The following is a 245,000-nucleotide window of genomic DNA, read 5'->3' as shown; positions in this document are numbered from 1 at the left end:
ACGCCTGCTGTTAGCTGAAGCTTTTTGAGTTGCACAAAGACACCTTTGTTTAATTTCTTTTTTCTTCAAAAGACATGATTTCCTTGACGGTTTGGAGACTATCACTATTTTTTGTGATGCTTGGAGCTTTTTGATGTGACATTTTGTTTGTCATGGGCTCGACTTAGTGAGGAAACTGGATGACAAGATTTTCCTCTTGTTATTTTTACATTTGTAATTCAAGAGGGCACTTTCCCTTTCTCCTGAAGACAGAGGACACCTTTTAGAGGGAAAGGAAACAGACAGAGCTATTTTGAAATGTGGATGTTTTCATTCTTGTGTAAACTTACCTCGTAAATATATATATATACATATATATATAAATATGAGCATAAAAGTATCTATTTTTGGAATGTTATTTTTTTCCTCCCCCAATTTACCCTCGGTGTTGTTTCCAGTCATGTTTAGAAATGAAAGTCATGTTTGTCTTGAGTGTGCCTATTGAAGAAATTGTTTCATCATGCACCCAGCCCTATGGCACCCTCACTCCTTTTAAAAAATATTTATGTTAAACTTTTACAAACATACTTTTGTGCGTATTACAAGAAACGTTTCCAATTGAGACTCACCCCTCCTTGTGGACACTTAAGTGCAGCACAGTATGAGCATTATATGTCATACTGTCATACGGAGTCTCAATCGTGTTGTAAGTTCTTCTTCCTTCCCCGGAGTGTTCACTGACATTTCACACCTCGTTGATGCTCTGATGGGATGAATGTTCTCACTGAAATATATGCAGTCCCCACAAAGGAGCTAATTTGTGCTGCTTCTTTATTCTCCTGATAAGTTAACGTCTGAAATAAAACAATATGTGATTGAAGTGTAGACTTTCAGCTTTTATGTAACAGGATTTAAAAAAATTTTTTTTACATTTAACCATTTATCATTACCAACGTGTCCCTGATGGGATAGTGCAGGGGTCACCAACCTTTTTGGAACCATGCAGGGTGCTGACGTGATTTGAGCTACGAAGACATGCACTTCTGAAATACATTTGCTCATATTTCCAGCTATTATCAGAGCTCGGCATTATACTAAAAATTCATCGTCCGTTATTCATCATCAGTCTGCAGCGTGTGTACCCTTCCGTCGTCCGTCATTCGCCTTTTTTCCGGGGTGAAAAAAATAGTACCCGCCTGTAGGCCGGTCCGCCTCTCATTTTAAACGGGTTTGCTCTGTTATAATCCTTCTCAATGTTCTTCCAAAACTATTTAATTTTATTCTACTGTGGGTGAATCAAGATTGATCTCAGAAAAACAGAATTGAAATCATCATTTTAAAATATGATTGGTTAGGCGTAGAATATTTGAGGTACCGTAATCAAGTGATATCAAAAACTGCCCCAAATCGAACAGAGCCTAGGATGAGACCCCACTGATACGTGCTGTGCGCTGTTTCTAGCCCTAGGTGTCAGTAATGTCTAAGGCACGGAGTTCAATGCTGGTGTTGTGGTTTTGGGAAAAAAACGGGAAATCGAGAATGCTAACTACGGGGCTTGTTTTCAATACATTGCTGAATGTAAACTGTCCTTTCCTTAATTTGAAAGGGAACACCTTTTCATCACTCCCTGACCCGATAGCTGAGCTAACCACAAAGGTTAAAGAAAAGTGTTATAAATATCACGTGCCGCTTAGGAAATAACGCTTTTTTTCCCCAGAAAGCTTATGTCACGTGCTCAAAACGAAGATGCGGAATGGACAAAGAGAGATCTGAGTTCTGCTGTCGATTGCTCATCCTCACGTACCCGGATGGTTCGTCACAAACTGAATTCGCGCATTGAAAGTTTGAATTTTTAGTCGTGAAACTGAATGTGAAAAGTCAAGTGAGCGCAATCTGTGTGCATGTGAAAAAAATATACAGAACTGATTTTTTAGTGAGGATTTCAAATTAAGTTTTTAAAAGTAAAGCGTCAAATTAATGCAAATTCATCCATTATCAATACCGCTTATCCTCACAAGGGTCGCGGGTGAGCTGGACCCTGTCCCAGCTGTCTTTGGGCAGTAGGCAGGGGACACCCTGAACTGGTTGCCAGCTAATCGCAGGGCACACAGAGACAAACATCCGCACTCACAATCACACCTAGGGGCAATTTAGAGAGTCCAATCAACTTACAATGCATGTTTTTGGAATGTGGGAGGAAACCAGAGTACCCGGAGAAAACCCACACAGGCACAGGGAGAACATGCAAACTCCACACAGGGAGGCCGGAGCCGGGATCGAACCCACGACCTCTGAACTGTGAGGCGGACGTGCTAACCAGTCGCCCACCGTGCCGCCTAATGCAAATTCAATTTATTTAATTCAAATTCCGTTTTTCAATTGAATTATTCAAGTTATTCAAGCAATTCAAATCACTAAAATTGCTTGCTAACAAGCCCTTAAGGTTTTGCAGTGTTGAAATCATTGATTTCAAACCTTTGTCTAGCTGTTTACTGATGTTAAATTGTCATGTTTAATGAAGAGAGAGAGGTGCAGGCATACAAACAGCCACTGCAGCTGCAGCTAGGATTAATTAAAGACAGTTTTGCAAGTGACCTACCGGTTCACTAATACTCTAAAAACAGTTGGGTTGAAAAAGGACCGATCCTAAAACAACTCTCTGCGTTGTTTTTGCAGAAAACAACTGCAAAAATGGGCAATTTTGTACAAAACAACCCCCAAAACTGGGCTGTTTCGTACAAAACAACCCAAGAAGGTGGGTCAAATTGACCCAATTTGTGGATTGGTCCATTTTTGACCCCAAATTGTGTTATTTTTAACTCAACTGTTTTTAGAGTGAGTTTTTTTGTAAAACTTGTGTGAAAGCCAGAAAAAAGTGAAATGTCAATATTATATATATATATATATATATATATATATAATATTTTATGTACTCTAAAACTGTTACACAGTAGTGTGTCCTCTTTGTTAAATCTGTCCAAATCACTGAAAAGCAATTTCTCAGTCTTTGTTCACTGTTTGTGAAATTTGTGCTCACGTGCTACATTTTCTCAATTCCTGCGATTCTCCTGAGGACTTGGCTTGCTCAAGAAGATACGTATGTTAAGACCAAAATGTATAGTTCAACAGTTGAGATTTACAAAGTAGTAAACATTTAGCCAACTAATGAATGGTACAAACTGTTGTGTAGGAATGATGCACGGACAACGACGTGACGGTGAGCACGTTTTATTTCACCACCGCTAAACTCACATCTCCACAGGCACACCGAGGGGTCGTCAACACCGATGCCTCTCAGGGCTGTCCTCACTTATGCCTGTAAATAACACAAACTACTACACAATGGATCTAAAATGTCTACACACTCGTTTAAATGTCAGATTTTTGTGATATACAAAAGAGAAAAAAAAATCCCAACTATTGTCACCTTTAACTTGTACTTCTACTACATAGTTAAGAAGTCAAATACATTCAGGTAACGTGTAAGCACAAATGTGATGTGGCTGTGTTCAGAAGTAAGCAGTCACATTCAAACTCATGTTAAATGGGAATAAGTGCACACTTTCCACCAAGTGCCTCTCTCATAATCTCCCAATAAATATCAGTGTTTCAATTTAAAGAAGGCTTTTCCTGACATTTGTCTTCTAGCAGAAGCCTGAATGTTTTGTGGTAACACTAACTGCTATTCAGAACATTTCCAATTTCAAATATAGTTTTGAGATGAAGAAAAAAAAAACCCTTCATGCTGGCCCTGTTCACGATGCTGCCATCAGCATTCTTCACTGTAGGTGTGGTGTGATTTTAGTAATGAGCACTGTTGTTTGCACCAAACATACATTTGGGAGTTATAGCCAAGAAGGTCAACATTGATTTCATCATTTTGTCATCCGGGAGATTTCAAGTGTGTTTTGTAGCTGCCAGTAGTAGTACTGTAGTAGTGTTTTTGTTTGTTTGTTTTGTTTTAATGATTTATCTTAGTCTCATTTTGGTATATCAAAACAAGGTGTGAAAAAGCATCAACTCTGGCCAAGCAGCTTCCTCTCTACTCACTTTCAGTCAAAAGTTACAAAACTGATAGTATTGATGGACAAATATCATGAATATACTGTGACAGCAAGTCAAGCCTATTTGAAGGTATAAAAATTGAATATTCAGTATTCCTCAATGGCTAAGCCGATGGCCTGATAGTGAAGCCAAGCATGCTTTTTACTCACTGGAGACGAAAGCGAAGGCAGCGAGACACTCAAACGAGCAGTAGTGATGAAATTCATTTTGCGGTACTGTGCTTTTCATCACACTTTTTCTTGTTGTCATCACCAGGCAGTACCCTTCTGTGGTGCCGTTTTTTTCTCTGTAAGCAACTCTTGTATTCTATCTCAAAAGACTTAAGTGTGAAGTGTCCAGTGAGCACAGCCGTGGCTCCCACAAACATCACAGGAGTCCACCATTATTATTACAAAACAATGCCTCTTTATTGTCAGAAACCCTGCTCGAGTATTGTGTAACAGAGGTCTTTTTTTCCTTTCCTTTTTATTTTCTTTCATAATAAAATACATGTTAGACCTCCCACAGGGTGTTTTGTCTCCACTCAGCCGCCCCTGCGCAGCTCCAAAGCAGGCACATTCCTCATGCAACAAAAGCTGTGACATGCATTGGATTTACAATGTTATTTTTTAAAAATAATAATAATAAAAAATATTTCATCCCAACCCAAAGTGAGTGCCTTCTTGCCATGTTGTTGCAAAAAGAAAAACACAAAGATATTTTACAAGTAACATGGTGCAACATCATCAAATAAAACTTTTTTTTATTATTATTTTTTTTTTTTTTTACAGTAGTGCTGAGCCCCCTTTCCTCACACCATTTCCAGGCATGCATCATGGGTAGTGTAGTTTTCCAGGCTTGTGTCTCGGGCACCAGCTTTGGCAAAGAGGGTTTTAAGATGAACTCCTGTGTGTCTGCTACATTAGAGATCCTCAACAAAAATAGTCTGTCCACATTTACACATATGACAAAATATGTTTTGGGATCAAGGTGCAATGTTTAATCAGATGGCTTTTATTTTTGTTTGTTTGTTCCAAATGCCTGCTCGGGATGTCAGGAGTGTTGACATGGAGAAGGCACCGATGGTCGGATGGCTAAAGCTCAAGGAGTGATGTGAATGTTGTAAACAGTCTTGATTAACTGTCACGATACTATAGGATAGATTCCCACCACCATCATGTTTCTATTTCTTATCAATGACAATTTGGTCTTGGGCACACACAATGAAACTCCTTTTAAAAGTTCACCATAAGAGGAGGAAAACATTTTTTCTTTGTTCAAACCCTGTCTGCTTTAGTTTGATGATGGGCAGTCATTCCCGTGACATTAGATTTTAGGCACATGGGTCAGAACAAGCCCTTTAAATTTAAATAAACCTTAACCCTAACCCAATAGGCTTGAAAATTATTTTGGAAACATTTGACCATAGCTCATTCAAAAGCATCAGGGTTCTTCCTTAGACATACAGCACAGTGGAACCCTATTAACTGAAAGTGCGTTGATGGGCAATCAAAAATGAATCTAATTTTTAAAATCAATTAATCTTTAAAATCAATATGATCATTGTAGGGGCATTTGTTGATAATTCCTGAACATTGTGCTGCCTCAACGTCATTCAAAATCATCAGGGTTCTTCCATTAGCTACCTTGGGTCAACAATCCTTTGAAATCAATTGGGTTCTTGTTGTGATGAGATGCAAAACATGCTTGAAGGTTTGAAGATGTTTGGTTGAAAATTGTGGCTGGTATCTCAATGGCAAGGATATTGTGCAGTATTAAGTGGAGTTTAAGTTTCGATTGAGCCATATTCCCTGAAGGCTTGAAGGTCAAGCAGCCGGACCTACTACAATCTTCTAAGCTACGCGGGCTATTGTGGGCCAAATACTCTAAAATCAAGTACTTGTTGTTGGCTACCTCTTGTATCAGATGAATCAAAAATTAACAGGATTCTCCCTTACAGTTGATATAGGCTATAGTCCCTGAATGTTTGAAGATAAGCAATTAAATAATTGCAACCTGACCTTTTATAGTAGCTGCCTTGCTTATGTTGGGTCAAATATACATGAAAATCCATTAGGCCATTGTTGGGACATGAAAGTTGGGCAACTTCACCCGGACCTCATTCAAAAGCAACAGGGTTCTTCCTTATTCCCAGTGTCCGGCACCAGAAATTAGCTAATGGGGGTACCTTAGGTCACCTAGGACACATTGGAGAGATTATATGTCTCCTGGCTGGCCTGGGAACACCTCAGAATTCCTCCTAGATGAAGTGGCTGGGGAGAAGAAAGTCTGCTGCTCCCGCGACCTGACCCCGGATGGATGAATTTAGCTACCTCTTGTATCAAACCAATTCAAAATCAACATGATTCTTCTGGCTGGATTTACACTACATGGCTTATGTGACACAATGCAGATTTTTTTTTCTCTCGTTTTGCACAGTTGGCATGCATAAACAGAATAAAAACGCATGGAATCATCCATCCATCCATTATCTATACCGCTTATCCTCACAAGGGTTGGATATCCTAAAATTGGATTCAGGACTGTTTTAAATATGGATAAAAATCTAACATGTATCAGATATATAGACTGTGAGTGTAAATTCAACTAGATATTCAGTATCTCGCCCTGAAAGTTTAAAGATTGTTTACCAACCAATCTGACCTTTGATATTAGCTTCCTGGGCTATCTTGGATCACATATGCTTAAAATTCAATATAGTTTGCACCTTTTGGATTCAAAATCAACAAGATTCTTCCATAAATAGAAACCCCCATTCCCTGAAAATCAGCTTGTCGAAAGGGATGTGTCGGCTACTCAGCAAAATGCCTTTTGACACAAGGTACCCTGGCTATCATGGTTCAGATATATTTTGAAAGACTTCCATGAAAATGCTAAATCCTGAATGTTTCTTTTTTTAAAACTGCAGTCAAAATTCTCTTGAATATCAGAGCTGGGCATTTTACTAAAAATTTGCGGTCTGTCTATCACCTACCGCCTACAACCGGGATATTGTTCCGCCGTCCGTCTAGCCTTTTTGTCCAGCCAGAAAAAAAATAGTAATCGCCTATAGGCCGGTCTGCCTATGATTTTAAACGGGCTTCCGCTAGCGTTTCCGACGACCAACTTCAACCACCCGCTGGCCAATACTTGAAACAAAAGAATGACTCACTGTGGCATGGAAGCCTCTCCACATGCCGGATTCAATGCGTTTTTTTTTTTAGCACCTTCCAGGACCTTTATGGAGCTTTAGCTTTCTGCAGCAAACACAGAGGCATTACTTTGCTTTCCACAGCTGCAAAACCGTTCACCCGTATCCTTCTCTCCCGTGCTCTTCCTGCCATTAGAAGTCAGCGCTGCCCTGCGACTTCATACCTTGAAGTACCTCGGAGTGCCTCCCAAAATCCTCACCTTGTTCCAGTGACTCTACAACAACTCAGAGAGCTTTGTTCGTGTAAGCGGGAAGGACTCAGAGATATTCCCCTATTAACAGCGCGGTCGGACAGGGGTGCGTGGCCACCCCTGACCTTTTCAACTGTGTTATTGACTACCTCATGACCCGAGTCCAGGAGCATGTCTAAGGTGGGTAATCGCAACCTCAATCTCACCAACCTTGAATCTTTAGTCCGGTTGTCTCAGTCTCGTAACATAGGGAAAACGTCACTTCGTCTCGCCTGTTCCCTCACTCAAGTCTGTGCCCCAAGCAACAACAACTCAATCTAAAAATACTATTGTTACAGAAACCTCGCCGCGGCCATTGAAGCCTCACGGCGAAAATAAACAATAGACAGGAAAAGCGGGCTTCCGACTATGCTTAATCCGACTATTTTTTTAAGTTTCCCATTTATCGTTTATCGCCTACAAAATGGACGTCCGTCATAGGCGGAGAGACGGACCGGTCCGTCACATAGGCGGAATGTCCAGCTCTGTTAAATATAGTATAGAGGTATGACATTTTGTAGAATACTAATAATGCCTAAAACCTTCAAAACAAATGTGATTCTCATTTCTCCTTTAAAGATTATTTTTAAAAAGTTGTGGCTTTTATTAGTTCTTATAACAACTGTGCACAATTATGACTGTGATGATTATTATGTTGGCTCACATTCAAAATCAACAATGTCCTTCCTTTCATAGAAAAAAAAAACACTTGAAATTTAAAGAATACTTTCATCTCGTGGGGCACTAACTGGGAAATCGCAGTTGGCATGGAGAGGCCTTCGAGCGGGGCAATAACCAATGTGGTCTCAATGTAGTTTTCAGGTGTAGGGGCGGGGAAAGAGCAACGGCCATCCAGCTAATGAAGGTGGCCCGATGAAACCAAATATAGTGGTTTTGGAAACGTCCATGCTGGTTCGAAATTGAAACAAAAGTCTCAAATAATTAACCAGGATCATTCAGAGCTCAGCAAAATGAGAATTCAAACTGATGTGAACCTCCGCAAGGAGATTCTGCTACAGTAGCTGCAGGGATGGGCCGCCAACCGCTGAGATACTGTAAGACAGGGGTGTCCAAACTTTTTTGGCCAAGGGTCACATACAGAAAATGACAATTTTTGACATTCTTCACCTAGAATTTATTTAACATGATAAAACCAATCCATCAATGTACAAAAAAAATGTAGTGTTCAAACATTGTTTTACAGTATATATACTTTATCGTTGTAGATATATACTGTTTTTTTTAAAGAGCCTGGTGATAAAGAAAAAATTCAAGGCTTTTTCTCAAATTGTGGGTGGCTGACAGCCGTGTATCCCATGAGAACAGATCCACCCGTGCACTGAGCAGCATCAGAATCACATCTCCATATTCAGAACTAAAGCAAGAGCAATCTGAAGTACGATGACCTCAATCGCGATTTGCTTGATAAGGAGGAAGTGAGAGATGAGAAAAAAAATGTGCTGTTCTTATTTTCGTCTCCAACCTTGCTATCCAGTGTAGGAATTAAGTAGTACACTGCAGGCAAATGATACGGGTCGCGTCAATTGTTAATTTTAGTATTTGCAGGACGCAAAGGACCCTCGGGCCTAAGTTTGGACACCCCTTAAGACAATGTGTGCTGTTGTAGCTCTGTCACTTGAACGCTGACGCCGTGTTTCCCTGATATTGTCTCCTTTGATCCCGTTTTATTCGTTATCCATCACACTGCTGGCTCATCTTCATCGATGAAGCTGATGTGCTCCGAGGAAACCCTCCCTTCTCCCGCCTCGGCCCGCCATTCCTGCATCTCCATCTCCTGGGGGGCACCGTGCCCCGGCCCGGTCTCTCTGCGAAGGTGCGAGTTAGAAGCCCGAGCCAGGTGGAGTTCTCCGGACTTTCTGCTCGGTGAGTCCAGAGACGAAGGCAGGGAGAGGAGTGAAGGGAGAGCGGCGACAACGGGGCACACCAGCGGGACGGACGGGGACGGTCTCAAACAACGGTCGCCGGGTGAGGACGCGAGAGACGGCGGTGCGGAGGAGTGTGGGGGCCATGGCGGAGGAGGCATGTCCTGGGAAGGAGGTGGGGGGAGCAGGCTTCGGCGACCGACGCAACTGGCCTGTCGAGACGGGTGGCAGGAGGAGAGGGACGATGTAGAGGACAAGGACATGGAGAAAGAAAGCGACGGTGACGGGGTGCCGGAAGCCAGTGGGGGGCGGTCCTGTGCTGAGCACATAAACATACTGGAGGAGGCCAAGATTGGGGACCCCTCAAAAAGTCCTTCCTTTGGCGAGGGGAGATTGTTGCAGGGGGGCTGCGAGGAAGTAGGCCTTTGTGGTGAATGAGGAGTGGGGAGAAGGCATTGTGGCAAGTCCACGCCCTCCACGTCGCCGCCGTCCAACAGGGAATGAGTGTCCGGTCTCAGGGGAGAGCACGGCGTGACAGGAGCGGGCGCCATCAAGCCGGCGCTCGCCGACAGACGGCTAACACTGCTGCTGGGAGGCGGGGTCAGATTTGGTTCGGTGGTCACCAAGAGGGGCTGCGGAGCTCTCTGGAGAAGGGGCTTGAGCAGATGTGTCATTTCCTGAAGCTCCTGGCTGAGCTTGGACACTTGTCTGGAGAGGTTGCTCATCTGTGCGGAGAAGGGTTAGAAAAATCCTTATTTTATGAAGCTAATATGTGCTAATAATTTACTATTGCATGTAAGAATTTATTATTTATAATATAATATATTTATTTATATATTTTTATATTATTTAGAGCATGCTTGGATAAGAACAGGTATGAGGTGTATATGATGAATTCTACAGTTACGACAGAAAGACTCAGTAATTGCTCCTTTGAAATACAGTGGTCCCTCATTTACCGCAGGGGCTACGTTCCAAAAATAACCCGCAATAGGTGAAATCCGCGAAGTAGGCAACCTTTTTATTTTTTTTTACAATTATTGTACTGTATGTTTTAAGGTTGCAAACCTCACCAATAACATTTACTCACATTTCTCTCTTGTTTAAACACGCTCAAAGTTCAAACATTAGTAAGAAAAATAAGCATACATTTTCATTATTATTATTATGCTTTTATTATTATTACTATTATTATTAATGGACTAATTAGTAATATTGTTGATATTTTATAACAAAACAGGAGTCAAAATCTTTCTTGACCCTCCTGTTATGTTGTGGGTTAAATTAACCCGTTTAGAAAATCAAGGGAAGAAAAAAAATGATTTAACTGTCTGCTGTCTGTTTTTAAAATGTTTGTTTAATATTAAAAACATTGCTTTATGTGATATTTTTTTGATGATTAAATATTGGAGCAGGTCACACTGACCCATGAACATTGTTAATAAATGATCACAACAGGAAGTTAAAGGCCCAAACATCTGTTTAAGAAATACAAATGTAAACATTTTCATACAAATAATGATGAATATTTTTTGAGATAACAAATTTAATTTTGATGAACAACATATGAAGTCGGAATCATAAGAAATGATCAATTGTGACTCGCGTATCTGACGTTTCCTCTGACTGTCCCTCTGTCCTCAAGCTCATTTTGTTCTACTCTCCTTTCCGGAGAGAAATACATAGTTCTAGGTAGTTGTTGCCTCTTTTTTCTCTCTTGGGCGAGAAGATACGAAGAAACTGACATGCCACCTTCGATTAGATTTACAAATTAAATGAAACGTGAAAGGGTCTTGCGCAACTCCCATGGTTGCCAAGCCATCAAGTGTAAGTTCATCCTCCTACCTTTATTGACATTTATGCCCTCTTCTCCCACTTCTTCCTCTTCTCCCTCACTAAATTAAATTTGTAAGCCAAATGCATTCTGTGCAAGACATTGCATGGAAGAGATGTATTCAAATTGGTCTACTGTACATTAGCCAATCAGGATGCAGAAAACAATACGGGGGCAGGGGGGGGGGGTTGTACACTGTAAAAACAGCATGCTGAATTGCACTGTAAAAAGTACAGGCAGTCAATTAGGACACTATACGGGTTCGGACGCTGTAAAAAAACAGCATACAAAATAGCACTGTAAAAAATTGGTTGCCAGCCAATCACAGGGCACACAGAGATAAACATCCGCACTCTCACAATCACACCTAGGGGCAATTTAGAGAGTCCAATCAACTTACCATGCATGTTTTTGGAACGTGGGAGGAAACCGGAGTACCCGGAGAAAACCCACGCAGGCACGGGGAGAACATGCGGATCGAACCCACGGCCTCTGAACTGTGAGGCGGACGTGCTAACCAGTCGCCAATACACATTGTATATGATAAAAATGTTAGTCATGTATTTTCTCAGTGTAACTGTTGATTAGTGTTAAATAGACACGTTTTATGAGGTTGAAGTTGCTGGCGCGCATTGTGCTCACAAGCTCCAAATCTTCAAATCTTGTTTTTAATATGGATGTTGGTCCAGTTTCTGAATGATTTTTCCTTTTCCATTACATACAGAGCCCACTTTCATGAATAAACTCATTGATTATCTTAGAGTTGCATCATTCATCTGAAATGTTTTTGCCCAGTTGCTAGATGATGAAATGCTTACTGAAGCAGCTTAACAAGTTGTTTTGAATGACTATGAATAATGCATACTCTCTGATATAAATACGTACTCGTACCCCTCTAAGTGTAATAGTGTGGTATGTGTTCTACTAAAATAGAGTCTGACAACAGACCACCAACATAAACATGCATGAAAAGCAGTAACAACTCACCTCCTCTGTCAACTTGCACACACTCTGCTTGATCTCGGATGACTCTCGGCTGCCTGTTTATAAACGCACACACCCACACACATCCCGATACAAAGACCGTCAAGAATTTGAAACCTCTCTAGACAAGACGTCACTTGGGTGGTTGCCTAGGTGGACATTACCTGGACAAGGTGAGGGCGGGGCTGCAGGTGACATGCTGGGACTGAACTCAAACTTCTGGGATGAAATGGAACTGTTTTCCGTCTCGATGCCGTCCACAAACCTATGCGGAAAGTAGATGGTAGGGTTTTATGATTCTGCAGGGACACGTTGACATTGCATCAACCAGCTGTGTGATGCCAATTTGAAGTCTGTAAAGTTGGTTTTGTAAGGCCTGATTACATCTCTGCTGGTCAAGCTTGCTTTGAATGAGCTCCTGATGCAAGGCGTCTGATTACTGGCCAGACGGGCCTCTCTCTCGCTCTCTCTTTCTCTGTCTCTCTGGCTGTTTAACTTCTGGCACCCAACTGGGCTACAGGGAGGTATTCAGAATTTAGCATCCATGTATGCAGCTGCCTGCCAGAGAAAGTGAGCGCACATTGTATCCCAACATACACACTCAAAAAAATGCAGTTTTTTTTCTTAACATTTGCTGGGTAGCTGTGGATTTTGAGCATTGGGGATTTTGGGTTACTTTTGCCCAAGGTTGGGTCAACTATTTTGACCCAGCAGATTGGGTTGAAGATAAGGTGGCTCAGTGGATCACTGTGTGTGTGACCAGCTGTGGCATACACTGACAGGTGAAAGTTGTTTTTTGTTATTCTTAGAAAATGTTGGTAATGAAATGAGTATTATTTTTAACCACAGCTACAGTGATTACCTGGCAACCATTTTCTTGTTAGTTTTAGTAACTCATCACTATAGGTAGCTTTTACACTTTTTTGGATCAAAATTTTGAGGCACTGGGCTGGGTCAAATCCTCAACCCCATGCTCTGGGTATAAATAACCTAGCATTTGCTAGGTTCCTTATGGACCCAATGCTTGGTTAGATATTTAAAGGGGAAGTCAACCCAAACATATTTTTTTTCAAGAATATGTTCTATGCAGGCCCACTAGTTGAAACAAGGCAATCTGATTCATACAGCGTTTGTGGAATATGAGCTAAGCAGCAAAATCTAGCCGTCTCAGGGGGCGACCATTTTGTTGATTCTGTTGACTGAAAAAGACATCACAGTTGCAAAGAGCTGAGGTAACGACCAATAACGGCTCAGCTTCAGAAAACTGGTGAGCCAGAATGCTCATATGTATCTTTTTATTTATTTTTTTTCCAAAAGTCTGGTATCGGTACAGTATTGGCGTCGGCTGATACCGCACAGCTGGGTATTGAAATTGGTATCGGGGCCAAAAAATGGCATCGGAACAACAGTAGTTTCAACTAGCTGGCCTGCATAGCACATATTCTGGAAAAAATATGTTTGGTTGACTTCCCACTTTAAAATATGACCAATCGTCAAAATTCACATGGTCGAACAAAAAGTCATTTAAGCATTTACTATTTGATAACCTTGATGTCCATTTTTGGTTGCATGTACGAGAATGAATTTTTTTCACACTAGTACTACAATTCAGTGCACTAGTAGAACAACTAGGGTGCAATAGCAGAAAGTCTGTCTTGTAATCGTTTTTGTTTACTACTAGTGCCACGTTTGCCCTACTAGTATACAATTAAACATTACTTGTAAACTATGGATAGCTGTTTGAGCATTTGATATCTTTGATGTCCAGTTTAATATTAATTTGTGTACTAGTACACTATTTCTCCTGGACCTGGATATCAAGGATATCAAATAAATGTTCAAACTGTTTTCCATATACAGTTGTCGTGTTTACCTGGGGCTGAGTTCTGCAGGCGCGCTTGCAAAGCTGACCACGGGTATCTGCAGGGTGACGGGGCGGGACTGCTCCGTGGAGGCGCGGAAGGGTCTGGGGGCCAGCAAAGGGGAACGCAGTGGCGAGTTGAGCCCCCGGCTGAGACGCAGAGGCGAGCGGGGCGCACGGGACACCAAGTTCTGCTCCTCGTCGCCCCCTTCCTCGTCCTCCCGGATGGAGGGCAGCTTCTTCACCAGGCCGCCGTTACTTTCCCAGTCGGCCTGATAAACACACAAACACGTAACTTAAACTACTGTCAATTAGCAATGGGATTGTCTCCTAACATTTTCACATTCTTTTCTAAATGACGATGTGTGGCGTACAATTGTACCGAAGTCTGGGAGATGTGCATTTCATCAGTCAGAATGTGATTATAAAATGTCTCTTGTAAGTTATATCTCAGGGTGCTACTCAAAGATTCATTGGATCATGTTGTCGGAACCATCAACAATGAAATGAAAGCAAAGCCCATCAGGAAAAAAATTGCTGCGCAAAGTAAACCTAACCTCTGTCAGTCACGCTTCACGACACTGATGCAAACATTGAAGTCCGTTCTTTGAGAGGCTCCCCATTACTCCATAATCCCTCATGTAAAACAAGCACTGATAACCGCAAAAACTGTAAAGAAGTTGCCAGTGACAGCGGCAGCGTAAGATGGCTGCCCTCTGGCTTTAGCAGCGAGGGGCCAATTGTTAGTCTATCATAACTCTGTAAGTTTAATTAGCAAAATGCATCCATACAGATAAGTATATAATTAATACATATAATAATCGGTAACTCTGGTCGGTATGGTGTATTTTATGTCAGTGTTTGTTATGTTTTGTCATATTGAACTGCTCCAGATAACATATGATGCAATGATTAGGGCCCGTGCACCACGTCATCATGACGTCATCATCCGCCATGTTGAGAGCTACGATGAATGAGCATACGTGAAAGGTAGCGTATTTGTTGATTCAAAAACAAAAAATAAATGCAAGAAATTGGTGGGGCATTACAAGGATAAATTAAACAGTGAAGCCAGAGACCAATATCATGCAAAAATAGACATTAGAAATTGTTTGGATCCCTACAGAATTCCCAAAACTGAGTGGCGCTACGAACTGGACCTACTTCCTCCTTTGTGTGCACCGGGTATTTTTGAGTACCTTGTGTGTTGTGTGAGTGCCTACTGCCTACAGTTTGGAGCAAAGTAAACATTATAAAACTTTAGCCTCTTATGTGGTTTTTTTTTTTTTTTTACTTTTGCGATGTGAAAAATGGTTAATTGGCTCCCGCCCCAGCTCACAGTGTGCTAATGTCTTCACAGACAAGACACAACCCCTGACCATAAAAAGGAAGAAAATTAGTATTCCACTTTTTTAGCCGCGCCCTCTAAACTAGCACACCGGGGTCTGACAACAAGCCCTGGTCTCGCTACCACCGTAATGACCAACATTAAAATACAGCAGTGGAGTAAGCTCTATTCTCCTGAAAAAGGGGTCAGAGATTTTAATTATAATCGGTATATTTAACATTTTTGTCAGCCAACTGTAACATAAGGCATATTTTGAACATTAACATTGCGCTTAATTATTGGAAAATAAAAAACTGTACTTAAATAATGATCAAATGTAAATATTTTGCTCTTAAAGATTCAATACAAATTTTACCTAAATGTTTTAAATCAAACATTTCTAAACAATTAAAGGCTAATGTTTGAAAAAGTTCAAGTCACTTTAACATTATGTACTGTTTGACTATTTAATTAAGTGATTCTTACGCCTACCACTAGACGGAGCCAACATACTGTACCAACAGTGGTACTTCTACCACACATTGACCCTTGTGTTACCACTATCAGTTGTCAAATATGTTTAATAAGTAAAAAATGTTTTTAAAAAAATCCTCACACTTATTAGGGACCCCTAGTGGCCAGAGGGCCCCAAGCCGGAACACTTATTCTTCTGGCAGGTTCAGCGTACATATCAGATATGGGAGAAAAGAACTGAAATTGAAATTGAAATTGAAAGCAGCAATAGCAACCCTTCACCCCAGACAGCAGTAGTGAGTCAGCAATCAATGATCTCATTCTTTCAGTCAATACTTAAAAGCTGCTTGGTGGCAGAGAGAATGCCAACTGGGAAATGAAGAGTTTCAACCCGAGGCTCACGCTAGGCTAATTAGCGTACCTTTATTGACTTCCCTCTCTGTCTTTTTTGGGGGGTTTTGTTTTGTTAGATGCCTCATTTAACATGACAGATGTGGCCTGGGAATGAGTGTGTCATTTCAGGTTAATAGCCGCCGTACTTTTATGTTATTTACAGCATAATACTATTTCCAGCCTTCCATCACAATAAGTATTAGAATTGCATGTGCAAAATGAATGAGGAAAATGGAAATCAATATATAAATCTATACGGTTGATATATTTTCTAGGCACATTAAAACCTTCCAAAACATGTTGCATTATATTTTATTTATGTTACTATTTCAAGAATGCGACTTTGGTATTTTAAATCAGAATGACAAAAATACACCACAGGAAAAAAAATGTAAAAAGAATTGTAACGAAAAATAATTTGTGTATTAATTACATGTATAAATACAAAAAAATGTATAAAATACATAAAAACTAAACTGACAAAATACACACCTAGAAAAAAACAGTAATATAAAATACAGAAAGAAAGACATCACAGTCAAATTAAAAAATGACAAATGCAGTACTCCAATTATCAGAGACACAAATATTTGTAATGCTGCTCTGATCAGTGTGGCCCTAGTGTTTTGTATTGCAAAGAAAAACTGTGTTCAGAGCGTTACTACAGTACAGGATTACAGTAAGTATTCATTCGCAATGAAAATGTTTAGAACAATGACATCTGTAATAGTCTAAAAACAGAAGCAATGACTAATAATGACTGCGTTTCACGTCTCATCATGCAGACAGATTTCTCATTTGCATCTTTCTCCATCTTCATCCCACATCTTTGCCTGCTCAGCATCCTCTTGTTCACAGCCCCCTCATTCCTCTTCATCTTCCTCCCGTGGCAGTGGGATTTATTTTTAGCTCCTCCTGTTCTATTTTTAGCTGGCGGCTCCAGAGGCATCCAAAGAGACCCTGCATGTGCGATGTGGGGGCGTGATCGTCAAGTTTGCTGTGCCACTCGTGTCTGTGTGTGTGCTCCTAAATGTAAGCGCACGTGCCTCTGCATATACAGCACTTATCAATACAAGTGCTCGCCCTTGACTTCCCGTGCGAGAGCTGTACGCCACGTGATGTGAGGACAGTGTTAATCAGTCATGTTGTATGTATGACATGTTCTCAAGAAATTCTCGCCACAAGTGTACGTTTGCTTTCCGATTCATAAATACACTTCACTGGCCACAGTATTATGTACACTTGCATAACATAATGACATCCAATGCAAACAAATCTAGTGTCTAGCTGTCTTTCTATTAGTCTATCTACCCATTAATTAATCCACACCGAACATAATTTTTGTTGACTTTACTGAATTTTATTTCGTCGAGTGGTTGCATGAAATAAAATCATCTGGATCCAGATAGATTTTTTAAAAGTAGATGTATAGTCTACTGTACTTGGATCCAGAGGACTTTATTTTGTGCAACCACTTGATGAAATAAAATTGTGTAAATTCAAAACACCATTTTTTCAGTGCATTCATTCATTGATTAATTCATCTATCTACTCTATATGACCGTCGATTCATCCATCAGTCCATTTATCCACTCATTCATTAACACTCAATGAATTCACGTCTAAATATCCATCCATTGATCCATCAGCGCATTCATCCTTATGCACCCATAGAATGACACCATCCATCCTTCCATTCCTCCACTCATCTAAATATCCATCCCTCATCCATCAGCCATCCAGGACTGGAGAATTATGAAAAAATAATATCACAATTATTTTTCATTTGATATTCTGCAACACATCCACAACTTTGTTGCCTTGCATCTTTGCGCACATTCAAACTGTGAATAAGTAAAGAAATATATAAAGAGATAAGAAGGATAAACTGTATTTTACAGGCCATTGGGCTCACCGTACTATTGGGTGCAATGTCAATGAACGTGTCTATTAAGAAAACAAAAATCATACACAAGACGTAATGTCATAAGGTGCATTATTTATCTGAATCATTGTACATGAAATAGTTGATTGTAATTGTACTTTATATTTATTTGATAGATTTAGCACTATTATGCTAGGTTCAGACCGGTTGAAAAAAAAATCGGGTTGTGTGTTTAGTTTAATGGTAAACTCCAAAGGGGGAGTCATTAAACTGCTTAAAGGACGCTCAGGGACGACAAAATCACATACGATACATGCTTGCTACGTAAGGAACTTGGTGCATTCAGTGTACTTTTACAACAACTGGAACTTGCGCACACCGCGCCACTCCGCACATTAATCATTTTTCTTCGATTATAACATGTTGAACATTGAGAGAAGCCAAAATAGAAATTAAATTAAATTTCAGATCATCGTCCAGCCCTACAGCAATTATCCATCAACCTAAAAACTCACCCATCCATCCTTTCATCCGCCCACCCAAATTTCCATCCCTTCTTCCATTCATCTATCCATCACTCATCCATCAACCGAAACTGTCACTCAGCCATCATTCATCAATTTGTTCATCAGTCCATAAATCAATCCATCCAACAACCCAACCAAACCCTCATCCATCCATCCATCCTTCCATCATGCATCGAGGAATCCATTAGCCCATTCATCATCAATCTGAACACTCAACCATTCATCCCTCAATGCATGATCCATCCATCCATGAATCCATCATCCATCCATCCACCCAACCACAAATGAAACCATTCCATCTACAAGCCCATGTATCCATCCAGCCATCTTCCTAGCCATCCATCCATGAGCACATCTATCCATTTATCCATTCACTTGTTCAATCATTCATTTATACACCCATTCATCCATCCATTCATCATCCATCTGAAAGTGTACCCAACATTGTGGCTACTAGTGTATGCTTTGTGCTGTTGTGTATTTGCTCTACCAGCATAAACAAGCAAACAAGCCTGTTACCCAAACACATGCTCCTCAACTGTCCTCCTCGTGCATAAAACTTTTCTCATGTCAGCCCACTTGCACACTTGGTCTCTGCACAAAAAAAAAAAACACTGCAGTGGGAGAGGAAGAGGCAAAGCCAGCCAGTCCTCCTCCTCCTACTCCTCCTCCTCCTCGACTGGCTGGGTTATTTTTATCTAGCGTGATCCAATCTTAGCAGCAGCTGCGGGGGACACAGCCAGCCAGGGAGAGCCCGTGCTTCCCCCCTTCATCTCCCTGTTCTATTTTTAGCAGCAGAACGGCTTCAAACAGCAGTACTCAGCTATTCTCGGCTCCCATTGCTGCTGCAGCACCCGCCGCCGCACTGTTTGTGTGTGTGTGACTGCACACTGTGGTGTAAACATCCCACTGCATGTGTACTAAATTCATATTAGCCAGGTCATGCATAGCCTTCATGCTCTAAAGGTGAGCATCCCCTGAGGCTTTCATTTTGCATGCCCATGGTTGCACATGAAGGTATGGCGAGTGTGCTCACTCTTCACACACACACATTGCACAGTACACCCCCCCACACACACACATGCACCCCCCCCACACACACTACTGTGAATGCACATTTTTACTCATCATTTGCCTTAATCTATATTTGACTTAATACATTTCCTACCTCTGACCTCAGTTCTATGGAATGCACTCTAGCTTGATGTCAGCATCCATCCATCCATTTTCTATACCGCTTATCCTCACTTGGGTCACGTGAGCCGGAGCCCATCCCAGCTGGCTTTAGCGCACGTAAAAAAACAACCATTCACACTCACATTCACAACTATGGACTTTCGAGAGCCTCTAATTAATCCAACACGTGATTTTTTGGCTAGTAGGCTAATCAGAGAAACTTTCTCCCATCAGAAAAATTGATGTAATTAGCTCAGTTCATAAACATACAGTAATGCATTTTTGTCTTGTGTGTTCTTTCTGATGAATTGACATGTTTACGTGGCTTTGTGGCATTAAAACATGACAACTCACATCTGAGCCATGGCCCTCTCGCAGGTTATAGGTGAGATCATGTTGGATCTCGCTGATGAACTTTTGGGCGTACTCCGGGTACAACCGCAACACCTCTCGGAGGCCCTTCAGGCTGATGTACTGCAGGTCGCAGTAGGTCAGCGCCTTGACGTTGGCGTTGGTCTTGATCACTTGCTCCTTCGTCAGCGAGTCGGAGCCAATCAGATCGCCTTTACCTACATGGGCACACCCACATTACATTCTGACATAATCGAAATGTGTTTACAAAATATTCACCTTGAGACAGATGGATGTAATGTTAGATGGATCAGCGTCATAAGTGGGTAGGGGTCAATCATGCAGCTGACCTTCATCCAACATATTTAGCCATCTGCCATCGATACTCTTTATCAAAACATTCATGCATCCATCCATTCCCTCTCCATTGACCTGCCCAACATGCATCTGTCCAACAGTTATTATTAAGTCATTTGTAATCCCAATGATCTACAGGATGGATGTTGGATGGGTGAATGGATAAAGAGGATGGATGAACAATAGATGGCGGCGTGGTACAGACACACACACACACATCCGCAATAGATGCATTTTAATGACCCCATTGACTTATTGTTAAGCATTTTGGGGTCCTATGAATGGCAACCTATAACCTGTACATGGAAGCTAATTTTGTGATGAATGAGTATGGGTGGATGGGTGGCTGGATGACTTATGAGCATAAATGGAAGGATGTATGATGACAAATGACTGGAGGAGGATGGCAGATAGCTACAGGATGGATAGGAGTGTGTGTGGATGAATGAAAGCTGGCCAAAGAAGATGGATGATTATATAGGTATATGAAAGGATGGATGCAAGATGGCTCAAGATGGTGGATTGAAAAATTTGAAAGAGGATGAGGGATGCTAAAGAGGGTAAATGGATGAATTAATCAAAGAGGATTGGATGGATGGCAAATTAAAAAGATGGATGGATGGATGGATGGATGGATGGGTGGATGGATGAAGATGGCTAGAGGATGATAAAAATAGCTGAATGGATGGATAGTAAATGCTCCAGAAGATACTGTAGATAAAAGGATGCACTGATGCAGATGGCAAAAGTGAATGCATGATGCGAATGTGCAGCTGGATGGATGGATGGAAGATGGTTGAAAGAATGGGCACCAGGAGTGCCCAATAAGTCGAGTGAGAGGGGTGTAGCAGAAAGAAATATTTGTCTTGTGTGTATTATTATTATTATTATTGTTATATGCTGCGTCAGTGTACGCTAGAGCCGGCGCAATCTGATCAGTAGGTTTGGGCATCACTTCAATTTTGATTCCGGGTCTCCGATTTAATATCAGTTCTTCGAGTCGATACCGGTTCTATAATGAGTCTCACTTCCGGAAAAAAGGGGGAGCTATTTTGAGGATGAAATCGTATGAACTGTTTATTTATTTATTTTGTTATGTCAGGTAATTTTTTACTATTTATGAACTTTACTGTGATTTACTCAAAGAGATACAATATTTTTAACCAGTATATTAATATGAAACCTGGTTACTGAGGTACCAGGCTGAGCATCAGAGCCGAAGTAGAGGCAGAGGAATGTCGAAGACAGCCCACGCGGAGGTGTTTAATCATATTTGAAGTGCAACCTCCTTTGATATTTGAAATGAAATGTGATAAAGGATAAAGATCCATGCTTGCCTGATTACTTGCCAATGACAAAGCGAGCAATATTACCACGCTTGCCTCCCTCCCGTGACGTAGACAACTGAGACCGAAAACATAACATAAGCCACGCCCCAAAAAGGGGCGGGGCAATTTGTCATAAACCTAATCACAAAAAAAGCCCTTAAATCACTACAGAGTCTTTTGAGGTGGGCATTTTAGTACTGATGTCATTTTTCAAGCGCCAATGTTAAGCTCATCCAAGTGTCCCTTTAAACAGATGTATGGATGGCAGAAAGAAAGAAGATTGATGAATGATGCATAGATGGTAGAAAGCTAAAAGCAGTGTTTTTCAAACTCTGACATATTGTCAGGTGTGCCATGGGAAACTATCCAATTTGTGTGCCTGTGCGGTCTAGCGCCTGGCAGCGTAATCATGTCTTTACCACATTGTAGTACTCTACCATACCAGCAGGTAGCAGCAGCAGGTAGCTAATTGCCTTTGTTTAGAGACAAGCGAATTAGTGACGCATGTTTATCCAAACAGGCCCATGTTTCACACTGAGTAAGTATCAATATGAAACATTATAAAATACTTTTTTCTTTACGTTTATCTAATTCCTATTCAAGACGTTATGATATAACGTCATTCTTCAAAAATGCTCATATAAACAATATAACATTGTTGATTGTTAAAATAAGCTTTTTTTTCACAATTTCAGCTGCTGTTGTGCCGCGGGATTTTTTTTCAATGAAATAAATGTGCCTTGATTCAAAACAGTTTGAAAAACACTGGCTAAAAGGAATGGATGGGTTGATGGATAGTAGGTGCTTTTTAGGATAGGCAGATGAATGGAAGGATGGAAGAATTCAGATAGCTAGAGGTCGAATGTATGGCAGATTGCTAAAGCAGATGGAAGGGTGGACTGGATAACCAAAGAAGAATGATGGAAGGATGATGGTTTGAAGATGGCTAGAGTGTGGATGGATGGACGATGGCGAAGGAGGCTGGATGAATGGATGGCAGATGGGTGAAGTGGCTGGCCCGATGGATGTAAGGATATATAGCTATATACTGAATTCTGTTTTGAGGAAGGGTATATAGATGGGTAGGTGTATGGTAGATGAATGAACAATGTATGGATGGAGAACTGTTTAAAGAAAGGTGGTTGTTGGTTGTAAAGACGTGGAAGAATAGTAGGTGAATGGCTGTATGGAAAGTAACATTATTGGCGCAAGAGTGATGAAGAATACATAATGCAAATAGTCATCATCCATTCTTGTGTATCACTCTATGTGTGCATAGAATCATAATTGGTACTGCATAGGAGAGGATGGGGGCAGGAATTAAAAAAGGGAGATTGCATGCGGAACGGGGGTAAGTGGCAGAGGGGAGGCTGAAAGAAGCTGAGGTGGAGGAGAGGAAGATGGCAGATGATGATGGTAAAGGAGGGAGGGATGAAGATGGGTGAGAGGAAGAGAAGAAATCAAACTATGTTACAAACATCTTCCACATGGCCTTCGAACGTTCTGTGTCACACAGATGACGAGCGGCGGCTCAGTTGACACCGAGCGCCAGCAGCTTTGGGGAAATCTGCCTTTAATAATTGCTGCAAAATGTTCAACTGAGCCGCAGACGGAGCTCCCAAAGTGACACTTTGCAGACTCGATGTGTCTTTCTGTTTGTGTGTGTGTGTGTGTGTGGTGGGGGGGGGGTTGTATAGTGCATATCTTTTCATGTCAGTGTCAGTGATTGGCAACCTCTTCGTCTACTGTCTTACTTTCGTACTGAAATTATATCGTGTTCTCCAAATTGTGATTTTGTCATGATCCTGTTAAGTATGTGTTGCTGTGTTGTGTTTCTTTTCCCCAGTCACTTGGACGTATGTGGATGGGAGGAGCTTCTTGCACACACCAGATTACAATGACAATCAGCCAGGTTCCCAAACCACCTTTTGCCAGTTCTGTTGTTTGATCATCGTTTGCTTTTGTGCTTAGTCCCTTCCAAGTTCCGTCTTCCTTTGTTTACACACATCAATGTATGTTATTCAGTCGGTGTCTTCGTTTATCCATTTTCTTAACTTGTCTAGTTACGATTCTGTTACTTGTGGTGTCTTTCTTCCACTGAGGCTACGGCCATCTTCTTTATCTCATTTTCTGCTATTCATTGATCATTTGTGTTGATCATTTGTCATTGTTTTTCACTTCTCACATTCATGTGTTTCCTTAGTTGAATAAAACAGTGTAAGTGCTCAATCTTGGTAGTCTACTTTGCGGTTCAGGATTTAGCCATTACCCCTCATCAGAGGTTTTCCGTCAACCCATCAATCAACTAGTATGAAAACAGCCATGAATTGAAAGCAAATACAGTGAATCTGTTTATGACAAGGGATAGGTTCTAGGCCCACTAAGATTAAAAAGCCACCATATAGAGACCATATGAAAACACATTTAAAAAAAAGTAGATTTACACGTTTACAAATATTTAAACTTGAACAGTTTTTAAGAAACATTTGAAATGTGTAAAAATGTATCAAAATGTCTGTTTTTTTTAATGGGGTGGCGTGTGACGTTGGCGGGTCTGCGTGAGTGTGGTCACTGTTTTAAGCTTCTCCTAACATTCAATAGATGGTTGAGAAGTGCAACTGCAACAACGGCTCTCCTTTTTTTTTTTTCAGGTGAGGGCCGTACAATAAATATCTTGCAAGACCCATGAAAATGACTGTTGTGTGTGCCAAAAGCAACAGGGGGAGATGTTACCCTTGTAAGGCTTTTGCTAGCCAATCAGAAGCTTAAAGAATAACACATTTGAATATAATAAAGGCAAAAAAAGGCATTTTACAAAACAAAATATAACGACCACGTATGAGATAATGGCACACCCAGTGGTGTCATACAAACGACACTTATTAAAGAAAAAGCTTCAGTGGGAATAGACAGCCAAAACGATACGATTTCAAATATACAACTTGGCTTGGAGCGGATGAGACAATGTCACCATATTTGTTCAAACCATTAGACAAAGGCATTTATTTCGCTGTGTTGTTGTTTTAATTGTCAATGCACCACACTGATTTACTCCCATGCTGCGAGTCAATGTGGACAGCTGTAAAAGGTTACATAATCGATCATCACTCCTTCTCCCACTAAGTCATGTGCACATGCGCGTGTCGCTGAAGTTAATGGAAAGGTCGAGATTTGAGAAGGGGAAAAAAAAGAGAACAAAAAATGTTGTCCTGTTTACTAGGGGAGCATTTCACTAGTGGGACAAACTCGTGCAATAACTCCAATCACAATCGCAATGGAGAAGACTTTGAACACCCCTGCTTGGGAAATAAAGTTTGAATCAGTGGAACGGAGGCTGTGTGGGGTTAGCAGGTCAATGAGGTACTGTTGGAATAGAAATGGTGATTAAGTGCTTTGAAGAGGGAGGAGAAGGACTTAGCATTGAGGAATAAGGAGCCAGCGGAGGTTTTTGAGGACAAGACTGATGTGGTAAAAGGAACGGGACTTGGTGAGGAGAGGGAGGGCTGAGTTCTTGATTAGCAGAAGTTAGTGGAGGGCTTTGAAAGCTGAACTGTATTGCAGTTCTGTCATGAACTGTCTGTCTTGTTGTTTTTTTTTTTTGGTTTCATATTTTTCCCCAGTGTTCCTGTCTGTCTCGTTACGATTGTGTCCACCTGTGTTCCTTCCACTCCCCAGTGTTAACCAATCAGCTCCCACCTACCTTTCGTGTCCAAGCGTTTCTCGTTGTCTCGCGAGTATTTATTTCCTAGCTTTTCTTTCAGTTCTGGTCGGGTCTTTGTCGTTGTTGTTGTGTTGTTGTGTGGTGTCAATATCTTTTGGTGTCACAGAGTTTTCTTTCGTCCAGTCAAGTTTAGTCAACTCTCTTTGCCACGCCAAGACATCTATATATATATATATATATATATATATATATATATATATATATATATATTAATGTAACCCTGTTCCAACACACCTGATTCAAATAATCAGGATCGCTATCAGGCCTGTACAAAGCTTGCTCATGAGATGCTCATTTCTATCAGGTGTGTTGGAACAGGGTAGCATATAAAACAGGCTGGATAGGGACTCACGAGGATCGGACTTGGGGACCCCTGCACAAAATTATTGATCAATTAGATCCAAACTGAATTAAGTAAACTGCTCAGTGTTTATGGTAAATGACTTAAAATGATCATAACAAACACACACACTATTTTTTTAGTAAGGGAAAGGTATGATGGGTCAGAGCAGATTTGTGTGTACACTTTCCAGCATTAATAATCCAGAGTTATTAATAATGTAATATTCCATTCATTTTTAATAACAGCGCAGCCCCATGCTGCATCGATTGGTGCGTTGCATGCTTGTGTGTCCTGATCAAGAGCAAATCCAGGGTCTTTGGTATTTGGATATAAATCCACTTCACCTAACACGTATGCGCGTGGACATGTGCACACACAAACTAACACACGCATGTGACCACCATTAATTCAAACCATCTTGACCTTTTCAGGAAGTGATGTTGGAGGCGTGTCTTCACAAGCACACAAACACACACACACACATGCATGAAAAAGGCAGGGAGTCGGTTTCACCTTCCACACAAAAACACGAATGATGTTTCCTGGATCAGTGCTACACAGGCTGTGAAACACCCTGAGGTAATTCATTTCCAAAAAGTACGCCCGAAATTTGACTCCATAAATGTTTTAAATGTTTATTTATTATTATTTTTACATTTTTTTGCACTACTTGATTTTTGCTTACGCACACACATACACACATTTGGCTCACTTGTGCACGTACACACATTTGGACAAACGTGTACCAATTAAGATTGATAGTTAACCTACCAGGTGACCATCAATGCATGCCCATGACGCTCACGTTCTTACTGGCAACGCCAACGTCATAGCGAGCGTACTCACCCAGTATGGCGAGCACAGTGTTGTCTTTCAGGACTTCCATGGAACCCGAACACACAAAGTAGATGGCCTGCAAGGCGTCGCCTTGCCGGATGAGGAACTCGCCGGGCGCGCAGAACGACGTCTTGATGATGAGCGACAGCGAGCGCAAGCACCCCCTGCTGGCCGACTCGAAGAGCGGGAGCTGGAGCAGCTCCTTGTTTAGGTGCATGGCAATGTCAGCCCGTAGTTCATCTGGGAAGTCCTTCAGGAGCTGAAAAGAGACGCAGTCCTTAAATTAGCCAAGTTGCATTCATTTTCAGCGAGGACGCGGAGGGGGTGAAGCCAAAAGGTAAGCAGAGCTGCAATGGCTTTTGGTGAATGCACACATTTGTCTGAGCCATCAGTATTTGCTGCTGATAAATGAAACATGAGGGTGCGGCCATATTTGTGTTGGGTGACGTTTCTGCTGACCTCACTGACGTCGATGCCGTTGTTGACCGACCAGGTTGTCTGGAAACACTCCAGCATGCGTTGCTCTAAGGCTTTAGGCAACCGGTGCACCCTGATGAAGTCCTTCAGGTCTTTGGTGCGCGTGTGGTAAAGTGAGCGGCGGGAGTACATCCTCTGGATGATGGCGGTCACGTTGCCAAACACCACGGCGTGCATCAGCGCTGAGAGAACAGCAGTTGAGTAATGCTACTATAATCCAAACCATGATAGCATTTACAACCCAGTGTGCCATGTGGTTTTCAAAACAAATAAGACCTGAAGAATATCTATCAAAAAAGTGCTACAATGCTCAAGTAGGTCAAAATCCAGCGTAGGGCTACTGCACCTTAAAACGTGTTTTGTTTTCTCCTTAATTGAGGACTGTTGTTGTGATTTGGGCTAAACAAATAAAAGTTGATTTGATTTTTTTAAATTTTTTATTTGACTTAGATGACATCCATAACTGAACAGTATGGACATGCAGGTGACAATGTTTTTTTGTTTGTTTTGTGTTGTGCCATCAGAACTACATCCAGTTTTCTTTGGGTGGGCAGAGTGTGTCCGTGGGTGGGCACTGCCCCCCCCGAAACCCAACCCGCCACCCCCCGGTAACGCCGCTGTCTGCATATTTATTTTATACACTACAGCCAAGTCCACCTTTAACAAATAAGAGGAAGAGCCTGGTGGTAATAGAGTATTTATTTCAAGGAGTAAATATTAGAATTTAGGCTGTACATTTAGTTCAGTGCTTTAGGCCAACAGAGAAGGTCTTGGCCACGGCCACTCACCACTGTGCAGGGTTAAACTGAAAAAGTGCCTGGACTGTTTTTGCACTGCAGGAATATTCCTCGTTTTGGCCAAAAAAAAAAAAAAAAACGTGGCATCTCAGCAGGGTTGTAGCCATCAGACATTAAGGACAAAAACACAATTATATTTTCATTACCCTGCCGTATAATGAGATACACATCGCAATCCAAGAAACATGTTTTTATTTGATTTTAGTGATGAGTTAAGTAAGACTGTGTGATGATTCTTTTGAAGGGAATGCAGAGTAACCATATGGAGCTCACCATAAGGATAACATTCAGTAGGATTAATTAATAGGTCGCCTCCTCCAGCTTCCTTCCACTCTGTGTCTTTTCACTTTTCAATTCTCACCTCTCAGCAGGAGTGAGCTTGTTAAAAACCAGCGGAAGCCTCTTTTGCACTTGAGCTAATTGAAAGATGGGAAGATTTTTTAGAAGAAACAAATTAATGATGGAAACAGAATACCAAGCGCTACAGTTATTGCACACAGAGTTGGGGCGAAGGCGTTACAAAAGTACGGTAATGTATTACATTTAGGCAGTAACAAAGTAATATAATAAGTTACTTGTTATAATTTTTGTAATATAATTACAGTTACTGCAGCGCGTCGGGGGCAAAGTTAGGAAACCTATGAAGAGAAAGTGTCCCATTATTCTATGAATAAATTCGATCGTCACCTAAACCAATTATCCACGAGCAGAATTTCTTACTTGCCAATGGCCTGACATCCTAGTTAAATCTCTTTAGAATGCAAATATTGCTTTCACAACGTGGTCTGCACATATCATGGCTGAGAGGTTTGTGAGACCATTCACATGCAACACATTCAATAGCAAGCAGCAAATAACCTACGTAAGTCAAAAGCAGCATTTTGAATTCTGAAGAATAAAGAGTTGTGCTTTTTTTTTTTTTATAGAAGCTTGAAACTGCTAATGTGGGGTAAAACATTTTGACTGGCAAATACATTCAAATGTACTTGCGAGTATGTTCGAATGTATTTGCAAGTACGCTCGAACGTATTTAAATATGTTCCCATTGAAAATGTCCGAAAAATGTCGGCTTGAAACTATAGATGCCATTTTTGCACAATCTTTTTAAGCATAGCTTCTTGAGACATATTTGTGTGTGTCTAGTATCGATATAAATTTCTATTCAATTTCAATTTGCTAGTTTAAACTGTCTTACAATAAAAGAAAGCTCTCAAAGCTGATTATTAGATCGTTGCGTTCGGGCCAACAAAATTTGCTGCTGTGAAAAGCTCTATAAACATAATTGCACTCACATCAAGTGTTTCCGCCTATTAATTTTCAGCTAGGTTGGGCAAAGATCCAGAATACACAGCCAGGCTAAACTGTCTCAAACCCTCCAGTTAACCCAAAGCCAAAAGGTAAGCAGACCTTCATTGACTTTTGTTGGATGCACACGTAAGCGTCTGAGAACCACAAAAAGATTTATTTTGTTTAAAAAATAAATAAACAAATAAACATAATAAATAAATAAATAAAATAAAATAATGCAGCATAACCTGTGGGCGAGGAGAAATTCAGTGGATTGAATGCATAGAAAATTGCAAAACTGCCGGCAGGCTTTGAAGGCATTTCTAAAGAGACAGATGGGAACCAAACCTCCATTAGGCCTATCGGTTTTGTGCAAAGCATTTTCTCACAGTTATGTTTAAAATGTTTGGTTGGTTAGTCATTGTGTCATTCAGCAAAACATTATGGCTTGTCTGCTAGACTACAGAGTGCTTTCCATTTCAGCGCCAAAAAATCATGTCTGTGGCATTCAAGCAAAAGAAAAATCCATTAATTAGCCAGCCCCTCAATGATCACGTTAGCTATGTCTGAATTTCCGCCGTATCTATTTTTGAATAAACTTACCTGTTGATTGAATCAACTTACCGGTTGAAATGAAAATGACTTTCAAATTCACTTTAGAGCAATTTACCTGATGTAATAATATTTTCTTTTGACCGACAAATCACAAACTACAGCAGTATATAATGCTAAAACTCAAGATGTGTTTTGTATCTTATTTTATTCCAATCACTCTGCCTTGGTCAAATACCATGTAAGGGTTTCAGAACAAAAAAACTATTTTTTATTTTGCCACTTGGGAGTATATGTGATGTTATGGTGAAAAATATATAATATATTTTTTTTAATTACAGATGCAAAAACAGATAACTAACAAAAAAACAAAAATCACAAATGAGCGAGACAGAGAGGGACAGCCTCTTGAGGTTCCGTGCAGACAGGAATTTGTGAGCTTCTCTAAATCCTGATAGTAGGCTAAATCCAAAATAAAGATCCTGTGTAAAAACAAGAAATAAATAAAAATCAAATAAGTAATACAACATCGAGCTTTCAAGAGAAAAGCTGCCCTTCACATGGGATTGGGCAGTGTCACGCAGTAACCATACTAAGACAATAATTGAAATAAAATCAACAAATGACACGCCCCAACAATGACAACAAAACAAACAAACAAACAAACTAGAGAAACACCAAGTTTTGAATTTCAAACAAAACAAAGAAAGTGACGAATAATAAAATGTCATTTTGCTTTTAAACCAGTGCCCCTCCCATAGTTAAATTTAGAGGGGAGGGGTAGCATCGCTTAGCACCAGTCCAGCAACCCCACCCACCCACATCTAGCTCCACCCACTGGCCCTTATCACCGCTGGTCCCACGTCAAATACCCCACCTACCTAATCTTTTTAATATGTGTGATCAATGTAATGATAATTGTTTAGAATGTTTTATTTTACCTAAATGTGTAGATTAAAGTGTATATGATGCATTACAAACATTGTTTTTGATTGTTTATTTTTCTAGTTTAGTTTCTTCCCTGAACTGGGGTCCATTTCACAAAGCAGGTTTAGAGTCTGCTAACCCTGAAATGAGCAAAACTGAGTATTCTGTTTCAAATAAGGGAGGTAACTCAAACCAGAGAAAGAGAGGTGACTCTAGCCGGTTTCAGAGCGTGAGGCAACTTAAACTCTCGGTCAATTACTGCAGTAAAACAGACCCTCTGAACCTAACTTGGTCGGGACCAGATTTATCTCAATGAGCCTCGAGTTTCTCTCTGTCTCCACCCTCTTTCAGAGCCACACACTCCGTTTCATTTCTCATTCATCCGAGTTTTGCCGTAGCCTAGTACTGCCATCTGTCATTAAAAAAAATACAACAATATATGTATATGAGAAGTCCATTAGGCGCAGTATTAATGAAAAAAGTTTCTGTTGAATTTACTCACTTTTATTTCTTCACATGGTTCCAAGAAATATAATCATCTGGATTAAGATACAGTTTTTAAGTAAACTACACATCTATTAAATAAATGTGTCTGGAACACTAAATAAAAGTGAGCAAATTCAACACACCATATTTCTCGGTGTACATTAACATTTCCACGTTGAGCCGAGCAGCAATGTTCTCCCTCGCCTCTTCCCGTTGCCATGGTGACTCATCGAATCGGGGTTCCATTGATGCTGTCTTTTCATATTTGCGGTGCACGTGCTTAACTCCAGGCAAAGATACTCCTAGATGAGTAAACTGATTCAAATCAGCTGTTCTCGAACTGGAAACTCAGAGTTTCCTATCTCAAAGTAGATCAACCCAAACTTCACGATTAGACTCAGAGTTTGTTGAACCTGCTTTGTGAAACGGACCCCTAGTTTGAACTGCATTAAAACGAGCAGGGTATCTATCAGGGGGCCAGCAAAGGTGGCGCATTGAAGCACAAAGGAGGGACAGAGGTACACCTCAAACCCAAGCCCACCTTAGTGGCCTCCCTCCCTAGATGAATCTGCTTAATATAAACAAGGAAAGGTCCTCAAAATGAACATATTACGATAAGGAAATACAGAATATGTATGTATACAGCAGAGGTGGGCATTTTACAAAATTTTGCCAGGCCGTCATTCGTCATTCATCAGCGGCCTGGGTACCCATCTGTCATTCGTCCGTCACTTTTGGTGACGAACTGAATTATAATCGTCAGTCCGTCAGTCAGTCCGTCAGTCAGTCCGTCAGTTAGTCCGTCAGCTAGTCCATCAGTTGGTCCATTGGTCCGTCCATCCATCCATCCATCCCCCACCACCCGACTCCAAAAACAACACATCAGCAATCGGGCATCCGTGTTTTGCGACGATTACACAGATGGATGAGAAACCACCGTCAGTGCTTGGTCCGTCATTTTTAAAAAAGTGTCCCGTCATTCGTTAATCATCAGCAAAACGCCCGTTTGTCAGTGACGGACTGACGGAATGCCCACCTCTGGTTGCACTACAGTATGTGATAATAAAATAATAACCATAAAGAAATTCAATATCAACAATAACGCAAACTAAATTGAATTAAAAAACTAACAAAGACAAAAACAATAGATGACTAAAGAAGAATTCAATAAAAGTGGGTCATTTCAGCAAAAGCATGTCATACTCATGTTACTGAGATGCCTGGGAATTTATTGTATAAAATGCAAAATATGTCTCCTTAGACTGGTTTCGTGGGCTGAATTTTGCATAATGCCAGGATGTTAAAGCCGAAAAAAGATCAGCTGACTCAAAAGATAATGCACAAATTAGAGTCAAAAAAATCTGCATCCACTCACCACCAATGAGCATAGTGCAGATCGAGAAGATCTTCTCTGAGTCCGTGTTGGCCGACACGTTGCCGAAGCCCACGCTGGTCAGGCTGCTCAGGGCAAAGTAGAGCGACGTCACGTAGCTGCTACGCATGGACGGGCCTCCGCCCAGAACTCCCAAACCTCCCGCCGATGCGCCCTCGCCAGCCGACGTGTTCCCTCCATACTGGCTGGAGTTCCAGGTACCTTGACCCGCAGACTCTGAGCCTGATTCGGTCCACTGGCTGCTGTTGGCCGAGAGGACGCCGGAGGTGGTGGGGAAGAGTGCGGCCAGAGGTGACAGGAAGTAAGGTGTCCCTAAACGCTTGGCCAACTCATGCAGCCAACCTAATAATGGAGAGTAAGGAGCAAAAGGGAGAGGGATCGTCATCACAATTTGTCAAGTATTTTATGCAGTGGGACAAAAGTACAAGAAAAAACGTGTGCTCCTTGTTTACATTCACTGCATGTATTATCTCAACTAGTGGTTAGTGGGGTAGTCAATAACTAAGACATTTATCAAAGTAGAGGCCACTACTTAAAAAAAAAAAATGTTTACTAGCAGTCAGAGTGAGAGAAAAAATATTAGGTGTAACCAGCAGCAGAAAAAAATTAGATTTTTCAATGCAAAAATGCAATTTCTACATGACCATATGAAATAGGGTACAGTGGTAATTTGAGTTTTAACTCATTTCGTAATCAAGCTCGTAACTCAGTTTACTCATGTGTATCAAGCCCATTTTCCCCTAAAAACACCACCATTTTTGTGTCACTTGGTTTTAATAATGGATTTTTGGGGTAAAATATGAATATAAAAATAAATAAATATATATATATATATATATATATATTTGGATATGTTTGGCTTTAACGGGGTGTGGCTTAATATGCCGAGTATTTCAGGAGCTCAGACTCCAGCTTTGAAATCCCAAGTCTATGCCAGTGTTTTAATTTTGTATTTGTGGGATTGGTTGCTAGTCAGGTTCAATAAACGTCTGAGAGCAGTGAGTGTGGCTACTTTTTTTTTTTTTCACTTTCAGTGGCAGCATTTCTGAAATTGCTCCTATACAAGGCGCAAGATCGAGGGAGGGCTCGTAACTTGAGACGCCAAGGTACCACTGTATCTTAAAAAATACACAACTGGCAATTATTTGAGGCCCAGCGTTTATTACAACAGAGGCCGCTTTTTGAGGAAATAGACTACCGTACTGCAGAATATTCATCTTTCCTACTAGCTGTCTATCAAGTTAACCAGTTCTTTCACACCATATACGCAAAAGAAGGTAGGCATGGCATCATTGCTTTAATAAGAATGAAGGAAAAAAAAGATTTGTTTTGGGGTATTTTGAACTGAAAAAAAAAGGATTTGATGAAGCCTCTGAGGAATAGCGGCACTATGACTTAGCGCTAAAAGTTTCCATGAAGACTCTCACAAATATTCCTACACTAGTCACCCATCAGCAAATCCCATGAAAGCTCCAACAAGTAATGCCGAGGAAGAGACATTCAAAGTAAGGGCGGGAAGATAGCGGCGAAGGCGCGCGCATGAATAATTGAGAGAGAGCGCTTCAGAATGAACGTACGTGACGTGGCGAAGCCCTGCCGAGCTTCTGACTGCACAACTTGAGAGAAGGGGAATCATACAATATAGATGCTGCCCATTGATCTACTGTATGCACTCGGCTCACTATCTATCTGAATGAGAATCTGTCTGTCTGTTTATCTGTCTATCCATCTGTCCTACCAACCTTTTTTTCTTTCGTTTTTCTTCACTGATTGGCTGTGAGAAATTAGACCTCATAATGAGGTCCACATGAAAACGATTCTGTGCCAGATAAAGGGCTCTCTCAACTAATGGAGGTACAGTACATTCAAGTGATTTCCAAGATTTCCTGTTGTAAGGAGGAGACAGGAAATCAAATTGTCACGAGCCACCTTATCATCTTATAACAGTAAACCTTTACTATTCAATCTTTGCAGCGGAAAGCATACGCTCGGTGTGCTTTTGTCAGACATCTTGATTCAATGTATCGGGTACTCACGAAGGCTGCCAATACCAATCACTGATATTTAAGGTGCCCTCTAGTGACTATTTTGCAATCAGGAAGTAAATGGAATGCGTGATGTGTGAATTGTACGTCCATTAAGATGCAATTCTTGAATAAGTACAGTATACAGTATATGTATGTTTATCAGCAGGGGTGCACATAAACGGCGCGCATGAGGCCTGGAAATTGATTATTGCCCTCCAAATATGTCACCACACTACGAATAGATCAGACCAACCTCAATTTGAAGTCAAGTCAGCTGCCACAACAATTGCATCCGAGGGCCAACTTAAAAATAAAAGCTAAGTACGGCATTGATATCCAGTATCCAGTCTTACTTGTTTCACTTTAATTTAGAATTTTACCCTCCCGCGCATTAGAAGCTTATGAACGACCATTGTGGCTGCTGGCTTTAGTAGGCCGGCTCCCCGCTAACAGCTACATTCACGTCAGATGGTGGCCCAGAGAACAGTGCTGATCAAGCTAGCTGATCACGGGGTCCTGGGGCAATTCATTTTTTGAAGGGGCCAAGCAACTTACTTATTTTAAATATGAATTGGATGTCTTTTTATTAAACATAAATGTATTGTTAATTGTAGGAGGTACAAACCGAAAACTGGAAAAAAAAAAAAAAGTGTATTCAGTCATATTAAAATGACATCTCTACACTTATTAACGATAAACCTTGGCTCATACGTGAGGTCTGTGGGCCGGGGAAACAAAGGATCACCGTTTGATGCTCATTTGAGAACCAGGCCCAAATGTTTATGTGGCTCATGTATATGAAAGCTTCAAGAGAAGTCAACCCAAACATATTTTTTTCAAGAATATGTTCTATGCATTCCCACTAGTCGAAACAGGACATTCTTATTAATATTGCGTTTGTGGAATATGAGTTTTTATCAATCTCAAGGGGTGGCCATTTTGTTACTTCTGTTGACTGAAAATGACATCGCAGATGCTTAGGGCTCAGATAACGACCAATCATGGCTCAGCTTCAGAAAACAGGTGAGCTGAAAATGCCGGAACACCCAGCATGGCGCAGTGCAGTCTGCCAAATTCCCAAACACGGTAAACTAGACTTTCCCCAGAATGAAAATTAAGATGCAGCAGTTTTAACGCTGAATGCACATGCATTGTCTACAAAAATAGAGCCCTTAAAGTGCATTATTAGAGTTGCTACCAAAAATTATGTTTATTTACTAACTCAGTTTGATTCATATGATGACTTTCTGCAATATGGTATTTCATGCATATACTTCCGTTACACATTTACCTGCTTTCATCGACTGAGGAAAAGATAATGTTGTTATTATTGAGTGCATTCATAAGGTACCTATTGGATGCAGGACAGGTAGCATTGCGCTTTGACTTTCACGTATGTATTATACACAGTGCTATACTCTTCAGTTGCCTACTTTTTTGTAATTGTATGAAACCCATATTTGGTGTTACATTTTCAGACTGTGGTTGTGTAAAATGTCCCAAAAAAAGTTCTGTCTTAGCTCTTGATGGTGTTTTTATTTTTGGTACCCCTTCAGTGTTGATGGGTCTGGTGGACTCGCTAGAGTTTGTGGTTTTCAAAACAACACAATCAAATAATTTTCTGTACTGTAATACTCAACAGATGTTTACTACATCCCAACTGCAAGTCATACAAACAGCAAATATTGTTAATATTTGCCATTTACCTTTGTTAGATCACATTTATGGATTAATGTGTTAGTACGTTTTTTAAAAATAAAATGTAATAAAATATAAAAAAAAAGAAAGAAAAAGAAAATCCCACAACAGTCTGTTAACACCATGAGGAGAAGGTTTCTGGTATGCCTTGGGTCGTTTTTTTTGTTTTTTATTTTTATTTTTAAGAAAAACTGAACGTGGGTTCCACAGACCCGCAAACACCATGCAAGGGTTAAACTAGCCTGAGTAAGCTAACCAGGAAAAAAAAAATCGGTGTATCATAATCACTAGTGGTATCGGTAATCGGTTTTAATGAATACTTAAGAGAAAATACTCGTATTGTTATCGGTCTAGCACGTCCGCCTCACAGTTCAGAGGTCGTGGGTTCGATCCTGGCTCCGGCCTCCCTGTGTGGAGTTTGCATGTTCTCCCCGTGCCTGCGTGGGTTTTCTCCGGGTACTCCGGTTTCTTCCCACATTCCAAAAACATGCATGGCAGGTTAATTGATCACTCTAAATTACCCCTAGGTGTGATTGTGAGTGCGGATGTTTGTCTCAGTGTGCCCTGCGATTGGCTGGCAACCAATTCAGGGTGTCCCCCGCCTACTGCCCAAAGACAGCTGGGATAGGCTCCAGCACGCCCCGTGACCCTTGTGAGGATAAGCGGTATCGATAATGGATGGATGGATGTTATCGGTCTGAAAAAAGTGATTTGGAACATCCCTAATAGGAAGTGAATGCACCAAGAACTGTCCATGGTGCTGAACTATTATGTCCTCAAGACTGGACCCTTACTGTAATCACTGTAGTGTGAAATAAATACTTGGACAGGTCTAATTTGGGAACAAGGAATGAGATGAATGTGCATGTTCTGATGAATAGAGCTCATTGCTGCCCCAAGGCTCACATAGCAGCTATGGGAGGAAGGCCCTCTTGGCTCCTAGTTCATATCAGATGCTGTTTATTAGCATGTAAAAAAGACACCATTGGATTTAAATGACACTGATGTCATGGTGCATTGAACGCATCTGGAATGATACGCAAAGAAACAACAACAATGGAGAAAAACCAGTATCTCCTGTATTCATTTTCGCCTGCTTTAGAGAGGACACATTTAGGACACAGTGGCCCAGCACAAAATGAAGCCCTGTAGCAAAAGGGAGACTTTGGAATGTAACACAGCATGGCAGTAACAGGGAAAGTTGATGTTAGTGTGTGTAATCATTATTTCAAGCTGTGTATTGCCAGTTTGTTGCAATCTACTCAACCAATGAATGCAACCAGTGGTGCTTTGCCTCTCCCGAATAGTATCAGCTTGACAAACTTAGACGCCCAGCTGAATATGTACTGAAAAATACTACCTGCTAGTACCTATTTTTGACAATGGAAAAGTCTCAATAGAGCGCAAAGCCACAGTGAAGTATCAGGGGTAAGGGTTGGAGAGACTAGTCGACTAGTTGTGGCCACAATGCCATAATGCACAGCTTCATGCTCATCAAAAGTAAAGGGTTAAATTAGTGAGCTGTGAATTTGTGCAAACACCATTCATTTGCAGTCTGGACACAAATCGGACAACATTGTTTGGAGGGAGTCTCAGAGTCGCCGCAATTTTCCAATAACACCACAAAAAGTTGCTACATTTGTTGCTCATCACTTAAAATAAGTTCTGGTGTGCACTGGAAGTCAGAAGTGGCTAAATTGGCAAAACTTGCTTTGTTTCATGACAACGGCCCTGCCTGGGCCAGTTGCCTTGGTAACAAGGACTGTATTTTGTATTTGCATGACAGGAAGACAGGCCCAAAATAGCATGATTTGAACCACAGTGTGACAAAAGAAAACAACTCAAGAGTGCATTAATTCCTTATTGTATATTTTTCATAAAGTCTGTCAAAGACTGTTTATTGAGGCACCTGGGAATGATTTGAATTGTAAAAAAAAAATCCCATTTTGTTGATCCCATTTGGACTGTTGCTAACAAAACAACAGCCCGAGGCACATAAACTAGTCCCAGATTAATTGTGTGAATTGAAAGTGTATAGAGACTTACCACAAGTTGTAGACAAGTTCCCTGTGCAGTAGTGATGATGAGGTTATATGGAGACTAACCACAATTAGAGTTCCAGCAGTCTGTGAAATATGGTCAACATATTGTACATTGTTGTGTGCATCTATGTTTATGTTACAAGCAACTGCGCTTGATTTGTTAGTTGATTTGTGAGTTTAATACACTATAGTTATCCACAAACCTTTCACCTCCCGACCCCCCCAAAAAAAGGAATGTCTTTTGGTCATATACCATCCCAGAGGAGATATGGAGAGTGAAGTTTAGCGACAGAGATGACTATGGTACAAGAAAAATTGATCCAATCCTTCTGTAAGTAAGCAACTGTCTGCAGTTAGTTTTTTTTTTTTTTTTTTTTTTTTTTATAATACAATGAATTAAACATCGCTTGAGCAATATTTTAGAACATTTGAGCAATTTGTCACACTTTTTACTGTCCAAGGTTAATGTGTTGAGCAAGGCATCTTCACACCTCCTGACTGGAAATATATGAGAAATTTGTTTTTTACAGCACCTGAGGTCAGGGGCAACGCCCTCAAGATAACCAATGGAAATTCTCCACACTTTGTTGGCGAGACAGATAAAAAAAAAAAACGGACCCCAGAAGATCACTGGATCATCTGACGATACTCTAGTTCAGGAATGGGCAACTGGCGGCCCACACTGAGTGGTCCCTTGATTAATTTGAAAAAAGAATAATCAAAAATAAAGGTGTTTATTAAAATCTTTTATATAAAACCATATACGTTTTTTGTGGAAAATGAGGGGTAATTGGGGGTTAAAAAAAAAAAAAAGATCAAAAATATTGTACAAAAAGGGAAAAACATTTGCAAACATATGAATTTGCGGGTGCTAAACTGCAAAAAATACATTGACTGTGGTTTTTAAGTTGTAATATCACCATTCACCACTAGATGGCAGGTATGGCTTATTTGCGCTTACACTGATACTGCCCTTTACTACAACATTGAGTAGGCCTAATTTATTTTATGTGTCTTTGGAATGATTTGCAGACAAACACAGTCACGAAATAATATTACAACATGTGCTGAGAAATGTATTATATGAATGAATTAAGATATCAAGAGCACATACAATATTTTACACATATGACATGACTTTTATCATACATCTGGTAAGGAAGCGCATGGTCCTATGTGGGCCCAAGTAGCACTGATGAAAAATTGTGCCCCCCCGCATCATTTAAGTTGCCCGTCCCTGATATATGTATATGATGAACGAAGTGCTTGTGTGCTGATTTTTGGGACTGTGAAAGCAAAATGAACTATAAGGCTACTAGAATGGGTGTCAGAGGACTACTGACCAATGTCCCAGGATCCCGGACTCTCGATCTCCCTGCGTCCAATGAAATACCATACGCAAGCCATCCAGTGGGCCAGCAAGGCGAACATGGACATGAGCAGGGTGAGGACCACAGCGCTGTACTGCGAGTAACGCTCCAACTTCTGCAGCAGCCGCAGCAGGCGAAGCAGACGCACTGTCTTCAACAGGTGCACCCCAAAGTACTGCAGGGATACGGTGCAATTAATTTGCAAAATTAAAAACCATCACAAAGAAAAAGAGCGCAAATTAACTACTGAGTAAGATTAACTGCTGAGCCCAATTGAACTCTGTTGCTAATCAAAACATCAGCACCAAGAGGCATGTAAAAATATATCAGTTGAATTAAAGAGTAGAGACTTACTGCTGGTTGTAAACAGGTTACCTGTTATGTTATGTGGCCAGAGACAATGAGGATTCCAGTAGACTGTAACAAACCCTGAAAACTGTTGGGTTGAAAACAACCCAATATGGGTCAAGAAAAAGATTTTTAAACCCATCAGTTTTAAGGGTGCGTACTAGTGTTGTCACGATACCAAAATTTTACACAAAATACCTCGATACCGGTACCGAAACGGTGCCTCGACAAAAATCTAAAATCAGAAAACGGAGCAAAATTAAAGAAAGAACTTCAAATTTTAAAAACTGTTATTAATTCAAAATATTAGTACATGCTTGATAAGAAAATAACATTTTAAACAGTGTTAAACACTTATGAACATCTTCACATGTGGGGGTGTGAGATAAATATATTACACTGCTTCTTTCTGCACTTGATTATTTATATTTATAGACTACATGTAAATTAAACTTTGTGAAAACTAGTTCAAATGTATTTATTTATTTATTGTTTTTAAACGTCACTAGTAGAAAATGTGCCAGAGGTTTATAGAGCCATTAGTGTGACATCTACGCTAATGCAGTATTGAGCAGGTTATGATCATTTTCATGGCCAGATATGCAGCTGCATAGCCTCTATGCTTTTTGGACACAGAATTAGCCAATTCTGATTTTAATTTTTAAAAATAATGAGATCAATGCCCGCATTTATATGTTTCTATAGGCATAATGTACTGTATACATAGGTGTGTACATACCAGTATATTTATTCACTACAAGCTTTTACATTACATGCCATATTCTTGACCTATTTTACTGCATTTCAGGCTTACTGCATGCATGCGTGTCTACTCTTCTCTAGTCAGCTCCCAACTAGTTGAATGTCTCGTCAAATTATACAAATTGTGAACAAAATAATTCCCACTCTACCTATTTTTGAGGGAAGTACGTATGTATACCTGCCTTTAAGTTGGTGAGCTGCGTGTTTTTGTTTTTTTTAAATCGTATTGAGCCGTTTTTGACTCAGAAAAGTTACTGCGCGGTACTGGTACCGTTATACCATGCAACACTAGTATGTACAGCCATGTTTATTTTCTCGACCTTTCCCATCAAATTTTCTAGAACAGTATATTTCTTGAAAATACAGATCCTCTCAAAAATTACTGTAATCACATTTTTTTTTTAAATTACTTTGACTATTACCGTAATATGGAATCACAAGAACCCTTTTTTGTCCTCATAATAGAAATCATGATGGTTTTGTCAAACAACAACAACAAAATTATACCCAAAACGTTCTTCTTGTGATTTTACCAGTTTTTTTTTCTTGAAACTATGACTCAGATGAGCTAAACACCTTAATAGTTTTGTCCAGTCTTCCTCAGTTCTCTGCAGTTTACTCAATAATAATCCTGATTGTTTAAAAAAAAATACTACACTTTCACTTGACATAAATTGCAACAACCAGGTTACTATAATGAACAAATACGAATGATAACAAATAAACACCTTCCACCATCGAGTAAATAAATGTCCCAGGTCACTCTTTGGTGGAATACGATACTCTTTATGTCTTTTTAGAGTTCCTGAGATCAGGAAGCCTATCAGAGAGAAGACTCACCACGCTGACGTTGAAGGCATAGAGGAGGTCAAAGGGTAGGGCAGCGATGAGGTCTACAAAGAGCCAGGTGGTGACATAGTGAACGCAGATGGAGCGGGCGTCATACACCACCTGACCCGAAGTGCTCACAAAGGTCGTTCGAAAGTTCAGCACAATGTCTGCAGGTGAAAAATGAGATCCTTGAAGAGAAATAAACATTCTTACAAACACTATATAGATGGTATCCACGTTACACACAAAACGAAAGCTTTAATCTTGTATTGACGTCACCCTTTCATAAAATAAATCAAAACAACATTTGGGTTGTACATTTTGCATTGCAGTATTCAAATGCTCGTTCAAATGTTTGGCAAACTTTTTTTTTGCGCCTTTCCAAAATATTTCTCTTAAACAACTTGTCACATAATTTCACACAATAGTTATGTGATTAATGTGTGTTTTTGGGTGGGATTAATAATTAAACCAAATAAATATGAGTAATTGAGTACATAGTCAGTCACTGTAAGGCAAATGCCCTTGGGTTGTATGAATTTGGTGAGGGAAAAAAGATAAATATGTATTTTTACATTTTGCAAAAAAACAAAACAAAACCCCAAAATAAACAAAAATGCAAAAAAACAACAACAACAACATAACTTTGGGGACAACGTACAGCATTTTAAAAACTAATGATCAATTCTTATACTTTCATCATTTGTCAATTATGTTAAGACAATAAAAGTTACCTTCTTACACCTTTATGATAAGAATTTTAAAATGTTTCTTAAAACATGCAGAAAAATACTAAAGCACACCAACTCAATCTAGCAGTATTAGAATAAACTAGTGACCAATGTTAGCAAACATACCTTCAGAATTTACTGTGATTACTTATTATTTCATTTTTATTACATTTTATTTCCTGGTGAGTGGTGAGACGCCACCCAAGAACTCTCTCTTGGCCAGGCACCAGTCGTTCGAAACAAAATCCGATTTTACTTTTCAGTCTTGGCAATGCTCAAGAAAGAAACACCTCTAGGAAAGCTGGAATGAATTAGTCTAAAATCTAAGTCTAAAAGAAATACATAATTAAAGAACAGACCTATTAACTTTATAGCTAAATGAACACATTTCTTATTACATTCTCTAAAATATTGATACCCAAGACGGGACAGTAAGTTTCAACAAATGGCCTATGGACTGACAGGGGCCCGCCATTTAACTGCTGTGGGTGGCAAGGGCAATTGGATTGAGAGATGGCGTAGCCACTTTTTGCATTAAGAACCATTGTCCTCCCATGGGCGATGGTTCACATTTCCATTACTTAGACGAGGGACAAACAGGCCAGTTATTCTCTAGGAAATGACTCAAGTCATCAGACATAATGTTCAGTAGCAAATGGCTCATATCCTTCCTCTCTGCTGCAAATCATTCATTAAAAACTTTTCTTTTTAATCAAAGAACTTAAGGATGACTGGTGATGGGACTCATGAGATATGCTGTTGATTTGAATCTACCACAGTGGAAGAGATGACCAACTGTTGTTGTTGGTCAGGTTATAAATGTAATATAAGTATCAACGAGCGAGTTGTTATCAAGTGGTTAGAGCTTAAATAAGCTGCAGGCCGCCACGGAAATGATCTATCAGTGCGTTTCTCCATCTAATATCAATAAGAGTCATGACAAACTGTGTATGAGGAATGGTTCATGGCACCTGTTTTTGTTCAGAGTCAGGAGCCAGCTCAAAGGATAAGCAAACTAACCCTTGGTTAAATATTTATGGGGAATTTGGGGTGTTCAATTAACCTAACCTTGAAAAAACAACAGAATTTAGTCGATCATGTGAAATGTAATCATTTTTTGGGGGATTGCCATGTCATGGGGGTGAAAGTGCATCAGCGAATGTAGCTCACCATATTTTTCATTTCACTCTTGTGGCGGTGTATCTGAAGCTTGCTCGGAATAAAATTTTGGCTCGTAGCACAAAGCAAAATAAATCCATTTTTAAAAATGGACCGAGCGAAGTCTCATTATTCTAAAAACGAATAAGTTACGGCACTTATTCATACATTAGTAGGGATTAGCACAGCCAGTTTTAGACCATTTAACAGTACTGTACAACTTACAATAATTTGCATTTGGGCCATTATGGTGACCTGATAATGGATACATTTCCTGTCAAATATAAAAAGAAATAACCTTCTGCTGTATGTTGCCAGTGTTATGAATAGAAGCTTCCAAAAGAATCCGTCAGGTGTCTCACCTAGCATGAATAAGATTTCCACCAGGATGTCGCTGACGCTCGGGGGGCTTCTGGGGGCATTGCCTTCGTCTCGCCCACCCACCACAGTGAAGCACACGTTATAGGGCACGGTGACAGCCACATAGAAGGTGGCCAGTAGGATCAGCCAATCCCAGCCGGCCTTGAAGGTGCCGTAGTGGAGCAAGATGAAGCGCGACTTCTGGATGGCCGCTACCTTGTACTCTGGGATCGGAGGTTTCTCCCCGAACATGTTCTGTGTTGGGTGGTAGGGATGGAGGTGAGTGAGGCGTGTATTAGTATACGTAGTATACGTGATACTCTATAGACTGACTGGACATTTAATCAGGTGCACCTATTTGAAGAGCTGCACCAAAGTCTTAATAACTAGAAACATATGGTCATAGAACACCACAGTGAATCCCACAGGCATCTTCAATTTTTTTTAATACTGTATATTTATCTTACCATAAAAGGTTAAAAAAAAGGAGCAGAAGAAAGTCCAGTAATAGAGTATCTACAGGTTTAAGGAAGCTATTATTAATTATGGCTTCCCCCCCCATTTGAAAAATACAATTTAACACTGTTGAAACAGCCCCAGCATAGACCAGCATAGGTGCTTATACAATATGCTGTGTTTTGTTATGTTTTGTGTGTGTGGGGGTGTGTGGGTGTGTGTGTGTGTGTGTGTGCTGGTCTTAAAACACACAAAAAATATATATTTTTTTAGTAGGGAAGATAACTTCATCAAAACAGAAAAATAAGAGATACAATTATGGACCCATGTTGACACACCAAATTTGAATGGGATCTTTTTACTCTGACCTGTGTTTTGTTCAAATAATATCTCAGGAAACATAACATGCACTGTGATATTGGCATTGCGTCATACTGAGAGCTGCTAGGTCTTGAGCAGGGGTGCTCAATCCCGGTTCTCAAGAGCCCCTATCCAGCCTGTTTTTCATCTCTCCCTGCCTGCAACACACCTGATTTAAATTATCTGCTCATCACCAAGCTTTGCACAAGCCTGATAACTATTGATCATTTGTATCAAGTGTGTTCAGGTAGGGAAAGATGGAAAACAGGCTGGATAGGGGCTCTTAAGGACCGGGATTGAGCACCCCTGCTCTTGAGTGTACTATCACTGGAAATGTAGAATTTTTTATATACCTCTTATACAGGATCTCATTAGATCGCATGAGCGTTTCCAAAAGTGTGCCAGTGAGAAATAATAGACTTGTTGTTGTCTTGACAACTGAGAACCACTTAGAACCAGTGCTAACACTGAGGCTAGCATGTGCCCCAGCACATCTCTTCAGGTGTGTTGCTGATGGCTAATATTCCGGACCCTGCTGTCAGGATTCAAAGCCTTGAGCTCCGCTAACCCGCAACAGAAGTGAAGGTGACCTTTACGCCATCTGTTATCTGAGCACTGTACCACACTACATAGGCTACTGTGTGCCAGTGGTGACCGGTTAAGACCAGCAAGGCCTCCTCTGTTGGCCTAAACAATGCTAGAAGTACTGAGCCACATTTACAACCCAAAATCTAATAATTGTGACATACACTTATTGTCAACAGTCCAACTGTTGTTGTCTTTTTTAGCATTTCTTTTGGCTGAACTGCTTCCAGTACGTTTAAGTGGATTTTTTTTTTCTTTTTTTTTTTTTTTTGTCCAACAGGGGCGGGGTTTCGGGCGCTTTTTCCTTCTTTGAGATGTTGCAAGCAAGGGAGAGAACAGGCCAGGGGCGGGGAGCCATGATTGAGAGACTGCCCACCCAGTGAGATTCATGAAAAAAAGGTATGCTTTTACATTTTTAGTAAATTATGAAATTATTTGTGTTTTTTTTAATTGGATATTAAGAATCTTACAATTGTGGTTGTCTAAGGAAGATCTGAACTTCATATTTTTTGGTTTGTCATTTTATTTGAATATACGATGTGTGGGGACAGGAGGATTGTGCGAAGTGAGAGAAATATTTAGGCCCACCCATTTGCCACGTTCTGGCTCCGCCCCTGGAACAGGCACTGAGGAATACTTATGTTTCAGTGTCTAAATATGTTATACAATGAAATATGTTCAAAGTGTATGGAAAAGGTGAAACTATAAAATTATCTTTTGATGTGGTCTTTCCATATCGGGGATTTTCCTTCATTTCGGGTGACTCTGAAACATGGCCACCGCGATAAATGGGGGTTCACTAGTTTTCAGTGGTGTAGGAGTGCGCCATTAATTTGAATTTTGTTCCCTCATTTGCCAATTCATCGCGTCAAAATATTACACAGCTCTCAGTATGATGGAATGTACTTTTCTAATAGTCAGTTACAAGCAGTGATGAACTGTCATGACTGGTGGTGACATGTTGACTTTGTTTTGATTCGATTGAGTTTTGTTTCATTTTTTCCCCTTATCCCTTTTTTCATGTCTTGCTCATTAGGATTTGTTTCCACCTGTTCTAGTCAGCCCTTGTGTGTCAGAATATTACGCCGAGCGCACGTGGGCCTGTCTATAAATATAGGGCTCCACAAAATGTATTTTTATATTTCCTGTGGGTATTTTTTGACGCCATCACAGAAGGTTATCACTGATAACTTTACCTTATTGTGATTTTATGTCATTTACTCTCAAAGTTGTGATGATTATCATAGAATCACATATGACAGCAAACACCTGTCAGTTTCCTCTCCATTACATTTCTGTCACAGCTCTTCAAAGTGGACGTGTACCTAATGGTGTGGCAATAAAGTTTCTCTCGCAAATATTTTTGTTCGATTTACAAAGAATGTCAAAATGCATTTTTTTTTTGTCTTGGACTCACATTGTTGAGCTTGAGTTTGCTCTTGTCTTGCTTCTGCAGGTGCCCTGAAAGGTGGTAGAGGACGGCTCGGCTGCGGCGGCGGTTGGCGTTAAAGCCGGGAGGCCGAGTCACCTGATGCACCTCCAGACCCGTCTCCTCATCTGTAGACCGTAACAGTCTCAACCAAACAATCGTGGGCAACATCTTTGGATTATTGACAGTATGAAACGTGGGCTTAAACATCTCTCCATCTGGAGGAAGTTGATCAGTGTGCCACCTTAGCTTTGCACTTTTCCTTTTAAGATCGTGAATGGTTGATAAAGTTATTAATAAATAAGTACATATTGGTATTGATTAATTAATAACCAAAATTGATCATAAAACACCCAAAAGTGTACGCCAAATTTTGGCCAAAGTAAACATGACTCTTGAGTAGACATTTTTAGTGAATCTCCTAAAACAGATAAGTCAGCGCAAAAAACAGTAAGAGAGTCTGTAGGGTTACCCAAACCTTTTTTTTTTAATTATAAAAAAAGGCACAGTCTCCAGACTTTAACCCCAAAAAGCTGGTTTGAGATGAACGTGACATAAAAGGGAAGCAAAGCAGCCTACAAGTGCAAAGATTTTGGTGAACTTCTGCAACAGAGTTGGGAAGAACTTTCTGAAGAATGTTTGATTTCAATTCTAGAAAGTCAGTGTGTTAAGCTGTTATATATGCCTAAAGTGGTCAAATATTTAGGTTTTTGTTTATAGATCGATTGTGATTTCTTTTGTAACTTTGTTTATTTGTTCTGTGCTTTTATTTCAGAGTAAAATAGGAAAGTAATACTATCTTATTCCACCCAAAAAAAACCAATTCTTCTGTCATCTTCCTCTCTTTCGCCCTGGCTGGTTGAGTAAAATGGCCACCACAGAAAAATTTATTATGAGCCAGATTTAAACAGCATTCCAGAAAAAAACAACATGTCATGCCTCGAGGCAAAAGAAACATTTCTGTAAAACAGGGAGTGGTTTACTGGCCTCAGTGGATGTCATGCTGACTGAATATCAACTGGTTTTAGTCATGCCATACAAACAGATAATAGTAAGCATCACTTCACATGGCTGGTTTGTGGTCAGTCCAAGGCCTTTGATGATTAAAAATCCACTTTGGAATGCAAGGAAGATAACGTGTAAATAAAAGTAGAGGCCTCTGGGAGGAGTTCATCTAGCGCCTTCATTTTCACAATATTCACTGCATTCTCAGGAGAGTCGGGAGGCCGATGGGCGGGGGAAGGCTGAACATACATCCTAAATTATTAAGGCAGTGATTTATCGCAATCCCTGCTATGCCGTGCTAATGGACAAAATGAAGCTCACACGCTTTCTTTGTTGCTTCTTTCACATAGTTAGACTGCAGAAAAATCGCTGCATCTGAGCTGGAGCAATAGATGAGGCATTTCTTCACCCGTGTCTTTTACGCCAGCAAAGACGGGATATTGCTGCAACCGTGCGTACTTTCACGGCATTGCGGCAGCCCACCATCAGATAATCAAAAATCAGCCTGGATACTGCAATTTGAACATTGGCTGCTAGATTATGTTCCCCCATTTTGTGAGGTTGCTGTTTATTCAGAAGAGCAGTACAAAAAAGGCAGACAATCAACAGCTATACAGGCAGTGTGAAAGTGCCTTTTGATTGATTCATGACATGAAATTCATTTTAGATTTAGCATTTTGTGAAGAAGAAGTGTCAGAGTAGAGAATATTCAAGATACCAGATCTTAATATTTTCAGATTCAGAATAAATCACCATGTGGTCCCGATTGAAGTCCTTATGTAAATTGCAACCTGGGTCACTCACCTGTGTCAGGCCCTTGTTCCGAATCCTGGTCCTTCTTGTTGTCGGTGATGTCTTTATGAGACACCAGGAAGAGGACCACCTCACCCTTCTCGTTCTTGATGGGCACGATGTCCAGAAGACACCAGAAGTGTGTGCCTGCGCACAAAACAAGCACCATGAAAATACTGCCCACTCCACATTGATACAGAGGGACTGGAAGAGTCACAGAAAGGCATAGAGGTGAATGTCCCTGAAAATGTATCAATCAATTGATGGCTCAGACTAGGGCTGGGAAAAAATATCATTTGGCGAGGTATCGTGATACATTTTGTTCCTATACCAAGTATCAATATGTTGATGAAGTATCGATACTTCCGATACCTTATGTATTGCCTTGTTTGTGTGCTATTCAAGCTGTGAATGACTTGGCCACTTGGGGGCAGTGTGGGTCTTCATATTGAGATACGTGTAGTTACACTGAGGAGTAGAAGAAGATGTGTGTTGCTATATTGAATAGTAGAAGAAAATTACGATCGAGTTTCGTACTTACAACTTGTTTTTTTTTGGCAGCGTAGGAAGAGCATATGCATGTGAGTATTGTTTGGATGCTTCTCGTTGTGCCTTCCTGCAGCTTTTGTGGATAAGTGCCCGTTGTTTGAGGGATTCAACTGCCGCAAGTAGGCATTTTCATTGTGCGTTAGTCGTGAGCTAACTACGCTCGGAAAATAAAACAAAGTACAGTGATTTATGTTCGAATGTGCACTATGTGTAATTCTCTTTGTTTTGTGTGTTTAGTTTTACAGTTAACTTTAACTGGAGTGTATTAAACAGGCTTGAAACCAGCAGCATTGGACTCTTTTTGAGGGACTGTTCGATATCTGCCAAACTATATATACTATACAACTATATACAACTATATAGTCTGCTCGGGGGGGGCAGAATACTTATATGTTATGTTATGTTTTGTACGTTCTATAACAGGGGTGGGCAAACTTTTGGACTTGCAGGCCACTTTGGGATGTAAAATTTGACTGAGGGGCCGGCCAGCAACATTTGCGAATGGGCGGCCATTTTGTCTTCTGTCGACTGAAAATGACATCACAACTACTCACAATGACCAATTACTGCTCAGATTCAGAAAACAGGTCAGCCATGATTGGTCGTTGTGAGCAGTTGTGATGTCATTTTCAGTCGACAGAAGACAAAATGGCCACCCCGAGGGATGGCAAAAAACGAGTGCATTTTACTGCTTCACTTATATTTCACAAACGCAAAATTAATCAGAATGCCGTGTTTCAACTAGCGGGCCTGCTGGGAACATATTCTTGAAAAAAATATCTTTGGTTTGACTAACGCTTTAAAGTTGAGTTTTGCGATTGGAGTTTTTTATCTCCTTCATTTTTTCTAGCTTACATTCCTGTGTGTCAGGAATAGTTAATGGAACAGGTTATGCACTTTTCAATTGTGACACTTGAATGAATGTCAAATGGCACTTAAGTTAAAACTTTGGAAACACATGCCTCAGTTTTTTAAAATATATATATTTTTAATAATATTCAAGTATTGCAATACATATCGGATCGCAACCCAAGTATTGGGATCCATATCAGATCGGGACGAAAGTGTATCGTCCCAGCCCTAGCTCAAACACTTTTTGTGACGTGCCTTCCTGCTGAAGAACAGCAAGTTGTGCAAAAAGCACTAAAACATTGAACAGTTGATCAAATGTTTTTTATGTTTCAAGGTCAAATTAAGTCCACTTGTAATGCTTATAGTGTATTTTAGGTTCATCCTGAAATGTCGCCCGAAAGTAGAAAATCACAAAACTTTTGCGAGTCACGTACATAGAATACAGACAAACCATTTCATTTTAATTTAGCACGTTACATTCCAAAGATGACACCAGAAAGCCCAATACAGCTTTGCTGCTGAGAAAAATCTCCAGCAGGCGTAGACTGCCGCTGTTGCTTGAGCACTAACTAGAGCAAGGAAAGCTCATATTTCTCCTCTACAAGCTTCATTATATTTTCTCGCTGTAAAATCTATCATATATGTTTCCAAATCTCCAACTGCTTCAGAATGATGCTTTGGACACTTGGCTAGAAGTGAGAGAAATGATCATTCTCCGGGCTGCTGCTAAAAGCAAATGTTCCAGAGTGCTGCTGTTGAGCGCTGACTCTTAGTATATATGACTCTATATAGTGCTGACACTTATGGTCAGTTTCTATTGCCAGGATGCTGCAAAAATCTCCAGCAAGTGCTGACGACAACAGGGATAAAGTCACCATATCAGCGTTTACTTTGTGATCATTGAAGCAATCCGTAGAAAATATGCTCACACAAAGCCTTTACCTTGCCGGTCAGGACAGACTATTCATACACTGCTGATGCTTTTGTTATGGTTTCCTGTTACTCGCTCCTAATCCCTCAGGAGACGATGCGTGGCAGTTATGGATACTGTTTCCTGCAAGGTCTTACTAACGCAGAGTTGCTCAGGCGTGTAAATAATGCAGGAGGACGATGTTCTGAATAAAATCATTAGACATATTGTCCTTGTTTGTCTGCTACAAAAGGGTAAACAATAGCTACATGATGCAGCTTGTGTTTTGTTTCATTTCATATTTGCCAGAGACCAAGGGGTGGATTATGATGAATAAATACAGTAGCTGGTGCAGTATTTAGTGAAGGTTTAAGTCGGTGTAGTGACTATGTTTGGTTAGCAAAAATGCAAACAGAGCAAGTGTTTTTGCACATATTTTTCATTTGGTAGTCTGCAAACTTCCTAAATTTTAGATGACAAAACAATGATATAGTACAAGAGTGAAAGCCTGTACAACTCATCAAACACGTTTTCCCTTTTGTATACAGTACATTTTGTGTGCTGTTTTTGATTGAATCTTCATTAATTAGGAAACTAAATTCAAAAGGTTTTTGATCAAATTTTTTTTTTTTTTCACGGGCAGCAATGTGGATCAGTGGTTAGCACGTCTGCCTGCCAGTTCTGATGTTTGGCATTCAAATTTCAGCTTCTGCCTTCTTGTGTAAAGTTTGCATGTTCTCACCGTGCTAGTATGTGTTTTCTCCAGCTTCCTCCAACATTCCAAAAACATGCATGGTAGGTTACTTGAAGTCTCTAAATCTTCCATGGGTGTGAGTGTGTGTTGCTGTTTGTCTATCTGTGCTTTGTGATTGGCTGGCAACCAGCTCTTTCTGCTTCAAAGTCAGCTGGGATAGGCAGATCACCTGCGACCCTAGTGAGAGTAAATGGATTTTTAAACAATAAATAATGACATTTAAAATGGTCAAATGCGATAATTACGCTTCATACGGACTTATTCAAACTCTTCTTTGTACAATTATTTGGAGGCATTCCAACCACATGCAGCATTTCAGTATGACAATTATTTTGTGTTGTGAAAAAGCAGTGCTTTGAGAGACAGAAATGATTACAAATATGATGGTATTTTTTTCTTTGTGAACTGATGAAACATGGCATTAATCTGAGAACCTCGCATTACAGATTGGATCAATGTCTTGCATATTTCATTTGGTATTTTTCTTCTACTTTTGGGGGCGTGTTGGTTTTGCTATCCCATTTATATTGTTTTGTTCCTCAATTTCACTACACACAGTTTTTTTAAAAATTATCTTACATAACTTTCTCAATAATTAATTAGAAAAAAAAACAGTGGCCGACTCTCAGCTAACTATTAAAAATAGTTGCCAAACTCAGCATTACGCAACAGTTGAGTTGGTGGTCTTTTGGTTCACTGAAGATTTTAAGTCACCAAACTTTTGGAAACTGAGTGCTACCTCTTGGGCACTGACTAATGTGAAAGGCTAACAGTTTGATATACATTTAAAACATTTGCTCAAACAACTTTTGATTTTTAACATTATAAATAATAGACACTAATCATGCTCATGATTTCTAACAGCATATATCAACAATGATTTAACAAAGGGGAAAACATGAATATCAATATGAAATACCTTATTTTCTATCAATGTTAAGTGTTTATATTTTCAAATGGTCACTTTTGTTGTCTGGTCCTAGGAAATTACTATAAGCTATTTTTTGAACAGGCTGCGGGCTACTCATGTGGACCTTTGGAGCTACTGTCTCATACCCGTTGCCTTCTCACACCATGTTGGTGAGCTCTGCTCCAAATTGTCCTTAGATATGAATGTGAGTCTAAGTGCTCATTTGTCTGTTGTGCCCTTCTTTCTGGTAACCAGTCTAGGGTGCACGTCGTCGCTCACCAAAAATAAACTGGGAGCAGTAGTGGCACTATAGAGGTGGACGCGGGGGCAAAGCCCCCCGCCCTAAAATATGATTGGACTCCTCTGGTATTAGGCCAGATAATTGATTTTGGGGTATTTTACGATTTCTCAAGAGGTCAAGAGCAAGAGGTTTTTTTCACACATTTCCCCCCCGTTCTGCGTTGAGAACATATACTGAATGTCTATCAGCGTTTTCTGAAGATTTTTTTTGTTTTTGTTTTTTTTGTTTTGTTTTGCGGACCCCTTGGCCCCCCAAGGATAAAAGTCTAGCTCTGCCACTGGCTGGGGGGCTCCAGCTTGCAACTGACCAAAATAACGATAGGCTCCATAGCAAAGGAAAGGATGACGTTATAATATGACTCACCTTCTTTCTTGTAGAAGACCAGTTCAGTCTTGAACTCGCGCCGGTCGTCGAGAGCTCCTTGGATTTGCGCCGTGAAGCGGTCGCTGGTCTCAGGGCCGTACAGGAAGTGGCAGGCGCAACTCTTCTGCATGAGCTCGGCGCGAGCGTAACCCGTGAGCTCGCAGAAGCCATCCGAGCAGTACACGATGGGGTAGAGCGATTGCACCTGTGCATTGCCCAGCACAAAGTTGCTGTCTGAGACACAAGACAAGAAAGAGCACATTAAAACGCATGCCCATGTCAAATGCAAGTCATCATTCTTCATCACATTATTGGATTACAGTCCACTGACCAAGCAAGAACTCTTGTTTTCTTTTTACATTACACAGGATACAATATGACCGAGGTGGCTTTACCAGGTAGTTTTCTTTTCCCTTTTCTTCTAGTGGCAGTTGTAAACTCTCTTCTCCAAATATTTAAGCAATATCTCAATTGATTTTGCATTATGTTGTACAGGGATGGGCAACTTAAATGCTGGATCTGGCCACAATTTTTCATCGGTGCTACTGGGGAGCTACATGGGTGACACTTCCTAACCAGGTGTATAACAAAGACTACAATTTTGAATATGGACAAAATGCATATATATGCAATATACGAGCGCTTAATGTATTTAATTTATCACAATATAGTTCTCAATCCATGTATCAAATATCCACTACCCTAACCTAACAACAAAGGGTTTGAAGCAAACAACAAAATAACATCCATAGTGTGATCTTCGGGGAACATAAAAGAAAAAAGGCACTGGTGTTGCCGGACAATCATTGCCTAAACTAAACATTGAGCCAGATAGCGATGCTTTTCACGGTCACTTGGGGTCTTGGGGTGATCCCCTAATCCACAACGAGCATTAATCGTTCAGGAAGTTAAACAACAAAGGAAACAAACAATACAGTAATCCAACAGGTTTTCCAGAGCCGACGGATGATGACCGGGAGTGTGGCTAGTTTCTTGTTGCCATGGAAACCTCTCACATGTTCATTCCTCCTCTCAGCACATTTGCTCAGCGGCGGTCCAAATGTTCTTGTCACTTGTCTCCCATTCGTTACCTCTGCGACTTGGAAGTGGCATGCATGGTTTTAATGAACGTCTTGTCTGCTCGGCACGTCCCTGCCAGTGAGGTCAAAGCGTTTGTGAATGGAATGGCAAATGAACCGCGCTGGGTCGACCTTGAGTGAAATGTATATTTATACTTGAGAGTCAAAGCCCTTGTACAAAGTACATTCTGTCTCCGGTGCTCATGTCAGTGTCGGCTGCCTTCGCAAATGTAGGAATTATTCATGGTGTCGGGCTTCCCGTGTGTTGGTAAAAACCTCGACTTTGTTCCTGGTGCCAGGTTCGCAAACACCTAATCAGTCAAGGGGAAAAGATGACTTTTCCTGGTTTTCCAGCTTTGGCCGAGGTATGTAGAAATCATTTCCTTCAAAAGCTGTTTCAAGCCCATGTGCTTGTAATAAGAATAGGCTGGGACAAACCTTGGTAAAGAACACAGGTGTTAAACTGAAATGCCCGTCGAGTCTAAAAATGTCTACTTTGTTCATTCCTAAATAGCAAATGGCTAAATGGTTCCTTTCATTGTGGCATAAACAAAGGTGCTAATTTTCTTCAATTTTTACAGATATGACAAGCATTTTTTCCTCACTAAATACCATCGTAACATAACTTGAGCACTATTTGTATATTTAAAGTGGAAGTCAACCCAAACATATATTTTTCAAGAATATGCACTATGCAAGCCCACTAGTTGAAACAGGGCATTCTATTAAATGTTGCGTTTGTAGAATAAGAGTTAATCCACCCGTTTTTAGCCATCTTTGGGGTCATTTTGTCACTTCTGTCGAATGAAAATGACATCACAACTGCTCAGGGCTCAGGTAACCACCAATCACGGCTGACCTGTTTTCTGAAGTTGAGCCATGATTGGTCGTTACCTGAGCCCTGAGCAGTTGTGATAACATTTTCAGTCATTTAGATCAAGTGAAACCAGGTCTAAGTTGTAGCGCAAGTGGTGTAACGCGATTTTGGTGAATTTGATCCAGGCACAGGCAGACTTCACAGATTCTGAGATCTGCTGATATGTGTGGTGGATGTCATCATATTTAATTCCTAAATATGACGTCAGGGTTTGTCATACACGGACGCACGATCGGGAAAGAGAGCGGTCTCCAAGTGTCCACTTTGCAGCGGCCAACTTTATGGTTGTAGCAGGTACTATATCCATTGTTGTCGCTGTCTTTTTGAAGCGATGCCCCCCGACTTGGAATTGAACTGTTTCAAAACAACTTGTATCCGGGAGTATATTAAGCTGCGCGTAGCACTCAAGTATGACGCTGCCACATCAAGGTGGAGTTCATGCACTTTTTCTGGCGTCTTCTACTTCCGGAAATACGCCATAGCAGACCTGCTGTGTATAGTGGTTTGCTAGTATGCTTTTATTTTGAAGGCCGTGAACGAAGGGAAGTGTGGAAAATAGATAACTTGTTGAATGCGACTTCTGGCCGTCTGTTGGACCCAAATAATTATACAATACGACGTAAATAGTAAAGTACTAGTGGCTCATTTTGAAGCGTGTTCGACTAGTATATTAGCCAGCTAATGATACTTAAAAAGCTTCTGTCGTTAGCATCCCTCCCGCGGTGGCATCAATCACGGACACTTTTTTTGTGGGGGGCCGGAGGGCGGAACGGGGCTAGGGAGGTGATAATTTTTATGAATAAGGGCGGGGGTCGCGGCCGGAAGGGTACCCAGATCAAGGGTGGAGGGTCGGGGCCGGACTGGCAAAAACGGGTCAAGTGCCAAGCTGTGAGTATCTGTAATTCAGTTTAAATTCAGAGTGTGGGTACCTTTGCTGCCTGTGGTGTTGAATGTATAATTCATATTAATTTGCTATTATTTCATGGCTGTTGCAGCCTCATGCAAAGTGTAGGCTGTCACTCTTACTGGTAGGTGAAGCGAAAAAGAGAAGCTACTCAGTTATTTGTTGGAACATAATGATGTAAGAGCTACAGTATTATCCTGTAAGTGTATAGTATAACATTGTCGGAATGAGTCAGTGTATTCCACATGCAGACATATTGTCAACCGGTGACTTCAGGTCACTTTAAATGGATCGCTGTGGAGAGTGGTGACCACTTTTGCAAAGGGGGCATTGTGATGGAAGCGCACATCCACCATGAAACAACACTTTTACTTGATTTTTTTGTGTTCTTTCCCTCTCCGGACATTTTTTTGACCTCGCCGATAATATGTGGATGGTCACGGTAGCTCATGTGCATTATGTGAGCGAGCCGAATAAAATGTTGAAAAACACACACATGCATACATACAAGGTGTGGTGAAATAAATAAGAAAAAAACCCAATATGAAACAACAATATTTGACAAAGGAGCAGCAGGTTTGGAGAATTGTGTTGGAGAATTGTGAGCAAGCTAGTTATTGTTTATCAATCCCATGTCATCACCGACAGGAGTGCCTTTTCTCAATAAAGGGCTAGCGAATGACTGCTTTAGACAGATGATCATCATAACTAGTGTAAACATGAAGATGCTGAAAAAGCATCCCAAAGCTGCCGTGTCTTTCGTCAACATTGATTTATTAAGCCAAGAGAGGCTGATGATCGGTTGGAACTTTAATCGACAGACTGGAGGCTCTCATGTGGGATCAGTTCGAGATTATCTGCACATGGCGACCAATTATGAGTTTAAGAGATAAAAATAGCGAGCATTATGGGGCCCTTAAAAGGCAATAGATCCTCAACTACAACAAGCGAAAAATAATCTATTATTCTAGTAAAAGCTTGGAGTTTTTCTTTTCTTCTTTTTGCCACTTCACTCTTGTAAAAAGACTTCATTCTCATAAAATTATGCAGTGAGTGGTGACTTCCCGCAAGGCTTTTTTGTTGTCACATTTGGGAAGTCCAACAAGGAAAAGCAAACAATCTAGAAAATTATATTAAACTAAAATGAAGTACAATTTAGGATCTTACTGCACCTCTCTATGTCCATATTGAAAATTATTACACCTATAATTGAATCAAATGATCAAGATCAGGGCTCACCAACCTTTCTGAAATTGATGAGCTTCTTCTTGCTGTCTGGTCAGTTTGATACGCGTTTCTGAATAGTACCACATTTGCTCAAATGAACTTTAATATTGAGCTATTATTAATAATTAATGATATTCATGTGTGAAGACACCAGTGGCGGCTGCTGGTCATTGAAGCAGGGGAAGCTCATGTTTTCTTGGCCTACATCAAGAATGTGTTAACCGGTATTTATTTATACTGTATGTAAATTCCACCCTCCATTGCTTTTCAAGAAAATGATCCTTTCGACAGTATTATCTGCCATGATGTGCAGCTTAGTTTAGTTTAATATAGTTTGTAGTTTATAGCATTGCAAATTCCAGATAATGCATTTACCTACAATATTCAGAACACAGTAAAAAGAGTGCAAAAGCAGTAAGGTGAAGCAGAATCTTATAGAGGCCTACCCCACCACACATCTTGCAGTACAGCAGGCGTGTCCAAATGTTTTCCATCGAAAACTTGCAGAGGTGGGAATTTTACAAAATTTTGCTGGTCTGTCATTTGTCATCCGTCAGTGTTCTGGGTACCCTTCATTTTTCAAGACAAACTCAATTGTAATCGTCAATTGGTCAGTCCATCTGTTCAATCAGTCAGTCAGTTAGTCCCTCAGTCCATCAGTTCGTCTCCCCACCACACCTCCAAAAACAACCATGTCAGCAAAACGGGTGTCTGTCAGTGATTGACTGACGGACTGGTCCGTCATTCTGACAGAATGCCCACCTCTAGAGAACTGCAGATTAACATATAATCACATACAAGTATAACATGCCGTCGAAATAAAAATAAAAGTTAGATTTCATCAGCCCTGCAGTACAGCTGTCAGCTGCTCGATCTTACAAGCCATAACAGAAATTACTAAACAGAGCCGGGCATTTTACTAAAATTTCCCGGTGGGTTTATCACCTTCCACCTGCAGCGGGGGTACCCTTCCGCCGTTCGTCTATCCGCCCTTTTGTCCGACCGGAACAAATAATTATCACCTATAGGCAAGTCTGCCTATCATTTAAAACTGCTTTCCGTTTGCGTTTCAGTCTACAAACTTCCACGACCAACTTCCACTCCTCCCATAACCCAAACCATCGTCATCTTTAACAAAGGAGTACAAGGATTTCGTGTCAGTTACGTGAAGATGAAGGGGTTCTAGCACATATTTAGTCAATGAAATGTACACACAGCAGTACATATTTCACTATTTCTATGGGGGGAGGAAGTGATTGGGGGCATTTTAGGGAAATCTGAGTTTCCCTTGCAGTCTTAGAGCAATCGCCGCTGGAAGACATAGATTACCGTATGCTAATGATTCCTTTATAATTATATATATCAGGAATAATTTATTTTAAATAGGAAACAAATATAAATTACAATATCCAATTTTCACAAACCACTAACACTGAGCACACTTAGCTATTTTTAGAACATTCCCGCAGGCTACTCATGCGTTGCCCGTGGGCACCATGTTGGCAACCTCTGATCTAGTTCATACTAGAAAACATGTTTAGAATGGTGCAAAAGGACTGTGCTTCCTAAAAATGATGCAATAAAATATCTTGAATGTGATTTTTTCCTCAATAAAAACATACTACTAGGAAAAACACATTTCCATCACTTACCAAACCAGCACTATTAGAAACCTAAGCATTACTTCCAATTTAATGTCGTTCAGAGAGGCAGTGGAAATAACCAAAACAACAAACGAGGACAGATGCATCAATGACTTCACTGGATCTCATTAATGTGTTTTCTCCTTCTTATTCCCTTACTGTCAAAGCATCTGTTAGTGACATGAAGGGTTCTTGAAGTTCCTGTGGGAGACATTTTGTGTTTGGTCGATGTCATCCACACTTGAAGTGTCAGACACAAGTGCTGAAATGACTCGGTGCCACCAACCGCAACAGCAAACAAACAAGGACGACATTAACTTCTCAAGTTATCAGCATTAAGCAGAAAGTACTGAAGCCAATTAACATCAAATCTAGCGGAGGGATGGGGTGGGATTAGTGGACGGCAGACGCCAAAATCTTTGCCCTCTGAGAGATGTTTTGACTATGTGTGTATGTGACTGGACATACAGATGCGTGTACTTACAAAGGAAATGTGGTCATACCAGTCCACAAAAAGAACTACTGTATTTCAATCATTTTTTTCATACTTTATTTGAACATGAACGTGTTCATGTGAATGGACACGGATACGCAACAACAAACAAATGTAATGTGGTCTTACCAGTCTGCAGGATAAAAATTATTTCCTGCCATTTCTCACTTATTGTAAGTCAAAGCATCTCAATAAATACAACAGCCTGCTATTTCTGGGTCGATCCGCTTTCCAATCTAAGATTATGTTCATGTAAAATTATTGCAGAAGTTATATTTTCTTTCTATAATTTATTTACATTTAAATGTTACAGCTTTATTCTCATATTAAAGTTAGTTTTCTCTTAATTTCATGATTTTTTTCCTCTTAAAATTTCGCAGATTTTTCTTATGGTAGTAAAATTATAATTATAATTAAGAAACTTTATTCCCATGTATGTTAGCTTTTTTTCTCATGTAAAATATTTATCTTACGCTCATATAATTTAGTTGTCCACTTAACGTCTACATCTTTTCTCTTGTAAATTTTTAAAACATTGCTCCAACTTTGCTCCAAAATGTTTTTGCCTTATTCCAAATATAATATTGCAAACTTGTTCTCCAATTATTTGATTTTGTTTCTTAAAGGAAGGAGTTTGCAGTTAAAAAATGTTTTGGTCATATATGTTAAAATTCTATGTATGACTTGACCGTAGAATATTATTAAAATGCTATTTTATAAATTCCTCAATGCCTCTCTGGCCCATCTTATGCATCTAATTTTGTTTTAATTATTAACATATCCCAGAATAGAGACAGACGCATGACCGAAGAACTTGTCAATCATTTGCCAAGCACACGCGGGCACACATGCTGCCGTTTATGCTTGGGCGGATTATTTACCTTCGATTAGCAACAAAAGGGTGGTTTCTTTTACACGCCCACAGCGCAACTGACAATTTGGTGGATGAAAGTTGACTAAACTCCTGGAAGCAGGTCTAAGTTTTGGCGCAGGTGGTGTAACGCCATTTAGGTAAATTTGATCGCGGTGCAGGCAGACAGAATTGGAGCCCTGCAGACGTGTGTGGTGGACGTCAGTGTCGACTATTTCATTCATAAATATGACAACAGCTTGCATTAAACCCTTTGAATCATTTTACAGTAGAAATCCATTCATGGAACGCATTATTATAATTATCATCTTCAATTTATTTTTCGGTAGCACGGTGGGCGACTGGTTAGCACGTCCGCCTCACAGTTTAGAGGTCGTGGGTTGGATCCCGCCTCCGGCCTCCCTGCGTGGGTTTTCTCCGGGCACTCCGGTTTCCTCCCACGTTCCAAAAACATGCATGGTAAGTTGATTGGACACTCTAAATTGCCCCTAGGTGTGATTGTGAGTGCGGATGTTTGTCTCTGTGTGCCCTGCGATTGGCTGGCAACCAATTCAGGGTGTCCCCCCGCCTACTGCCGAAGACAGCTGGGATAGGCTCCGGCACGCCCGCGACCCTTGTGAGGATAAGCGCTATGGATAATGAATGAATGAATGAATGAAGGTGGTGTGTGTGTGTGTGTGTGTGTGTGCGTGTGTGTGTGTGTGTGTGGCAGTGGCGGTGGGGGGTTGGTGGGCGCTCACACACAGACGCACGATCGGGGGTCGAAGGTCTCCCAGTGCCCACTTTACATCATCTGCAAGTGGAGATCTTGCAGTTCCGTAGGGTTAGTATGTACTATGCCCATGTCAAGCTCCTGCATGGATTCCAGCGAGTCCATTTTTGCTCCCGCCATGTAGACGGTGCGCCTCACCTGTGCTGAATTTAAAATGATCAATTTTTAGGTTTTTTTGTTGTTGTTAATTTATAACTTTGTTCTCATAAAATTTATACTGCATCAATCTATTATACAGATTTATTCTATCACTTAATTTTGCACTTCTTTTCATAATATTTTAAAACTTTCTTGTGGTAATATTCAATTTTTCTTGTTTCTTTTGTCTTTGTCTTGTCAGTGTAGCCCTAATACTCCTTCAAGCTACAGTTTCGGGTTACTTGTTGGCTAAACAGTAATAAGAATATAAAGTAGCTGCAAATGTATTGTACTGCTGCTTCACTCAACCAGGTGATGGACGTCTTCATGCGATGTGTGTTTGTTGGTGCGTGCAATTCTTGACCGTATAGAAGATTTTGGCGGTAATTGTGTTCAGTCTCTTGAACATGATAGCTGCCATGCTGATGAACTCTTTAACCTACAGCTGAACCCTCCCTGAGTCTGCACACTTCACCACTCATGGGGAATGCTGGCATGACTTTTTATCACCTCTCTCTTTATGACCTGCATTTAAATGCACTTCAATATGTCAGCGTGACGTATGGAAAGTGTGGTATACTGAGAATGAAAGTATTGCATATGTTGCTGTTTACAATGTTCCCCAGTGGAGGGCGAATTCACCTGTTATATACAATGTAAAGATGTCTGAAACGAGAGAGAAGAAGATGTAGAACAAAAAATAGAAGTGTTTGTACTTTGTGAGTGCCAGTAAAGAAAGCTTGAACCAACAACGTGAGATGTTGTACAAAGTTATTCGGCCACGATACAACAGAAAGGTGACCCACTTTTACAACATGAGAGAATCTTTCCTAAGTGTACCTAAATTATGACAATAAAATTGGGTTTTCTGTGAAAAAGTTAATAAAACCAAAAATGAAGTGGAAATTCTCATACAATCTTGAGTTTTTTCCTCTTAATTATAGTACATGACTTTGTTCTCATAAAATTTGTAGTGTATTCTCCTAATTTGACAACTTTAACCAACTTTAATAAAAAAAAAATCTTTCACTTAATTTTCATGAAATGTTGCATTTGTCTTCATAATACTTGCATTATGAGTCACAGATGGACCTGCTTTTGCAGCACAAGAGCAGCTTTGTTAAATTTTCCTTATTTATGACAATCAAGTCTGATCATCAGTGAAAAAGTCAATAAAGAGTTTGAAATTAACAAAAAAAATAGTTTTTTTAACTTTCTGAGTTAGGTTGTGCTGATTTTAAGTTTTAATTGCACAAGAAAAGTATGATTTATTTATTGTAGCATTATGACATTTACTTGTAATATTTTTTTTTCAGCGTCTGCCTAGTATGATTAAATTGAGAAGAAATACCTATCATTTTGATTTGATCATGCTTAATGGTGTAACAAAAATCGATTTGACTCACAAAATCGGTTTTGATTTAAAAGATGCGAGTGTGTTGAGTCGAACCGAATTTAATCATTCCACTTTAAAACCAAACCATCCTTGAATCGTATTGCACCCCATATATTGAGTATTGAATCGTCTTTTTTGGGTGAGACACATTATGTAATTTAATTAATGAAAATAAAATGAACAGAAAACAAACTGCCAAACAAAACACGTTTTAAACAATCAATCAATGAAGACGTTTTCCTACATTGAAAAAAATGCTTTGCATCATTTACCCAATTTTATTTCGTCACGTGGTTGCATGAAATATAATCATCAGAATCCAGATACATGTATTAAGTAGACTATCCTTCTACTTAAAAATGTATCTGGATCCGGATGATTTTATTTTGTGCAACCACCTGACGAAGTATAATTGAGTAAATTCAACCATCATTTTTTTCAGGGTGGTATGGGATTGATGCAGGCCAACTCTCACATCAGACACACCACGAACCATAAAAATACATAACTTATCTCTATTCTAATATAATAAACAACCTTATCTCACCCGGATTCAGTTACATTGGAGTTAACTGTCACAGATGAAAATAGTATCAGATGCAGTGACAGCACATTGCTAAATGAGCCGGCCCCAGGCTCCATTTGCAGGTTCATTCAAGTGGCTGATTCACGTGTGTGTTTTTGCGTATTTTTTTTTTTTTTTTGTGTGTGTCGATTAGCTCATGTTCCTGTTCAACTGGCCTGACAACGAGCTGTGGCTGGGCTGAGTGATCTAATTAGCTGCATCCAAGTCCACAAACTAAAAACAAACATCGTCAACAGCCACTCTGCTCTCTGCAAAGCATGCTAACTTTAGAAGTCCTTTCTGCCCTGTTGGCAGAAAGAGTGCATTGATTTCATTGTCTGCTTCTACTGCAACTTCAGTGTCAGCACTCAATCAAACAGTGCGTGAGGAGAGGCTGCTACTTTTATCTGGTCAGCACTAGGGCTGAACAATTATGGTAAATAATTGTGATTTTTTTTTTTTCCCCCTAAAAATTGCGATTGCGATATGAGTTGCAATTTTTTGTCAAGTTCCTTTTCTAATGTATTTTTCAACAATAATTTTGATTGCAACAAAACATCAGATCTGTGATGCATTATACAATACTGAGGCATTAATTAATATGAAAGACAGTTTATCTACAACAATTGAGGTATAAGCTTACTAAATATTTTGATGTGCAGTTTGGAGAGCGTTCACCACGACAACATAATTCTGCCACACAGGTGTGGTGTAAACATAAGTATACTACACTGATAGTATACTGTAAAGGCACAAACTCAAGTGCAGATTACAACAATAATGCAAGCAAATCAGTAGCTTTGCCACTTCCTACATTTCACTTTGTTTCTTGAAACATGATGTAAATGTGCACTGCACTTCTTAATCACTCAATTTATATTGATGGCTCTACCTCTGCCTACACGTCACTTCATTTCATGAAATGTGAAATGTAGCTAAATGTGGACTGCATTTCTTAAATCCCTTACTCAACCAATCATATAGATGGATAAATAAATGCTACATGTAGTCCTATCTCGGTCCGCTGATAGTGTAGTGGTACACACGCCTGAGTTGTGTGCGGGCAGCGTGGGATCGATTCCCGCTCAGTGACAGTGTCTATGTGTGCCCTGCGACTGGCTGGCGACCAGTTCAGGGTGTAGTCTGCCTTCGCCCATTGACGGCTGGGATAGGCTCCAGCAACTCCCCGCGACCCTATATAGGATAAGCGGTTTGGAAGATGACATGACATGACATGTAGTCCTATCTCGTCGACTTAGTGATACCATATGTTACGATCCGAAACCTTCGGTCACAAAATGCCAACCTTTTAGTGATCCTGAGAGCCAAAAAGAAGTTCGCATGCTCTAGAGCGTTTTCTATTTGGGCACCGATGCTTTGGAATGCCCTACCCGACGCCATTATTAGACGCACTACCTCAGTAGAAATGTTTAAAACACGACGTAAGACTTATTTGTACGATTCTGCATTTAGTTGAACTGTTTGTTTTGGCCTCGTTACTGCCGCTTCTATTCTTTTTCTGCGCCCGTTTCCCAGGCTTGGGAACTAGGTGATGACGACCGAATTGCAGGTTGCTGTTTCGATCCAACAGCAACTGACTGCTGCAAGATTGGAGGCTGACCACATCCTCGGAGGCGCTGCTGTGGAGATTTCTACATTGACCATTGGGCCCCTGCTCACTTCGATGTCATCTTACTGCAGCACTTCATTTGATTTACTTTCACATCACTTTAACAAACACTGTATAGTTCTATGATGTGTGTTCAATGTTGCCCACTCGGCATCCATTGCAGCCTGATCATCCTAGAAGGGGGATTCCCCCATCTGTGGTCCCTTCTCAAGGTTTCTCACTTTTCCCCGGATGTTTTTTTTTTTAGTTTTTCCTTGCCCTCCTGGGGGTTAAGATCAGGGGATGTCGTGTATATGATCTAGTGCATATGTGAAGCCCTTTGAGACTTCCCTGTGATTAAGGGCCATATAAATAAATTTGACTTGACATGTATAAAATTAAAGCTTAATCTATCTCTAGTTAATAACCAGAGATGGGCATTCCCCCTATATGATGGACACCAATTTTGTAGGCGATAAGCGACAGATCTTAAAAAATAAACAGATTAACCATAGTCGGAAGCCCATTTTTTGGTTGGTCGAAGTTTGTAGATGGAAACTGTCACGGAAGCCCGTTTAAAATGATAGGCAGACTGGCCTATAGGCGATTACTATTTGTTCTGGCCGGACAAAAAGGCGGATAAACGGATGACGGAATCCATCCTTGTCTATAGTAGACAAACAACTCTCACACCTAAGAAAAGGAAAATTAATAAAACTTAAGGAAAATGTTGAGCAGTGGGGCACAATTTTTTATCGGTGCTGCTGAGGTGGGACCTTGCACTTCTTTGCACATTGCACATTTTTGTCATACATCTAAACAGATGTATGACAAAAATGTCATACATCTAAACATCTCAAATGTCATACATCTAAACAGAACACATTTTTGTCATACATCCAAACAGATGTATGACAAACATGTCATATTAAGCACAGACAAAACACATGCATGTCTGTTTTTTATTGAACCAATATACATCATCGTATCTTAATATATTCCATGCTCAATGTATGTATAAAATATGCATCCTTCAACAACAAAGGATGTGAACAATTAAAAATTAACCACATACTGTGATCTTTATATCCAGTGCAATGGGCACTTGTGCATTACATCACAAAAATGCTGAACAGAAAACCAACATTAAGTGCAAGAATTGATTTTGTGCATTTTCTCCACAAATATCGACTCACTCAAAATGTTTACATTATTCTAGTACTTTGTTTGTCCTTCATGTCATTCGAAAAAAATGGTTAGGCTTACTCACGTTGGGGCCACTCAGAGTGTTGGTGCGGGCCACATGCAGTTGCCCAGCGCTGATTTAGAGCCTTCAATAGACCGTCACACCGATTGTTTAAAAGAGTATATGATTTTTGTTTCCAAAATAAAGGACAAATGATGAAATAAAAAGCAACAATATGACAATAAAGAGAGCATACTTTAGAGAATTATGCTCCTTTGGATAGCGCCATTTTGTGTGTCATTATCTCGCTGTGTAAACACAGATGTAGAGAGTGTGTGCTCGATAGAGTTGATAAGAAAGGCACATGCATGCATCAAACGTGTGTATGTGTTCTCCAGCTTTGTCTCCCAAAGACACCAGCGAATGTTGCCTGGCGACAGGTATCAATTGTGGGGCGTTTCCTTGGAGACAGTCGAGAGGGTGGGGTATAGATGATGAAAACACAGTGCCTCTTCCCCTTCGCCGCAAACCCAAACACTGTAATGATCATGAGGAAGTAAAATACATTTGAATTGTAGTAATAAAGTCCACTAGAAGTTGCAGGATTGAATTGTGTTGTGGCGAGACCTCTTGAAAGGACTCCCTTCTTGTCTCGCCAGTCAAACATCTATCGGAGTGCTCAAAACTGGATGTTAGCACAATGTTTTTGCTCATTATACTCATTGCAGAGTGAAAGATTTCTCAGCTAGTTGAAGTGCAGAGACTCTGCTCCTGTGGGAAGTGGAAGCCCGAATTGTGCTGATTCTACAAAAATGTGCCAAAGCAGAAAAAGTTATGGACTTTAAGGAAAGAGTGACAGTCAGTGAATCACCAATGTCGGTTCATCAATAAACGGTTAGGAACCAAACTGGCTCCTTCTAAGTAACATTTTCACATTGTAAATGGTGATACGTTTAACATGAACCTAACTACTGTTTTTTTTTTAAATATTAAGACATAGAAAAACTTTAAAATGATGTCTTTTCCACATTTACAATTGTCAAAATTTTTTAAAATGAAGTTAACCTCTTAATATTAAATGATAACATCAATAGAACACAGTCAGTGGTTGGCATCACAGTTGCACCTCAGGCAGCTACTGTAGGCTACTTGGTTTTCAACATTCTGAAATTTGACAAGTGTAAAAAAAAACGTTAGTTAACCATAGGAAATACAGACAAGCATAATTTGATAACTTGCTGAATTGACAAATGTTAGTTGCATCAGAAACGCACGTCAACCGCTAACATGACTTTTTAATGTCTATTGTCCAACGAAATGAACCACTTTAAACAATGACAAAGGCTAATGACAAAGGTTTGTTGCAAAGGTTAGTAATATTGTAGATCTGCCTCGTACATCTCAAATAAGTTAACCCCTGTAAAAACAAACTGTAACTGTTTGATAACAAGTGACAACTTGTTATATGACCTAATAGTCACACACACACAAGCAAACGCAAACACGCACACGCTCACGTTAGCCTAGCTATCTTAATGAGGACATAATGGATCCGCAACAGACACACACCTCCCCACCCAAATATCCATCTCAATAAAATATGAAGCCCAGTCCGCAAATCAATCACAAAGCAATTCCTACATGGACCAGAAAGAGCATTTAGAAAATCCCAAAGAGCCCTGACAACCGGCTGTGGTTTTGAATTCAAAGTGCTCATTGCGCACAAAACATAAAATAGGTTTTAACTGAACATAAGTGTACCTTTTTTATTTTACATGATCCATTGACAGAAATGCAAATGCATAAATTAGATGTTTGCACTATAAAATGCCGCCATGTCTTTTATATTCAACACTAACATGACAAGCGTTACAGCAGCTAACTTAATGTATGTTTTTGTAGTTGTTGTTTACACTTTTTGGCCAATTCAGCTCCGAGCTCCTCCCGCAGCCTCAGGTGTGCGGACCAGGCGCTGCTCAAGGTGCCGAGGACTAATCGGAGCATCAGTGGGGATCGAGACCCTTCGACTGCTGGTCCTTCCCTTTGGAATGACATCCCATTGGATGTTAGGCAAGCCCCCTCTCTCTCCACTTTTAAAACCCGGTTGAAGACACATTTCTATTCTCTTGCTTTTGATCCGACATGAGACTGACACATTTTCGGCTGTTTTCTGGTGTCTATTGTATATAGTGTTTTATGTCAATTTATTGATTTCACTTGTTGTATTATGGATATTTTGTTGTTTGTATGTAAAGTGCTTTGTTACAGCTCTAGCTGTTGTCAAATGCGCTGTAGGAATAAAATTGTATTGTATTGTATAAGAATGCTGCAAAAATGCTTAGATACTTAGCATTAAAACCTTGTAAACTGTCATTAAAATATGCCAATGTTATTTCATGTTTTAAGCCTGCACGGTTCCTTATGGTTTTATGGTGCCGGTTAGACTCTGGAACAGGTTATTTTTATGTACATTTATATTAACCACAAATCTCAGGTTGATAAGAAGTATAACTGAACAGATCACATTTCCCACCATAGCAGTATTCCTCCATGGGTACACACCAACAACCAATACAAGACAACCATATAACCATAATACAAATATCTAGTCTGTACCACTATTTTGTTCTCAAATCATGATTAGAAGGGACGTGAGATTATTCAACAACTATGTTGAATAGACACACACACGTAGACTCATTTACACACAAACACACGCATCCACACACTAATTAACAGGTCTTGATTGACTTTTGCAATCAGCACCCATCCAATTGAGTAATAAATCAGTCTCCCGATTCACAGAGGCCTGAGACGCTAGCTATTAGTCACTGCGTACAAAAAAAGTTATTTACACAAATCGCAAAATTCAGACAACGCTATCCATTATCGTGAGCAGAAGAAGCTTACAAAACTTAAGTCAAAAGTTTTCACTCTGGTTCACCGACAGCCACGTAAGCCCCACCCACTTGCAGTCTATTATCGGTACACAGAGGCTTCATAATGGCAGTATATTCTCTGCATACCTTGGCTTGGACCCAGTCGTAGCATTAACAGATCATTAAGAAGTGGTCAAGCTGTAAAAGGAACTTGATCATTCACACACACGCACGCGCACACGCACACACCTGCTTTCACCATGGCAACACGCCATTTGATGGCAAAGGGCACACGCCCATCTAATCTGAAATGGTCAATGTGTTTAGAAGAATGTTTCCTAGAAGAGGCAATAAAAGGTTGTAATGTGACCTAATGGCTTACAAATAAAAACACACCACACATGCCCCCCCCCCCACCCACACACACACATGCACACCAGTCCAGCTATCTTCATGAGGACGTAATGCATCCGCTCACTCCACCAAATATCTATCTCAATAAAACATGAAGCCCAGCCCTTGAATGAAGCCCAACCCAATTTCAAGATGGAGCAGAAAAAAAGCATTTAGGAAACCTCAAACTGCCCTGATGGCTGGCAGTGGTTTTGAATCCAAAGTGCTCATTGGACATAAAAAGGGTAGCTTTTTTCATGATAGGTTTCGCATGGTTCACTGCCAGAATTGCAAAAGCAAATCTAAATTGAAGATATAAGCAGCGATGAACGGACTCGGCAGAAGATTCAATGCGAGTGCAGAGAGTGTAAAGAAAATCAGAGTGTCATGAGTGGTGTAGTGACGACAATGTTTTGTTTGCTCCAATTTGTGTAGCAATCTGAGTTTCGCTGGGTGAATTGCTTCAGACGCTTGAAACACTCAATGAGTGTTGAGATTCATTGAGGTTTATTGTCCATATTTCTCTGAATGGAATGTACTGTTGCATGCCATCAAAAATAATAAAGAAAGCAAAGCAAGCGAGTTAAAAAGCCTCTAGTTGAAATTCCAATGTCAGTTCCGAGCCAAGGTCTAAAGACCGTGTGCTTCCCAGCCAAAAACTCCCGCTGATAGGGTGGGTAAAGGACCTCCTCACCTGTCGAGGGAGCACATCCATCCACCCATTATCGATACCGCTTATCCTCACGAGGGTCGCGGGGCGTGCTGGAGCCTATCCCAGCTGTCTTCGGGCAGCAGGCGGGGGGCCCCCTGAATTGGTTGCCAGCCAATCGCAGGGCACACAGAAACAAACATCCGCACTCACAATCACACCAAGGGGCAATTTAGAGAGTCCAATCAACTTACCCTGCATGTTTCCGGAATGTGGGAGGAAATGGGAGTACCCGGAGAAAACCCATGCAGGCACGGGGAGAACATGCAAACTCCACACAGGGAGGCCGGATCGAACCCACGACCTCTGAACTGTGAGGCGGACGTGCTAACCAGTCGCCCACCGCGCCACCCCGTGAACGAAGCGTGAAAAATAAATAACTTGTTGAATGCGACTTCTGGCCGTCTGTTGGACCCAAATAATTATACAATACGACAAAACCAACCCCGGGGCTTGCAATGGAAGTAAGCACACGCAGTTGCGTAAGTAGTAAAGTACGAGTGGCGCATTTTGAAGCATGTCCACAGCAGGTTCGAATAGTAAATTAGCCAGCTAATGATCCTTAAAAAGTTTCTGCCGTTAGCATCCCTCCCGCGGCGGCGTCAATCACAGACACTTTTTTGGGGGGGGGGGGGCGGAGGTTGGAACGGGGCGGGGGGTGATAATTTTTACGAATAAGGGCGGTGTGTACCCAGGTCAAGGGTGGAGGGTCGCGGCCGGACCGGCAAAAAAGGGTCAAGTGCCCACCTCTGAGTGTAAAAGAAAAGTGACGAAAAAGGGCAGAACCTGTTTTGGGATAGAACCGTTACAGTTTAAAATTTAAAGGGAAATCAACCCAAACATATTTTTTCCAAGAATATGTTCCTAGCAAGACCACTAATAGAAACATGGCATTCTGATTAATATTGCATTTGTGGAATATGAGTTAAGCAGCAAAATCCACCCCTTTTTAGTCATCTCAGGGCGCAGCCATTTTGTCACTTCTGTCGACTTAACATGACATCACAACTGCCCTGGTAATGACCACTCACAGTCAGGCCGCCCCCACAGATGGCTAATTACGCCAGTTTTGAAATTGCTGCATTGGCTCCCTGTGTGTTTCAGGATCGATTTTAAAGTACTTTTATTAGTTTATAAATGTGTTAATGGTCTTGGGCCATCTTATTTATCTGATTTGCTTTTATCATACCAGCCCTCGCGGATCCTGAGGTCCTCTGGCGCCGGCCTTTTATTTATTCCAAGGGTGAGGACCAAAATGCATGGCGAGGCTGCATTCAGCCATTTTGGTCCTCACCTTTGGAATAGCCTGCCAGAGGATGTCAGGTCTGCAGAGACTGTTGATATTTTTAAGAGGAAGCTCAAGACACACCTTTTTAGTTTGGCTTTCAACAACTTTTAAATAATTTATCTTTTCTTTTGATTGAAGATAATTCTATGTTTTGCTTTGAATGTTTTAAAGCACTTTGAGTTGCATTTTTATGTATGAAAAGTGCTATATAAATAAAATGTGATTGATTGATGTGATTGATAAATGCCTGAACCCCAATGAGTGGTTTGGTGGGAACATTCGGCTGTGTGCTGTATGGTATTTTGTTGTTCTCTAAGGGAGAGCACAATTTAGATAAATGACTCAAAGGGCTGCTACGGAGAGGAACTCGGCGGAGGTAAAACTGTGGAAGAAATGGCTTGTGTTTTGAAATGAGCACGTGCCGGAAGGAAACGTGATGGATAAATTGAAGAATCAAATATGACATCACCACTTCAAATGCGTTCCAGGGGGCCTGAGATGATACACAAGAGCTATGAAACAGGTACAATTGGGAGCATGCACGTGTGTGTGTGCGTGTGTGTGGAACAGGTGAGTGTAAGTTGTTCTGTGAAAATAATCAGAGATTGGTTTTTGCAGGGGTAGTCAAATAAATTTTAGGTTAGGGTTACATACAGCCTAATTTGATGTGTGTTTGAGATGGGCTGGACCAGTAAACCGAGAAGTGTTGAAGATGGGATTTTGGAAGTTGCGGGGGGAACAGGGGTCTTGCCTATAAAAAAAAATTACATATATACACATCTCAGCCCCACTTTAATAACTCTCCTCAAGTCACAAGTCCTCCAGCCGTACTATACTCCGGCCCGGCCGGATGCCCATATTTTGGGCAGGGGGAGGTGGGGTGGTTGTGCGTAGGGCGACAAATTAGAAAAAATGGCTGGACTAAGCATGGCCGGAAGTGGATTTTAGTCCGGCCCACTAATCAGCCCTCATATGTTTGACGTGGTCGCAAGGCGGCCAAATTTAATCTCAGCCTACTCAGTGAAAGGCTTCTTTTTAGGCTTCTTCCTACTCCCACATCGGCGCGAGTGACAACTGCCGCATTGATTCACGTGACTGACGCATTGTGCTGTTGGCGACAGGTCTGTGACACATGCCACACACACATCAGGAATTGTTGCTGCTCTGATCGGTCCATAATGTCACATGTTGCGATGACATACAGTTTCCCACACAGAGAGGAGAGAGAGGATGCAGCACACAGCTCGTCGCTTCTGCAAAAGCAAACTAGTTTGGCAATGAAATTAAATGCATAGTCTAGTCATCTCGGTCCCTTTATGGTTGTAGCAGGCACGATATCCATTGTTGTCACTGTCTTTTTGAAGCGACGCCCCCCCGACTTGGAACTTAACTCAAAACAAATTGTGTCCGGGAGTATATTAACCCCGGGGCTCGCAATGGAAGCAAGCACACGCAGTTGGGTAAGTAGTAAAGTACTAGTGGCGCATTTTGAAGCGTGTCCACAGCGAGTTAGAATAGTAAATTAAGCTAATGATCCATAAAAAGCTTCTGCCGTTAGCATCCCTCCCGCGGCGGCGTCAATCACGGACACTTTTTTTTGGGGGGGTGGCGGGGGGAACGGAACGAGGGCCGACAATGCTTATGAATATGGCCGGAGGGTCGCAGCCGGAAGGGTACCCAGGTCAAGGGTGGAGGGTCGCGGCCGGACCGGCAAAAAAGGGTCAAGTGCCCAGCTCTGCAAATGAAGATACAAAACAAAAAAATGAGCGGATCTCGTTTAACAGACTGCCAGCTCAAATGCGCCACTTTGACACTGAACCCAGAAGATCAGTTGTAAGATCAAAGTGACTTGCATTGGCCCCTGGTCTACTTGAGATGTAATTTCAAGGTTTTGTGCCTTACCTATAAAATATTATACAGCTTAGCACCTCCCTAAACCTTCGTTCACAAAATGCTGGTCTTTGAATGATCCAGAGAGCCATAAAGAGGTCTGCATGTTTTAGAACATTTTCTCTTCCCTGCTTCCCCAGTAGAAATGTTTAAAACATGACTAAAGACTTTTAAACTCTTGCATTTAGTTGGCATGTTTGACTGCCGCTCGTATTCTTTTTCCTGCCCCCACTTCCCTGTTTTGGGGAAGGGGCTAGAGGATGATGACCAAATTGGAAGTCACTGTCTGGATTCTGCACCGACTGTCTGGGACAAGATCGGAGGTTGACCACAATTGGTGCTTTCGCTTAACCCGCACCTGTGGGTTAGCAATTAACTCATCCAGTGCCAGACATTTTCAGAACCTCTTTTACCCTAACATTTGAAAAATATTTAAAAATATGTAAATACATTCCAGGGATTGAATGGCTGGACTGTGAAAAGACAAACAAATATCTCCTTGGTAGTGAATGAGTTAAGTAAATATTGATTGATTAACTCATTCAATCCTAAAGGCATATTTATATGTCAAGACATAAATATGTCCTTGGAACTGAATCAGTTAAGAAGTTTGTTATACGTGGGATGGAGTCAAAGAAAGGGAATTGCAAAGCTGCATGTCAGGATGTTCAAAGAAAGGTCACAGTATAGCAACCAAAAATGTGACCTTTCAATTCAGTTTGGTGGATGGTGGTGGAGGAGCTGCTCAGTCCATCAGAATTTAACATTGCAAGGCAGACAGACACGACAATAGTGGTTTGAATTTAGATTACCAAACTTGAAAATGACTTCATCCGGCGTGGAAGTGACTTATTTTTACCTTATTTTTAGCGACAGCATAAAGTTGATGTCCTCAAGGAAACACCACCAGCTTACATAAAAAGGGTGCCACCGAAGACATACTTTCTGAACAACCACTTTATGCACGAAAGACAAATTATATTGTTGAATCCCTTTTTCATTGTTCATTAGATTCATTAAAAAGTTTGACATCACTTATGCCAAATTCTGCTCACCTAGAAATGCTCTAAACCCAATTCTAAAGTCCATATAGGCTCAGGGCCTTGTTCATATCCAGCTGAGACGAGGTTGTTTGGATGGATGGAGCGCACCCGCATGCAGGGATGCAGGTATGGCGTCATTTGATGAGAAGCACACTTCTCTCTGCAGGAAATCAAATTGCAAACCCAGTGCCAAGCCAGCGAGCTGGTTGATCCTGTTTTATGTGGTGATCAAAATGCAATAACACAAACATAATCTGAAGTAAAGCTGCAAGTAGCCCCCGCAACACTTTTTTTAATGCGGAATTTTCGAAATGGTTATCCGACTTTTACGACAGGCATCACCCACAATACACTGTGTTGGCAAAAATAAATAGAAAGATAGATAGATAGATAGATAGATAGATAGATAGATAGATAGATAGATAGATAGATAGATAGATAGATAGATAGATAGATAGATAGATAGATAGATAGATAGATAGATACGGAACGGCCCATTTTGTGGATGGACGGACGAAGGAAGAGAAGTCTTTTAAAACGGACGGACTATGCAAGGACAGAAGTGGGTTTTCGTCCGTCCTTCTACTCATCCCTAACTTACATGTTGTGTTAGGTTCTTTTAATAAGCAAGACCACTGTTCTCTTATGCAATTCCATGGAGCCGCTTTAATTGACTGCCTTTTCGCTTCACTTTTCATTTGCCTTCGCTGCAGTAACATCGCACTGGCAGAGTCGGCCTTTTGGTGGTTCAACACATGTAATACCATGGATTATGCCAATTCACTGACTCACAGAAATACATCCAGCCTGTCTTGCAGAGCTGGGAAATTTACTAAAAATTGAGCGTCCGTTATTTGTCATCTGTCTGCAGCGTGGGTACCCTTCTGTTGTCCGTTATTCACTGTTTTTTCGGGGGGGTGGGTGGAAATAGTATCCGCCTACAGGCCGATCTGCCTCTAATTTTAAATGGGCTTCCGTCAGCGTTTCTAAACTACAAAAAAAAAAGAAAAAAAAGAAAAATCGACCCCTGCCCCCACAGTGTACCACAATCTGGAAATGTTGTTGTGTGCCTTCAATGAGTCTGACTAGGAGCATGTCATGCTGACACGCTGCTTATATAGAGCTCTGCCCTGCACTCCTTGATTCTGATTGGTGGCCCTCGTGATAGAATCGACCATCCAATCAGTGCGGGATGTGTGCAGGAGCCCTCCCATGAGCCCACTGATTGGATATCCGATTCTACTACGAGGGCCACTAATCAGGAACAAGCAGTGCAAGTGAGAGCTCTATATAAGCAGCGTGTAAGTGCTCCCAGTTAGACAAGCGGCTCATCGAAGACACACAACAAAAAATTTCCAGATTCCAATCAGACAAGCGGAGTGCTCATTGTATTTGAACAGAAATAGTGACTCACTGCCAATATTTGATCAGAAATAGTGACTCACTGCGCCATGGAAGCCTGTTCACAGCCTGGTCCATCACTCAAATCCGTCCCCCAAGCAACAACAACTCACTATTGTTCCTCACCGCGGCCATCAAAGCCTAGCCACGAAAAATAGACTAATGACGGACTATACAGACGAATGATGGATTAAATAAATGGGCTTCCAACTATGCTTAGTCGGCCTATTTTAAAATTGCTCCCATCTTTTGTTTATCGCCTAAACAATGGGCGTCCGTCATTGACGGATAGACGGACCGGTCCATCGTATAGATGGAATGCCCAGCTCTGCTGTCATGAGTGTATAATCCGGGATAATGTCTGTATTGGGCGTAGGAAAAAGGTGGATAGCAATTTTATTTTGTTAATTAATTGTTAAAATTTGTACTTATACCTTATTCCTTTACATGCAAAGTATGTCCTTGTGAAGGACATCTTTAGACCGTAAAAATGTCTGCCAGCACTGACGTACACTTAAACGACCCAGAAATGGAAGTCTTTCGTTTCCTCCTAAAATAGCCTTGCGTTATAATGCAATAATTATTTCAGTGAGAAATTATGCAATAAAACTGAATACTTACTGTCATAATGCAAAAGTTTGGCAATAAAATGCTATAGTATTGCATTATAAAGCAATTTTAAATATTCTCGTGATGTCCCCTGGTGGTCTGGTGGCACAAACGTTTTTTTTTTGGTTGGGAGGTATGACGGAATGTAAGGACAGAAGCGCTTTATGAGGACGGACAGGGTCCAAGGAAGTTTATTTTTATGAATAAGGGAAGAGGGAAGAGGACGGAAGGGCAGCCAGGTCGCGGACGGAGGACAGATAGGGAAAAAAGGGGAAAGTGCCCATCTCTGCCTCAATCCATATTGTCTGACTTTTTCGTGTACTTTGATAAACGTCCACTGAATTTTGCTTCGATCGGTGGAGCTAATTTTTTTAAACTTTCTTGTTGCTGCTACTGAGTGAGTGTTCGGGGCAGAGGTTATGACCCCTAAATACATCCAAATTTTCACCACGCTTCCAAAATGGGTGAATTTTTTATATTTGTTAATACATAACCTCCCAGAAGGCTATTTATTCATCAGAAGAAGAAGAATGTTCATCCAAGACTATCTTCAGACCAGAAGATAACCTTTGTCCTGATATTCTCTGTTGAGCTGTCCTCATCACTTTTTGTTTTTTATGGGTGTATTTTTATGTCCTTGGCACCTGCTGAAGTTCCACTAAAAATTGGATGAAGTCGAGAGAGGAGACTTTCCGGCTTCCCACTGTTCTTGCTGGCCTTCTTCCATGACCTTTCTTGGCACCTTTCTGAGTTTAATTTCTATATCCACTTTTCCTGTTTCCATTTCAGCCCCACTATGTTGAACCACAATACGACAATCTGTTCGGAGACGCTGGTCAAACTTCAGTGTGGTCAACTTTTAAAAGGACATTTCCTATTGACATTTTATTTTAACGTCCAAACTGTCACATCATAATTCTTCATCAACTGCACAGTGGCACTGTTTAACATTGTGAACATACACACACATAATAATGAGTTAAATTTAACAAGTCTAATTACATAGGTCAACACATTTTTACTAATTGGATAAGCGGTTGTGATAATGGATCAATGGATGTTTTAAATCAGGGATGAAGTAATTCCAGGGACCGATTCCAAATCTTCCCTAGTTTTTTCTCTAGCACATCAGGTTTTAATAATAATAATAATAATGAAAAAAATATATATACAGTATTTAGTATTATTTATGAATTAAGGGTTAGGTTCAGCAACAGATCGAATTTTTCAGGGAGGCTAAATGCAATAAATTACAACGCATGGTGAAATCCGTATTGCACAAGTGTTTTTTTTTTTTTTTTTTAACATCAAACTTAAAAAGAAAAAAAATGAAAACATCTCAAAAACCTAAGATGTGCAAGAAAATTTTTTTTTAGGGACACATTGTCATCTCTGATTAAAATTTATTGTTGATCAGTGTTATCAGTCCTTCACAAACAATGAAAAAAATTGTACTAATATGTCCTGTGTGCAGTGTGCAGGTGGTTGCCATAAAATGTGCCATATTGTGGGAAATTTTAATTATTTGTTTAAAAAAAAAGAAATTTGTATGTTTAATGAGTTCACCACACACAAAACAAAGTATTTGAAGCCATTGTTTGTTTCAATTTTGATGATTACAACAATTTTGACAGAAAGGTGGCGGCACGCTGGACGACTGGTTAGCACGTTCACCTCACAGATCGGAGGTTGTGGGTTCGATTCCGGCCCCGGCCTTCCTGTATGGAGTTTGCATCTTCTCCCCGTGCCTGCGTGGGTTTTCTCCGGGGTCCTCCGGTTTCCTCCCACATTCCAAAAACATGCTTCGTAGGTTAATTGATCACTCTAAATTGCCCCTTGATGTGATTGTGAGTGTGAGTGGTTGTTTGTCTTTGTGTCCCCTGCGATTGGCTGGCAACCAGTTAAGGGTGTAACCCACCTGCTGCCTGAAGACAGCCCGCCCTCGGGCGACCCTTGTGAGGATAAACGGATTGGATAATGGATGTATGGATGGATGGATGGATGGATGGCAGAAAGGTGCCCCCCCCGAAAAAAATCCAGTGTTTCACAAAATTTGAATATCATGACAAAGTTAAATATTTTTAGGCATCCTGTGTCTCAATCTTGTCAGCTAGTTAATGCAAAAGAGCTGCAGATGTTTTAAATGGTCTCAGTCTGGCTTAGTAGGCTTCAGACTCATGGGGAAGACTGCTGACTTGATGGTTGTGCAGAAAACCATCATTGACCCCCTCCATAATGCGAGAGGTATCAAAAAGAAATTGCAAAGGAAGCTGGATGAGAACAAAGCAAGGAAAACCTCGTCCAGAGTGCTCAGGACCTCCGACTGGGCCAAAGGTTCACCTTTCAACAGGACAATTTAGCACAAAGCTAAAATAACAAAGGAGTAGCTTCAGAACAACTTTGTGACCGTTTGTGACTGGCCCAGCCAGAGCCCTGACCTAAACCCATTCGAGTATCTCTGGACAGACCTGAAAATGGCTGTCCACCATCGTTCACCATCCAACCTGACAGAACTGGAGAGGATCTGCAAGGAAGAGTGGAAGGGGATCCCCAAATCCAGGTGTGGAAAACTTCATTCTCAAGACTCATGGCTATACTAGCTCAAAAGAAAGCTTCTACTCAATAAAATGTGTCAGGGTGTGAATACTTATGACCAAATGCTATTTCATTTTTTGTTTTTTAATAAATTTGCAAACATTTTTACATTTCAGATTTTTTCTGGCAAGATGGGGCGCTGAGTGTACATTAATGAGAAATAAAATAAACTTTTTTCATTTTGGCAAATGGCTGCAATGACACAAAAAGTGGTCGAGGGGTCTGAATACTTTCCATGCCCACTGTATGCTGGTCACTTGTAGTCTTTTACGCGACTACGTGTGTTTAGCAGAGCTGGGCATTCCGTCTGACTGACGGACCAGTCCGTCGGTCCATCACTGATGGACGCCCATTTTGCTGACAGTCGACGAATGATGGGACAAATTTTAAAATAGATGGATTAAGCATCAACCGAAACCCATTTAGGCCATCATCTGTCATGAGTCCATCATCATCGTTATTTTTCGCAGTGAGGCATCGACTGCCAGGCGAGCACGGAGAGGAAAATAGTGAGCTGTTGTTGCTTGGGGGACATATTAGAGTGTGGGACCAGGCTGGGAAGAAGCGTCCAAGTGTAGTGAGTCACTATATCTCTACAAACCTCGTCCAGCTTCCTCGTCGCTCATTGTAGTGTGTCTTCAATGACCGCTCCGCTTGACTGCACTCCGCTGAATTTGCTGGTAATGCAGGTCTTTTGGAAATGTAACTCTTTCTGCCTTTGAGCCACTTGGATAACTGAGACTCTCTCAATCAAACGCTGCTTATATAGCCAGCTGCGCTGTGCCAGCGCTTCTTTCTGATGCCGGCGAAATGGTCATCCAATCAGAAACAAGCACTTCGTGCCGTGTTCGGGAGCCCTCCCATCAAGGGGGAGGCGTTGTTTTCTTTTTTTTTTTTAATAGTTTAAAAACACTGACAGAAGCCCAGGGGGATGAAGGAGTGAAAACGGACGGCGCTTTAAAAGTAGAGGCAGATCGGCCTATAGGCGGGTACTATTATTTCCCCCCTCGGGAAAAATGATAGATGACAGACGACGAAAGGGTACCCTCGCTGCTGACGGATGACGGATGCTCAATTTTTAGTAAAATGCCCAGCTCTGGTGTTTAGTGCATTCAAATTGTCTGTTGCGTTGGGGAAATACACAAAAACTTTGAGCGGACAGGTAAGTGTGCAGTATGCCGACAAATTGCGTTTGATCGGCCATTGGGACCCATAAAAATGTGCACAGAGAGACTGGATTACTGACCCGCAAGCGCTGCCCGTCGTGACTTACATCTATCTTGTCAAACACCAGTACCTCATTTTCCACCCGAGCCTATTCTGTGAATTGAAGGACTTCCAGAATTATAAAAGTATGGAGGCATATGACAGGTTTGTGTCCGGCTGTGTTTGCGATTTCCATGATGGCGACTGGAGGTTTGTGAGAGCCAAGTGCTTCATTCATTCAAGAAATGCACCACAACCTCAGAAATAAGATGCATGCACCGATTGGCATGAAATCACTTTCCTGGTTTCATCATTTTGAAATGTGCCTACCCAGTTTAAAAACAGTATAGACCGGCATGATTTATTTTGTTTTGCTGGTCTCATCAGCTACTAGCGAGGCAACTTGTAAGATCAACGCGAGCACACACGATACATGCTCGACATTAAATCACTTTTCTGGTTAGATCATTTTTAAATCAAATCTTTAAAAAATCAGCATAGACCGGCATGGTTTTGTTTTGGTGCGGGTCTCATCAGCTACTAGCAGGGCAACTAGCAAGACCAACATGAGCACGCTACACTACAGGACAGTCTATTTTGTTTTGTTTTAGCCGTATAGTCTAACTAATGAGATAAAATTACTAGAGTTGAAGAACAGAACAATGAGCGATCGTATTTCATCAGAGAATACATTACCTGTGACAAAGTGATCCGAGCAAATTCAAACATAGTCTGGTTGGCTCTGTTTATTGCAGCCAGCCACAGTCATCAGGCATGAAATCCCTGATTTGTGATCACTTTCGAGAGTCTGTAGAATGCTTTTCCGCTGTTTTCCCCCTCGATTTGTACATCCAACAACAACACATGTAGTAGGCATGGCAAACATTCTTCCTGCTTTGCTGAAGAGAAACAAATGAAGCGGTAGCTGAGCATGACATCAAAAATGGACACAGGGCAGTGCGTTTTGGGTAATCCTGAGAAGTCCATCCATCCATCCATCCATTCATCCATCCATCCATCCATCCATCCATCCATCCATCCATCCATCCATCCATCCATCCATCCATCCATCCATCCATCCATCCATCCATCCATCCATCCATCCATCCATCCATCTATCCATCCATCCATCCATCCATCCATCCATCCATCCATCCTTCCATCCATCCATCCATCCATCCGTTATCTTAACCGCTTCTCCTCACAAGGGTCGTGGGTGTGCTGGAGCCTATCCCAGCTGTCCTCAGGCAGTAGGCATGGGACACCCTGAACTAGTTGCCAGCCAATCGCAGGGCACACAGAGACAAACAAACACACACACTCACCTAGGGGCAATTTAGAGTGATCAATACCATGTATGTTTTTGGAATGTGGGAGGAAAGCGGAGTACCCATCCTGAGAAGTCAAAAGGTCCTATTGTCAAGAAGAACAGAAACCCCGAAATGCAGACGATCTGAAAGCCACTATCAAAGCATCTTGGGCTTGGACAGTAACACCTTCATGCCATGCAACCTAGATGCTGTCATTAATGCAAACAAGGTCTAACAAAGTAGTGAAGTGACAGTGACACCTGAAAGTGCGTGATGGGGAGGAACAGCCCCCCTAATCTGAACCCGAGTGGTGTCCTGTTTCTGGACTTCTGCACAATTTTGGGTCAAAAATGGACCGATACACTACTTGGGTCAATTTGACCCAACTTTCTGGTTGTTCTTGCACAAAATAACCCCAAAAATGGGTAGTTTTATACAAAACATACCCAAGAATTTGGCTGTTTTGTACAAAACAACTTAAGAAAGTGGGTCAAATTGACCCAAATAGTGGATTGGTCCATTTTTCACCCCAAATTGTGTTATTATGAACCCAACTTTTAGAGTGTGTGCTCGTCACGGATTGACCATATGAACACCATGTTCAAGCATAAGGGTGTCCATATGTGCACTTGGCACCACGACACCCTAGGCCGCAGTTCAATGATCAACTTAGTAGTCATATCATCAGATTTGCGGTGGCATGTTTTGGACACTCGGGTGAATAGAGTTACATCTTGTCAAACATCACAGGCAGATGGACTCAAATGCATGACCCCAGTCACAAAATACCCAAATCAACACTCTAAAAACAGTTGTGTTAAAAATAAAACAATTTTGGGTCAAAAATGGACAGATCCACAACTTTCTTGGTTGTTTTTGCAGAAAACAACCCAAAAATGGGTTCTATACAAAACAACCCCCCAAAATGGCCTGTTTTGTACAAAGCAATGCAAGAATTTGTGTATCGGTCCATTGTTGACCCAAACTTGTTTTATTTTTAACTCAACTGTTTTTAGAGTAAAAGTTCTATTGTTCAATATTGGCCAAGACCGAATTAAAAAAAAAAAAAAATGAAATGGAAGAAATTGAACAAAAATAAAGGCAGTAACAGTGCTACACTGCAGAAAGGCAAATCAAAAATAAATCAAATAAAATAAGTAAACAATAATGAAGTGAGGAATATACGGTAGTACTTCATTTAAACAAAATTGTCTGCAAATAGAACAGGAAAATTTGGCAGCGGGACGATCAATATGCTGCGACTAATTAAATTAGGAGGCTAAAAAGGAGGGAGACTTGCAAGTAGGAGGGTTCAAGCAAGGAAATGAAACAGGGGAAGCAGAATGTGAAGAGAATCTGCATGAAGAGATTATTACCCGGCGTTGGTAGAATGCCTTTGAAAACATCAATGAGAGACTAAAAAGAGAAAGAGTGAGAAGTAATGAGGGAAATGGTTTCGGATGCTGTGGTAAATCACTGAAATGGAAGTGAAAATAGGCCTAAGGAATCTCTTTTGAACCAAGGTCTTCCATTCAGAAATATAACACAGACCCAACAGACATGCTAGAAATGTTTCCTTTCGCAGGGCTCTTATGACAATAGTCCTATTTTTGAGAAAAAAAGTTGTAATTTTACGAGAATGACGTCATAATATTTTAAGAATAAAGCTGCATTTAGTTCTAGTAAAAGGAAGAACTGGTGAGAATAAAATGATAATTGATGAGGAACATTCTTGTCACACTTGAAAAAGTTGAATTTTTAGAAAGATTCATCATTATAGCCAGTTTTTAATTTGAAAAGTGCAATATTCCCTATAAAAAGTATTATGTGAAGAAGAATATTTTTAGTATAAAGTTGCAATATTACAATATAGAGTCAAAATAAACAATAAGAAGTAGTTATAAACATTTTTAAAAAGCAAATAAGGCAAATAAGGTCATAGTCAACGAGGAAAGAATCCCATAAATTTAGAAGAATAATGTCAATATTATGTACAATATTATATATACAATAATCTACCCCCACCCATTTTCACTTTCTGACAGTTTGTCTCAATGGCTCATTTTCTGGTTGTTACTTTTATTGTAGTCCGCCAAACTTTTCTTAGCATAGTCATATTTTTAAAAAAATATATACATATAAAATTTGGAATAAGTCAGACTATAATAGCTAAGAAATATCATAGCTATATTGTCATTGTACGACAAAACCAAGAAACATTAAAAAAAACTATAACCAACAGTCTCGTCTTTGACAGTGCCCTATGTTCACAGAGGAAAAGAATATATTAAGGGAAGGGGATGGGAAAAACTCCAGACTGAGCTCCTGTAGGGGAGCATAGTACGGATTTGAAGAAGAAAAAAAAACCTCAACAAACATGCATGCATTACAACATGACACGCAGACTAGCAAATGTGGAAGTAGTGTTGGGGGAGTAGTGGGAAGGAAATGTCCGAGCCAAATACACTGAGCAGGTGTCTGCAGCCGTAAGGCATGCTGACATCAAAAGTTGTACTTTTATGAAAATAATGACATCAAAAGACTAAAATGAGATCGCTCATCTGAAGGGGCTTATCCAAATAAAATAAATTTGAATTCGAATTTACATGTTTGTTCAAGTTAAATGATGGGCTCTTGGGGAAAAACCTTGTCACAATTGAAAAGGTAAAAGAAATTCCATATTAATAATCCAGTATGGGAAAAAAACTTACATTAAGAGAAAATGTTTGTATTCTAAAAAAAATAACTAAATAGATACATCTGACTTTTAAAAAATCATTTAGAGCTATCAGAATGTTGAAGGTTGTACATGATTTGAATAGATTGGAAACGGCCACTTTTGACGACTTGCACATGAAAATTCTGAAGATTTCTGGTTAGTGGTTCGTTGGTCTTTTTACAGGCCGGCCTTGTCCCTGGCTGTCAACAAACCGAGCACGTGTGGTGGTGATGTCAGTCATTTTAAAGACATTAGTTTTGCATTACAGGAGATGCAAGCCATGATAGTGCTTCTGCAGTATGACAAGTGCTTCATTCATCTGACTGAGGCCTCGCGAAGCACCTACCAACACTAATCACCCAGTCAAAGGCCAACTCACAAGGAGAATAATGTGCAGCCTCGCTGGGACAACATGATGGATCATCTGTGAATGATGAGCACGGTATTTTCCATAATGTCTTGCAATGCACTTGATTTATTAGCCAGCATCAAGCACACATACCCTGGCTTAACGAGCTACATGTTCCTTTTTCACACTATCAACGTTTCCCTTTTGGTCGGCTGAAGAGAGAGTGGCTCAGTTGGGTTGATGACAGTGTTGTGTTTGAGTGCAAATAGAGGTTGTAGCATTGGAACATTCTTTAAACATAAACACATGGTTGTTGACACACGTAGTTATATTTACAGATGAGTAATAATAATACTGTATGTCAGAGTTGGGCATTCCGCCTATGTGATGAAACAGTCCGCGAGGTTTGGTTGGTCGAAGTTTGTAGATGGGAATACAAAGCGTAAGTAAGCATGTTTAAAATGATTAGCACATAGGTGATTACTATTTGGACAAAAAGGCGGACAAACGAACGGTGGAAGGGTATCCTGGCTGCAGGCAATAAACGGGCCGTGAAATTTTAGTAAAATGTCCATCTCTGCTGTATGTACTGAACTGAAATTGGGCAATATTTAACATACAAGATGGGTCAGCCGTACAGACCGGTCCGTCTATCCGTCTATGAAGGACGCCCATTTTGCAGACCATGGACGGGAAAAAAAAAGGACTAAGCATGGACGGAAGTGGATTTTCGCCCGTCTGTGTAATCATAACTAACCTGGTCAAGTCCAAACAGACCTCGTATTCCATTATTGATGGATGCAGACGAGGGATGGAAATGCGACCTAGACTTCATTGACTGTATATGTACAGCCGGTGGTGGTATGCACCAAAGAGAGAAGCATCAGTTCGTCAGGATGACTAAGGAACTAAGGAAAGTAAGTTGCTTTGAGAGAGAGAGAGAGAGAGAGAGAGTGAGAGAGTGTGCGCCGTATATAAAAAAAAAGGTCACAATAAGAGCTATCTAATAAAGTAAAGTAAACTACAATTCCCAAACAACTGTTTGACCTTCCTTCTTGTTTATGGCCGAAGAGTAATACGGAAAGAACTACTTTTATACCCCAAATGCTCATGTATGAAAAGAACTGACAAAGATGAACACAAATGACATTTTCGCTATAATTATTGTTCGTTTTATTTAGTTTTGTAAATGTAAAATGTAGTTTCAGTAAATATTTTTTAAAACATTATCATGTTTATTTTTCAATTTTAGTTTTAGTTATTTCACTAGGCCCTGCGATTGGCTGGCAACCAGTTCAGGGTGTCCCCCGCCTACTGCCCAAAGACAGCTGGGATAGGCTCCAGCATGCCCCGCGACCCTTGTGAGGAGAAGCGGTACAGATAATGGATGGATGGATGGATTATTTCACTAGTTTTTGTTTCCTATAATAACCGTGATGTGCTGACATGACGACTGTTTAAAGGGTTTGGCGTAGTCTGACTGTGATTGATTGACAAACTATGACCTAAATAATTTCTATACTATGACGAGCAATGCTAAATAAACTAACTAATTGCTATGCTAATAAATCACTAACCTGAAAAGCGACATAAAGATGTTCGCAAACGCTACTATTCCAACTCCATCTTGCTCTGAAGGCGTGTAAGAGACTGAGCCACTTTTAAACCCCATGGTGGCAGAGTGACTACGTCAAGATTCTGGAAGTGATGTCAGGATTCCCTGCTAGTCCAATCAGAGGAAAGAAAGCCAAATCCACATTCAGTGCAGTATTTAACCTGAAGATGGCTCCACACAGATGTTTTTTGCCCCAAATTCTAGATTTCAAACAAACATGTACTAAAATGTCAAAATAATGACCAGGACATGAAAACAGCATTAGTAGACACTCGTTTATACAGTGTATCAGCAATTGAATGAATGGGGTATTCGTCATTCATTTAATCAATTTTCCATTCTTTTCTGTTGGAAAATTTTATTCTACAACCTGACCAGCAACCTGAACAAATGGTGTCCGATCCTCTTATAATGTGTGAACACATAAAACTGTCTTTTGTGTAGGACAAATTCTTCAGATGAATTGCTGCAGTGTAACCCATTGACACACAATTAATTCCTTTCATCTGAGCTACAAAGAATTAGGAGTGAATTGGACTTTTTCTTTTCAACGGTCCATATTCTTCTTAAGGGAGTGGAAGTGACTGAGGTATATATTTCCCCTTGAGCCATTCAAGGCTTCAACCAGGCGGCAAGGGCACTCAGCAACCTTTTAAATAAACATCATTTTCTAAGACACCAAAGGAGTTAATTGTGATGACTGCCGATGGTTTTACGCTTGCATTAAAACTGCATGTTCATGCGTGAAAATGGTTAGCCATTTTCCAAGCCAATAATATTCCGACAGAATTTGACAGAACAAATTACATACACAGACGTAATCTCTTATAAACATATTTAAATGTTTATTGCTTCAGAGAGATTTGATGAGCATTGCAAAATCAATGCATTTAACCGAAGCTGGAAACACCTCGAAGTCTTCGTCAGCATTTGTCCAACGTTGATTAATCATGCCTCTTGCTATCTGCTTTGGGAAGTTGAGCTACTTCCATGCTCTAATATAAGTACTTGTTTGCAATATTATTCTGCTCACTGTAATACATTGAGTATGTGAAAACAAAGATTCTCTTATCACATTAAAAAGTATATTTAAAACAAATTTAACAATTGACCAAACAAAGTGCTGTTGGTTCAACCAGGAGAACGCCATAGGAAGCTGACCTACAACCACGAGATGGTGCCTCTTCTTCATCAGCATTTTTCTGCTCATTGTAACATTGAAGCACAAGTTGAAAATATTCTGAGAATTTCCAAAAACAATACAATGTTTTTTATTTTTAAAAAAGTAAATTCAGTAAATGTAACCAAATGCCCAGATTCAAGACCAAACTTTCCCATACCTGAGTGAATTACACAATTCACCAATTTAGCATTAGGCTGTGTATTTCTGTTTAGTCGAAATGGATAAAAGAGGTGAACAGAGTGATGAATGATGATCAAGAGTATCCAAGGAATGCAGACAGGCATCTAATGTTAATTTGGAGTTTAATTTAGGATTGTTGCAGATGAGTGGAGTGGTGGCAGAAGTGGGGGGTGGGTAGGTTGGAGGGCGGCAAAATTATGGGTGACAGCAGAAAATAAAGGAATCACTGAGGCGGAAAGATTAAATACATTTTAAAAAAAGGAGGGTATGGGGTGTTACATGTGGAAAAATGCTGATTTGTTGGATGTGAACGAGATGACAATTCTATGAATGCCTGTTGTTTGCCAGACAAAGGTGCTTGTCAAAGTGGATTTGGTGAATTCAGACACCATCTGAGCTTGGAGGAAATAACAATCACTAAAAAGAGATAGCACTATGTTATACTAAAACACTGCTTTCTGCACTTTGTCCAGACTCCATTCTAAAGCCCCATACTTGAATTAAACAGAGCACCATCAAAAGCGTGTTGGACCTATGTCATTGGCCAGTCTACATTTTGGGGGGGTGGCTTCTCAAAAGGTCAATAAAGTCCTGGCAATCTGGTCCATGATGATTAGGGGGAATTCTAACAAGATGTCTTCAAAGTCAGTGGGATGAAGTGCAGTATGAATTGTATTGTCTTCATATTGAAGCAAAGAGAGAGTCATGAACTCCAAACTGTACCGCCGTCATCACAGCTCATGTGGCCCATTCCCACCGCCTTATGGGGATGATGATGATCCATCCCAGTGAGAGGATATGTGTTTGTGTTTCTCACAGTAATATCTGGGAAATGGAATATTTTTCTTTTTGGAGTATTATATGTATCTTGTGCCTTCCCTTGGTTCTTTTTGGCTCCATTTTGTGTGCTGCTTTGTGAAGAATCCTTATAAATAATTCTAGTCCAGTCTAGCACTGGAGTCAGCCATTTTATTCTTTGACCAAACTCATCATCATTTCCCAAGAGAGAGAGAGCAAGACCTCAACAGAGTTCTGGGTTGAGAACACAGTAGCACCGTTTGGATGCATTTCAGTTTTAGACTGCAGTAAATAGTGATGGCAAGGCCTTTGTTTGGGCTTTATGCCCAGGCACCAGCTTGACAATAGTCAATACAATAGGCAGAAGGGAAAACAAATCGATTGTAAAATGCAGCTAAAAAAATGCAAGCTATTTGTCCATTGAGTTACAACACAATATACAATAGTGGTTCAGTTTTGTTACCTTGGATAGGATGAAATCAAGCCATGAGGTGTTGTTATCCAAAGAGCTGCCAAGAAATAATGATGCGCCCGTTTTTAGGCCGAGTGCAGACAAGTTTCTGTTACCAAATTGTCAATTAGGAGAATGGCAACTCCATGTGTTGGTGTAAATAATAAGAATAAAATATATCAGATTTATACGGCCCCAAACACGGTAGACTAGAGTTGCGCTGGTATGAAAACAAAGTTACACACGTTTTTACGCCGAGCGCCATTCTTAAAAAAAAGTGACCCAGGTGTTTTCCTACAGTAGTCCTCTTTTCTTTAATGCCAAAAACAATTACCTCTGTTTTGTTTTGGTTTAGCTGAAGGAAATTTTGATTCATCCAGTTGATTATTTGCAGTGACATAGCACGTTAATTGCACTGCTGTCATTGGGGGACATTGATAAATACAACTGTGTGTCATCTGCATAGCCATGATAGGCAGCGTTGGCGTTCTGAAGCGTTTGACATAAAGGCAACATATACAGACTGAACAAAAGGGGTCCAAGGGCTGACCCTTGAGGGACCCCACATCATGGCTTTTCGATCAGAATCTAAACTTCCAATGGTCACCAAATAACACCTTTCCTCCAAGTAGGACCTGAACAATTCAAGACCGTTCCATTTTATCCCACCCAAGGTTCCAACCTGTTCAAAAGGATATCACGATCAGTTGTATCAAATGCTGCACTGCGATCCAATAAGACTAGCACTGACACCTTGCCTGCGTCAGTGTTTATTCATATATCATTTAGTACTTTAATAAGAGCTGTTAATTGTAATTATTTTTTTCCAGATGCATTTCAATGAGCATCAATTGTACGTGAATTTGGGCTATTTGTGGGCCGGGCTGGCCCCCATCCCCCCACGAAAAGCAGTTGTCGACTGTATTGTAAATAAAGAAGTTGTTTAACGAGATTGGATGGATTGTTCCATCTTCTGATCGCATGGGTGATCAGTTCTCGTTCTATTAAAACTAGGTGATCAATAATTGGCTCCACAATCCGTATTGTGTAAAGTTTAATTAACTGTGAAACAGCAAAATCCACCCACTTTTAGCCATCTCAGTGGGCAGCCATTTTGTCACTTCTGTCGACTGCAAATGACATTTCAGTTGCTCAGAGCTCAGATAACGACCAATCATAGCTCAGCTTCAGAAAACTGGTGACCTGTGAATAGTCGTTAGCTGAGCCCTGAGGAACTGTGATGTCATTTACAGTCGACAGAAGTGACAAAATGGCCACCCCCGTAGATGGTTAAAAGTGGGTGCATTTTGCTGCCTAACCTATATTCCACAAACACAATATTACTCAGAATGCCGTATTTCAACTAGTGGGCTTGAATAGAACGTATTCTTGGAAAAAATATGTATGGGTTGACTTACCCTTTTTAAAGATGCCAATCTCTACATAACATAAAATCATCTCTAACACCGTGTGTGCAGGATACCAGTTTACAACATGCAGTAAGTCTCCACATTTTAATTAATCAGAGAAATTGTTAATGTGCTACTCCTATTTTTTTTTTTAGCAACTTGGTCAGCATTTAACAGTTTAATGCCCATGTGTTTTAATGATAGCATTTATGAGCTGATATAATTAAGTTAAAACATGTTGTTCTGATGGAAAAAGGGACCTGTGAAATATAGGTGTCCTTGTCCAAAGTGGATGATGCAGCCGAGGACCAACTCAGGCACAGCTATTATTTTCTTGGACAACTATGTAAAACTGTAGTGCCCAGCAACATGTGACATTGATTTGATTTAGCAAAAATACACAGCTTTTAGAATGACTTTGTTACCATTATGACAGACAAAGGTAAGAGCTACAGGTGCTGCTGCTTGTTGAGTCTGATGTCTACACAAGCTCTTATACAGTAAAGTCATGGATTGTGATTTTAATTACCAAGTCACTACATAATCAGTGCAAAGCATCCATGCATGTGGCGCATGCAGCAGACACATTGCCAAAACACAAATACCCTAATACTGGAGCAATCGCTCAAAAGTTCAAGTGTGAGGAGTGAAGTGTGTGGCTTGATCATGTTACAGCAAATAACCCCACAAAGAACTGTGAGTTTTCATTCCCCACCGATCCTCCAACCACAGAAGCATGCAAACATTAAAATGCCAAGTATGTGCATAGATACATATTTGTAACTTGGCAAGTGTGTTGTGCCATTTCCTGTGACCTGTGCTGCATCTCGCCCTAAAATTCTCAGAGGCGACAGATCAATAGTAATTTCTTTTTCTACCTTTTCCAGTGTGACACAATATCCTCTGTAATGCCCTCTAGGAAAGCCAACTTACTGTCGCGCGGATGGCCTCCCTTTTATTCTTGTGTCGGGATTCCGTAGGGATTTTGTGCTCTCGTGGTGACGGAAGAGTGGCTAAAATGGAAATGATGTAAGAAGCCATTACCCTTTTACCAAGACCCCCACAAACACATGCTCTCACACTGTATGTGCAGAACGGTGTAAAAATTGCAGACTACGCTGATTTGCACACAGATTGTTTGCCTTTCACAGATACAGCATAGTAGGAAAAGCCCATCTCCCGTGAAAATCAAACACCTCTGCACAGTGGTGTGGAGGTGTGTAGTCAGCTTTTGGTTCTGCCAAGGGTTGTCAGCTCCTTGGAAAAGACCGAGGTCAACAGTAGACGTTGGTCTATTCAGGTTAGTCAAGATAAGCACATTACACTCAAGCAGCCAATAAAGTCGGCAGCACATCGATACAAATCTAACCAGGATTCCGCTGGGATTGAATGAGCCACAGGCAAAGCGTTAACTTTAATTATCTTGACAAAGAATCCTGAGGGCTGCTGTTATTCCCTCTGGCATTTCAGAGAATCTGTGCATGGGGGGAAAAAAGTGCACGTGAAATCAATAAAGATTCAAACAAAGGACATGTCATTGAGTACGCTGAAACTAAAAATAGACACATCCGGCGATGATTTTAAGTCAGACAGTTCACTACCTCTCAAGACAATTAGCCTGTTAGCATGAGTTCACATGAGTATGACCAAGTGGACTGAAAGCCTATATTTAATCAGAGTATATGATTATTAAAATCTCTTGAAAAATCTGAAGCCATAAACAGTGCCGGTCAGTTGGGCCTTCAGTTGGGACTTAGCCCACTTAGCCGACTTTGTTTTACTCAGCTGTCCGCAGCCAGGTCATCACCGCAAATGAGAATCTGTTTTCAGTTGCCTTAGCTGGATGAATAATGGTTGAACAGAATAAATCCACCGCTTAATACTACCACTATCATGATGCAAAGAAATCATGATCAATAACAGAGGTGGGCTTTTTGAAAAATAGCATTCGTTCGTCATTTGTCATCCGTCAGCGGCCTGAGTACATTTGTCAGTTCATCATTTTTCGTGACGAACCGAATCGTAATCGTCACTTCATTGGTCCGTTCGTCAGAAGTCCGTCGGTCCGTCCCCACAGCCACACGCCCACCCAAAAAAAACATCAGCAAAATGGGAATCTGTCAGTGATGGACTGAGAGGTTCATCATTGACAGATGCCATTAGTGACGATTACACTGACGGACGAAAACCCATTTCCATCAGTGCTTAGTGTGTCATTTTTTAAAAGTGTCCCATCAATCGTCAGCAAGCAGGGCGTCCGTCAGTGACGGAATGCCCACCTCTGAGCAATACTACACAAAAACACAGTAAAAGAGCATGCAACTGTTCCACATCATCTGAAGCAGCTCAGTCAAAATGTATCATATAATATGACAAAAATAATAAGAAGATTTTTTGTATTGTATGTATTAATATGTGCAGATTGACTACATGTTTGGCTAGTCGAACTTGGTTAAAACAAATTTAGCTTTGAACGACCAATCAGCAGCACGGTGGTCGACTGGTTAGCACGTCCGCCTCACAGTTCAGAGGTCGTGGGTTCGATCCCGGCTCCGGCCTCCCTGTGTGGAGTTTGCATGTTCTCCCCGTGCCTGCGTGGGTTTTCTCCGGGCACTCCGGTTTCCTCCCACATTCCAAAAACATGCATGGTGAGTTGATTGGATACTCTAAATTGCCCCTAGGTGTGATTGTGAGTGCGGATGTTTGTCTCTGTGTGCCCTGCGATTGGCTGGCAACCAGTTCAGGGTGTCCCCCGCCTACTGCCCAAAGACAGCTGGGATAGGCTCCAGCATGCCCCGCGACCCTTGTGAGGAGAAGCGGTACAGATAATGGATGGATGGACGACCAATCAGAGCAGGGAAAAATGCTTGCCATGGCTGGTCCTGTGAGGATGAATTTGAAATCCGATTGATGAAAGAAACAGTCCAATTGCGAACACTTTGCGCCCTATTTTTGTGCCCGGCTGAAGTCTAGCGCAAAGTGCAATCTAACTGTGTGCAAGGGTGGAGTATTTCTTTCTTTTGGTATACGCAGTTAGAAATGGCATTTGTGCTTTATGGGAGTGAACACAGACGACTTGATTCCCGCCCAATCGAAGTGGCCCCCCTAATTCCCTTTGAATTCAGCGCAGGAGATCAGCACACGCAAAGTACGTTTATAAGGAACTGCAAGAGCATCTCCAATTGCAGATGATCTAAACATGGCCACTGCCAAGAGACCGCCTTCAATCCCCAATCGTGCATGTGTGTGTGAGATAACCCCACACGCACACACACACAACAGATGTGCCATGGTCAGGGGGTGCTTTTAAAAATATAATCAATGTGACGATAAAATAAAATAAAATAATAATGGATTCAATTAATTGATTCCTCCAATGACTCAAATGGCTCGATGCATGCTGATTTCATATTCATGAATGCAATATGATGACATCCACTATACATATCAGCGGATCTGCGGTCGACAGAAGACCCAGCGAGGCATAGCTCAGTCTGCCAAATTCCCAAACACGGCAGACTAGCCTTGCCCGGGCATGAAAATTAACATGCAACAGTTTTTACACCAAGCACATGTGCGCCTGTCTACGAAAATAGGGCCATTTCCTATATGTTACATCGGCTATGCAGCCAAACACTACAAAAAGAAAAGAATAGACCTTGAGATTAAATTAATACAATGTAATGAAACCAATATTAGAATTTAAGTTGGGAATGCTGATCAGTGCATCACATTTCCAGTAAGTTTTGTTAGTTTTAAAACATTACACTACTAATAAGACTTGTGTTTCCACTGTAGTGCGTGTACATAAGATGGAAGCCAACAGTGTCGAACCTCACACAATCGAGCCATACGGTAGAAATCAGAAATCAGTACAAATTGGACACAGGGGGCTGAATATTTTTGGATCCAAAACTACAAACAAACTACAGCAAAAAAATTCACAATGAATGGTAGAATGGACGAAATCTGCTGTACGTTTTATATTGATAAAAACTGGTTTAAAATACAAACAGGTGGCAAACAAACATCATCAAGAGTCACATGAGGTGCATGGGGAGTAATGCCAGCAGATGTGTTTTTCAAAAGGAAACTCTGAACAATTAAACATTAGCTCATGAATTAGAAAAGAAAAATGAATCCCAACACACTTCAAACGAAAAAAAAAACCCAACTTGTTCAAGCCTTTTATGCATATTTATTTGGCAGACACAAATTTTAAACTAACAAGCCAATTCTCTTATACTTTGGTCTTTGGAGCTCTATTGCCACCATGTTGATCATCTGGCCCCATTTGAACCTTTTAATTCTCACACGTTTCTCATTCTTGATTTCGGATTCGTGTCTCAAAGGTCCAGCCATGAAACGGGCTGTGTTTCAGCTGAGACGTCAGCCAAAATGCCTCAAAGTGATCTTCCCCATCCTCCTCCATCAAATCTCAATCCCTAAAGAAGGCAAACACATGAAAGTACTTTAGCATCCATGCAGATTAAAAAAAAGGACCTATTTTGTATTTAGGACTGTTTTGTCCAGTGTGCGCTCATGATATTTGTTCTATAATGAATCACTAGGCAGGTCAATAGATTTTTTTAGACCATTAAAAGCAATCATTTACATAATTTTACTTGCATTGTCTCAAGCAGACAAAGGTCATCAGATTACTTTAACCCCTTGAAGAGCTCTGTTTAACGTGCTATAGTTTTCATTTTCTTCAAAACAGATTGATAATGTTGAAGTAACATTTAGCAACAATATGTTCTATATGTTTGATTCTCTCTAAATATTTACATGTAATTTTCCTGTTGTACCTTTTGTTTTCTGTTTGGTTCAACAGAAGCGGAAGGAAGACGGCGGGTTATTTGCATTACTTGTCACCATAACTGTCAACCTCGGGTTGTACTGAATCTTACGAAAGTTGTAATTTGCCCTTACATATCTATATATAAATTGACACATTACACATGATTTTTAAATAGCTGCTGTCACGTGAGTGGAAATCAGCGATTTACGGCGTACATGTTTGAAAAGGTGTTTCTACCTCTATAAATTACCCTGAAACTGTACAACTTGGCACGTATGTGTGAGCGTTTACCATTCCCAGAATTCAGAATCATTGTTGATTGTACTTTGTGACTTTGTAGCTGGCTGGTTGTACTTAAAACATTTATTCGTCCGTTTAATGAATGTAAGTACTTATTTTGTTTCTCTTTCTCTGAGTGTTTCTATTCTTGTGTGGTCTAGATTCTGTTGGTAAATTTCAGTTGTTGGAATCATCCATCCATTGTGGCACAATCTGTCTGTTTACATTCTGTTTTCTACTGCATTGGCTGTTGATTCATATCACCTTTTGTTGTTGTAGTTATTCATTCGTACATTTACTATTTATTGTATTTCTCGCATAATCATAGAAAGCTCATAGATTGCGTCCTAATGGTGGTGGCAAAAATTGAGGACCCAAGTGCAGGGAAGCCATGAGGCAAGACCGGGGAGCACGAGTAGATCACCGGTAATTAAAAAAAAAGCACCCACAAACAAGTTACTGTGGTAATCAAAATACTAAACTAACAAAGTCCAGAAACAAGGTTCGAAGTAACAAAGACACAGGGAATAAACTCATGACAAAAGGAAACTGGATTACTATGCATCATCACAAGCAACAGTAATATACAACACCAGAAATAATGAACCGACAAAGACGGAAATAAACCGGGAAACGACACGCAAACTGACGAAACGAGGAACACCTGGATGACACAAGTGGCTTAGTTAGCCAATTGCTCCCAAAAGAGACCATGCTGACAAGAACAGGTGGAAACAAAAACCTATTAAATGCTTTGTAGTGGCCTCAATTTAGTAAAAAAAGAACACAAGGAAAAACTTGAGAAAACCAAACTCAATCTAATCATAACAACACAGGTCATGACACCAGTCAAGAGTCACCAGTCAAGAGTAAGTTTTCATAATTCACAACAACAACGGTTTGTAAAATAACTAATTGAGCTAATAAGTCCTACACTGTATTATGACTCAACTGTGTATATGTCATTTAAATTTACAATCAAAATGTATAAAAACTAACAAAGACTAGGTTGTTTATTTCACACAAAGTCATCATGGGAGCTGTCATCATCCCACAGCTCCCATTGAGGATCATCACCATACATAGTCCCTCAGAGGCTTTGGAAAAATGCATGCAGCTGCACAAAACAATGGCATAAACGACAACAAAAACAACACTAAAAAAACAACATACGTGCTAACGCTTCCCTCTCGCTCAATGCGACACCACCCACCCACTGCAATCGGTAACGGAACATGGAGACAAAGAGCAGAAAGAGCCCAAGAAGAGCTTGACCATATGTGACCATCGGGGTCAAATGAGCTCAAACCTACAATATGTATCTACTGACATGACAGTCGTACATGATAGATATGTTATCGTTAAAAAAAAAAAAAGCCATCTCTGGCCCCATTTTGCACCTCTAATTTGATTGGCATCAAACCATTGTGCAAGAATAAAATCAATCAACACAAGCGCAGTGGTCAAGTGGTCAGCGATTTGTCACCTCTATGCCCTCAATGCAACTTAGAAACAATAAGACCAGTAATGGTATAGTAAAACTGTTACAAATAAGGTGTTTGTCAGCGTGATGCCGCAAGGGTGTGCATGCGAGTTCACGGCAAATGACACGTTATAAGGTAGACCTTCGGTCACTGATTGGTTGTTTTTCACGGACACGATGGTTTCTTGCAAATCAGAGGCACAAGATGGGGGCAGAGGTGACTGAATTTTTGACAGATTATCTTTATGTCTTACAGTCAAGTCGCAATGACGATGTTAACATTGGGAATTTGGATTTTATTTGTTCTTACAGTGTATCCGACATGTCGACTTTTTCCTTCTAAGACAGCAGGAGCAGTCGTGATGTGTGGAAGCACGTGTTCCGTGGGCGAAACGGGCGGGTAGGAGGGCAACCAAAGCCCCACCTGCAGTGTTCCCATGACACTCAGTTGACACATAGCGCAGTGCACCACAAACCGTATGGTTGCCGGGTGGCTACTATCAACATTGTACAATGAACACACACAGACACATGAACCATCTTCACTTTGGATCAGCATCAAAGCTTTTCCACCCCCAACAATCCTCCTTTTGCTGCAAGCGACATTCGACACATCATATTTAACATTCCCCAACATGCTTACATCATTCTTGATTCTGGCTGCCTTTGTTCTTCTGGTTTAAATTAAAGCTCAACCTGCTGCTGCTTTGGCACGCCGAGCGCCATGGCAACGTGGCTGTGGCCATCTCTACCAGACTGCCAGTATGATTTGGGTGAGAACTGAAAGAAACCAACTTTGTGTTTTCTGAACCAAAGTCAGAAAGTGCACAATATACACACTTCTGATAAAGGCTCTTACGGATGTTGTTCAGGATGTGCATTTTTAATCAATGGTCAATCTAGTAGGCTACAGTGCACCAGCTGTGTTTGTTAATAACCGAACCCATGGATTCCTAAGAAAACAACCGAACAATGGGAGAAAACATCCTTTTAAATGTAATTTTTATGATTAAGACTTTAATCATTCTTAAAAATGACAGACAATAACACTCATTGCTATATTTTGCTTGATTAATTAAAACTTTACTGTCGTTCTTTATTCCTTCCACAAAATTCTCCCAGTATCTCAAAAAACACTTCAAGCATAAACGATTGAGTGCACAAAACAATCAGTTTCTAACATAGTTTCTATATGTTAAGACTTTCTGATTAATTGTCTTAGTGCTTTTGTTTTGGTTTAAACAATTATTAGTATGATTAGTGGTTTTCACCTCCCTGTCTCCTTTCTTCATGAATTGTCTTTACATTAGTTGGAAAACTTACTGACTGATTGGCCCCAAAACCAGGGCCGATATTTGCTATGGGTAATTTAGGCGACTGCCAAAACTCCAAACAAAACCCGCCAGTTTTCTAGACTACCGCATACTTCCATGTTAAGTTAGTGGAGTGGGCGCTGGGGAGCCCTCAGTGTCACAGCACATTGCTGCTGGTTGAGAGGCAAACAGGTTGTGTGCAAGGGGGAGTGGAGCGGTGGATCATCTTGCGACTGCAGAGGTTGATAAGGGGCAGGGAGGCGAGGGATACACTTGATGTCAGGCCACACACTAACTATGAGTTGGATTTCATCATGATCATAGACCCGTATTTCAACATGTAATTTATTGGGTTGTGTGAAAAATGTTATGGGTTATGTGAAAAAGGAAAAAAAAAAAGATTAAAAAATATAATCAATGTAAATTTATTTACATTACGTGACTGCGGACTCCGGTTGATTAACGGGTGAATGGACGGTGTTGGCAAAAGGTAATGCGAACGGTCATGGCCGTCATGTTTTGATCTCCAGACTTAAATGAAGATCACGCATCAAAGTAAAAGACCAAAGAAGGCATGATGTGCCCAGTTTAGAAAAAGAAGAAGAGGAGAAGAAAAAGGTATGCAAATTTCAATATGAGTGACAGTAGGCTCTAGGCTATTTATCAGCCTGTTACTATGTTGCTAAGCCACAGAAGATGACTTTTTGGCAGAGCTGGGCATTTTATTACAAATTGAGCATCAGTTATTCGTCATCCGTCAGCAGCGTGGGTACCCTTCCGTTGTCCGTCATCCGCCTTTTTTTCCGGGGGGGGCGGGGAATATTACCCGTCTATAGGCCGGTCCCCCTCTAATTTTACGGGCTTCCGTCGGGGATTCCGACTAAACTTTCACTCTATTAGACTTGAGGCATGATGCAACTAATTTCACCCTTTGGCAACCTAGTCTAGTTTGTGTTTGCAGCACAAGTGCAAATTCACAAAGACACAATGTGGACTTTGTTATCCCTATATGCTATATACTATGTTAAATAACTTCTTGACATGGCATTTTGCAAGCTACATGTGAGATATCATCTTTAAATAATTTATAGTGTGTTCTGCGTCATAATATGTTAAGAAATGTTAATGAAATGTGTATAATGGTCATTTTAATTGGGTAACTGATGCTTGTGTGGTGTCAGTGTGAACCAACTTCCATATTGTATCTTAAAGCGACACTTGGATGAGCTTAACATTGGTACTTATATATAAGCTTTGCATGTAAAAATGACATTGGCACTAAAATGCCCCGCCCAAAAGACTCTGTTGTGATTTAAGGGTTTTTTGTGATTAGATTTACGACAAATTGGCTTGTTAATTTTTCAGTGTCAGCGGTCTACGTCACGGTAGGGAGGCAAGCATGGCTCGCTTTGTCAGTTCTGTTGTCTAAAACGGCGACCGATCGCCACCAAAATGCAAATGCACATTACTACTCTTGTCCACTTCAACCTGTGAAAGTATAAAAGTGTTCTGCACAATAGTTTGGATTTATTGACAGCAAATGTGAGCTCACCTCCACAAAATAAAAAATACAGTGGCAATCGCTTCTCCACTTTGCACAGGCTGACGCAGACAAGAGCATGAATGCGCACACGAACCCCGACTGGTTATATTTTGGACATTTAGCTATGCAAAACTTGTGTCAACTCTCAGGAGGCAGACGGCGGCTGGTTGCCGGCAGCAGGCAGGAATCAGGTGGGCTTGGATCTTTAGCAGTGTCCGATCGTCCCAGCATAAATCTTTGTAGCTCTGCTCACTTCCACATTTCCTCATTCTCATATAAATCAGCCACGGAGAGGTTAATCCTTTTGATATGTTGAAGTGGTCATAGGTGGAAAGTTTGTAATCGGTACCTCCAGGGACTCCGACCGAACATAGAGAGAACGGTAGGGGGCCATTTCCTCCTTAAAAGAAGGCGTTATTCATGGAGTCACTTATTTCCTAACTCTTTTCATTTTCCTCATCAAAAAATATATAAAATGAACTTGTTAGTGAAAACATGGCCATCCCGACCCAAGTATCTCTTTAATCATAAAGTCAGGGCCAATTCTAAAATATTTGGGGGCTGGAGCACCTACTAGCAAAAATGAGGAGTCAGACACTTGCAGAGCAGCCGCAGACATATTCCTGGAGTCTGATGAGGAGCCATTTACCTCCTCGGACTTGTTCGTTGCAGGTCTCCTCAAGTGTGTTTGGGTGTGCATGTGTGTGTGTGGGTGGTGTATGCATTTTTTGCATAATTTTAAAACTTTGGTATTAATGCAAATAACATGTATATATTGACAATACTAATTTCTATTTATTAGAAAAGCCTCAATTAAAATCCCACCAAAATCCTGTGCCTGAGGATGAGCCTGTCTGCTGACCATGCTAATTGACCTTCAGTTGTAACTTTTCTGACTGACAGAATTCGGGCATAGCGGGTTTGTAGAGGACCAAGTGAGGTACCTGCTGAGTTTGTTTGCTGACAAATCAAAGAAACAGTCATGAAATGAACAAAATGTTGCATTTTATATTTGAAACAGTGTGGCATTATCTTTTAAATCAAAAGGAATGTTACAAAATCCTACTTCTTTTGTAAGGACATAAAAGCTAACGTAAATCATCAATAGAGTGGGGCACCATATAAGATCTCGCTCGGGGCGCCACATTGACTAGGGCCCTGCCCAAAATCAAATATTCACTTCAGCCAATGGAATGATCTATTTGTTATAAACAACGCAGTCACTCCAAAATGCAACTGTGCGTGCATCAATACAGACATGAAAAAAGACAATAAATCCTAAATGCCTACGGGTTTGCCTTCATCTATTAAACTCCTGGCTCCCCGGCAGCTTGTCGCCGGAAGCATTGTTGGCCTCATTAAAACGCAAACGAAACTATTGACAAGCCGCCTTTTGTTGATCTGACCTGGACATTCCTGAAAGAATTCATGTCAAATTGGATGTTAAGGCCATGAAGAAAAGCAGTTTTACAGTATGAACTGTGCTGAAATACACTAGAATTTGGGGCATTTCTAATGCAGTGATATAAATCTTCAGAAATAGACATTGCTTCTAACGTTCAGTGATGTTTTTATTTTTAAAAAAGTGAGGCGGCGAGACGCCAACTGATATCTAGCTGAAAACCAACTTTAAATGCCATTTTCCACTGCACATCTTTTTAAACATGTTTTCCCCAAAAAACATAAAAACCCAGAGAAAAACCCAAACACATGGCCCCGAGTTTTGATATTTGATGCTTACAAAGCAATCACAACATCTCATGTGATGTCATGCATGATGGTTTTAACGCTAAAGCTGTCCGCCAATTAATCTTGTGGAATGTGACAATTTTGCCACATTCTAGCTAACAAGCAAATTTTGTAGATGTCTTTTTTGTTTTATTCTAACTTAAAACTGACTTCAAGGAGTCTTTCCAAAACAAAATTAAATTCACAAAAATTCAAAGAAAACGGTCGAATGTGTTTTCATGAGTGGCAAATCGTTGACCACTAGTTTTGTTGTTAATCACAGGTAAACGGCAAATGACGTTTGCAGGTATAAAGCAAGATCAGGCTTTTCACCGCCAAGCTATGTGTGTCTTACAAGGATACTTAACTACATTTGTAATTCCATGTGTACCTGTAGCTAAAAACTGGAGCACGGAGTACAGTCAAATATTGAGAGTATCCTCTTAAAGTGTGCAGGGTGCAGAAAACCCACGTAAACAAGAGGAGAACATCCAAACTCACGATGATCAGAGCTGAAATCCAAACCCAGAACCTCTCGACTATGAGGCAGACGTGCTAACCACTAGTGCGCTGTTGCCCTGATTTCATTACTACGGCGCATTAAATAACAAAACTTAGAAGGAAAAAATGGCTCAACCTGGTATATGTATTTCCATCATTTTGAACTCTGTCTACTTTGTTCCCTTGGCACCTGGTCTTTTTGTTCCTGTTCTTGTATTGTGGCCAGGAAGAGGGCATGGAGGTGTCATTTGGCAGAAACGGGCACACTTATAAAGGGGATTTGTATTCTTACCATGAAGAGTCGACATAACAGATTTTCCTGATAATAATTCATTTCTAACTAGCAGGACAAGACTGACTGTTTCTCTTTTTTTCATCGTTACTTTATTACCTGAATATACTTCACAGTTAGCGTTTGTCCTGAGTAGCACATTGTTATTTGGTGTATTGTTTCATTCCATTGTGTCTTCATAGATCGTTCGGCTGTTGTATCGGCTTAATGATGTGGATGTATGTGGGTGCGAATGCAGGAGTAATTCAAAAACCCTCTCTCGCTTTTTTTACTCAAATTAAATCAAACAGGGCTCGCTGGCATGAAGTCAATGATATAAATAAAGTCTCTCCTTCCAGTCACTATACCTCCCCGGACTATGCAGGGTATCAATTTGGTCCGTGTACTTAAGCATTCATATCTGAGCAGCATTGTGGGGAAATCACAGCTGTGTATGCAACTGAAATATATTATGCATCGGTTGTGTACTGCACGACTGAATTTGATTTACGTATATTGACTCTGTTGATCGTTAAGTGTCCATAAGGTGCGTTACTTAAGGCAGCCATTGATTTAAAACAGAATGTTTAAACTAAATTACACCGGTAAAACACACAGATTGCAGATACTGCTCAGTAAATTAAAAAAAACGAATTGAATGTCTTCATTTCAAAAAGTGAAACTCATGTAGTATCATACAGATTAACTCCACAATACACAGTGTAAAACTTTTGACTTTTCATGTTTTAGATAATTTTGATGGTTAGATCATATCTGAATAAAATATCTTTAAATCAGATGTCAAATCAGAAACAATTGACAACAACCTTTTAATTTAGAAATTAGGTAGTAATTGGCCAGTCAGATTATTGAATGAAACTGCTTGGAGAAATATCTATCTATCTATCTATCTATCTATCTATCTATCTATCTATCTATCTATCTATCTATCTATCTATCTATCTATCTATCTATCTATCTATCTATCTATCTATCTATCCATCTATCTATCTATCTATCTATCTATCTATCTATCTATCTATCTATCTATCTATCTATATATACACATACATATCTCTCTCTCTCTCTCTCTCTCTCTCTCTCTCTATATATATATATATATATATATATATATATATATATACACACACACACACATATACATATACACACACATATATATATATATATACACACACACATATAGACGGCACGGTGGTCGACTGGTTAGCACGTCCGCCTCACAGTTCAGATGTTGTTGGTTCGATCCCGGCTCCGGCCTGCCTGTGTGGAGGTTGCATGTTCTCCCCGTGCCTGCGTGGGATTTCTCCGGGTACTCCGGTTTCCTCCCAAATTCCAAAAACATGCATGGTAAGTTGATTGGACACTCTAAATTGCCCCTAGGTGTGATTGTGAGTGGGGATGTTAGTCTATGTGTGCCCTGCGATTGGCTGGCAACCAATTCAGGGTGTCCCCTGCCTACTGCCCAAAGACAGCTGGGATAGGCTCCAGCACGCCCCGCGACCCTTGTGAGGAGAAGCGGTATCAGTAATGGATGGATGGATACACACATATAATAGCAAGTCAAAGTCAAGTTGAGTCTATCATAAGTTTCAGCTAAGCAAGCCCCAATTCCTAAAATTGGCAGGTGGCATGATTTAATCTTCATGATTCAATCTTTTCCATTCAGTTGAGGTTGTAAAGTATTAAGACTCATAATTTTAGGCTGCAGAACCTTAGAGCCAAGACTTGCTACTATTGTACTTGTTAATCTCAGACATATTATGGCGTGGGACCAAATGTTAACATAACAACAAACTTCACTTGGTAGGCTTGCTCCCTGCTTGTGAAAATATGAAGCTAAAAGCAGGAAAAGGGCAAAAAAACAGTCCTAGGTAAAGTGCGGCCCAGGGGGCACATCCAGCCAACCCACAGTCTGAGACTGATCATCACAGTGACCACAAAGTCAAAATAAAATGTTAAATTATTGGTGCTTGCTTTCATTTTGAAAGTCGTTTTTATTTTGGGTGCACTAGTGTGCACATTGGTACTAGTGAGGTATCGAGTAAGAGCCATGATTTGTGTCTGACTCTGCGGTGTTGCCAATTTGCTTTTAGCTATAATTTGGGGATTTTCGAACCCCTCTTGCAACTGTTTTTCCAAAAAAGAGACTAGCAAAAATGACAACGGCGGCTCTAGGAATATCAGTTGGCAGTGGGTGCACAAAATTAACCCAATGGGCATTTGATGTAAATTAAACATCAATATGACATCAATTGAACGTTTTTGATGTCATAATGATGTTCAAAAATTGTTCAATTGATGTCTTATTGATGTAGGATTAACATCAGATGCCCACTGGTAAAATGTTACAATTTTGAATGTCGAAAGATATAATTTTAATGACCACTTATATTTTTGTTCAAAATATGTATTTCTGAATTATAACTATATATATATATACCATATCCGCACGGTGGTCGACTGGTTAGCACGTCCGCCTCACAGTGCGGAGGTCGTGGGTTCGATCCCGGCTCTGGCCTCCCTGTGTGGAGTTTGCATGTTCTCCCCGTGCCTGTGTGGGTTTTCTCCGGGCACTCCGGTTTCCTCCCACATTCCAAAAACATGCCTGGTAGGGTAATTGGACACTCTAAATTTCCCCTAGGTGTGATTGTGAGTGTGGATGTTTGTTTGTCTCTGTATGCCCCGCGATTGGCTGGCAACCAATTCGGGGTGTCCCCCGCCTACTGCCCGAAGACAGCTGGGATAGGCTCCAGCACTCCCCGCGACCCTTGTGAGGACAAGCAGTATAGATAATGGATGGATGGATATACCATATCCACACACAGCATTTTATTGAAATGAGACAATGTGTTATATGTAGATAAATTAATAATTAATTAATTAAATTAAAAATGATATAACACAAAGTTGAGGTTCCCATGTTGGCTTTGCCCTTGGCAAAGTGTTCCGGCTTCTCAAGTGGCCTCTTTGTAAATTAATTAGCTACCCCTGCCTTAGAATCTACAAAAAACTGTGGTTTGAGCTAATGACTAAACTATGTATGTAATATCACAGAGATAGGAGGGAAGTGTTTTTTAAAAGAGATACAGTACTCCATTTGTGTTTTACAGAGAATAGTGTTCAAGCCAAAGCTAACATTTGCAGCAGGGAATCAATTGTAGAAAATTAGCTTCATGACCAACCATCACCCATTTACTGTAAGTGCATTTTCACTTTTATCATTTTTTAATTGTATATAAATGGTGAGAATACATTGCATGGAATTTCGCAATATTATTTTCTCATTAACAAATTTTAGTGGAGTCAAACAGGAATCTAAAAAAGACTTGACTGCTTTTTTTCACATTGCCGTATATCAGTCATTTCAGTATCCCGACCATTCCCAAGTGAAAAAAGCTCCATCTACGAGCCTACTGATAAATGAACATATTGTGGTCTCATTTTTGGTTAGGTGACATATTTTATTCTATTGAATTCACCTGCACAGCTTCGCCACTTTATTCCATGTGAAATAATACAATCCTTAATGGCAAGGTACTTATTAATTTTTTATACGTTTCCTGCTGAGATTTATTGCACCTAATAGAGTGCCTACCTACATTGCGATTCGTCCGACAGCCGCTCAGGAGGATGTTAAGCAGCTAATGACTTTTCAATGCTTCAAAAGTGTCTGGTCTTACTAATACATGAGGATTTGTGTAGTTCATAGCCTCTTTTACCCAGAGATCCTGCAAAATATCTGCATTAAAGCTATGAGGAGTTATTTATCCAAAGTGCCATTTTAGAGCAATTGCTTGCACTATTACACATCTATAGTATTTTTTCTTTCAATATATTTTCTGTGTTCTTTAATTTATGAGAATTGAAGTAACTGTGTGGTGTGGGAAGAATTCGGACTGGATTATGGGTTCATTCATTCTTTAAGACGCCATAAATGCGTAAAATATCTTGACATGATTCAGGATTAAACCTGGCCAGTTATAATGATTGGGAGAATGTTGGAGATTTGATTTTCATGCAAGATAGGGTCTCTCCACATTTTACTAATGTTGTTTGTGAATGGCTGAATGCCCACTTCCCTGGAGATGGATGGGCAGTGGTGATCCATATGAGTGGCCAGCCAGGTGTCCTGACAACACCCTCTGACTTTTTTCTTTGCGGTTGGTTAATCAGCAAGTCTACTGTACCAAAATAATTACTTTGGAAGAACTTGAAGGACAAATTTGAAAAGTTATGTTTTCCATCCCACAAGAGGTCCTGGTGAATTACTTCACATGATTCCATGTCGGCCAAAGAAGCTGGGAGCAAATTTAGTTGCCCATATCGAATTTTAAATAAAACCCTCTTATAATTCTTTCCCCTTGATTCCATGTAAAATTCATACATTGAAGAACAACAATTTATAAATAAATCATATTTTAAAATAGAGATTTACTTTTCAATCACCCTCTGTATCACCCCAATGTCGGTATCCTTAAGACAAGAAAATGTAGCAATAATATCCTAAGAAAGCTTACTTCAGTGTCAGCGACATCAAACTGTGACTATGCTTTTATACACTGTGTACACCTTACATAATTTGAGCATGTAATTTGTTGTAACTAAGATTTGTTAACATTTTGTTTGAAATAAATTAAATATCTGCAGGATATCACATGGTATATGTTCAGGAGTTTTGATCTGTTAAAGCAACACTATGTAACATTAAGTTTTCATTGATTATGGCGGCGCCATGTGGACAAAAGCGGTAGTGTTTTGAGTGAAGCTAACCACTTTTCTCATGAGCGCCAGCGGCACAGCACATAGTGTATTGGCGCGAAATCCTGAGCTCCCGCTCGCTTGCAGTTGGACTGAATTGCATTTCTGTTTCCAGTGGCTGTATTTAGGATGAATGGCAATGATGTAGTGAATCTAATTGTGTCCAAACAATACAATATAACAATGTTTTGTCTTTGCAATGAAGTGCCATATGCCGTAAAGCAGTCAGCACATTTGTATTTTCTTTCTTGTGGCAGGGTTGGTGGTTTCCTCCTCAAAGTTGCCTATTGCCAGTAAACGCGATACAGACCCATGCAGGCTATGACAGTACCATTCAACTGGTTGTAAGTCGATGTTTTATCAGAAGAGTTATGAAAATATTTATTAAGGTTGAATACTTACACGGTGTTGCTTTAAAAAGTGGGATTCTGATTAAATCAAAGAACTCCGGGCCCTATTTTGGTACGCTGGCACAGGTGCGCTCTGCTTAAAAATGGGCGCATCTTCATTTTGGTGCTGGGGCAATTCTAGCCTCACTGGGTGCTCTGGCGCATGTATTACTTTGTTAACGCTCATTGTCAAAATGGATGAATCTCCATTTTCCGAAATTCCTTCCGATCCACTGAGACGTCCTACCAATTCTTATTGTGCTTGCCCACGCACACTCACAACGCAGATAGTGAGGTGGGGTTAGGTTGAGTTTAGGGTTAGGTTGAGGGGTAGGCTGTCGAATCAGCCTCCGATAGGAAGTTTCGATGAGGAAGGTCCTCGGTAGGACAATTTGGCAGAACACTGGGGAAAGTCTAGTTTAGTGTGTTCGTGAATTGGGGAGAGGCGCTCTGCACTCGAGGCATTCCGAGTGACGTGGCTTTTGCGTTTTAGAATTTTAGACTACCTAAAAGCACATCTAAGTTGTGGCGCAAGGGGGTAACACGATTTTGGTGGATTTGATCCAGGCATAGGCAGACAGATTCGGCACTCCCCAGACATGTATTGGTGGATGTGCTGCCAATGTCATGCACGGACCCCAGTGAGTCTGTTTCTGATTCCGCATGCAATGTCAAGCACGGCGTGCGCTCCGACCGCGCTGATTTTAATACAAATGAGGGATGCCGTTCGTTACAATTGGTTGGGACTCGGCTACGTCCATTCCACAACAGTGCTCAATGGCGGTGACGCCTCATTACATCCAGTTCTACTTGTGCAAAGTCTAGTAAAATACCAAGAAAAAAAATTGGCTCCACTTTGCGCGAGACTTGCGCTGGGCACGAAAATAGTGTTTCTGTTTATGTTGGCAGTTATCCATGTCTTCAGCTTGTTAAGAGTTCAGTGGAGCTGTTCTGAATAGATTCACTGGCTCCATCAAATTGTACTTAGGTGTGAATATAAATGTAAACGGATCTTTGTCTATATGTGCCCTGCGGTTACATCAGAGACGTGCTGTCAGGGTAGGCAAGTGTGGTAATGCCACTCCCTCCTCGTCCCTTCCCCTGCACGTGAAAAGAAAAAAAAAGAAAAAAGAACAAATAACTTACCGGTAGATTTGATTATGTTACATTTTAGTTCTATGGTCTATGCTTTTCATTTATTTATTTATTTTTTCAAACCAGTAACTCATTGATTTCATTACTCATTAAAATAGCTGAATATGCATATTTCCCGTTCAAATACATGGGCAGGAAGGGTGTGCCTCCAGTGACCATGCACACATTAATTGGCGAGTCAGGCAGTTGGCACGAGCACCCACACAAGAGTCGTTGCTGTTTGCCATTCTATTACCAATAAACATGATCCATCACACATGTACTGCACGTGCTGACGTTCAAGATATATTTAATGAATATCTGGGACAAATGTAGTCACTTTTACTGCCAGAAAGTGACTCAAAGTGCACACTGGAGTCACAAAAGTACATTGTTGCTGCCGGCATGTGGCAGTGCCGTGCTCCACTGGCGCAATGCGTAGAAGAAGCCCATAGGCATACATCACCGCAAGAGAAAGGGGTCTCAAGATTCAATCAAAGCGATGCACCACTGCCACACTTATGATGAGCAGGCAGATGGACAGACAGGTGGATAAACAGAATGGCAGTTTGGATGGACAAGCTGCCAGATAAACAGATGGACAGACAGTGAGGCGGGTTGGACTCATAAAACCAGAGGGAAGGACAAGTGGACGGACAGACGAACAGACTTATAAATAGCTTACACAGTGATAGGGCCACGTTTGTGAGCGACTGCTATCTGATGCTCGTTTCGGACCTGAAGAGTCACTTGACGCATGCTAGAATTGACACAGCAAAACACCCTGGCGGACTCGTATGCCAACAGTCGTGCACGCTCAAGGGCCAGTTAATCCGTTTGCCATGTAGCAAATTGTGGCTTACTGTACTATAATTCAACAAATACAAGTCTGAGAATGTGTTCACAGGTCGCTATACTAATCTCTACTATTCTTGCTACAGACAGCAATATTTTGGCATTATGTACTGGTGTGATGTACAGTTCTGCTCTTTTCACCGAGAATTTGAACATGTGAAGTCCAAATATTAGAAATTCAACCCAAATATACTGTAAAGAATACATCCCTAAAGTCATAGAAAACTTCAAAAGTTTGAACTGAAATCACTCGTCACATGCGACCAATTTCACAATTCTCAAGTTCTGAGCCTCAAAGGATTAATTTTTACTTAATTGCCTGCCTACTTTGCTTTTTCTTTGGCTTTGAGTGCGTGTGTGTGTGTGTGTGTCTGTGCGTGTGTGTTTCTGTTCAGCAGCCTCAAACAAGAGAAGTAGAATAAGGGACACATTTTTTGTTTGTTTTACAGTGGTTGACTTGTTTTTACTCTTCAATGATTTTGAAAAATGGACACAAATCTCCTTCAAATTGCAAATTTGTCATTTCAATCTGAGTCTTCCTGCTGTTTTCCACTTGTCATATTGATAGAATTCTTCTTTTCACTCTTGTATGATAAAAATTTCCTGAACAAGATGGTGACAGTTTGACGCTGGAAATTATTATTTCATAATTATAATCAAAGCTTTTTTTTTACATCCCTTTGGACTTATTTGACAGGTGTGTTAAACTGATTATTTCAATGTTCACTATATTTCCTGTGGGAAAGCTTGAAGTTGTCTTTAGAGTTTTGACTGAATGTTTATTACTGTGGTTGTAGTTTGGAGTGGTATTTAACAAGTGACGAGTTTTATCAGCTAAATTTAGAGTAAAAATGGAAGTAAAGGTTTCCTGAGTGTACTTCTGCCACATTAATTAAAGCATACATCATGTCTTCAGACTGTTGTTCACGTCCTTTCCGAAGAGCTATTGCCCCCCGTTTGGCAGGTAAGACATGTAGGAAGAAGGACTAAAGAGCTTAATGTACCAGAGGACACCAGTGACAATATTAATGAATGCAAATGAAAACAGTCAAGATACCTACCCACTACCTACTGTCTTCTCCTCCACCATTAAGGTCTGATAAATATTCCATGTACCCTTTGTCTCCTTTTTATCCGTCAGCTCCTCGTATTCATGAGCGTGAGCGATCTATCTACTCTACAAAGACTAGTAATGTCTGGCCCAGCCACTACTCCTTTAAGATAGATTTAAAGTTATTTATCAACTGTTATTATTATTATTAATATTATTATTATTATTAATATTATTATTTCAATCTTAAAATTGACCCTTGCTGACATCTTTGCAAGGCTCCCACAGTGTTTAAATAAAGCACACAAACCCTACAGCACAAAAAAAGGGTAACAACCAGGGGCGGATCCAGAACGTGGCTAATGGGTGGACCTGGAAAAATCAGGGTGGGCCTAAATATTTCTCCACTGAGCACAATCCTCCTGTCTCGACACACCGTATATTCAAATAAAATGACAAACCGAATAATATGAAGTTCAGATCTTCCTTAGACAAGCACAATTATGCCATTCTTAATATTCAATACAAGAAAAAAAACAACAACAAAACACACATTCAGAAATAATTTAATAATATTTACCAAACATTTAAAAGTATATATTTTTTCATGAATTTCACTGGGTGGCCAGTCTGTCAATCTGGTTGGCCTATGCACACCCGGCCCAACTATGGCTCAGCCCCTGGTAACAACACACACACACACGATGTCTCCAGCTGTCAATTTAAACATTGTTCGTTATTAACAGCAACTATTTTTTTATTAGAACCTGCCTGTTTCATAAGAAACAACAGCCACACAGGGAAAGACATGACTAGCATTTTAACCAAATTTGCAGTGCCTTGTGGTTAAATTAAGAGGAATAGTCATGGTAGGAGGATCAAACCATACACACATGTGCGTGCACACACAACTAGCGTAAACTAGCAACAAATGTTAGACAACCTGCCATGGAAATTGCAGCGATACAATGAGACATTGAACTGTTAAGAAATGGCTCACTGTCAGCTCTGAAATCGTGTGCAGCAGTGCCATATTATTTCCTACACCATGAAGCAGAGGCTTGGGGTTTTAAAGTGACAGTAACCAGACCAATGTAAATGTATTTGAGGCGGCTTTCAATATCGGCCTAATTGATGACCATTACAAGTGATGTCATTTTTTTCCCAACACCGCTCCGATAATTATCGTGCACCCCTAATTTTCATATTAGACAACATCATCAGTTATTTTTGTAGCTCATAATTTACAGTGTATCGTAAGTTTCACACTAGAGACTTACATCAGCATAATTACCAGTGACTGCTGAAAATGATTTGGGACGGTGGAGTCTAAATTATTTTAAAGAGTGTGTACTGTATTTTCCTATGTTGAAAAGGATGGACCTTTCTATCTTGCCTTGACCCAATGACATTTTCCACAAAGATTAAGGAAAGGTGGGGTTTTTTTGTATTGAGATTTGATTTTCTGAAGAGCTCCAAAGGGAAAATAAATGCCCGCCCCAGACAGGAAATGCGTCACAAATTCGATAACACAGAGCGAAACAACTTTACTCAGCATTACAGTATGTTTATCCTGCTCATTTAGAAATATTTCCGAAATGCTTTATTTGAATATTCGTTTCTTTAATTCTTTTTTAATTTTCATGTCTGTATTATTAAAAATAATTAGTAACCACTATGAGTGGTGGGGCAGCACCCTAGCACACTCTATTGTCCAGCCACATAATCCATCCATTGACAAACATGGGATGCAGTATGGGCGGCACGGTGGTCGACTGGTTACCACGTCCGCCTCACAGTTCAGAGGTTGTGGGTTCTATCCCGGCTCCGGCCTCCCTGTGTGGAGTTTGCATGTTCTCCCCGTACCTGCGTGGGTTTTCTCCGGGTACTCCGGTTTCCTCCCACATTCCAAAAACATGCATGGTAAGTTGATTGGACTCTCTAAATTGCCCCTAGGTGTTGCCCACAACACGAATCTCAGTCGTTAAAACCAAAAATAGAAACCATGCCAACCACATTATTACTGTGACTTAAGTTAAATTTCTTGTGTAGTCTATAATATGAAGTCAATTTTTTGGTGTTCATTTTTGTTTCAAACTGCTTCGAATGCAATTTGCAAACATATTATTGGTCATTATATTGTAATACAGTTTATATATGGCCTACTGTGATTTAGGAGTATTGTACAGATTACGTACTAGTATGTAAGAGTAAGAAGGCCTTTATTGATCCCACAGTGGGGTAACAGTCAACATTTAAATTAGTTTGACCCAATCAGCATATTAAATTTATAATTTATCAGAAGAAAATTACTTTAACTTTGTTTACTATGTGTAAATATTACTTTAAAAAACAAAACAAAAAAGGCTCCAGACAAAGGTCTAAATGTATAGATGAATAGCATGTCTGTCATTCTGTCAAAATTGGCATTTTACTCCAAGCAGTTTACTACTTTGGGAATTTATAAGTGCATAGCAAGTTAACGCGTTTGTTTATACAAGGAAACCATACTTTAATTTATACATTTGCATTTTATTATTTTTTTTAAATAATGAATTTAATAAATGTTGTTGGGTCCAAAATAAACTTAAATTATTATAGCGTTTCAAAGAATTTTCTCTTAACATTGTTTACATGTTTAAACCTGTTCTTGTTTTGGAGCAAAAAATAAATAATCGTTTGAATAATTGTAATTTCAATTATTACCAAAATAATCGTGATTAGTATTTTTCCATAATTAAGCAGCCCTATGGCACACACAGCGAGTGAAGAATGCTCGAACACACTCTCTTTGTTCATGTTTTCTATTAATAAGTACACAAGCATAACAAACCAGATGAAAAGTCAACATTATTGCTGTGCGTCTTTCAGCACCACAGAGATGTGGAAAGCATTGAGGAGCGAGAGACATGCTGTCTATTTCAGCACTCTTACATGAATACAGTGGAACGCATAAGGTTAAATACCATCCATTTACGGATTCTCAATGTCTATCTATCGATCTATCTATCCATCTATCTATCTTATCTATCTATCTATCTATCTATCTATCTATCTATCTATCTATCTATCTATCTATCTATCTATCTATCTATCTATCTATCTATCTATCTATCTATCTATCTATCTATGTGTTGATCTATCATCTAACTATCTATTTATTTTGTTAGACCATTTATCAATGATACCTCATCCATCACTATTATTTGTGTGTAAATTCATTTGAATCTGTTGATAATTTTATTCATGGTGTACAGTCACTGATAAAAAAAAAAAGTAACTAGAAAAAAGTAAAGTAATAAGTACCTTATTACGCTATACAGATGGCAATGTTGTACAGAAACTTTACTTTATAACTTTCAAATGCAAGTAAGTACTAATATGAAATATATGACATTTTGGAAGAAACTTGCCCAACACTGTCAGTTTTCACATATAACTTATTTTCTTAACACACATTTTTGAGGTGCAAATGTGTTTTTGAGTGTCACCAAAAAGCCACAAAACTAATTATACTATAACTCACAGGTGTCAAACTTAAGGCTTGATTGACTTGATGTTTCTAAATAAAATACTGCAATTGCAAATTGTAGTATTTTAGTTTTTTTCTAGTAGCATACAGGTAATATTTTCATTTAAAAATTTTGAAATATTGCAAAATATTTTTTGTTACCAATCCCTTTTTTTAAATAAATGGGAGCATATTTGAACAGTTTTTACTGGCCTCTGATTTCAAAACTAGTTATTCATCCATTTGTTGTATGTATGTAATATGAGGAGATCATACTGTACATTCATTTGGATTCACAGTCAACAAAAATAAGTTTGACGCCCCTGCTAATAATTGATAAAGAACTAGAGAAAGCTGGAAACACCTGGAATCCTTCTTTGAACTGACAAGACGACTACACTTGATGTGCTCCATCAGTGAAAATTATCACTAACTGTTTATCATCGCACATACTGTATTTGACAAAGATTAAAAAAAACAAAAAAACGCCAATAACTGTAACCACTAAAACCGCTTATTTCATGTGTATATTTGCGGCAGCTCCTTTTGTGTTGTGTAATGCCAAAACACACACACACAAAAGCAAGACAGGACAGCTACCCATCCATTTTCTTCTCACTTTTATCATGGATGAGTTGGAGCATATCCCAGCTGAATTTGGACAAGAGGCGGGGTACAGCTTGGATTGGTTTCCAGCCAATTGCAGGGTACAAACAACCTCCCATTCACACCTTTGAACACTTGAGAGTCTTCACTCGCGTGCATGTTTTTAAAATGTGTGAAAGCACCAGAGCTGAACATTTTACTAAAAATTGAGTGTGTGTTATTCGTCATCCATCTGCAGCGTGGGTACCCTCCCGTCATCCGTCATTCGCCTTTTTTTCCGAGAGGGAAAAGATAGTACCCGCCTATAGGCCGGTCCGCCTCTGATTTTAAAGGGGCTTCCATGATTGTTTCTAAACTATTAAAAAATTAATAATAATAAATCGACCCCACACCCCACATGCCTTTTGTGTGCACCACAATCTGGAAATGTAGTTGTGTGTCTTCGACGAGCACGCCGCTTGTCTGACTGGAATCTGGAAATGTTGTGGTGTGCCCTGATGAGCTGCTTGCTCGACTGGGAGCCTTTCGCCCGGACACGCTGCTTATATAGAGCTTGCACCTGCACTGCTTGTTTGTGATTGGTGGCCCTCGGCGGAGAATCGACCATCCAATCAGTGCGCGCTGTGTGTGGGAGCCCTCTCATCGGCGCACTGATTGGATGGCCGATTCATCGACGAGGGCCATCAATCACCAACAAGCAGTGCAGGTGAGAAAGCAGCGTGTAAGTGCTCCCAGTCAGACAAGCGGCTCATCAAAGGCTCATCAACATTTCCAGATTCCAGTCAGACAAGCGGAGCGCTCATTGAATTTGAACAGAAAGAGTGACTCACTGCATCATGGAAGCTTGTTCACAGCCTGGTCCATCACTAAAATCTGTCCCCCAAGCAACAACAACTCACTTTTGTTCCTCCCCGCGGCCATCGAAGCCTCACCACGAAAAATAGACTAATGAAGGTCTACAGGCGAAAGACTTATTAAATACATGGGCTTCTGACTGATGCTCAATCCGTCTATTTTTGTTTTTTTTCCCGGCACTCGTCAACCGTCAGCAAAACGGGCGCCCGTCATAGGCGGGTAGACGGACCGGTCCGTCACATAGACGGAATGACCGCCTCTGGGAAGCACCTGCAGAAAATTCCCGCAACAATGGGGAGAAAATGCAAACAAGGCCGGAGCCGTGTAATGTCATGCACGTCGTCCGTTTAATAACTGAGGCATTGTGCAACCTTTTGGTTAAATTCAGTCGTTTAGCAGGAACTGAACGATTTCACTGTAGTGTAATTATTGCAGCGCTACATTAAAGCATACTTCTTCCCCTACTCTTCAATATTTGTTTGATTGCTGCAGACACCACCCCCTGCGCTCTGTTCGTACAATATTAATCGCGGTCACACACTGTCTCCTGTTTCATTTTGGTTTTCTCATGTAGGGTTACATTCCACATATGCAACTTAATGTACTAGCATTGCAGGGATTGGAACATGGCTGTCTCCGCTAGCAGCTGCAACTGATGCAGTAGGCCTTTTTCTCTCTTCTTTCTGGAAGGCATAAGGCGTTTTCACTATGTTTTCTTGTTGCACGCAAATAGCATCCTTCAATTGCCAATATCTAAATAAATTAGGAACAGCAGCATGAACGTATGTATACCTCATCAATCGGACACATAATTGCCATAAATACATAAGCGTATGACTCTGATAGGTTATAATAAGAGATGAGTTGTGGCTGTGGCTTGAAGCCACAGTTGTATTGCTGATAGCGAAAGCACCCTCCACTCCACCAAACACTAACACACACACACACACACACACACACACACATGTATATCCTACACCAGGTTGGATTCACACCATGCAGCCAATTAATATGAAATTGGAGAGCTGCGGCGTACTAGTCAGTCAGTTGTTTCTCCAAGGGCTATATGAATAAGCTCAAGGAAAATTTGTTGAGTCTAGGGTTTGAATGCAAGTGTATTGAATATGGACAAAAGTAATGGGACATTAACAGGAAGTTAACTGTCATCCAAATTAGGAGTTTCTGGTAGGCTTTTGTGCTTTTGCTGTGTGTGATTCAAAGCGCAAACTATTCCGTTCAGATTCAGGAACGTTTTTGTCAGGAAAATGTGGCCAACGTGTGCCACTGACTGAAATGTCAGCAAGAAGGTGTTGTGGTGTTTTGTGCTGGGGTAATGGGGATTGAGATGGTAGCCGTCATTAGAGGGCCAAAAGATGTCAGACCTCTGCAAAATATGTGCAGGTTCTCAATGACCATTTGCTGCCATATAGAAAAAGAATAATCATGCCTTGCGCAGGATGCAAGTTAACATACCATCCACACTGCAAAAGACACCATAAAGATTTACTGTGGCTGTTCATAATTCAACTCTTATGATCACCCGAGGGGTGGGCCTGAGATGAGTGTGCAATAATTGGCACCTCGTTAATCGAGCCCTCTGTCTCCGATTGGTCGTTTTCTTAATCGAGCATGTCAAACCTAAGGCACAAGATGGGGTCAGAGATGGCTGATGTTTCTCGCAGATCACATTTGTCATGTACTATTGTCAAGTCATAATGGCATTTTAGTAATTATAACAAAAAGGTTTGTTTGTTCGTTTGTTTGTTTGTTGGTTTTTTACAGACTCGCCTTTAAGCATTAGGTTGCCACTATTTTCCATGACTTCTGATTTCTGGGCCAATTGTGTTTATGTAATAACATGTGATTATACAATCATTTGAGTTTCACAGTCATAACGACCCTCTGAGAAAGACCATAACTATTATGCAGCCCGCCACAAAAATGAGTTTGACACACCTGCCTACAGTACCGTATAATTCTATTGAACTACAGCTAATCTTTCAAAGATACTGTTAATGTAGGCAGACCATCTTACCTGAGCCATTACAGAACCAAAGCTTATTGTGCAATTGCATATGAAAGCCTGGTCAATATTTCTATGAAATAAACGAAATCAACATGGAGCAGCAGGGATACGCGGACGCATAATGCATGACAACAAAAGGCTTTTGTCGGCCTTGTAGTAGCTTGAACTTAATCCATAACCCGCAAAGCACATAAACAACAGGTTTGAATTTGCGCTTTAAAGCCCACTAAAGACTCCGGTACGTGTGGTCCATTAACAGGTGCATGCATTGCTCAGTCACTATGCTGGAGAAGTCAATATTTGCAGCAATTAAACAAAAGCAGGAAGAGATTAGCAAGTGGAGAGTCATGGTACAGCTAATGATGCCATAAAAGGCTCATCTGCCATTCCCAAAACAAATACATGCAAGGGTGTACACCGCCTTCATTGAATATCATCATGGAAAGATGCTGCACGCGGACACATTAAAATGAGCTTTCGGGCAAGTGGCCACATGCTGCAGTATTTCGACCGTCTTCAGATGGACGTTGCGGGGACAGCGCTCGTCCCTTGGCTCTGGCTGCCACTTCCTGTCTGGGTCACTTGGCTCTGACTTAGTTCAACTGGCAGACTGGGAAAGGGAAGTGACTCCAAGTGCCCGGCGAGCAAACTTCACCTCTTTTCACAGTCACATGACCGAGAAGGACAATGGGGGTGTAGTAAAATTTAGATTTTTCAATTCTGCCCCATTAATATTTAAGACACAACCGAATATCTTTTTATGAGCTGACTACTCAAGGTGAATCACACCAAAGTGCATTAGGGCCACACTAAAAAGAAAAAAGTACTAAAAGAAAAAAAGACTTAACCAAAGTCAAAATTCCTTCAAAAATTACCAACTACATGTGCGCTGTGATAAGCTTTTGATTGGTCGAGGGTGTACCGCGCCTCTCACCCAATGTCAGCTGGTATGAGCTCCAGCTCACCCATGAGCCTGAGGAAATGAGGAAAGCGCTATAAAAAAAAAAAAATTAAAATGGATGTGCCTTGCAGGGACGTGCAGTATAAGCAAGTGAGACACGTCATCTGCAAGTGTCTAAAAAACAACAACAACTATTTAAAGCAACACTGTGTCATGTCAGTTTTTGTTGATTATGGCGGCGCCATGTGGACAACAGCGGTAGTTGGTAAAAATCAACCACATTTCCCATGCACGCCAGCACGTGAAATCCCGCGCTCTCGCTGGCCTGCAAGTTGAACTGAATTGCATTTCTATTTCCAGTGGCGGTGTGAAGGATGAGTAGCGATGAGGTAATTAATCAAATTTTGTTTAAACAATACTTTTGTTTTTTTGTTTGTTTTGGGGCTTCTGCCATGACACCAGTAATAGCGTGTAGACGTTCGAGTTCCCTATAGCGAAAGGAGGAAGTGAGTATAACGTAAAGCAATTCAGGGCATTTGTATTTTTTTTGTGTGCTAGGGTTGCTTCCATCCTCCTCAAAGTTACTTAGTGCGAGTAAAAACCATACAGACCCCCCCAGGGCATGACAAAAGTCCCATTCAACTACTTGTAAGTCAATGTTTCATCAAAAGAGTTGTGAATTTTTTTTATTAAGGTCGATTTCCTGCCCAATGCTGCTTTAAGATCACATGAAATTATGTTCCATTTTAGTTTTGTGATCCGTGCTTTCCATTGATTTTCATTGTCAATCACTTACAAGCACTTACACAAGACAAACAATGTCTTCCAACAATTGTGTTTTATCACACATGTACAGCATATTGTCGCTGTGCTATGAAAAACACGTATGCCCATTTTCCCCTTATTTTTACATGGATGGTATTTCCGCATTACAGCCATGGTGGGGAAAAAAAACCCATCCAAAATTGGACATACGTGTTTTTCATAGGACAGCGCCGATATGCTGATGTTCAACAGTCGGTCTAATATATTAATGAATGTTTGTGATCTATTTAGTCACTCTACTGCCAGAGGTGTCAAATCCCACTCCGGGAAGTCAAAACCCTGCCACAGTTTGGCTTTAGCCACAGGTGCTTCTACTTGTCAGGTAAAAAAGCTCTTACCTGCTGGTTGAGTAGAAGCATCAATAGCTAAAGCCAAACTGTGGCAGGGTTTTTTTTTACTTCCGGGACTTGAATTTGATACCTCCGTTTATGGCCCAAAAAGTGACTTATAGTGCACGCTGTAGTCAAGAAAGTACTGATCCGCTGCCAGCATATGGCAGTGCTGCTCGCCATTGGCTGAATGCGTAAAGAAGAAGCCCATAGACAAACATAATCACTAAATATAAAGGCAAAACCATGGATAGACAGCGTTCGTGAACATCTCTTTTAAATTGCTAAATACAGCTTCTGGAAATAAATAATTATACTCTACGACAATGTTTAACAATAAAGAACAAAAAATTATGTATACATTTACATTGATTTTTGGCAATATTTTTTGTCATTTAAACGTCTCTGCTGTCATTCCATAATGATGTGACATTTTGAGGTGCAGTAAGTACTGGTGTACCACTGCCAACGACTACAGCAATCATCCATTCATCCATTATCGATACCGCTTATCCTCACAAGAGTGCGGGGCGTGCTGGAGGCTATCCCAGCTGTCTTCGGGCAGTAGGCAGGGGACACCCTGAATTTGTTGCCAGCCAATCGCAGGGCACACAGAGACAAACATCCGCACTCACAATCACACCTAGGGGCAATTTAGAGAGTCCAATCAACTTACCATGCATGTTTTTGGAATGTGGGAGGAAACCGGAGTACCCGGAGAAAACCCACACAGGCACGGGGAGAACATGCAAACTCCACACAGGGAGGCCGGAGCCGGGATCGAACCCACGACCTCTAAACTGTGAGGCAGACGTGCTAACCAGTCGACCACCACTACAGCAATCAGAATGAGAAAAAATGTATTTGATATGTGATGTGTGACGATGTGTCACCCAACGAGAGAAAAAACAGCCGTCATCATGGCAACACCCATTCTCATACATTGGCCACCGTATTCAAAGTAAAGTTGAATAACAAAACTGATATTTACCAAAAAGTGCATTTTCCCACTCATTCATCGCTGTGATATGTAGACACTTGTGACTTTATTCATGTTTGGGTGTATCCTGGTGTCACACTAATACGCCGTCGTAGTTTGTGCAACATGCTATGTTATGAATGATGCGGACTACAAGCGTGGAAACTGAATGTTAACCGATCATCCAGGCTGTCATGTTTGACTTGCTCGCTAAAGTACTGAGTGTGTGTGTGTGTGAGTGCGTGCATGCGTTTATATTTGTTGGTTCAACTCGGCGACTGTTTTCTGAGTGTGCGTGTTTAAGCTTTTGTTTAGCGTACTTGCGCGGTCGCCAAGTTTTCCTCGTAATCCATATAGCTCGTGGTGCAACAGAATTGCTCTTCACGGTGACCGTCTTGGCACATCTAATAATGTTATTCCCACCGACGTCAGTCTTGTCAACTCCAAACCACTACGACGACGTGGAATCGCGCCTCGCTATGAACTCCCGCTCGACACTCCTCCATATTTGAAATAGCTCGGCTCCAGTGCGGACAGAGTCATGCGACCGGGTCCTGCCCGCTGATTCGGCGAATGATTATCACTTCCTCCTCCCTTGCCGTCAATGCACACTTTTCAGCATTTCCTTGTACTTTCCGGCCGTTGACTGACTCGAGTCGTATTAATACTCGATAATGTAAAATTACACATCGTGAAAGCAAGAGTGACGATGATATCGATGACGATATATATCGCCCACCTCTATTGTAGTGTTGCACTCGTCAACCCCGATCACGGCCAAGAGCATATTATTTTGAGGCCTTCATGAAACTTCACTTTGCTCTTTTTTTTTTTTTTTTTTTTTTTTGCACAGAGCTGTCAGGTCATGTTCATGCATTCATTTGCATCTTTAAAGCCTATGGCCATAGTATAAGAAGGCTTTACATCCTAATGTGTACTATACAGTATGGCCATGTGTGGCTGTTTCTTCTTTAAGTAAGGCTCAAAGACACCCTTGGGCGGCATTAAATACTCCATCTGGCCACTTCAGACTGCAGTACATCGTGCATTATAACATAAATCACATGAATCCTGTTTCCACAGACATCATCACCCCATAGTGCATACTGAAGATATCTGAATATGTGTGCCATTAGTCAATATTGTACAGTAATCCCCCCTTCATCGCAGGGGTTACGCTCCAGACAACCCGCATAATAAGTGGAATCTGTAATATAGAAATCTAATTTGAATACTCCTTAGACATATTTTTTGTAGCATTTGCGGCACTTTTTAAAAAGGTCTTTAAACACACAAATACAGTAATACAAACTGTTTTTATTTCCCAAACAAACAAACTTATCATCTCACAATAAACATCATTAAATTTATCCAAAGACGTTGACGTTTGCTTTAGGCTTAAAAAGCAGGATTGTAGCGGATGGCATTCAATCATTTTCAACAAAAACTAGGCTGTGCTCATACCTCCCTGCTTTTCTGTTAAATTTACACACACGGTTTCTAAGTCAATAGAAATAAAAATGAAGGGGGTGAGGGTTTGGGTAAATTATGCTCATTTGTTTAAATGTTTTGTTCTAATCACATTCTTATACAAACCATCATACATACATACATATAAAAAGACATATTGCTCCATCTTGTGATCAGATCGATGATCAGTTATTGATCATTAATTAATTAAACTAGCTGATCGGTGATTGGTCCCAAAAATCCTGATTGTGTAAACATTTGTCTTTATAACATGCTGTCAACTTACCCCAAGGATGAATAATTATGTCATCCTTTACACAACCTATCTCATGTCTTGCTGAAATTAGCCCATTTGAGAGGGTAGTCCTGTCTAATACAAGTGAGCAAATGAAATGACACTGATAGCAAATGCTAATCAGTGCATCCAACAAAACTCAATGTCAATTGGCTTTGACGCGATAGCAGGGGGGTTGTATCCGTTGGGGATGTGGGCGTTTCTGCGTGAAAGTGTTTCCGAAAGTAGTCCATTGCTTGAAAGCAGCTGTGGTTATGTCATGCGCCGTGAAACTTGGTGTGGGCCGAACTATTATTTAAATTAGCCCCACTGTTATCTAACAACGGGGTAAAAATGCAGAAGAACTTATTAAGAGACTCAGAGGCGGATAATTAATTCTTGGTTGTGTTAATGCACAGTAGAGACGCAACTACTGTCCCAGTGTAGAAGCTATTGTTATTATGATTATGATTTTTATTAATTTTCATTTTATGTTTTCCCCATAATATGTCCCAGTTAATACAGCAGTGACGCAAAGCAAAGACTGGTGGTTGTTCTTTTCCGTAATGGACTGTTCAAGAGACCGGATGACTATAAATTCACAAGTACTCTTTCACACCTTACATCAGCATCCTACTTACACCTCTCCCGTTAAAAAAAACAAATAATTATTGCATTATTGCAACTGTCATAACTGGCCTGAACTGACTTGACCTGAGATGGTGAGCGCATTTTCACCTAAAATGACTTCATCCAAGTTCATCACATTTGGCAAGATTTGGAAAAAGTGTCCCAATGCTCCAAAAAAACAATTGCAGACATACTTGACTCAAGAAGCATTAAGCAGAGTTTGAACATGAGAATGCAATAACCCAAGAAGAATTATTCACTATTCCCCAGCTGACTCCCAATTAAAAGGCTCCATCAGTCACTGCCCTCAATTTCTGCCTTTGCAATTGTGATTCTGACTGGCCATTTATAGTCCACGTGGGAGGGGATTGATCAATTAATCAATCAATTGTTTTTTTTTTTTTAATTTGATTGTTTTTAACAATATGGGACAATCTCCCACTCTCTGTTTCGAAATCCTACCAGTGATGTATTAAGCAGAGTAATGCAGGCATCATCATAGCGTGGCGTTAGCCTAACTTGCTGGTGTTTATATCATGTACTGTATTATTGTTCTGGTTGTTCCTATACTAATGTCAATTAACTGCGCCTCTGCAGGCTGCAGCCAAGCAGAGCATTCCATTTTGCCTCATGCAGTAGCTTTCAATCAATTATCAATTTTTAACGTTTGAATATTTGGATTATTAAGACAATCTCTAGTTAAACTATTTTTACATGACTTTTGAGTTTCTTACATCAAAACAGCAGCGGGCATGACTCGGGGTGCGGTCTAACTGTGCGCATGCGTGGAGTTTTCTTTCTTTTGTTATTTTTGGGGGAAACGCGCAGTTAGAAATGGGCATTTGCGCCATTGAGGGAATGAACACAGCCAACTTGCTTCCCGGCCGATGTAAGCAGCTCCTCTCATCAAAGATACAGAATGAGTGTTTATGTGTTTTAGAGTGAACATGTAACAAACGCTCGCAGCATTGACGCTGCTTTGTGATAATTAGCTCCCTCTTAATTCATTTGCCAAGAAATGTTTAGTGATTATTTATCTCAGTAATTATTTTCATAATCTAAGTGAAAAGGGAAATTGTTGAATTTAAAATTATAATAACAACCCCCTCAAGATTGTTTTATCGAGTACTTTCTTGATTATAAAAGCACTTAAGAGCCTGGCTAATGAATGTGTTGTTGTCCTCTTCAATCACAGGGCGCAAATAACTGCACCGGGGATGTATTACACAGTCGGTACGGTGTGAAATTGGCAAGTGCATTCAGCACATGTAAATGAGTGTGCCAGTGTATGGAAGGTCGCAGGTAGGTGGTTCATGCTGAAAAATGTCACAATTATTTTTGAAAACAGCAGTGGCACGGCATGGTGAACTAGTCCGCCTCACAGTCAGTTGACGTTCTGGGCTTGAATCTCGGCTCAGGCCATCCTGCGTCCATATTCCCCTTGTGGTTTCATGAGTTTTCCTTGCACATTAGAGGAAAAAACAAAAACAATCATGCATGTTACGTTTGAGTTGCATATATAACAAAAAAGTGTTGGGCTTCTTGAAACTGAAGACTCCCATTCAATTGAAGATTGTAAATTGCCCAAATGTGTGAAATTGTAAATGTGAGCGCAAATGGTTGTTTGTTTACTTTACCAAAGTCAGCTCGGATAGGCTCCATCCCACCCATGACCCCAATGAGGACTACAAAAGATGGATGGATGGTATTTAGACACAAACCAAATCCTTGATCACCATTGATCTTTATTTCTACATGTTCAATCAAGCACCCCATTGATTTTCTTGAATGAGACAGCTGAGATCAAAAGGTTGACTTGGGAAGAACCTGTTCCTCGCCAGCTCTGTTACACATGATTGTCAACTGAGCGTCCTTAAGGTTTATGATTATGTGATCATCAATTCCAAAACAAGAACTCTACTGATTTCAAATGGTATTGAGATTGCTGGGGTTATACTTTTAGATGGATCATCCTCTAAAGTTTTCTATAGGATGTAATCGTCAAATTGTTCTTTAGACTTTCAGGGATTATTCCTCTATATCAGGGGTGTCAAACTCATTTTTATCACGGGCCACATTGTAGTTACAGTTTCCCTCTCAGTTTGTAGTAAGATTGACTTGATTGGCAGTCTTCCAAGAGGACTTGGCATGTTCATTCATCCACAGTCATGCCAGCTCATGGTAGAGCGTTTGCTCCGGTGGTTCAAATATGGCTCTCCACCTTTGTATTTTTTTTTTTTTACTATTTTTCCAATTTCTTGCAGCCAGTCGGGATTTGTAAACGAGACGTTTTGTTTCAAGTGTTTATTGCAGAATTGAACAGGTATGCGGTTGAACAGTTTGGAAGTTGCTTGTGAGGAATCTGCAGACAGGATAACAGAAAATTACTGGACTGGCATTGTCCGAACGGCCACAGCTGGAATCGGGAGCCAGTTAACGTGAAGGCCGGTTGAATTGTTACACAAACTGGTTCATTTACATGCCCTATTCTTATCTTTTGGCTACTGAAACAACTGTTGGCCTGAATGTGAACAATGCATCGCCCGACAGCGCCGAGGCATTTCGCCGAAAAACAATAAGAATGGCAAAGAGCAGCAAACGTGACAGTAAACAATGCAGTACTGACTGGTGACTGGCGACTCGATCTCTTCTAATGGCGTCACTCACCGGAGACTACCGGAGATTGCCGAACATTTGGATTTTTGTTGTTATGCGCGTTGCTATGGGTCTAATTATGAAACTGGGTGGGTTGCATCATAAAAACTAATGAGAGTATGCTTAAAATAGTTTTAGCCGTTAGTATTACTCAAAAGGTGGTTGGCCAAGTTTACGTCACACTTGATCTTTGAAATGGTGTTACCGTGGGTTTTTGAAATAGGTCGATATTGTAGCTTGGAGCTGGTGCTTTTCAAGGTGGAAATGTCATCCAAAGTGTCACTTTTTAAAGACGAAGGAATAACACCTCCAGCCAACTCTGTGGTGTCCCAGCCATTATGTTCAGCTTTTTATGTGAACGCATTTACAGTGAGCCGTTACTAAAAAGCAGATAGAACGTTTATACAATTGGTATGACAATTTAACTATTGAAACATCGAATCGACAAAGGTAGTCTGGCCGTCTTTCTCTTTGTTTCTCCTTGCTCGGCTCTTCGGGCAACGAACAAAGCTGCGCTCTTTCTCACCCCTGCCGTCCTTGCGAGGCCCCCCGCTATAGCGAAGCGATGATGTCAGCTGCTATGTCATGAAGCTTCTTGGAAACATTTAGCCTCATCCTGCAGCCAGTATATGCTTGTCATTGTTATTATTTTATTCATTGGTTGTTTTTATGCTTCATTAATTCAATTTTGTTGCATCTGCAATGGTAGTTTGTCATAGTTGGCAGTCAGAAACGCTAACGGAAGCCCGTTTAAAATCATAGGCGGATCGGCCCATAGGTGGGTACTATATTTTCCGGCCAGACAAAAAGGCGGATAGACGGACGGCGGAAGGGTACCCCGACTGTAGGCGGTAACCGAATATTTAGTAAAATGCCCAGCTCTGCAGATATGATGCTTCGATCACTTGGAGAACTGTAGCAGTTAATAAAGTAATGCATCATTTTAAGGTAACTTGATGCCATTTCAGTCGACTGAGTATATTTGAAAGCGTTTGATGCTATCCCTAGGCGTTAGACTAGCGACCGGAATTTAGCACGCCTCCATACCCAAAATGTGGAAATAATGTGTGCATAGAGTAATGAACTCTATGCACACATTATTTATTTTGATTTTAATTTGCTACATGACCCAAGACTGGAATAGCTGTGGGCACTTCTGAATGGATAGGTACTGCACATGCTTCTGTGTCATCTCACTGCAATCGCTTTGAATCACCTTTACATTAGGAGGTGTGTCAGAAAAGTTCAAGGAGTTCTGTCACAAGACACATTTGTTTTTACGCTTGTATGTCAGTCGTGAATGTTGAAATGTTACTTCAAACATTACATGCACAGTTCATTATGGTTTTATGATGGACAGTTTGATGCAGAAATTGATTATTTCCCATGTGAGAAATTATCCTCCAGCGCATTGTCTTTGACCTTATACATTTCATTTAAAGCGGAAGTCAAACCCCACAAAAATCTTTGCAATAATATGTTATATGCTCCTTCATTAGTCTAAACATCCATCCATTATCGATACCGCTTATCCTCACAAGGGTTGCGGGGCGTGCTGGAGCCTATCCCAGCTGTCTTCGGGCAGTAGGCGGGGGACATCCTGAATTGGTTGCCAGCCAATCGCAGGGCACACAAAGACAAACATCCACACTCACAATCACACCTAGGGGCAATTTAGAGGGTCCAATCAACTTACCATGCATGTTTTTGGAATGTGGGAGGAAACCGGAGTACCCGGAGAAAACCCACGCAGGCACGGGGAGAACATGTAAACTCCACACAGGGAGGCCTCGAACCCACGACCTCTGAACTGTGAGGCGGACGTGCTAACCAGTCTAAACGTGCCTAGTCTAAACATGGCATTCTAATTAATATTGTGTTTGTGGAATATGTGTTAAGCAGCAAAATCCACCCATTTTTAGTCATCTCAAGGGGCGGCCATTTTGTCACTTCGGTCGACTTAAAATGACATCACAGTTCATCAGGGCTTAGGTAACAACCAATCACAGTTCAGCTTTTTTCTGAAGCTGAGCCATGATTGGTTCTTTCCTGAGCAACTGTGATGTCATTTTCATTCAACAGGAAGTGGCAAAATGGCCACCCCTTGACACAAATTGGGTCAATTTTATTGCTTAACTCATTTTCCATAAACGCAACATTAATCAGAATGCCATGTTTCAACCAATGGGCCTGCATAGAATATATTATTTGGGGTGACTTCCTCCTTAAAGGAAAATAGTATACAGTATACAGTATTTTCAATGGGTGTACATTTGAATGTAGCTTATAAGTGCAATATTAAGGGAGGGTTAAAGTTTCTTGGTCACCATTTGCTCCATCATTTGGTTGCAAATTATGAAGTGGAGGTCACTGTTACGGTCTCAGTTGGGAAATGAATTATTCACCCGTGACAGACACCAGCAGGTTTAGGATTAATCTTCATTTCACAAATGACACCATTTTAAGTGGGCTTGTCATGCATTCTAATCAGCTGAATGTCACTTTCTGTACCAGTGCTTAGCAGTGCAAATGTCATCATATGTTTAACAAAATATCCATATTGCAGACCATTCTCACTTTTTTTTTTGTATAGAAGAGGGGTCACCATTTCACATTTTTGAAATGGAGAGCTATGGTACTTCTTAGCTGCTGATTAGAGCGAAGACCTACCAGTACAGGTGTCAAAACTAATTTATAAATCGACAATTAATTAATCATCAAATTAATTGACACTATTTTGATAACTGTTTAGAGCCTTTGCTTCCCTTAAAATTGTCAATATCCTCTGATTTCCACCTCACACTAGTAAATATTTGCAGATTTCTGTAGTCCTCCATGAAAGCAGAATGATTATCTTTTCTTTTTGATCAAAATAAGATATTTGCAAACATCTGCTATTACTTTAGAAAACAATGATTGATAACAACATTTTGTTATGTTTGGGCTTTTTTAGTTTTGTTTTCTCAGTATTTCTGTGTCTGTCTCGTCAATGATTGTGTCCACCTGTCTGCATTCCATCCCCTTGTGTTAGCCAAACAGCTCCCTCCTACCTTGTGTGTCTCGTCCAGGTGTTTCTTGTTGTCTTGCCAGTATGCTTGTATTTAAGTTCCTAGTTTTTGTTCTGTCCTTGTCGGATCATTGTCTCTGTCAGGTTGTTTTGTTTCTCCCAGTGTTATGTTTTGTTTCTTAGCATTTCTTTGCTACTTTTTTCTTCAGTACCCCCTGCCTCTCCTCCCTCCCTGCATTTGGGTCCTCGATCCTGACACAAACGTGACACATTTTTCCCCATTATGAGGTCTTAGGGTTGCAGGGTTAGTCACTGAATGATAATCAATATAGGGGAAAAAATATATTATATTGTTTAATCTATGACAAAAATAATCATTATGTGCAGTCATATTACAAAAAAAATATCAAATAGCAATAGTCAGTTTATAGACAGCAATGGCAATTTTTTTTTAGTTTTTAATGCAAAATTATTTTGTATCTGATTATTTTATTAATCGATGGAGTCATTGATAGAATAATCGATTCTACAAAATATTCAATGGTGACAGCCCCTGATACCAGTTTGATACACACTTCTGGAATAACGAATTTGCTCAATCTATCTTTAATCATATGTTCTTCGTAATTAATGATATTCAATTGTGAAGACACTGATCATGATTTCTCACAATTATTAGCAAACAGATAAATATCCATTTGCAACACTTTATTTCTATAAATCACAGCCAGTGCTTGCATTTTCAAATGATCACTTTTATAATATTCCTAGAAAATCACAATATCCCATCACTGGTGAGCTACTTTTGGAACAGGCCCGTAAGCTACTTATGTGATCCTTGTGGGCTACGTGGGCATCATGCTGGTGACCCCTTAGGTACAGTAAAACATAACAAGTGTCCCTTACCAAACGGTGTAAGCCATCAGCTTTAGCAGGCTTATTATATCTGCTCAAGCCATAAACTTTAAACACACAGAGCCACGGGGGAAACATTCAGCTAAGACTTGATGCTGCTCCAAGACTAATCTGTGCAGTCAAACATACTGTACACAAACAAGAAAGCAAATATACGCACACAAACAAGGAGAAGGAAGTCTTGCTGACTACACAAAATACAAAAAGACGATGTCAGGGACAAGAAGCTGGTTGTTTGATACGCTCTTATAAACTGGAGAGGGCCATAGTGTTGCACCCCAAGCACCCTGTAAAGTGAATCTATACATTTCTTTCTAAGTACATTTAACATGTTGGAGGGAAACTGCTGAAAACATGTACAAAGGCTGAGAACTATGTAGACCTGAATTGCGGAGCTATAGCAATAAATTATTTTTCACCATTTCAGTTTCCATGATATTTAGGCTCGGCTAAAGCGGTGACCAGTGATGCACTTGGGCATCTGTCTTGAGTTGCCCCTCCCCCACAATATAAAAACTTGAGCGTCTTCGTTCACATCAGTGGTTATCCAGAACAAAAGCAAGTAACTTAGTTGTCACTTGCCCCATTTCTACCACTATGCGGTGCAGTCAGGTACCTAGCTATGCCTACACACCAAAAATGTATCCTCCCTGGATGCTACAATTTACAGAAGTGCTTGATGTCGTTATTTTAATTCTCCAAAAAGGAAATGGCGCCACAGACAAGCCCGCTGCCCATCTGCTGACTGAGAAGAGCCCCAGAAGCCTGTTAGTTCACTGGCTAGCTAGTGTTCACTTCTCGTCATGGTGTGAAAAGCACCGTGGAGTGTATTCCAGACACCGGGGGCTTTAAGCGGATATATTTTCACATATAAACATGTAGAGTTAGTTGGCATGAGAAAGTTGCTAGATGAAGTAGCATCCATTATTCAGCGTACATGCCCGCAGAGTTTGAGAGCGGAGACAATGGATTGGTTTTTCATTCCTTAAAACCTCACTTTATGTTTTTGATTATTTATGTATTCATACAAATTTTTCGGGGTTGTTAACAACACTCTTTTCGTGGCGTGTCAAATTTAGAAGACATATTCATTTTCATTTTACAGTAACTGTAAGGCTCTTCAGTAGCAGTAAACTAGCTTAATTGTCACTTTATGGAAAAGTATTGTGGGTGATTAAAATAAAGTGCATGTGCTGGTGAACAAAAGTCAAGAAAATGCAAGGTAATGGGTTATTTGCTCAAGTTTAATACCTCTGTTTAGTTTACTGTAAAGAGCAATTTAATTAGCTCAACGTAGACACAAGAATTTAGTAGGAAGTGGTACAAAACGTTAAACACTAAATCATGTTCAAACTAGATGACAGAGTCTTAAACTATGCCATTAATTCATCCTTCAATCTGTTGTTCAAATGTTTTAAAAATGCCACACTAATTATGGAGGAAGAACTAGCAAGAATTGTTTCTGTTGCACATTCGAGCTACATTCACTGTAAAAACGGTTCATATTAAATATGGAGATATATTCACCCCGTATCATCAAATCATTTTGGCCACTCATTGTGGCTCACTGCGAAAGTGACCTTTAAAATGTCTTTAAACGTTCTCTTTGAGTCACTTCAAAATACCTCTATCCCATAGGAAATCATTGAAATTGAATTAATATGGTCCAGCTAGGCCCTAGACATATTGATTCAATTTCAACTTTTGTAACTATTGACCCAAGAATCTAGGGTCAATAGTTACAATAGTTGTAAACACACCCACACACACGCAAACAGACCCCCACACCCACACACCCACACACACACACACACATGACTATGGAGGTAATCCTCAAAGTGTTCACTGAGGTTCTGGCATACTTGGATTTTTTATGAATTTGATGTCAGGGTTGTTCAACACTAGCAGTTCCATATGGCCTACAGCACATCCATTAATTTTGTCACATTACGGTACGTACACAATCCTTCTATTACATTTTTTATGAGAATAGCCTTATTCAATTGGTAAATGTCTTACATTCACCTTGTTTTAAAGACTGATGCACAATAATTAGTGAAAACAAACAAGTCATCTCTGTGTATTTCAATCAAGTTTTGCGTATGAGGTAGAAACTGCAGCTTGTGGCTCTGAACATGACAACATGATGTGCAGGGCACTCAGGCTCTAACTTGATTAAGCACCAAGTCAAGGCCCACTCAATTAATCGGAGCAATTGACTAGTGCAGTCCCACACAGCTGCTGCTGCCCAGGGAAGGAGCGCAGCAGCAACGAAGGCAAATGAACATTGATTAAGGCATGTGTATGGCGTTTCTGGGAAAGACTTTTCCATGCTCTCGCTTCCCAAATTGAATGAGTCTCACGTGTTCCCACATCCAAAATATCGATGTTAATGAGAATCCATGTGAATCTACTAATAGCCTCATTATGCTAAATATATGCAGTGAGCTATTAACCATTTCACACATTTTCTATTTGCAAGACTGTATTTTGTGCTGAAACACATACAATCAAATGGCATTGCACAAACCAGTGACTTATTCGGAAAACTGCGTCAGTGTCACTTGTATTTCCATCCTGCTGTTCAGATGCCTAATCAGCATCATGTGTTTATTTGATCCATCCATCCATTATCTATACCGCTTATCCTCACAAGGGTCGCGGGGCGTGCTGGAGCCTATCCCAGCTGTCTCGGGCAGTAGGCGGGGGGTGGGGGACACCCTGAATTGGTTGCCAGCCAATCGCAGGGCACACAGAGACAAACATCCACACTCACAATCACACCTAGGGGAAATTTAGAGTATCCAATCAACTTACCATGAATGTTTTTGGGATGTGGGAGGAAACCGGAGTACCCGGAGAAAACCCACGCAGGTACGGGGAGAACATGCAAACTCCACACAGGGAGGCCGTAGCCGGGATCGAACCCTCGACCTCTGAACTGTGAGGCGGACGTGCTAACCATTCGCCCACCGTGCCGCCATGTTTATTTGATAAGAAATACAAATATACACAACAATTTACAAATAAATACAACTCTTTCAGTAATTGGGTACCTCAAAAAAAGTATCATTTAGACATGTCATTTAATGTGGAAGTCAACCCAAACATATTTTTTTCAAGAATATGTTCCCAGCAGGCCCACTCGTTGAAACATGGCATTCTGATTAATTTTGCGTATTTGTAATATAAGTTAAGCAGCAAAATGCACTGATTTTTATCCATCTCTGGGCATCACAACTGCTCACAATGACCAATCACGGGTCAGATTTGGAAAACAGGTCGTTGTGAGCACTTGTGATGTCATTTTCAGTCGACAGAAGACAAAATGGCCGCCCCCACAGATGGCTAAAAACAAGTGGATTAACACTTATTCCACAAACACAATATTTATCAGAATGCTCTGTTTCAACTAGTGGGCTTGCATAGAATATATTCTTGAAAAAAAATGTTTGCGGTAACTTACCTTTAAGCTGCAGACATACTCAAAACGTAACACACCCGCCAACATAAAAGCTAACTTCAAAATAAAAGCCTGCTAAGGCAATTGCATTACATAAGCTTTTATTTGGAAGTTAGAGGCTAAGGTTTTACATTAGCGGCGTGTTAGGTTTTGAGTGTGTTTGCAGCTTCAGTCACATGTCTAAATGATGGTGCACACGCCAAATATCATTTTTTTTAAGGTACCCAATTACAGAAGGACTTGTATGAATATCACCAAAGGTAAGAGAGAAATAGAATTTTGAAGATGATGGTGATGATGATGATGCGTGACGATTAGCTTGACTTAACTTTTCAACATTTCAGCATGTCTTTTTGCAATTTGTATTCCCATTGCATAGTTGCTTCCACAATCAACACAACGCCATCATATTCAATTGCTAATTTAGGACATGTGTCCCATATTGTTTTTATTTTACCAATCACCACACTGTGCGTAAATGTGTATCTGTTGTTTTTATTCTATTTTATTTCTTTATTTGGTTTACGTTGCCTGCGTGTGACAACTGGAAATTATGTTCTCCACACCGATTGGTTGTCGCAGACGAGGGACCGACTGAGCCCACGTGGGTTGGCCAGATCCCCTTCGAAATACCGAGGGGAACTTAGTGACGGACTGACGATGCCCACCTCTGATATTACACACACACGCATGCGCACACACAAATGCAATCCAGTGGTTTTCATTTAGATGCAGAATTTCAGTTAAAGACACATGTGGCTTTCACCTTCCCACCAAAGGTTTGTCTTCTGGAAGGAATGTCACATCGTTTACAACCACACGGCAATGTGACACATAATGGAACAGCCCCTCCTCCACTTACCATGGCTAGTGCAGCAAGCCCCCTGCCCCCCATAATCAGCACCACCACCATCCCTATATACCGCACCCCCGTCCCATTTGACAGCCAAGAATAGGCCACAATGGATTCTTGACATCTGTGCAGTTAATTACAATAGCTGTCCACAGTGCTGCTGGAGAAGTGTAATTATTAGCACGTTGGCCGGGGGAGTGCCACTATAAGAGAGCCGAGCTTGACGTGACGGGGGCTGATCCACACAACCAGCGCTTGAGACACAAAGACGTGGTCCCCCGCCATCCTCCTTTCCTGCTACTGTTTGGTTCGTCTTGACAGTGTGTGTGTGTGTGTGTGTGTGTGTGTGTGTGTGTGTGTGTGTGTGTGTGTGTGGGTGTGTGTGTGTGAGTGTGTGTGTGTGCGTGTATGTGTGTGATGCAGGCAGTGGGTGGATGCATTTGTGCACTGTTTTCTTTTTATTCCCATGCAGACGACACCCTTATATTGGAGACAACAAGATGAAGAACTGCCTTTATCGTTCAACAATTAACTGTGAAGTGATGAACATCTCCACAGAGATGTATGAGGTTGAAACTTATCTTGCTGTCAGAGTGAGGAGAACAAAAGGACTGACGCACAAGGCTGCCTACAAGAAATGACAATGGCGGAAAATGTCAAATTTGCTTTGTGCAATATTTCAGTCTTTTTCCAAAACATTTTCCCTGAGGTACTCCCCTCTACATTGTGTTGTGATTCGTATTTCAGATGGAAATTGGGGTGCTGTTGTGCACAACCATGAACATGGCATACAGTATGGAAAAAAGTAATGGGACATTCTGCTCACCCACTTCACATTCTTCCTACAAGGACAAGGGTTGGGTTTCCAACTGTCCGAAAATGAATGGACTTAAAACGTTTCCCTGAGGAACTCCACAGACAATTGTGTCTAATTGTATAATCACACATACGTTTATATGTAGCTCACTGAGTTTTTTTTTTAAGTATCAAGATATTTAGACATTACACCTGCATGAAGTAAAAAAGGGTAATTTTAAGATTAGCTCTAATCTGTACCCCAAATTTTTTTGATGGGTTTCATCAGCACCAAACTCATCCAAGCATCTCTCTATGGACCCTGCTTTGTGCACTGGAGAACAGAAAAGAGACATTGCAAACTGTCCCCAAAAAGTTGGGACTGGAACATGCAAACTATTAAAACTAAGATTTCTAGTTAAATCCCTGATTTATTAGTAATTGATTATTAGGAGGGGGCCATTTTCAGATAAACCGATTGCTTGCACATAAATTCTATTGGACATGAAGAAGAAGAGTAGCTGGCTGTTATCTTTGCAAGCATTCACACACGCTCCACAAATATTCAGTGTGAAGGGACAGAAGAAGAGAGCCCAAATGCAATATAAGCACCTCACACCCGCCCACCTGCCCAGCATGGGTTTGAGCACACAGGGAATGCTCATTGCATCTGCCCAAAGGCAAAATAAAATCCCGAGCAAAAACTGCAAGTAAAACGCCTCAGCAAACACCAGGCTTCATTTACATCACAACCTTAGAAAACCTTGAATTGCATGTTTCATTCTCAACGTACCACTGCAGTATTTGAATAATTCCGCCAACCACTCATGAATGAATGGACCAGTGTGCATTCATAATCTTGAAGGTACTGTGGCATTTTTATGTATGGAGAAATGAAAGAAAATGCATGAACTAACTAACTTATATTCATAGAATATCTCATCAGTACTCACGGGTGCCATCGAATCGTGTGGCGATGGTGTCCAGAAAGGTGTTCTGCGGGGCCAGTAGCCCTCTCATCACCGGCATCCTGCTCCGGGTCGACTGGGTCCTTCTGACTCGGCGCCCCGCGGCGCCGCTGGACTCCTCCTCCCGCTGCTCAGACCCAAAGCTCGGCAGGAAGCGGGAGGTGCCCGGTGCGCATCCCAGCCCCTGTAGGAGCGCACCGATCCGAGAAACGCGTGGCGGATCCACCTTGACACCGCGGGGGCTGTGACCATAATCGAGCCCAAGACAGAGAGCGAACTGGAGGTTAAGTGTGAGGGGTTAGTCAATGCGCACCTTCCAGCTGAGCGGTGCGCAAAGGTGAGCGTGTTTTTACGCGCAAAAAAACAAAGCAGGAGAGAAGCAGCAAACAATAGATGGATGGACTGTGACTTTGTGGTGCTGATGGTGTGTGAGTGAATCTTATAGCGACAAGCTCCTCCTTATCCACCCCCTCTCTCGTTCTCCCTCTCGCTCCTTTCTCCCCCCTCTCGGTCTCCCTCCTTCTGCCTGTTGGTTATCAAGAGAGAGCAGATGTCGAGTCACATGACGCCTGTAAGGTCCTGATGATGTGGTCCTCTTTCAAAGTGGAGGTGGGAGACAACAAAGAACCGCCGGTTCATTTTCTCATCTTAGTTGCTTTGTGTTATAAAATAAACCAAATCAAAATAACTAAATGATAGCCAGGTGCGTTATTGCGCGCTCATCCTTTCTGGAACAAAAGAGTGTGCATTTAAGACAGTTTGATGTATGTGTGGTGTGGAAAAAAACTATAATGTCTACATACTTGCTCACCATCATTTAATAAATCGTACTGCGTAGATCGTATTACATCACCGTGAGCACGTTTGGGGTTTCTATGTGTTGTATGCGGGCGCAGTCTCTGTAAAGTCAAGTGTTTAAAAATAGTACAAAACGATGTAGGCAAATAATCGTGGATATATAAAACGATACACCTGCCGCTTTCTTGCCACACTCCTCTCCACATGGCTGCATGAAAGAGAAAATTAAAAAAAACATTTAACGGTGAGCTACCGACATCTAGTGGTTGAAAAGATACACACATGGAATTCTTTTTTAAATGTATGAACTTATGTATTCGAAAAATTACATTATTGTATGGAAACTGTTTTAGCTGCGTAATCGTATTTTAGCAAATATTTTTTTATTCGAGATCAAATTTCTAATAGTATTATCAGTTATTTTAATCATATATAATTAAACTAATAAAGGTACATTAAATAATATCCATAAGTCCATCCATTTTGAACCGCTCATAATAACAAAAATTAAATATACAGTACAGTACTAAGCTTTTTTTTCTTATTTGTATATCCATAGACCTACATTTACCACTATAGACTATACTATAGTTTGGAAACGCGGACCGCGTCGACGCGCCCATTGAGTCGTACGGTCGCGTCTGATTGGCTCTTAACCTTTTTTCCTCTTCTCTAATTGGTTGATGTTTTATCAACCAAGTCGGTGACTTCGATACAGCCTAGCTGTTTCTCCTTCCTCGAAACTGTCGCAAGCACTCCCGGCTCGGCACAATTGTGGGAATTGAACCGCCATCTTCATCCACCTTTACCTGCAAAATAAGGTAAGAGTAGGCATCATTTTCTGTTCCGTCTTCGTGGCGGACTGTCAAGCAGTAGGAAGGACGGTATCGTCACTTCCATTGTTCGTTTGTGTTGTTCAAGCGCTCAGCAAACCAAGTGAAGCTAATGTGGCCATTTAATTTTTGTACGAGGATTTACAATTAAAGGCAAAAAAGAAGGATTTTTCCCCCTAAACCGGCATATCGTGTGTAGGAAGGTCCTTGTCGTGTTTTGATGTGTTGACGTAGTTTGCCTCCAGCTAACAGATTGCTCGTCCTCTTCTGATTGCACTGTACTTCCTGTTTGAGTGTTTCTCCTATCAGATCAGATCATGCTCGGGACTGCTATAACTTTCACAAATGAATCAGTCATCATTTAAAAGCTTCTATTCGTGAGGAATTGTTCTTATGGGAACAGCTGTTGCCAAATATCATTCAAATAAGACATTGTAGCATCTTTTAATGTGAACACTCAGAAGTCTAGATAAAGTTTAAATAATTTTTCGGCAATCTTTTGTTTTGTTTTCTTTTTTGCTGTCTTAATTATCCAAGCTGGGATTCAATGCTGAGTCACGCCGAGTGAGCCACCCCTGTATCACAGTATGAATGAACACATTCACCGAGGTACAACTTCCACAGCCCCTCCCACTGTCACTACTTGTCTATGGCTGCGTCCAATACGTTCGTGTTTTAGCCAGGGGCGGATCTACATTCTAGCCAGTGGGGTGGGCCTCCACCCCTTCTCGTTATCTGGCCACCCAGCAGACCTTTCTGTTATTTTCACCTGGATGCAGTGTTCTTAGACCCCATGATACTCTGCCACTAATAAATTGTAGTAACTGCATATGTAAAGAATAAGTTTGTGGAGAGACATTCCCCAGGCCTTTCTTTAGGCGAGGAGCAGGGAGTGGACATGTTTCTGACTTCAAAGGGATTATAGATATGAAAGGATGACTGTGTAAACAGTCACTTTTGGTGTGGAGAGTAAATGGGACGCAACTTACCGTCGCCTCCTCGTCTAATCATTTACCTGATTCAATTTGAACCGGGGATCACAAACTGCTTCTTTAACATCTGCATTCATCCACAATTGGCATATGTGCCCCAAAATATTTTCGGGGACAGGGAGCGGTATTGGGGGTGCGGACGGCCCTTTCTTGAAGTTTATGCCCTCTCTATCCAATGAGAATGCCCTTCAACATGAGCATTCAGACATTATTGTTGGCAGCCAACAGATTCTCGTCATAGGGCTTGTAGTTGACTCCAGAGAACAGCGTGCCCAAAATACAGTAATAGTTTTTCAGGCCTCGACTTCGTTTACAAGCTACAGCTCACTTTTTGTGAGGTTACTCTTTTTTTTTCCATTTTGTGACTCATATCTTGATAATCTGATTATTTGGTCATGTAGAGTGAGGAATTCCCACCAGTTGACCCTGTTAGATCAATTTGAATATTTCTTTGGGGCCATGGAGTGGGAGGAGTCTGGCATTCCAGTAATTCCGCATTGATTGAGATGTATGAAAGGAATGCACTTAGATTCATGCATATACACAGATTCATAAATCTGCCTTTTTTTTTTGAGAGAGGGGTCTGGCTGCAGCCACCATTCCCAGCGCACTCTCCCCAGACCACCGTCAGCCCGGAAACGTTGTCCTTTATTGCACGCTTAAGAGACGCTCATTTGAACACACGTGAAAGAAAATGATAACTGACTACTTAATACTTCAAAAAATGTTAACCTTTATCAAAATGACTGGATGTGACTGAATTTTCCGCAATTCTTTTTTTTGCCATTTGTACATGTCCCCACCACGTTATTCGGCTGTAAAGGACAACTTGAGCATTGAAAGCCAAAGCTGCTGAACCTCTTTTTCGCAGCTACTGTATATTTTATTGACTATACAGTGAGCCGTATTGAATTTCAATGTTTAGCTGGAAAAGCATGTCCTTTCATTGAGGGTGTTCATCAAAAATGCTCACTAGAAAGAGCTATTGCTGTAGTAATTCAGCATGGAAAAGTGTCAGAGCTACGTGGTGAAATTGTTTCATGTGAAATTCGTCTGACTAGACAATTGTCGTAACTTTATTTGCCATATGTAGATGCATCATCGTGGGAGAGGACAAGCTGCGGAAAGCAGTTTGTCGATTGATTGGACTATAAGAAAGAAATCTTGGAGCTCTTCAAGTTTTTCTTTCATGATAGGGATAGAATGTTGAAATTTTGTTAAAGTAAAGCTTGTACTACATTAAAAATGTCAACTGGCATGCTGTGTTATTGCATTTTGAAATAAAGCACCTTTTTATTCACAGAGGAAATAGTGCTGAATTTGAACACATTCCTTTGTAGCTTTTTAGGAAATTGAAAAATAAACCCCAACATTCATAATTTGAGGTTGCTACAAATCTATGTCTGATTCCAAAATCCTTAAAAACTTGAACGGCATAGACAGAGGGTATATTATTTTACATTTGAAGCTATATATTTATAGTATTCATATTAAGAGTAGGGTGGCACGGTGGTCGACTGTTTAGCACATCCGCCTCACAGTTCAGAGGTCGTAGGTTTGATCCCGGCTCCGGCCTCCCTGTGTGGAGTTTGCATGTTCTCCCCGTGCCTGCGTGGGTTTTCTCCGGGTACTCCGGTTTCCTCCCACATTCCAAAAACATGCATGGTAGGTTGATTGGACACTCTAAATTGCCCCTATGTGTGATTGTGAGTGCGGATGTTTGTTTGTCTCTGTGTGCCCTGCAATTGGCTAGCAACCAATTCAGGATGTCCACCGACTACTGCCCGAAGACAGCTGGGATAGGCTCCACCACGCTCGTGACCCTTGTGAGGAGAAGCGGTATAGATAATGGATGGATGGATATTAAGAGTAATTTAGAAAGATGCCATTATGCCTTTTTTTCTTTTTAAATGTATATTAATACATTTTATTTTGTAAATATATGTTTGTATTAAGATTAAATGTGAAAGTGTGAAGACCTTTTTTTTTTTTAATTTTAAACTATATATTAATATATATAACCATTAAATTATATGTTTATATTAAGTCAATTTCAAAGAGAGGAGATATACTTGTTTTTTTGTTTTGTTTTTGCCAAATATGTATCATATTTTTATTAAGAGTACATTTTGCCCAGCGTTTTATTAAAACGATGGAAGGCAGTTTTATTTTGAAACCGGAAATGGAACGCAATTTTATTTTGAAAGTATTCAATGACCGTATGTCCACGCTGTCGGTAGTGGAGCTGCTGAGAATGGTGGCTGCAGCCAAACTCTCTTGGATTTGTTTTTGTGCATATGACACGTTTTGGCCGTACGCACATAAGGCCTCAGATTCAATGTGTTTGTATTGTATGTGTGTTTACAGGATAACCAATGGCTGCCAAAATCAAAGCCGGTTCTGTGGTGGAGATGCAGGGTGACGAAATGACCCGTGTCATTTGGGAGCTCATCAAGCAGAAGCTCATCTTCCCCTACCTGGAACTTGATTTGCACAGGTAACCTCATAGACTACAGGGTACGGGGGTGGGCGATATGGGCTAAAAAAAAAAAAGGCAATATTTTTTTTTAAAAACTCTTAACAATACTTTGACAATATTCTACCAAAAATATTATAAATCTGCCTTTGATTCACAGGATAATTATGGATTTGTGAACAATAGCTTTTGTTTATATTTTAAATTGCGTCATACATCTTTGGCATAACATTGTACAATGATATTGCACAGCAATATTTAACAATGACGAACTTAAAGCAAATGAGAATCATGAGGTCGAACGAACTGCCCAAGGAGATCAGAGACAGAATTGTGGCATGGCACAGATCTAGCCAAGCTTACAAAATAATTTCTGCAGCACTCAAGGTTTGTAAGAGCACAGTGGCCTCCATAATCCTCAAATGGAAGAAGTTTGGGAGGACCATAACCCTTCCTAGACCTGGCCGTCCAGCCAAACCGAGCAATCCTGGAAGAAAAGCCTTGGTGAGAGAGGTAAAGAAGAAGCCAAAGGTCAAGTCGGGGCTTTATGGCACAGTGGCCCGACGGAAGCCTTTCCTCAGTGCAAGACACATGAAAGCCCGCATAGAGTTTGCAAAAAACACATGAAGGACTCCTAGACTATGAGAAATAAGATTCTCTGGTCTAATGCAGCCAAGATTGAACTTTTTGGTGTCAATTCTAAGCGGTATGTGTAGAGAAAAACAGGCACTGCTCATCACCTGCCCAATATAGTCCCTACAGTGAAACATGGTGGTGTTTTTTTTAGTCTTTGCTCACAAACGTTTGTTAAATTATTACCCAAACTTAAGCTTGTCAAAACACTTGTCATTGAGATGGCTGTTTATTGTCATAATACACACATACATTTAATGGTTGCAGAAATTGTAAGCACCGTTGTGAAAAAAAAAAGCTCACTGTGTCACGTACGCACATTCCTTGACGACTTTGCAACCCATCTGACATAGGATGTCTAAAGAATTTTGAGGCGATAATGTTCACACATGCCTTTGCAATCCAGAGCACAAACACAACATACATGTCAAACCTGATCTTGTTTGATGAAATTTTCCTTCTACCTGCTATTTTCAACATCAAATCATGGGCATCACATCACAATGTTGTGGCCTTTTAATGGAGAAAGTAGGTGAAAGGTCATGGCTGTTCGTGCAACCAGTTGGAGCTTAATGCCTTTTCTTCATGCAGCATTTCAGGTTTTGCATGAGTACAATTAGCAGAGAAGTGAGGTCATTTTCTTTTTTAAACAATTTACTGAGGTCAGTGTTGACACAATCTTTCAGAAAAGCTGCACGATTAAACGCGTGAAAATGAAATACAGAGAAATAAATATAAAGCAGGAAAAAAACAAAGATAGAAAAAAGTTATGCTACAACATGCTAGGGGCAAAAAAGTTTATAGGAACACCTTTAAATTACTGCAAATCTCCATTGTTTTCAGATACTTTTGTTTATTAGAATATTTAATAGAACGAATGTACTGTCTAAATTCGTTATAAAAGGCAGTAAGGCATGGCTTTCTTTCACGGAATTTACAACAATGAATGTGATATGTTGGCATTAGTACCAAAAGATTTCTCAGGTAATATTTTTACTATTACTTTTTTCTATGATATGTTCAAAAAAACAATACATTTTTCCAAGCGATTTTGACATCCATTTCAATAATATGAATAAAATCACGCAATTTGTCCCATAATGAACTAACAAATGGACACTACCAAAATAAATGAACAACAGCTTCAAGACATTCATCACAAAAGCTGCAATTCACATTAATATCTTTCTTACATCTCTTGCTTATTTAAGCAATTTAGCTTATTTAAGCAGAAGCAATCAAATACTTCTATTGACAATTCCGGGCTTACGTCAAAATGATGTCACAAGTTAAGATGGCAGTCATATCATTGAAAACAAATTCTTTTTATACGTTTACATAGATATGGATGCAAGCTGTTTAAATCCTAAAATATGTAGGAAAGAAAACAGCACATTTTATCACACTCGAGAACGAGTCTTACCACTTAAGAAGTGCTCACTGCAAAGCACCGCGGTCTTGGTTTGCTTCCATTCCGAACCGTCCAGTTCCACTCCGTTTACCCACTTTCTCAGAAGTTCAGGGTCCACACAATAATATGGAATGATAATTTAGTTTCCATCATGTTATGGTTGGACTAGCCAACTACACAACATCCAGGCATACATTTCTTTATATGCCAGTCACAGACAAAAGTAATACAATACAGTGGGTTCTTTTCACGGACTAAGGCGCGTTGCATCGTGAAATGCTCGGATGTTCAGAATTGTGCTGTAATACTAAGACCATCAAATCAGACACCCTCAACGCCTCGGCTGCGCCTAGAAATTCTGTCCATAAAGGTTGTGAACAGAATTGGGGACAAAAGGGTAGCCTTGGCGTAGTCCAGGCCTCACTGTAAATGATTCCAGCTAACTGGCAATGTGGACCCAACGCTGGCACCGGTCGTACAGGGCTCAAACAGCCCATATTAGGGCTTCTGATATCCTATACTTCCGTAGAAACCTTGCACAAGATCCCCCAGGAGACACAGTCAAATGCCTTCTGCAAGTCCCCAAAGCACATGTAGACTGGTTGGGCGAACTAGTCCTCGCGGGTGTAGAGCTGGTCCACTGTTCCATGGTCAGGAAGAAAACCACAATGCTCCTCCTGAATCAGAGATTTGACTTGCCGACGGACCCTCCTCATCAAAACCCCTGAATAGACCTTACTAGGGAGGCTGAGGAGGCTGATTCCTCTGTAGTTGGAACACCCCCCCCCCCCCCACGCCCCCTTCTTAAAAAGGGGGACCACCACCCCGGTCTGCCAATCCTGTAGCACCGTCCCCGATGTCCATGCGATGTTATAGAGGCGTGTCAACCAGGACAGCCCCACAGCACGGAGAGGAGTCCTTCAGCTTGATGGCATCCCTTACTGCCAGCAGGGTCCTCTTAATCATGCACTTCCAGGTCTCACTGCCGTTGCCCACGTGAGGAATGGAAGTCCTCCAGTAGAATAAGGGAATCCCCAGGGGGAATGCTATCCAGCACGCCCTCCAAGGACTCCGAAAATGGGTACTCAGGGTTTGGTGCATAGGCAGAAATAAGAGACCCATCCCCCTACCCGAAGGCAGAGGCACCTGCTTTGCAGCTCTCACCTTGGGCAGCTCCAAAGTGGAAGAGAGTCCAACTCCTCTCGAGAGGACTGGTACCAGAGCCCAAGCTGTGTGTAGACTGACTAGTCGGAAATTCTCTACCTTGTGCACCAGCTCAGGCTCCTTTCCTGCGAGAGAGGTGACATTCCTTGACCCTCGAGCTAGCTTCTGTAGCTGGGATTGAACTGCCTTTGCCCGCTGCGCAGCTCACTACGCACCCGACCCCTTTGGCCCCTCCCACAGGTGGGGAGCCCATGGGAAAGGGGACCCATGTTGCCTTTTTGGTTGTGCCCAGCCAGGCCCCAAGGTCCAGGCAACCGAAATGCGGCCCAAAATTTACACTCTTCATAGGGGGTCGTTTGAAACGTTCTTTGTATGGTCCCTCACCTAGGACCTGTTTGCCATGGGTGAGCCTGCCTTGGGCATAAAGCCCCAGACAACTTAAATCCTAGAATCAATGTTACGCACAAACCCCTCCACCACGGTAAGGTGATGGCTCATGGAGGGGTTTAAAAAACATTTTATCCAAATTTCCATCCCATTATTCGAAAACAGGTAATTATTTCAAAATCACAGTGCAAAAAATGCACAAACATATATCATGATTCATTTACAGGTTTGGTCTGTAATGTGCAGTATTGAGAACAGGGGGAAGGGACGCTACACTGTATACAGGCTAGTGTCTAGTTGGCTGCATGCTGCAAAGTGCGAGCCGCGAGTGATCGTTTTTTTGATCACTAATGAATGGCATTGATCGACATACTGTATGCCGACCATGTACTTTTCCACGGAAATCGGCCGATCACGATCTGTGGCCGATTGATCGGAGTACCACTAATGGTTCTTGATCCCACATCACCCAGAGAATGGTGGGAGGTCTTAATGCTTTTTTTTGTAACTCTTTGTGATTTAAGGATCGTTGTAAAAACTTTGTCATTGATACACAGAACTTTTCAGAAATGCAAAGAAACAAAACCTCCCAATTTTACTCTATCATTTTCATGTCATGTGAAAAAAAAAACATTTCTCTCTACCTACCAAGTTATGACCTTGGAATGGAGAACCGGGACGCTACGGACGACCGGGTGACAGTGGATGCAGCTGAGGCGGTGCGGCGCTACAGCGTGGGCATCAAGTGTGCCACCATCACGCCGGATGAGAAGCGTGTGGAGGAGTTCAAACTGAAGCAGATGTGGCGCTCGCCCAACGGGACCATTCGGAACATACTGGGTGGCACCGTCTTCAGGGAAGCCATCATCTGCCGGAACATTCCCCGCCTGGTTCCCGGCTGGGTCAAGCCCATCATCATTGGCAGGCATGCCCATGGAGATCAGGTGGATAGTAGCATTGAGTTTGGCTGTCACGAGTGATCACATCTTTTAAAAAATAGTTATTGAACACAAAATCAACCACCTCCCATTTTATTACATTCTATACGCACCCTCAATAAGTGAAAATCCATGATATGGATGGGCCGTATACAATTTTAAGATTAAAACAGTCTTCCTCCTCCCACATGGTTTCAGCACTTCTCATTGCACACAAACATAAATTAAAACACACTTTTTAAAGATTCCTTAGCATCTGTTCTCACTCTGTCACTGTCAAGAAACGGAGACTGTCGTAGAACATCACTTTGAGTAAACTGCATGTTTGTCACTCCCAGTTGAAGTTCATTATGAAACAGACACATAAAACAGAATTAAACATTGCATGTTTAACACCAAAATGTTCAGTCAAACCATATACAGTGAACCCCCTATTATTCACGGGTGATAGGTACTGGGCCAGCCCCTGAATAGTGAAAGAAATTTGGGGAGGAGTTGTAGGCCCTGGGCAGCTGCCTGCCTCGTGCCCAAGCTCAACATGGATTGGCTCCAAGTAAACCGTGACCCAAATCAGGAGTGGTGCTCCCGAAAGTGAATGAATGGATTAATTGTTTTAATTTGTTTTCTGCCTTTTTGTGCGCAGAAAATACATCACAGTTTAACTAGGAACATAATCTTGTAATTTCTACTGTGTGACAATGTTGATTTAACATATTGAGGTTCTCAGTTTCTCCCACATGTGCTCTTAAACATGTTAATTACATTTTATAACCTTCAGCGAAGAGGGTCACGACAAGAACAGATCAGCCATACTTTGTGTTAATGAATTTAGAATTGTATTGCAAAAATATATCACTGATGTCGGGTTGAAACCTCCTATGTCCCAATGTGTTACATTTATTATTATTTTCACAAAACTAGACTCTTGGTTAGTCCACACTTGTGGGTGTTATTTTTACAAGTTATTGACCAATCTAAAGTGTTTAATTACTCACTTTGTATTACAGTATCTAGCAGCACACTGCAATGTCAAAAATACTTATCTGGTCTTATTTATTGATAGAATTAGAAAAAAACAGCCTTGTTTCGATTGGAAATTGTTCCTGCATTGACAGTGAAAAACTGTGGGGCTGGAGGGCGGCGGTGAAAGTTCTCAGTTTCGCTTAATGTATAACAAGCTGTTTACTGTCTCTCTCACCAATTTGTGGTTAGCTCAGGAGACGTACAGTAAAAAGATTACATTTCATAAGTTGGCCTTTGGACCATCATGTTCTGGCCCGCAGGCCAAAGTCAACAGCACTCTGGCCGCAGAGCAAGAACTATTTCTAGGTGAAGTGTCATGCGGTAGAAAGTTGCGTAATGTCTATGAAAAGCTCTTTTGTACCTCTTCCATCAAACAGACTTTTACAGCCCTGCTGGTTCTTTACTTTACATGTTACTTTGTTTGAGTCATGTATTTCTAAAGTATTAAAAATGTCTTCAATGTATTTCCCACAGTACAAAGCCACCGACTTTGTGGTTCCCGGGCCGGGCAAAGTGGAGATGATCTACACACCCGTAAGGGGCGAGCAGGTCAAGTTCGTCGTCCACAATTTTGAAGGTATGCACAGGGGAAGTTTACCAAAATGTTTCTGTCACTTTCTGTGACATCCCAGTTGCTCAGGGCTCAGGTCACGACCAATCACGGCTAACCTGTCTTCTGAAGCTGAGCCATGATTGGTCGTTATCCGAGCCCTAAGCAACTGTGATGTCATTTCTAGTCGACAGTAAGTGGCAAAATAGCCGCCCCCTGACAAAAACGGGTCGATTTTACTGCTTAAGACTTATTCCACAAACAATATTAATCAGAATACCATTTTTCGACTTTTGATTTTTCTGATCAAAATAGTTTTTAAAAAGTAATATAGTACAATAACTTACAAAACCCAATAGAGCTCTGGACATTAGCGTCAGGCATCCCACAATGCCCTGCGCCAAATGCAAACATAGCCATTTTGGCAGAGTAGAAAACTTGTTCCCAATTTGAGGAAATGCCTCCCTTTGGCATTGGTAGACAGTTGTTGTGTGCACCAGGGTGTCAAAACACGAGGTGGCAAAAGAAGGAGCGAGCATTCTACAGGCTACCAAAAGAAAAGAACCAATTAAGTCGTAGCGCCGACGTTTGGGCAGACGGCTCCTCCGACCCGCGGGTCGCTCTCCAGCCCCGCGGTTGCCGCAAGCGAGCGCCCCATCTGGTGCGCCCGTTTTACAGGGAGACCAAGACGTCAACCACCATGGCGGGGGATGCGGACGAGCGTGTGCACGCACGCGTGCCCGACAGTCAGCCCAGCCCTGGCTCCTAGGCAAGTAGCAACCTGGTTGATCCTGCCAGTATGCTTGTCTAAAACTAAAAGATTTGAATCTTTTAGACAAGCAAGTCCACACGGCCCGTCACCTAAACTTTGTAACCTTCTTCGTATGGTCGCAAGGACTGACCAGTGTAGTGGTATCTGCCCTCGTAATAGTTGAAAAAGTACTCTTGGTGAAAGTTGAAAAAGCACTCGTAGTGAATCTGTGATATCCAACCTGTCCAGCTTGTACATGTATCTCAGTATGTCCTTTTCATCAAGGTGAGATATAAATTCATTTTGACAGAATGTTGACTGTTAAAACGCCACTACTACGGCCCCGTCAGCTGAGATGCGTAAACAAATGCACGCGGGGATCAGTCACGTGATGTCCGGAGTCCAGGTGTATGATTGGTCTGCAGATGCCGTAATTATATGATTGACTGATAAATAAACGAATGGAAGAATGATGTGGAATTTAATGCCCTCCGATAAGGCCCGCAGAATGGGATTCTTTGTCAAATTTGCAGCTGTGAAGTGACTGACAAAGTTCAACAAGTGGCAGAATAATATGAAACTATTAAGACTTTCAAGAGACTGTTATTGCGGCCTCGGCACTGCACAGAAACGCCTGTTGGTTGGTGAACTCATACCAAGAATACAAAGTGAACGACAGGTAAACGATAGGCCCTTGAGTATCGTAGGTCCCTTTGCTTCAGCCCAGGTAAGCCTGTTGGTAAAGGCAGGCCTGCATACAGTGGAGATTTACAAGTCACTGGTACTAAAGAATTGCTAAATAATTCAAACTAATATGCAGTGGATCTGTGATTGGCTGGCAACCAGTTCAGGGTGTACCCATGTGTCTGCAGCTTGCTCTGATGAAAGTCGATTCACATTGAGCAGAAATGATGTTGGAGACGTCAAAAGGAGAGCGCTACGCATCAGCCACTGTTGTCACCGGACGAGCTTTTGGTGGTGGCGGTGTTAAACTGTGGGCAGGTTTGTCCAGTCGGTACAGAACAGCCCTACGCTTTGTGAATGGTTCAGTGACAAGCCCGTACAACCTGAATAACATCATGAAGCCAGTGATTGTTCCCCTACATGAACAACACAGGCTTAATTTCATCTTCATTGATGACAATGCTCCAGCTCATCGACGTCGCATCATCGGGGTACGGCTGTTGGAGACTAATGAACAACAAATGGAATGGCCTGCACTTTCTCCAGACCTGAATCTATTGAAAACATGTGGGGTCAGCTGGGTCTCCATGTCCAGGCTCAAAACTGTGCACCCCAGAATCTCAATGATCTTAGGGCTGCTCTTCAAGAAGAGTGAGATGCCATGCCGCAGCAGTCCATCGGTGGACTTGTGAAAAGCATGAGACGTCGTTGTCAAGCTGTAATTGATGCTCAACAGCACATGACGAATTATTGAGACGTTGATTTTTTTTGTTGTGGTGTACCCACCATTGTTGTTCACTTTTCTTTCAATGAATTGTTTGGGATGAGGAAATCACCAGTGCATCCTTCTACTTAAATGTCCCACTTTCATGATATGATATCACTGTAACGTGAACTTTTTAAATTTTCCATAAATTTCACCTGAAAGCCAAATATTCCTATCTTTTTGTGAGTAGTATACATTTCTGCCCTTTTTGTTTTTAATTGTATGAATAATTTTGGTAATGGGTGCCCTTTTTTGTACGGTGAGCACCTGAAAAAAGAAGTGCCTTTCTATAATGTGTATATTTGTGTGTAGGCACTGGCGGCGTGGCATTGGGGATGTATAATACGGACAAGTCCATCAGGGACTTTGCTCACAGCTCCTTCCAGATGGCTCTGGTTAAATGCTGGCCTCTCTACCTCAGCACCAAGAACACCATCTTGAAGAAGTATGATGGACGATTCAAAGACATTTTCCAGGAGATCTATGAGAAGTATGCCCCTACATTCACATACAAACACTCACACATTTCTCCTTCATAGTATACAGTGGAAATTCCCAAGCCAAACACGATAAATGTGGTACAGCGCAAAATACAAGACATAGAGCTTCATGAACATAAAACTGTAGTTCAAACCATCACTAGCAAATCTCATGAGACAGCATATCAGAAAGCATCTAAAGCAGGGGTTGGCAACCCGCGGTCTCCTGAGCTGCATGTGGCTCTTTGTGACTTTGGAAAAGAAATCATGAGTGTTTAATTTCAGATTATTTGTATTTTATTTCATTTTTCAAATATAATTCTTCATTTGACAATCATGGTGCTCTTATGACATTCAAACATTTGTATTTATTTATACAATTTTTGGGCACTCAAAATGTGCGTGACGGACGCAGATGTGTGACACCTGGCACCAAGATTCATTGAGCGACTGGTAGGTGGGTAAACACAACTTTGCACGCTTCTGAGTGTACACAAGATAAAATGATGACGGAACAAAGAAGCAGATGTCAATTGTGGTTCGCTGCAGGTGGCTCATTTCAGTTCCACGAATACAATGTGAACTCAAATAGACATTGACTGTTTCATTTGAAGGTGATCTTAAACCAAGATTGTTTTTACTGAGTTCAAAAGGTTTTATTACAAACAGAAAAAACATTTCATGATCTATGTAGCAGCTTATTGATTTTTAATGGCAGCAACACATTTGTTTATACATACAGTTAAAAAAAAATAAATAAATGCAGTGTTATCCTCACTTTTGATTTCAAAAGGGTTTTGTCTCTCCTGGTGAAATCGTTCTCTATGTGAGGACAGTCCAAATGGCTCTTTGAGTATTTCAAATTGCTGACCAATAATCTAAATAATAAACTCGACAAGTATGTTTTGCCTTTTCTTCTACTTTTTTTTCTGTGATGCCATCACAAAAGTATAGCACTGACAGAAATAAATGTAAAATAAATAAATATTTTATGCTTATTTGCTTAATTGTTTAATTGACTGCATTATTTCCTCAGGGGAAAAAATGGTTTAAATACACATTCACACTCCTACTTACTCAACAGGGAATACCGTGCTCAGTTTGAGGCCAAAGGTATCTGGTACGAGCACCGCCTGATTGACGACATGGTGGCCCAGGCCATGAAGTCGGACGGGGGCTTCATTTGGGCCTGCAAGAACTACGATGGCGATGTACAATCCGACTCTGTGGCTCAAGGTTGGTACAGTTGTCCATTGGTCCGTAAATAGCAAAACAAATCTGAAATGCAGCAACAGGGCTTTTCAGTTTTTAGATTACAGTTCCCTGGGCACGATGACCAGTGTGTTGAAAAAAAAATGCATGTGTTAACATGGAGAGTTCCTTTCACTATTAGGTGGTGCTGTGACTAATTGAATAAATGAACATATACTGTAGATTTCTTCAGGGTAGCACTTCATCGCATACCAATTTTGCTGAACATTAACCTCACAGAACCGTGTTTTTGTGAGAATACTGAAATGCATTTACACATACTGTTCTGCACCACTATTATTTGCCTCCGTTTTTGACATTGCACCCCATCCAAATGTCTCAACCTCTAAAAACCATTCAAACTTGCAAATATTCACAAAATATGTTATCCACATTCCCCAACTTCCCATCTCACAATTCCACACAGCACAAAAAAAACAAAACATTTAAGTGAATGAGACGTTCCACCAAAACATGTTCCTCATCATTCGCATTCCACCTCATTCGGGATATCTCAGGAACTAATTTTCACAATCTCAAAATTCCATTTTTCATTTTGAGCCATGTCGTGAAAAGCGAAAATCCACAAGTCGTTCATGCTAAAAAACAAAACAAAAGAAGATGTTTTTTTTCTCCCCGGGCAACGTTCCCATGCAAATATTTTACATAATCCTTCCACATTTCTCACCCAACTCATATCATTTCAAGTTTAGTTCAGCTCATTCAAGCCATTTATACAGAGCTATTAAAACACACCCGAAATACCAGAAATTTTCACAGCAAACTTCCCAAATTTAAAGATGTTTTACATATTTGTTTTCTTCTTCCACACATATCAACGGAGAAAAAAATGTCCAACTTCAAATTGTGCAACTCACTCAGGACACATACCACATTGCCCAAATTCCCAAATTATGAGAGGTTTTACATATTACCCCCTTTCGATTACAATCATTAAAACTTCAAGTCTCAAATTTCACCAATTCATTAATTACACAGCATTCAGTTCGGCATCAGCTTCCCCATTCACACGCAATTGCGACAGAAATTGCACTCTCTAGTTTGAATTTCATGTTGCATGGCGATCATTACACCTCTTCCACATCCAATGGCATCCATATCATCATCCGTGCGTCTAAAGTTTCACAATTGAATGCAATTGTGTGAAGTCAATAGTATGAGTTTATCCAAATAAGGTCTCCGTTACATTGATTTGTAAAAGTGCAAACATGAAGTATCAGGCCTTTCTTGCTTTTAGGCTACGGCTCCTTGGGTATGATGACCAGTGTGCTGATCTGTCCCGATGGACGGACCGTGGAGTCTGAGGCGGCGCACGGCACAGTGACGCGCCACTACAGGCAACACCAGCAGGGAAAAGAAACCTCCACCAACCCCATAGGTAGTGCACATCAGCGATAATCCGAATGTGGATGTTCTGTTTGTGTGTGAGAATGATTGTGGCATCTTGTTCCTCACAGCCTCCATCTTTGCGTGGACGCGGGGCCTCCTTCATCGGGCGAAGCTAGACAGCAACGTGGAGCTGCGCGTGTTCTCGGAAGCGCTCGAGGCTGTTTGCGTTGAGACCATCGAGGCGGGCTTCATGACCAAGGATTTGGCCATCTGCATCAAGGGACTGCCAAAGTTAGTCTTGTTAACAAAATGTCACAATGTGGTGGTACTGAGAATCTTTAGCTAAATAGAGAGATGGACAGATAGATCACCATGAACAAAATATTAGAGGTATTCAGCTATCAGGTGAAATTTCAGAATGAACCTAAAATGCACTACAGTGGCCCTTCCCTATTCGTGGAGGATCGGGACTCGACTACTAATTACAATTAGTGATTATAACTTGTTAGAATTGCCTATATTAATTAATAAACCAGTTTAAACCAGTGGTCCCCAACCACCAGTCCACAGCAATTTGGAGCCAAGTCCTTGTTTAGTCCTAGTTTGGCAAAACTATCGTGGGAAAAAGCAGACATGGACACCGCCGTCTTAACTGTCCACTCCCGCTGAGTGTCAACCTCAAATCTAAAACTCCTGCTCTGACATTTGTGATTGTATGAGTGAGTCGGGGGTTGGAAGCAGAGCGAGTGAACTACCTCCCCAAAATCCTGATTTGCTATTTGTGTTGACGTCTCTGAACAAGTTCCGAATTGATTCATATCTTTTGCACTTTTCAAAAAAAAAACACGTTGTAAAGTGTGAATTGTTATTGCACATCCATTACAGTAGGTGGCAGTGGTGCTCTCATTGTCCAAGTGTTCGCAGGGATTATTAGCTCCAGTGTGTCGGGTTTTTTGCACTGAGCATGCACACACACAGCACAAAGCAGGAAATATGGAGTGCAGTGAAGAAACCCTCAAGAGATATCATGGAAAAATATTTAACAGGGATGATGAAATGAAAGGCGGAGAGTGACTTAAAAAAAAAAAAAAATGTTATTAAAATTATTCTTTGTTTTAAGTTGGTCTATATTCAAATTCAAATTCAGCTTTATTTGTATAGTACTTTATCATACAAAACTTCAACTCAAGACAACAAACAAAAGACCCCAACAAACACACCTACCCATCGGAATAAGAGCTGTTAAAAAATGCTGCGACATATATTTGACATGGCATATTTCTTTCTTTTTCCTTTTTTTTTTTGTTTTCTTTAATGTTAATAAGGATACAATATTGTGCAGCGGTTCACTTAAAACATGTTTAGAGACAAATGAACATTTCAAGTCGCAGCAGAGAGTTGGGGGGTGCAAAATATTTTCTCCAGGGGGTGACAAGAGAAAATAATTGAGAAGCAGTACGCTAAGATCAGTGGCCACTTCTCCCTGAGAACATCCTGTATGAAGCTTCTCAATGGCAAAGTAATATTGATCAATTGTTAAGCGTTGTCTTGATCGTATGATGTCAAAACGTGAACAGCATGATGACCAGGAAATGTATTTGGTTGATTGATGAATCCAACGCCTGATGTGAATTCTGCCGTTTGGCTCCATTATTGTTGGGTGATAGTCAGTCTTTCCTATAGTAGGAATTGTTGTTCTGTCTAAATAGGCATTGGCCAGGTAGCTTCTCAATCAAAACCTGATCAGTTTTCCCACAAATCTTCCTCTGCTTACAGCGTGACCCGTGCTGACTACCTGAACACCTTTGAGTTCCTGGACAAGCTGGCAGAGAACCTGAAGGCCAAGATGGCCAATCAACCCAAGCTGTGATGCACATGAATGCATAGCGAGCACACACACTCACACTCATACACACGCAGATGACGCTGCTGCTGCTGCTGGAGGCTTGCCAGTCACACGCAAGCAGGAAAGACCCGGCCCTCATGTCCAGTAGGCCTTTGGACTACAAATACATTCATTACTTCAAACAGGAAGAGTGAGTGGACTGAACTGTACTCGAATGATGTACGAATACACAAAAAGTATTGTTTGATTGTCCAATATGAAACATGTAACTCCAAATTTTGTGAGTTGTTTTTTTAATTAGAAAAACACCAAAATCTTTTTGTGGTTTTGACAAAAATTTAAAATGTGGAGCCCCATGCTTTTTATTGCACGGTAGACTGACAAGCTCAAATCAAATTTACTTTTACTAATTCTATTAAATAATGAAGTGTTTCTATTTCTCTTGAAAGTTTAATTCATTTACAAAAGTCTCCGTATTACTTTTAGTGTTGTCTTTTGCATCTTTGTAACAATATCCTGCCATTGAATATAAAATGTCCATCTCACTTTTTTTGTTTCATTTTAAAGGGACACTGTGTAGAATGTTTTGATTTTTCAATGTTTATTCATTTTGAAAACCACTATTAATTTCAATAATATGCAAACAAATATGTTCTATCACATCAATGTGAATTTTAAAAAAATTATATATAAATAGGTCTAGTAGTTGTTAATTAAATGACATAGGGCACACCTCCCCTACAGGAGCCATGTTTCACTGCCATCTTTCGCTGCCATCTTTCTGCTACGGTTACCCAAAGGAGAAAAACTTGGCGAACGTAGTTCCTCAACGTCATGACTACAGCATGTGTAACAAATACAATGCACTTACTTCGTCACTTGAGGGAATACTGGAAGAGGTTTGCGATGACATTTTGCTTGCACTACTGCTGAAGAAATTGGTGGTCGGCTTGTGACATGCTCTCTCTGAGGCTCTGTAGTGTTTGTGCTTCAAAATGCTTGCGCTTCAAATTTAGGTCGTTGCATTCTATTAGTTCACCACAATGTCCCTTTAAAAAAAACAAAACGTTTTTTTATTTCCATGTAAGATTAGTTTACAGTGTTTGTCATTCCTATTCTGTCCAATGAATTGTTCATTTGCACCAGTGTTTTAGGAAAACAGCTGATACTAAGAACATTTTTGGGGTATTGAAATGAACCAGATTACACCATAATTTCAATTTTAATGGTAGTTAGAACAACATAGTGCATTGTATTTAAGTGAAGATTTACTTAAAAACTATTAAATAAATTCAACATTTTATCTCATTTTATGTATTATTTTTATTCTTCCACTATTGCAGCTGCCAACCTTTATAAGAACACTTTTTGAATATCTGTTTTACTTTTATACTTTTATTTTAAACCTAATATACATTTTTGTGAGTTATAATACACATTTATATATATATATATATATATATATATATATATATATATATATATATATATATGGCTAAAGTAACCACTGATTTCACAAAATTATGATAGGACAATGTAAGTTTTAAAAAAAAAAGTAAAACAATATTGTTGAGTAAATAAACACTTCACAAGCATCTTAAATTTGCCACATAATACTGGATTGCTGGTAAAAGTTGGTTGCATGCTAGAGCTGGATAACGAACCGGATAAAATAAAAAGATAGAAACGTTGATGAATACATATACGTAACATATTTTTACAGTTAGCCAATAATGTTTCCCGCGAAATTTCAAATGCAGTTATTGTTCAGCCAATAAAATGCGCGGAGTGCAAATTTATCACGGAGCGTTGTTGACGACGCTCCCACTCCGCTGACTTTGTGTGCGTGGCATCCACAGTTATATACTACTGTATGTGGTGGCGCCTGTTCGCTTACAATCTGACAGAAGATGAGTCAAAATCCTCGCGTCGTCGAAGCTTCCTCAGATGTTCCTTCTAACTCAACGAGGGACACGTCTGGCAAAATGGTTGGAAGGATGAGCTAGTAAGGGACGTGTTTTTGTTGATGTTTTGGTGACTATATCTCGTCAATTGACAAGATGTGGGGTTATAATTGTGTTTCAATTGCACTTGCAGTGTTTATAATGATATTTTAAAGTGACCGTACTATTGTGTACAAGTTTAAGTGACGTTTGTTCTAGTTTCAGTTTCGGTTTACGAGAAATGTAACTGTCATCATGTTTTCAGATTCCCGGAAATCCCAATAGTTTTGGCATTTGCACATGCAGTGAGCACTAAACCGCTACGGGATTTAAAATATTACCTAGTGTTTTTCAAAACGTCAATTAAAACTGAATTAGAAAAAAAGATGACTATGTAAGTGTAGTAGCAGTGCAGATCAGATATTCAGCACTAATATTCAATATTGTTTTTCCTTAAACCGGTGCATCTCCAAATATTCTAGAAAAGTTTTATTTCAGTGCAGTAGTTTTGTAATTTGTTGTTGTGGGAAAAAACAAATTCAGAACTTCTGAATTTGTTTTTTTCTGACTGATTCCTACCTACCGTAATTTTTGTATTTAAAATAATTTTGATTACATTTATGTAATTTTCTGATTCCTCAAGATGATTGTTTTGCCAGCCTTAAGCTATAATCATCAAAATTATACATTATAAAACCATAACTTAGCTGTTTCACTGTGTAGTGAATCTATAGCTTCGCTTTTTAAAATTTAACGACTGAACTTTTACTGAAGTATTCCACCATATTCTAATATACACCACCATATTATTTATAATTGTATTTATATTTTTTATTTTAATTTATTTTTTAGTATCAGAGTCTTGTTAATTTCAGACAACATGTGAATGCAGTATACCATACTGCCACTTTGGGAATGACTGAAAATTGAATAAACAAACACAACACACTCGTGGTGTTAATCCTTGACATGTTTACTGAGCTGAAGTCTCACACCTGAGCGTTTCCTAATATTTGGGTCCATCTCAGCTCAGGTGGAGTGACCATGATCGCTCCGATCGAGTCACGCCGGAACAAGACAGTCATGAGTAAGCCCACTTTCGAGATGTTATTTTATTATTTCTTCTTTTACTTCTTTTACTGTGTCATTTAAAAAACGTCTTTAGTTGCTAAGAAAGAAGAAGAGGAGCTTCAGAAATGGAAGGAGGCTCACAGATTCACACATGTGCCCACCACTCCAGAGAGACTTGGTAAAAAGCAGCACTCTTCGAGCATCCTATCTGTAACACTCAACTTGCGGAACCTTCAATGACACACTGTGTTCAATATGTTTGAAGGTGGTGATGCGACTTTGGCTGAAGTCCGGGACAAACAGTTCAAGGACTTACAATGCTCCAAGATGGAGAAGAAGGTATGTTTTCTTCTTGCCAGTGATAGATCCCGGACACAAATAGCTAAAAACTGCGAGCAATTGATGCACTTGTCAAGACACGGCGATTCTCCCGTCTTGGCTTCTGACACACCCACAATGTGTAACTTATATGTGTGCAACTACCAAAGAGGCGTGATTTGCGGAAGTCTGTGGATGGCCCTAATTTCCGGATCGTGGAGCTTTCATGTGACATGAGGATTCCATGGAGATCCATTTAAGGATCCATTTATTATATAGTGACATGAGCGCGGCTTATCCAGAGGCTACTTTGAAGGAGCATGTGCTTTTGCATTATTCACTTTTTAATGATATCCAATACAAGCAATTTAGATGACGGTGCTATTTAAGAATTGACCAGGTTGCCAAGCAACGCACTGCACATGTGGCACATCGAATACCCCAGAAAATCTATAACTTGCGGCCAATTATTACGATGAATGTATTGTTTGTCACCGGCGCTTCAACTGCAAGACCCATCAACGTGGTAAAATGCTCCTCACGGGTGAAGAAAAAAACGCCGCTGATCCTTTATTATTATTATTGTTATTAATATTATTATTAATAATAATATAATGTCGACGTTCGGCTGTTATTGTAATGTAGGGACATATATACAGCCGTTGGGCAGTCAGTGAGTGTACATGGGACAGATGTGCCCCCCTTACCCCGTCCGTAACCAGCACGAATCAGCCGAGTTGGCCGGTGAAAGTCATCACTCTTTGTCTGCAGCTATGAAATGATGTAAAACGTACTTTAACCCATTAATGCCTAAAGCGCAATTCCTCAACATCTCCCCAAAACCTAAAGGCCTAGATAGACAAATCCGACGTTGGCCATCTGTGACCGACGCTTCCCCCCTGTGGCGTCGGGCATACTGTCGGAAAAATATACCGCAACGACAGACAGCGACGCTGACCATTAAAGAGACACTTGGGTGAGCTTAACATTGGCACTTATATAATAGGTTTGCACGTAAAAGCGACATTAGTACTAAAATGCCCACCTCAAAAGACTCTGTAGTGATTTAAGGTCTTTTTTTGTGATTAGGTTTACGACAAATTTCCACGCCCTTATGCTTATGGCTTATGTTATGTTTTCAATTTCAACGGTCTACGTCACGCGTGGAAGGCATGCTTGGTAATATTGCTCGCTTTGTCAGTTCTGTTGTCTAAAACGGTGACCGATCGCCACCAAAATGCAAATGCCCATTACTACTCTTCTCCACTTCAACCTGTGAACGTATAAAAGTGTTCTGCACAATAGTTTAGATTTATTGACATAAAACGTGATCTCATCATGATCACCTCCACAAAATCAAAAATACCGTGGCGATTGCTCCTCCAATTTCACAAGCTGAAGCGGACAGGAGCATGAATGCGCACACGAACCCCGACTGGTTATATTTCTGACATTTAGCGACGCTAAACTCGTGTCTCAGGAGGGAGAGGGACGGCGGCTTGCAGCAGCAGCAGGCAGATCGGAACACCCCGCAGTCATTATGTCCATTGAAGAGATGTGAAGAATGAGCGAAGTTGATTTAGTTCTTGAGGAAAAGCTTCGATTTTCACAGTTCGTCCGCATTTGTCACTTCCTGTTCTGGTCCAGTGCCCTGATTCGTTAGCTAACAGCCAATCACAGTGATCATTTGTCCCGAAAACCCGACCCGATTCTACAAGTTGAATTGGCCAAACATGCCCCCCAGACCTGACAACGGCTCCGACCTTACGACGGTGCGGGACACCCCAAACAGCTTATACCGACTCTCCGACGGCGGATTGGTGTGTCGAGGCCTTTAAACCTGCATTAGGTTCTCCCAGAAATACAACACTGCCAAAATAATTGATATCTCAGGCCCTGTAGCAGGTAGAAACATAATTCCAAAATAATTTGAAATCTGTGTGACTTTCACACAGGCATGAGTTCATTCATATTTAATGTTTCAATTGAAGATGTAAAACTAAAGTGTCAGTGCAAGAGAAGCACTATTTTTAATAACAAAGATCAAGTGGTAATTACGATCCTCTATTCTGTTACAAAGACGTCGACATCGTCTTTGTCTACAAACATTTATCTTAACCATATATCACTTTTGACTGGTTACACTGGTTCAAAGTCGACAAGCGCTTCTTTTTCACTGGCGTTACTTATTTCAGAGCTTCCACGATCGTCTGCGCGTCCGCCATTATGCTCGAAAAAATCCTGCGACATCCTCCGAGGGGTCAAAACACCGTCACGTTTATATTCCAGTGCATTTCATTGGCTAATGCTGCATTCACACCAACTCTGTTGGGAGCATATCTGGCGGCGCGTTTGACTTGGAGTCAATGTAGTTCACGCGGGCGGGCGCGGTTGCATGCGGGGTGGCGGGAATAATGCGTTGGGACGTGGAGCGAAGCACCGAAAATCCGCCCATTCGCCCCATTCGTCGCGTATTAAAAAAGTTTTTTGCCATTTCGCCTTGCGGCAGCCAATCAGCATCGTGCATACTACATCACACACAGCCACACAGTGTCCTGTTCACTCGGCAGCTTTTTTTTTTTTTTTTTTTACAGTTCTTGAACTTTACCAAGACAGCAATACTTTTAGCATTAGCATAGTGTGTCGGCCACCTGATTTCGATGTTGTAGAATTTGATTTAAAAAAAAGAAAGTGAGGTAATCGACCTCCCGACTTTAAGGGTAGAAAGATCCAACAGCTTCTAAATAAAAAAATGTTGGGTCAAAAATGGACCGAGCCACAATTTGGGTCAATTTGATCCAACATTCTTGGTTGTTTTTACAGAAAACAACCCAAAAAATGGGTAGTTTTGTGAAAGAAAAAAAAAAGAAATGGGCTGTTTTGTAAAAAAAAACAATGGAAGAAAGTGGGTCAAATTGACTCAATTTGTGTATCGGTCCATTTTTTCCCCAAAATTGTGTTATCTTTAACCCAACTCTTTTTAGAGTGTGAATGACTGTCTGTCTTGACACAGTAAATTTTGTAGAGTACATTTTACTCTAAAAAGATATTCAGCGTAAAAGTCACGCTTAGTAAATTTTGAGATTAAAATATTCAGTGTAAAATTTAGTCTGAGAACTGAATATTTTACTCTCAAATTTTACTCTGTTTACAGGGACCAAATATAGTCTTTTTATGGTAAAATGTACAAAATTTACTGTGTATATGCATCCTGTGATTAACTGGCGACTAGTCAGCCTTTTGCCTGAAGTCGGCCGAGATTCCAGCTTTCTGACCCTGAAGAATGAAAGTGGTCTCGCAAATGGTTAGAGGTGGCTGTTGATACATTTGTGTTTCTTTAGTTGAAGCAGGAATATTTGGCTCAGAAGAAGAGACAAGAAGAGGAGGATGAGTTTAAACGGAAGAAACACGAACAAAGAAAAAAGGTAAAAAAAAAAAAAAAAAGCATACAGTCTGTCCATTTTTTTGTTTTTGATTTTTGGGTGGGAGGGTATAAAACTGGTGAGTATAAAGAAATCATGCTGACACTTAATCTATTGTCCTTCCTTTTGGGCTTGCTTACCTTTTCTGTGTTTATATTTCTGTCACGTCAGCACTTTGTAACACAATCCAAGGGTAACATGAACATTTTTCCCCCGAATGTACACTTGTAGCAACAAGTTGAAAATCATCCCGTCTCCAAAATCTCAAATTGAAGGAGCAGTAACACTTGCAGACGCTAGATGACACTAGAGGCAAGCATCAGGAAATGATGAAGGAACACTACTATGCTGAGTACTCTGCAGACTGCACATTACAAGCAAAATGAGGAGTCACAGTGTCTGCATGCATAACGTTGCCCCCCTTTTGTTTTATACATTTTGCTGTTAGACTTATTCTAAAATGTATTAAAACAATTTGTTCATATGGCTCAAAATTCGACACAAACTACCACGTTATGGTGAATTAAAAAAAAAAAAAGAAGGTATTTTTATGGCAAATGTATCACAGTTAAATCACACAAATATTAGATTTGCATATATGCACCTCATTTAATTAGAATATGGAAAAACATTTATTTCAGTAGGGAAATTCAAAGAGTGAAAATAGTTGATTACATAAATGGGGAAAAATGGGCTTCCGACTATGCTTAGTCCGTCTATTTTTTTAAGTTTCCCATCTATCGTTTATCGCCTACAAAATGGGCGTCCGTCATCGGTGGATAGGCGGACCGGCCCGTCACATGGGTGGAATGCCCAGCTCGGCATATTGCTTATATAAACGTGGTTACTGCTTCTCTGTGATTCTTTGCAGGCTGAGTGTCTGGAGGAACAGAAGCAGGCAAAGGAGAAGAAAAGGCAAGAACAACTCCGGCAAGATAACACCCAGTGAGTCTGTCTGTCTGTAAGAACAACATTTGAAATAGTACTGTATAAAACTGCTTCAAACTTTTTAAGCAACTTTAACTTCAACTGCAACAACATAGCTTGATGTTAACGATGCAGACACGCGCAACAAATAGTAACAGTTTGAACGGTGTGAATTATGCTATAAATAATGGCACTGGCATTTGTTTTTCCTTTGTCTCCATCTAAAGAGCCATGGAGAGGCTGCTGGAAGTTGTATTTGCACTGTGCGGTTTTATCTACCGCCCTCTACCTCTTTTACACAGAGATCCTACAAAATTGCCGCTTCCGAGGCCCTATGACAAGTGCTGGCATGTATCCATATCTGCCTTTCACACAGTATAGCGCGAAAGCATGATGCCGTGTTTGCTTACGAAAGGCACACCGCCCAACATTTATAGAAACACCACACGCTCTACCACAAATAGTGAAATCTGCAAGTAAAAGAAGTGCCTCCCCAAAAGACTTATAATTCCATATAGATGCCACAAAATGTCAGCAAAGCAGTAATTTTGCCTTCATGAAATTCAACACGATTCTTTATTGCCTTGGCCTGAGCACAAAATCAGCAAACAGGTGAGTTTTCAGCAACTAATGGAGGATAGTTTCCCTCCCAAAATCCGCAAATAATTAATTTGCAGATGCTGAACGCGGTCCTCTGAAGGAACCCATATCTTTGATGTGGCCCACAATAAAAATTTGTTTGACACCACTCCTGTAGATGTGACGGCCAAGTGTCTCAATACAATTTGAGGTGGCGTTCCTCAGGGAAATGCTTTATGAAAGTTTCCAGCCTTATTACAAAACAGAAACATATTTTGGGGGCTTTAAAGTGTTACACTACACAGAAGAAGCTATTTTAGTGATAAGTAGCCGAAGCTTCCCAATGAATCAGAAGAAAACATGGTGACATATCACTTTTCCTCTTCATTACAATACGTCACATACACTGCACAGACATGATTTTAGCAGCACATTTATTAGAGTGTGTTGACGGCTGCTGTAGTTGGCGGAACACCACGAACAGGAAACACATGTGACTGCCTGCCGCATAGACGCGGTGATTGATGGCACGCCAAAAGTTGCAAACTCAGCGATGCACCTTGTAAATCTGTCTCAGACTGAGCGGAGGTCACATGACACAGGAGGAATCAGATGGCTGCCGAACTGAGGAAGGTAATGATTTTGTGGCGGCTACAGGAAGACAGCGGTCTCACTTCCTGCTCCCGTGTGCCATTTGGCTTTGTCCACCATCTTGTCGAGACACACACACACACACACATATACACATTCGGCCTTCTTTATGTGGATCTGACTTGGACCCTTGAATCTGTTCTTTCTGAGATGACTGTGTGTGTGAGTTTGTTTGTGTGTGTGTGTGCGGAGCTTACAGAAGGATGTTGTTATGACAGCTAAAGACTAACAACTTGATTATGACATTGTAAAAACACATGCACGCACATCTTTTTGTGTGAAATTGTTGAAGCCAATGATGTTTGCAAGACTCCTCTATCAGTGAGAAACCTTACAAATGTATTTTGCAAATGTCACAATACCAAACCCAGAAAACGGGTGAGCCATGGGGTCGTTATCCCAGCCCTGAGGCACTGTGATGTTTCAGTCGACAGCAAGTGGCAATACAAGGCAAAATGGCTGTCTCTTGAGATGGATAAAAACAGGTGGATTTTTTTTTTGATTTGCTTAATTCGTATTACACAAACATAATTAATTGATCAGAATACCACGTTTAGACTAGTGGAGTTGAAGGATCTGAATCTATAAGAATGGCTTTATATTAGCCAACAGGTTAACCAAAAAACAAATTGGGAATTACACATAATCAGTTCAAAGTCAGCGTGCCCTGATCCGAGCACGGGACCAGTTGGTGAAGATCAGCCCCATAGGCAGGGCCAGCCAGGGAGGAGACCAACCCACATTATGTTTAGATTTTGAAGACTGTATAAATGTGAGGGCTGCATGTTAGACAGCGCCCCTTTTCTGCCCTCGCCCGTCTCGGGTGAGAGCATTCGCGAGGATGGAAAAGCTGCCCAGATCTGATCATTGTATGATTTCTGAACTTCAGAGATGGTAAAGAAAACTGACGAGAAAATTCAATCCATTTGTGTGAGTCTTTATTATAATTATTATTTACATATTGGATGCCTTCTTGAAAGATAAAACAAACACGCAGTGAGTTGTTTTTGTGAATTGATAATTGGGCTTGCATCCTGGTGACCCTATAGCAACCAACAACTCCAACAGAGTCGAATATATATTCCAACCTATTATTTGTAAAGAAATTGACTTCACTTTCTCGTTTAAGCTAGGTCATCGGTATTGAAAATAAGTACATATACAATGTTCCCCACATTTTCTGATTCACCTACTGTATTCTGGGATTGTTTTTTCTTTACTTATCCTCTGTTATTTGCTGAAGAACTCACCTATTTGCTGTTTTGTGCTTAGGCACAAAGCCGTGTTGAACTCAAATTATTGCTTTGACACAATCTTCTGACATCCATGCTACCAAGGAACTATGTGAAAGTGAATTAAGTAACTTTGTTTGTAGTAAAATAATTTCCTGCCATCTTCATTAAATCTGCACCGTCCAATAACATGTTTTGTGTGTGTGTGTTTGCAATTTCTTGACAGAGTGAACTCGGCCTTCTTGGACAAGCTCGACCGTCACAGGAAAGGAAGTGAGGAAAAACCGATGACAGCGGTTGGTGTCAGCCATTCGCCAATAAGCACTTATGGACAAGAAACACCTGGACAGCATCCAGAGGAGAGCTGCTCTGCCCAGGCAGAGGAGACTGGTGAGCTCAACATAAGCCTAACCAAACAAGGTTTTATGATCTGCCTATTGCGTGTTACATCACAGCTTCCAAGTGATGCTAAATATTTTGGGTCAAGTTTTGAGTGATATTCCAGCTATATGTGAACGTATAAGAGCAGTAAGCACACTTGTCTATTTAAAAACAATCTGTACGAGTGTATACTGTGTTGAACAAGAAATATGTAAGGCTCTGGCTGTGCTAAACAGTCTGCCAAGCCAGAATATTTCATTGTCACTGTTCTTGGTATACGGCACCGAGTCAGAAAGGTGGGGGTTTGTCGTCAACCTGTCAATATGTCGCCTTCGGAAGAGTTGGAACAGTCAGCACGATGCCCGTGTGAATGCTTGATGCGCAAAGTCAGGCAAAATTTCATCATCATGTCAGAAATCAGCAAATCTCATGAAACTTCAAATCAGTGACCATTTGACAAAAAGTGTGATGATGGAACAGAAAATTGAACTCACTGCTGAAGCCAGGATTTTTGTCTTTTTCCATGTCACTATTCTGTCTAAACGGTATTGATAAAAATGGGATTTTCTTATTGTCAGACCTAGAGCGGTACCAGTATCAGAACCTGGAATGGGCCTTGATGAAACTGATGGTAAAGTTTCCAGACGTCAGCAGAGTTTTCCTGGAGGACATTCTTGACCAGTGTGCTGGTGACTATCAACAGGCTCACACGTTACTCAAGCATACACTGACTTGAAACTGAAAAACGTTTTTGCTTGTCTGAAGCACATTAAGTTGCCTTGTGTTTGAAATGTTTTATGTAAATAAAGACGCCTTTCCTTGCCTTGAAGTGGAAATATTCGAAGGCAGCGCTAGTGTTTTCTATACAATGAGAATATGTGATTTTGAGGTGAGACAGTAGTACCTTGACTTATGTTTCTTTTATTTACTTACAAGCTATCGCCTGGTTAAGTTTTTTTCTTTTTTTCTTTTTTTTTGCAAGCCAATTGATTGTTAAAAACACCCTTACAAAAAAATGTTTTTGATGGCTGGAACGGATTGATGGAATTTCAATTCAGTCATTTCATAACAAAATATCCATTTGCTGTTCGAGTAAATTGTATCTTTTTAGAACTTTTTTGAACCCTCTTCGAACCCTGTCTGGCCCACGGGCCTACTGTTGGTTATTGATGATCTTTGTGTATTTGGTGCCTTGTCTGCAGGCATGAATGAGTCACGATTTTTAACACAGGTTTGAATTTTCACAGAGGGTCAGCGGGATGACTCAACATCTACGTCTCATATTTGCGGCCCTTAATTGAATCAGCATGTGCAGCTGGATGTAGGATAGTTCCACCCAAACACGTAGATGATGCCCCCCTTTTATTTGTTTTTATATTAGTAATATTATAAAGAAACCACTTGCACACTTGAATAAATTCACATCCAAATATCACATTGAGTGCACAAACAAAATATTTACGAGATGTTGATAACTTCCTCATGTTGGGCGCTTTTTGATGGAAACTGAAATGTCATTGTTTTGTATTTTATTGTTGGTTATTTTGTCTTCCCAATCACAAAGCTTTTTAATCAATTGTGAAGATGTTTCAGATGAAATGTGAAGCTTTGTGTCAAATTACTGCAAACGAAGACCAAGAAATTAAAAGACCTCCTTGGGTACCGCAGTTAAGTGAAAGCATATATTGTGGCTCAAATATTACATTTCCTCAATTCATTATGGTGAAAATTTTATGGGACGTGTTATGGAAAATTAACTTTTAGAAAAAGTTGGGTCTCTGGATTGCCTGACCTCTGATTAAGTTTGAAATCAAGCAAATCTTTTGTTGTCTGCCCATTCTTGAAAATGTGTCTGTGAGCTGGCAATTCTGTACTTCCCCCTCGATGTTTTATATTAGTTTATTGGTTTCACTTGTTATATTATGGCTATTTTGTTGTTTGTATGTAAAGTGCTTTGTTATAGCTCTAGCTGTTGTGAAATGCGCTGTACAAATAAAAGTTTATTGTATTGTATTGTATTGTATTGGCCCAGCGGTATATAAGGGCTGGCTCACTTGCATAAGACAGGGCCGTCAGTAAAAACAGGCTGAAAAAGTGTGTGTGTAAAGTCTGCAACCATTTTCTATAGCGTGTGTCCTCATTAGGGTTGCAAGAGGCGGCGTACATCCTGAACTGGTGGCCACTATGCTCTAATTCTTACATGGACGAAATTGTTGGTACCCTTAGGTTAATGAAAGAAAAATGATAACAACATTAATACTTTTTCAAATGAAAATTAATCAATGAAAATCAGAAATTGCTTTTGAATTGTGGTTTAACAGAATTATTAAAAAAAAAAAAAAAAAACTCATGAAACAAACGCAATATTAATCAGAATGCCGTGTTTCAACTAGTGGGCCTGCTGGAAAATATTCTTGAAAAAAATACGTTTTGGTTTATTTCCACTTCAAATATCACTTATTGTATTTATGAGGGTGGAGCAAAAACTGTCACTGAATGTTTCCATGCCAGTGTCACACAGAGAAGGGAATGCTGCTGTGCTTCATTGTGTGCCGTTAGTAAGCTTGAAACATTGTATGTCCAGAATCTCATACAATGAAGACTCCTTGGATTTATTTCACAATTTAAAAAATATGCTTTGCATACATTTTTCTTACAAAACCAAAAACACGAACAAAGCTCATATATTGTTGTTCTACTGCCTGCTGACAGATGTTAATGATACCAACAATACTAAAAAGCACCACTTGCGAGAGTAGTTAACTTATTGTTTCATTTGCATGACCATTAGGAATGTTCAAAAATATATATTCCCAAAAATGGTGTTCTCAGTTTATCAGGGTGTTAAGATGGCGAACGTTTCACCATGGAGTAGACTAGCTGACTTTATTAGTTGCTATGAAAGCAACATATTGATACTTATACAGTATAAAGCCAATACCGCCAAATGTTACTTACGATCTTTGTTGATGAAATACTGTTGCGCTCCTCAGTCTCTGTGCAGTTTTTAAACAAACAAATATGTCAATGGGATGAAAAAAAAAATGGTGTTTTTGTTGGCGTGTGTTTTTTGCCGCGCGACAACATGACCTTATTCTGACGGTGGCGACCCACCCTCTGGGAATCCCCTGACTCAAACAGTGCACATGGGCCAACACACATTGCATTAATGCTTGTGTGTGTGTGTCGTTCGTGTCCATGTTTGGTCCTCAAAGACCACTAGAGTGCGGTTCTCCTGCAATCATTTAATACAACAATGCTTTGTTCCTGTTCCTGTACTGTACCTGCCTCATGTTCTCCGCCTATTCCCGTCGGACTCAACCCACCCCATTCCTCCCTCCCTTCTCTCCTCTCTCAGCATGGGCCACATTCCAAAACTTGGTGTGTATGTCTGGGGTTAGAAACATATGCTCTAAAGGCCAAACAAGGTCGTATTGGCTGATAGTTAGTGTCTTTACCAAAAGCCAGCTGCTAATGCATGTTGAAACAAGCGGGGTTAATGTCATTGTCTCACAAGATTGCGTATCACAGTTAATCTTTCAATATTTGATATGAGAAATATTTGGTGACAGAGTAGGGGTACAGGGACACCTTTTAGCCCACTCAGCAGAGAACAATTGTGAGTGTTTTTGAAGGCAGCGAATGTTGCGTTCATGTCAGAGCTCATCAGGGTTCGTTCAAAGTTGCAAACGTTTGCCAGACGTTCGCCAACAGTTTTAGTGATTTTTCTTGTCGCAAGGAAATTTCGAACATGCTTTCATAACAGGTATTCATAAGACTCAAACCTCTGGACCGCTACACCTTGTATGATGCTATTTCCTGTGTTAGCACGTCTTAAATCAATGAACATTTCTTGGGTTTTTAATACATTATACTGAACTTCTAAGGCTAACTTTGCCATCTTTACGAAGTTGCTGTCATGCAAATGCACCCTAAAAAAAGCGTCCGCTTACCCTCTGCGGCTGTTTTGTTGCTTATTAACTGATTGCGTATTCTGAGACTTTGCATACGTGTCAAGTTGTATGCTTTTGGCGTAATTTGTACAGGTGGAAAGACCTTTTCAAACATGTACGCCGTACATCGCGAATCTGTACGGCCAATGTCAATTTTATTAGAGTTATCCGTTCCTGTTTTTGTCACCTAATGATCTTTCTCCAAGGCCGGAGTTGGCTCCCGGATCGCGGCCGGCGTACGTCGTCGAAAAGGGGAGCCCAGGACAGAGCCTCACAACACATGTCAGATGGAGACGAGGGGTCTCCGCGCTCTTCCTCACGCATGCGCACAACACACCCACGACACAACCTGTCACAATTGCCACAACATCATGTTTACTTTTTTTTTTTTTAACTGATTTCCGATGACGTGACAGCAGCCATTCAAAAAAAGCATGTGTAATGTGTAAGATTATATACAGATATGTATGGGCTAATTACAACTTTTGTAAGATTCAATACACCCCGGGGTTGACAGGTATGAGTTTGTACACGCTTTTACATCTTGGGCCTTGGATGAAACAGTGCCTATACAAAAGACATTTGAGGATGAACTTCAAACTGACCTTAGGCAGTAGTGACGAGAGTGACATTAACACACACACATGCACACACGCCGTATGCCAGAACTGAGTCAGTTTGTTTCCTGATGGAGAAATTGGTCATTCCACTTTGCAGTAGTTTTACGCACACACCCACATTCACACACACACTCTTAATCAAACACAAACACTCAAACATGACAAAAATAATAAAACTGTGGCAGGCATCAATGCATCACTTAATGTACCAAAAATTACGACATGGCTGGTGGCGGTGGCTGGTGATGGTTGACCGGTGTGGCTCCCAAGCTAGAGGTTGTGGGTTTGAGCTTGAGCCAACGCGACCATGTCAGAGTGCTTAAGCAACACAGGTGTACTGCATCCCCCATTTCTCCTGATGCTGCGACATCAGCAAGTGAATAATGTTAAGGAGCTTTGAGTGCCTTGAATGTAGAAAAGCACTGTACAAGTGAAAGCCCATTTACCAGAACCCCATCGGTGTCGTGATTTTGGTGGTAGCAGTACTGTGACTGGTAGAAGGATAGATATAACATGTACTGATATAACCTTAACTGCAATATCCGTCTTCTGCTATCATTTAAATTCAATAGGAATCTTGCTGACAAAAGCCCATTGATGTTTGAAGAATGACTGAAAATTGCAATTGGTCAAAACATGAAAACGTAGTAAACATGCTACACTGATTTGACCTCAAGCTTCCAACTTCAGTTATTCGTTCAAAATCCATAGGGCTGTAGCGCTACCAAGAACATGTTTGAAAAAGAATATTTTGAGTGTCAGTCAGTCAGTCCGTCAGTTAGTCAGTCAGAAGACCGTTGTTTCGTCAGTCGGTCCCCCCCAAAAAACACCAGAAAAACGGCCGTTCACCAGTGACAGGCGGACGGACCGTCACTGACGGACGCGGTTCGTGAGGATTACATTGATGGATGAACAACCACTTCCGTCATTCGTCAATTTGATTTTTAAAAGGTGTTCTGTCAATCGGCAGCAAAACGGGTATCCGTCAGTGACGGAAGTCTCACGGAATGCCCACTTCCGGAAAGAATCATAACTGGCGTGCGAGGTCGAGAGGTTTCGACTAGATGTCAAGCTTGTGCAAAGTTCCTGCAATTTGACGATTTGTTTTTCTTTCAGTTTGTGTCCTTTGTGTAGTTTTTTGTTTTTGTACTTATCCTTGCCCACGCTTTCGTGATCCCCTGGTTGAATATAGTATTGTACTTGTTCTTAAATTTTGTGTTGACTCCACTTTGGGGTTTGAAGTTCTGGGCAGCCCCAGCTTTTGTTGACGTTGCCTACGGCGCCTGACAGACACAACAACATTCCACACAGGTCCCGCTATCTAAGTGCGGTTAAAAGTTGCTCAAACTCGTCCATTTGTACTGTAATCCAAGGTCGATTAAATCCACACGATTGTAGTATCCAGCAGCGAAGGTAATATTGCAGTTAAAGGGGAAAATGCACAAGATGTTCATCTTCAAACCCTGACGTGCAAGCGCTCCGGTGGCTGCTGCCTGACCAGAGGCGGAGCCATGACCAACATGGCAGGTGAACACCAAGGCAGCTTTGGCTGCGGCTCTCATGCTTCAATTGGAATAGAATGGCACCTCCTATGTGTGTATTAGTCTCGATCACGTTGTCAGACTGAAAAAAAAAAATCATAATGCATCTCTGGTGTTGTTCAGGGGGCTGGGCCGAACGTGGGCGTATCCAGCCTGCGGGCCATAATTTGAGGACCCCTGATTTAGCGTGTTCAATTAACCTACCATGCATGTTTTGGGAATGTGGGAGGAAACTGGAGTACCTGGAAAAAACCCACACAGGCATGGGGAGGACATGCAAACTCCACACAGGAAGGCCGGAGCTGGAATTGAACCCACGACCTCTGTACTGTGAGGCTAATGTGCGAACCAGTCGACCACTCTGCCACCGCCCAAAAAACAAAAATAAAAAATGACACATTGTGTATTTAGCTTTGCCACAATGAAGTCCGTTTAGCAAACAATGCTAGAGGCCACTGATGGCCTAATGAATAAGAATGACGTAGCAGGGTTATAATCCATTAACCAATGAATATTTGAACACAATCGGTGAAACAACACTTGTAGACAGAAAAAATAACAATACTCACAGGCTTATATTCTTTGTACTTGACTAATACTGCCGCTGCAGCTTACTGAGTCAAGTGTGAAACTCTACTTCAGATGTTCCTCTGTCTGTATTACGTTGTCCCCAGGTGACCAAAGCGCCCACAGACCGGAAGAGCAGCACATTGTCCACGGAATTGAAGTAAAAACTGCGGGCACAACTTTTTAATTCTTTACATTGTATTGCCCTTGCTTCACTTGACACCAAATGCAAATTGACTGGAGTAACAAGAAGTTTAAGGAAAAAAAAGAATTATTGATTGGATTAAGATGTCCTTGCCCCACTTGCCCCCTAAAGCAAGTGGACTGTAAGCCCTCTAAAGCCTTTGCACTTAATGGAGGTACTAAATAAGATTATGGCTTGGATTTAGATCAATCATTTGTAAAAATTTGAAGTAAACTGCAGAGAATTAGCGACCATTATTTCCCGGGCCACCAATTACCCCCGGCTATTCACTAATATTTTAAATCCTAACTATTCCCCCAAAGTACAATAAATCTCCAATTAATTTAGAACAAAGCTTTAGTTGCTCGCACTGCCTATAGTGAGAAAGACAACACAATTAAATGCTATATACATTTTATAGGACATCTGCAGCACTGATGTTTTGACTTGATCCTTTCTCCATGACAGTCCAGAAAATCCCATCAACAACTCCTTGGAGTGCTTTGGCTCTTGGATGCACCCAAGTCGCTCTGCCCACGTCTGTCGGTGCAGCGGCAACAAAAACCACAGAAATGTTCGCCAAGAAAAACAGCCAGTCACAACCGTGTCAACTTGACTTTTTCGACATGTCGTGTTTATAGTGGCCTAATCTGCTCCATTAGAGCCTGTTAATGATACTCGGTGGGGAAGTCAGGATGGAAGACAGAAACTCAAAACTGATATTTACTTGACATTTAATAATTATTTGGGAAATACGGCGGAACGGCCCACAAAGTCAAATAATGTGGAGTTCAAACTAGTGTTTCTTTGTGGATAGAAGACTGGTCGAAGTTTATACCCCCGCAATCCCAGTTGGATAACGTTCAACATCATCCTTCATTTAATATCGGCGACAAACATGCCCTGAAACAATTTCGTCGGCGGGGTTGAGGTCGAATTGGGGGCTTGGGGTTTCAGTTGCCACTGAGAAACACACACACACACACACCCCATCATGAATATGCAGGTGACACTGCATACTGTTTTATTTAATGTGGGAGGGGTAAAAATGATTAAAAGGATTTTTATATGGTTTCTCTATATCATGGATTTTCCCCTATTGTGAGTAGGTATGGAAGATATTGTATGTATCATGGTAAGAGACGGTTTGGAGGTACAGTACATCATTTCCCATAGGAGAAATTTGCTTTGAAACTTGAATAAAAATTGTAATGTTTCACTTTGGAGGCGGCCTGTCTTTGTTCCAACATACAAGCAATAACTGATTAACATGACTGAAGCCATCCACCGTTTCGCAGCAAAAATGGTTGATTTCCCTCCTCCGAATGGAGACCAAAATCAAAATAGTTTGTTCCTTCACAGCAAAAGCGTCGTAGTGGCGGTTTGCTCTGTTTGCTTGTTGGGCAGGGTGTTAATCTGCAATGCGGTTGCTTCTATATGTTATTCTAAGTTGAGGTTTTGGAGAGCTGGTAGACGGCCAACCGAGATGGGGGCAACGGGGCCGCTTGTGTTCCAGTGGGAGTTGACTGGTTTCTCATGGAGCCTTCACATGCGGCGTGTGTCAGACCTTGGATGGCAAAGGTTCTCAGCATTAATCCAACCTTTGCCTCTTTGCATTGTAATATTTATCTTTGGTGTTTTATATTTATCGGCATGACCATTTACGTTTTACGTACTACAATATTTGGAGGGGGACCAACCACTTACAGCAGGCTAATACTTACCAGGAAAATTATTTACTTTCTATTACGGTTTTCTAAACGGTTTTGAATTCCGATTTTACATCCAGTTGTAATGTGCCGAACCTCAAAGAACAACACTGCTCTGTTATTCATTTCTACACGTCACTAAATAAAACTAAATGCAGTCCATGAGAAATAATGGAATAAAATCATAAGGATTTTAATATTCTAAAATTGTCAAAGTTAATTGCTCTAATTAATAGAAAAACACGCACGTCTTTTCTTGAGAAGAAGAAAATGAGAAGAATAGAGTAATAACCCCATATTTGAGGTTCTGCATTTACAAATCCACCTTTTTTCTGATCATTTTTTTCAAACCTATCCTCTTTAATTCGCTGAAAAACTCACCTATACATTGTTTTTGTCCACAAGCAAAAGCAATAAAAGTATGACTTTGGCATCATCTTATAGCATTTTGGTGCTATTTCCCGGGCCACCAATTACCCCAGGCTATTCACTAATATTTTAAATCCTAACTATTCTTCCAAAGTACAATAAATTTCCAATTAATTTAGAATAAAGCTTTAGTTGAGCATTTACTAAACCCTATGTTGTGCTGATCAGCTGTTATCTTCATCCACTGCCTATAGCGAGAAAGACAACACAAGGAGTGTCCCTTTTAGTCAAAAACATGAAGAACATCAATGTTGTTTGGATACACACAAGAAAAACACACCTATACAAAATTTGAAGATACAATACTGTACATATTGTTGATTAGACAGTCATGATATGAGCAATTTAATCATTGCTGCTGTCAAATAAAAAGTATATACCACCAATTTTGAAGTTCTGTTTTATCAATCCAACAAAACAGCAAAAACATATTTCCTGATATTTCAGATAAAATAATTAAAGGGTGTATAAAATATTGAAGATACTTGGTTTTCAGCTGGACAGTGACAATATGTGATATTTAAATATTGCCACTGTCTGATGAAAAGTATGTACAGCAGGGTTCCTGTTCCTCGAGGGCCGGTGTCCTGCCTGTTTTCCATCTGTCCCTGCTGCAACACACACCTGATTCAAATGATCAGGATCATTATCCAGCTTCTGCAGACCTTTGGTGACTATCTGTAGCAGGGAGAGATGGAAAACAGGCAGGACCCCGGCCCTCGAGGAACAGGATTGAAGACTCATGATGTACAGTATCTGCAAGTATCTACAAAATTGCACTTAATTCATGTTTTGATTAATAAAAATACAAATATAAACATTTTAAAGTGACAAGCATATATTTCCAAGTATTGGTAGTTGAGTTTTTTTTGTTTTTTTTTAATCCAAATAGCAACTAAAACATTTTTTTTGTATTTCGGATGAAAAAGAAACATACTTTTCCTTGGACAGGTCACCACTGGAAAATGCTCACCATTATGTCACTTGAACACCACTGGTACTATATAGTCCGGTTAAGACAACAAAAAAGCGTCCATGCCCTGAAAGAAGAGAAACTTAAATCAGGATGCTTTTGACACAGTAATCCTTTGTGGGAAAACATTTTGCCCACTTTTGGACATTCAGAAAAAAAAAGTAAGATTTATTACTGCTGGATAACATTAGCATGATTTGTGACATCGGCTCAATTCAGGAGAAAGAAAAAATTACGCAAACAAGTGAACCCATAAACATGGGTCAGCTCCTTCCTCATAAACATTCCGGCAAACAAACTCATTGACTCAATGCAGACATTTTCCTTTCGGACCTCGGCCGGAATGACCCGAGTTCGACCCGAAACCTGCGGTTGGCTTTGCTCGCCTTGCGTTGGCTCGCCTGTAGCACTTCATCAACTTCCTAATGCTTTCTCAGCACACTGCAGCAGGCTGCGTTTGAGCAGGGACCAACTCACCATAATTACGTTCTTTCTAACTAAAAAAAAAAAAAAACAGGTCTCTCAAACCTCTTTTGTCTTTCCAAGTGCATTCATCGTGTGCAATAAATCATGACTTGGAAAATGTACTCACCGTAGTTTTGTACTATTTGAAATTTTGATGAAAAAAAATACACATCAAAAGTTGCACAAAATCTTAAACAAATCCTCAATTAAGAGCACACAGACTGAACTCTGTGTGTGTGCGTGTGTGTGTTTTGTTTTTGTTTTTTGGGGGGGATTTCAGGTAACTTTTTCCGTATCTTCTTTTCTTAACAACCCTTGTTGAGGTTGATCCTTCTGTTGGAGAGAAAACAGCCACAGAAAAAGCAAGACTCACGCGCATGCTTATTTCTCACTCAATCATTGGAGGCCCGATTCGCCTAATCACCATGACAACGAGGGAGGGGTGTGGGACAACACTGCTGTTCGGATGTTTCTAGTTCTTTGCAATCACATTGATATAGCAGAGGAAAACTGCTTGCTTCCGCCTATTAATTTATTTCATTTATTTAAAAATGATTTGAAAAACAACATAGCTGGTCACCATGTTCATTGAACACGTGATTCGGCAACCATCAGTTAATCCTGACATTAGTGAAGCCGTATTGTTTCCAGGCAATACTGTGAAACAAGTCCACCAAGTGACATTCAACTTTTGATGTGAAAGCGGCAGCGGTCCATGGTCTTTTGGTGGCACTAAATACGCTTTGTGGACCAGGAGTACAACGCAGACATGGTGCTCGCTGCAAGCCACGCACACATATACAATGATGGAAATAATATCGCACGTGATAAACAGTGCTGCTTTTTGTCCGGTTTCTCAGCGGCTTCATTTATGAGTGCGGCTCCACTCGTCGGGGATGATGAAGGTTTGAGACTCACATGAAGCACAGATCCTCCCTTGCGCAGATCAGCCTGCCTCTGGCTCGTTATAAATACTCAGCCCAGTGTTGGTTTTTAATGTCACCTGCGTGGTGTGTCTCCCTTGCAACTGTAAATCACGCCTTGTACCAGAAATGTTCACTGCACAAGCACGCCCGTCTGCTTTTCCTTGTGCACACCGGGGGCTCGGCAAAACTTGTGTAGTACACTTTTGTGTGTGTCTGTTGTCCAGCCGTGATATGCAGTTGTCTCTTTGGACCCAATATGGACGCGTACCCGAGTGTCGCCACAAATTTGAAGTACATCAATATCGAGGTGTATTTTTCAGCTCTTATGCGTTTTTCCAAGCTAAACTAATTCATTACTGCCAATCAAGCTACACATTTAACATGAATGGCACGTAATTCCGAAAGTGCATATTCGTGATAAAAATCAGAGAGCGCATATCCAGCGTCAACAAAATAGCGGACAAAGGTAGCATTGGAACAGAAAACAAGCCGACATTAGCCACAGCTGCTATGTTGGTAGCATGACCTATTCGTAATAGAGTGTCACTAATAACACTAAGGGCTCTATTTTCATGTGCAGGAGCATGTCCGCTCAGCGTAAAAACTTGCGAATTTGGCAGACCACTCTATGCCATTCCGACCATTCTCGTGGACCGAGGGTGTTTTCTTTTACACATCAGCAGCACACCTGACAATTTGCTGACAGAAAGTAGACTTTAGACCAGTGAAAAGCAAGTCAAAGTGGTGCCAATTTGGTGAATTTGATCAAAGCAGGCAGACAGAATCTCGACTCCGCTGATATGTGTGTGGTGGATCTCATCGTATTTCAATCAAGACAGCAAGGTGCATCCGACCCTCATAAATAAATTCATTGAATGCAAGATTATTATTCTCATCTTTATTGCAATTTTTAAAACACCCCCTGGGCGGCACAGCTATTGGGGGAGCAGGAGTGATTCACACCCACGGACACGAACAATCAGGGTAGAAGGCGATCTCCAAGTGAGCACCTCACAGCGGTGATCTGTGATCAGCAGGCCCAACTTTACATCATTGGAGGTCTGCTTGCAGTTTCTTCCTTCAATCATCTGCATGGACTTCAGCAAATCTAATTGTGCTTCCGTCGTGTCAAAGACCATGCTTCACTCCTGCGCTGACTTTAAAGGAGGTGAGAGGACCTGCTTCTATCCCACAACGGTGCAAATGCCCACCCGTCTACGAAAATATCAAAAGAAGGAAAAACTCACCCGCGTGCACAGTTAGCCTCCGCTTTGAGCTAGATTTGTGCTGGGCATGAAAATAGGGCAATAAAAGTTACCAGTTTGAAGTCTTATTTTTGAAATGTACAATCAATTAAAAATAAAAAAGAGGTAGTACTTATCAAGTAGAAATGATGCCAATTCCATGTCAGCTGCCAGACTTCACTCCAACTCTGAAAGGAAACTTCAACGTTTACACTTGTTTTGTCTGCTGTCTGTGCTTTTGTTGCATCTTTGCTGTTCTTGTGTTTGATAGTCTAACGCCAAGTTTTGGGCAAACAAGGGATGCGCATTTTTTTCTTTCTTTTTTAAAATTGTATTTTATTTATTTATTTATTTATTTATTTTTAAACAGAGGTGGATATTCCATCATAGTTTCAGCAAAGCTCCTGAAGCCCAAGGTAATAAGTCAGGCCACGGAAGTCTGCCTGGTGAGATTGTGTCAGTCACAAGATTCTGTCTCTGATTGGTTGCTTTTGGCGCAGTGGTTTCTTGAAAATCTAATTAATGGCAACATTGTATTTTTTTTTTTTCCCAGATTATTTTACCTATTTACTGCGAGGACCTACATATTTAACAAATATGCATATATATATATATATATATATATATATATATATATATATATATATATATATATATATATATATATATATTTTTTAAATTGCAAACTCACCCTTTAATTTGCACATTTGTTGCTACATTTCGTTATGAGGAAGGATTTATCATGTGAATAAGCCCTTTGCATTCACGTAATTTCCTGTATAAAATATATTCTTCAGCTCTTTCCCACCCATATTGAGGCTGCTCCTTCTTTTTTGGAATGAAAAAAAATGCAAAACATTCAAGTAAAAAGCAAAACACATAGCTTTACTGATTTGCAATTTGCTGCTTTTTCACCTCATCTTTAACTTTGACGTTTTTTTGACACTTTTGGAATCTGTCTTTTTGGGGGAATTTACATACTTTAGCTTTCTTGGCTTCACCTTCTATTTTAGATCCTCTGTGGATGCTGATCCCCCTCTCTGAATGAAGTGTTGTGAAAAAGCAAAACACGTGCATAGCTGCTGATATGATACATGTGGAGGTCTTGCTTGATTTTTTTGACAACTTTGAAAGCTTGCTTCTTGGGAAGAATGTGGGTCTGATTTCTTGTTGGTATAAAGCAAAATCCATGGAGCGCACTCATTTTTTAGGAAAATGAAATGCCCCCGTCTTTGCTCAACAAGCACTGCTGATTGGTCAGTACCCTAATGCAACTTGACCGTAAAGGTTTAACAGAAAATATGACATACTTTATCTACAGTGATACACTTGGATACTCTAGTCTGCATTCATGTAGTCAAGGGGTGTCCAACGCCGGTCCTCGAGGGCCTATCCAGCATGTTTTAGATGACACCCTCCTCCACAACACACCTGATTCAAATTCATCAGAATCGTTATCAGGCTTCTCAGAGCTTGCTGATGAGTCGATCATTGGACTCAGGTGAGTAGGAGGAGGGGTACATCAAGAACATGCTGGATAAGGGCCTTGAGGACTGGGGTTGGGCACCCCTGACTCCCGTAGGACTCCTGGCAGCTTACGGACACCGACAAGATGTTGACGTACTGCCAGAAAGCTGTGGGGGGCAGTGTTGAGCTTTAAAGCAAATCATTTGCAGAAAAGGTGCATACCAATGAAAAAAACATCACCTTGGACATGCCATTTAAAGTCAGCCGTGATTGGTCACCTGAGCCCTGAGTAGTTGTGATGTCATTTTCAGTCGACAGAAGTGACAAAATGGCCGCCCCTAGAGGTTGCTAAAGACTAGTGGATTAACTCTTATTCCACAAACGCAATGTTTATCAGAATGCCTTGTTTCAACTAGTGGGCTTGCATAGAACATATTCTTGAAAAATATATGTTTTGGTTGACTTCCCCTTTGACAACCTCACAGACCACCGTTATTAATACCTCCTTTCGCCGTTTTTGCTGTCAAAAACGTAACTCTTCTTTCTTTCTTATTTGAGGAAATGTTGGATATCATCTGGAACAACACCATCTGCTGGATTAATTGCAAACTTTGTATTCAATTGCGGCACGTGAGCTTCCAGTTGTCGTTCTATTTTTAGTCCAACATGCCAGTGGTTTGGCCCTCGGCATCTGGAAGAAATATCAATTAGAACATTAAGACGTGAGCAGTGGCGACAAAAGCGCTGGGGGAAAAGTACACACTAAGCCAAATGACGTGAGCAATCTGAATACAGACACTATCGCAGCACTCTGAAAGGGAACAACACCCACGGGACTGAGACGAGGATTATCAGTGACACCGCTGCACCCCATTATTATTATTATTATTATTATTATTTGGTTATGATTTAATCAAACGTCTGTGGGGTTTGTGAATCACACATGATGAGGTGTTGTGCCGACCACACCTTGGAAAAGGAGAGCTGTTGACCTTAGAAGCTTTTATACCGCCTGGGTGAGGTTACGCACATTACGTGTGCGCATGTCCGTGTGCGCATGTCCGTGTGTGCGTGTGTGTGTCTGTGCGCGCACTGTGCAAGACAAATAATGGAATTAAATGAGATGAATCCCACACACAAAAGCAAAGTGTGCATGAGTAGTGTGTAGGGATGAATGTGTGTGTGTGTGTGTGTGGGTGGGTGTGTGTGTGTGTGTGCGTGTGTGAGAGAGAGCAAGCCCTTCCTGGCTCCTCGGAGCACGCACGTTGCTCCAAGTTCCACCAAAGTGTCTGAGGTTGGAGACGCAAGAGCGAGCATGACTCTGGCGTCACTTTCGAGCGTCGTCTTGTCCTCCTCCGCCTCTTGTCGGCACCTCGGTGAAAAATAAGCCGTGACTGGAAAGGAGGAGGAGGGTGGACTGACTGAACCCATTTGATGACTTGATAGATTTAATTTGCAGAAAAAAATGACACTTGATACACAGTAAAAGTCAGTTTAAAGTCAGCTAGAGGCCCCTGTTTCGGGGGGACGACCTCCATTCATATTTAGTGGTACCTTGATTTACAAGTTTAATTTGTTCTTAATGTTCTTAAGCTAAAAGTGAACCACACACACACGCCATAGCACATTTGTGTCGTATGTGCTTTTAAGGGGTGTGGCCTAAGGGGTGAAGTTAGGAGCTCTGACTCCAGCGCCAAGTGGCCATTCACTATGCAGTTTAGGGTACTGTTAGCATCTTCTTCATGCTCTTTGTGAGTGTATTTCTCAGAGCTTGGCATTTTCCTAAATATTGAGCGTCTCTCTCAGGGAAAATAATATTGAAAAAAAAATGTTTGAATTGACTTTCCACTTCAATACATTTTTTTCTCCTTGCATTACTTTTACTTTCATAGTTAGTAGTTTTAAAACCATTACTTTTATGCTCTTTCTTAAGTAAAAAGATGGAGTTGAGACTTCAACTTCTACCAATGTCTTTTTAAATTCCAATATCTATATATTTATTGGAGTAATGAACATGAATGCTTTTGACACCTCTGATTGCGAACGTCTACGTAAAGCTAGGTCACTCATAGTCATGCAAACCTCCACCCTCCCTATTTAATAACGAGTGTTCGTATCTCTAGCTAAACCGTAAGGTTAGCTTACAGCTCTCAGTGAGTTTTGTAATAATGACGAATGAAGTTATACGTTGTCATTTTTTCAGCATATTGCTGTCTCATCTGCTGCCTGTGTGAATTACAGTCTGCGTGGCGACTGGTAATGATACCTTCAAGGACAGCTCACAGAAACATGTCACAACATGTTAAAAAGGAATTTAATAATTTCATTAGCTGTAAAAGTCTGGAGTAGCGAGAGGGGGCAGATTTTGGACACGCCTACTATGTCCCTGCCACTGTACATATTTGTGCGATATTAAACAATATTACCTTCCTATAACTTAACTTACAATTAATGCACACATACAGTAACATTGATATAAAAAAAAAAAAACCCATTGTGGAGCGACTACACGTCGCCATAGGCTATAGGGTGTTCTCTATAATTCAATATCTTTAAGGTATTTTAACTGAAGTATGTACCTAACATGTTTTAAGACACACGGGAAGTGATTTACGTTGTAAAAAAAATCTATAATGGCCCCTAATTTCATGGGTGGAGGTTTCTTTCTTTTGGTATTTTCCTACATGGTCTCAGGTAGAAGTGGGGGTTTACGCCATTATCAGAGGAAACGCAGTCGACTTGTTTGCTATCAATTTGTTGCTGCTACCCTCATTCCCTTTTAATTCAACACAGAGAGAGGTGCTGACCCATCCATAGTCTTGCTGTGGTCAATGGTGTGCCTTTAAAAATATTTTTAAGGTGATAATAATAATAATTACATGAATTAATTGATTTCTAGAAGGACTCAGATGGATTGTCCCACGTTGTTGTCAGATTTATGAATGAAATACGATGACATCCATCCACCACCTCACAGCTCAGAATCTGTCCGCTTACCCCGATCAATTCCACCCAGAAAAATTGTTACGCCGCCTGCTCCACAACTTAGACCTGCTTTTAGCTGGTCTAAATTTTGGTCTAGTTTCTGTCTACAAATTGTCAGGTGCGCTGGGGGGTGTAATAGAAAACGCCCTCGGTCCGCCTAGTAACGCGGTCTGCCAAATGCCCAAACATGAAATGAAGATGTGCCACTTTTACCCCGAGCTTACGTGCGCTGTCTACGGAAACAGGGCCCAATATGTGATCGCGTCACATAGCTTCCATTCATACACACGAATGCGCACACCTTTGAGGAGCAACTTTGTGTCATAATCTCCTCTTTTTGTTAAATATACCCTCTCCACATAATCTTATGATCAGAATAGTTGGATAGCTTTCCAAGTTTTTAATTTCAAAATAATATTTCCCCAAAGGAAATAACGTAAATGCAATGGAGACTCGAACTGCTGCCATCAAGAAACCACGACTTACTCAACAGGCAAGGTTGTAGGCCATATATTAACATTCCCAACATGTCATACATAACCACAGTGTAATATAATAAAACTGAGAGGAAGCATCGTGATTAATATTTTCCATTATCAGGGTGTAACAATGAGGCACAACTGTGATTTTGTCAGTTGGGAAGAAGGCAAATGAGTCAGAATGAATATTCACTATGAAGGTTTTGGCTGTTAAATGTAATGTTTTGGGTTGCTTTTTTGAAACATTACTTTTGGAATAAACAAGTCAAAATTGTTTATGTTAGGACCTGTATCCCCTTATCACAGTGAAAAGATTAGCCTTTGAAGGTTTTTTTTTTTACATGACACGAGTAGTAATTTACTTTCCAGGGAAGAAAACTATTATTTTGCCCATATTTTTCACCCCTCCACTTCCAAAGTTAACCCCCTTTGTGACTCTAAGCAGATGGAAACATTCACATAGTGTCACTGCAGTGACAAACGAGAATTCCACTCGTGTGAGTTAAAGTGTTTAGGCAGTCGTTTGTGCTGCACTGTTGCAACTGTCACTAGAAGCCCAAAAGTCTCTTTGGTGTTGCCTCATTGTGACTTGAGTGCATATGTGTGGTGGTGCAAGCCAGTAATCCATCGGCATTGTTCCCTGTGAATAAACATCGCGCTCAATTTCTCTACATTGTATACACAAAGCCTGTAATCCAGCTAGGAAACAAGCTCTGCAAACCTTGTCCTGATTAAATAACAGAAAAGGTCAATATCATGTGGAACCAATGTCGTCTCTCCAATCAGCCCCCAAATTGTACAATTTTGTACTTTACCCCACATTTTCTGGAAAAAGAAATGCCTTTAAGGGGATTTATTGTGAAAATAATCTTTTTCATGGCTTGTATACAAATAGTTGAGTCTCTGGAGTGCCTTTAAGGGATGTGGGGGAGGGTTGTCTCGCACACAAACGCACGATCAGGGATGCAACGTGGTCTCCAATTGCAAACTTCACATTCATGCGCGGCCGACTACAACATCCGCAAGGGGACATCTTGCAATTTACCTGTATAAATTCACTACAGTTTATATGTTCAAAGGGAGTAGGGAGTAGGGAGAAGTAGAAAATGTGTTTAGTCCTACCCCTTGTTCTCTATCAATTATTAGAAATCATGTTACGTTAATACACAGGTAGGTTATTCATAAATATATATATGTGTGTACCTACCAGTCTCTAACCCATATATGTATTAACAGCATTTTGTAAGCGACAAACTCATGCACAGACCCCAATAAGTTAGTTTCTACTTTAGCAATCTCAAGGACTGTGTGTGACTCGACCGCCCTGATTTTAAGGGGAATGAAAGGAGCCACTTTGATTGGCAGGGCGTCGGCTGTGTTCCATCCCACAACGACACAAACGCCCTCATCTACCTGTGCAAGTCTAGGAAAATACCCAAAGAGAAAAAAAACTCCACCCATGTGCACAATTAGACTGCACTTTGCGCTAGACTTGCGCTAGACACGAAAAATAGGGCCCCGTGTCTCATTCAATAAACGGCTAAAAGTACCACGATGACTGTCGCTGAACTGAAAACACTTCACTTGAGTGGCAGCACGTCACTTCAAAAACTCATAAGTTGGGGCACTTGCAAGTCAAGATACCCCTCATACAGCAAAAATGCATGAAAATGCGAGGATTGTTTAAGAAGGATGCTCTCCGAGATGTTGTGTGCAGCGTACCAAGGCCAACGGCGACGCCGTTGCTTCAATTGTTGCAAACAAGCACCGGAATAATAAATCAAAGACATATTGACATATTGTGGGTTTCTTGGGGGCTTTTGTCTTCAGTGAAGTCACCCCCAAGAGCACTGACGTCTGCAGCCACATTCCAGCTCAAGTGCCTCTTGAAATCTCGCATGTATTTGTTTGATTGAACGCAGCCTCTCGCTTGAGGAACAATAAAATGAGACGTCCTCGCGCTCCCACTGCCAGCAAGCTTTACAATAAACACTCGGCCACCTCTGGTTAGCTTCACGAGGCTTAAAGATGACTTCTCGATTCGCTATTAAGGGGATTTTTGTTCCACCCCTCTGCCTGTTTAAATACATCAAGTTATTGTTGTGGAGATAAATCACAATGTTTTATTGATCCTTGGGGAGAGTTACAGTGACTCAGTGCGGGAAATTATAAACACACAATGGATTGGTGGAAAAATAGATTGAGTTGAAAAATGTGTTTATATGAGAAAAATATAAAATTGTTGGGATTAGATTTGAAAATTGTTTTCCCATAGGAATGATCTGAAATAGAAATCGTTCCAGTGTCCTACTCGAGCTATTTAGATGAATTCTCTGACTTTTTTCTGACCTGATGACCCACACAACTAAAATAATAATCATGGGTAACTTTGATATTAACGCACTCAAACTCTGAACACCTCAGCAGGGTATTTCAGATAATGTTGATAATTTTGTGTTCATGAACAAACCCATAGTAATGGTAATTCTTTATCTTAAGCACCAAACAACTACCTCATGAAATTTGAGATATGGCTCTGCTGCTGTCACTGCGAGCTCGACCAATACTAAAGAAGCCAGAACGTTTACTACTGCATCGTCTGAAAAATTACCCACAGCCAGTGCCTCATTTTCTTCTCTTGTTGGACCTATTGATAATATCACAAACGATTTTAACATGTCTTTTTGTAATGGGTGGTCATTACAAAAAGACACTTTAGCACTGTTAAGAATAAAATCAGATAATAAGGAACCCACACTATGGTTCTCGGATGAGACCAGAGCACATTAGCAATCCTGTGGGGAAGCTTGAGCATGAAAGGCATGCATCTAAACTGGAGGTCTTCCTCCCTACCCTTCGGATACAGTAGCAATGCTAATCCAATAGTAGCCTACTGCCAATAGCTATCCCTATTCAGCTAATGAGTTCATGCAATCTTTTCCTTAAAAAAATTGTACTTGTTGAAGAAGAGATTAAAGGCACACGTTGGGTCCACTCTCACACTTGGAGAGCGTATCCCTTAAAAGACTCGCACAACTTCTTAGTGCGGCAAAAGGGGCAAAATGTTTGCTCGAGCCTGTCCCTATGAAACTTGTTTAAGAGCTGTTTCCAATCTTTGGACCATATATTGTACAATAAACATGATTCACTTATCCCTTACTTTTGGCACTGTGCCTTTAGATTTTAAGACAGCCATAATTAGAACCTCACGTAAAAGACTCTGCCTTGACCCTGAGAGTCTTAGAAACAATAGATTACTGCCAAACTCACCAGAATGCTTGGAAAAAAATGTACCACAACCCATTAATGATTATATGACCTCAATCAATCTATTTTTTAATTATTTCAGTCCAGATTCAGGGTGAATCATGCTACTGAGGCAGCCTTTACAAAATTGGTTAATGACCTTTTAATAGCAATGGCGACCGACACCTCATAAATAGCATTAGTACTTGACCTCAGCACTACCTTAGATACCATTGATCATATTACACTCCCAGACAGCCTTGAAACACGTATCGGTATTAAACACTTAGCACTAGACTCCTGGTTTAGAACACATCATCTAATTCAAAGGAATGTGAGCTCTGATTATTATAACTTTCCTGACCTGCGGAGTCCCGCAGGGATCAGTACTCAACCATTTACTATTCAGTCTTGGCCAATCTCTGCCGCCACTTAGAGATATCATATGTAAATATGACGTTAGCATTTACTTATGCTGATGACACTCAACTGCATTTAGAAGTAACTTACCCATGCGATTCTTGTAACCTGGAGGCTTGTCTTGTTAAGGTTAAATAATGGAATTCCTGTCTCTTCTTGCCCCTTGACCCTTGCATCTTAAAAGTTACATTTTTCATTGACAATATTTCTTTATGTATTTTTTACTCAAGTACATGAAATTGGCATTCATTTTCAATATCATTCATCCAATTTGGAGCAATTTGTAAATATCTATTTGCACATGGAACACCCCATTTTCATCTTCAAAATTGATGTGCGCCCCCAACCCCGCCACAAATTACACTCCTCTCACTTAGTCCGTCCATTTGTTTATATTTTTTGCTTACGTAATTCTTTAACTTTCACGAGAAAATAACATCAAATCAAAAAAATATCATCAGGTTAACACATTTTGGAGTCAGATGTCATTTTGCAGTCCAGAACTATTACATACGTATTTGCCAATGTTCAGCCAGTTGAAGAGCCTCTTTCTATGCTATTGATTTCTTGCTATTGACCCTGCCAAAGGCAACTCTGATCACGTCTGCTGGTTGTGGTTGTGTAGTTTCGCTCTATTGAAATTTATTATGTTGTGACTCCTCTTCATACGATGCAGTATAATAAGATTTTATGAAGGTTTTAAAATGACGTCACAAAATTAACTTTTGAGGCCTGAAGATTGGCAGTTGTGTACCACCTTTAAGGCATTCAGATTTGGAGGTTCCAATACATTCTGTATTAATCCTGAGCATGTGTGTGTGTAACCAGACAAAAAAATGAGTCGTCTCTACAGTACTCCCACAATGGAAAGAATGATGTGTTGTGTAAATTGTATTATTGACCAAGTCTGCACGAAGCAAGCATTGTTTGTGCGCATATGTGCGTGTGCGTGTGAGTGTGCGTGCACGCGTGCGTTTCAGCATGTGTGGATGTGCTTTTGAGTGTGTTTATCGAGAGACAGCAGCTGAATGCGTGCATGAATCACTTTTGCGTAGTGTGAATTCAGGCCATGTTGACTTCCTCCGGGCTGTTGGGTCTATTTCTATCTTGTGTTGTGGCTCTTCACCCTGTATGTGTGTATATTTTCACATGACATACACTGTCGAGGAAGTTGCATATTTGCATGGAGGTGCGTATCTGCGTTGCAGGTGTGGACTGTTTCGCGTTTACGAGTTTGTGAGTGAGTAAGCGAGTGTTTTGCGTGAGAGTCGATCTGCCTTTCGTGTGGTCACTCAATTTTTGCATAATTGCTTTTACTGTAAAGCTACTGCCTACTTGTGAGTGGCCACGAAACAATCACTTACTGGATCACAATCCAAACGTTTACTGTGGGATTTGAATTCATTTGGCCTGCAGCTGTAAAGAACACATCAATGATGGAGCGCAAAATACATTTTCATGTCTCGTTTGGCACCTCGCGCAGCTATTAGTGTCTGCAAGTATTTGTATTTGCCTTTAAGGGCAAAACAAATTTAGCAAGGCTGACCAAAAATATCTTTGCAAAGTCTCAAATTGCTGTTTGTCTTTAGGACTGTTTTTTCTTGTTCAAAATGCAGCCGCTTTATATGGGGTCACAAGAGAAATGAAAGGCTGCTCCAGTGACAACAATGATGGACATGGAAGGCTACTTTGTATAGTCACACCAGTGGACAGTATGCAGGAAATTGTAAAATAAGGAACAATATCCTCATGTAAGGCATGTTGCAATAGTCATTAAAGTGCATGGGATGCTTTAGGAAGATCAGGAAAGATTGGGTTAGTGTCATTTGTTATGAAAATATGTTGGTTTGCAAGTTCTGCTGCTTGAAACTTGGAATGAGACAAAATCAGGATAGACTGGGTTGATGGTGATTTGCATTCAAACATGTCAAAATAGTCACAAAAGTGCTGCAAGAAATCAGAGCCGAATGGATTTGGTTGACTGCTGATGGGGACGCTTTTGGTTTAGGAAGTGAACAAACCAGGATGAATTCGGTAAAAAAAAAAAAAGGCAGTTTGTCCAAAAACAAATCAACAAATACAGTAGAAAGTGTTTGAATTGTCATTTGCATCATTTGTATGAGGAATTCTCCAGCAGCATCCTTGCTTGTGTTGACTTGCCAAACTGAATAATTGACTTGGCTCTACGATCATTTGGAACTCATACTGTCAACATCAACAGTTCACATTCCACATGTGTACAATAAAATGTGCAATTACATCAAAATGCATGATTATTGTGCATATGTTGTGTTTTCCCACGTCCTCATGTGCTTTTGAATGTCACTGAGTTCATCACCGTGACTACATAATTTACAACATCTGTTTGTCTGTGGATGTGTGTGTAGGTGTGCGTGCGCGTACGTACGTGTGTACTGTATGTGGTTGTGTGCGACGGTCTCTCTCAGACAGACAGAGTTCCAGCAGCTCAGGGATGGCTGCGAGGAAATGGCTCAACATGGCGTGTTGGTTTCCAGTCATTTGGCGGCAGGATTAACTAGGAGTAAATAAGGCTCTTCCTTCTCAGGTGATGCGTCCAGCTCATAAATGTGGTCTCACTGCTTGCTCGCGTCCAGGAATAAGCATGTGAGTTTGATCGTGTCCCAAGGTCGGCCGGGTTCTGGTAAAAGGATGTTTGGCAGAGGCAAAGAAACACTGTTCAGCTTTAGCTTTTGTAGGCTTGTAAGTTTTTATTAGCTTCAAGCATGTGCTCACCTAATGCGTGTGTTTATTTCTTATGATGTGTCATGGTTTTGTTGTGTTGTGTGTTCCAACAGGGAGTTTATTTTCACACAAGAAATCCAAATGTATGCAAAAACGAGATTGTCTTTTATTTGTTGTTCCTCAAGGCTCACTACTCGGGAAAACTATTTTTCATGACACTTTTTTGACAGGGCGCCTCATTGTTCAGGTGAGTATGTCTTCGCGAAATTGTTTATCGGTACAAGGGAAACTTCACTGATAAAACGTATTTTTCCAAAGATCCCAAAACCACTGGCCTGCTTACTCCTCCGACATTGCGCAGTAGACCCTCAAAAATGTCAAACAATTCAAATGTTTGCCTGAAATTCCAGAGTTAGTTCGTAAATAAGGAATCCATTTTTTTCACAATTCATGCCTGTGCTTTTGTCCAAATTCCTACAAAGATACTTCCCATAATTCTCTATCTACTGTACTGCTGGGACAATAACGAGTCATCCTTCTGTTACCATGACCACTGGTGGGAGAACCCTGATGAAAGCGGCTTCCAGTTGCAGGACCACAAAGTGAGGAAAAACGATTGCCCAGGATGACAGTAAAATCACTTTGACTCTTGGAGGCAGCACTTGGGACATGGACACATCACCAAACACAAGTACTCGACTGCCGTGTTGACACTTTGATGGAACAATCCAGAATGTGCTGATTATCAGAAGCTAACCCTTTTAGCTAATGCTAATTTGTGAAACCAGCAGATCTGGGCATTGCCTAACTGCCACCGAGTTCCTGTCTGCATATTTAATCGACCCACGTGATCCCATTCGTTCCAAGTCAGCCAAACTGCATTGACAAAATGGACAGTGATCTTAAATTGGACCTGTAAAATCAGCGCTGTTGTAAAGTCTATCTTCTTTCACCTTAGACAGCTGGCTAAGATAAAGCCCCTCCTTTCCCATCAGCACTTAGAAACAGTCATCCATGCCTTTGTGACATCTCGGCTAGATTACTTTAATGCACTTTATTTTGGAGTCAGCCAGTCCTCTCTTTAACGTCTCCAGTTGGTCCAAAATGCTGCTGCCCGCCTACTAACTGGAGCTCGGAAGATGGAGCACATAACACCAATTCTGGCCTCCCTTCACTGGCTCCCAGTGCATTTTAGGGTTTGATTTAAGATTCTCCTATTCGTCTATAATTCATTAAATGGCCTGGCCTCTCCGAGCTCCTCCACTCCTACGCACCTTCCCGCAGCCTCAGGTCTGCGGACCAGGTGCTGCTCGAGGTGCCGAGGACCAAGCGGAGCCTCAGAGGGGATCGAGCCTTTTCTATTGCTGGTCCTTCCCTCCCATTGGATGTTAGGCAAGCCCCCTCTCTGTCCACTTTTAAAACCCGATTGAAGACTCATTTCTATTCTCTGGCTTTTGGCATCCGACGTGAGACTGAAAATTTTTTGGCTGTTTTCCGGTGTTTATTGTATACAGCAGGGGTCACCTAGTCCAGTCCTCAAGGGCACCTATCCTGCATGTTTTCCATCTCTCCCTGCTGCAACACAGCTGTTTCATAGGATCTGTATCGTTATCAGGCTTCTGAAAAGTTTGCTGATGAGCCGATCATTTCAATCAGGTGTGTTTGCAGCGGGGAGTGCTAACCGATGCTAATGTCGCACCATTTTTAGAAGAGGAAAGGCTAAACATGATGCATACTATCATTAAAGTGGAAATCAATCCAAACATGTTTTTTTTTCAAGAATATGTTCCCAGCAGGCCCACTAGTTGAAACACGGCATTCTGATTAATATTGAGTTCATGGAATATGAGTTAGGCAGCAAAATCCACCCCTTTTTAGCCATTTCTGGAGGCGGCCATTTTGTCACTTCTGTCAACTGAAAATGACATCACAACTGCTCAGGGCTTGGGTAACGACCAATCACGGCTCAGCTTGAGAAAACAGGTCAGCCGTGATTGGTCGTTACCTAAGCCCTGAGCAGTTGTGATTTCATTTTCAGTCAACAGAAGTGACAAAAGAGATGGCTAAAAACGGGTGGATTAACTCTTATTCCCCAAATGCAATATTTATCAGAATGCCTTGTTTCAACTAGTGGGCTTGGATAGAACATATTTCAGATTTTTGATTTTTGGGTTGACCTCCACTTTAAGATATCCTCTTTCAGTTGAACAACATCATTCTTTTCCAAACCTTTTAAGTAACATCCCCCTCAGCACCCCAATCGAATTCTCACACCACACACACCTTACAGCCACCCCGTGCCCCCAGTACAAACTCTATTTAGTGCTGTGTTTTTAGTTTTTTTTGGGTGGGTGGGGGGGGGGGCACACATCAACCTTTATCGATATTTATTCTAAACCACACACACACTGGAAACTCCCCTAAAGTTGGCACACCATTTTCCACAGCAGAAAATTATATGTTTTGGTATTTGTTGTCGCAAAACAGTCTAATGCCTGTGTGCCATTTGTGCAACCTCTGTGATGACGGCAACTTCTTCAGAGGCGGATGGTTTGGCCCGGAATGGCTGGCGTCAGTGAGCGTACCCTTTCAAAAATGTGATCAAATGGACTGAATAACACTTTAATTCCACACGTAAACTTCATCAGCTACAAATCACCCCCGGAACGCATGACAGTGGATGTAATCAAATAGCTGGAGCAAAAATAAACACTCACAAGTCAGCTCCTATTGTGTCAACAAGTGCGGGTTGCAGAGCAGCCTTCTGCAAATGGATGACAGACGCCGTGTGACAGGATGTTTCCCACATCCAGGAAGTCAATTGGGTTTCCTTTCGAGGGGCCTTCGCATGAAATGTCAAAACCATCTCTGGGGCAGATCGTTCGCCACTTTCAATGCTGTAATTTACAATACGTGTGCATACATGTGGCAGGTTAGTCATGGGTTCAGTTTTATAGCTTAAGTATGCAATGTCCCTTCATAATTATTAAATTGGCAGGGCAGTGCATGAATATTGTTTCTTAATATTGCTAGTCACATATTGTTCAAGTTTATATTGAAACATAATTCAAAACAGATGAACTCTGTGTAGTGTGTTCTCTTTGAAGCTTTAAGGCAGTCCAACCTCAACAATGCAGTCAATTCATTGAACAACCACTCATTAACTGTTCACGACATTTTTGTGTGTCTGTATTTGCAGTCGAAATATTTTGAAATGGTATAAATTATCACAATGATCAAAGAAATGGACAGTATTTCTGCACATGGTAGCTGGGGGAATTTGTTTGTTAGGGTTGAGGCCGTTTTTTGTGTCTACTTTTTCGAAATAAAAACCACCAATGTCATGTCTGTGTAGAATTGGAAATACCATTAGATTTAATGACAAAATTCAGATATTTGTGCAAAACGTTTCACAGGGTCGGGGAATTAATTTACTCTATTAGCTTGAGGTGTCAGTTATGGGGAGACCTTTATTTGTACAAACACACGTTTTGGTTCAAATATTAAGAATTAAATTTCAAGTGAAAGCAGAGTGAAAGAACCGAGGCAGACTCGGCTTGAGGAATAAACACGATGGCGAGACCACATGTCAAATGAAGTTTACCAGAACGCTAATCGATGTCTAAAGACGCTGTCTGCACATAGGTTCATCTTTAAAACTGCACAGGGAACTATAATTTAAAGCATACGTTTCCATACTTTGAATGATCGGAGAGACTAGATTGTCTCAGTAGGTGCTGCTGTTTTGGTTAGCAACATAGTTTAAATTGACCCAGTATATAGACTGTAATGGCCTATTCGAAACTGTCAGGAATCGACAGTTGCAACATAACTCTAAATGCTGTCCCTCGCGACTCCTCAACTACAGTATATTTCATGTTTGAACTGTTATACAGCTGCTTTGTATGTTTCCAGATCTGTAAACAAGCAATGTGGTTGGTAAGCCCGAAACATTTATATCATACTTTCTGCACCAAAAACATGGATTTTCTATTCTCTAACCTTTAAAAGAAGATTACGTTGCACTGCTCTGGAATATTACGAATCTTCTCCAAAATATAACATTTTTGTGAACTTAAACCTGGCGGGAGTTCAGAAATCAGTCAACTTTTTTTTACTGGCTTCTTGTCAGACTAGTGCTCTAAAATGTCTACTTTCTACTTCTACTACCAGTGTAACTGCAGTTTTGTATTTTTTCATTTTTATTTTATTTTTTTAATTTCTGTACAATTCTGTTTTTAAATTGTTGCTTTTTTTGATGTACAGTGTCCTCGGGGGTATCAAAACATGCTTCTGCTATGACAGGAGCATCATATAGCCTGTAAACCACCTCTACAGCTCCCAGGAACATTTTTTTCTGGGCCACCATGCAAATGATAAAACCTCAAAAGCCTTGAAACAGCCCAAAATATATATTTGAAATGTTGTTTGTTACTTCATGTTTTCGTTAATTTAGACCATACTCACACAACACCATTTGAACGGTACCAGACTTCATTGCGATTCGCCTTCCCTGCCCTGTCTTTATTAACTTTATTCTTGCAAGCTTCCTTATTGAGTGGATTACATGCAGTTGTTATGTTATTGTATTCTGTGTGAGGTTACGATTATGATTAATAACATTCACATCACACTATTATATGTCATGTGCCTGTCCGTGTGTGTGCCATGGACTTTTTTGAATTTTTATCTTCTGATGTGCACGATGGCAATCATTAGCACAGCTGAGTGTGAGAGCTACTTTGAATTGGCCCTTGGATGACTTCACATAGATGTGAGTGGCACTTAGTAATGACAAAGCCGTTCCATGATTTCCTGAAATGTCTGCCCTTTTCCAACCTGTTTCTATCTGTTTTTCTTCATAAAATGTATTGATTTTTTCTTTCATTTATGTATTTATTTATGTATGTATGTATGTATTTATTCATTTATTCATTTATTTTTAAGAAGCTCTCAGTGCCATCCAACAGTTACAGTTACAAATCAAGTAAGTAAAATGCAGATTTTGCATCCCAAAGGTTTTTGATGGGACTCAAGATAAGGGCCTTTTTTTTTTCTTTTTTTTTTTTTAACACCAAATTCATCCAAGAATGCCTCTATGAAACAGGAAGGTGCCTTCCTCAAAGCGTCCCAACAACTTCTAACGCACGTGGTTGTCCAAAACGTCCAACCAAATATGAAAAATTAAGATGATTGATTCATTAAAGTACTTGACCAATAAGAGTTTGGATAACATAAAAATATGAATGAGGCTCACTGGCGGGGATGCTGGGTGGAACAGTGCATGCAGAGAAGAAATGAGGTCCAGATGAATGACATTCCATCTTATCCAAGTTCAGTGTGTTTGTGTGTGTGCGTGTTGGGGTGTGTTTGCTTGTGTGTTTGTGTGCGTGTTTGGTGGTTTGGGAAGTCTGGGACATGATTTTGGTCTCAGATGTTGACACTGCCCTGGCATGACCCCAGCATCTGACTCATCCCCCACAACTGTCCCCACTAGGAATAAGAATTTATATGCTAATAATGCTCTGTCTTCACTACGATTGTGTCATGTTTGTCAATGATCTGATGCAGGTGTTAGGCCATCTTAATGGGAATCTGAGATGAGTTATCCGGGGATTACAATATGCTGTCGCATTGTGTGCGAATAGTACGGGGATTCCCTCCGCATGTGCCTCTGTGGTACTGAGTTTGCTTTTTTATTTTTTTATTTTATTAAAATGAAAAAAACTGTTGTCTCCAAATGGTCAAAAACGTGATTCTTAGCGTTAAAGTTTAGATGAGTGAGTCTGCTTGTGTGTCTGTGTCTGTGCATGTGTGTGGTTACATGGATGCATGCATATCACTCTACTCGGTGTATGCCTGTGTGTGCGTGTGTGTGTTAGCACACTTCAACCACAATTTCTTTCCTGTTTTTACAATCCTCCACTCCTCCATGTTTCATTTCACATCCCCCTGATTTACTGTGTGGGCTGCCCAAGTGATCAGAGCCCAAAACACTGCAGGGTTTTTGGGCGTTGTGGACAATAAAACATGAAATATAATATGACATAAAACTGGTTGAATCCCCATAAGGTAAATGAGGAATAACATTATTGTGAGAATGAAGCAACTAATGCACATCTTGCTGTCTGCTTTTGTTGCACATGCAGAACTGGAAGCAACAAATGTATGTTGCCTTTCCTAAGTCGGTTTGGACAGGAGTACCAGGTAAGTAGGCCAAGGTCAAAATAAAGTTTATATGAGATATTTCTCAGATATTTCCCCCCATAGGCAGGGTGTCCTTAATTCTTTGAAATATCTTAAATTACATTTTCAAAATGTGAGGCCTTAACATTGAGTAAACTGTGAGCCTTGAAATGAAATTGAATACTCAAATCTGCCGTTCGAGGGTCTTCAAAATGACAGGGACAAAATGAATGTTGCTATATTCAAGTTTTTGACAAATATGCGAACCACTAACTAGTAACGATCATTCAGTTAGTTGGAAGGAAAAAACATATAAAATATCATACTAAAAAAAGAATATTTACACAAATTTAAAGTAGCTAAGTAAAGCATAGATTTTATATTGACATAGTATCCCACATCATCCAACCCATATGGTCACACAGAACGAGATGTCTTTGGTCAAAGCAGCCTGAAAAGAGGTCTAAAAGAGTCTTACATTTGTCTCTCTTCAACATGCAAATGACAATGGAAACAGTCTACTTCAGGATTTAATTGTGACCATCAGAAACAGCTGTACTATTGTTATGATGATTTTATTAGCAAATCTTACATTGTGCACAGTCTTTGCAAAGTGATCGACCTCATTCAATCTTCCATTTTATTTATCCGTCATTTATTTCTTCGACTGAGTGCGGTGAGAGAGAAAAGGTTGCCAAAGAGGAAAACTCGAAGAAAATCACTCAGTTCGGATTATTCTTGCGTCTGAGACTGGAAGGGAAGGTGTTTTTCTGCATCGTCTGTCAAAGACTAACTGAGTCTATCTTTCAGGAATTCATGGAGTTTCTAGGTTCTTGGGACACACTGGTGTAGTCACGCAGCTCATCAGTACATACAGTACCCTAGTACAGGGGTCTTCAAACCTATTGCTCGAGGTCCGCTGTCCTGCTTGTTTTCCATCCCTTCCTGCTGCAACACATCTGATTCAAATGATCAGCTTCCACAGACCTTGCTGATTATCCTCCTAAAGAGACACAGCGACTTTTCAAAAACAAATTTAGCTATCCCTTCATTCGTTCCAGTGATGAAAAATTTCTGAAAGGCTCACAAGACATGAGGAGAGATTAACATTGGAGTACAGGAAGTCCGCAATTTCTGAACGAGTTCCGTTGCTACTCTGGCGATGTAACCCGAATTTTCGTGTATGTCATCTTTCACCGTTAAAGTCGAAAAATACGTCAATATACTTAGTATAAAAAAGGCAAAAATACATTAAAATAAAAACATAACATGCTGTAATTACCATTACTGCTGAGAGGTGGATAGAGACGAAGAAGAGGAGGGCAAAGAAACTCCCGGCGCGCAAACAGACACAAATGAGACACTCTGCGCATGCTGGTCTTTCTAGTACAGGAAGCTCTTCTATGCGGAAGTGCAGTATTTGGAGCGCAACCCACTGCAAATATTAAATTCTTGTGTATTTGTGGTGGGTTGCGCAAATAAACAAGAAGAGGTAAACAAGCTCAGAGACGCAGCACAAAAGCACACTTTTGGAGCACACTTCATTCCTGCGGTGAGTGACATGAATATCAAGTGTTTTATTGACAGTTGAAAGTAACAAGCGGAGATGACGTCCGTTTGAATCATGACGTCGTGTGTCGCCATACCCAGTGGGTTATTCAAATGCCGGAGCAACTCTGTTCATTCATGTAAACGGGTTATTCAGAATATTTCAGAAATCGGAATTTTTGACCTTCAACTGAATATTGACTGCATGTAATCGGACTCACTATGGTGCTGGAATGTTTTGTCAAAGTGCCTCAAGGCCTTTTCATACTGCACTAAGCACAGCAAGGTACGGTCAACCAACCCATTCATTCAGTATGTGCTGCCACGGCGTGACAACGTTACTTTTAATTCCTATTCTTTATTTTGAAACAGTTGTCTAGCAGATCTAGCTTTTTGTTAACACTTGATAGCACACTAACCCAGGTTGGGGGCTCTTTTGTCAGTTGATGGTTTGATTTTTTTTTTGGGGGGGGGGGTGTATTTTGACTGTATGATAACAAGTTAGTAGAATTGGTGGTCAATGTAGGTTTTTCCATCCATCCATTATCCATACCGTTTTTATCCTCATGAGGTCGACCCTCCCGACGGGGGTGCTGGAGCCTATCCCAGCTGTCTTCGGAGCAGGAGGCGGGGTACACCCTGAACTGGATGCCAACCAATCACTGCGCACACAGAGACAAGCAAACATTCACACTCACAATCACACCTAGGGGCAATTTAGAGTGTCCAATTAAACTACCTTGCATGTTTTTGGAACGTGGGAGGAAACCGGAGTACCCAGAGAAAACCCACGCGGGCATAGGGAGAACATGCAAACTCCACACAGGAAGGCCAGAGCCGGAATCGAACCCACGAATGTAGGTTTTTATGTTCATTAATTTTTCCACATTTGGCTGTTGTGTTGCTGCTGGAATAAGGGATATTTGTCAAGTTGAAGTCCATATTTTTTATAATACATTCAGATTTGGCTATACATAAATCTTAGGTGTCTTTGATTTTCTGCTTAGCGACCGAGCACCTACCAACACACAAGCACTCACACAAAAATTTCCAAATGATAATATATCAAACAGTTCAGACTCAAATGTTATAGTGAGATTTTGAAGAATACATGTGGAGATTCTAATCAGGACACATCAATTAAAAAAAAAAAAAAAAAATCCTTCCTTCCTTCCTTTCTTCTTTTGCCGTATGTGGCTCATAAAAGATGAAGAGAAATTACTATCGGAGTAATGGTTTGTGATAGTTGGAAAAACAATTTGTGCCTTTAACACATTTTTTGGGCCTTGATTGATGGCTGGGAAAGTCTTCTGTTCTATGCAGAGCATGTTTTGATCCGAGCATCGTGCCATCACTTCCCAGTGGAATGCAGTGGGATATTTCTATGGGGATTGAGTTTCAGCAGTGGAGCATCAATTTTGAGTTAATTCTAAATATTTCAATGACAGCAAGAAGGATAAGGTAAGACCTGTTAACATTACTGACGATAAGATGATTTATTTTCTACTTGTGGGGAAGCCATTTTTTGAAAACAATCCACATGAGCCAATATATTCTATTCTGTTTTCCTATAAAGTTCCATACATATTTGTGGTACTTGGACACATCTGTAATAAGACCTGAAAACATTGGGCAGGTAGCCATAATACACACACATAGTGTATGAATGAATCCCAAAAGGGGAAGACAACCCAAACATATTTTTTTCAAGAATATGTTCTATGCAAGCCTACTAGTTGAAACAGGGCATTCTGTTAAATATTGCGTTTGTAAAGGTTAATCCACTCGTTTTTAGCCATCCCCTGGGCCAGCCATTTTGTCACTTCTGTCGACTGAAAATGACACCACAACTGCTCAGGGCTCAGGTAAGGACCAATCATGGCTCAGCTTCAGAAAAACAGGTCAGCCTTGATTGGTCGTTACCTGAGCCCTGAGCAGTTGTGATGTCATTTTCTGTCGACAGAAGTGACAAAATGGCTGTCCCCTGAAATGGCCAAAAAGGGCTGGATTTTGCTGCTTAACTCATATTACACAAACGCAATATTAATCAGAATGCTGTGTTTCAACTAGTGGGCATGCTGGGAAAATATTCTTGAAAAAAATATGCTTGGGTTGATATTTCTTTAATGATAGTATGCATTTTGTTTAGCCTTTCCTCTAATAAAAATGGTGCAACATTAGCATCATTAGCATTTTGTATTAAGGTGATGTGATTGATGCCCTATAATGCAAAAATAAAAACTCGCTCTTGACTCAGCTTGAGAGGAAGGCGCCATCCCCAAACTGTTCCCAAAAATTTGAAAGTGCTGAGTTGTCAAAAATCTCTTGGTATGATGAAGTATTCAAAGGTCCTTTCACCAAGGACCCTTTCCAAGGGTCAAACGTTTTGAACAATTCCATACTCCCAGCTTTATGGGAACAGTAAACAGTTCATCCTGTTCTAACATGATCTTCCAAAACAAGATCCAGAGAGACATGGATGAAAGAACGCTTTTGGGACAAATTAGAGCGGACACTGAGATTCAGGCCTTCACGTCCTATGTGTGTGACCTCACGATCCGTTACTATAAGAATGGACAGAATTCCCATCAACTCCTTTTGCTCCACTTCACGCCGCTCCTAAACCTTCTGGAAAACCTTCCCAGAAGAACTGAAGCTGTAATATCTTCAAAGGGTGGACCGACATCACATTAAACCCTATGGATTAAAAAGAGGATATCACTTAAGTTCATATTGCGAGTCAAAGCAGGTGTGTCACGTTTCCGGGATGGAGGACCCAAGTGCAGGGAGGCAGGAGAAGCAGGGGTACTGAAGAAAATATTTATTAACAAAAACGAGGACAAACAAATATTGAAAAGTCCAAAACTCAAACTAGCAAAGAAACACTCAGAATCAAACAATAACATAACACTGGCAGAAACAAAACATAACACTGGAAGAAACAAAACAACATGACAGCGACAATGATCTGATAAGGGCCGAACAATAACTAGGAACTTAAATACAAGCATACTGACAAGACAACAAGAAACACCTGGACGAGACGAGAAGAGAAAAGGTAGGAGGGAGCTGATTGGCTAACACAAGGGGGTCGAATGCAGACAGGTGGACACAATCATTGACGAGACAGACACAGAAATACTGAGAAAACAAAAAAAAAAAAATCCCAAACATAACAGTTACCCCCCCCCCCCCTCAAGGGACGGCTCCCAGACGTCCCAAAAACAAAAAGACAGGATGGCTGGAAGGGGGCCAGAAGACGGCCGCCGGAACGGGAACAGGAGAGCGGCCGCGCGCCGCCGAAACGGGAACAAGAAGGCGGCCGCGCGCCGCCGGAACGGGAACGGAGGGCGGCCGCAGGACGTGTGCCGCCGGAACAGGGAACGGAGGGCAGCCGCAGGACGTGCGCCCCCGGACCTTTCAAGATTTGTTTGTCCTCGTTTTTGTGAATAAATATTTTCTTCAGTATATCTGTGCTTAAGTTCAGACATTCTGTGTTAAAATCGAATATTAATAAATAGCTGTAGGCTACGTAAGGTTGAGTTACCTATTAAAGGGATGTTCCATGCTCTTCTCATGCAGACGGACACGTAGGGCGTCTGGCAATCGATGACAATGGCCTAGTAACAGTAATAACCCGCCTTCTCTCTCGCACCCACGAAAAAGCCTGTAAATCTTGCCCTTTTATTGTTTTAATAACATCAGTGTTAGCATTAGCCAAGAAGCTCAAGTGCCAGACATCAAACACTACATATCGTACATGTGCGCCAATAATGGGGTGAAGGCCGACGGCTTGTGAAAATAGCCAACCCTGCTGACTCAGCAAATGAATACAATGGAATCCGAGTGGATATATATGTTTTCGCCACAAGCATATGCATTGATAGCACACTAGCCAAACCCAAACATTTGTAGCACTGTACCTCAAAACCGCACACCCTCGTAAAGCCTCGGCAGCCAATGTTCTCTAATTGTGTAACGTTTAATGGTTTTAGTGTCGCTCCTTTTGCAGAAAAAATACCCTGATCAGCTTTCCAGCACAATGTTTTCCTTCATAAACAGGTCCACCTCATGGTTAAGCATCAGTGAGGACATAGAAGTCATGTCTGGAATCAAACGACATGCAGTTCTTTTGCCAGTGGTCATCAGGTAACATCTGAGTACTGTTAAATGAACACCATTTCCATGTCCCAAAGTCTATTCTCACTGCTTTTCACTGCCACAGACCCTAGTGTTTTTACATATGTGAGCAATAAAAAAAAAGGCCAGTGAGACTTTAATTTCTGCCAAATGGGCTGGTTTTATGTAACAAAAGTGGAATTCCTTTGTGGATATGCTCAGCTTGATGGGGGGTGCACATGTTTAAATACTTTGCCTCCCCAAAAACGGAAAAATCCTTCAATTTGCACATTTGCTTTATACATGCAGATTTACCTCACCTCCTGCCCAAAAATGAGCTGTGATATTGTCAAGTCAAGTCAAGTTAAATCTATTTATATAGCTCTTAATCACAAGAAAGTCTCAAAGGGCTTCAGATGCCCACAGTTGACAAATATTAACGACATAGCCTGATCTTAATCCCCAGGAGGGCAAGGAAAAACTAGAGAAAAAAAAACATCTGGGGTAAAATGAGAAACTTTGAGAAGGGACCACAGATCGGGGAATCCCCCTTTCAGGATGATCACGCTGCAAGGGATGCCAAGTTGGCAACATTTAAAACATATAATGATACTATACAATGTTAGTTGAAATAATGTGAAAGTCTAATCAAATGGAGCATTGCAGGAAGACATTTTGGATAAAATGGGTGAATGCAGAAATGTCCATAGCAGCACCTCCAAGGAAGTGATCAACGATCTTGTACCAGTCAGTTGCTGCAGAATCCAAACAATGGTCATCGTCACTTAAAGGGACACTTGGGTGAGCTTAACATCGGCACTTATATAATAGGTTTGCATGTAAAAATGACATCAGTGCTAAAGTGACCCCCCCAAAAGACTCTGTAGTGATTTAAGGTCTTTTTTGTGACTAGATTTATGACAAATTGCCCCGCCCCCTTTGGGGAGTGGCTAATGTTATGTTTTCGGTCTCGGCGGTATGCGTCATGGGAGGGAGGCTAGCGTGGTAATATTGCTCGCTTTGTCAGTTCTGTTGTCTAAAACGGTGACCGATCACCACCAAAATGCAAATGCACATTACTACTCTTGTCCACTTCAACGTGTGAAAGCATAAAAATGTTCTGCACAATAGTTAGGATTTATTGACATAAAACGTGATCTCATCATAATCACCTCCACAAAATACAAAATACCGTGGTGATTGCTCCTCCACTTACATAAGCTGAAGCGGACAAGAGCACGAATGCTCACACGAGCCCCGACTGGTTATGTTTCGGACATTTAGCTACGCTAAACTCGTGTCAACTCTAAGGAGGAAGACGGCGGCTTGCAGCGAGCAACAGGCAGATTGGAGCTTTACGTCCGCCTCTTCCCTCCCCGGCTAAAGGAAGGATAAAAGGACGCCTAATAGCAACAACTAGCTTCAAGTCGCTAAATCAAAAGGTGCTAGCACAACAACATTAGCTCCTTACTCTGCGTCCAGCCTGCATCGATCTTCATGTTGCGGGGTTGCCTTCCAAGCAGTTGCGTGCGTTGTCCGACACAGCTTGCAGCCACCAGAGATTGAGGTAAGCCCTTGTCGAACAAGCGTCAATGTTCAGCGAACAAAAAGTTCCAGCGAGGCTGACTCCACAACCGAGTGTGGCCGCGTTGGAACGTACTTTTTTGGCTGTTTACGTTCCAAATTGGACGGCGTGTTCTAGGTCGAAAAACTGGGGCCATTTCTCATCCAAATAAATGTGCACGTCTCATTTAATATTCTGACTGGTGTTTAATGCCTCACCCGTCCTTACCGTGATCAGCAAAGAAGCAGTGTTTTTTTTGTTTGTTTTTTTAAGCAAAGAAGCATTGTGTGCTCGTTGTAGCTATGTAGCTCTGCTCAATCCCTTCTCCATCTTGTCTGAATAACATTCCGATGTCATTGCTGTATCCTTTTGAAGTGAATCAGGGAGTCGATGTGACACTCGATCTCAGCATGCGAGTTGATGTCATCCATGTAGAGGAGGTGGCTGATTTGTTCCACTTTTGAACCGGTAACCGAAACCACTCTTGGTTATCTGACTGAGTTAGTTCAGGCCTACGCAGAACAGCAGCGGGGACAGAGCATCTCCTTGGAAAATGCCTTTTGATATTCAAATTTGCAGTCGGAATCGCTGATCAGAGGTGGACCTATAAGCGGGTACTATTTGCCCCCCAACCCCCCACCCTCCCCAAAAGGCGAAACGCCGGACGACGGAAGGGTACCCACACTGCAAACAGATGACGAATTACGCTCAGAAAGTAGGTAGTTGCGCACCTGCCTGTAACATCTATGCTTATTACTGCAATTATGTCTTTGGGGTTTCACATAACATGTTAGCATTAAGCTAACACACTTTCTTTAGATAAAATTATATGGTTTGGTTAAACAATTTGGAGTTTAAATAAGCTGTGTTTGATTTTGTTTTATTTCGTTATTTCAGTTTTACAATTAACGTTAACTTGGGAGTGGTAAATAAACAGCTTGAAGTAACCACTTTGCCTCTTATGGAGAGATGAGTGAGCGAGAGATAGAGAACAGGTGCAAAGGAATAAAAACCAAAAAGTCCAACAATCCATCCATTCTCTGTTCTGTTTATCCTCACTAAGGTCGCGGGTATGTTGGAGCCTGTCCCATCTGGCTTCGGGGGAGAGTTGAGTTACACCCTCAACTGGTCACCAGCCAACTGCAGACCGTGTGTTTTAAGTCTATAAAGTGTGTTTTAATAAATTTAAATGTGTTTCATGTGTATGGGAGGGGTAAAAATTGTTTTAATTATAAACTGATTTTTTACATGGTCCCTATAAATCGTGGATTTTCACTTAATGTAGTTGGGTCTGGAACGTATCCCTTACAATAAATGGGTGTTCACTATACAAATAATTTAGCAGTAACCCTCCACACACATCAGTTCATAACACATTCCATTTCTCACCCAAGTTTTTCTTTTACCACACACCAGACTTCACACCAAAGTCATGGAATTGTTTAAACATTGTGTGAGGTCCAATAACTCAGCACAAGCGTGCGAACCGTGACCATTGTGTGCGGTGACCGCCCTGCCGGGCCTTCAAAATGTCCTGCAGGTACAAACATGACGCAAGGGAATTCTCATCATGACTCCGGTCCGATGAATTCTGCTTCAGGTTTATTCTGTGGTCCAAATTTCTGCGGTGTTTGATCAGCAGGGTGGCAGCACTGGGCAGCTTCACTTTGGAGCTTTAACAACTGCATGCAACTGTGTAATGGAAGAGAATCCAATCCTATTTTAGATGTTTATTTCAGTAGTCAATGTCACTCAAATCTGCTTTTTGATCCATGTTTGCCCTCACAGTTGTGTTAATTCTCTGTGGCATACATTCATCAAGGCGACAAAAATATTGTCTTTTCAGTTTTGACATGCTATAAACTTTGCAGTATTATTTGATTATTATTTCTTACCAAACATTGCTGTATACCTTCTAACCTACCGATCTCTCTGTCTTGCTACCTACCTTTCCACCAACATACTTATCTGTCCGCTTCCATCCTTACATTCCATCAGTCCGCCCCCCTTGGTTGCTCTGAGTCCCTCTCTTCCCCGGTGTCGTATGGCGTTCCACAAGGTTTTATTTTGGGGCCCTTACCGTTGTCATTGTATTTGCTGTCCCTGGGTTCCATCCTTTGAAAACATGATATTTCCTTCCACTGCCATGCGGATGACTGTCAAATCTATGTCCCACTGAGCAAAACAGATACCAGATAGCAAAATATGTTAAATCAATGTTGAATTAGGGTTAAGAAGGTCGATTTTTGGTTTTAGTTGAAGACTGATGCTTAATCAATGTTGGTTCAACAATATTTTGTCAGCATTGAAGATTGTGATTCAAAGATGCTGTTGAATCTACATTGTATTTTGGTTGAATTAAAAAATTTGAAAGGTCAATGTTTAATTAATGTTGAATCTCTGTTTGCTCTTCTCTTTGTTTCTACTTCAGCGGAGGGAGGTGGGAAGGGGGCATATTCTGAGGGGGACAGGCCTTTTTCAACCGCAAAAAGTGTGTGTACTGTATCTCTCTCACACTCTCACTCGCTCTCTATTATATATGTATTTTTTTTAATCACTTTTTTCTGACTGATTTTTTTTTGTTGCCCTGAGAACACTGGTGTTGGTCCTTATTCATGAAATGCTTTCATTTCTTAGGCATTTCCGCACAGTATTTTGATCTCTTCTAATACATTTTTGAATATTAAATATGTTTTCTGTCATAGGTTTTTCATGTGGTAAGGGAAAAGCTAACATTTTGTAGTGGATTAAGCCAATGTTTTTGTTGCAGTGGGGTGGCATGGCTCAGTGGTAGATGTGGTCGTTACCCAACCCGGAGGTTGTGGGTTCGATGCCCAGCCATGATGACCATGTCGAAGTATCCTTGAGCAAGACACCGAACCCCCAGTTGCTCCTCATCATCAGTAGGTAGATGAGGTACAGTGTAAAGTGCTTTGAGTACCCAAGGTAGAAAAGCGCTATATAAGTGACAGCCCACTTACAGTATTTTAATTTCCATTTAGATGATGTTTGAATCAACATTGATGTCGTGTGATTTATGGTTGAAAAGCAAACGTTGACCCGACATTTTATCAACCTTGCGCTTTCTGCATAATTTCTACTTTATGTTTCAACATAGATTCAACACTTGAGCCGAACCATATTACAACATTGACTCACCCATATTTTGCTATCTGGGATGCTTCCTCCTTAAGAACACTTTTATCCTGTCAAGAGGAAATCAAAGCCTGTCACTGAATTTCTTAAATTTCAAAGAAATGAAAACAGAAGTTATGGTGTTCGGTCCCAGTGGCTCTTCTACATTCCACCCTGTTGACCTGGGGCCCCTGGCTTCTTATCCAAAGCCAACAGTCTCGAACTTGGGTTTTAAATCGGGACCAGCAAATCAGTGCTGTTGTTCTGCAGCTTCTTTTATCTTAGGCACCTGGCTAAGGTAAAGCCCTTCCTTTCTCAACAGCACTTAGAAACAGTAATCCATGCCTGTGTTACATTGTGGCTAGATTACTGTAAACAGAGATCATAGTTAATGCATTTGTTAAAGCGGAAGTCAACCCAAACATATTTTTTCAAGAATATGTTCTATGCAAGCCCACTAGTTGAAACAAGGAATTCTGATAAATATTGCATTTGTGGAATAAGAGGTAACCCACCCGTTTTTGCCATCTCCGGGGGCGGCCATTCACTTCTGTCGACTGAAAGTGACATCACAACTGCTCAGGGCTCAGGTAACGACCAATCATGGCTGACCTGTTTTCTCAAACTGAGCCGTGATTGGTCGTTACCTGAGCCCTGATCAGTTGTGATGTCATTTTCAGTCGACAGAAGTGACAAAATGGTTGCGCCCTGAGACGGCTAAAAAGGGGTGGATTTTCCTGCTTAACTCTTATTCCACAAATGCAACATTAATCAGAATGCCGTGTTTCAACTAGTGGCCCTGCCTAGAATATATTCTCGAAAATAATATATTTGGGTTGATTTCCACTTCAGGTCTCGCCTCAAGTATTGTAAATCGTTGCTTCCTGGTCTTCCAAGTACAGGGAGTCCTCATTTTACGAACGAGTTCCGTTCCTACACTGGCGATGTAACACGAATTCCCGCGTATGTCGGATTTCACAATTAAAATCGAAATTTACGTCAAAATACCATCCATCCATCCATTATCTACCGCTTATCCTCACAAGGGTCGCGGGAGTGCTTGGAGCCTATCCCAGCTGTCTTCGGGCAGTAGGCGGGGGCCACCCTGAATTGGTTGCCAGCCAATCGTAGGACACACAGGGACAAACAAACAATCGCACTCACAATCACACCTAGGGGCAATTTAGAGTGTTCAACAACCTACCATGCATATTTTTGGAATGTGGGAGGAAACCGGAGTACCCGGAGAAAACCCACGCAGGAACGAGGAGAACATGCAAACTCCACACAGGAAGGCCAGGGCCGGATTCGAACCCATTGCAAATACACAAGCAGAGGTAAAAAAGCTCAGAGATGCAGCACAAAAGCACACTTTTGGAGCGAGGAGGAAACCAGCTGGTTCATTCATATGGTTGAGTGACATGAATATCAAATGTTTTATTGATAGTTGAAAGTAACAAGCGGAAATGACGTCCGTTTGAATCATGACGCTGTGTGTCGCCGTACACAGTGGGTTATTCAAATGCTGGAGCAACTCTGTCCGATCAATCATGTAAATGGGATATTCAGAATGTTTCAGAAATCGGAATTTTGACTTTAACCCGAATATTGACTGCATGTAAATGTAGTCACCGTGGTGCTGGGGACAAAATGGAGAAGGAGGCACGGACGTCGTAAAGTCGAGACGTCGTAGGTCGCGTACATCATAATACGAGGACTGCCTGTATTGAAAGCATGCACTTTGTTAAAAAAAATGCTTCAACAAGGCTGTGATGAGGAGAACAAAGTATCATCATATTACGCCGATACTGGCCAACTTACATTGGCTTACAGTCCATTTGAGATGAGAGTATAAGGTTTTGTTACTGACTCGTGAAATATTACACAGATTAGCACGTTCTTATCATGCTGTCTTGTGGTACCGTACGCTCCATTCGAATAACTTAATTTCTTTTGGTGATTCCAGGATCCAAAAAGATTCTAGAGTACTATTCTGGCTGACACTCTTGCACTCAGTTCAACCACCAGTTAAATCAGGGGATGCTGCTAATATTTGTGAAACCCTTTGAGATTGTTTTGTGATTAAGAGCTATACACACAAACTTGATGTCTTAACAAGACATGATGAAAAACCTGGGATTGCAGGCTATTGAAGAGCAAATAAGAAGATATTTGCATTGTGTGTACCCTTTGCTTACCCAGATGACAAAGTTATTCAATGGAATGCTATTAAACCTACAAATTAGTATTCTGCGCACAGATTTGAATACATATTAGCATTTTGGGGGCACATAGTATAGTTATATCATGACCACAATGAAAAATAAATAAATACATAAATACAATTTAAATCCCTTATGATGCCTGGGCTCTGGGGCTCCATAGATGTTGGTAGATCTCTGGAACTTTTTTTCTCACAATGAAACATAACTAAGAACGTCTCAACATTTGATTGGGGTCTATCTCATTTTCTCAATCCTTGTCTTTTCATTGCTTCACAACCCTGAATCATTTTGTGATCATATAGATTTAGTTATTTCTACTCACAAGTGTTTGCAATAAAGTGCTTGGTGAATGTAAAAAGGACAGTGTGTGACCTTGATTATATGGATTCCAATGGGAATCATGCCCAACTCTTGCCTCAATACACAGTGAAACTTAATTAAAAAAGTAGTATTTTTTATTTTTTGAAACATACACAAACTTAAATTTAAAACAAAATCATGGTATCCGGTATGCAAATATCTTGCGGAATAAACAATAATTCTATATCGCTTTCAGAGAGGCAAGTGCACACACAATTGTCAAAACAGAGATACATAAATATGTAATTGGAGCTGAAGCCCCTGTGATTTTAATAAAACAAAAAGCGTGCCTACTATTTCCTAAGTGCTGCATAATGAATGTTGTAGACATAAAATATACATGACTTTTTTTCTTTTTTTACAGCTGAAAAGTCACTTTAACAATGACCTGCCTCTGTACTTCTATAGCTAATAAATAAATAGTGCATATTCCCATTTACCTCACTGTCGAGCCAAATGAAAACCAAGAAAAATAAGTTAAAGACGAACCAAAGTCAATTTGGTTCCTCCTTTTTAAAGAGTCTTTTCATGTCATTCAAGAACAGACAGTCCAGCTATCTGCATCGCTTGCTGATCGTCACATACAGAAAACCAACCATGTTGTTTGTCGAAATGCAGTCAGAATGTATGAGCATGATGTAATCATCGGAGCACATTTGTGACGATATATGTTGAACTGGCGAAGTAAATAAAAATACACCAAGCCAGAGTCTGAGTTGAGATTTTGACTAAAATATGTTTAAATGGACCTCAATGTTCCAATTCCAACCAGATGATGACACAAACATTAACCACGATAAAATTTGCTGCTTGGGGTGCCATTTTAAGGAAAAAACTCTCTAACGACTTGTAAATAGTTTTATGTGCCTCTTGCTGAAAATGTGCCTACGAGTGAGCCACTCTTCACTTCCGCCACACTGTCATGTAACAACAACAAATGTATTAATAACCACCCCCACACAGAGCGTCTCCTACCGTGGCATGATTAGCTTGGGGAAGATCCAGAGATACATTCAAGCTACACTGTTGCTATTATGCAGTCAAAGTTCTTAACTTAAAGCTCTTATGTGCCTTGCGAATGACTGGCACACCGCATCTTGCCCAAGTTGACCTGCGACAGGCTCTAGCTCACCCCTGCATTTTAATGAGTAATGGTGGGAACATTTAGAAGTTCAATGAAGGTTAAATTTACACCACAGAGTTGGCATGCTTTCTGAGGTACTGCAGCTCCGTATACCACAATGCTTCAGTTGGGAAACAACTGCCATTAAAGCTATGATGTGGGGACTCTAGGCATTGTGACAACAATATGGAATACTCTAGGCACAGCTTTTGTTGGGTCAGTGATTTGCACGTAAACGTAGCCATCATGAAGGCACCTCATCTGACCCACCTCGATCATACCATCAAAAACCTTTTTTTCTGGAAAACACTGACAGCTGCGGCTGAGGAATATTTGGGTCCCGCTGATGTTAAAATGCAAACAGATGCTGCATCAGCTTCAGTATTTCCATGATGACGCTGAGCTTCCTAGCCAACAATTCCTCACTTTGCACCCTTTGTTTGTCTCATCAGTGCTTAAAAACAAACAAACTAAGTAAAATGGGATCTTAATGAATACCATGAGTGAAAAAAAACAAACACCATTAAAGAATCCAGCGCTACATTGGACCGAGTCGAGTGTGGTCCGTCAGGAAAAGGCAATATGGTGAAACTATTAAATGCACAATATCAGTGGTTCTTTGGGGTCACTTCAGTAGCATGGCGGCGTCCCAAGTGTCGACATGTTCAGTTACCCAACTTAATCGCCCCAAAGTAGGTCCCCACTCCTTCGGGGTCCAGCATCCACGCGTTGGACACGGTGACGTATAAGGCGTCCCCTTGCACCAGCCAGAGGCCTCGGCCCTGCTGAGCGCAGTACATGTTGTAGCTGGAGTTGTTCCAGCGCATGGTGCTGCCCGTCTTCATCAACAGGTCCGCTTTGCTGTTCTGCTTGATGCTCTCATGGTACACGTACTGGATGAGCTGCGTATTGCTCACGTCCATGGAGGGCCCGCCGCCTTGGCCTCCATCCCCGCGGTACTCGTAGTAGCGGAAGCAGGTTTTGGCATAGACGTAGTAGAAGCCTGACTTGACGACAAGCAATTTGCCCTTCTGGTAGTCCATCCTGTGACGGTACCCGTGCACTTCATCCCAGTCGATGGGGATTGCACTTGGTTCACCTGCTGCAACGAAAGAGAGCGGTTTAGGCTACATTACTATACACTAATACAGTAGCATTATCACACTCTTGGGGAACTCTCGCGCAGGAGCTGCTGTTGGCCACACAGCTCTTGCGCCATCCTTACGTACAGACTTGTTGATGTCACAGGCCCAACCTCTTAAAGGCATGTATGCACACAGACATGACCATATGTACACTATTTTTGGTAGATTTTATGCTTTTAATTTGTTCAAATCCATTTACAGTGTGTTTAGTTAATATGTGTTTAAAGCATGTGGTAGGGATAAAATGATAAAAAAATATGCACTGTGCAGTCCCTCTATAATGCTGTTTTTCACCTATAGGTGGTGGATTTGGAAAATATAACCCAACTTGTATATGAATCTATCTGGCAGTTCAAATGTGTTGGTTTAATCTTTTGTTTACATGATAACTATGTTTTTTCGAGACTTAAACTGCAAACATTTGATAAGTGGTCACTGAGTGGGATATAATGAAAATGATAGCATTACCGAAATGCTAAAAACAATAGTTTGTGTTCAGTCTTCTCACAAGTAAACACATAATGATAACCGAGCTGAATTTGAGCCCGTTTACCCTTTTCCAGTCCACAAAGACCCAATTACTAGGTGTCCCTGAAAGAATATCCTGAGCAATTATGCTGCGTTGTAGGTTGTGTTTAAAATAATATTTCTTCCGGGCCGTCAACTGTAAATGTGAAAGGTGTTCAGTATTTATGACTGCAAATTCTGACCAAGTTCGGCTGAGCCGCATACCTACTCGTACTTCACAAATGGAGGTGGTGGGCTAGAGGTTCAGTGTTTGCCTCCCAAGTTAAAAATCAAAAGTATAAGAGTTTTCAACGGCAATGCTAATGCTAACAGTGAGTCTAGCTTCTTCTATTCTTCTTCTCCCACTACTACTATTGCAACAGAAATCTGGTTTGGGAGACAAGACCTGCAATTATTGGTGGGGGATATCGTACTGTACGTTTGTGGTGTGCTGCTTTTGTCATCTCCAGTAGCTACACCCCAGCAGAAAGAACATGCATGTTTTTTTTCCCTGTCATTTGTGGGGTGGCTCACATCAAATATTAAAAATCTAAATGTGTACCAGGCTTTTAGAAAGCAAATATTTCACAGTCAAAACCGTAATAGAAGAACACAGTGCAATTGTTGCGATGTGCTTAAATGTTTTCCTCGTAAAGTATATGATGAGTCGCATTAATTACGTCTTCGTTCATCTCACATATACGTATGCCGACGAAGGTTATTCAGAATGTGTGTCAAATTACTTGGTACTGGCTTGGAATATACTATAGTGGTTTCCGTTGACAACGTTGTTGTCTGTACATGAAACAAACTATACATGTTGTTGTTGTGTAAAATGTTTCTTTTTGTTCTAAAAACATCGATTGCAGCGTGGTCATCCTGGAAAGGGGATTCCCCCATCTGCGGCCCCTTCTCAAGTTTTCACATGCTTTCCCCAGATGTGTCTTTTGGAGTTTTTGCTTTCCCTCCTGGGGGCTAAAATCAGGGGATATCATTCATATTTGTCGACTGCGGGCATGTGAAGCCCTTTGACATCTTTTTGTAATTAAGGGCTATATAAATAAATTTGACTTGAGCTTTTACTTCAATTAATCAGTCAATCAATGAAATTTTATTTATATAGCACTTTTCACACATAGGATGAAACTCAAAGTGCTGTGCATTAAAAACGTCAAAATACAGCATAAAAAGAGAACCAACTCTCGCCTTGACCTTACTTGACCTTAAAGAAACAGAGGCATAATGGATAGTATTACTTGCCCGCCACCAGCATAGGGCCCCAAAAAATTCAAACCCAACTTTTTAGTTGCCTAAATGAGTTGTAGAAAACGGCAACAAAAAAATTAGGTAAAAGCTGCTTTGTGAGTGTTTTTATTGCTTCTGGACTAGTTTAATTTAGTTACAGTTGGCTTCAGTATTTGTATATAAACACTTCCGCTATTCTACTATACTTTCACATTCCGTTTTCTCTCTCTTGTTCAGGCAAGTCAGTTTAGTTGTTGGGTAACTGTTGGACCACTTTAAAGTGTGACTGTTTCTTTGTATACAAAATACTAAGATTCAATGTGTTTATGATAAAAATGAGTCACAAGAATTTGCGTTCCACGCACTTATATAGGGTGAAGAGAACTCACGCTTAGCCAACTGTTGGTGCACCTTGATGGGAAGGTGGGCGGAGGGCGGGTTCTCCTTCTGGTTCTTGAAGCGTCGGTTTTTCTTGGTGGCTCTCAGCGCATTTAGCACCGGCTCCGTCTGTACTTCCTACCGCAAAGAGAGAAGGAGATGACAAATTGTGACAAAAGGGCAGGGAAAATGTTTAAAACGACAAACCAACCCCAAAAACCAGTAATAAACCCATTATACGTTTCACCACAGCTGTCATTTGAAATAATTGTCAAGTCTTTAAGTGTTTGTACTTGACGGCAGTCGAGACAGAGTGCGCACACACACTGCCTCATTCAGTCCAAACATGGTTTCCAAGCAAGTAAACAGTTCCCGCCAACTCACAGCTGGCTTTCATGCAAAAATATTTACACCCTGTACATCAACATAACAACTTCAAAATCATCTTGTTGCTACACTTCTGACTGGCGATAAGGAGAAAAACATCTTTGGTGTCACCATGGCATTGGCAGAATCACTGCGTCTTCAACAATCATACAAGTGTAAATTGCGATTCAACCAATCATTAGCGCCCGCCTCTTTTAGGGGTGGCTTGAACAATTCCATTCATCCATTTATTTTCTAGAATGTTTATCCTCATAAGGGTCACGGGTGAGCAGGAAAAAAATCATACACTGGTCGCCAGCCAATCTCAGAGCACGTACAGTATAAACAACCATTCATACAGTATTTATATCCAAACCTATAGACAATTTAGAGTCTCTAATGAATCTAACATGCATGTTTTTGCAATGTGGGAGAAAGCTCCAGTATGCCAGACGGAGAAAAGCAACGCAAGCACTGCGAGAACATGCAAACTCCACGTAGGAGGCCTAAAACAGAATGTTAGCACGGTGAGCTAGATGTGATAGCCACCATTCTGCTCTCAACCCAAGTATTTCATATTACATTTACAAATGTAATTAATGAATGGCCGCTTTAATAAATGAATTCACCCTTCCACCCTGGACTGGTCGCCAGTCATTCACACGTTAGTCTTCAGTTGACCTTAAAAGCTTGTTCTGGGGATGTGGATGGTAATATGTGTACCTGGATTATTTAAAGTGGTCATCCGGCCGGGATTGGCCCATTTTTTAATGTAATTTTTGATCAAGAAAATGATGTTATCTTGTATTTTCAATTTTATCCATTTGTTTTGGAGAGATCGCTTTCTAGTCAGCTTTATAACCACACAAAAAAAAGCAAGTGTTGTACTCACTCGCGTTCGGCAGTTGGCTCGAGGTACGTTCAATGAACCCTCACGCAATAGGGCATCTCAAACATCCATAGAAGTACTCAATGCTCAATGCACCAAACAACAATAGCTAGTATGTGGTCACATTGCAGGGGGTCCGTGGAAACATTTTATAATGTATTTGTTGCATCAAAATCAGAACTGCCATTGCCATAACACCGGGACAGAGCAAAAAAGGTTGGATAATGGTGACTTCATGTCATTGCGTCTGTGGGACCGAATAAATCTGTTCTCGACGCCGTTTGGCTGACTCGGATCGACTGGGTTGGCTAAATATGCAGACGGGAACTTTGTGACAGTGAGGCGATGCCCAACTGTGCTTGGCTGTATCAGCGGCTGAACGCAAATTGCTTCCCTGACAGTGGTGTTAGCCTGTTAGCTGCGGGGAGTGAATGGCTGCCTGCCTGTGGAGATAAAACACTATAACAACTATAGCGTCACTAAATGTCTGAAAACTACGACCAATAGCCACCAAAATTCATATGCACATACAGTATCTACTCTTGCCTACTTCAACCTGTAAAAATATAAAAACAATCAGCACAATATTTTAAATTTTGTGGAGGTAATAATGGATTTTCCTCATATGAGCTCACATTTAATGTCAATCAAATTGACATTAAAAATATTGTGCTTTTATATTTTCACAGGTTGAAGTGGACATGAGTAGAGCTGTGCATATGAATTTTGGGGACTTTTGGTCACCATTTTCAGACACTAAGTGACAAAAGAATGTGACAAAGAAAGACAAAGAACTACTACAATGCTTGCGTTCTTCCTTTGATAAGGCTGTCATGAAAAAAAAGCATGAAAAATAGGCATTACTAAAATGTGCTGAATGTAGTCATACAAACGCATTAAATCACTGCTGAGTTTTTCGAGGGCGAAGTGCTGACATTATTTTTTATAATAGTCACGTTACAGACCTATTATATAATTGCCAATGTTCAGCCCAATCCTTTCAATGCATTGATGGATGGATGGCTGGATGGGTGGATATTATGATATATGGCAGGGCGGCACGGAGGTCGACTGGTTAGCACATCTGCCCCACAGTTCAGAGGTCGTGGGTTGGATCCCGGCTCCAGCCTCCCTGTGTGGAGTTTGCATGTTCTCCCCGTGCCTGCGTGGGTTTTCTCCGGGTACTCCGGCTTCCTCCCACATTCCAAAAACATGCATGGTAAGTTGATTGGACTCTCTAAATTGTCCCTAGGTGTGATTGTGAGTGCGGATATTTGTTTGTTTGTCTCTGTGTGTCCTGCGATTGGCTGGCAACCAATTCAGGGTGTCCCCCGCCTACTGCCCGAAGACAGCTGGGATAGGCTCCAGCACGCCCCGCGACCCTTGTGAGGATAAACGGTATCGATAATGGATGGGTGGATGGATATTATATGGCACAAAAGCATCAACGTTTCTAGCCCATTTTTTCTAGCCTTAAATTGAATCCCAGCGCTCCTAATTTTTATTTTTTTATTTTTATGTATGCCCTTTTTAAATCAGATACAAAAGTGTATAACCATAGGGTACACTACCTGGTTTAAATGCTATATTTTAACAACAAAAATATAGAAGCCCCACTTGCCTGAAAAATTATTTGTTCAACCCGACCCCTCCCACCTCTTCCGAGTGACCGCTGAGCAGCCTGCAAAGAGCAATATGTTGCCTTCCAGTCGTGGTACAGTATACGTACGGTAAGTAACTGTCTTAAACCAGGATATGTGGAACATTTAGACCAGTCAATACCAACACACTATTTTCATATTCCTCATTTTTGCTGCATCTAATCGTAACTCATTGTTAATGTTGATAGATGGGAGTTAGCTGACATTTTTTTCTAGCTAGGAAACATTTCAGGTTTCAGCACCACTTTTATCCATTTGAATTGGAATTGGAGAAGCTAGCTGTTGTGTCATGTGCATGTGCAAATATTCTTAGCCATGTTAAAATGCTAATCCTTCACAAAGCCCCCCTAAAGTGGCGTTTTTCTCCATTCACCCATCTCAGAACATTCCTGCTCATTCCTCCTCTCTTAGCAACAGCTCCACCTCTTCCTTGTGGGTCCTCACATTTTTAGGTCACAAAGTGAGGAACCACCCATGTACCACCACGGGAGACTAAACACACGCCCACTTTCTCAGAGCAGCCACCAGCTAAACACTTTTATTTTTGCAACAGGGTTGGGGAGAAGTGGCTCAGTTCACACAACTGGGTCCCGTTCACTTGAACGTCTTGAAGGTCTCCAGCCGCCAGAGAGGAGCATCGTCGCTTCCCCAGCCCGATGGTTGTAGCTCCCGTCTCGGGGATGGCGGCTTTGGGCAACCGCTGACCGACGTAAAGAAGAGTGAAGACGACGAGCCGTCGAAATAAATGACAGTGAGGCCGGAGTGGTGTGTGGCTGTTTGGGACTGATGGAAAAGCGGTGCTAGTCTGACTCGTAATAACAACTGTTCATTTGCCGTTTCGTTCGTGGTGCGTACAGCAACCAGCTTTAGGACGACATTGTGAAAAGGGTGCGTTAGCCACACGGAGATTGGCGGTTCTAGTGAACTAGATGTCATCCGGGTTTTAAAAGTAGCTACCAAAATAAATCATATTTCATAAGAAATAAGATCACCATTGTGCCATAAGTAATATATATATATATATATATATATATATATAAAAAAAAATATATATATATATATATATATATTTAGTATTCAGTATAGGTTAATGTTAATCTGTATGTATAGGGGTTGCTGTATCAAAATAAAATGTCTCCCCCCCAAATGAGTATGGTTACCTTACCAGTATGTTTGTTTTACAAATCCAATCCACTCCCTCGGGCATACAGCTCCTTGAGCAAGAGACCGCCACTAATAATGTGTGTATTCACTGATGGAGCAAATGCTGAGGTCAAAATTCATTTATGTACAACGTGTTTACATGACGAATATGATTCTTCTTCTTCTTCCCCCTCTTTTGTAGTGGATCAACATTTAAATAACCTTTACAGATTTGGTGGTTTAGTCGTAGACTTTCCCAAAAAGTTGTATCTTATCTTTCATACATGAAGGAATAAAACTGCATTAAATGTATGAAACAGTGAAACTTCTACTACTACTCCTGCTACTACGAAAAAGAAAACTATCAGGAACTGAGGACATCCTGCAACATCTTTTATCATCATCCTGTAATGTCTTTGATAATCATTCCATTCTGATTGGGTAATCTCTCAAACCCAGCTCCGGAGCTGCTCAATGACGTCTCCTAGTAAGGTTCGCTGGATTACGTTGGTTTGTTTGATATGGATTTAGATGAGATGCTTTGTTGCAAAAAGTAGTCTGCGTTTCATTTTGATATGCACTTTAGACGCGGTTAGTTGCGTCATTGTTTTATTTACTGCCTCACTCATGGCTTTAAACCTGAAAGAAGGCGTTTTGTGTAGGCGTTGTAGCCAAAATGAAGATGTATTGTATTGCATTGTATTGAGCAAGTGTGTTTGCTGGTGTGACGTTTCAACGGCTGGGGGCACGATGGGGGCTTCACAAGAACGCAGTCTTTAAAGTACTCGGATGTCGCCGGCTTGGTTTTTGTACTCTTTTAATCAATTACCGATTGAAAGCGTCAAATTACCGATGTATTTTGCAGGTAACATTATGTGGACACGAGTGTGCAATAGCAATATAAGGTATTATACAACTTGAACGAAACGGTGCCTGGGAACTCAAACAAGATGGTATTTTTTTGAGGTATCAAAAAGTGTTTTATCTTCCGTGGAAACAGGGTCGAAATGGTTTTTTGACTGTTAAAGGTTGCCGACCCCTGCTCTAATCACTTTAACTTGTTGGTGATTTGTGTATCTGGCACAGATATCTCAGGTATGAAGATCCTTAGCCAGCAACCGGAGCAAGAAAAAGGGAAAGTAATGAAAAGGTGTGTGTATGTGTGTGATACTTCCTTGTAAATACCTGAGAAGTGCTGGCAGATAAAGTGTCTCTGGTAATATACTGCCCTCCAGAAAAATGTTTGTGTGATGAGTAAGTAGAACTTGTCAAGTAAACGTAAGTAATGTTGCACTAAACGTTGGAGTTCAAACCGAGACATCAGTACAATTCTAGATACCCCAGTTCAGTGACCAAAGAATGAACTGTTTTACTTTTTCTTTGTCTTTCTTTGTCTTTTTTGACGTAAGTATCGCACCACTGATCACTTTACCTCTGCTCTTATGATTCACCACATTGTTGTCAGTGGGTGGTACTACTGCACAATGGTACCCTTACATTACGGAAAGACTTTCTATACATTCATGTCATTTCTCAATATTAGTGTGCCATACTACCAGAGACAAATTCCTTGTGTCTTTTCAATACTTGGCGAATAAAGGCGATTCTGATTCTAATTCTTTACGACACAAACAGAGCACCTGCGCTGGGGTGGCACAAAGGGAATGAGGGAATTGCCGTGCCGCATGGGGCAATGAAGGAGTGGGAGATGTTCTTCCACAACATAGACCAAGGGATGGAGACAAACTTGGCGGGCGATGTGGGCAAGAAATTCCAAGCCATGCCATCTATCATCTGGAGGCTAGGTGCTCAACGCTTTGGGAAGAAGGCCAGAAGCCAAAGCAAACACCCAGCCAAAGAAAAACAGATGCCTGAAGGAGAGGCAGTATTTAGAGCAGGGCTGCCCAAGTCTGGTCCCTGTGAGGGCCTCTATCCAGCCTGTTTTAGAAGTCTCTCTACTTCAACACACCTGATTCAAATGATCAGAATTATTGTTTTTGGTATTCTGAAAAGCTGGCTGATGAGCTGATTGGTGGCAGAGGGATGCTTCAGCCCGAAAGAAGAGAACTCTACTAGGGATCAAAATTGCTCACATTAGTCTGACTGTAATAGTTACTATTTTATTTTTACTATTAACAGTGGTTAACCTTAGTTTACATTTGCAATACAGTTAAAGAAGAAGCAAAAGTGGAAGAGAGGTACATTTATATATGAGCCAGCAAAAATAGATGGAAAGCCTGGAATCGACCAGTCAAGGTCAAGCTGCAGGGGGTTTCCTGGACAGTCACTCTGGAGAACACTTCGATGGTTGAGAATTTGTGTGTTGTATTGTCTGTTGTTTTGTGTCTTCTGCATTAGCTTGTTAGCCTATAAGATGCCTATAATGCTGGATTCTGGATTCAGATAGGGCTGATAGGGCTCGTTCCAGAAACATTGAAGGAGACAGCAAGATGCCACTGGCTCACGGAGTACACTCGGATGTTTGAGAATGAAAGTTGTGCCAGGTAGGGGCTGGTAGGCAACATCGCCAGACGAGTGAAGGCATCGTCTTTTTGTGAGCACCAGCTAAATTGAAATCAAAGGTTTATAGAACAGTAGTGAGATGATTTAAGCAGTGTCCATAAGACAGGGGACAGACCTGAAGGTGGCAGAGTTGAGGAAGCTGAGATTCTCATTGGAAGTGATAAAAATTCTGAAAATGGAGCCGCCAGGTAGGAATGCAGACCAAAGAGGCGCTTTATGGATGTGATGGGGAAAACTTGAAGCTAGCTGAAGTTAGAGGCATAGCAGAAGATTCCGACAGAGTTGAGAGTGGCAGAGTTGAGGAAGCTGAGATTCTCATTGGAAGTGAAAAAAATTCTGAAAATGGAGCCGCCAGGTAGGAATGAAGTCCAAAGAGGCGCTTTATGGATGTGATGGGGAAAACTTGAAGCTATCTGAAGTTAGAGGCATAGCAGAAGATTCCGACAACAGAGGGGGTGGAAGAGGATGATTTGCTCTGGCAACCCTTGAAAAGGGTTATGTGGAAGGGAAAAGAATAAGACGGTCACAGTTCCAGAACCCCTGCAGCTGGTGTTGCTACATATATAGGAGAAGACATGCCGAATGAGGCGCACATGAAGGTACATGCTCAGTGCTGCGGTTAGCATTCACTATCAGTCAGTCAACAACCTTAAGGTGTCACCTAAACTCATTTATCACATTTGCACTGGCAATAATTAAATGGACAGAGCTCAGCCTGTCAGACACGTCCTGTCTCTCAAAAAAGGTAGTCAAAAATGAACTAATAACTGGTCCACCAACCCCAGCAGTTTCATGAAGGACCTTAAATATAAAAAAGAGGAAATCAAGCCAAACATATTTTTTTCGATAATACGTTCTATGCAAGCCCACTAGTTTGAAACAAGACATTCCGATAAATATTGCGTTTATGGAATAAGAGTTAATCCACTCATCTCTGGGGGTGGACATTTTGTCACTTCTGTTGACTGAAAATGACATCACAACTGCTCAGGGTTTGCGTAACGACCAATCACGGCTCAGCTTTACAAAACAGGCGAGCTGTGATTGGTTGTTCCCTAGGTAGTTGTGATGTCATTTTCACTCAACAGGAAGACAAAATGGCCGCCCCCAGAGATGGCTAAAAATGGGTGGATTTTGCTGCTTAACTCATGTTGTACAAACGCACTATTAATCAGAATGCCGTGTTTCAATTAGAGGGCCTGCTGGGAACATATTCTTGAAAAAAGCATGTTTGGGTTGATTTCCCATCTTTAAGCACAATATGGCCCGAGTGCTACAGTAATGTCATGGGAATCGGCATGGTTGTGCATTGGCTCATTTTCTCAAAAGAAATCCGAAATAGATTTTACAGAATGACGGCAAAACTAAAACGTCTAAAAAGAGTAGCCCTAAAATGTCCCTTAAGGTGGATATTCAGTTTACACAATCGCATCATATTCTCGTAGTAGCAGACGTTTGCCTGTGGGCCTAACTAAATTAAAGAAACAGGAGAAAGTTATGGATTTCAAAACACACAATAATCCATCTATTCTACATATACCTGCAGCAACCACTCATCAGTGGCTATTAGTGGTCTCATACTAGACGATTCTTACCATGCCTTGAAATTTTCAACTATAGTGAACATAGCGCAGCGCCGTATGCTTCCATGTCCCCAATATCACTTGTGTGATGCGCAGCAGATAACTACCAGCTTGCACGACACAAAATACCAGGACACTTATGTTTTTGTCCTATTTTTGTGCAGGATTGTTGTTACCAAAACAAAGTTTTGTAGGGGGGGGGGGCGCAATTACAGATCCAGTATAGGGCATCCGGCTCACAGTTGAGAGGTTAAATATGGGCGTCCTCACAAGTTCTTAATTGTCCATACATTTGAATGTGAGTGTGTGTGGTTGACCCATTTGAGGACCAGGACTCGAGAAAATGGATAGATTGATGAGCAACATTTTTTACATCAACTTTTCGATGACATATGTCATCAAACATAGTGGCCACAGGCATTCGTATGTTTTTTTTAAATTCAGAGGTGAACAGTCAGGTCCAGCAAAGCCATCCTCGCTGGGCTACACATTATCAGAAGCACCAAACTACATTTACAGCCTAAAATACATATTCAATGAAATTGTATACTGTACATTAATTCCTAGTAGTCGATTCTCTTAATTCCGTAGTCTTTTCCTTGGCTGCATTGCTTCTTGTAAGACGTATAAATTTAAGGAATGTTGGATGTTTTTGCCCAATCAGATTTCATCTTCTATGTTCTGCCACATGTTTCCATGTTGCACATTGCGTTTCCTATAAATGTCTAACAAATAAGGGCAAAGTCCGTTTTTGGTATTTGCATTACTCACTGTTAGGTTTGTCTTATAAATCTAATTCTAAATCTAATACTAATATATCTTTTCGTCGCTGTCCTGTGAGAAACACGTATCTCCAATTTTGGAAACGTTTTTAATTTTCACTTTAATGTGATGTCTGTAATGCAGACACATGGCTCAGGTAAAAATAAGAAAATGAAAAACAAATGGAGATAAGTGTTTTTCACGTGACAGCGACGTTTTGCTGTGGATCAATGTGAATGCAGAGTTGAAAACTAAATAAAAAGGACTATTATTTTCTCAGTAAGTGTTGCTGTTTTGAGTATCAGCAGAGGTCAAATTCATTTGGAACTGGGGCTGTGGCGGTTCAGAGTGACATGCAGTCGGGAGCTCAAAGTTGGACTGCATGTTTGTATGTGATCTCAAGTTTACAATCACTCTGTGTTGCAATTAGTCAAACACTGTTGATAGCATAATCATGACTACACTTTCTACAAGACTACACACTACAAAATCACGGGCTCTGTAAACTAAACTCATTGAAGGGCAAGGAAAAAAGTAGCGCAGCTTTAATTTTGCAGATTGCTTCAGGTTTTAACGACATAACCACATCCTTCGAGCTGTCAATCATGCCCTCAGATGAACAGATTTACCTGTAATGCTTTGAAATGATGATTACCACGACCTAATTTCCACGCAACAAAACAAGGAGCAGAAGGCAATTATTGAATAGTTGTGGGATTGACAACAACAGCAGCACCAAACCATAACAGCAGTCGTGTATTATGAAACATGTTAGGCTTGCTGTAGAGACTCATGTGTATTCCCAGTTTTGTTTTTATTAACTTGCCTTTTACAGAAATTGCCAATTAATTCCAGGTGACATTTTGTCATTAGATGGGATTTTTTTAAATCTAAATTGTTTTTATTTATTTATTTATTCATTTTTTTTATCATTTGTATTTTTTGGCCCAACATACATATTTACTCTTTTCCTTTTTTGTTAATGCACCCTTTAAAGCGCTGGTTTTCTATTGATTTGCCTTCTAGTTCATCCATCCATCCATTATCTGTACCGCTTCTCCTCACAAGGGTCGCGGGGCGTGCTGGAGCCTATCCCAGCTGTCTTTGGGCAGTAGGCGGGGGACACCCTGAACTGGTTGCCAGCCAATCGCAGGGCACACAGAGACAAACATCCGCACTCACAATCACACCTAGGGGCAATTTAGAGTATCCAATCAACTTACCATGCATGTTTTTGGACTGTGGGAGGAAACCGGAGTGCCCGGAGAAAACCCACACAGGCACAGGGAGAACATGCAAACTCCACACAGGGAGGCCGGAGCCGGGATCGAACCCGCGACCTCTGAACTGTGAGGCGGACGTGCTAACCAGTCGACCACCGTGCCGCCCCTTCTAGTTCAGGTTCTTTCAAATGAGCATACGTGAGGAGTTCCACTCACCTCAATGGGTCGACGTGGAGCGGTGGTCAGATCAACCTGGAGACGGGAAGAGAGCACAGAGGTCAGTGCATCATCATGATCACCATCAGAGAATGCGCTATGTAAGCACTTTCTTGACATTTGGTGGGGTTACCCTCTCAAACGTAGAGGAAGTCCAGGCTGCTTGTATCAGAGTGCACGTGTGTGTGCATGCATGCAAGCATGCGTGTGTGTATATGTGTGTGTGGGAGTGGAGTTATTTTCCAAAGTTCACTCAGCATTCCCAAGTAGCAGGCTTGAAAGTCAAAGTGATTTGGAGCGTGGTGCTTTCTTACGCGACTGTGTCAACAAGGCTTTGAGGTTTGCATACAACGAGGGCAAGGAAAAAAAAAAACATTGATGCAACTGATCAGAGCAGCATTCCTGCACTCAGCTCCAAGATCTCTGGGAAAGTCGAGCAGGTGTTGAAGGCGCATGATGGTCCACTGCCAGACTACGTCCCTTGCACATTTCCTGACTCATGCAAGCATGTGCCCCCTTGTCATCGGCTTGACAAAGACTCTGCGCGCTCATCTGCCAAAGCTCCTCCTCAAGGAAGAGTCTAACGCTGACTCCTAGTCCAAGTCCATTCCAAACCAGTCAAATTAAACACATTCACTCTTCTCCCTCTGCTGGCTTACACCCAGCAACAAATAGCATGCTTATAAAAACAAAGTATCTTCAGTTGAAGTATAAATGCCAAGTGTATGTAATCAGTATACTCATATTTCTTTAATATGGATATCAGATGTATTCTCCACCGAGCAGCTCCAACTTCCATACTGTGGTTAATAGTAGGTCATGAACCTGTGAGCCTCAGAAAGGCAGACTGAGCTATATTGTCATTTACAGTGCCAATCCCGCGGTTCGATTTCTCACGTTACTCTAAACAAGCAGGACTACCACCTCAAAGATGAGATCGTTCAAAATGATGGGGTTGAACCAATTAGTCGACAAGTCAGAATCAGGATCATAATCATTATAAAACACAAGGAATTTGCTCTCCTAACAAATAAGTTACGATTTCAAAATGTATACTTAAAGTACAATCATTAAACAATAATACTTATCAACAACAGTTGTGGTACAGAGTATCACGTAGCTTTGAATTAAGTTGTAATGACACAGATGTGCAAAAAAAGTGTTACTATGAAATTATTAGTCAACTGTTTAAAGGGGACGTCAAACCCAAAATGTTCATTACGATGATATGATCTATGCGCTTTCACTGGTCTAAACACAGCATTCTGATAAACATTGCATTTGTGGAATCTGAGATCAGCAGCAAAACCCACCCCTTTTTAGCCATCTCAGTGGGCGGCCATTTTGCCACTTTCTGTCGACTAAAAATGACATCACAGTTGCTCGGGGCTCAAGTTGCAACCAATCTTAACTCACCTGTTTTCTGAAGCTGAGCCATGATTGGCTGTTACCTGAGCAACTGTGAAGTCATTTTCAGTCAACAAGAGACAAAATGGCCATCCCCTGAGATGGACAAAAACGGGTCAATTTTGCTGCCTAACTCATATTCCACAAATGCAATATTGATCACAAAGCCATGTTTAAACTAGTGGGGCTGTATTGAACATGTTTTTGTCGAGACATTTTTGGGGTCGACTTCCTTAGAGGTTAATGGAAAGAGGAAAGAAGCTATTAGAATATCTGATGGTTTTAATATGCACTGTTGGATAGCGCCTCTAGAAGGAAGAAACTGGAAAATGCCAGGACAGGCCCTTCTCTTAGTGCCTGCAGCATGCAAGTTCTCAGCAGTGGGTGGGAGGTACCAATGATCCTCACGGCAGACCTAACCGTCTGATTTTGTCTGTCTTTGTAGTAGCACCCACAAAACTGATTCAATAACTGCTGTACAGAACTGCCTCAACAGTTGCTGTAGCAGGTCATGCTTCCCGTCGCTCATCACGTATTTTTGGTACCTCGTTTGCCTATCGGCCAATTTAAAGAGGACGTTCAACTTGCTCCCGTCGCCGGACAAGAACACTCTGCAGAGCAGGTGACAGTCTTCAATAGTTTGCCCATGATGTCACACAGCTCTGCCATTCTGGATCTAAGTAGCAGTTATATGTAATATACTCAGACTTCAACGATAGTTGACTTACATACATATTGTGAAATTTACAATAGTTGTCCTTAAACTCCACACATACTGTACAGAACAAATGCATACAGTGAACCATTGTGTATCTCAGGCGATATGTTCCAGACAACAATAGGTGTAAATCCGACCATGAAAAAAAAAAAAAAACCCTCCCACACACTCTAAACAGTTAAACGTATTAAAACACACTTTGACAGTAATCCTTATACCTGTCCTCGCTCTCTCGCTGTCCGGAACCAGGAGACAACCGTATAACATCACTTTGAGGAAACCAAAAAGAAGACACTTGCGTGCAGTTGTTCAAATAAGAAGTGTGCATGCTTCAAGCGGTTTATTTGTCACCCCCGGTTGAATTTGACTGTGAATCTGACACATTAAAGCGGAAATCAACACAAATATATTTTTTTCAAGCATATGTTCTATGCAAGCCCACTAGTTGAAACAAGGCATTCTGATAAATATTGCGTTTGTGGAATAAGAGTTAATCCACTCGTTTTTAGCCATCTCTGCGGTCGGCCATTTTGTCACTTCTGTCGACTTAAAATGACATTACAACTACTCAGGGCTCAGGTAACAACCAATCACAGCTGACCTGTTTTTTGAAGCTGAGCTGCATACTGTATACTACTCTGTATACAGTAAGTACAAAGTGCGCTCAAATACAAAATATAACCATGTATAATATGCACACGTGCACCACTTGAGCGAGTTTTTTTTAAAGGCACTCAGCAAAGTGTTTATGCAGAAGACGAAGTGAAAGCATATCATTCTATAAACATACTGAGAGTGAGAGACCAGCAGAAAGTCATCCGGATGCTTTCCAGGTGAACCCGAAGCACCCTGACACAGCTCAAATGTGGTCTGCTCCCTTTTGGCTTGTCTCGACACGACCATCATCCAACTCCCCAAAAACCACCACACAGTCTCCAAAAAAGCCAATCGTGGCACAATGTAAATATTATTGTAAATGAAGAGAGGGGCTTTCATTATGACCTGACAAAAACAAATGAGGCGTGCAGACTATTTTGATTGTGATTCCCCCCCTTTCAATCTTTTCTGTTGTTGTTGTTGCACTTTGCATGTTGGAACATCTCAAGTCCTCTTGAACCTTTAGCAAACTGCTGTTTATACTGCGGTGCTTATCTTGCACATATTAATCACAAATAACTGCGGATGTGCACAGTCGAGTGGAAACATCTGCGTTGTGCAAGACGATATGTTGGATATCATATTTTTATTTAATTTTTCAAGTTCCGTGGAAATATTCTCCCCCTCTAGCAGCAGAACAAAGTCCACTTGACGCATCTTTGGGTACCCTTGACGCATCTTTCCGCACACGTTTTGAGTCTTATTTTGAAACTAGTGCAGATGACACTCAACTAGCTCAAAGCATGCCGCTATCTTTTCAAATTTGGAGCTTTTGCGGCATTATAAAATTGCGCAAAGCAAGCCTAAAACACAAAAGACAAGAAAAGAAGAAGAGGCAAACAAAAGGGGGTGGGGGCCCCGGCAACTCCTTACCTCCTGCAAATAGCCGGTCAGGTGCAGCAGGATGGCCACGCTGGAAGCCACCTGGAGCAATCCCATGACCACCAGGGTGCCGAACAGCAGCGGCCGGTGCGAGTGCTCCGAGCCGGCTGCCGGCTGGAGGCGGTGGTGGCCGGCCTCCACGTCCACGCTAGTGCGCAGGTAGCCTCTGTACTCGTCATGGGCGGCTGCCATGCTCCCCGTGCCTAAGTGCAGATGGGACTCAGAGGACGTGCTGAAGTGAAGGAGTCAGTGTGAGTGTGTCTGTCAGTGGTGAAGTGGGTGGGCCGGAGCAGAGAAAGAGAGTGTGAAGTGAAACTCCCCCTGCTCCAGTCCCACTGGTGAGGCGGCTGCTATTAGTCCAGATGGAGCTGAGTGAGTGTGAGCGCACTGCAGGTGGTGCGCTAGTCCTTATCTCAACCACAGGAACACGTGACCCACCCACTCCCTTCGCGTGTCCACACCCCCACCACATTTGGCCCCGCGCTTTTGCAATTTGCTAGTTGCCACGACAAAATCGGAAAATCCTATTTCAATTTAGAGTTGGCCACACTTGGCTGCACACATAAATTTCACCTTAGAGCAATCAGCAACAAATACACTCATTGCTACTATTTTAGAAAGAAAATGCATATCAGTAATAATCAATATTGGTAATACTATGAGAATATTATTTTTTGGTCAAGTAGGTTTTATAAAAACGTTTTAACTATATGAAAATAAAGCATTTTTTTAATCAAAAGAAATTCATTCTCTTTTTTATGAAAATTGTTCATCTTACAAGAATAAAAAGTGTTGATTTTTTTTTAGAAATTAGTAGCACACTTAAAAGAATAATTTTTTTATGACAAAATTTTTATTTTTATTTTATTTTACGTAAATAAATTATTTTTAGGAAAACAATTTGGGAAAAAAAGTTCAGTTGGAAAAAAAGTAGTTATACGATAAGAATAACGTTTATTTATCTATTTAGTTAGTTAGTTAGTTAGCTAGTTAGTTAGTTAGGTGTAGGTAGGTAGGTAGGTAGGTAGATAGGTAGGTAGATAGGTAGATAGGTAAGTAGGTAGGTTGGTAGTTTAATTTAATTTAATTTTCTCTTATTTTATCTTATCTGATTTTATTTTATTTTATTTTAGAAAAAAGGGACTGTGTCCAATACCTCCAGCTCATATTTGGTGTTTGGTAACTTTAAAAAGTCATATGGGGATAAAAAGTTGACATCAGTAACACTCAGTATTTGTATTTTGTAGTTTGGCCTGCTAATTGACAAAAAATGTAAGTGAAAAAAAAATCTAATTTGCACAAATTAAACATCCAGTAGACTTGATTATTGTAACGGTCTTCTTACTGGTCTCCCACAAAGGAGCCTCAAACAACTGCAGCTCATTCAGCACACTGCAGCTCAGATTCTGACCACATCAACAAGATCAGAACATATTACTCCAGTCCTAAAGGCTTTACATTGGCTCCCAATTAGCTGTAGAATAGATTTTAAAATTCTACTACTGGCCTATAAATCATTGAATGGTTTGGGTCCTGAATACATAAATGAAATGCTGATTGAATATAAACCATGTAGGGCTCTGAGATCTGCTGACTTGGGTCAATTAGTGGAGCCCAGAAATCAAAGTAAACATGGTGAAGCTGCATTTCGCTGTTCTGCTGGAAAAATCTGCCAACAGAAGTGAAGTCAGCCCCAAGTGTAAAGGTTTTTTAAATCCAGGTTAAAAATGTTGCTTTTTTTTCTTATACCTTTGATTAAGGTCCTCTAAACAATTTTAATCTTTTTTTCTTTTATATCTTTTAGAAACCCACTTTTACTTCTTTACTTTACTTTTAAATGTTTTTAAAGTTTTCTGTTCATTTGTTTCTCTGCTTTGCTTTTGAATGTTGTTAACTGTTGTGTTTGGAAATGTTTGAAAGTGTTGTGTCTTTGTTTGTGTGAAATTATGTGAAAATTTTGCATTGCGTATGAAATGTGCTAAATAAATAAAACTGTCTTGCTTTGCCACACCAGCCCCAAAAAAGGACCCCCCAAAACCATGTATAATCATAAAATGATAAACTTTTACCGAAGAATTCGTAAGTCTGTGAATTTGCAAAAGTCCAATTGCAAATCTCTGAGGGTTGACAGTAAAAAAACATTATAAATACATTAAAAAATATTACAAAAAAACAGTAGCCAACGCATGAAAACACAGATGTGGCTACCTGTAAAGTCATTTCAGCCAGTCAGAAGTCATTTTAGGAAAAAGTGAAAAATCAACTAAAATTCAACTCAGTGATGTGTGCAGACCTCCAAAACTGAACTGCTGAATGGCTCATTGTATTAATGTACTGCATATCCATCTTTAGGGTCGTTACTAGATTTATGTCTGAGAACAGCCAGGCTGAGCCACTTGTGTGTTTTATTTCATTATTAGCAGCAACTCAAATGGCTGAAAACAGTTCCTATCAGAGGCTCATCATAATTAGTCCTAGTTTCATGGAAACTTTTCTTTAGTTTGCTGTAGAAGTAGTAGTTTTTTGTGTTCATAAGTGAAAAAAAACATCAACAAAAATCAATCAAGACTTGACCAAAGCCACCGCTTTTCATTCTGTGGCCACCCCACACCTAGGGGAAAACTTTGATATCTGTGATTTTTCTGCCATTTTCACATGGATGCACGAGGTGTTTTTTAATATTAAATACACATTTAAAGAGTAAATGTACAATTGATCAGAACACATCCTCTGAAATAATCTGTTTTCAGTAAAGAACATTGAAATCTTAACATCAATCACAAACATTACTTTCACACTATAGCAAGCAAACAACATGGCAGAGAAGTAATTGTTTATTGTACCATCCCCAGTCATGGTTTCATGAAATAAAATGCACACATATTAGGACACGCGCATGGCCAACCCTGGCCACCCCCTCACATTTGTGTTGTTCCATTGAAGCCACCCCACTGGAAAAATTCTGGCTACGCCCCTGGGGAAACGCACACATAGACAAATACTGAAGTGGGTTTAACTTTAACAAAACACCACAAAACAAATCAAATCGTATCCATCCATTCATATTCAATGTCATTTGTCCTTTATGGGGGGGTTTCAGTGTGAACTTAGATCAGGTTTTCTAGGAACAAGTTATTTTAGGCAGAGCAACTGACGAAACAAAGCAAGGTTCCAGACTCCCCCCACCTACAGCCCCCCGCCCCCTTAACCAATAAACCTCAGGGCACTGCGCTCTCTTACTTGCTTCATCAAACCACACACATGATTTCAGTTATGTTTGCACAACCGCATTCCCCTTCACATCACACTCGCAGTACATAGCCGTCCTGATTTCTTTTTTTCAACATGAGACCCCCGTTTTGGAGCTGCGAGACCTCCTGCGCTTTGGCGGGCCCCGGTCCTGGCACCGGCGCTGGATGTGGTGCTGTGGTGCTGTTTCAAAGTCACGGGGTCGTTAATAACGCCGTGAGAACCCTCGTTGTTTTGCATCGGCTTGCAGCCATTTCCTGTCAAAGTCGGGATCTGTGTGCTGCGTCAGTGAAGAACGGGTAGAGGGCGGGGTTGTTACTGTTTGGGTCGGCATTGGTGTTTGAAACCTCAGGATAGAAAATGGATGAGTGCAAGTTGGAGACAGGGAGAGCGAGGGTTATCACCTTCTCGGGCCATCAGCGTTTGCTGTATTTCAATGAGTGAACCAAACATAGCTACAGTACGTCTTAATAAACATCAAGAGGATTTCTTTCCTCTTCGGTGTACCCGATATAATGTTTTTGTGGATGTTGCCGACCATTTAGAGTCTGAAATGAAGGTAACCCACACATTTTTATAGACATTAAGGATATGTATACACCCTCATTTGAGAACCGCTCTGCCTAGAGTGCGTGCATTTCAGAAGGTTCGTGAGTGACGCACTTAAGTGGATGGGAGAATCTGCACAGCCAACAAGGTGCGCAGTAGCACCCCTTTTCTGACTTAATCACATGAGAGAATATGCCCCTTAGTGCTTGGGCCTTCCTTGGCGATTTAGACAACTTATTTGACCTTTTAATACCATCTTTATCATGTTGCATTCATAGAAAAAAAAAAAAAAAAAAAAAAAAAACACTTTACCTGACAAAATCACATTCCACAGAAATGTTAATTATTAAATGTATTAATTTATTCAAATAGCTACAACTGTGTTTTCATCGTCAAGCTTGGCTGAAATAATTTGCTGTAAACAAGCATTCAGAAGACTTAGAAATACTAACATTATTATGGGCCAGCTAGATGGCCTGTGAGGCATATTTCATAACCAGAAAAAAAGGGAAGAGTGTTGTTAAAAGGAAGGTGATTCTAAGGCAGTTGTGAATATGATCCCGTATCAGCTTTTTTTAAAAAACGTGTTCAAATCATCAAATTCAAAATTTTGGGCGAAAAAAAAAAAAAACATTTATCAGTTGCGTTATCTTTGTAGTATAATGAATTGAATACAGGTTGAAAAGGATTTTCAAATCATTTTATTTTGTTTTTATTTACATTTTACACAACGTCCCAACTCCATTGGAACTGGGGTTTGTAAATGTTTGAAAATGTAGGTCAGTGCTCCTGATAGCGTGTAGGCTGAAACAGAAGGCCTTGCTAGGCCTGGCAGACATGTGTGTGGTCTACAAATAGAATCCATCTATCCATCCATTGTAAAACAGCAAAGACACACTACTGAGGCCACCAAACTCGACGGACCCCTTCGACTCTTCGGCTATGCCTAGATTCCGTCCATAAAGGTTATGAACAGAATAAGGGACAAAAGGCAGCCTTGGCACAGTGCAACCCTCACTGAAAATGAATCCGACTTCATGCTAACATTTCAGACCAAACACTGGCACCGGTCGTACAAGGACCAAATGGTCCATACTCATGGAGCATCCTCCACAGGACTCCCTGAGGGACACATTTAAATGCTTTTACCAAGTTGCTTTTACCACAAAGCACATGTAGACTGGTTGGGCGAACTATGGACTCTATGAGTGTAATGTGAAACTGAGTGTTATTGATTCCATACAATATGGAAGCTAACTTATATAAACATTAAAGACATTTTGCGTTTTACATTAAGCAAACATGAAAGAGTAGTCAGTAGTCTGAGGGAACATTGAAGTTTTTTCTAGCGTGCCTGAAAAGTGTCATGGCGCAGATGTGATAACCAGATAATGTATAGATGAGTCTTTGATGAGCTGAGAAGTTACAAATGATAACTTCTCCAGGAAAAAGGACACGCGTTTTAAAACAAGCCGTTATTTTTTTTTTATCCTGCTTTTTCATTAGATGGAGAGGCTGCATTCAAGAAGTCACGGAGGGCAATAAATGTGTCTCGTCCCTCACTCCCACATCCTCTGTGGTAACAGGCTCACTCCAAGTCTTCCACGCAACGCACAAAAACACTCTGAGGATCGTCTTTCTTCATGCTCGAAGCTACTGCCTCCATAGCAACCTTCAAGTACTGCCCCCATATTTAAACCCCAACCATCCCATCCCAGCAGCACAATCACATGGACCTGTGGTTTAATCAAAACTTTAGATTTGAATCCAGGGGATGTTCCACTCATTAGGAAAATTGATTTTCAGTTTATTTGCGTGGGTTGGTGAGAAAGAGCAAGCGAGTATGTAGACTGACAGTGCTTATGCTACTAGAGGGGGAAAATATGCCGAAACATTATATCAAGTGTCACCTACGTGGGCACCAGGTAGCCCCCAAGGACATCATGAGTAGCCCGCGTACCTGTTCACCGAAAACAAAACAAAACAAAACAAAACAAAACAAAAACCGTGATGGGACATTATGACTTCCTACTAATCTTGTAGAATGTTATCATTTCAAAATGTAAACAGTTGCAGAGAATTCTAGTAATGGTATTGTATTCCGTCATTTATCCGTTTCCTACCTTGTTCAGTTATCAATATGATTGCTGTCATCACATAGGAGATCATTAATTATTAATAAAGTTTGGTGGTTTCAAACAATTCAGACTTAACATAGAGTCCCCTCCAATAGCATTGGAACGACAAGGTCAGTTCTTTTTTGTTTTATACTGAAGACATTTAGGATTTCCCTTCAAAATATAAATATCAAACAAAAGTTAAGAATTTGTGCTTTTATTATATGGTATTTTCATCTAGATGACTAAACAACTCAGGACAGAGCACCTTTTGTATGAAGCCGATCACATTTTAAGTGAGCAAAAGTACTGGTATGGACATTATTAAATTACTTCAAGAGAAAAGAGAACATATTTTTGTCAAGAATATGTTCTATACAGGCCCACTAGTTGAAACATGGCATTCTGATTAATATTGTGTTTGTGGAATATAAATTAAGTAGCAAATCCAGCCAACATGCCTTTGCTTCAGAAAACAAGAGAACTGTGATTGGTCATTACCAGAGCTGGGCACACCCTTTTTTGCCGGTCCGGCCACAGCCCTCCACCCTTGACCTGGGTCCCCCCTTCCGGCCTCGACCCCCTGCCTTTGTTCATAAAAATGATCAGCTCTGGTCGTCACCTGAGCCCTGAGCAACTGTGATGTCAGTTTGGATGCATTTTACTGTACATTGCCGGACAAAATGCTACCAAATGCTACCATCATGAGTTACATCATCAATAAAGACCAACGGACCTGTTGCAGAAGCGGCCATGCAAGGGTCAAGCCATGACATGACCTCCACCATTTGTCACAGATGATCTTGTGTGTTTTGGATCTTAATCAGATCCTTTCTTTTGCCATATTTTGGCCTTTCCATCACTTTAATCGAGAATCATCTTGGTCTCATCAGTGAATAAAACTTTGCTCCAAAACGTTTGTGCTTCATCTATTACATCTTTGTAAAATTCAATCTGGCCTTTTGATAATCTCAACGAACCTAAACATTGAAGATGTTATTTCACATTGTTGGAAACAATCACTTCTTGCAAATTTGCCTTCAGTAAATCTTAAAATGCCTTTTCACAAAGATCGACCATTCAAAGTCTTCAATGCACATATTCTAGTGTTTTCTACACTTTTGGTCATCTGTATATGTTGATAACTCAGCATAAATGTTTTTGTAAACTTTAAAGATAATTTAGTTCTAAAAAAGGTTCCTGTGCTGGATTTGCTACTAAATCTAGCAGACAGAAGATTACAAACAAACAAAAAGGTAGTACAGTATACAAAACACTCACGTGACAACACAGTTAAAGAGAAAGTGACCTTTATGGCGGTAAGTGGAACACTGCCAGCACGCAAATCCGTCCCCCCACCCCGACTCCCAGCCACCGCCACCACCACCACCTTCTGTCTCCCACATCCGCTCCCCCGTTTCTATTTCCTGTTTGCTCCCCGGCTTCCTCTCATCTCTCACTTTACGCACGTCTTCACTACATTGTTCCTCGAATTCGCTTCAAGTGCTTAACTGCAGAGTGACTTCAGTGTTGGTCATGAGTCGTTTGCATAAAGGTGTTCTGTTGCCATGGAAACAAACAGTAGAAGAATAGGAAGAGAGAGGGAAACACACACAAACACACATAGCAGGGCAAGTCCAAGTCGTGACATCAGCAGGATCTCCCGGACTTGACCCCACGCTTCCCCGCTGTCATGGAGGAGGTTCCATGAGGTCATCAAAGTCAAGGATTTTTCCAGATTATTCACATTTACAGAACAGACACAACAGAGCCTTTTGTTTTGGTTTCTTCTTTTGTTGGGTGTCATGTTGTAATCCGTTATTGATGCTATTGGAGTCATGAGCAGAGGTGTCAGCCCGCCCGCTATCCACTCTCATCGTCTTCCATGATTCATCCCTTCCCTCCTGCAGGGAAACTCTTATCTCTCGCTTGCTATAGTGCGCTCCACCCCGCCGCTCCCACGCTGCTCGCTTTCATTGCGCCAGCGGTCATACGCACAGACACGCACCAGTGGTGGAAAGTAACAAAGTACAAAAACTTTTTCGTGGTACTTAAGTAGGTATTTTTAGACACAGTAGTGCCTTAAGATATAAGTTTCATTCTTTCCGTGACCACGCTCGTTACTAAAAACACTCATAGGCAATCTGAATTAATTATCTCCCAATAAAATGAATGGAAATTAATCTGCTTTAACATTCCCCCAAGACAACAAACATTGCTGTAATGTGTAATGAGGAAAACTACAACTCTGTCATATTGTATTGATACAAAGAATTCAACATTTTTTTTCCCACTTCATCAGTTGATAAGGTGTTGTGTTGCTCGATCCTTCGTGTGTGGCTACCTTGGGGGGGCCCCAAGACACACAAACGGATACACTGTTCATTGAGACATCTCATCTCCTCACTCAGCTCATCAGTACAGCACTGATATTAGTCGTTCTACATAGAGGATAAAGAATATGACAGTGAGGATTATTATATTTACATTCTTCATGTGTTCCTGCAACATTTGTTTAATCCATTGATTAAAGCTGTGTTTCTCAAACTTTTGGTCTTGTGTACACACAAACCCTTTCGTCTTACCATGAGTACCTTACTTTTTCTCTCACCATGAGTACCTTACTCATACGTGTTGATGGTTCTCAAAAAGTAAAATGTACCACAACTGATTATAACATGAAAATCATTTAATTTAATTTCCTTAATTTGGTTTAATTATCAGTAATTGTTTTCTTTTTAACTCAAATTAAACAAAAAAAATGTTGCCTTCAAAATAAGTAATATGAATTCAAAACATACAAAATCAAAAATACAATACCTGCATTTGTTATATAGAACTCTTATAACATTTACTACAAATAACTCCTTTGCATAAATCCCCCTTAACTCATTCACTGCCATTGACGAATTTACTTGTCTTTTCACAATATAGCCATTCAATCCCAAGAATTTGATTATATTTTTTTCAACATTTTTCAAACAGTGTAAAAGAGGGTCTCACAATGTCTGGCAGTGAATGAGTTAAACATTTAAACAAATATCAGGAACAAAACCCACTTTAACAGATTTACTTTCTTTTCATCTGTAATCTGAGTTTTAATGACACAGTCAAGCTGACGCACAGCAGTTGTGATTTTGATGCGGCTGTTCCGCAGGTTATTATACTGTAAGTTGTAGAGCACACATATAATTTTTATTGAGGATTTTATGAAATGACTGAGAATATTTACTTTGCACCACTGCACAAATATGCATTAAGATACTCGACTGAAAAGCTGAGCTATGTAGTTGTCTGAAAAATAATAAATTGTATCTACCAAACCATTTTGGTGAAGTGAGTTGAGTCACTGCACTCAAGATTTTGATTAATTGAGATATTGCGGACTTTTGACAAGGGGAAAAAACGGACAACAGCAACATGGACAACAGTGCATTCGAGAGCACTGATGACAAGGATACAACAGATTCAGAGAAGCAAGATATTCTCATCATGGACTTGTTTAATACAAGTTTTTTTTTTTCATGTTGTTGGGTGTAAGGATGATTTGTGGTGAATAAATTGTGTCTTGTGTCTGCCTACAAGCCGGTAGCTTCAAGCATTCAAATATTCTTCACCTAATCTGAATAAACACATACTTTTTCCGCTGTTATTATTAGCTAATTGAACAATATTTGTGATGTTGTTTTGTTTTTCTCATGCAGTACCTCCAAACCTAATCCTTATCCTGTCAGAATTTATCTTGCAGGAAAGCTGTCCAGTGTTTTTTTTTTTTCTACTTCTCAGCACAAGCGGTACGCAAGTTATAGTGTGAAACAATTTTTATGTGCAGAGAATTTATCAGCTGCAATAAGTAGTATAAAAGTAATAAAATGAGTTACTTTTCTATTTAAGTTCTTTTCAGTCTGTACATCTGTATTTTTTTTATAAGTAAAACAATTGAATAAGAACTTCTACCTTCACCAGAGTATTTTTTTAAATAACTTGTCACCTTCTGACAGACACACAGACACACACGCGCACACACTCCCACAGACACACGCGCGCACACACCCCCACGCACACACACACACGCACACACAATGGAGTACAGTCGAAGATAGTCTTGATTTAAAGTTGAAGTTGAAGGATTGATTTAAAAGACTTCCATACATGAAATGTTTACTATCCACGACACTGCTGATGGTGGTCATTTTAGTTTTTACTTTTGACTATTCCGAGCCAAGATATGCAGTCAAACATCTACGATTGGCTCGGGACCAGTCCAGAGTGTTCTCTGACGTTTGACCAAAGTCAGCTGGGATAGGCTCCAATTATTAATCAAAACACTAATTAGAAAATGTACTGTAGAAAATGGATGAGGATGTTTTATTTTAGAGCAAAAACTGATTTTGAGTGGTTCCAGGTTTTTGCACACTAACGCAATATAACTTGGCATTGGAATCATGGGTTACCAAAAAAAAAAAAATCCCAAATGCAAAACCAAAACTTCCAGTGATTAATGTTCTCTAGTAAAGCAAGAAAGCTGGGTCATCCAGCATTTTTGAGATGACCATTTTCTTCCGGTACGCAAAAAATTCCACTAAGCAAAAATTTTCCACCAGACATCCACTGATTCATGTTTTGAATTACAGCAAGAAGCTTAATGACCTTGAGTGATGTGCAATCCCAGATGTTTACTGTAGTCAAGGAAGGCATTTTACGGAGCCCCCTTAATTGTGCCAAGGGATGAGAAAATAATATTTATTGATAATCTGTACCCTCAATTTATTCATCTGTGCCCTCAGATTAGTAAATGGTACCTTCCATTTTACATGTCAATAAGCGATGAAGTAGAACACACGAAGAAGAAAATGTAGTCTCTGTGCTCAGGTGTCAAAAAAATAAAGTGAATTGAAAAAAAAAAAGAAATACAAAACTGATTCTTGAGAATATCACAATGAACAAACTTGACTGTTCGGAACAGAAGGTTCAGACAGTGACGGTTGACATGCTGTGAAACTGTAACAATTCTTAGTTGTGATAGCTCGCGCAACGACGCTAGCTGCTAATGCTAACGTGTCATGCACGCGACCCATGCAACACTTTGGATCTTGCCACTGATCAGCAAACTTGCACATAATTCTGTTTAGCCTCTGCAAGCGCTTCGTCCGCCAGGAGAAATTAGTAAATATGTTATAAGGGATACCTTCCGGTTCTTGTAAACAGCAGAGGTGGGCATTCCGTCACACCGACAGACCAGTCATCAGTCCGTCACTGACGGACACCCATTTTGCTCACGATTGACGAATGACAGGACAATATTAAAAAATGATGGACTCAGCACTGAGGGAAGTGGATTTCCGTCCGTCAGAGTAATCATAACTGACCACGTTTTTTGGGTGGTGGAGGGGATGGACTGGTGGACGGACGGATTTCTGACGGACTAACTGACAGACGTAACTGCACTCCGATAAGTTCAATTGTGAACCAAAGGTCTTTCAACTGTTAAAGATCATTGTCCTGTAGTCAAGGGAGAGATTTTAATTGATCACTTTTAAAGCAGATTGATTTTTAATCCAATCCAACATGACAAATGCATCAGTGCTTACCTGTTTTCAACCGATTTTCTCGCCGCACTTTTATTCAGGGGTAATGGCTCTACTTCAAATCGAGACGGCAGTTGAAGGATGCTTGTCAGCGATAAGGGACTGTTTCAAACTTAAAACAAAAGATGCAATGTTATCAGTGAACATTGCACAATACTAATGAGCGATAAAGGCATTTTGCTGCAGATGAAGATGTATGATTCCCATCCTAATTTCCCTCCTGGGATGAAATCTATCAGGGTGGCGGGAAGCTGAGGTCAATCCCAGCTGACTTTGGGCGGGTGCGGCAGACGTTTCAAAACATGCTTGAAGAAACATAGACCCTGGAATCCCCCGCACAAAAGTGTTGGGACTGAATGGAATGGGACGGAATGACGTGAGCGAGCGTTGCTTTGGTTCGGTGGATTTCCAGGAGGAGAAGATTCCTCTATAAGTAACAAAAGCTGCAAGTGAGTCAATTTTCAGGGATGATTGCTCCAGATGAAAGCAAGAACCTTGTTGATTTCGAATAGTATGAATTCCAAAATGTGTGAGGTAAGTGGACGCAATTTGGTGTGTTCTTAAATTACAAAAAATGCCTACCATACAAAACTATTTCCACAGGACACCATCAAGGCTTCAATGCCCCATGGTAAAGCAAGAAAAGCCTCTTTGATGTGGCTGTATCTTGGTTTTGTTTTTACAATCCCAAAATGTCCATTTTCAGGCATAAATGTTCTAGATGGAAGTGATTCCGAACATATGAATCCAAGAAGTTTGGGTGAATGCAACATTGCCTTGTTCTTTGAGTCTAAAATCATTTTTAAATGGGATAGATGTTGAGACTTTTGAGGTCCAATGTGAGATTATCAGGGGCAGAGCCAGAACTTTTTCAGCGGAGTGGCCAGAGTGACACAGTAACCCACAAAGGGGTGGCCTTAAGGTCCGTGCGCACGCATGCGAGGAAGCACATTCACTAGATCACGGGTCACCAAACTATTTGAAACTGAGAGCTACTTCTTGGGTACTGATTAATGTGACGGCCTTCCAGTTTGATACACACTTCTGAAATAGCAAATAATTATCGCAATAAAAAACAGCAATGAATTAACAAGGTTAATATCAAGTGTTTACATTTGAAAACAATCACTTCTACGATATTCTTAAAAAAATCACAATGTCCCTTCACTGTCGAGCTATTTTTAGAAAAAGACCGGGGGCTACTCATGTGGTCCTTCTGGGCGACCTGATGCCTGTGGGCACCACGTAGTGACACAACAATCATTCAATCCTTCACAATTTTAAACATTGCTTTTTATTTGGATTTGTTCCTGTTTCTATTATGAATGCGTTGGACAAGATTGGTATATGTCTGTTGATAAACAATGACTTCACGGCCATGATAATTGCACACTACGGTGTGGAATTAATAATCTTGATTAATGCTGATATGTACGAAATGTTTCACTGTTGTGAAAAAAACAATCATATTCTGTATGTAGTTCAATAATCATGGTAAAACTAAATGTATGGTAGCAAAGCATACAAGTGCCTCACTGTGATGTGACTGCATGGGAATGACAGTACAATGGAATAAAAATATATTTTTTTAAATGACAACTCCGAACTGTCCATAGATATGACTGGATGTTTTTCCTTTATTTTCCTTTCTCTTTGCTTTCCTGAAGATCCTCTTTCCAACGTCCCAGTGAGACATCAACCCTTAAAAAGAGGTTTGCTTATAATCCTTTTTCACATGTAGACGATTTCCTAAGAGTGTCATATTATGTGTAATATTAGAACATAATTGATTATGCATTTGAAGATGTTTGGGCTAGGCAGAGGAAGCATCTTGGCCATGGTCTAACCATCAAATATTTTACACCAGATATCTTCAAACGTTCTGAGACTGATGTCCTTTATTAAAACAAGAAGGCTATTGATGTTGAATGAGATGGAAAAAAAAGTGGTGGAAATGAGTCAGCAGCAGGTCATCCTCCCTCTGCACTCACTCCTTCCTTGCCTCCCTCACTAATTCATGAAGCTTCTCACCTATTAAGTGTGCGCTGATGAAAGACGGAGCACATGAAGCAAAACAATGGAGAGTTTCTTCCAGGCGAGGTAAACAAAAGGCCCGGCAGGGATGATGTAGCCGGTTTTCCCCTCCGACACAAAGCCCAGCTCACAGGAATCATGGATTCCACGGACTTGACTCAACCGACAACCCCCTCCTCCGCTCCTCCCCCCGTCCAGTGGACTCTCCCAACAACCCAGCCGTTTGTTGCTGTTGGGTGGGAAGTGATGTCAGCAGGGGATGCACCACGCCAGGACCCTGCCTATCTGATGTCACTGCGAGCAGAGACGACAAGACACAACACTGTGGGGCCTCTCTCGATTGCTGACTGATGATTTTCTGCTAGGCGACTGACGGGCACCACAAATGTGATGCGTGTGTGTGTGTGTGTGTGTGTGTGTCCGTGTGTGTGAAATGAGTGCAATGGCAAGATAACCTTATAGCCTGAGCCACATTCCAGTGGTTTCCAACTGGATGGATGAGGGCTTTCTGCGGTTTTGCAATTCCGACTGACGCAACGTCAGAAGTAATAATGGTTACCGGCTAAACCACACCAACATTATTTGTCTCGCAGAGTATCAAGGCTATGTATGCACTGATAACATAATGTGACCACATCTATTAGGAAATACAGGGCCGTGCGAAGGACCGTGGAGGAGTTTGACACTGGATTAGACCTAAACCGCCGACTATTATTCTGCCATACGACTAGACTGAAAAACATTCTTTCTTGCCAATTATATTGATTGAAGACATTTTGAGAGAGTGCACCGAAAACTGCGCCATTTATTTCTTTTGACGCTCTTCTTGTTTGGATACAGTTCTCTATACTATACAGTAGCCCTTTGTTTTAATCAGTTGTAATATACAACTTTTTGAAAATGTATTTCTTCAGATTAGGGTTCTTTTGTCGTAAAATGATAGATCCATTTTCTATAGCGCTTGACCTGATTAGGGTCACAGGTAAGATGCAGCCTATCCCAGTTGACTTTGGGTGAGAGTCAAGACTTGGGATACACCCTGGCATGGTCCCCAGTCCCTTTTAACTTGATAACGTTGGATAGGAATCTGCCATGGAAATTGAAACTCTGATGAAAATCTGGCCCAAAAGTCAAACAAGAATCTAGAACCCAAGACAAGATAAAACAAAAGTGACATCAAATATTCAGAAAAACATATATTTTTTAATTGTTGTGTTTCCTAAAAAGAATTACTCTAAAGAGTACGACCCCCGGATAAAAGTCAACTTATGTACATTAATTTGCAATAAGCAAAATTCAAAACCAGAATGAATGAAAGTGGAACACACAACGAGGGCTAACAGTTTTTCCGAAAGCCTTTTCACAACAGATTTCTGAGTCATTTGGTTTCTGGTGGTATTCAAAATATATTCGGCTCAAAAATCAAACAATATGGCCGGAGAACACTGATAAGATACCTCAAGGAAAAATCAGCCGCCTGACAATAATTATTAAAAACTATCCAAACAATGATAACGTTTCTCGAAAGACAAATTGGGTGAGGATGAGGGGAAACATCACACCCTGTCGGAGTCCCGCCATCGGAAAAGTAACCTTCGCTGTCGCCGATGGGAAGCCGACGGTTTCCCGCTGCAAAGTGTTTGGAAAACAGCCTTGGGAGCAGAACTCAGAGTGAGGGATCAAACGGCGGTTTCCCACGGAAACACAGGCCGCTGTTTTGTTGACCCAGCTGTGCACCCTGGCGCCCTCCCAAGCGCAAAAACCTTCTCGCCAGATTGCAGCGTCATCCGATTCCCCCGCCAGTGCTCAGACGAAACTGACACTGAAAACTGGAGTCAGGTGTTGGGGAACCACCAGGACACTTCCAATGTACCTCAGTAAAGATTGTGTAACCCTCTGGATAGAGGATGCTAGAATTTTACATCAGCAATAGGACGCCATTGCACAAACAGTCTTTAAAGTACCATTTATAGATAGCATTGATAGCATTGCACATGTAGAGGCTTGGGTAGAAATGGAACATGCATACCGGTGTCCCCTATTTAGGATACAAAAACAGTTTAACTGTAATCTGTTACCGTTGTAGAAAAAAACCCACATTCTGTACTCAGATTACAGATACATATTTTTTTTAATGTGGATTATTTCGCAGGGTTATGCGGGGAGAGAGACACCACAGTCGAGTCCTCGCCTGCTCTCAAAGTAGTCGGCCAAATAAGCTTTCCCGGAGTTAAGTGGATAACTGGTGACAATATAGCTTAATGGACCGCCATTGCTCATCCCACATAAGGTTTTTGTTGCCCAACAAGTACATGACACATACCATTGGATACGTGGTGGTCTTAAAGTGGAGTGATGTTGACTGTTTTGGACCATATTCAGTGGAGGACTCTATCTATCTATCTATCTATCTCTCTAGCTTTGGATTTGAAACGCCGGTGCTTAGGCTTCCTTCTGAATACTAAAGCCATGCAAATTTAAGATCCATAAAACAGAAAAGACCAGATAAATGTATTTAAATATGTATTTATTTATTGTCTTTTAAAAAAAATACACATTTGATATTGGAGCAATCAAAAAGGAATTAGACGCTACATTACTTTAATATTATGGCACTAGGATCACTGATGGTGTAGTGGTACACATGCCTGAGTTGTGTGCGCCATGCAAATTTAAGATTCATAAAAGAGAAAAGACCAGATAAATGTATTTATCGGTAAATATGTATTTATTTATTATCTTTTTAAAAAAACATATTTGATATTGGAGCAATCAACAAGTAATTAGAAGTTACATTACTTTAATATTATGGCACTAGGGTCACTGATGGTGTGGTACACATGCCTGAGTTGTGTGCGCCATGCAAATTTAAGATCCATAAAACAGAAAAGACCAGATAAATGTATTTATCGGTAAATATGTATTTATTTATTTATTATCTTTTTAAAAAAAACATATTTGATATTGGAGCAATCAAAAAGTAATTAGAAGTTGCATTACTTTAACATGATGGCACTAGGGTCACTGACGACGTGGTACACACGCCTGAGTTGTGTGCGGGCAGCGTGGGATCGGTTCCCGCTCAGTGACGGTGTCTGTGTGTCCCCTGCGACTGGCTGGCAACCAGTTCAGGGTGTAGTCTGCCTTTCGCCCATTGTCAGCTGGGATAGGCTCCGGCACCTCCCCACGACCCTGTACAGGATAAGCGATTTGGAAGATGACACATTATGGCACTATAGGACGATGATCATTTTTAACAGGTAACTTCGTAAATGTATCAGAATACACTTACAGAGTAACCTTCCCAACCCTGCACATGTATGACTTATTTACTCCCTCACTTCCATTTGTGCATTAAAAGAAACTTTTAACAATAGATGACAGCTCAATGGAATAGGTAAAGGGTGCACCATCATCCTGGCATATTTTGTCAAAATAAAAAAGTGAAATTTAAAAAGAGAAAGCGAGAGAGAGAGAGAGGTGCTAGTCAGACGCATTCCTCACCTGTTGTATCATCCCGACGTAGTCTGCAATTAAACGTTCCTACCTTGTAGTCACTCTTCTCTCTTGCCCTTTTTGTCAGCCCTCCAGATGTGTCTGACAGACAATTCCATTCATGAGTACCACACACGAAAGTTGGCCTATAACACGTCGTCCAGTAATTATGGTTGTCAAATCACACAGCAACACACAGCACAGTGTTGTTGTTGCCTCTGTTATTGAGACGGACTTCGATGCAAGACCATAGGGTTTCTGTATGTTTTGGCACCTGATCGGGCAGACTACTTTGGAGTCGACGCACTTTTACGTGCAATTCAATTGTCAGCATGCTTGACAGCAGTGCATCAGAGTTTGCCGTGTTGGCCTTGTAATGACAAGCAACAACATGCTTTTCAATAAAACCTTCCGCAAACACCTTCCTGACAGGATTACATGATTACTTACATATCACATGCATTAATGTTGTCAGTTAATGTTGGTCATAAACTTTGTGGTAAAAAAAAAATGACAGCATTTGAAGGGTTTAATTGTATTTCAATTTAACATTTTTTTTTTTATAGATCAGCCCATTAAACTCAATAAATGTTGAAATCATCTTTTTTGTGCAATATTTTAAAATGATAGTATACTAAACTGTTTTTGACATGCATTTTTAAGCATTCTAAAAGTATTTATTAAGGCTGTGCACTCCCCACAATGACAATTTGATACAGTTTTTGATACAGTATGTTGGGTGCAACAATTCAAGAACGGTTTGATTTGAAAGTGGACTGACTGGCTTCAGTTCGACTCAGTGGGATTACGATTCAATATGGTATGGCTCACTCAGTTCAAGTGGGTATGATGTAATTACTTTTTTGTTGTCATTACATTTGAATGAACATGTCAGTACTGAAAATGCGCCATTTCCTTCAACGATACAGTATATCGCCCCAATAAAAGGGGATTCAAAAAGTGTCTATATATATTTTAAAGTGGAACGTTTCGATTCACTTTGATTCGATGCACCCACATCTTTTCAATGAAAATATGATTTTTCAATTCAAATTGGTATTCGTTACACCCCTAGTATCTGTATGTCTATAGCACTTGTTCTCATTAGGGACTGGCAACCAGGCCATGCAGTGTGTTTCCTCCCTCCTGTTATCCAAAAGCTAAATTACTTGAACTTAAATGGTTCTGTAATTTGGACACGTAAAAGGGAACATCTCACAAAACTAAAAGAACACGGAAAATTGTTTGTAGAGAAGAGTGTGTCCCCCACACACCCATGCAGAGCGACTTGGGTAGGGATGGGAAACTGGCGGCCACCACTGTGTGCTCCCCAGAAATGTATTTATTTATTTATTTTTATCAACCCCCTGTGAAAATGTGGAAAAATCCAAAATCTGAAAAATTATTGGAATAGAGGGGGAAAAAACAACTTGCGAATGTGTGAATGCCTAACTGTGAATATGCAGGGAACAACTGTAGTTTTAAGTTGGAATATCGACAATCACTGCTAGGCAGTCCATCCGGCGTCTCAGGAGGGGGAAGCAGTGCACCATTAACACTGTTTATAGTGGAGATGGGGTGCTGCTGACCTCAACTCGGGACGTTGTGGGTCGGTGGGGAGAGTACTTCGAAGACCTCCTCAATTCCACCGACACGCCTTCCACTGAGGAAGCAGAGCCTGGAGACTCTGAGGTGGGCTCTCCTATCTCTGGGGTTGAAGTCACCCAGGTAGTCAAAAAGCTACTCGGTGGCAAAGCCCCGGGGGTGGATGAGATCCGCCCGGAGTTCATAAAGGCTCTGGATGTTGAGGGGCTGTCATGGTTGACACGTCTCTTCAACATCGCGTGGACATCGGGGACAGTGCCTCTGGATTGGCAGACCGGGGTGGTGGTCCCCCTTTTTAAGAAGGGGGTCCGGAGGGTGTGCTCCAATTACAGAGGGATCACACTCCTCAGCCTCCCCGGCAAGGTCTATTCAGGGGTGCTGGAGAGGAGGGTCCGTCGGAAGGTCGAATCCCGGATTCAGGAGGAGCAATGTGGTTTTCGTCCTGGCCGTGGAACAGTGGACCAGCTCTACACCCTCAGCAGGGTCCTCGAGGGTGCATGGGAGTTTGCCCAACCGGTCTACATGTGTTTTGTGGACTTGGAGAAGGCGTTCGACCGTGTCCCACTGGGAGTTCTGTGGGGGGTGCTTCGGGAGTACGGGGTACCGAGCCCCCTGATAAGGGCTGTCCGGTCCCTGTACCACCGATGCCAGAGTTTGGTCCGAATTGCCGGCAGTAAGTCGGATTCGTTTCCTGTGGGGGTTGGACTCCGCCAAGGCTGCCCTTTGTCACCGATTCTGTTCATAACCTTTATGGACAGAATTTCTAGGCGCAGCCGAGGTGTCGAGGGGGTCCGG

The 245,000-nt window shown here is 40.8% G+C and overlaps 5 protein-coding genes across 6 annotated transcripts in view; 3 read left to right on the top strand and 2 right to left on the bottom strand.

The window, feature by feature from the left end:
• The window catches only part of armc8 (armadillo repeat containing 8), a 19,957-nt gene extending 19,166 nt beyond the window's left edge, over window positions 1–791 (top strand). Inside the window, exon 22 of the mRNA XM_086052060.1 lies at window positions 1–791. This exon is cut by the window's left edge and continues 67 nt beyond it. The gene's annotated coding sequence lies outside the window, so the exon portion shown is untranslated.
• Window positions 792–3,365: 2,574 nt separating this feature from the next.
• On the bottom strand, window positions 3,366–135,639 carry kcnh3 (potassium voltage-gated channel, subfamily H (eag-related), member 3). Its single transcript, XM_086051662.1, has 15 exons — window positions 135,222–135,639; window positions 53,258–53,491; window positions 48,631–48,765; window positions 46,810–46,949; window positions 43,994–44,246; window positions 41,752–41,909; window positions 39,775–39,976; window positions 32,647–33,006; window positions 27,205–27,404; window positions 26,755–27,004; window positions 20,163–20,377; window positions 14,039–14,298; window positions 12,330–12,430; window positions 12,169–12,221; window positions 3,366–10,072 (listed from the first exon to the last, which is right to left on the bottom strand). Exons 1-15 carry the CDS (start codon window positions 135,295–135,297, stop codon window positions 9,164–9,166), a joined length of 3,546 nt encoding a protein of 1,181 aa, XP_085907788.1. The 5' UTR covers window positions 135,298–135,639; the 3' UTR covers window positions 3,366–9,163.
• A 1,066-nt stretch (window positions 135,640–136,705) lies between these two features.
• idh1 (isocitrate dehydrogenase (NADP(+)) 1) lies at window positions 136,706–154,876 on the top strand. The gene is made up of 9 exons (XM_086051911.1): window positions 136,706–136,855; window positions 140,227–140,356; window positions 144,583–144,874; window positions 146,366–146,468; window positions 148,955–149,132; window positions 150,206–150,357; window positions 151,631–151,771; window positions 151,851–152,013; window positions 153,499–154,876. The coding sequence occupies exons 2-9, from the start codon at window positions 140,235–140,237 to the stop codon at window positions 153,590–153,592; spliced, it is 1,245 nt and encodes a 414-aa protein (XP_085908037.1). The 5' UTR covers window positions 136,706–136,855; window positions 140,227–140,234; the 3' UTR covers window positions 153,593–154,876.
• A 477-nt stretch (window positions 154,877–155,353) lies between these two features.
• epsti1 (epithelial stromal interaction 1) lies at window positions 155,354–166,105 on the top strand. Its single transcript, XM_086052413.1, has 8 exons — window positions 155,354–155,573; window positions 156,540–156,598; window positions 156,677–156,760; window positions 156,848–156,921; window positions 160,242–160,325; window positions 161,194–161,267; window positions 163,938–164,101; window positions 164,671–166,105. The coding sequence occupies exons 1-8, from the start codon at window positions 155,479–155,481 to the stop codon at window positions 164,826–164,828; spliced, it is 792 nt and encodes a 263-aa protein (XP_085908539.1). The 5' UTR covers window positions 155,354–155,478; the 3' UTR covers window positions 164,829–166,105.
• Window positions 166,106–207,250: 41,145 nt separating this feature from the next.
• Window positions 207,251–226,013, bottom strand: tnfsf11 (TNF superfamily member 11). Of its 2 annotated transcripts, none has more exons than XM_086051512.1 (4): window positions 225,560–226,013; window positions 221,905–221,940; window positions 211,550–211,676; window positions 207,251–209,362 (listed from the first exon to the last, which is right to left on the bottom strand). In XM_086051512.1, the coding sequence occupies exons 1-4, from the start codon at window positions 225,758–225,760 to the stop codon at window positions 208,929–208,931; spliced, it is 798 nt and encodes a 265-aa protein (XP_085907638.1). In that variant the 5' UTR covers window positions 225,761–226,013; the 3' UTR covers window positions 207,251–208,928. The 2 variants fall into 2 exon arrangements, with proteins under 2 accessions (XP_085907638.1, XP_085907639.1); XM_086051513.1 differs by having other exon boundaries at window positions 207,252–209,365; window positions 225,560–225,790.
• Between the last annotated feature and the right edge of the window lie 18,987 nt (window positions 226,014–245,000).

The sequence above is a fragment of the Filicampus tigris genome, chromosome 14 (assembly GCF_054856515.1).
Source record: "Filicampus tigris isolate MCC_2025a chromosome 14, RoL_Ftig_1.0, whole genome shotgun sequence".
Lineage (NCBI taxonomy): Eukaryota > Metazoa > Chordata > Actinopteri > Syngnathiformes > Syngnathidae > Filicampus > Filicampus tigris.
This window is presented reverse-complemented; position numbering and strand designations above follow the sequence as displayed.

Coding starts and splice junctions, on each gene's coding strand:
- kcnh3 (XM_086051662.1), bottom strand. CDS start 135,297: ATGCCGGTGATGAGAGGGCTACTGGCCCCGCAGAACACCTTTCTGGAC. Junction 48,766..53,257: donor GGTCTTCTACAAGAAAGAAG/GTGAGTCATATT, acceptor TTTTGTGCGCAG/GCACACACTTCTGGTGTCTT. Junction 39,977..41,751: donor ATGCCTTCAACGTCAGCGTG/GTGAGTCTTCTC, acceptor GTATCCCTGCAG/TACTTTGGGGTGCACCTGTT.
- epsti1 (XM_086052413.1), top strand. CDS start 155,479: ATGAGTCAAAATCCTCGCGTCGTCGAAGCTTCCTCAGATGTTCCTTCT. Junction 156,599..156,676: donor CCGGAACAAGACAGTCATGA/GTAAGCCCACTT, acceptor AAACGTCTTTAG/TTGCTAAGAAAGAAGAAGAG. Junction 156,761..156,847: donor CACCACTCCAGAGAGACTTG/GTAAAAAGCAGC, acceptor ATATGTTTGAAG/GTGGTGATGCGACTTTGGCT.
- tnfsf11 (XM_086051513.1), bottom strand. CDS start 225,760: ATGGCAGCCGCCCATGACGAGTACAGAGGCTACCTGCGCACTAGCGTG. Junction 211,677..221,904: donor CTCCACGTCGACCCATTGAG/GTGAGTGGAACT, acceptor TCTTTGCGGTAG/GAAGTACAGACGGAGCCGGT. Junction 209,366..211,549: donor GCACCAACAGTTGGCTAAGC/GTGAGTTCTCTT, acceptor CTTTCGTTGCAG/CAGGTGAACCAAGTGCAATC.
- idh1 (XM_086051911.1), top strand. CDS start 140,235: ATGGCTGCCAAAATCAAAGCCGGTTCTGTGGTGGAGATGCAGGGTGAC. Junction 149,133..150,205: donor TTCCAGGAGATCTATGAGAA/GTATGCCCCTAC, acceptor CTTACTCAACAG/GGAATACCGTGCTCAGTTTG. Junction 152,014..153,498: donor TGCATCAAGGGACTGCCAAA/GTTAGTCTTGTT, acceptor CTCTGCTTACAG/CGTGACCCGTGCTGACTACC.